Consider the following 288358-nt stretch of genomic DNA (forward strand, 5'->3'; position numbering starts at 1 on the left):
AATCCCTAAGAGTCAGTAAAGGTCAGGGTCCTTACTCTTTCTTCTGGAGTCAATGTTTTCTCAGCTTTCCCTGACTTGTGCTTTTCTTATAATATACTTCAAAATGCTAAGTTGAAGAGAGTGGCAGTGTGCATGATCAGATATGTAGATGACGCTCTCAACAGTTTAGGAATAGGATTGCTATAACATCATTTTCCTATGATAAGAAACCAAGCAAGCTTACAAAATTCCTAAGTGTATATGATCAGTTGATAATAAAAAATTCCGTTTTATTTATTTCCCAGTAATTACATGCTAGATTTTCTTTTTTTGGCAATTCATCTTATCATTTAGTTGAGGTCAACACAACTCAAGGAATTTCATTGAGTTAAGCCTTGGGCTCTTAGGATAAGGAACAAATTTTTAGATTCTACCTTCCCTCAAAGAATGCGCAATCTAGTTAGTTGAGGGTCGCACATACACACCGGAAGGCAGGAAGTGTGACACCAAAGAAGCACACTGAGAGGTGGGTTCTGCTAGAGTGGCCAAACAGAGTGAAAAGAGCAGGTTCCTGGAATAAGCGACACCTAGACCAGCAAGCTTATGAATGGGGAGCTGAAGGGGTGGGGCAGCCTGGAGCAAGCAGCTTCAGGAAGCAGCGAAAGGGTCACACCAGTGTTTACATTAGAGCTGCAGATTGCAGGTAGCCTTCCAAGTGGTGAGCAACACCTAGAAATAAGGCTTCCTGGTGAGCCTAGAACACCAAAGGCTTTGAAAGGAATCCTTAGAGTGCTTAGACTTCATCACTAAGAACCGCTGCAGGTCTTCAAGTCAGAGGAATGATATCACGGGGGAATGGGGAGAAGGAACCCCCCAGCAGCACCTTCTGGGCTGCAGTGGGTGAGTTTGGGTAGAGTTCAGCCAAAGACCCACAAGTGCTGAAGGAAGTGGGGATGAGACTAGGGGAGGGCAACTGTGGGGAACTCAAGCCAGGGAAGGCTACAAAGGGAGGGAGGGAGGGAGGGAGGGAGGGAGGGAGGGAGGGAGGGAGGGAGGGAGGGAGGGAGGGAGGGAGATGTTCAAGACACTTGCTGGCTACTGAATGAAGGGGTTTGAAATGTGGGCCTTCGGCTTGGGAGACAATGAAAAAAGAAAAACTGGCTTGGAGGAAAAAGTTCACTCACAGACAGGTATGCCAAATAAACAACAAATAAACAAATAAACTGTCCTGTATTTACCGTAAAGACAAAGAATGCACAACCCAAAAGAAAGCCATGGCAAGAAGGTGAAATGACAATGATTCTGGATTTTCACAGTGAGAGAGTCACTGCTATGATTGCCCGACAAACAGCGACTATACCTTTGTTCTTCTGGCTACGAAATAAAATGTTCCTTTCAACTTAGACTGGAAAACATTTTTTCCCATTGAGAATTGCAGGAAATTATTTAATTTCAAATTTATATTTAAAATACTAGATACACGGTCATAATTCAATATCTTGTTTTCTAACGTTGTCAAAATTTCATGCTTCAAAGTACAAATGATTTAAAAATTAATTTCACCTTGGGGCACGTTTACATTAGTGCTTCAAGTTTACAGAATTTTACTTCTTAAGGTTTTGAAATAAAGAATCATAAAACAAGATCAAACCAACAAAAATCCCTAAGCCTTTCACTCCCCACCCGAATCATAAAATGAGTTAATTTACTTCAAAGATGTTTCTTACACTGACAGAAATGTACCACTTAGCATATGAGAGTGTGGTGGGATCTCTGAGTTTAGGGCCAGCTTGGTCTACACAGTTAATACCAGGCCAGAGAAGGCTAAATTGTAAGACTGTCTCAGTAAGGAAAGGAGGAAGAAGGGGAGGGAGGAAGGAAGGAGCCACAGGACCAGCACATCTGGAGAGGAATCGAGTATTAAAAGTTGGTTTAGGGGCTGGAGAGATGGCCCAGTGGTTGAGAACATTGACTGCTCTCCCAGAGGACCCGGGTTCAATTCCCAGCACCCATATGGCAGCTCACACCTGTCTGTAACTCCAGTTCCAGGAGATCTGATGCCAATGCACATAAAGTTAAATAAATATTTAAAAAAAAAAAGTTGGTTTAGCAGCAAAGCATATGATCATTGACAGAGAATTCTCCCTCTCTAGAGGTCACTTCCTGGCTCTGGCCCTGTGCAGGGCTGTACTCTGCAATCCTGGGTGCATCCCCTGAGAAGGGGTCTCCAGGCTATGAATTTAAATTTTGCAATGGCTGCTGCACGTGGATGGCTGGACACTGCTCCCAGCTGGTTTGTATAAACAGGTCAGTGTGGCATGTAATTAATTTGCAGGACAGGTGCCTACACTTACTGAATTTTGAAACACTTCTGTGGCTGTGCTTTATTTTGGAATCGTACTACCTCCTCCACTTAAATACTTTTTTATTCTTTATCTTCTACCATTTTTGCAATGGGAAAAATCAAATCTATAGCAAAAACGATCACAGCAACTAAAAAATTTAAAGCTTATCGAATGTGTATAGGTGTCTGGTCTGCATATATGTTTGTGTCTGATATTGGGCCTGATGCCTGCAGAGCCCAGAAGAGGGCACTGGAATCTCTGGGACTGGAGTTACAAACAGTTGTGAGCTGCCACACGGGTGCCAGGAATCAAGTCCTAGTCCTCTGTTTTTAAAGGCAGAGCCATCTTTTCAGCCCACCCTGTAATTTTTAAAAGTAACAACAGCAGTATTTACTGCTACACTGTGCCAAATGCCTCTGTTCATTATCTCATAGAATAGGCACTCAAGTAGGAGCCTCATTCCGCAGAAGAGAAAATGAAAGCTTAAAGAAGTCAAGCAAATTGCCTGAGGCAAACTGGGTGGTTGAGCTGAGCAGGGAACCCCCTTCCTGACATCATTCACATTCCTGCACAGGCCTCAAGGTCACTGAAAAAGTAGGGGCCCTGAGGCGGGCATTCTGAAAGTCACAACTAAGGTGGAAATGAGATCACTGCCCCCAGCCACATCCCCCTCAAACATGCAAATCTGCTGACTAGTAAGTCTTTTAGATTTAAAGCAATGGTTCTGTAACCATGGTAGGCGGCTTCCTAAGGATTCTCAAGACTCTTGCAGGGGCCTGTCAGATCAACACTATTTCTATTTCTATTTATTTATTTATTTATTTATTTATTTATTTATTTATTTATTTATTTATTTTGCTTTTTCAAGACAGGGTTTCTCTGTGGTTTTGGAGCCAGTCCTGGAACTAGCTCTTGTAGACCAGGCTGGTCTCGAACTCACAGAGATCCGCCTGCCTCTGCTCCCGAGTGCTGGGATTAAAGGCGTGCGCCACTACCGCCCGGCTCAACACTATTTCTATAATCTACTGTGTGTCTTTTCTCTTATACTACATGCATTTTCTCCCAGTGTCACGTAGTGAACTTTTCCAGCTAACTTCTGGACACACCCCATTGTAACAGATGGAGTGCAGCAGTGGAAATGGGGGCGTAGCTACCTCCTGCTAAAAGTCTAATCTAAAGAGGCATATGACTAAGAACTGCAGCCACTACGGAGTGTTGAGAGCCTGAGAAACAGTCTTCCCCAGGGAAGAGCACTCTACAACTAGTTAACCAATACCAAACCGTTAGTCCCTAAAATGGACATACAAGTAACATCATATAGACTCAGCAGGTTATACTTAGGAATATGTGTGTATGTACATATACATATATGCATGCAATAATAATCAATGAAAAAAAGAGCCCATGAATTTGAAAGAGAAAGGACTGGCATATGGGAAGGTTGGGGGAGTAAAAGGAAGGGAAAATGATGTAATTATAAAATCAAAAAATAAATTAAAAAAAAGAGGTGTGTTAAAATTGCAGAACACCACTGCTCTTTTAAATTTCTCTGTAGAAATTCTAACTTTCCACAAAACATTATTGGTCTGGAATGTTTTAAAATTTCTTCCGTAAAATGAAATAAGGGGGAAAATTAAAATTTCTCAGCTTTCTTCTCTATACAGTAAAATACACAGTTCACCTAAACAAGAGCTTTTAAAGGTCCTCAGTAAGTTTTCCAAGTCCAAAGGGTCCTGAGATTAAAGAATTTGAAAGCCCCTACTCTGAAAATCAATTACACAATATTTTACACTGGAAAATTAAGACTGCGTGTTAGATAAGGAAAGGAACGTTGAAGATCAAGTACCATAGTTGAGCTTGGGATAACTGAGGTCTCACTGAAACACCAGACAGCATAGGCCTCCCTTTCTCCACAAGGCTGCACCCACAGGGGGGTCTGAACCATGTGCTGGGATGAAGAAGGCTGCCACATACACCGTATTTAACAAATGCACACGTACATATATGCACACGCACACACACTCACACACAATGCATGTGTGTACTTGTATCAATTTATGTGCACCATGTTCAGGCACGCCCAGAGGCCAGAAGAGGGCACTGGATTCCCTGGAAATGGAGCAAAAATATGAGCTGCCATATGTGTGCTGGGAACCAAAGCAGGGACTTGGGCAAGTGCAGTGAGTGCTCTTAATCACTAAGTCACCTCTCCAGCCCCCATAAGCAGGCATTTCTTTAAAGCTGTAGGCAATTAATTAACTAAGTGTAACAAAACGCATTGCTTCAAAAATACGGAACAATGTGAGTCTTCCACCTAGCACCATGGATAAACTAGAGATGTTCTGTAAAGTATCTCAAATGATTTGAGTCTTCAATACCCAGAAGATCTCACGCAGGACCTCATCTATAAGACCATTTGCTCACAAGGACATCAAGAGTCTCTGTATAACCAAGATCTAGGACCCTCTTAGAGTTTGCCTAATAAAAATTTCTACCACAAGGGACAGTCAAGGGGGGAAAAGCACACATAAAATCTAAAAGGTAATTTTATTATGACAACTAAATAATGTGATTAAAATGTGATCTATAAAAAATATCACCCAAGGGAACTGGAGAGACGGCTCTGCAGTTAAGAGTACTTGCTGCTCTTGCAGAGGACCCAGGTTCAGCTCCCAGCATTCACACGGTGGCTCACAACCATCGGTGACTCCAGTTCCAAGAGATCTAACGCGCTCTTCTTGTCTTCATGGAAGTAGGCATGCACATGGTATATTTATACATACATACATATTATGTCATATCCATCAATAAATAACATGTATTTTTTAAAAGTCACTGACATGATCTGACTCTAATTTCTGGGAGTATGTTCTTAAGATATAAATCTGAGGTAATGAAAGGAAACTAGTTGTACAATAGTCTCCTACCTGAGATTGGGTGTTTCTGTGTGTGATGCTGAGGATCAAACCCAGGGCCTTGGCCATATTGAGTGCTTTATTATTAAGCTGTTGGCGGAGGTTTCTGTCCTGCCCAGTCCCACAATAAACACACACACTATATTATTCGCAATACTGTTTGTCCATTATCTTAAGTGTACTTCTGGCTAACTATTATATCTTAAATTAACCCATCTCCATTAATCTGTGCATTACCACGAGGTCGTGGCCTACTGGCAAAGTTTCAGAAGGCTCCAGCAGAGGCATCTGTCTCTGGTGGGGCAACATGGCTTCTCTCTGACTCTGCCTACTCTCTCTCTATATCTCTTTCAGCCTGGCTCTACTCTGTTAAGCCATTGGCCAAAAGCAGCTTCTTTATTAACCAATGTCAACAAAACATATTCACAGCATACATTACCTCCCATATCAAGCTACACTATGGTTCCAATTCTAGACTACATTTTGGGGATGCTATAGCATCCTAGCTGTAGGCACAGTCACCCAGTTTTATTACAACAGGTCAGGGTAGGTTTTGTGTAATTAAAAGTATACATATTCAAGGGTATATGTACAAACGGGGACTCAAGTTATTTTATTCGTCAAGTTCCATGATACTCTCACACGTTAAAAAAACTTCATTTGGATGTTTTAAAAGAAAGTTCACCTCAAAGTAAACATGTTTTGTAATTTAGAATTTAAATTATCTGCCAGGCATGATGGAGTCCCCAGTTTCTAGTTTAATGACAGTTCATTAAAATTGATTTGCTTAATTTTATTGTAAAATGAAACTATATTGCCATGGATAAATTTTCTTATCTCAAACATTTAAACTAATAAAACTTTAAAAAAAGATATTTATTTTTAATTTTGTATATGTATGTGTGTGTGCTGGGTGGGCGTATGTGCACATGAGTGGATGTGCACACAAACCCCAGAGCCATTGGCTCTCCCTGGAGCAAGAGTTACAAGAAGTTATAAGCCACCCAAGTGGGTTCTGGGAGCAAAACTCTGGTCCTCTGCAAGATCAGTAGACACTCTTAGCCTCTGAGCCATCTCTCTAGACCTCTCAATATTTGCGTGTGCTACATGTCATTAAAAAGTAACAACAGATTGAAAGATTATGTTTGTATTTTCTTTGTTCAAGGTGTTTATTGCATCTCAGAGGGCAGACATGCACTGGGTTTTTAAACCAAAATACAAAGAAAAGCCATTTTGAAATTGATTTTAGGTAATTTCCCCCCATTACAGTGTATGTTATCCCCACAGTAAATTCAGATACAACCACTTTAAAGGGTACCATACATCTATTAAGTAATTTGAAAAATAGGCAAATGCCTTTCCAACCCAATATGCTTTTACAAAGAGCTGCCAAGCCACTAAACAACACTGATCAACAGTGACCTTGTGCACACATCAAAATCTTCAGCCAAGCCATCAACACAGACAGTCTGACAACAAACTAAAAACCAAAGGATACAGTATGTACATTAAAAGATACAATTCGCTGAAGTGGTGTCAATCCTATCACAGAGGTACAACAGAAGTCACTTTGAGCTCAATCAAAGGATGGATAAACACTAGTCTATAGAACACACAAAGAAACACTAACTGAACAGATGCACAGTGAAGGAAAAATATCTGCAGTTATCTTTTAAATTACAGGTGTCTCTTGGGGCACATTCATAGTCACATAAACAGCACAAATCTAACTGCATTTCCACAGACACAATAGAAAGACTCCACTTGTCAGTGCCTTTGATCAAAAATGAATAAATAGGTCAATTTAGATGCAAAACCTGCAAATATAATTAAAATATATATCTTAATATAGCAGTGATAAATATGGACGTCTCATAGGATTTTTTTTTCTCATTCTCAATAAGATAGCTTCATCAAGGAGAAGTTTCATTATGGACATTAAACTTCCTATTTTTTTAAAATAAAATTTCTTAACATATACAGTGCACAAAAATAAACATTTCTCACAACAGCTGAAGTTTCTGTGATTGGAAAAATGTACTTCACACTGAAAAAGGTTTCGCATATTAGAGCATTTTCCTCACTAGCTGATAGTTATCACATGACGTTGGTAACGAGGTACAGAAGAGAAGAGAGTTCGTGGGAGGACTTGAGGGTTTGTCCAAAAGTTATAGATATATACACTGAAACCTTCAAAAACACAGACACATCTTTCCAAATGGCTCACCACACAACAGCTGCATCATCCGTCCATGGGCAACGTCCAGAAAAGCACTAAAGGCATTGGAAACATCCATTCATTGTTTACATCGTACAACACACAAACAACCCAAATACGCTACGAGTTCGAGAGTAGGGATAACAGCTAAGGTAGTCACATTCCTAATGTTCACGGTCACAGCTGTGCTGTGTGTCTGGAAGAGAAGTTACAGTCAGCACTGGGTTTGGTACTGGCGGCTCACTGTGGAACTCCGAGCATCAATCTTATTTGAAGTCTCCAAACTCACGTTATTTTTCCTATTCAGTCACAAAAATTGCAGCTGTAAAGAAAAAAAAATACTTGAATTAGGAAACACACTGACAAAACCCCTCAAACATATGACCTCCCTGACAATTTCCCTTCATAGTTCAAAGCATCTGTACATCAATGGGTTCAGGATGAACAAACTCACATTTACGGTTTTCCAAAGTTTTCAAGATAAGCTTTAAAATCCACTCAGGAAACTTAAACAATTCTATGTACAGTTCCAGTTTAGAGAAAAATTTTATCAATTAAACTTTAAAACTTTGACACTAGCGATCTTGGTCACGAGACACTCAGTCTCAACCACTAAGAGCTACTCTGTAAATATAGGTGGTGACAGAAAAGGTGGGATGGCTGCGACTGCCATTATCTTCTATGTTCATCAGTGAGCCACGTAGGAGTTGGACCAGTGTGGACTGGAAAGGGAAGGCCAGCCTCAGGGGCCTGTGCCTTCTCTGCCACCTCTGCTTACTCCGTCCACTCACTTTTTCTCTTGGGAAATCCTCTCGAGGGTCAGAAGGCATCTATCTCTTCTTCATAAAATGCTTGTCTGCTTGGGGTGTGTATCTTAGGGACGAGACTGTCTGACACTTATCAAGGCTTCTAGTCTGCGTTGAGAGCAAGAGCTCCTAAATGAGAGACTTCTCTCAGCAGCCTCCTTGCTATTCCAGAAACAAGCTCCTGGGAGAGGTGGTGTCTTATGTGTCTACTTTGGTGATCCGAGAGGAACAGACAGGATGGCCACAAGAAAAAAAAATCTGACTGAGATGTCAAGGCATTAAAATGGTTTATCAACAATTTCACTTAAAACAGATTATTATGTGGCCTAGGTTGGCCTCGAATTGTCAATCCTCCTGCCTCAGCCTCTAGTGTGTTAGAGTCACAGGCTTTGGTCACCATGCCTGGCTACTGTTAACCCACACATACAAAAAATGTCAGGAGTTAATAAATGTGGGAAGTGGATATATGATAGAAACCACACTGCACTGTGCTTCAACGCTCCCACATTCTTACTGTTCTTTTGGCCAGACCTTAAAAAAATCATTTCATGCTCAAGACCAGTTCTTTCAGTTATAAAACAGCAAACCTGATGTGGAAAATATTGAGTGAATATGTAAAGTAATATTGAGCACAGCTGCAAGCAGCTACTGTGTTAGGTGCCGGGGCTGAAAGTAGGCATTCCCTTCCATCCAGTTCCTCCCTCATGTTCACTGTGAACTATTTGGTAAATTAAATTTATGAAACAGAAGACAAAATTGCCAGATTTTTAAAATTCAGCTTGAGTAAATGCAAAGGGTAAGAATCCAAGCTTTACCTTAACATGAAAAATAAGGATAAAGAAAAGATGTGGTTATGTAGCCAAATATATTTTAAAATATCTTCCAAATTCATTATTATAAATGCTGGCACCCCATGAAGTCTAGTTATTATGGGATAGATACAGTGGTATCTCCTAGTTAACTTAGCAGCTGGGAGACTTCTTCCTCATCAGTACAATTTTTGTGCTTTTCTTTCTTTCTTTTCTTTTTTTTTTTTTCCGAGACAGGGTTTCTCTGTGGTTTTGGAGCCTGTCCTGGAACTAGCTCTTGTAGACCAGGCTGGTCTCGAACTCACAGAGATCCTCCTGCCTCTGACTCCCAATTTTTGTGCTTTTCAAGATAAGTTTTTCTCCCTCATAGTTTAACAAATGATGATTTTAAAAGTTCACTGATAAGAACAGGTTTTGATGTCAACTTTAAAGCTCTAAACATTTAAATATATCTATCTACCAACCCAGTCATCCATCCATCCATCCATCCATCCCTCCATTATCTACAACCTCATACCTAGAATAGTTAAGCACTGCACAAAGCTCACTATAACAAGCTCACAGGAAAAGCTCAATATCAGATACCTTAAATTGTTTACAAGAAATCCTTGATGTTAAGATCCGCTAATGGGTCCTTTGCTGGAGGTTTCTTGGGACTCTGAGTGGCAGGTGTAGGGCTTGGAGAAAGCTAAAGGGGAAGAAGCCAGCCCCAAAGAGCAGAAACAGAAAGCACAAGAGAGACAGGTAAGCATTAGGCAGAACATATACCAGAGAAAACAAACACACAGAAGAACAGGTGGCTAAAAGTTAATACAGCTGCTTCATTCTACGTCATCTGGGCTGTGCTTAACTTTGGAGCGGAAAAACGCACTAGGAATGGTTTTTGGATTTTTCTGAAATTCTTTGACATCAGATTCAGCCAAGGTGAAATATGGGGACTATAGGAGAACAGTTTAAGTTAGGAAGATATAAGAATATACAGTAAAACACACACACACACACACACGAGAGGGAGAGAGAGTGCAGTAAGCATTCTTACCTTGAGTGGTTAGTGACATCAACTATTAAGAAAAGGGTTACTTAGTCTTTCTTATAGGAAGAGTGAGTTGCAGGGGTACTGAGACATAAGTTTGCAGACAGTATGGTAAGAAATTGCTTTATTAACTATGTCGGTGCTTCATAGAAATTATTTTAAATGAAACACAGCTGTGGGGCAGTGTGTGTATCAGATAAACAAGTCATTTCCTAGCCCCAATCCAGCCCATCTAATCTTGCAGCAAAGGACCATAGATCTTATCTTGTGTGTATATCCAATACTGTAGTTACTGACTGCAGAAGAATCTTCTGGGGGCCCTACTTTCTAGACTGGCAGGGAAACGCCTTAAAACGTTTGCAGGCAGCCTGTCTGGAGCAATGGTCGACATCTCTGTTTTGAAGCCAATTCATCTCAAGACGACAGAAGTTCCTGAAGTCTGGGACTGTGGGGTGGGGTAGCTGTGTGTGGTTCGGGAAGGGCAGCTCCAGAGGCCGGGATGCTGAATCTGTCCCCATGTCTAATCTACTAACTGTAGTGTCTGCCAGTCTCATCTCTAAAACGGATGTCACATTTCACAGGATGTCAGGGAAAATCAGTGTTAAAGCTTGAAACTGCTTGGCAGAAACTGAAGGCTTAATCCACAGCATGTGAGATATTATGACAACTAACTAATAGATGGCCTGGACATTGGCAATAAAACAGTTTTCTATAGGAAAGTTATAAATGCAGGTTGGGTTATTCTATTGGCCATCTATGCTTTATTTTGATAGAGGAAATAGAATTCAAATATTAGGCCAGGTATGGTGGTGCACACCTTTGATACTAGCACTTGGGAGGCAGAGGCAGACCTCTGTAAGGCAGTCTATCTATACAGTTAACACCTAGGCCAGCTAGGGCCATATGGTGAGGACTAAAAAAAGGAAAAGCTTAAGTAAATAAATATTACATAGATATTGCATGCTATTCCAGGGCTTACTATAACATCAATTATTAAATTATTTCATGCTACATGTTTTTCATTTTCATTCTTCAAATCAAGTAATAACTGATGGTACTATACAAGAAAAATAATTGCCTTATGTGACAAAATTATATTTATATTAACTCATTTCTAAGGCTTTCACATACTGAAAATAATGTTTAAAAGTTCTAAGTAAGTGTCCTATAGAAAAGACAACGTAAACATCCATTTGTTACATTTAAAATGCCACAGGAGGGAAGCTGTTTACTGACATCATTTAATTCAACTGGAGCCATTTGGTTTAGTTTGCTCAGCAAGTTGCTACTGAAGTTATAATTTTGGGTTCCCACTCTGCCCAGGCCAGCTGCTCAGAGACACATGTCTCTTTATATTACTAACAAGTGAGAAGAAGAACCAAGACAGAACAACTTCCAGCGTGGCTATTATTAGCAGCAAAGCTCTGACATGGCGTAATGCCTTTTGCCTTTCTGTACGCGGCTGGTAAAGTAGGGAATTTGGCCTCACTAAAACCAGGTTTTCCCTTCACTGGGGAATCTACCTGATAAACTCTAAACCCCAGTGATATCCTAAGGGACAGGCGTGACTTTGTTATTCAGAGTTGCTCCTGGAAGTCCCCTCTATGTAGCTGGAGTCCTCTGAGAAGAGGGAACCTCAGCTAAGAAAATGCCTCCATCAAATTGGTAGGCGAGCTTATGGGGCATTTTCCTGTAATGACTGATATGGGAAGGCCTAGGCCACTGTGGGTGGTGCCATCCCTAGACAGGTGGTCCTGGAGGGTATAAGCCGTGTAGAAGCAGCATCCCACCATGGTCTTTGTCTTGTCTCTAGGCGACTGCCTTGAACTCCTGCCCTAACTCTTTACAATGGACCTTAAACTGTAAGCTGAAATAAACCCTTCCCCCACAATTTGTTTTTGGTCATGTTGCTTCTCATAGCAATAGGAAGCAAACTAGAACAACCCTGAGAGTTTATACTAACAGGGGGACTCATAGGCCCTTCCAGATGTATGCTGAGATGACTGAGAGCAGATGGAGGCTATACCAGAAAGGCTAATCAGTTATTATGCTGGTGAGTCTTTGGGCCACATAATAGCAAGTATGGCCTCCAGAACGGGGAGGGACTGGAGAACGAGTTCAACTCATAGGTAATAATTCAACCAATCGTTACAGTGCAGCAAAGCCTCAATAATGTGGTACTGAAGCCAGAGTTATCTCCCGCAGTTGTCAATCTTGTCACGCACAGATGCTAGGAGCGGTCCCAGGCTTGGACCGCTCCCAGATGTCCCTATCACCTCTTCTCCTCTAGCTGCACCTAATTTGTATCCTTTCACGTCAATAAAGCTATAACCATAAATCTTGTACTTTCCTCAGTTCTGTGAGTCACTATGGTAAATCTAAGCAGAGTGAGGTCATAGAGAACCTTAGTTTTATATACAGCCCATCAGAAGCGAGGGTGGCCCTGGGGATTCCCAAACGTGGAGCCGGAGTTAAAAGAGAAGCGATTTTTATGGCGACTCTGCAGTTTGGGAACTCAGTGCTGCTGCTGAGAGAATTCAGGGTAGATCTTGCAGCGTGGACAACTGTGACTCCACACTCTGCTAGATGTGGTGGTAAAGCATCTGTAATCCCAGCAGCTGGGACGTAAGGCCAGTCTTGGCTACACAGTGAATTTGAGATCAGCCTGGGCTGTATGAAATCATCTGAAAAAACACAAAAACAAAAAACAAAACAAACAAAAAAAAACAAGAAAAGAAAAAACCCAACCCCAACCTAAACTCATCACTGGGACACAGGTATCAGGTACCCTAAAGGAGCCATTCTGATTAAGTAGAGGAAAAAGAGAAGGGCCCCGGAATGGTTAGTTCTTAGTCACTGTCTCCACACCCCACACTGCTTCCATGCCCCTTCACTCCTGAAGCAACAGCTATGAGAGCCATTAGGTAAGAACACCTTTAACAGCCACACCGAGGGAGGCAGGATAGAGAGACAGAGAATATGATAGGACCACGAGGCAGGAAAGGAGCCCCTCACCCTGGAGTCTGATTGAAGCAAGAATTTCAGCCCAACAAACATTTGCTGTGAAGGCTAACCTAGAAATAACAATCCCTCTATATAGGATATTTTATGTTGAAATAACAATGGGCCACATCTAAGAACCTTGGGTAGGGTTTTCCAAGAACTACCCTGGGGAATCTCAAACAGAAATGTTAATACTGTTTACAGTAAGGCGCCCTACCTTCTGGCATCCCTGTGATCTAGACTAACTTATCCACTGTGCGCCTGTCACATGATAAGAACCACCCAGTGATCTCTCTTAAGGCCCTTGGCACTCTTTCAAGACCATGTCTTCAACCCACCCAAACCAAATACCTGACAAGGAAACGTGACAGTCACTTAGAGAAGTCTACAACCACTCTCTGAGCTGTGTCTTTCTTTCTGAGCAATTTTCGTTAACCTTCCTGTTCAGTCTTTATTAACCACCAATTCTGCTTCACACTGGCTAGTCTTGAAAGACTATTTTTTTTTCAAGCCAGGAACCCCAGAGAGCTCCTGGCCTGAGAGCTCCTCAGGTTACTGAGGGTGGAGAGTGGGGCTGTTCCTCTGGCCTCTTCGTCACACCACTAACAAACAGCAGTTTATGTTTGTTAACATAATAAGAAAAGGGCTAAATGGAGGGTGCTGGGGACTGACCTGTGTGCCGGGCACAGCTGCGGCTCCAAAGGGTGGTCTCATCATGGGCTGTGCGAACATGACCGGTTGCTGAGGCATCATGGTCATGCCTGTCCCCGCAGGAGGCTGCAAAGGATCGAAGACTCTCAGAGCAGGTCTGAAATCCATGAGTGCAAAACCAGACATGCACACCTTTAACATGCTTTGGAATACTGTTGAGAAAACCACACAGGTAGGAACTATGTTTTATTATGTGACCCTGAACTCCAGGTGTTGAGGCTGTCAGATAAGGAAAGGACCCTGAGCTGTGTGTACAAGTCTGGCTGGCCATGCAGCATCCTGGTTCCACTCAGAAGCTGTGTATTCACCTTCTGCTGGATTAGTTCTTGAGTAGACAAGAGCTAACTTCCTCACGCAGGATGGCCCCAACGTGCTGAAGATGGATATGCAGAGTGAAAAGATCCAGTTGAGAAAGGGTTGTGTTTGATGACTGAACTAAAATATGTAGTAAATATCATCTTCAAAATTATATAACAATGTGCTATAATTTTATGTTAATATATTCATACACATTGTAATTGCTTCCCCACTCCCTGGCCAGGCTGGTTGAGGCCCAAAGCAGATGATTTAAGTCATAGATTCCTTAACTGTATTTCCTGAAGGAGTACCTGTTTGTTTGAGCATGTGGAAGAATGTCAGGTGTAGGGATAAGTCCCGCCCCTTAGGGGGCGTGTTCGCCTCGGGCTAATGTTTACCTATAAATCTGGCGAGCATGCTCGCAGTGCTTGCTTCTGCTTTCCTGGTCCCCGCGGGAACGCAGGAACGGTGGTTCTGTAAGTCTATTTCCTCATTAAAGCTGTATATATTTTTACAATCTGTCTGCATTTGTTTACGCCGTTACATTTTGGCGCCCAACGTGGGGCACCAGTCAGGCATGTCAACGACAGGTTTTTGACACAGGTCATCACTCACCATTCCAAATCCTGTTCCAGGCTGCCCAACAGCTGGGGCCCCGGCACCCGGAGGAACTGAGCTTGTTGGAGGAACCGTGCCCTGCTGCACACGCGTGCCCACAGAACCACATGGAACAAATTAAGAAAGAAACAACATAACATGGTTTTAATCTGCTAGGCTAGAATTTTAAAATGTGTGCATTTCAAGATTGTGTATGTGGATATAACAAAGCATCCTCAAACTCCACGTCTAGATTTTAAAAGATGACCGGCACCATAACAACGGTTTGAGGTTCACTTTTGTGGTGCTGTTCAGATTCATGGGCTTGTAGTTGCTCAAACCTCCCTCTGCCTAGCCCACTCTCACTGTGAAAGAATTGGAGCCCAGTGAACCAACTCTTCCCACCATTCTATTCTCCAACATGCAGCAGAGGGTTAGACACTAGAGCAACAGACAGACATAGACAGGCAGGGGTGTGCCCAAGGGAGGAAAACTATAGGTGGGCTTGGGAAAAGTGCCTTTCCTAGTTTTGCTAAAAAAAATTGAAGACATGGCAATTTGAAATATAGAAATGAATATCTTTTAAACCTTATGGAAAGGATGATGATCTGGTTTCAGGTGTAAAATTGGTGTGATGAAAAAATTTGATCTCAAAATAAAGTATCACACAATAGAAAACAACTTGTCTTAGTTAGATTTCTACTGCTATGATTAAATACCATGACAAAAAGCAACTTGGAGAGAAAAGGGTTTATTACAGCCCACAGCTTAGAGCCCATCCTGAAGTGAAGTCAGGGCAGGAGGAACCTGGAAGCAGCAACTGAGGTAGAGGCCATGGAGGAGTACTTATTGGCTTGCTCCTCATGGCTTGTTCCTCATGGCTTGTTCCTCATGGCTTGCTCAGCCTGCTTTCTCATACAATTTAGGACCCCTAGCCCAGAAGTGGCACTGCCCACAGTAAGCTGGGCCTTTCCCATAGAAATCATCAACCAAGAAAACGTACCACAAACCAATCTGGTGAGGACATTTTGTCAACTTGTCAACTGAGATTTTCTCTTTTAAAAAGACATTAGTTTATGTCAGGCTGACATAAAACTAGTAAGCATACTTCATCCTTTCTGACAGGAAAAAAAAATGTGTTCATTTCTTATTTCGACTACCAGGAGATTTTGTCAGAAAATATAATAAAATGGTATCCATGACAGGGAATGAGCTGGAAAATCATTTCTGTAATTTTATAGATAAACCAGAAACATAAATACTACTATTACCTTTTTTTTTTTTTTTTTTTTTTGGTTTTTTGAGACAGGGTTTCTCTGTGGCTTTGGAGCCTGTCCTGGAACTAGCTCTGTAGACCAGGCTGGTCTCGAACTCACAGAGATCCGCCTGCCTCTGCCTCCCAAGTGCTGGGATTAAAGGCGTGCGCCACCACCACCCGGCCATAAATACTACTATTAAGGCTACTGCAACCACAAGGTATTTAAGTGTAGGCTGTAATCATTACATGCAAAGTCCAGAGATTTGCATTTCATTGAATTCTGCATCTTGCTTATATCCTTTCAATGTGAACTAGGCATACAATGTTAATAGTCAAATTAAGCAGAACATCCTTGTTCTGTAGACTTGAAAATTGGTAAACTGCACATACCCCCCTGGCATCACTTACGTACCGGTGGGACGCCTGCTGACCATGTAGCTGGGGTGACCTTCGGTTGCCAGTTGGCTCCACCAGTCAACTTCTTCTCCCCAGCATTCCACTGGAGATCTCCCCTAAAGGGCAAGTGTGAAAAACAAACAAAACACAAAGTTCAGAGGGAAAAATGGCATGTGGCTTCCTGAATGCTTTTACTTGGGTTTAGAAGTGGTCTGTTGGAACCTGGTGGTGATGTGAGTATAGATTAAAATTTACAGAGGATTATTACCGTATTGTATCTAAGACAGTACAAAAGCATTTAAAATAAAACAAATGTGTGTTTTCAATTCAGTGGCAGCAGGAACTTCATGTCACTTACAACAGAAAATGATGCCAAAAAATTCAACTGACTTCTTCATTCATAATAAAAACTTTAAACAGTATGCCATCAATCTGGACACATATCTTCTTGAATTTATTTTTGTCTTTTTAATTATGTGTATGTGTACATTTCTGTGTGTGGGTATGCACACGTGTGCAGGGATCTAGGAGGCCAGAGGTGTTAGATTCTCTGGAGTTGGGGTGACAAGGAATTGTGTGACCCATCTGTCATTTGTGCTGGGAGCAGAACTCAGATCTGTTAGAGCATTCTGTGCTCGTGACTGCTGAGTCATCCCTCCAACCCTGTAACTTCTTGGATTTCAAATGCACTGATGACGGCGTTCAAGAGAGGGCTTCACGCAGCCGTACCACACCTCTATCCTGCTCGGCGGTCACTGTGCAGCTCTAACACGCGCCTCAGTTTTGATGACAAAATATAGCCGAGAAAAGGATATACTGTTTATCAGTTTTATGAACCAGTTACGAAAATTAACATTAGCCAGAAATATAGGGCTGAATCTCAAACTCAAAGCTACTCTAAGCTACACAGAGAAACCCTGTCTCATAAAAACAAACATGCAAAAAACTCAAAACTCCATCCCAAAACATTTCCAGATGTAACAACAGTGGCAATCCTGGTCTGAAACACATCACTCTTTCTCAAAGCAGAGCAATAATTTGGAGATTTCAATAGACTAACAACAAGAATGTAAATTGAAACGAAAAACAACTGAAATTACCTAATGTAAGACTGGGAAATAACATACCCAAGTGAGCGAAATGTTTTTTAATAGTTTGGAAAGCAGATAATCCCCCCCCAAACAAACAAACAAACAAACAAAAAAACTACTTACTTTTTTGTTGTGGTACCAGAAATTCCAAGATCTACAAATAGGTAAAAGAAAAGAAAAAGAATTTAATCTTTATATTCAGCTTATATATTACAGTATTTGAGACACCAGGACTCACAGGCTTAGAAAAGGACTGTAGTTTTGCCTAGCGATGACTGTATCCAGTTGGGTGAAAAAGAAATTTTCTATTAGTGAGCAAAAGCAGAATTTTAAATTCTTTTATCTCACATCAGTCGTAAGGATCACATTTTAGTGTGGACTTGCCCAGGTCTGAGACTGCTATCTGAAAAGCCCTGTTAGAGTGGAGGTCTGTGAGCCTCCTCCTCGGTGGAGTGATTTCCATGATCAAAAGCTGTCTTTAATGAGAGCTAATAATGACTAACTGATCTCTGGGTCTAGACTGTTTACATGTGCGGTGTCGATTATGCTAAACACCCGCCTTCCTCCTGCAAGTTGGGTGCCAGGCAGGGTGTGCCCACATTAGCAGTCAACCAAACCCCTGGCTCCTCACACCCTAAGGGGCTTCCTTGGGCTGAAAGGTCTTATGCAGCTGTGTGCCCGTTTCTCGCTGCTGCGGTGATGCTCAGATGTGAGCCGAACCACGGGCTGGGTTCCAGGAGCCTGCGAGTGGACTGTGAAGGTGGGAGTGACCTTGGGAATACCTGGCTCAACCATTCACCCACACTGCACTTCACTTGCCAACTTGGTAAAGATGTATTGTGCTTTAGCTGTAGGTGTTATCCTAGGCACTTGGGATATATCAATAAAGAGAAGTATTAAAGGCCCCCATGCTGAAAAAACCTGCACTCTAACGGCATGACACAGATAAAACGATGATGTGAAAAAAGCAAATGATACGGGCTGCTAGAAGGGGAGGATGAGGGCGAGGAGCCAAACGGTGCAAGGCCTCCTGGAGAAAGCGAGGCTTTGCCAAAGCTGAGCTCTTGAGGGAGCAGCCAGCACAGTGCCCCTAGTAAGTGTGGAACTGATTTGTTAGATGATGATTTTAATATTTAGTTCTTGTATCTTTTCTAAGCATTACAAAATAAACTATACATATTAATTAATCCAAATACAGAAATATTTACACATCATTTTGATTATTTTTTAAAAATGACTTTTATTTTATGGGTATAAAATTCTGCTTGCAGCTGGGCAGTGGTGGCACACATGTTTAATCTCAGTGCTTGGGAGGCAGAAGCAGGTGGATCTCAATGAGTTTGAGGCCAGCCCGGTCTACAAAGTGAGTTACAGGACAGTCAGGACTGTTTCACAGAGAAACTTTGTCTTGAAAAAAAGAGAGAGAGAGAAATTCTTCTTGCATGTTTGTCTGTATACCACATGGACGCCTGGTACTTGTAGAGGAGATCCTAAGAGAGCATCAGAGCCACTGATGAAAAACAATAGCTTGTTTTCTTTTAAAAAAATAAAATTTTATATATATATATATATATATATATATATATATATATATATATATATATATAGCTTTTCACTATTATGTCTCAGCCCTTTGTAAAGGCCATAAGAATATAAATTGTATCTGTTTTTTTTTTCACTGACTCATCCCTAAGGCCTGGAAGAATACCTCCTAATCAAAAAATACTTGTTGAAAAATGAAACTCAGATACTATAAATATATTGTACTTAGTATAAATCTATTTTCAGATGGTTATATACTTCTATAGAATGCCTTTGAATGTTACCTGTGCAAGCCAGTGTGGGCTTTTTAGTGGTTGTTTTTTTTTTTTAATTTAGATTAAAAGTGAAGTGGGTATTCTTTGCAAGAACAATGGAATGGCAATGATTACCTTCTAAAGAAAGGCTCTGGGTGATCCACTCCTTAAGACACTTACCCATAAGCAAAACCAGGAAAAAGAATACAATTCTCACATGCTTCAAGTAAATAAAATTAGATTACTCACTGCCCACTAAGCTGGCCAGAGATGAGTCAAGGTCACTTCCAAGGCCTTTACTGGCTGCCATTGCAGGACTGGGTGGGACCATCGAGACAGGTGCAGGCTGCCCAGATGGTGCCATGGTTGGCATCAGAAGATCACCTAAACCATCAAACACTGGAAATCAAACAGACCAGGTTCAGAAAAATTGGAAAAAAGAGACAAGAGAGAGGTAATATGCAAAAGACATCTTTAATGAAACCATGGGAATACAAAAAATACATTTTATTATAAAAGGGACAACATAATTCGTATGGTTTGTGACCATGAACACCAAAAAGAACATGTTTACTTGTGTCTACTCAAAGTACATGAAAACGTTAATGAACATGGAGAAAGACGGGGAGGAAGGCTGTGTGCTCTAACGTACTGGAGAGAGCCCAGGGCCAGGCTGACACTCAGCCACACCCCTTAAGCTCTGGGATGGTACTAACATAGGCCTTTGCTGGAAGGGTCAATGAGGAAACATTTTCCCACACGTCTATTACAGTGGTGCCTCTCTGTACAGGCACTCCAGTAAGTGGTAGCCATTGTTAGTCTAACAGGAAAACTACTAATCACTTTTTATTCTAAATGGTAGTGATGTGTTGTGAATTACAAATAATTTTACCCTAGCTAACCTAAGATGCTCAGTCTTAAAGCAATCTGTAATTGAAAAAATATAATTCCCTCGTGTCCAATGAAATTAGCATAAAATAAATGGTGTTCTGTCAGCATCTAGGAATATGTGTCGGAAAGCCGCTTGGTCCCATTTTAGAGGCAGTTAATTTGGATTTTTCCCTTCCTTTTGTCACAATGTTTGGGTTATACGTTTTGGGCCTATTTAAAATAAATGGGATTTTAAGGATGGACGTCAAGAGCCACCATCGGTGTTCCTGATCCCCAGATGACAAGTACTACATGTTCAGTTCCTAGAATACAGAAAGACTATCCACAATACAGGCTTGGAATATCCATAAAATATTGCTAATACCTTATCTACATAATAACGTTGGGCTTGTTACATTCTTATAAGAAACTATGTACATCTACCATAAACACCACTACACAGTCATTCTAAGGTGAGAAAGACAGCATTCAAGTCAGCACTGGCAATAGAAGCATCCAGATTGTCAGGCAGGGGATAATATATTTAGGGTGTTTTTGAAACACATTTAATTGCCAAAAACTCACCAATTGAAAATTTGTAGTAAGGACCCAGCATGAGAAGAGGAGAATGGAAGAGAATACAAACAAAATGACAGCAGTGATGAAAGGTTAGAAGCAAAGGTACTAGTCGTGTCTCAACTTCATAAAACGAGGGTCATGCAAGCTTCAGAGGGTGTGAGCAACAGCAGGAGCGGGGTGTGTGTCAGGGTGTCCATACACTCAGACACTGTTCAGAGAGTCACTATAGAGTGTCTGTCCTCCCTCTACCACCGCTAAATCATGTGCGTGTGAGCTCGTGCAAAATAGATGGTGGGTGTGGTAAGATTTCTGCTGGAATCCAAAAACAGAAAAAGAAAGGACAGGAGGTTATTCTTATAGCTACCAAACGTGTCCTTGGAAATTTAACGAGCTATAGGCTGAGAGCCACCAACCAGGCTAACAATATCCACCTGTAAGTTTCCCACCGTCAAACTAACCTGGGGAGGTCGGTGCTATATTGCCAGAAACAAGGAAGAGGGTCTGAACAACCAGCGACTCACCTGATGGATCAAAGGAGCTGCTGCTTGAAGTTGAAGGTGTTGTTCCAAAAGCTGCCTCGAAATTGGGTTGCAGCAGGTTATTCTGAGCTGGAGTCACCGGTGTTGTAGAAGGGGCCATGAAAGAACCCCCAAATCCTGATGAAAAAAAAAAGTCCCAGAAAAATGTTAGCTGGAGATAGGGAAAAGACCATAAAAAACAGAGTTAGAAAAAGCTATGGGAGTTGAAGAAGAATGACCGCATGATTAGCAACTAGTGAAACCAGGAGGCATGTTGACCTGTCAGGTACGAATGACAGATTCAATGTAACCAGAAACGAGGTAGCTCTTGAAACAGGCACTCAAGTAGGAAATTTACACATTAGTGAACCTCAATAGAAGCTGTGCCTATCAGAATCTGTTATGATGAAATACTCAGAGCAAAGAAGGGTTAGACTTCAGATAAGTTATCGTCGCACTGAAACTTTTCAATGGCAGTAACAGGCAATTACATGTTTAGCTGCACACAGCAGCCAGTAATAAAATGTAAATAAGAAAATGGGCATCAAATCCTCAATATCCACATTTTTAGCTCCCTGGTACCACAGAGGGAAGGCATGTTCTCAGCACTGCTTTCAGGTGAGCCACTGCAGTGTGCAGCCACTCTAGTCTTCTCTTTGCAGCTCAGCCAGCAGTCCCTCTGAGCAGACAACCTTGACAGTTACTTCTCAAAATGCTTTCCCTGGCGTCCCATTCCTCTAGATTCCTCTATATAACAGCCTTCTGGCTCTGACTCTGATTGCTCCCCATCCCTGCAAACCAGACTGTTGCCAATCTCACAGCTCCTAATGTCACAGGCCCCTAGAAAGGAGTTCCATGACGTGCTGCTATTGATTGCTGCTGGCTGCACTCCACAGTATATATCACTGTCCTCAGCATGTGGAGCAGAGCTCCACGCCACTCCAGTCATGTCTCCATGCCTGTGTTCCCCAAGCAACTCCAGAGACAGCTGGCTAGGTCCAGGAGTTGCGTGCCTTTTCCTCCTGTCTTTTCTATTAATATTTAGCACAGTTCCTGAAATAGTAAGTTAATGGTTACTGAGTGAATGATAAGGACTTATAAAAATTAATCAGATCTCAAATTAAATATTTATTCTTTGAATTCTGGAAGCAGATCATGTCTCTCAAGCAACAGAAACAGAAGCCTAAGATGACTGTTGCTTTTGTGTAAAAACATGCAACCTGCAAGGAGGTGATAATGGTTTGGTAAGATTCAGTAGTTTTCTATTATAAAAGGGCTTATTTTTAGCAGAAGTCCATCTGTTTTTCTTTTCTTTTCTTTTTTTAACACAGTCTTATTATACAGCCCCTGATAAGCCTGGAACACAATATATAGACTGGACTGATAAACTCACAGAGATTTCCCTGCTTCTGCCTTCTGAGTGCTGGGATTAAAGGCATGCACCACCATGCCTGGAAGTCTTTCTTACAACCAAATTTGTTGTATATGCTTGTTTTCAAATTTAGTCCCATCATCTCTTCTTCACAAATAGATTGCAAAAATATATATATATTAACACTGCAATTCACAAAATCTATCTTTTCTAAAGTAAACTTTGGTCATCTTTTTAGCAGTGGGCAATAATATTCAAGTCACATTATCTGTATAAATCAAAAGTGATGTAAATTTTAAGGCTTTTGTGTTTCAGACAGTCCTTAACTATGCAGCCCTGAGTGCCCTTTACGTAGACAAGGCTGGTCTCAAACTAGTTGGGAACCTTGCTTGTGTTTCTGTCTTCTAAATGCTGAAATTACTGACATACTCCACCATACCCATTTATTTATTTTAAAAGCTCTTTATTTATATAGGTGGTGGGCCTAGTTACTATGTCTCTATACAAACCAAGGTGCTAGTTCTGCAAATAACCATAATGCCATGTTCCAAATATTTGTTCCATTTTATATGCATTAAACAAAGATATTTGGGTAATATAATAAGTCAGGTACCATTGTGAGCTGAATTGCAGATATGATGTTGACTTGTGGAGATACAATTATGCTGATATTCCATAATGTTTTTAAAACTAAGAACGTGACTTCCTGACGTTGTCATATTTACACAATCATAAGAAATGCTCTTTTTTTGGTAAGTAAAACAGGGAGAAACTGGCTTCTCAAATTAAACTTTACAAAAACTAAAAATGTAGTTTAAAATTTTTTTTATCAGGGTACTAGGTGAAAGTGCTGTCCAAGCTAAGAAGATCAGATCTCCCATGACCAAAGTAACTTACAGGAAATGATTTGATGCAAAGTAGACTGTAACACCCAAAACAAACTTGCTTGCATTAAACATTAATTTATTTAAGTAGGAAGCCCAGAGAAACATGAATGTTTATGCAATATTTTTTCCTATCAAAGAGTCAGAAGAAAAGGCAGTGGAAGGAACAGGAGAGCAGCGTCAACAACACGTTTAAAAAGTGCATAGACCTTGGAACATTTGTCACTAATCTCTTTTCTAGATCACTTTAGTAAGATTTTAGAATGGACACGTCTACTGAACAATTTAAGGTTTTTCTTTTTCTTTTTTTTTTTTTTGTGTGTGTTTGTTTGTGTGTGTAACATGACCCAAAGTGAGCCTCTGGGGAAAAAAAAATTCCTGTGCAGCTGCCATCCTTGCCTCCCCAGGGGTGCTTTAGATCTTGTGGCAATCCCCTAAAATCAAACTCCCTGGCTCTGTCACCAGCCTCTGACTTGGCATGCCGTGCAAATGTTTGCCTTTTCCCAAGATCCTTGGCCTCAGTTCCAGGTTATAGGCTTTAGGCCCTAGTGTTCTAAGCTTCTCTGGAAACAATATCTCAGGCTTTGGCCCTGGAGGGCTCAGTGAGGCAGTGGACTAAGGACAGTGGAACAGACAGTGTGGTCTTGTGGTCGGCCTCCTGTTTAGTGGGTCTGAGCAGCTCCAGTGACAAATCTCATCTATGCCAGACCAACAGACATCCAAGAACGACTTCTTCAGATAGCCAGGACAGTTGATTTTAACCACAGCTTTATAGCCAAAGATTTATAATCAATTATCTCATTTAAAAGGCAGCAGTACCGTTTCTACCAAGGAGCTCTGAAACTGCTATTTCAGTGGCCTGTTAAAACCTTACTGCTGGAACTTGAGAAATCTGAATTGAATGTATTGGTTTAATAAGAGGTAGAAAGTGTCTGGCCACGTTGAAGCTACTGTGAAATGCATCCAGGCTGAGAGGAAAGCCAGGCAGGCTGGCAGGCCTTGTCTCAAGTCAGCAGTGGTGGGGGATGTGAAGGGCACAGTCTTATGTTACACTTTAGCTTCCAGACAGCTAAGAGATTTCAAAGTGGAGGCCTGGTTCTTCAAAGCAGTCACTGTGACGAGATCTGGCAAATGCAAGCATCATTCTGGTCAAGGAGCCAAAGGGGCTATGAAAGAAATAAAAGAGCCAATCCTGCTGGAGAGCCCGAAGCCACCAAACAGAATTACCAAGGCAAGGAAGGTGAACAGAGGGGCTGCCTCTACTTCCTCCAGTTTCTGGAGGAGAGATGTGACCCCAAGGGAAATTTGCTACAGCACTGAAGGTTGGGGAGGATCCACTAGCTCTAACCTTATTCATCCCAAGTCTGAGAACGCTAGCATGCTCCCTGACCTGATCCAGCTGGTGCTGAGATCCTGTGCAATCCTAGGTTGTGAGCTATGGTTACCCTTGGTCAAAACTGGTTACTCTTCAGGGCTGCATGACTGCCAGGGTATTTAAAGTGAGGGATTCTAGACTGGGGACTCCCTTGTGCTTAGGTGACTCACACTCATTACCTCTTTGCTACCCTGAGGACCAAAATGCATCCCTTGCAGTGCCTCGGGGTACACTGAAAGCTGCTCTTGAGTGTCAAGAGGACTCTGCTAGACTAGTTTTGTGCTCCCTGCATGCAAAATTAGAAGCAAGGTTAGCATGCTGTGCATTTCTCTGCTAAGCTGGGTCAAAGCCTAAAGATGGGGCCTTCCATCTGGCCACTTTCTAAGTGTGACGCTCATTAAGTGCACTTTGTCTTGGCCCCAAGGAAGGCTCAGGCTTGGTCTGAAGTGTATTTGCATCCTTGAGCCATTCTTTTCATCAATCCGTTATACCTTAGTAAACTGTGCCCATCTACTTCCTAGAAAGCTCAGATCATCCAGTGTTTTCAGACAGAAAAATAAGCAGCTTGTCAAAAAGTTCGTGATGTCTGTCACAACATTTCCACAGGAGGAGAAATCTCTAATGGTTTCTCCTGTGGTGATTCACATATTACAAAACCAAATGTCAAACATTACAGCACCATTTACCACAGATTCCTTCCAAAAAGTATGAGCAGCCATTATATGACAGAATTGCTACACAAAGCACATTACCTTTTTGTCAAATAAAAACAAACAAGCTAATTGAAAATAAAATGGAAAGAATCATCAGGGGTGGTTTATATACATACAACTGTGGGTTTAGGACTAATTTAATAAATTCTAAGAAATAATAAACCCTCTATTATATATAGTTCCATAGCCTTCAATTTCATGTCTTGAAAGAAAAATTTAAAAATATACCTTGCCAATTATGTAGCATTTATTACTTATAAAACTATATCCAAACTTAACTTGTATAAAATGCCATTTTAATTGAATCAGTTACCAGCTAGTAGATCTGCCGATGCTGATGAACTAGAAACAGCCTGCGGTGCTGGTTGGGTTTCGGAAGCACTACTTCCAAATGCATCTATCCATTATCCATCATGCGGCAAGAAAGTAAGAGGGTCAAACAGTAAGTAACTAGGCAATTCAAGTGTGAAATACGTAGAGACATGCACAGACATGATACTCTGTATGGTAAGTCTGCCTCCTCAGTCTACGAGAAATGACTGGGTGAACCAAACCATGATCTAAGCAGTTTGTTTTATTTTTTATCTTCGGATAGGGTCTTACTTTGCAGTTTCTGCTTTCTTTGGGACTCCCCCTCGCCCCCCATCCAAGAGCATGAAGGTGTGTGCCACTAGAGTCTTCTCTAAAGAGTATAGCCTCTCAAGAGAGTTCTAGAATATTTAAAAATTAGTGCCTTGATGGAAGATTAAAAGATATACTATTCAAATGAATGTTTCAAAGTGATTTTCACCACTTATTAAAAGCAGGATTGAGATTTTAAACTTTTTAAACAAAGGTAAAAACATAATTTTCTCATTTCCCATTTAAGCTTCTAAACATTTACTATGCCCAGCTCAGCAGCAGCTGCAGCAGATCTCCTTGTACCTAGGTGTCTGAGCACCTTCAGGAGTATCTTCCTTGTACCCTCATATATCCAGCATGCCATATACCAGGATGCTCCAGCAACAATAGATAGTCCATGTGGCTACAATTTGCAAAGATGATGTTTTAGCCCAAAGACACTCACTTTTATGGGTACCCATGATTCACTTCAGACCTGTCTCCTTCCTGCAAGTTTATGGCTAAGAAAGAACTTTAGATTTTTTCATGCACACAAATACAATCAATATAGTTCATGTATAGTTCTGCTTTCAACTACTGTGCATACTACTACATGTATACCTGAACAACATCTCTGAGTTCACTGGAAAGATTTAATAACACTAAATTCAATGCAAATTTACTCCATGGTTTGAGTATGATGACATATGACTGGCTTGTTTTCAATTCCGAAGTACCCACTTCATGTCTATATCGCTTTTAAGAATGTTTATGTAATCAACATATCAGGATCTTTGAGAAAACAGTAGAGAGGAACTCCAATTAAGTGATTAAAAATCAGGATGAAGAAAAAGGCTGAAAACAGGAAGACTTCACATGAAAAATGTTCTGGCTTTGTTAGGGCACACAATGAAAGCTGCAACAAACCAATGAAGATGAAAGGGGTGATGGCAAAGAAATGAAAAAGGTCTGGACAACTTAAAGTTTACAAGTACGAGATAAACGCAACTTGAGAGTCAAAAGAAGCAAAAGAAATAGAATGAAAGAGGAGAATCTACTCAGAACAGAAATCACTCCAGATGTCTTAAGGGCGGAAGGAGGAGAGATACGCACCCCCGAAAAGGTCTAGCACACCCGAGGACTCCACCTTTGCTGGAGAGGCAGTGGTTGCAGGAGACGGCGCTACAAATGTGTCCACTGCAGTGAAGAACACGGGAACATGCAAGTCACCCTTGGAACAATAAAACCCAGAACCCTGACAGTGGCCTTGGGATTTCACAGTTACAGGAAGAGGGTTGGAAAATCTTAACGGTTCAGGAAAGCAAATGAGAGCTGACTCTTCAGTACTGAAGTTTCAATGGGAAACAGAATCTTTTCTTTGCCAACCTTATATTTGAAATTATAACAACCCTCACCGGTTGACAATGGTCTGCAGAAGGGAATCTTCTCTTAAGTAAATTCTTAGTTTTAAAACATGTAAGGCAAACCTATAGGGTATTGGATCATCATTCCCCACATGAGCCCCTGCCCCCACCCCACGCCCCGCCTGAGGCAGCTCTGAAGGCCTGACCCTGGCAAAGCACTCACCGGATAAGAGGTCAGCAGTGAGTGTACTCTCAGGCACCGGAGAGGCCCCTCGTGGTGGAGAGGAGAAAGCATCTTCCAAAAGTGAAAGAAACCAAAACCAAGTAGAAATAAGTAGCAGAAAGCTGAAACCAAAGTTACACATCTAACAAATGCATTATCACAGCAACTACAAAGGGCTTGACCAAGGATACATCTACAGAAACAGAGTTGAAGAAATGGTTGCTTTGGCTTTACCTGTACCAAACAGATCTATGCTAGGAGCTGCATCTGGCTTAGGTGCTGCAGCAACTTCAGGAGCAGAATCAAACAAATCTAAGACCAAGAACACACAGGCCTTCACTCAGTCTGAAAAATCAAGCCTATAACAATATCATTAGCCAGTTTTCTGAATGAGCATTTAGAGGAACGTTGGGTTAAGTAGCAAATGGTTTCTACAGAACCATTTACCTATAGCTTTCATGCATAAGAGTCATGAGTGCATTACAGGACCAGACTCAAGCCACCAGACGGGAGAAATTCAGTAACAACAACAAATTACCACCAAAGATATCTAGAGCAGGAGGAGCGGCGGCGCTGGTGGCGGTGGTGGCGGCAGCGGAGGTGGTGGCAGTGGTAGTAGCTGCAGTGGCGGTGGTGGTGGCAGCAGCGGTTGCCACAGCGGTGGGAGCAGGAGAAGGAGCAGTTGCGGGAACTGGAGGGGCTGTGCTAGCTGTAGGGGTAACTACAGGAGCGCTGGTCTCAGGTGGCTTCATTGCAAAGAGGTCCAGCTCAGGCGCAGCCTCTGCACTACCTTCAGATGGGGCAAAAGGGTCTTTTGGAGAGGAAAGTGGAGACACACACAGCATCAGTCAGGAAAAAGCAAGAGGCAGAGTCGTAACTACAGGTAAAAAGACACTTCACACACATTTACACACTAGCTAGGCCTCGGCTACATAGGGTCAACATCTTATTAGCAGAAGTCAGCAATTAGGATGCTTTTCTAAAGAAAAAAGAAAATACAGTTGGTACCACAAATTGAATCTGAATTATTTTGTAGAGTGCTGTGAGATTAGCCTATAGTTTTGGTTCAGGGATCATGATCTTTTGTGCCCTCACCTAATCAAGTCAATTTGGTAGTTCTGAAGGTTCATTAAAACATGCCAATATATTTGAACTCAATATCATAAAAGAATGCATTAGAGGGGAAAAACATTAAGAGAGCATACTTGCACTGAGAAAAATTGTCAATCTTGAGAAATTGCCAATTTTGATAAGTATGCACTTTATCATCTTAATGTTTTAAGTGTTGGCATTATTTGTTCAGTTGTGGTGAATGACAGTTTACACTAATAAGAAAATAAAATCAGGAAAAAAAAACATATGGCCATATCTAACTATGCAGGTTTCACATTAGGACAGAAAAACAACATACTGGCTCATGTGTAAACCCACCATTTCCTGAGCATGCATCAAGAGCTGCAGCAACTGGGGTTGGGGTAGCTGGTGCGGCGGCCCCTTCGGATGCTGCAGGGGCCTCCCCAGGAGAAGCTGCAAAGGCATCTTGGGTGCAGTTTTTAAAATAACAGAAATTAAAGGAATAAAAAGAGAAGAAATACCGTAAAAGAACTGAGTTAGGTTGTGAAGAAAGCTCCCTTATACAACACGAATGTTTCCATGCACTGTTGGTAATCACAGAACATTATTCTTTGCGCGTCTCCCTGTTAGCTAACACCTGAATGGAGGCATGCGGATACCACTGAAGACCATCAGGATCCAACAAGATTCTCATTGTATAAGGGTTCTAAAAAGCATGTTTTATGTTTCATTAGAAATTAATGGATGCAAAAAATCAAAACACAAAATAACTTTACTATGTAATTTAAGACATTAAACTTTCATGTCCAGATAATACCTCTTTGTTGAAACTTTTATACCTCTGACTTCTAGAAAATTCCAATGCCTTTTCTTTATACAAATAATATTAAATAGTTAATGGCTATGTAAACTAATATTCCAAAGTTAAAACTAGTCTAGTGTAGAGAAAAAAACATACTATTAGCATGAAAGGTTTAGAAGGGATTCACCAAAGTTTTCACTAACCCTGGAAAGAACGGTTGGATACAAGAGAAACTCTTCTGAAAGAAACAACCAGTTAAACAAAATAGGGCATGATGCTTAATGTCTTTATTTCTACTTACATTCATTGTTTTCAAATATTATTATATTTTCTAGCTATTTGGAAAGTGATTCATTTCCAACAGATTAAAAATATAATTTCATGTTTTATAACTGCAAGTGCATTATTTACAGAAGAAACCCCATTAACATACAGCTAGGCCCAACTCATGTTTTCTTTTTCTTGTTTTCAATGCTAGGGGTGGGACCCAGAGCCTTGCACACTACATTCCCAGCCCTAAATAAACACTGACGGCTGAGAGATTCAAGTCATTCCGAGTGTCTGCCCATGAGCGAACCGTATTATGTATTACATTACAGAGTTAATGCAGAAAGTCTTCAGTTGCAAGAACAAAGATGAAGGCTTCAGAGGATGGGATCAACCCACTTGTACCTGCCACTTGTCATCCCAAACCTGATTTCCTATAGCACCTACTGACGTGTCCTAGCAAACTGACCCTTGCTCCTTAAGAGAAACTAGACAACTATGGGAAATGTCACGCAATATAGCTGCTCTCTCAGAGATTCATTCAGTGTGGAAAGCTTGAAGAAGTACTGTGGTCAAGGTCCTTGCCTCTCAAGTGAATGCAGCAAGTAACAAACATGCCTAGGTATAAAACTTTTAAGCAACATCTTGAGTCCTTATGTTTTGTGGAATAAAAAATGACATTACAAGAGACTCATTTGCGTTAGAAGTTCCTTGAGCAAAGCACGGAGACCGGCCAGGTGGTGGTGGCGCACGCCTTTAATCCCAGCACTTGGGAGGCAGAGGCAGGTGGAACTCTGTGAGCTCAAGGCCAGCCTGGTCTACAAGAGCTAGTTCCAGGACAGCTAGAGCTGTTACACAAAGAAAACCCTGTCTCGAGAAACAACAACAAAAACACAAAACAACAACAACAACAAAACATCAACAGAGCACACATCCATTTGAACTGACCACTTCTCTCAGCTGTCCTGAGGGAAAGTCTGCTGCTCTGCTAGGGGTAGGAACCAGGTAACCAAACTGGAGATTCAGTGCAGACCCACTTTTCAGACAATTCTAGTGGGCAGCATGAAAACCCTAAGGGAGGCAGAGGGCAGGAGGGGGAAGTGCTCCCAATATCATGCCCCGGTTCAGGAATCTTTCTTTTCATGCCTAAACATCCACAGCTGGGGCCAATGGCACTGAGAATCACAGAAACCACAAGAACAAATGACTAAATTTAACTTCTGTAACTATTTCACATGGTGCCGTTTATGATCTCCATTCTCTGAGAACCAACGTTCAGAGATTTTAAGTGTTTTACCCACAAAAAAATGATGTGAAGTAATATGTAACTTGATCTAGCCATTCCGTAATATATACATACCTCAGAGCCTCTTGCTGCACACGAAAATCTATGGAATTTAAGTTTTTCAGCTGAAAAAATAACTTGGGTAATTTGATCAAGGCCATGCAGCAGTGGTCGGGTCAGAATTTGGCCCATTTCTGCTGGCTGGAGCTTTGTGTGTTTGGCCGCTACACTGAACGGTCACAAACCACACCCCGTCCACTATACTACTCATGGCTTCTAGGATAAATGTATTAGTAACAGGCTCCAGGAGATGCTTACAGCCTAGGCGCTTCCGGTCACTACCTATGCACAAGCAAAGTCTGCACTAACGCTGCCTTCTAGGAGAGGTTTCCTTCTCCCCATCAGCCACATATCTCTTCATCACTGCTCTTCTTAGTTAAGACTAAACACCAGCAACTTAACTGTTGACTCCCACCAAAGCTTCTCTTAAAGAAGCTGCCACCCATGTTATAAGCTTCTCTCAAATTCTCACCAAAACCTTTCCCGAAGACATGAATGTAGGAAAGGGATTTTTTTTTTTCAGTCTCTCCTCTGCTTCTATCACGTGGGTGCTAGGAGTGAGACTTGGGTCATCAGGTTTGGCAGAGGCACCTTCACCATGGGCCATCTCACCAGCCCCCAACTAAGATATTTTAAAAGAGCAATGCTGTCATTTATCAGTTACCTGTGGCTTGTATAAAAACTTAAAGCACAACGTATCTTATCATTCTGTTCTGTAAGACAACAGAAAGCAGGCACTATTTCTTAAAAATTTGCCTTAAAAATGAAAGATTTAGTAAATTTAATATCAGAAAAGACAATATAAAACTTAAATGAACTACTAACATAGAATAATAAAACATTATATAGTTATAAATTTGAATATTTCTTCTAAGCTCCCATTTCAAATGTACTAAAAGGCATAGATTCTTAATGCTTATGATGTTTAATGTTCTAAACTTTAATGTTTAAAATTTATATTTATGAAATGTCATAGCCATATTTTCCTTATATTAAAACTCACTATACTTATTTCTATAGAAATCTATATTGCTAGAGACATCACATAGAAACTCATAAGAGTATGTTTTATATCTCTGAGATAGAGGGCTTCTTATGTAGCTCAGGCTGGTCCAGAAATTACTCCATAGCTCTGGTTGGCCTCAAGTTTGCTATTCTCTTCCAACAGCCTCCCCAGTGTGACATTTTAAATCTATTCAAACAAAATGTGGCTGGTACCCATGTTAGAGATCCCAAATATTTTAAGCTGGCCAATGAAATGGCCACAGAGATTAAGTTTAGGATTTACCTAAGTCAAAGCTCTAAATGATTTGTTATAAACCAGGAAAGAACATGAAACAGATTAGGGGGAATTACTGAAGACGATAAACGATGCCCTGGTGTACTCAGAGACCCAACTGCGGCAGACAGAGCTTTTCCAGATGTCTGCGGCCAGGAGACAGTTCACAGAGCAGAGCGGAGAAATAGACTATGTGAGGAAGCCTGCAGAAGGGCTCATCCTCACGCATGTCCCTGCCTGGTGACAGAAGGGACAGAAGGGCTCATCCTCACGCATGTCCCTGCCTGGTGACAGAAGGGACAGAAGGGCTCATCCTCACGCATGTCCCTGCCAGGTGACAGAAGAGACAATGATGAAGACACAGGGCAGCTGGTTCTTGGTATTTCATTATGTGACTCTGTAGTACCTCGTCTTAAGACTTGTATTTAAAGGCAAACATAATGCCACCATGAGAGTATTTACAAAGATACAGATTTTTCTGCTTGACAGACACCAATCACAAATAGCATAATGGCTCAAACAGTATTTCAAAGAAATATCTTGGGCTTTATTATTCTGGAAAGCTGCAAAAAAATGCTGCAGTACAAAACTGCTGTCCAACTTGATCAATTTTTTCCATTGATCTTGCATGAGAGACCACTCAGACTCAATGCCAGCAGTGGCGCTGGAGAGAGCAAGGGTGAAGGAGTTAATCTTAAAAATTTAAGCTAAAACAACAAAAAAATTTAATTTTAAAAGATTAGGGCAACACTGGCAAAGAGCACTGTTTTGAGTGGTTCCTGCTAGTGAAATGCTCAAGGGTCTGCGCTTCTCTGCTTTTTAAGGAATGTGTTTCTCCCTGTCGGCATGAAGACTCAGCAAGGTGACAGACAACTTCTTCGGTGAGACTGACAGAAATGCTGTGTCTAGCTACTACCACCTGTTTTGGACAGCTTCAGCATCGAGGGCACTGCACAGCAGAGTGGTATGTGTCTGTGTAAGTGCTCATGCCCAAGGGAATGCACTGATTCTGCCGTCACCCGCCAAACCTCTCCTGGCTTCAACATCACTTGCTTCCTTCAATTTCTTTACAATATTTTCAAAAGGCCCTGGGAAATATACTATATGGTAATGAAGAAACACAAAACTATAACGAGTCTACCACCCCTTGGATGTGTGTATGTGGTACACACACGTCTCTGAGTTTGCATAGTGGCTTTTCTCAGATTCAAGTATGTAGATGAACTGGCTTCTCATGCTCATCTTATCTGGGCATATTGTGGGGAATTTTACAGGGTCAGAATTGGCATCTACATGAAAAGCCTATTTCTAATCAATCCTTTCTGAGACTGACCTGTACTTGGTTTTAATCAGCATGCCAAGTGCCACTTCAGATGGCCTTCAAAGTTCCAAACTCAAGATGACCCTGCATCTTATTTGGACACAAGAATCAAAAGTAGGTATACTAGCCAACTCTTTGACAAGCCATCCAAATTTTAATTCCTCACAGATAATTGGTTTTTTTGGGGGGGGCGGGGTCTAAATGTTAAGAAATTATTTAGGCTAGGATTGCTCTCTCATGGTCTTCAAATGTTCCCCAGGCTGGTTCTAATCTGGCCCCAATGCCACACCTAAATGAGTCAGAAGCCCGCGGTAACTCTCTGAGGCCCTGCTGGGAGGGCATGCGTGGGCCAGAGTCTGGCAGCGGTCAGATCCTGACATAACAGATCCTGACGTAAGATCCGTGTGTTCAAAGGGCCGCAGCTTCTGCTCTAAAGGTGCCAGAACTACAGGGAGAGAAGCTGATGACTTTAGCACAATCAAATGTATACGAACCAACACCGGGAAAGTACTTAACACCCTGCTATGTTTTTAGCATTGTGCAAGGCAATTCAAACGCCTTAAATCTCGGGTATGTCAGCCATCTTGAAAGGAGTCAAAGGAGCAGTGGTGTGACTGACTAACCTCCAAAGAGATCCACTTCGGTAGTGACAGCCGTCACGGTTGTGGTGGCTGAGGCAGAAGCTGAAGCTGCTTCAGTGGCTGCAGTAGGAGGGGAAGGTTCAGGTGCAAACGGGTCTGAAATCGGTGCTTCAGAGGGAGCAGAGGAAAGCGCAGCCAAGGAATCTGTATTTCACCAGAGACAGAGCAGAGGGGAGAGGAGGAAAAGACAGATAGACCAGACTCCTAAAGGCCCCAGGGAGACACTGCAGGTGGCGCTCCCAAGAGGAGCTAGGAAACATGGCTTTACTCACCCTCTCCCAAAAGGTCTATCCATGTCCACAAGGGGCAGCATAGGAAGAAACAAGAGTTCCAGCTGAAACATCGGACCGTGCCAATGTGCAAGCAGGGCGAGGCTCAGGCTCACCTGAGCTTCCTGCGCCTCCCCCAGGCCAGTAGTTTTCATTAGAGCACAAACACATTACCAACTCTCAAACAGGAAGGGACCCTAGACAATCCCCAGACCAACCTACCCAGGTTACAGATGGAAAAGCAGAGGGCGAGGGAGGTCAAGAGACTTAAATAACTTTGAAAAACCCAGCCTATATCCTGAAAGATAAAGTTTCACCTTCATTATCCCCTGCACATCCCCGTCACCTGCTGTGACTGATGCTAATCTGTAATTAGCAGAATTCTGTTGCCTGTTCTTTTTTCTTTCCCATCTACCCTCACTCTCCATCTTTGAGACTGGGTTCCCTATGTATCTCAGGCTGCTTTCTTATACAACTCAGACAACCGTCTAGGGGTGGCATTGACCACAGTGGCCCTCCCACATCAATCATTGATCCAGAAAGTGCCCCACAGACGTGCCCACAGGCACAATAACAAGTTTGCGCCAAGATGACAGAACAAACCATCGTGGCAGCTCTTTCTTAGTAACAGTGTCAGCGATTAGATAGTAAGAAACCACTATTTGTAAAGGATTAAAACCATAGACACAAATTAAAGTAGGAGAGTTCAATACATTTATAAGAGATAGAAAATCAAAGGCCTTTTTTTGCATTATAAAAATCGCTAGAAAATGTTCACTGTAAGAAATAGAAGTTAAATCTCGTAACAAAGAAACAGACATCCTTCGGTGAGCTACAACTGGCTCTGAAGACTAAATGTGCTAATTCGCTTAGAAGGCATATCCATCCCTGGAACACATCAAGTGTTCTGTAAGGAAAGCTAGGAGTATGAACTTCAAAGCACCTGTAAACCTTCTCGTGTCTGGTGTGTGTATTCAGCACAGCCTACAGATGCAAACCCCAGATTTTCTTAACGTGGTAGGCAGTAGACCACAAAACCACTTGATTATAGCAAATAATCCACGTGGAAAATATTAGTTCTATTATATCATAATATTATTTTTCAAATGCTTGCTGGTTATTAATTCCAGTATTAATAAAACCCTAGCCACAATCTTATATTTCTCAAAAAGCAGAAACTTTAAGTACTTATGAGAGGAAACTGAGTGTTTTTTTAGTGAGATACACAGACTCACAGTCCCTCATTTATTTTTGCTTCTGAAACACAGATTTATTATGGCTAAAGGCAAATGCTCTATTATACAGGCAAAGGGTGATTTCAAAACATCCCTGTGTTTTTTTCTGTCAATGGGCTTATTATCAGTCTAATTAAAAAATAAATATATGTGCAATTTTAAACTAGATTTATTAAAACATGAATTTGTTGAAATTTTGTTATCTTATACTAATATAAAAAATATTATCATTAAAATGTGTCTCCAGAAATGGAAATGTGTTGATAGCTATCACCCTATGAAGAATTCATGGACCTCTGAAGTGGTCTTCATCTTTGCATATTGAAATCCTTTCTAAAGGTCAGATAAGAATGCTCAAATAAGCTTCTGAGTTCACCTTTTATTGTCTAGTTATATAAAATTAAAATCCTACAATATTCAAAAGCAGTTGTGGCTTAATGTTAGGAAATAAGACTGGGAAATTGATTTTATACTTTACACATGACTAAGTACGAGACAAACAAACACATCTACAACAAAACATCGTCCTCAACTCCAGCAGACATCTCTTTCCTACTTCATTTTGTAAGCCTCTTAAGTTTCTTTATTTTTATTAGAACTTGAGGATTACTTATCAATGAATCTCCCCCTCAGCTTTTCTGTTGCTAATGATTGCTGCTGCAGTTCTGCCTGTCTGAGACACAGATACTGCCTAAATAGGCAGGCAGGCTGACTCCAAGGCCTTCCCAGCCTACTAAGTAAGGTCTTGGCATCGGTAATGAGACACGCTCCCTCTAGTGGGGAAGGTTAGAAAAAGAAATCACTTCAAGGGCAACGGTGAAGGTCACCAAATGGTTCTAGCATTAAAAGGTGTGAACACAATATTGAGACCCTGTAGAGACCAGGAAACTAAAAAGAGGCCATTATGAGTACAATGTGATGTAGGAAATGGGGGGGGGAGCCCCGGGGATTAGACGGCTCTGAGTAGGGAGAGGGGGGTGGGAAGGGGAGATGAGAGGACTAGGTGGAGGGTTAACCTGGAAAATAAGGGGTATGAGAAGCCATATAAAAACCTATTATCTTGTAATCGAATTTTAAAAATATAATTTACTTTCTAAAAAAGAGTTTGAAGAGAAATGAGCTGCATGGCTGGGAAAAGCTGGTACTGGGTGGGATGTCTCCTGACAGGCTGTTGTTAGTCAAGGAGACCACAGAGGCCCTCCATGCCACACAGCCTCTGGCAATTCCTTTGATTTTCTACCAGGATTAGTCAATAAGACCCCATTGCTGAAGATACTATATACCTTGGTTGTTTCACATAAAGAAATCAGGCTGGAAATGAGTTGTAAGATTCCTCCCTGCTGGCTAGATTCCATAGTCCTGGAAGGTTCTAGATTAGCAGCTGGATGAGTAAAACCACCAAGAGACTTACCCAGGCAATGTGTCAGGCAAGAAGCACCTAAATGTGCACTAGTGGCCCTACTGTTATGAGGGTAACCAGCTGCCCTCTGATTGGACTTAAGGCTCACTCCCCAGAAGGGAATCTATGCCTAGAACTGCAGAGCTCATAAAAAATGCAAACCAGAGCAGAACACGGGCCTCAGGGGAAATGGAATACCACTGTTTAGTTGAATTGCTACAGAATCAAATTGCCTTATAAATATTTTTATAATATGTTTATGCCATAGACAAACGCCACTCTCAGCCTTAATGAGAGAAGCCTCTCTTTGAGGTGAATGGGGGTCAGTGCACTGACTCATGGCTACATAGGTACTGAGAATAAGTAACAGATGAGTACTTAGCCCTGAATGAGGTATTCATTGTGTCCCCTTTAAGGTGTAGGGGACACTGTGGGAAAGAGGGTGAGAAGACAGCAGGGTTTGAAATGCCGCCATCAGGCATACTAAGCCACTGCACAGCAGCCGTGAATGCCAGCATCCGGTCTGTATAGTAGTGTATCCCTCGACAGTGCAGCACTGGAGGAAGGGCTCAGGGGGCCTTACTCCTCAATGCTAAAGAATTTGCTACTGATAGATTAGGGAGAGGGGACTCATTGCCTTTAGTCGTGTACCCTCTGGTGACCCCAGCAGATTCTAATGCATAGTTCCAATCTAATACTCATACGGATGGAGCCAATTTAACTAAACAAGTCACAAAGCTAAACAAGAGTCATGAACCTGGGAAAAGGATTGGTTGGGATGGGGAAGTCACTGACAGGACAACTTGACACAAGGGTTATCATAGAAAAGGGAATCTTAAATGAGAAAATGCGTTCATCGGATTGGCTTATAGGTAAGCACATAATCATTTTCATGTGTGGGAGGGCCCACTGTAGGTGGTGACACCCCTGGGCAAGCAGTCTTGGGTGGTATAAGAAAGCAGGATGATCAAGCCAGCGAGCAGTGTTCTTCCACGGCTTCCGCTTCCAGATTCCTGCCGTGACTTGCCTTTATGTTGGACTGTAAGGTAAGGTGTAAGCTGAAGTAAATGTGCCTCCCTAAGTTGCTTTTGGTCCCGGTGTTTTATCACAGCAATAAAAAGTGAACTAAGAGAGATGGGAAGGAGATAAGAGTGGGGTCAAGAGGGGCCACTGAGTCTATAATTTGTGATCCTAAAGAAGCTAAATAAGAGGGTGAGCCCAAGGAAAAACATATAGTTATCCTCCTGGCTATGGGAAGTAGACAAGATTGCCGGGCAAAAAATTGGAATCTTGGGGGTGGGGTGGGATGGGGGTAAGGGGAGATGGGGAGAGAAAAGTGTGAAGGAGAGGATGGGGGGAACTTGGGGAAACGGGATGATTGGAGATAAAGGAAGGTTGGATAGGTGAGCAGGGAAGCACATATCTTAGTTAAGGGAGCCACCTAAGGGTTGGCAAGAGACTTGAACCTGGAGTGGCTACCTGGTGCCAGGGCAATGTCCCTAGTTATTTCCTTGGGCAGCTGAGGATAGGGAACCTGAAATGACCCTATCCTATAGCCATACTGATGAATATCTTGCATATCACCATAGAACCTTCATCTAGCGATGGATGGAGATAGAGACAGAGAGAGGCCCACACTGGAGCACTGGACTGAGCTCCCAAGGTCCTAATGAGGAGCAGAAGGAGGGAGAACATGACCAAGGAAGGCAGGACCACGAGGGGTGCACCCACCCACTGAGACAGTGGGTCTGATCTATTGGGAGCTCACCAAGGCCAGCTGGACTGTGACTGAAAAAGCATGGGATAAAACCGGACTCTCTGAACATGGCGGACAATGAGAGCTGATGAGAGGCCAAGGACAATGGCACGGGGTTTTGATCCTACTTCATGTTCTGGCTTTGTGGGAGCCTGGACAGTTTGGATGTTCACCTTCCTAGACCTGGATGGACCTTGGACTTTCCACAGGGCAGGGAACCTTGACTGCTCTTGGGGCTGGAGAGGGAGGAGAAGAGGAGTGGGGGGAGGGGGAGAGGGGCAGGAGGAGGGGAGGGAAATGGGAGGCGGGGAGGAGGCAGAAAATTTTTTTTTCAATAAAAAAAAAAGAGTGGGGTCAGGGTGGTAATCAGATTATGTATATGAAACTGTCAAAGAACAGAATTAAATAATGAAAGTATGAATACATATTGACTTAAATGTATGGCAGAATTAAAAATAACATTCATGTAATATTCTTATTCTTATTTTTTTTATTTTTATTTTTTATTTTATTTTTTTATTTTCGAGACAGCGTTTCTCCGTAGCTTTTGGTTCCTGTCCTGGAACTAGCTCTTGTAGACCAGGCTGGCCTCGAACTCACAGAGATCCGCCTGCCTCTGCCTTCCGAGTGCTGGGATTAAAGGCGTGCGCCACCACCGCCCGGCTCATGTAATATTCAATAGTCTTATATAACCCAACAAATTTATAACTAAAACCATTTTTTTGTTACAAATGTTTTATTAAGTATGAATTTCATGGCTGAGAAAGATCTGACTTGAGGGTATGGATCTGAAAAGTTATCAAACAGGAAGACAGTATGTTGTATGAATGAAATCATCAACAACAAACCAAAAGAACGCACTTAAAAGCTAAAGCTCAGAACAAATGAGTGTTTTCAGGAAGAAAGTCCTCATGCAGGCTCCTCAGCCACAGTTGCTTCCGCAACTGAAAGGCAGTCGTAAAGTTAGGTGAAGTTTAAGGAGCAGATTTAAACATTTAAAAGCTATAGCCTTAACAGCTGACTATTCAGTACAGGAGAATGTTTAAATGTTTAAAATGTTCACATTTATTGCTGTTGACTTGAGTTCTGAGCTGCTTATTGTTCTTTAATTTTGTTACTGAATTGTGGGTAATAAGATGAAGAGATTACAAAGACCCGAGGATGGGCAGACTCAGGGAGAAGGGGCAACAAGTGCCAGTGGAGGAGCCAGAAGGCACCTCCTGCCTGGACGTTCGATTTCTGCCATCTGACCCACATACTGCGCTGCTCACACAGAATCCTCCCCTGGGCTTCTCCACAGTGCAATCAATATGGTTAGGATGTCTGGTCACTGGCTTTGCAACAACACAGCTAACGTGCCACGCAGCCTCCACATTCCTAGAGAGAAAGCTCCCGCCAGAATGTGCTTCTGGTGTGATACTGAACCGCCTTTAATAGGCCCACCCAGCAAACAATTATCTAGGGAAATGAAACTTCATTTGACTTTGTTACTTACTGTTAATTAAGAACACTGATTCTGAAATTTTATATGCTCAAGTTATTCCTAGTATGGCACACAGTCTCTCCATCTGCTGCCTGAATATCCAGATGCAGAACTCTCCGTTCCGTCTCTAGAACCATGTCTGCCTGTACTCCACCATACTGACCGCCAGGATGAAAATGGACTAAACCTCTGAAACTGTAAACCGGCACCAGTGAAATGGTTTCCTTTCTCTCTAAGAGTTGCCATGGTGTCTCTTCACAGCAACAGAAACCCTGGCTAAGACATTACACAAATCCCTATCAATATGCAGTTCCTCAAATACTGCAGACTAGCTTTATCGTCAGTCAGTTTTTCTCTGAGTGACTAAGTTTTCACTGTTGCTTTCACAGTTGTGTCAAATCTTAAACTTACTGCTAGTTTGCTGTTGTAGAGCATACCACTTACAACTATCTTAATTTTACTTTATCTTAAATGATTTTAATCAAATGTTTATGAAAAACTGTTTTTTCTGAGACTAGTGAATCCACTGGAATTGAAATGCCTAGCTGTGCTTCCTCTTGGCCAACCAGTGTAGGCTAAACCTTTTCTGATATAGACAGGAGTATAGTAGATTTTAACTCCATGGAGCCAGACACAGTGGGAATAACAACACCACCCCAAGCACTATACACTTGTAATATATCCATTTCTAGAAAACAAAATTTTAGAAATACAAAAATACTATTGTTTCAATTTTAAATAGTATATGGGTATTTGAACTTTTAAACTGCACTGTAGAGAATTTCTATGTCTTTCAAGGTGTAATCTGATCAGCTGAAGCCATTCTGATCGTTTCTAACCATATTTCTATCACAATTGTTGATAATCAGAATGCACAGGTAATAATAACAGCCCAGATTTAAACCACCACAGATAATGCCCCAAGATCCCCAGGTCTGTATGACTCACTCACCTCCCCATGCAGTGGCTCCCCCAGCAGCTGCTGGTGGTACAGGCGCTGCTGCGCCCCCAGTCGCTCCAGAGAAGTCTGGTTGAAGATCAAGGAGGTCGCTGGACGGCTTAGCAGCGCTGGAAGGGAAGCAGGACTTCACAATCAGACACTGAAACATTGTAATGCAAAGTATCTTTCAACAAAGACCCATGCAGACAATATCAAAGACTTGTGTAGGCCGAAGAGAGGCTTGGAGAATCACCTTTGTCAAAGCAGTACATTAGCAACACAAAGATTTTTGTAAAGGGCTTTGAGGGACAGGTGGTCTCCTTCACTCCTCAACTCTGCCATTATAGCAAAAGTAAGACACAATACAGAAGAAAAACCAGTCACTATGCTCCATCTCAATAAAATTTTATTTGTAAAAATAGATAGTAAGCTGGGTAAAATATTACAGGGTATTGGAACTCAAAACTTTGAGATTATCTTTTTTCTATTTTTTTAATGTAGAAAAAACTGTCTTAAGAATTCATAAACTACATGCTATTAAAATAAGTTTATTTTTCCCTAAAGTAGATGATAATACACCAAGTTTGCCTTTCAGTGGCTTATATTACTTTGAGTAAGCTTTTCAAAATTTATTCACTGGTGAAAAATCCCAAATAGAATTCTAAGTTTTGTTGATTAAAGGATGGGCTCAAAATCCCTAGTGTCCTGGAATCTTATTCAAAATGCGAACTTCCAGCTAATGCTGTTGTTACTTCATCAAAACCTTTATTTTAACACGACTCTCCTATGATTCCCAGCTACACTAGATCTGAGGCGCACTGACTACAGGCTAGAAGCCCTCAGAGCCCCAAGCTCCCCATCTGCCTTCATCTTTATTTACCCTTTTACATGGTGGATGCCAATCAATATTCAACTGAAGAGAGGAATCTACCACACTTAAACCCCTGAAGGCATTGCTTAATCACCAAGTTTGCTTCAGTAATAGACTTAAACACAATTAGAATAAATAACAGAAATGGGAAATGTTTTATTAGTAAAAGTTTAATCAGGAGGCACGTGTGGGGTCCACGGTTTGTCCCCAGCAACACACAAATAAGATTATTATAGCACTTGGCTTTGCCAAGCATGTAAGAGGCAGAAGTAAGCAAGTGTAGCAAGCAGTAAACACAGAAGCAGTAAGTAGATTTGTTGCTGCTTAAAACTGAGGTCTCTCAAAAAAAACTGAAGTCTCTAACTAGCGTGCATTCATAAGAGAGTCACACACACTCTAAAGCGAGGCTAGAATCCTCTCACAGTGAAAGAAGGAGGTGACCCAAAATTGTTATCTGTGGAAGCCCTTATGTGCTGGTGACTTATTTCAGGCAGTTCTGAGACTCAGTCATCCCTGTTTTCCCCAGCACACGACAGCCACGTGTACCCTGTCTCTTCCTACCACCTTAGCTGACTTCCTTCCATGGCCAAGCAATCAGCCTGCACCTGCGACAGGGTTTCACCACAAAGCCCAGTGTGGCCCCTAACTGGTTATGTAGTCCAGACTGGCTTTGAACTCATGATCTAACTGCCTTGGTTTCCTGAGTACTAGGACTACACGTTTGTACAACCACACTGTTAATGGTTCTGAAGCACTCTGAAACACCTTTTAAGTTTCTCACAGGAGGAGTTGATTTTTATTAGATACTGTGCATAGCATCCAACCTCTGAAGGACCGGCACTATATGAGTCTTCCAGAAGTTTCCCTCAATTTATGAGTGACAGCATTGGTCTTCCCAAGGATTGAGGGGATACAGACTTAAAGTCACTCTAAGAACTTACTTTACCTTGAAAAAGCAACCCCCAGTCACACAGTATCAGGACTGGATTTCACCTGGCTAAACTGTGTGGCATCAACACAGTACACAAAATACAGCAAAAATCAAATCAAAATATTAATGACCTGCTGTCTACATATTCATGAACTGACCTGACTGGGACCGCCGCAGATGCTGTTGCAAATAAGTCAACCGGTGGGGAGGTGTCGATGGTTTTAGCTGGTGTAGAGTTAGGCGATGTAACAGTTGTGACTGGAGACGACTGCAAGCAGAGAGCACAGCACAGGTCAACAGAGATGCATCAGAATCCCACGGAGCAACGGGCCACTCCCCTGGCCCGTAAACCCACGCCATTCCGAGCATAATCACTATGGGCCAAACACACCTCGAGTTAGAACAGTTACATGTAACTACGTAAAACAGTTGACCTAACTTCTAGTTGTGTATTTAAAATCAAGATAAATGTATTTACTGAACTTAAACTTATTAGGAAACTAGCTGTCAAAGATGGCCAATGGTGACAGCAGCTATAAAGCCAGTATTTCTGTCTAAATGTACTTCATGTGAATTCTCAGATAACTTCAACATCTGGACGTTTAACATAAATACTTCATAGCTGGCAGGGAATAATTCACATTTAAGATTCAAGTCACTCAGAGGCAGGCGGATCTCTGTGAGTTCGAGACCAGCCTGGACTACAGAGCTAGTTCCAGGACAGGCTCCAAAACCACAGAGAAACCCTGTCTCGAAAAACCAAAAAAAAAAAAAAAAAAAAAAAAAAAGATTCAAGTCACTGACAATGTGAGGGTATCGCCTGTATCTCATCATACTGTGAAATAAAATCTAAACCTTTGGACTGAGAAGATGGCTTAGCTGGTAATGGACTTGCTGTGCAAATACAGGGACCTGAGTTCTGTTCCCCAGAACCTATACAAGAATCCAGGTGCTGTATGTAGGATGTGTGTGTAACCCCACAGAGGTCACAGGCCAGAGACAGGCAGAGCTCTGGATCCCACAGACCAGTCAGTTTAGACAGATCTGTGAGCTCTGGGCTCAGTGAGAGAGCTTCTCTCAAAAGGTAAAGTGGACCTAGGATGAAGGAGCTACCTGATGTTAACCTAGCTTCCAGACACACATGTACACACGTGAACAGGTCACACATATACAGCAATTCTTCTGTTTGTTTGTTTTCTTTTTTTAAATATTTATTTATTTATTATGTATGCAATATTCTGTCTGTGTGTATGCTTGCAGGCCAGCAGAGGACACCAGACCCCCTTACAGATGGTTGTGAGCCATCATGTGGTTGCTGGGAATTGAACTCAGGACCTTTGGGAGAGCAGGCAATGCTCTTAACCTCTGAGCCATTTCTCCAGCCCTGTTTGTTTGTTTTCAAGACAGGGTTTTTCTGTGTAGCCCTTGCTGCCCTGGAACTCATTCTGTAGACCAGGATGGCCTCAAATTCACAGAGATCCGCCTGCCTCTGCAACCCAAGTGTTAGGAATAAAGGCGTGTGCCACCACTGCCTGGCAACACACATACATATCTTGTCTCCTATAAGTTTTATAGAAATGTTAATATTTTATGTATTAGAAAAATTAAAAATTTTGTGATCATTATACTAATTATATTTTATCTAGCATCTATAACTTTCCACAGATAAAATGCATGAATATCAGGATCAAACAGAGGCTCTGCCACCTTATTTCAAATATATCAGAGCTAAAGGAATCTTTTTTTTTTTTTTTTTTTTTGGTTTTTCGAGACAGGGTTAAAGGAATCTTTTTAAATTTTTTTAAAAAAATTTTACTTTATGTGCATTGATGTTTTGCCTGCATGTATGTCTGTGTGATGGTGTTGGATCCCCTGAAAAAAGAGTTACAGACAGTTGTGAGCTGGCATGTAGGTGCTGGGAATTGAACCCGGGTATTCTGGGAGAGCAATGTTTTTAACCATTGAATCATCTCTCCAGCCCTAAAGGAAGCTTTAAAATGTCATAAAAATCACTTTGAAACAAAGGATGGGTAAGGAAGTTATGGAAGATCTTTCCATTTTTTAGTGTCTTCTTCAGTTTTTTTTTTTTTTTTTCAAAGACTTAAAGTTCTTGTCGTACAGGTCTTTCACTTGTCTGGTTAGTTACCCCAAGATATTTATATTTGTGGCTATTGGGAAGGGTGATGTTTCTCTGATTTCTTTCTTGGCCTGTTTATCATTTGTATATAGGACGGCTACTGACTTTTTTTGAGTTAATCTTGTATTCTGTCACATTACTGAAGGTATTTATCAGCTGTAGAAGTTCCCTGGTAGAATTCTGGGGGCCGCTTATGTATACTGTCATATCATCTCCAAATAGTGAAAGTCTGACCTTTCCCTTTCCAATTTGTATCCCCATGATCTCCAAGGCTTCCCAATGGAACACAAAAGTTCATCAATGGAATCAGAAAACACTAGCTACACAGTTAATGGCATATTATCCATGCTGGACGCTAACTGCTCTTAAAAAAAGAAGAAAAAATACTTCAATTTTTAACTAATACTCGTAAATAAACTTAGTAAAAGTGATGGTCTATAAAGTAGCAGGGAGAATGTAAAGACACCACATATACTACTAATGCGGATACAGAAATGAAGGTGAGCAAAGGCCCGTGACAAAGGCCGTGTAACAGGAATCTCTAATGTAACATGGGAGCTCAGAAAACACAACACCAATGAACATCATCATTATGCAAAACAAAAATCAGAAAATTTTTATTTGGCTAGAATGTCAAAAAAGACCATCCTAAAGTAAGCCCTGATTTGGCCACACTAAGGAGTCATAGCTGGACATTTTCACACAGGTTTGTTTCTGTCTCAGAAAAACTGAAAAGATTTCTGCTTAAATTTTTTTCAGGCCCTGTGAGCATTTAAATAGCCAGTCAGGCACAGGCAGAGCATCTGCCATTTGGGAGTCGCTGGCACAGTCGTAATGACATCCCTGAATATCTGAAATGGCAGCATTACATAATGGAGATGTGTAAAATAAAAAAGCACATCTATTACACCTCTGCCTAAAATACAGTGGCAGATGTGAACTACAGGCCCGGGAGAGTATGTGCTCCTGTCAGGGAGACCCTGCCATTGTCCTTCGACGGCTCAGAATGGGTGGGGGGCGGCTGAAGGAACTATTATGATTACTCTAACAGCCATGCTTGGGGCAAAGGCACCTACTAACATTTTTTTCTGTATCATTAAAATACACATAACACCCTGTTCCTGATCTATATAGAGATTTATGATGTGTGAAAAGAATTTCCAATTAGCAAAACATTATACAGATACTTATGGTTTTGGCTGTCACAGAAGTACAAGAAAAACTCACCTATTTAAGAACTCAGGTTCTAAGAGAAAGCTGAATCACTTATAAATATAACTTAATCTTTTCTCAAAAAATATAAATCAAGTGATCCATCAGTCTTATTCCTAGCTGCACACCCAAAATAAATTGAAGGCGGAGTCTCAAACAGATATTTCTTTTTTTGTTTGTTTGTTTGTTTGTTTGGTTTTTCGGGACAGGGTTTCTCTGTGGCTTTGGAGCCTGTCCTGGAACTAGCTCTGTAGACCAGGCTGGCCTCGAACTCACAGAGATCCGCCTGCCTCTGCCTCCCGAGTGCTGGGATTAAAGGCGTGCGCCACCATCGCCTGGCCAGATATTTCTTTTTATACACATTTCTTAAGATTTTTTAAAATTTATTTTTCTTTATGTGTATTGTGAGTTTTAATTGTCTGCAAAAGTACCATGTGCATGCAGTTCTTACAGAGGCCAGAACAGGGCATCAGATTCCCCTGTTCCTGGAATCACTGGAGGTTGCGAGCCACTCAGTGTGTGTGTTGGGAACTGGGCCTGGCTCCTCTGCAAGAGCAGTGATTGCTCATAATTACTAAGCCATCTCTTCAGTCCTTCAACTAGATACTTCACAGAATAGTTCATAATGTTTGTCGTCTGTCATACTGAAAATCTGGACGTAACTCAAATACCTATTGGAGGAAAAATGAACAAAATGGTGTGTGTGTGTGTGTGTGTGTGTGTGTAACAGAAAGGTTTATTCAACCTTAAAAAGAAAATCTTGGCCTTTGAGGCTAGGCTGAGCGCTCAAGACATATTAAGTAAAATAAATAAATTACGAAAGGCCAGACTGTCTGGATCCGCTCAGATGAGGTATATTTGCAAATGTAGAAAGAACGGTAGTTTCCAGGGGCTGAGGTCAGGAGGTATGGGGCATTACTGTGTCATGCCTCTGGACTTGATGATGGACGATGAGAAAGGCCTGAGAGTGTGGTATGCTTGCTGTGTTGCAGAATGAACCACACTTGGTGCTTTGAGCTTTACACTGAACGACGCAGCATGTAAAAATAAGACACCCGAGAAACAACCCAACTTACCTTACTTAATGGAGAGGGAGCACCAGATCTAAAAGGAATACAAGAAAATGAAATGTGAACGTGCCTGAGGATGTCTGCGGAAGCAGCAAGTTTGGCGACCTGCCGTTCGGCGCTAGGGCCGTTTTCACGGCGCTCTCATAGCCACAGAGGCGCCCACACCACTGTCTTTTACTCAGTGAAGTCCCTGTCTCAATGTTTCCATTGGCTTAATATCTATCAATGGACATTCTTAAATTTTTTTTTCTTTTGGTTTTTTAAGACAGGGTTTCTCTGTAGCTTTGGTGTCTGTCCCGGAACTAGCTCTTGTAGACCAGGCTGGCCTCGAACTCCCAGAGATCCGCCTGCCTCTGCCTCCCGAGTGCTGGGATTAAAGGCGTGCGCCACCACCGCCCGGCTCATTTTTAAATTTAAAATGATTTTTTTCTCGATTCATTGTTGTTTATGTTCACCAAAAAACACTGTTAGAATTTCAACTTCTAAAAGGTCCTCAAGCCTTGTAAAAAGGCGCATTATATAAACTTATATAAACTTTAAAAATGAATACCTATTAATTATTTCAAAACTTAGAAAGCTCAAGAAGAAAATTATTCATTGCAATTCATTTAACTTCAACTCTTATGCATAAAGAAGGAAACTTAGAGAAAAAAGACAGGATCCCTGTGAGCCGCGTGAGTGAACCAGACTCAACATACATGACTACACGCCTGTAGCTTGTATGTGTTATTTTCATGCCTGTAATGAAAACTCTTTAGTAAAACTATTTCCATATGTTTGTCATAACTAGTGGGAGTATGACAGAGAAGAGCAACCTGGATGATTATTTCTGAGGAAATATGAAGGAACGGGACAGTCTTTAAAGGGAACACCGACTCTAGCACGCACTAGACAGTCATGCTTTAGAAACATGTGCCTGAACAGCTCACCCTTCCCTAACATGGGGTGGCATGAAATGAATAATAAGGAAAGAATGAAGGCAAAGCAAACTTTAATAAGAAGCTGCAGCCAGGGTCAGCTGTAAGGATGGCTTTCGTTCAGGAGCAAATACCAAAGTTAGTAACTGGAATTTTGTCCAATCCTATGCAAATTCCACCTATTTACAGACACTCTGTGCCAGCTACTATCTTATGAGTGCCTACAACTTCCCATTTGAAAGGCTCCACTGAAGTGAAGACATTCGGTGTTTTTGCATCTACAGAAAAATGGATTTTGGAATCTACGAATCTAGTACACCATTAAGGCTGAAATATCATGAATTTTTGGCTAAACTTTTTTCCCACTTACATCATTTTCCTTCATATATTTTCAAAAGGAAGGAAATTAGATATATCTTAAAAAACATTAAACAAAAAAATGAAAATGAAAACTTAATAAAAATAATGTTTACTTGGCAAAATAAAAGCAAAGAAAGAAACCACAAACACTCTTTGACACAGTCACTTTCTGAGAAGAAGTGAGTTTCACAAGCTAATTCTTCCTGGTACTGATATGATGAGTTACTGGGTATAATAAGCAAGAACTCCTGAAATATTCGCCAGCCAATACACAGAAAGTGGGACCGGCTTCTACTCCACAATAAGCCTATGTAAGAAAACTGATAGAACACTGCCCTCTGCTGTTAAAGAACTCAACCTCAAGATGTGTGAAGGACAATTGTAACGGTGTGATCACCCTTCACAAAACACCACAGGAACACTCTTACTAGTGCCTGTGGCTATCCCATGGACTAAACAGATGAGTGAGAATGGACTGCCTCTCCCTGAGCGGTCAGGACACCCGCTGATCACAATTCAACTGTCTCTCATCTCAATCTTCATCACTGGGGGGTAACTAAAAGAACACATCCTGCTGTTGTATTACCTGAACACTTTATACAATATCTAGCATTTTGGGTGGTATTAAATTGAAAATTCAAGTAAGAATGTATTTATGTACTCATTTCATAGTCACCAATGAACCAAAAGTCTTAAGAAACTGTCTTTGGCCTGACAAGAGAGCTCAGTGTATCACTGCTTTCTGCCGAATATGATGGCCTGAGTCTGACTCTTGGACTCATGTGGTGGATAGAGAGAGTCAGGTCCCACAAGAGGTCCTTTGCCCCTACACACACACACACACACACGAATAAACAAATAAAATGTAATTAAATTATCTTATTTGGAATTAAGCTGTCAACATGAGTGACCTCTGTTCCCATTGGCCCTATCTGGCCTTTGCTATGACACATTCAGAGGTGTTTCGATGGGGCCATCACTTACTGAAATCTACACCAAGACTGTCTGCTACCCAGAGTTTGTCCCTGGTCCACATTCAACCTGCCCTAAAGAAAACACACATGGGATGGACATGTGTTCTTTTCCCATAGGTCATAAACAGCTGCTTTTGGAGAATATTTTGTCTGATATTCCATCCTACTGTGCCACTGACACTTAAAAGAGAGAAAATGCTACCAGTTCTTGAGTACAGACAACAGCATTTACTACAAACTGATATTCATTTTTATAATTTCATGCATGGTGTGTTCTAGCTGGATTTTTGTCAACAACACCAGATAGAATTATCTGGGAAGCGGGAGCTCCACTGTGAAAATGCCTCCATCAGAATGGCCTGTAGACAAGACTATAGGGCATTTCCTTGACTGATGAGGTTATGTGGAAGAATCGAGTCTACTGTGGGTGGTGCCATCTCTGGGCATGGGGTCCTAGATGGTATAAGAAAGCAGACTGGGCAGTAAGAAGCGTTCATGCAGTCTGTTTCAGTTCCTGCCTGCATGTCTCTGTCCTGACTGATTTTCTTGCCTTGACTCCCCTCATTGACTGACTGTAAGCTGTAAGGTGAAATAAACCCTTTCCTCCTTAAGCTGCCTTGGTTGTGGTGCTCATCATAGCAATGGAAACTTAACCAGGACTTACAGAAATCTACTACATAGTAGATCATTGAGAAAACTAAGGCACTACTGATAATTTTAAAGGAGAATGAATGGCCTATACTGTAAATCTAAGAAAATAATCCTTAAATTGCTACAAATAGGCCTACAGACTTTTTTTTTATGAACACAGAAAATGTTGATGCTTCTTTCAAAGATGGAAATAGCAAGTTCTCAAGAGAAGAACCTTTGTTATTTACCTTCATCCCCAACAATAATTCCTATGTAGTGTTGAACATGAATGTTATCCACAAAAATATAGAGATATAAGAGCCTATCAATATCTTGCAAACAATTTTAATTACACAAGATATATTGGGTTTCCTACATGCTCAGTTCAACACTTAGTATGCCACAATAGAAATAAAATCAACTTCAGTTTTCTGTGCTATGGAATCATAAAGGAGAGAATACACAAAGTTATGCTATACAGTATTCCACATTATTTAATGCCTGTCAGTGGACATGGCACTAAAAGTGAAAGGCATTCATGTCTAATCTAGCAGTCTTTTTGTTTTGTTTTATTTTTCAAGACAGGGTTTCTTTGTAGTCCTGGAACTTGCTCTTGAACTCAGAGATTTGCTTGCCTCTGCCTCCCGAGTGCTGGGACTAAAGGTGTCTGCCACCACACCTGGCTTAGGCTTATCACAGCAGACATTTGCAATGACATATACATACACAAGGGGTTAGAAGAGTTTTGTATCGCTATGGGATGGCAAAAAAAAAAACAAAAAAAAAACCTCAAACAAGCAATCTATGCTCCTTGTAAAATTGCCTTGGCTTTCTACAGTGTACTGGAAGACAATCTTTCACTTATTTATTAAATGAAATAATGAAATATCTTTCCTAAAAGGCAGTTACTTAAACACCTAAGAGATATTGTTAATTATGATCCAACAAGACTCACAGGAAGCAAAACCATTCTTTCCAGACACCTTAGGAGAGAAAAAAAATACATAATAGAAACATAGATGCAGAAGATGGACACTAATCAATTTTCAAATTTTCAGATACCAAATATAGAATAGTAAGTGGTTTTGGTTACCAAATGCAAAGTCACTTAGCACAGTACTCACCCTTCACTTAAGTTCCCATGGAAGCACAAATACACAAAGGAGAAATGAGTTAACTATTACACCTTGTTCTTTCTTAAAACCAGATCAAGAAAAGACTGATTAAAATGTGTTTTCAGCCAATTACTGAAAGGAATCTGGCAAGCATAAAGTGATTTTAAAGAAGCAAGAAAAGTTATTCTAAGATGAATGAGTTTGGCTATGGACTACATATGGAATTTAGTTCCTATTTCTAAAAATGCCTATGGGTAAATTTTCCTCAAATTGGCCATACAGGGGCAAGTTCAGAGTCAAAGGCAGGCTTAAGAGGCTGTAGTTGGGGAAAAAAGGCTCTGGTGTAGGCTGCACTGGACATTTCAATTAGAAACATAGTGAGGTCGGCAGTGCCTGCCTGAGAGAGCAAGGGCTTGAGAAGCAGCTTGCAGTACACAGAAGGCACTCAACAGGGACAGACAGACTGAGGGAACATGCATAGGCAAGGTCCTTCAGCCACTGGAGCAGGGACCGTTCTCAACTCTCTGCGCCCGTTTGTCTAAGTCCCAGTCATCTGGCTTCCCAACTATCCCAACAGAGAGTGGCCCAGTATATTGTAATGTGGTGGTCTCACACCAACATCTGTCAACCACAGCTACACTGGACCACTGCCTGGCCTAAAAACAACCAGAGAGGTCTTGTCATCCATCACTGAGGCTGTGTGGACAAATATGCCCAAAAAACTTCCCTACTGAAAAGTTAAAACTATACCAGACACTATGTATAAAACCATATTAAACTAATTTGGCAGGAAAAACACAGCTGATAAAATAATTGGAAAAAAATGTGACATCAAGACATAAGCCTAGGCTCCGAGAGGATGCCCAGGAAGGGATCACAGAAGAGTTAAATATTCACAGCTCTGTCATTTGCAAAAATAAAAACACACAGACAACCCCAAATCTATGGCCAGCCGTTAGCCCTGCAACAACTAATCCCTGAGCTATCAGATGACCTAAGTGAACTCCACCTGAAGTTAGGACCACTAATGACAGACTGCAAGCTGACTGTGGAAGAGAGGCCTGCTTTCATTGTTCACATAATAAAGTGTAAAACAGTCCCTGGCATCTAGAACCAAAATTCTCTTGGAATTACCCATGTCGCTAAAAAGCCACAATACAGGGAAGCTCATGCCTAAGGAAGGAAGGCTTCATATATAGGTGGGGTTGCAGAGGGTCTTCCCAGGAGGCACAGGATCTACACCAAGAGACAGGCAGGGCCAAGGCTGAAGAAATACAGTGGGAACAAGGGATGAAGGCTGGAAAGAAGCAGACCTTGTATACAGACAAGTCTGATGTCCATTACAGAGGTGGGGAAGACAGGAACCCGGGCATTATTTTGTACACAATGAAGAAAGCAGCCAAAAACTAAGTACCCAAGCAGGAAGTCCTCAGAACCAGCAAAACTGCATGAATCATTGCCTGCCTGCTGCTCCCGCTACCGAGCGATGATTCTGGAGTAAAGCATCAGCAGCATGGTGTGCCTGAAGCTCAAGGAAGTGTGGCCCTGAAAACCACACTCGAAGGCTTCTTTTTTCTCATACTGCAGTTGGGAATGTCTCGGTACTCAAGGACGCTTATGAAATTCTGCTTGTTTTAGTCATAGCCAACCACAACAGCCTTAAGTTTTCAAGAGTGACTTCTAAGGGCAGGTAGGTCCAGTCAACCTGCTGTGAGCCACTGATTACTGGGCTGCATCAGTGCAGACAGGCTGAGGTCAGGTGTCACCTGATAGAAGAGGATGGGTAGGGTGCCCGAGGGAACCCTGGAGACTGGCAGCTAAGCACACCCTGAAGCTGCACTGGAGGAGGTGTCCCCCTGAGAACTCTCATTCTCATAAAGAACCACTTGGTGTTTTTCATCTTATTTACGATATACAAGCAATGCGTACTTGTTTCCAGGTTTCTTTCCTTCTAAGGTATTTAGATGTTGTTCAAGGGTCTCCATAAGACTGCTGGGAGCCTACAATAAGAAATAAAAATAAATGTCTGTGTAGTTCTCTTTCAAAGTAAGCACACTTTAACATCACTGTAACCCTGTATAGTGGAGGCCTATGTAAGCATCCTCACATCTGTGTGAGATGATTTCATTCCAGGTTCTTTGATATTTAGGGGTATTTAAATTCTGTGTATCTCAGATAGGTCCACCTTAAATAGACTTACCTCCACTGCATACTCAATGACATTACAACAGGGTTTCAGTGAAGGGTGTTTACTGTACTGGATGGGTGTTTACTGGTTACTGCTTAGGTGGACTAAGATCGAGTTCACTACCACTTCACACAGAACCATAGTGAAAAGATGCTTATTTACACCCAAATCCAAAACATACGTGCCCAAATATAAATTTATAGAAATTTGAAAATCCATTAAAAATTCATTTATGCATGACTGGTTAAAATATGAGGAAATATGATTACCACATTTTTTAAAGAGGGTTAAGTGGCAAAAAGAATATAACCTTAATACAGAGTGACAATTAAGATTTTCTAATTATTTAGGTATTTAACATATATGTATATATATATATATATATATGAGAGAGAGACAGAGAGACAGAGAAAGACGTAACCAGCAAATAGAATAGTGTATATCAACAGATTTGATATATTTCAATCCTTAAAAATTCTTCGTGTTTCTATAAATCAAATTTCAGACAATAAAAATGGTATTTCATTGCACATTCAAAGGGGGAGATAATGATTTCTACAAATATTTGCCCAATCTAGTCTTCAAGCATTAGAAATTGAATATACTTTTTCTTTTAGTGCAACTAGACCTCAACAGTATAGACATTCAGAAAAAAAGCAGTTTGATAAAACACCTGCTTACAACTATTGGTACATCCTGATGCTTGTTTTTCAACGGGAAATTAAATTTGAAGGAATTTGCACTAACCATGTTAACTGCTAAAGCACAAAAAAGTTGGCAAGAAATTCACATAATTCTATATTCTAATATACTTAATAACTAAATCAGATTCTTATTACCTTCCTGGACCTAGATAGAAGTGGGAGGACCTTGGTCTCCCTGTAGGGCAGGGAATTTGGACTGCTCTTCAGTATCAAGAGGGAGGGGGAATGGACTGGGGGGAGGAGAAGAGGAGTGGGGGTAGGGGGAGGGGAGCGGGGGGAGGGGGCAATATGTGGGAGGAGGGGGAGGGAAATGGGAAACGGGGAGCAGTTGGAAATTTTAATTAAAAAAGAATAAAAAAATGAGAAAAAAATAAATAAATAAATAAAAAATAGTCATAAGGCTTAAAAAATTTTTTAATTTTCAAGGTTTAGGTATTTAATATTAATTTTCATTTTTATAATAAACTAAAATTTTTAACATTTATGTGATTATTATATGTAATTATATGATTATAAATGCAAATTAAGTGTAAAATCATAATTATATGTAAAAGTATGTAAATAAACATATGACTTGATTCAAGTTACAAAAGTGGGACAGAAATGGATGCCCATATCAGCATTGTCAAACAAACTTAGACTTCAGAGTGAAAAGCCGTCAAGGAATCTAGAAGGTTATAAGATGATGCAAGATGGAATTTCAAAGACAGTTCAGGTGAAGACAGATTTATTCAACAACATCAAGCAAAATCCACTGAGAATAAATAATTTTGTAAGTTTAAAAAAAATGAATTTTTAACATGGTTAATGGAAATTCTCTTCTATACATTAGAGTATATATTATAAGGAAATGCTCATTAAATAAATATGCATTGAAACTTTAAGCAGAAAATATAACTGAGCTAAACCTTCTTAGATAAATCTCTATCTGGTAACTTCACATTCTTTTCAACTATTGATGTTAATGATGACAATGAAGATAGACCAAAGCGGCCTAAGAACAAACTCCATTTTTCTTTATTCCCATATAAATTACGTTGGGAAACAAGTATCAAGTCACAGAATCTCTCTCTTTTTTTAAAATATTTATTTATTATGCATACAATATTCTGTCTGTGTGTATGTCTGCAGGCCAGAAGAGGGCATCAGACCTCATTACAGATGGTTGAGAGCCACCATGTGGTTGCTGGGAATTGAACTCAGGACCTTTGGAAGAGGAGGCAATGGGCAATGCTCTTAACCACTGAGCCATCTCTCCAGCCCACAGAATCTCTCTTTATTATAAGACCCGTCTCCTCTGCATGTGAAATGAAATGTAAACACAGTATGGTTCTTTTGCTAAGTGCAAATTAAGAAGTTTATATAGGAAAAGCAAACACTATTAATTTAAAATGCAGAACAAAACACTGCTAGCAAAGACTCCAGAGGGCCCACAGTCTCCGGCCTGTTAGTACGGAGATTAAAACAAAACATCAGAAAGATAGATTATAACTTCATTCTCCCCAGGACATTTCTGTTCCTCAGCCCCTCTTTTTGGAGACAGGATCTTACTATGGAGCCTGGCTGGCCTCAAACTCAGAGAGATTTCCCTTCTTCTGCCTCTCGAGTACTTGGACTGCAGGTGTGTGCCACCAGATCTAGTGGGAAATTTTTTAATAACTGAAAAAACTGAATGCTGAGGTAGAGATCACAACAGCTGCAAAGGAGACATGCCAGGATGATGCCCAAGCCGACTTGCTCCAGGGAGTTACTCTACATATAATTAAGTTTGAGCCTTTTATCCTAGGGATTTTCAAAGTGTTTTAACATTTATATTTCTCATAAGGACATGTGATCCAAGAGAAGTTCTTTGTTGGAAAAAAAAAAAAGTCCTTTGATAGGAATGTCCAGGAGCACATGATGCATGCCCTTTTCACTGCTGGTGGAGATCAACTCCTCACACAGTAGGCACCGCATAAAGATGGCCTCCTCTGGGGGGGCAGGTGGCGTCCTGAACCTCAAATTAGGCAAACTTGCAGAAAGCCTCTGCCACAGTAACAGAAACTTAAGGGAACACTGAGAGTCGGTAGCATCTTTACTTTCTCGTTTCAGAAAAATGGCCAAGTGAATAGGTCAAAGAATAGGAATTGGCTTGTGACAGCTGACAGGTAACAGCACCAATGTCATACACTTTAAAATGAGACTTCTCTTTGCCAGCAGTTATCAGGTCAACCAAAACTCTGGGCACCAAACCCTAAGAGTTTCTTCATACACGGAGTTTAAAATTTGGGCACACACTCCAAAGAGAAAACGTTATTGTGAGAATTATTTGGTTGAAATAAATTCATTCAAGATAATATGAATCATAAATAGATTCATCTGGGCATCTGCCATGACTCCCAGAGTTAAAAAAAAACAAAACACTCATCTGCCATTTATACGCTTTAGGTCGTAAAACATGAAAACCAAGTTTAAAAAAACATAAAGGTAATTCAAGCCGGGCGGTGGTGGCGCACGCCTTTAATCCCAGCACTTGGGAGGCAGAGACAGGCGGATCTCTGTGAGTTCGAGACCAGCCTGGTCTACAAGAGCTAGTTCCAGGACAGGCTCCAAAACCACAGAGAAACCCTGTCTCTAAAAAAACCAAAAAAAAAAAAATAAATAAAGGTAATTCAAATCTGGATTAGATCTCAGAAACCACTCTAAGTGCTGAGGAGAAATATTCCAGTTGGGAGATCATACTCTCTTCTCCCTCAAAACACTACCTTAAGTGTCTTTTGGAAATGTAACTGATGGTCACGAATCATCTAGATGTGTTGATGCTATATGCACACCCATGCTTACTGTTCACCACTAAAGTGGGGAGTATGTGTGTTAAGTCCCTTTGCTCCCCCTTTTTTGAGAAGTTTTAATTCCCTTTTATTCTGAGTTCAAAAGGAAGTTAGCTCACCATCATTTCTTCAACTTAATTCCTATTTACTTTGCAAAGGAAAAACTGGTTTTTCTCCAATAGAGTTTCCCTGGGTACATCAACCTCATTCCAGCAGTAGATGGCCAACACAAAATGACCCCAGTGGTTACTTTTGTAGACTTTTTGTCTTATATTGCTTTGCTTGGGCATTTTTTTTTGTTTGTTTGTTTTACTGGTCTTTTGCTTATATATTGTGGCTTCCAATTTTGTTTTTGCATTTTTGTTTTTTTTTTAATTTGGTGTGTGTATGTGTTTGTGTTTTTTCTTTCTTTATTCTGGTTTGTTTGACTGCCCGTTTTCTAAAAATACAGAGAGAAAGAAGATATGGATTTGGGTGGGTGAGGAGGGTAGACATATCTAGGAGTTAGGGGAGGGGAAACTGATTGATGTGAGAGTGTCATATATCAATCTGTTGATTTCATTGGTTAAGTAATAAAGAAACTGCTTGGCCTCATAGGTTAAAACATAGGTGGGTGGAGTAAACAGAACAGAATGCTGGGAGGAAGAGGAAGTGAGCTAAGACTCAACAGCTCTGCTCTCTGGAGCAGACGCCATGCTCCCCTCTCCCCGGCAGACGCAATAAAGCTCCGACCCAGGATGGACGTAGGCTAGAATCTTCCCGGTAAGCGCACCTTGGGGTGCTACATACATGAACAGAAATGGGCCAAGCAGTGTTTAAAAGAATACCGTTTTTGTGTCATTATTTTGGGGCATAAGCTAGCCTGGCAGCCATGAGCCGGGCTGTGGGAAGAGGCCCGCAGCTCCTACTACAACTGATAAGAGATATTGTATGAAAAAATTAATTTCAATTAAAAAAAGAAAAGAAAATAATTCATGTCGAGTAAGTTTGTTCATGAGGTCAACACACAGAGGTCAGAAGAGGATGCTGGATCCTTTGGGGTTGGAGTTACAAGCCCTGTGAGCCACTTGACTTGGGTCTGGGAAACAACTTCGGTTCTCTGCTAGAGTGGCAGGCACTCTTAACCCAGGCCCCCCCCTTCAGCCCCTATGTAATTCTTTCCAGAAAGACATTTTTGTTCGCTCTGTGGCTAGATGAAGTAGCTCTAGAAGCTATGAAGGAGCCTGGCAGTGATCAGACCTTCATTTAAAAGGAGCTAATGGAGTCACACACCTTGTACTGCAGATTCATCTCTGGATTAATCCTGATTTAACACTATCTACAGGTTTTCACTTCAGAAAGTCTCATATTTCAGCTTGAACCTGTCCATACTGTTGGGGGACTGGGAGGTCCTAAATCTGTAGTTCAGTGTGAGATTCCCCCTTAGCCTGCAGAAGGGGCTCTAAAAGATAATTTAGGGAGATGTATATGTGGCTCACAATCACAAGGAAAATATAATCAACCTACTAATTAAGAAATTCCATAAGCATGCAGCACTCTCCTATTTAAATTTAAATGTGCATAGAGTTGCTGGAGTTTTTAATGGGGTGGTAATTTATACTGGCATTTATGCTGCTCTTAGCAATAAGGAAAACAGGACAGAACACTCTGGATTCTAATGACTCTATTATAGACTACCTTAGGCTCAGGAGAGGAGTCAAGTTGGCTTTCCAAGTTCTGACACATATACTGTACAACTTTAAATGTGTCTGCAGACTTCTTGAGCAATTACATAAGTTGCAATGAATACTATGGTATTATTAAAAATAAAACCCAAGGATGTGCCCCTTCTTTCAATGATCTGCTATCATTTTCAAAACTGAAAACCAACAGAGGTATTTATATAGTCCCTTGGCTCTCTCATAGTGTCTAGACTGCCCAAAAGGAGACAGCGAGGGCCTGTTCTTACCTGTCAGGCTCCCCTGAACTAAATAGCTAGTTTGTATTTATCCCACAGTGAGGGTTATGTATAGTATAAAAGAAAACTTGCCATTTCTAAAAACTCTTCATTGAACTAAACATGTAATGTCCATCTTTTATAACATGTATTATTTATCTGGAATAGCTAGGAAAAAATGCAATGTAGTTTTTTTGCTATAGATGAAAAAATGAAAGCATCAATTTTCTTATGATGTTACAAAGTAAATCTACTTCAACAAAAATATTCTTAAAATAATAATTCATGCATATTTAATATTTACCCATGCTCAAAAATATCACCACCTTATTCAGGTATACACTTCAATAGGTAACACTAAAAGGAGTAGAAATTTTTTAACTAATATTTCATCTATGCATGGGTTCTGTCTCCCCTTAACTAAAGAATATACTGCCATTATGTTCTGAATTATTCGATGAGCTTAATTTGTAAGAATTATTGATATTTTATATTTTAGTAATATAAAAAGAGAAAGCCTTCATCTTCAACTGTACTCATTCTTAGTAAAAGTAGTATTTACATATTATTTTAAATATGCAAATATTTCAAGAAATTATAAAGATGGCAAATTAATAATAGATAACGTGATATTATTTAAAAGTGGGGAATAGGACTAGAGCGACGGTTTAGTGTTGAAAGCACTTGCTGATCTTGTAGAAGTTCCTGGTTCAGTTCCTAGCACTCACATGGTGACTCACAGTTGACTTTAGCTCCAATTTCAAGGCATCTGACCCCCTCTTCTGGTCTCTGTAGACTCCTACATGCATGTGGTACACATGTGCAGGCTCCATACATACACACAAGTAATTAAAATAACCTTTCAAATCAAGAGGAGGGTTTCATTCTTTTCTACTATAATGATTAAGTTAAAAAAAGATACAACATTCACGTGACTCATGACCAGTGTGTGTTGCGGGATATTTGAGCAAACTGTGTAAAGATGCCTCACTGATTTACCTTGCCTGCCTAAGGCACCTGATTGTTTAATAAAGAGCTGAATGGCAGATAGCTAGGCAGGAGCGATTAGGCAGCACTTCTGGGCAGAGAGAGGAACTCAGGAAGAATGTAGGTGCCTGAGAGAGCTGTCAGAGAGACACGAGGGGAGTCGGACATAGAGAATGAAGGAGAAATGAAAAGCCACATGGCAGAATGTAGATTAACAGAAACAGGTTAATCTGAGTTATAAGAGCTGGTTGGTAACAAGCCTAAGCTAAGGCCAAGCTTTTGTAATTAATCTGGGTGCTGGTGGTTACCCCCAAAAGAACCCCCACAATACCGCTTCTAGTAAAAGGCATTTGTGAGGCTGAAATTTACCATCACAGGGTGTTAGAACCACACCCGCTCCTGTCAATTATACTGAAGACCATTTTCAACTTGGCATCTGTTTTCTCTGGGAGCCAGCCGTACACGTGACAGCTGATGTGGCTGGTAAGGAGGCCCAGACCTTACTGTCATTTTAAAACTGGGCCCCCCCCCAAAATAATGCCTCTATTAGCACCACTGAGAGCATTTATACAGGAAGTCCTCATCTTCATAGGGGCGTGAAGGTAAATGCAAAACCTGGACACCAGGGTTTCTTCCTCTGTGCGTCCCTCAGACCAGGGGCATGCAGAGAACAAGGACAGTAAAGAATGGTCAGTCACATGCTCTGATGGCCGGAAGTCACTTCTGAGACCCCGAGCCCTATCACAGACACAGTCACTGCTCTCATTGGTTCACATCATGAAGCTAGGTGTTCAGATGCCCTTAAAGAAGCGGCAGCTGACGGGAAGGAAATCTTCCTTTTCTCCCCAGAAATAATCAATAATTAGAAAAAAATTAGTAAGGTTGAATAATTTCTGAGAAAACTGGCTTGCTTAAACTCAAAATCTATGAAATATTTACAAAGTATGCCCATTCGTGGCAACCTATTACTTATCAATGTCTTGTCTACTGGTAGGCCCTCCACACACTTACCTGCGTGAGATCGGGAATGTCACCTTTGTCTATACCAACTTGCTGTGGATTAAAAAAAAACAAAACAAATAAAATTACTAATTGGGTTTTTTTTAATGACTTTTTTGGCATTTAATGTAAAATCACTCTTGGATTTGTTAGAACTACAGCCTATTCCTGGTGTAAATCAATTACTACTCTGAGTATCAAGCTTACTTTAAGCATAGTTTCCCCACTCAATATAATAAGGTAATACAGTTAAACTAACTCTTAGTTATAACAAGTTTATAGAATTTTACTAGAATACAAAAATAAATGAAAACATTCTGAAGTGTGAATTTTAAATATACCCTGTATGTTTCATAGAAGCCAAGAAATTATGAAACCATTCAAACAAAATTTAAATAATTCTATCTACGGAGTCCTTGGGGAATGGTTATTTTATTTTAATCTTTTGCTCAGCTTCTATCCTCTTTCACAGACAGAATCACTTTGCCAGTTTCTTAGACAGTCTTCCAGAGCAGCAGTTCTCAACCTGTAGGTCGTGACCCCTCTTGGGGGGGGGGTCACATATCAGATATTTATACATGATTAGTAACAGTTTCAAAATTTCAGTTATGAAGTATCTATGAAATAACTTTATGGTTAGGGGTGACCACAACATGAGGAACTGTATTAAAGGATCATAGCATTAAGAAGGTTGAAAACCACTTTTCTAGTTTATATAGAATCAAGGAAATTTGAAATATAAGTATTTCATTTTCCTCCACCAATAGCAGCATATAAGGTACACTAGGCTTAATTTTTCTTTTCGTCCAGTCCCAGACTAAACACCCCAGGGAACTTGCACACAGTTAGAATGGCCATTCCAAAGCAGCAGCAGAGCTAAGCTTAGGATTTTACACTTTCACTGTCGATCGTATCTTCATTCACGTATCCAACACACACACACACACACACACACACACACACACACACACACACACTGACTGGCTTTATATTCTCCTTCATGACTCATGTGTCCCCTTGCCTGCATTCTTTCCTTCTCTGTCATCTAATGTCACCTTCTCTTGGTCACCCTTCGAAGTGTTACACTATACCCACACTTCGAACTGTTCATGTATTCATACATGTATATTTAATACAGGCTGGATTCACACATTCTCTTTTCTTTCTAAGTTCGGGTCACCTCACTTAATATTGTATTTTCCAAGTCTGCCCACCTTCCTACAATTTCATGATTTCATTTTCTCTGCACTTTTCTATTTTGTATTGTATTTAATTGTTCATTAAGCTTAGGGGTGTGTCCATGTTAGCATAGAGAATGTCCTGCTTTTCAGAAGCACTGCATAGAACTTCCTTGTCTTATAATTTACTTAATGGATCATTTATTAACTAATATTAAAGTTTCTTCTGATTCTTAGACTATAACTTTATAACTTATTTTGTTTGTAATTTACTATGTAATTTGTTTATTAATAAAATTGGGGCTCAAATAAATTAAGTAGGTTGAAGAGCCTAAGACATGGTGAGTTTTCTGTTCTTCAAGCAATTCCTACAAGAAGGCTGGGGACTTTCGTGTATGCTGGACAGCTCAGTTATACTTTCTAAGCAGCTAATATGCATTCTTAGTTTATTGCTTAGCATCTGTGGTACCAGGAATCTAACACAGGGCCTCATACAAACCACACTGCACTCTATTGCTGAGGGACACTCAGCTGCAGTTATATCTTAAAATGATGTTATGAAAGCCTTCCTTAGACTCCTCAGGAAGATGGTTCTAACTACAGGTTAGCCATCAGGTAAGAGCTCATGTGATGTATGAGTGCTGCTGGGGACACACCTAAGGTCTGGACATCTACTGAAACTTTTCTGTATTGACTGATCATAACCAAATCATTCTATACTATCTTTAGTGTATTCAAATGGTATGGAACACTATTTAAACATAAAAGAAAACACAAATTATTATAGTTATCCCAATGAACTTCAGGTGCTTATTCTAGTAAAATACTTTTATAGAATTAGGGTCCATTCCATAAAAAGTCTTATAAATGTTCACAAAATACATTTATTATTTCATTTTTAGAGACAGACTCTTAGACTGACACCTTCTCTATGTATCTCTTCTGTACTGGCATAAGTTTAACATGAGGCACAAAGGGACACAAACACAAACTTACATAAACAACAAGAATCTGTGTCAGCAATTCTTTTCTCCTGAAGTTCTTGGGGCCTGTTTTGTTTGCTGTTTTAGAAAGTATGTGCAGACACTGCACACTGTCCGGTGTCCTTTAGGGAGGTATGTGCAGACACTGCACACTGTCCAGTGTCCTTTAAGGAGGTATGTGCACACACTGCACACTGTCCAGTGTTGTTTAGAGAAGTGTGCGCACACACTGCACACTGTCCAGTGTCCTTTAGGGAGGTATGTGCACACACTGCACACGGTCCAGTGTTCTTTAGGGAAGTATGTGCACACAGTGCACAATGCAGTGTCCTGTAGGGAGATATGTGCACACACTGCACACTGTCCAGTGTCCTTTAGGGAGGTATGTGCACACACTGCACACTGTCCAGTGTCCTTTAGGGAGGTATGTGCACACACTGCACACTGTCCAGTGCCTGCCTCCTCTAGAACAACAAGTGGGAAATGAAGAAAACTTCTGCTCAGAATGCCTGGACATAAATGATCCTTTCACAGAAAGAATTGAGCAATTTTTACTAGATTATACTAATAATTGTGGCTAAACCAAGGGGGAAAATCATACAAAATATAAACAAATAAGATCTGTGTACCAAGAAAATGTAGACAATTTTATAATAATGACAGAATAATAATAATAAAGAAGTACAGGCATGTGATGAATATCCCATGTCCATAGGGAACCTGGAGCCTCTCACATTGCATCCCAGGCTCTCTCTCTGAGTCAGTCAGTCAACATGTGAGACAAAACCCACTGGCCATCCCACAGGGGGCTACGTTAGCATCATCACTTCCAGTATTAGCACAAGTTAAGTCCTCGATTTTACAAGAGAAAAAAACAAACAAACCAAAACTCTAATTTATAGATAATCTCAGCAACACTGTGTTTTGCAGTTACGAGTAAATGTAATGCATATCCTTAAGAAACAATGTGTAATCTCCATAAAATTTATATTTTAGCATTTTCATTATGATTAAGTCATTGACAGGGTAAGGGAGATCAGGACTCATGATTTATACTTTATAAACAATAGATTTTTTTCTAAAGCCAAAGGTAGGGTTCAAAATACAGCACTCTCTTACAATAAAACAACAACAAAATGGTCATTAGGTGGCATGAGGCCTGGGCCAACCTGGAGACCAGCAATGATCTCATAACCCATGAAGATTTTGTTTGACTGCATCTGAGTGGGAGGCAGAAGTGCAGAACACTGTTCTGACTGACAGGTGGGGGAGGGGACTCTAAACTGACCTCTCATCCTCATACATCCTGGACACGTGCTAGATGTCTTATTCACCCAGACATGATGCTGCGCACTAGTTCCGATTACCTTAGCAACCAAGTCTGGACCACTTACCTCTGCGACCTTGAGAAATTCGGACACTCGCGTCATTCTAGTTAGAAATCGTTTGTAAATTTCTAGCGCGTCTTTACATTGTCCTTTCTTCATCTCAAAAAACTTTTCTACAAGAGATAAGTGATAAGCAATTTGAAAAGAGTATCCTGTTTTACTCTTAAGCATTCATTCCTTAAAGCTTAAGGCCTGAATCAAAGCATAGGCAGGAACACGTTAAAATCGGACAGAAAGAGAGAAGCAGAGTGGCTGAAGAAAGGCGTACGGCCACCATCTGTCTCCCATAAAACAATTTCAGCAACAAAGGAACAGAGTGGGGAGCATAGAGGAATCAGCACAACAGGTTAATTCATGATCCCCATGCTTCTGGATTTGTTTTAAAACCATTCCTAATGATAACCTCAACTCAAAGCTATGGCTGCATTCCACAGCATCCTTATTCTTTTGTTTCTCTCCTCTCTTCTCTTCTTCTTACGCGCTCTCTCTCTTGGATGCTGGAGACTGAAGCCATGCCAGGAGAGAGCCCTGTACTGGGTGACATCCCAGTCCTAGGGTTATTTTCTTACTCACACAAAGCGATAATCAATACATTATATACCTATAATTTATTAAATCTTCCAGAACTGAAGAATTCCTTATAATTCTACTCATGTCAGTTGATGTGTAGACTGGTCATAATTATTTTTGCCAAATATTACAGTGTGTTTTACAAAGTCATTTGGCTCACCAAATCTTTCGGGACTTTCTGCTTTGTGAGCCTAATCTTTTTCTCAACTTTACTGGCAGACAGCAATCACCCCCCAGCCTAGAACTCAGCCATTAGGGTTCTTTGCTTTGATTACGTATGGCAATGTCTTTTTCATATATGTTTAAAGGAAAACCATAACTTTCTCAGAGTCTTTGCCAGCCATTCGCCATTTCATGCTGTCCATAATTATCAGTGGACACAGCAAATGGCAATGCAATAAGCAGCCTTCTACAGTAGATATGAGCAACAGATAGCTTGACAGTTGCTTTACAAGTGCGTCACTTTAAATCTGTATATGGCTAACGTCACGCTACTTCTCTATTCTCTCACATGAGAATTCTTCATGTCATTCAGCTTGTAATTTGACTACCTCTGAAGTATTTTTAGTTTTCTTAAGAAAAGTCTGAAAAATATAATTAGGTGAAGAACTAATTACCTGGGATATCTACTCATTATCTTCTGGTGGTAGCCTTTAGTAATTCTACTTTTAACACAGACCTTAAATGTAGTGCATTTAAGTCAAGCCAAAGGCTCAAGGAAACAAAGATTGTTTTCTTCATGCCATGATTTGACAAGATCAGTCCTATTTTATTTATTTATTGTTCTTATTATTTTAGAAAGGCCCTCTGGCAAGCTGACCACACTCTTGTCAATGGTCCCCACCCATGCTCGTGGTCATGTAAATAAGCCTGGTCAAACCCAGTAGATCATAAAAAAGAGACATGGAACCTATTGGAAAGAAGAGGGGATCCATGGGGGTATTATGAAATCATCAAGAATAAACTAAAAATGTTCAGAAGTCAAATCTATCCTAGCCTGTTTTCTAATGTTACTGAGAGCATCATGCTGTTACAATGGGAGAAACCTTTTGTACTGTAAAAAAATGGAAAACTGGGATTTATTTTGAAAATTATACTTCTTTCTGTACTCCCTTTACTCCAGACCATTTTGTTCAAATTTCTTAAACTACTTCTCTTTACTGTCATCTAACTTATTTCTTCCTATCTGATCTTCAGAAGTTCCATGAGAAAAGAAGCCCAATTGAGAAATATCAATTTTCCCTTTGAATTAATACATCAACAGTGAAGCATTTTTCTTTGTCTCTTGCATTTTTCTGTTTTTTTTTTTTTTCTCTTCGTAAGTAGGGATTCAATGACAAAAGGCCTTCAATCACTCTCTCTCCAGGCTATAATCCACAGCTGTTTCTCTAACAGTGTACTAGTAATGACACAGAAAGGCCACACAGAGTGTTCTACCGCTAGAGCAAATCTATGCGGCTTCGCCATCCCCTGGAGTCCCAGGAAGGGTCCAGAGAAAATCCCGTTTTTTTTTTTTTTTTTTTTTTTTTGGAAGGAACCTTTTTCCTTCCTCATTGAAGATAACATGTTTTTCAGTATCCGAGATGATCAAAGTTGACAGCCGCAAAACTGTGATACAATTTCAGCATCGACTTTGGGACAGATTCCCACCTAGACTATAACTAGGCCCTTAGTCAGTAAGAAAGACATCTCACTTGGATGTCAGAGTTCCACTATGATAATCAGTTCAAGTTTTGTAGCGCCTGTCCCAGCTAGTTCTTATGTCAAGATGACACTAACCACAGTCATCTGAGAGGAGGGAACCTTCCTTAAGAAAATGGCTCCAAAAAATCAACCTGTATATGATTCGGCTATAGGCAAGCCTGTAGGGCATTTTCTTAATTAGTGATTGATGTGGGAGGGCTCAGTCCGTTATGGGTAGGGCCACCTGTGGGTGGACGGTTCTGAGGTCTGTAAGGAAGCAGGCTGAGCAAGACACAATGTATCAAACCAATAAGACGCGCTCCTCCATCGCATCTGCCTCAGTCAGCTCCTGTCTCCTATTTGAGTTCCTGCCCTTACCACCTTTAAGGAAGAACAGTGATATGGAACTGTAAGGTAAATAAACCTTTTCCTCCCCAACCTGCTTTTGGTCATGGTGTTTCATCAGAGTATTGGAAACCTGGACTAAGAGAGCATCCAAACTGTTTCCAGCTGGGCGGTGGTGGCGCACACCTTTAATCCCAGCACTCGGGAGGTAGAGGCAGGAGGATCTCTCTGAGTTCGAGGCCAGCCTGGTCTACAAGAGCTAGTTCCAGGGCAGGCACCAAAAGCTACGGAGAAACCCTGTCTCGAAAATTAAAAAAAAAAAAAAAACAAAAAACCAAACTGTTTCCAATTTCCACACAAAGTATGGTCATGAAGTCTTTGGTTTCAACCAATACACATTTTCATAAGGGTGAATCTTTTAAGCAAAACATATACTTGCCTCAAAACAATCAGGATCCCTATTTTGTGTGCCTATCTGCTAGTTAGACTGTTACTTGAAGAGGAGCAGTTCTGGCCATGCTGATGAAGGCCACACAGCAGAAAAAAGGGGATGCTTGGGCCACTTCCCCAAAGTCCTTAATACAAAACAGTTCAATGGCCCTGAAACTTTTTCCTCTCCTAATTTAGCCAGTAAGCTAGTGTTATCAAATTAAAAATTAAAATGACTCAAATAAGCTATTATTTTAATCTAAACAGAAATTGCCTCCTTGATACCATCTATGTATGAAATCAACGCACAGTAAAGTAAAACAGCAGCTGTCAGGGCAACAGTGGGAGGAATTGCACGGCTGAACTTGTCTGACAGCTAAGTGAACTGCAGGTACCAAATCCATTGCTCTTGATGAAGAAGTAAGAATAAGGCTAAGAAAGGGAGGATAAGAATGAATCAGTAAGATGTTGTTCCTGACAGGCTGCAGAGCCCAGGAAGATGACAATAAAGAGAACTGGGGTTGCAGGTTGAAAAGATGGATGGCTGAAAGAGAAAAGAGAATTAGGAGCAAAGAGCTGAAGAGTTCAGTTTCAGTGACTGTGCAGGGTCAGGGAAGAATCCAGCATCTGGGTTTATGAAACTACACACAGTAACAACCACAACTGACATTCACAGGAATGGTCAGAATAGACAGGATCCATTTGTGGCTCAGAAGCCCTAGGAAAAAGCTCACATCTGTGAGTAAGAAATTAATAGGAAAATCTGTAAGAAATTAATAGGAAAATCTGTAAATCTGCTTTAACGATGATAACATCTCTTACCTGAAATGAAAATTTATTTGGTTTTGAACTTTCTATTAAGGGCAAGAATCTGTCCCCAAAGAAGGCAAACATCTCCCCGTTCTCCCAGAACGATGTGCTTGATGTGACTGGCCCCACCCAGACTCGGCTCTGCACACCAACTGAGCTAGAAGATAACCCTGAGGCAGGTGCTGTCTTCCCTGCCTTTCTGCGGCTTTTCAGTCTACCGCTGACAGGCAGAAGCCCAAGCAGCTGGATTACCGCCTGCAGCATCCTGCTACCCACTGCCCAGCTTCCTGGATTTAGAGGAGTAATGATTAAAGTAACCGTCATGTGACCCTTAATCCTGGATTACAGCTTCAAGTGTCTGCTTCCCAGTTTCCCAGTGCTGTGAAGAAGCTTGGGGTGGTTGGGGCAGGGTAGCAGCTTCTTGTTTGTAAAGTAACCTGAACAGGAGGTTGCAGAGAAGCAGATCCTGTAAACATGGGCTCTTAATACTAGCCGTTCCTCCAGGAGACAGAGCCCAGAGCCCATGTCTGGAGGCTTCCATTAATTATAGGAACTCCCAACCTATATAAATTCCTCTCTAGATAGAAAATGTAAAGCAGTGTCTGTTTTCTTTTTCTATTTTTGTTTTGCATCGAAGTCACAGTATTTGGTACCCGAAGAGACGCCAAGAAGTAGACTCCTGTTAAACTGTCACATAGCCAGTTAGGGATCAGGTTTACAAGCTGGTTAGAATTGCAGGTGATGACCATCTCTGCCCACAGAAGGCTGGGATCCTCATAGACTGTTAAACTTCCTGTGTTCTTCTAGAGTGAAGCTTATCAAGGCATGGACTAGTCCATCACAGTGGGAGCAAGGCTAATAAGACAACAAAGTGGCTACTCTCACTTCCATTAAGGAGTTTAAGAAAAAGAAGGAAAACACAAGACTTGATGTTGGGCTTAAGACCAGGTCAAACAGTGGTACTCCAAGACAGCCCCACGTCAGTCGAGGCTTTCTGGGAAAATAAGATTTTCCTCATAGACAGTCCCTTTGTTTCCACAGCCCTCCCTTGCCAGGTGCTTTATGGCCCAAAATGTGATTTAGAATCCAGTAATTCTAGTTGATTAAGGGTAAGACACTAAGGTCTAAGGAAGGTTAAGACCAGCCTGTTCAGACAGGAAGAAAATATTCCAGCTGGTGGGAGGGGGTGTCATTTTGCTTGAAGCTCCCAAGCCCTCTTCCCAGCTGTCTTGCTGCAGAAACACCACGACTTCCCAGAGAAGAAAGGGAGGCTGTACGCAGAAGTTCCCCACCTATGCTGAAGTTAAGCAACTCACAAGGTTAGTCAGGCTGACTTCCAGCTCTGGCACCCTATGGCTGCAAGGGGAAGGTTATTCTAGGCTAGAGATTTCCAAGAGACAGACACGTACAGAGTCCGACTCAGGAGGGAGAATATATATGCCAAAAGAAGGTCAAAAATCTCACGAATTTTTGTGAACTGGAATCTGCCAAATAAAAATCAAGATAAACAAATTTAGCTATAGCTACACAAAAATACATTTTATTGCAAATATTTCTTAACTTATTAATTCTAAAAGTGGATTCGTGGAGAGATGGCTCAGCGGTTAAGACAGTTGCTGCTCTTCCAGAGGACCTGAGCTTAATTCCCAGCACCCATATGGTGGCTCACAACTCTCTGAACTCCAATTGCAGGGGGTCAATGCCCTCTTCTGACCCTGTGGGCACAGCTGATGGTGCAAAAGCATACACGCAGGCAAAACACCTACACACATTAAATAAAACTTTAGGAAGTATGTTGATCTGAAATATAAATCTAACTGGGTACCCCACTCCACCCCACATGCCAACCCATGACCATCAATCCTAATTGATAACAAATTGGAAAATTGGAATGAACTCCTAAAGCTGCAGGAAAGAAAGAACAGTAAATTAGGTTTGCAAAATGATTAGCCATTTATCAACTTGGGTAAACACGTCAAAGGCTAGGGGTTTAAGCCTGAGCATCTGGGTGCAGCTTATTGCAGAAGTTACGGAGAACTACTCTAGCTGGCAGAGATGCACCTCTCAGCTTACTGAGAATGCAGAGTCTCAGGCCCCTCTCAGACCTATGGAATTAGGAACTCTAAGTTCTAATGAGGACTCCATAGATTCTTGAGCGGAGTCCTTAAACTCTACTAAATATACTTTATCTAGTCATCAGTACAGTGACAGTTACAGATCAAGCACAGTTGGGACAAGAGCATGCCTGGACATTAAAACACACACACACACACACACACACACACACACACACACACACACACGTACTTAACACAAACAAAACCATAATTCAATTTTTGAAGCATTTTTTTTTTTGCAAAAATGAATGGATAATGTAGAGATTTGCCACCAGGTGTAAATGGTCAACTTCTGTGTGAGTTTTGCATTAGTTACAGTTGACAAACCTATGACGTCCCATCATGTCACCACCCAAGGTTCACAGCTGGTGTTACTGGTGACTCTGATGTCAAGAAATTCATCGTTCAGGTGTCACCCATCAGTACACTGCCCTAAATCCCCTGTCCTATGCTTTTTCATTCCACTCCCCACTAATCAGCAGTGACCGCTAAACTTCCCTAAGTTTTTCCTTAGTTTTAATTTCCAGAATGACAAACAACTGGAATCACAGGTGATGTTTTTAGATTGGCTTGTTGTTTTGGTTTTCGTCACTTGATGTCACAGTAGGTGGTGCCTTTTCATATGTTCATTTCACATTTATATACCTTTGCTGGTAAGGTGTCTTGACTCAATTTTTGCCTGACTGGTCCTGTGTAGCATTTTCCTTCAACGTAAAACTGTTCATCTTAGAGGGAAGCTCCTTAAGACACAGGATGTTCTATACATTCCCTTCTATTGAAGCTGTGGAAGTACTTTTGTTTGTGCTATAACAAATAAAGCTTGTTTGAGGATCAGAGTGTGGAGTAAGCCACTAGTTAGCCACAGAGGTCAGACAGTGGTGGCACACACCTTTATTCCCAGCACTAGGGAGGCAGAGGCCAAGGAATCTCTGTGAGTTCAAGGTCACCCTGGGCTACAATAAGATTGATCCAGTCTCAAAGAGAAACAGAGCCAGGTGGTGATGGCCCACACCTTTCCCCTATTTTTTAGTTTCTTGAGTTCACAAATTATATGCCCTGTAGTTTGGGGGACATTCAGGTGCTCTTCTCTGAGCTTTTAGAATAGGTGTTTAGGTGACAGACATGAATTTGGTAAAGTATGTTCTTCACTAGCTCACATTTTCACCTAATTTTGTCAGATTTAACTTGAGTTTATCAGGATGAAAGCCAATCATCAACTGGAGAGCACTTGTGCTTTGCCCCATTCCATCAGGGGCACAGAGAACCAGTTTCAGCTCCTAGAAGCAGAACAAGTGTGGTCGGGTCACAACCCTCACACTTGTCTGTAGTCCGCCTCCAGCAACGTGTCTGTCATGTTTTCATCCCTCTGCCCCAGTTCCCATGGCAGTTTTCACTTTAGAGTTTCTACCTGGTTAGCCAGGATTTAGCCAGGTATACCCAACAGCCTCCCAACTGCCTTGTGCCTAACCTCCCTTGTGAATCCAGAGAGTTAGTTTTCCAGCCTGCTTATGTGCTAGGACAATGTGGATTCTCAGCTCTTTACACATGAATTGGAAAACAGGAGTGGGCTTTTCCTCTTAGACTTTAAGGAACACTGATGATAAGATTTTGCTGCCTCAGGGGGACTGATTTGATTCATTCTTCCAGTTTGAACGGAAGCTTTATGACCAGGAGTTAGATCCAGGGAATGTAGAGAATGACCTGCGTGTATTTCCTTTGTTTCCTGAAAAGAGACATCCCGTGACTCTAACAAACTTGCCACGTGTCACTGACCCCTGTGAAGACACAGGAATAATAATTCTACTTTATCTCTGGGTAACCTACATATTTGGTTTGTGCAAAAAAAAATGGTTTAGAGTTTAACTATGGTAAGCTTAATCAAGCAATGAGCCCCCTCCTCACAGAGATTCAAATGTGTCCTCTTTCGCCAGGGGAGAATCCGCACAATTCTTGGTACCCAGGAGGTGGCTACTGAAGTAGAAAATGCATTTATGTCTACCCCAGTGAACAGAGACCATTAGAAGTCTGCTGTCAGCAGGCAGAGTGCGAGTGTGCAATCAGTGTCTCATTTTAAGGATATCAGTCTGTCTTGGTTGTCACAATCCCATAGGGCATTGCTCTGATGACACCAGGATGGTGGTACCTACTGAGCATGAGCTTCAGGTATCAGAGATGTTTGGATAAATGACATAACTGCTGAAGGGGGAGACAGGACAAGCCATTAATAAGGTTTCTGAGCATGTAAAAGTCTGGGTAGTTTAGAAAACTCTCTATGTCAAGGGTACATTTTGCAGCTGGAGCTCCCTGCAACAAAAACAGTCCAAAATCTGCTAAGCTTTGATTTGCAGGAAACACACAGAACATTGTGTGTGTTGCTGTAAGAAAAGCATCCCGCCCAATAACAGATAAGAGAGAGCTCAGGCAACAGGAAGTTCCACAACTGCACCAAAATTAAGGCACCAGAGCCTTAGTTCCAGAAAGACCTAGGGCTACTCGACAGTGTGCGACAGATTTAACATGCTGTGATACTCCTCTGTCACACTCCAGCACAGTCCCAGATGCACGACAGTGGAGCTGTGCCTTCTTCAGACAGCAGTGATGCCCTTAAGAGGAGCTGTTGTTGGTTTACTTCTAGAGACCAAGATTCTGACCAGTGGGAATCAAGTGGTCCTCAGACACAGAGTGGGTACTGTGTAATCTACCAAGCTCTAAAGTTGGGCAAACACAAGGATACTCTAGAATCCATAATAAACAGACAAGTTTATTATGGCCACAAATAAACAGACAAGTTGTAGGAACAGAAGGCCCATTTCTAGAGCACCAAGTCTCTCTTGGGCATAACCATTTCTCTCATTTATCCTTAAATCCTATCTGAGGCCTCTGGGGAATTCCTCATGACCAGCTAATGGAGGAAGAAGAAAATTCCAGTTTGGTACTAGCTGCAAGTAACAGTGTATAATATCTCTGCCAAGGGGTGACTTGGATAAGAGAATGAACCTTTCATAGCCAAGCCTTTGATAGGACACTATCCACCTTTCCTCTTGTAGCAAGACTTAGGGGACACCACCAAACCATGGGGAGCAACTGGCTATTGGGTTGGTTGATAGGCAGTTGGCAAAATTAAGCTGAATACTGATGACAAGGAGATCAGGATCGACCTGGTGAAGAGAGTGAACGAACCTTTCAACATAGATAAATATCATGAATCAATTCTTCCCACATGCAAATCAAGGGGCACCCACTACCAACAAGCTTTTACCAGTGAGGATGAGAGAACACTGTAGGAGAGGCAATGCCATCAGATGGGGACTGAGGAGGCCCAGCATAGGATTCCTGTCTTAGCTGGTGTGCCCCTCCTCATTGCTGGTCCTCAGTGGGACAGGTCCTTTCAGTAAGGAGATCATCAGCCTCCTACCTTGTTCTAGATGTCTACCCTAGCTATGGATTTATCCTCTTAGCCATGCGGCAACACCACTGAGAGTTACTCAGTATCACAGCATCTCACACAACAAGGCTTCTGCTGAGCTGAAGCAAAACAATGGATTCATCCCCCACAGAATCTGTCGGCCTTATCACAACCCCATCAGGCCCAATATGTCACAGCAGTCACTTACCAAGTAAATTAATGACGCCATCATTGTAGCAAGCGAAAAGTTTGATAAGATCTTTGAAAAGAAGCATAAATGCAGCATTTATGACACCGTTTGTTAGTTCATTGGGATGCACCTAGAAAAACGAGCATTTAACTTTAGCTGTACAGCAAGTTAGTATTTTTCTCAAATCATAATGAAGTGTCATGAATGACCACTAAGAAATTCACTCATATTTTAAAAATGTTGGGTGATTTAGTAAGCCTAGCAATACCAAAGGACTGGTCTCATATGCTTCAGTTATCTACGCTAGAACCCTTATTAAGGGAGAAGAAAGTTTAAAATAGATAGATTAAAAGAAACAAAATACATTAAGATTAACTGTCCAATAAAGATCTTACTGTAAAGTCTGTCAAAAATCAATGTGATGGTTTGCAATTTCTACTTAAAATTTCACAAGACTTGGTTGTTATGAGTAGGGCTCAATTATAGCCTAAGTCATGGAATCTTAACAAAGACTTTAAGCTAGAAGTATTTGAGGAAAGTGTTTCAGACAACTATCAAATTACAGATGAGCTGACAATGAGAGCTCAGAACTTTCCTACATGTCAAAATACCTTATTCTCATGAGTCAGGTACCCTTAACTGCTATTTTTGAGTTAATTATACATTTACATGCAGTTGTAAGAAGTAAAAGAGGGGGATCCCATATGGCATTGACCTAGTTTCTCCCAAATGTAGTAAAGAGCTCACAACTGTAGTTAATCACATCACAGGCAGGATATGAAGAACACAATGACTATGTTCTCAGTTCCCCAGGTTCACGTGGATGATACACTTTGGTTGTATTTGGTTCTCCATAACTTATCACACATATGCATTAATGTATCTATCACCACGGCCAAATTCACGTATCTTTTCTAAAAGTTATTTTTTTTATTTTTACTTTGTATATATGACTATTTTGCCTGTGCATATGACTATGTAACACTTGTAGGCCTGGTACTCATGGAGGTCAGAAAAGGGCATCTGATCCCCGGAACTGAAGCTATAGTGGTTGTGAGCTGCCATGTGGGTACAGTGAATCAAACTCACTTTTCTATAAGAGCAGCTACTTTCTTAACCACGGGGCCATTCCTCCAGCTTCAACAGGTATGTTTGTAACAAACAAATAATACTTCTTGACTTTGCCAGAAAAGATCTCTGATCTATGATAACCCAAAACCCCTCTCTCTGGTGGACATGTCACTTAAGTGTGCACATCAGATGGTTTCCGGTAGGAAAGCACAGTTATTTAGCTGAGGTACACGGCTAAGCACAACAAACTACATTCTCCTCAGAACAGAAGGCTCTGAGAATACCCTACTCATCCCTTTCTATGACCTTAGGAAACAGTTTGTAGAGTCTGGAAAAATCTGGGGGCCTAAGAGCTTGAATGAAATAATCCTGTAACTCATCTACATGGAGGTACTCTATTGCAAATCCCATGGTGACCCTGACTGACCTGTAGTCCCCTCAAAAGAAAGGCAAAGACCAATTATGCAAGAAACATTTCAGCTGAGAAACATACATCGAACTCCAGCAGCGCATCGATCTGGCCCTGCAGGATTGGCATGCTCTTCAGGAGCTTTTCAGGAACCATTGTCCGCATGACGCCATCAGCCCTGCAACACAGACAAATAGAAGCACACATCCTTGTGCATACTGCAGCTACAAGGCCATGTCTTTGCTCTGAGCTGTGCTCCTCATTTTCTTTGTAAATCTCTTGAGATCATTATCAGATGTTAAAAGGTGGTGCCTATTTGCTTAGATCCTCTGGAAGGGCAGTACATGCTCTTAAATCAGGGGTTCTCAACCTGTGAGTCATAATCCTTTGGTGGGGGACAAACAACTCTTTTACAGGGGTCCTATATCATATATCCTGTACGTCAGATACTTATGTTACAATTCCTAACAGTAGCAAAATTGCAGTTATAGAGTAGCAATGAAAACAGTCTTTTGGTTGGGGGTCCCCACAACACGATGAACTGTATTAAAGGGTCACAGCATTAGGAAAGTTGAGAACCACTGTCTTAGATGCTGAGCCATCTCTCTCGTTCCTCTACGGAGTCTTAAAACCAAAATAGTAAACCTTTACAAAGCTTTATCATTACTTTTACTTAGGGACAGACCAAAGATGTGCATGAATTTCTGGCTGAACACTTCAACCCAGATGAAATCATCTATTTAGAGGTAAATAAATGGCAACTGTATATTAAAACTCAATTTTTCTGCTTTGTTGAGGCCTTCTTAATCAGTAAATAATATCAATAATTAAATTATGGTATGTATATTTCCTTGGAAAGCATTACCTTTCAAAACTAAATCACAACATACACAAGTTCATTTTTACCTCAATTAAAATCTATATAAATAGTCAGGCAATAGTGGTGCATGTCTTTAATTCCAGCACCCAGGAGGCAGAGGTAGGCAAATCTCTGAGTTTAAGGCCGGTCTGGTCTACAAAGAAAGTTTCAGGACAGTCATGGCTACACAGAGAAATCCTGTCTCAAAAAACAGAAACAAAAACAAAACTTAATTCATAGAAGTAACTATTTTCATCTAACACCACTACACATTGAAACGAATCTTGTCAATTCTCTCCTTAAGTTAAAGATATTTACATTAAGAATGTTGAAGGGCTGGAGAGATGGCTCAAAGGTTAAGAACACTGGCTACTCTTCCAGAGAACCCTGGTTTAATTCTCAGCACACACATGGCAACTCACAACCTTTATAAGCAAGCAAAACACCAATGCACATTATATATATATATATATATATATATATATATATATATATATAGAGAGAGAGAGAGAGAGAGAGAGAGAGGAATTACCAAAGAAATTTAAAAAAGAATGTTAAACAGTTTTAACAAACATTCACATCACATAATGCCCGAGGAGCAAATGAGATTTTCATGCATGAGCACACAAAGTACCACACAGCTCCAGGGGAACTTCTATCATACTAACTCACTAAGCTGTTGGTGACTGTGAACTTCTATCATACTAACTCACTAAGCTGTTGGTGACTGTGAACTTCTATCATACTAACTCACTAAGCTGTTGGTGACTGTGAACTTCTATCATACTAACTCACTAAGCTGTTGGTGACTGTGAACTTCTATCATACTAACTCACTAAGCTGTTGGTGACTGTGAACTTCTATCATACTAACTCACTAAGCTGTTGGTGACTGTGAACTTCTATCATACTAACTCACTAAGCTGTTGGTGACTGTGAACTTCTATCATACTAACTCACTAAGCTGTTGGTGACTGTGAACTTCTATCATACTAACTCACTAAGCTGTTGGTGACTGTGAACTTCTATCATACTAACTCACTAAGCTGTTGGTGACTGTGAACTTCTATCATACTAACTCACTAAGCTGTTGGTGACTGTGAACTTCTATCATACTAACTCACTAAGCTGTTGGTGACTGTGAACTTCTATCATACTAACTCACTAAGCTGTTGGTGACTGTGAACTTCTATCATACTAACTCACTAAGCTGTTGGTGACTGTGAACTTCTATCATACTAACTCACTAAGCTGTTGGTGACTGTGAACTTCTATCATACTAACTCACTAAGCTGTTGGTGACTGTGAACTTCTATCATACTAACTCACTAAGCTGTTGGTGACTGTGAACTTCTATCATACTAACTCACTAAGCTGTTGGTGACTGTGAACTTCTATCATACTAACTCACTAAGCTGTTGGTGACTGTGAACTTCTATCATACTAACTCACTAAGCTGTTGGTGACTGTGAACTTCTATCATACTAACTCACTAAGCTGTTGGTGACTGTGAACTTCTATCATACTAACTCACTAAGCTGTTGGTGACTGTGAACTTCTATCATACTAACTCACTAAGCTGTTGGTGACTGTGAACTTCTATCATACTAACTCACTAAGCTGTTGGTGACTGTGAACTGGGCCTTTCAGGATCAAGGTCAGTTGGCATGTAAACTTAGTTAAATAAGTCATGTATGCCTTGAGGATTTGCTGTGCTTAAATAAATAAGAAGGGAGAGAGTGAGAGAGCCATACCCTTTCTTCACTCTGGCAAAGTCAAAGGCCATCTGTCTGTAGGAGAACGCCTTTTCATTTAGGTATCTGCTGTAGCGCCTTATGAAGGTAGACATATCGTAACCTGGGAGAGAGAGGAGACGGGGCCGTGAACAATGCCTTCCATTGTACTCTGCATACTAGGAATTATTTTTAGCTCCTCAAAATAGACAGGGGTTGTCATGATTGCCTCTGACACGGAACTCAACATGTGACGGCAAGTTTTATTTACCATCCTGCTTGCAGGCCAAGAGTCTTCCGTGGTGGGGGTACCCTGGCCATTTGACATGGTGATTACTCTGTCTTGTACAAAGTCTTTTCTGATCCTCTTTTTTTTAAAAAAAAAATTTGATTAAATTTAATTACTTCTTTTATATGCAATTCCTAGGGAAGTCTATTGAATTTTCATTGTTTCTGGCATATGCAGAAATAAAAGGTCACAGAATTGAATTGTGACTCAATAGCTATTTCTCTGGAGTTTTAAAAGCAATTTCTCCCTTAGACAAAGTTGGCAGAACTTGTGTTCACTGTTACAAATACCAGCCTGTTTCACACAGGCAGTAACACACAGCCATCTTGTATGGGTCTATCTACCCTTACATGTATGTAATAGCAAGCAAATATCATGAATGAACCAGAGGAATTTTTTTCTTTTTCATTTGGTTGACATCTTTAGTTCCCTCATTGCATGAACCTTTATAAGCAAACCGTGAGACAGAATTACCAGGGTTCACTTTTTAAAGTAAACACTCCAAGTGACAAAATAAAATTAATATGTAGTTGATATGCTCAACTGTTGACAATGAAATAATTAATTTAATAGTTACTTTCATATTCTGTTCTTAAGTAACCAATGGAACTATCTGTAACAATGACTTTGGATTAATGCCCACCCCCAGATTTTATTTTCTCACCGTGGGATCCACTTTTATCCAGAAAGTTGCTGAGGTTGAATAGCGTATTTCTAGAGGCCAAATACTGAATAAATCTCTGAAAAACAAAAATTAGGATTATATGCCCATATTTTCACATCATACCTTTAAGTGATTTCTGATGCTAAAGCAGTATTTGTTTATGTCTACAATGCTTTATTGTGCTCATTTAGTTAGGAAGCATCCTATGCTGCTAACTTTGTCTAAGGGAGATATTGCTTTTAAACCTCCAGAGAAATAGCCATTGAATCACAATTCAATTATGTGACCTTTTACTTCTGCATACGCCAGAAACAAGGACAATTCAATAGGCTTCCTTAGGAATTGCATATAAAAGAAGTAATTTAATTTTATCACTGTTTTTCAAAAGCAGACATTCCATTAAGGCAATTTTCATTTGAAGACACAAAGGAATACTTCCCGTAGGAAGCAGACCTCCTGATCCTTTCTTTTAACATTTTTATGTGCTAATACATTCATATAGAATATACATTTAAAGGCTTCTGTATCATTCTGTATCCAACTCGAAATACAGTTTTAAGGATAGCTAAATCCAAGGTTGAAAGTGTACTCAAAATGAGCACGAAACACTTGGTTCTTCTTTCCTCCTCATTAGTGAAAATTCAAGGGTCTTAAACTCTACCATCACATTTTACTACCCCCACCTCTACCAAGAAACAGTTGTGTATTTGGTTACCTCATTTCCATGCACCATGAGATGGTGTGTGGTCACTAAAGCTTTAAACACCACCACCCAGCTACTGTTTGTTGCCCTCTCAAAGAGGGTGTCAGCCATCTGCGGGATATTGACATTGGTCTCATTGGTAGCCTGGATCAAATCTATGAAAACAGAAAAGATCCAGTAACTATTGTATATATAAAATTCACTTCAAACTTGACTACAGCATGACTTCAAAATTACTTAGACAAGAATTAATTGAAAAACATTATACTGTACCATTCTTACATATGAACACATCACATATATATTTTAACCAATATATTCATTTACTCTTGAGCTCTTGTTTTCAAGTGAATTCTCTTCTGTTTTGTGCTGGTTAGTCTTTTTGTCAGCTTGACACAGACTCAGGTCATCTGGGCAGAGGAAACCTCAACTGAGAAAATGTCTCCCTAAGATTGGCCTGTGGGAAAGTCTTGGGAGCATTCTCTAATCAACACTGGCTGTGGGAGGACCCAGCCCACTGTGGGCAGCACCATCCCTGGGCAGGTGCTCCTGGGATGTTTACAAAAGCAAACTGAGCAGGCAAACCAGTGAGCGGCGCTCCTTGACAGCCTCTGCTTCAGCTTCTGACTCTAGGTTCCTGGTGGAGTTCCTGTCCTGACATCCTTTCATGATGAACTGTAACCTGTGGCTGAAATGAGCCCTTTCCTCCCCAAGTTGCTTCCGGTCCTGGTGTCTTATAACACCAATGCAAAGCAAACTAGGAAACTGTTCCTGTCTGATTTTTTTCTCCTATTTGCTGCTACAGATGCCATGTTTTTAAATGACAAACACCAGGCGAGTTAAGACTCCTGTCACTCCAAGTGCAATGTCTCAAACGTGAAGATGCTAATCTAACACACTGCTAGGAGGAAAAAACAGAAATGTATTTTTATAACACAGTTTATAAAATTATACTTCTCTTGGATCTGAATTTTAAAGCATGCTAACAAATACACTGTTATGAAGCATACTAGCAGAAGCAAAATAGTGAATGAGCAAAGGATCTCAGTATATTCATCCACTACACTCATCAAGCTCTCTGAGGACACCATACAATGTTTTGTTCTGATCTGGCCTTAGACAGTAAGACAGAAAAGCTATGTAATACATTTCACTATTCACATCCAATCTAACAACCCAACGGAGCAGTAGGCCTTCAGTTTAATAGAGAGGGAAGTCTTAGGGGGTACATCTGGAAAAAGCCAGGAAAGCTTTCTTTCTTTCTTTTTTAAATTAATTTGTTTATTTTATGTGCATTGGTGTTTTATCTGCATCTATGTCTGTGTGAGGGTGTCGGATCCCCTGGAACAGGAGTTACAGACAGTTGTAAGCTGCCATGTGGGTGCTTGGAATTAAACGTGGGTCCTCTGGAGGAGCATCCAGTGCCTTAACCACTGAGCCATCTCTCCAGGCCCCAAGAAAGTGTTCTTGAAGGATGAGAATTGCAATAAAATAAATATTGGGGGAAAATATCTTGGCAGGATAGGGAAGATGGCTGGAACTTCAAAAAGATGTGAACTAAGAATTATATAATAATAATAATAAAAATATTATATATATTTTGGTCTATTCATAATAAAAAACAATTGTTAATATCTGTAAGTTTAGGTTCTGGGAGCTTTTGGGAGTGATTTGTTTAAAAATCTTATTTGTGAAACGGAGAAATGCTGGGCATTGATGGAAGCATTGTAGACTTTGAATGACGAGCAGGGTGGGTTTGTCACTCTGCATCTCCATCGTGAATTTCCTGGGTTATCTGCAGTGTGTGTGTGTGTGTCTGTCTGTCTGTCTGTCTAGCAGTGCACATGAGTGCCAGTTCCCGTGGAGGCCAAGGTGTCGGATACCTGAGAGCTGGAGTTACAGGGGGTTGTGAGCCAACCAACATGGGTGACTGGAATCTAACTAGGGTCCTCTGAAAGAGCAGTATGTGTGTGCTCTTAACCATCTCTCCAGTCTTAGAAGGCTTTAAAAACATTTTTATGATTTTAATTGTGTGCTCATGTATGTCTGTGTTTGGGGATATGCATGTGCGCCGGTGCCCTCAGAGGCTAAAGGCGTCAGATCTTCTTGAAGCTTGAGTTGTGGGTGGCTGTGAGTCACCTGACATGCATGCTGAGAACTGAGCTTAGGTCTTCTGGAAAAGCGGCATGTATTCTTAACTGGTAAGCCAGTTCCCCTCCACTGAGAAAAGCCTTTTAAACACACATACGGCATGAATTCTTCAGGACTGTACATCTCCGAAGAGCTGTGGTGGTGTGGGGGTTAAGTATATGAAGATAGATGTGTGTCTTGCTTAGGTTGTGGAGTTGCATATGGCCAAGGAGGAGCCACAATATAACTTCACTGAAGAGCTGGATTTCATTTTAGAGACAAGGAAGGGATGGGGGCCTCTAGCAGGCAAATACCAAGACAATTTGACTTTTACGGAACAACACAGTATACTGTACTACTAACTGCAATCTCCAAGGTACACACAGGCACAGGATAAAGGGAACTCACCCTTGCATGGCAAGTCAGGCTGAGAGAATAAAAGAGGAAGCTATGAAGCTCAGACACGATGAGGTGTGGTAGAAGTGAACTAATGAGAATTCAGGAAAGGTTGGTGGGAGATGAGGAGCAGAAAGAAATAGCAGGTGAAACAGACTTAGAGGTAGAGGAATAGGCATTAGAGGGAAAGAGAACAGACTTCCCGGGCAATTTCAGATCTCACCCTGGGGACCAGTCAATTATTTATTGAAAATGGAAGAAAGTTGTTTTGAAGGGATATATAAGCTATTTTTATGACAACCTTGAAAGAGCTGCTGGTCATCTATGTTGAAATGTGTGACGGGGACTGGGAACATTTGGCCTAGACACAAACTGGGAGTCACTGGTGGCGAGAGCTGAACTACACACAGAAGACGTAACCAACAGAACATGAATAAAAAGGAAAATTAGATGTGTAAATAAGAATCAAATCTAAGAAGTCTTAGACTATTATTTAATATCGTCAAGAAATCCCAGAAGCAGTTAGGGGTCATCTGAGTTGAATACTACACAAAGTCCTATTTAGCTGAACCACCAAGTAGACCATAGAGCTGACAGACTAGCTGCTGTGCTTGTCAATGAAGCTGTCAACCCAGGCTCATTGGAGAAAAAATGGAAAGAGCCAAGGAAAAAACTATTGCTAGGGGGAAAAACACAACAGGAAATAGCAGGCTGAGGCCAAGTAGAAAAATCCAGAAAGAAATGAAGTTGATAATATGGATTATACAGAACTAAGAGATTGAAGCCCTCTGAAACCATGAGCAAAAATATATCTGTCCTCAGGTTGTTTCTGCTGTGTGTTCTGTCAGTGACACAAAAGCAACCCATGTTACCTTGGCGGTTACTGGGTTACCACGATGTCGCACAGGCTGGCCCCTTACTTTCTGACTCCACTTCCTAGAAGCCAGAACTCAGGTGTGCACCTCTCCACACCCGGCTGTTATGTTTATCTTTCCATGTACTGGATCAGGCTGACAAACTACTACAGCTTCCTGGGAGAATCTGGCCTGTTCCCTGTTTGTGTGGATCTTTGTTATGTCATCTGAGGCCACCTTCACTCTACAGTAATGAAGGTGAGTGGTTGTCACGCTCAGCTGAATCCAGTGGTCCTTAGTCTAAAGCATTTACTCTCTGGCCCTGTGTAGGAAACATCTGACCCATGTCTCACACAGAAAGTCTGCATGAAGTGTTGGTCTTGCAGAGCAATGGCTGCCTTGAGGAAAGGCAGCTGTGTGATTAAGTGTTTCTCTCTGAACCATTAATTTAAAGGAAACTTAAGAGACTTCAAACTACAATGATCAGACTTACTATTCAGCCGTAGTTACTATCACAAAATAAGAGAGTGGGGCCAGTAAGATGTTATGTAAAGATGCTTCTACAAAGCCTGACAACTGAGTTTGATCACTGGGACCCACAAGACTCCTGCAAATTGTTCTCTGACCTCCATAAGTGCCCAGTGGCATGTATATGCCCACACACAACATAAATGCACATGTGCACACATGCGCACATACACTCACACACATAGACGCTCAAATATATGAGAGAACAGAAAATACCTGTTCTTGGTATTTAACTTGAAAAATAATAATTTCCTCTATATAATGTGTTACATGTCAGTAAGTTTATTATTAATCAAAGAGGACTATTTTGTAACTTTCCCAAGTTAGTATTTTTCTTTTTTTTTTTTTCTTTTTCTTTTTGAAACAAGGTCTCACTTAGTAGCTCTGTCTGGCTTGGAACTTGCTATATAGACTTAGCTGGCCTCAACTCACAGAGATTCCTTTACCTCTGCCTCCCAAGAGCTGGGGTTAAAGGTGTGTGCTACCACTTCCATTTTTAAGGGGTGGGCATGGTAGCACACATGCTTTAAGCTCCACTCTTGGAAGGCAGAGGCAGGTGAATCTCTGTGAGTTCAAGGCCAGTTTGGTGAGTTTCAGGACAGCCAGGACTGTTAGACAGAGAACTTAGTCTTGGAAAAGAAAAAGAAAAAGAAAAAAGTCATCTATATTGAGGTCATCAATAGTTTAAGAGTTAAAGGGATCCCACAGCCAGTCTAAGACTGTGATGTTTCATTCATAGAACCAGTTCACTGTTGGTTGTCACACACCTTATTTTAGAATGCCTTTAAGAGGTGACCATGTCAATTGTGTTCCCATAAGCAGATTATATATGTTTCTGCTCTGTTACCTCATTAAATAGTTTCCATTTAAATTATTTTAAAAAATTAAGAAAAATCAAGGTATAGTAACAAACATACAGAAAAAAGTTAGTGATGACTAAATACTCTTTATGTTAAGTTTGTTTTAACTTTGAAAAATATCCCTGGTATTCTTTTTGTTAGTTTGAATACAGTTTTACTGAACATAGAGTTGACCTAAAAGGTGTACATTATTTGACAAGTACATTATTTGACAAGTTTCAACAAACACCCTCTCATAAAACTATCAGTGAAATCAAGATGTGGCACACACCCATCACCTTAATGGACTCCTTACACCTTTCTAAAACTCCTTCCTTTTCCTCTTCCTCCTTCGCCATCCCCTTGGCGACTTCAGTCTTCTTTCGGGAAATATAAAGGTATATGTGCTTTATAAATGTTACATAAAGAGAATCGAGCCATTTCCTCAGGAATGGTGTGGATTCTGTTCATCCGAGTAATTAGGCTGAGATTAGTCCATGTTGCTACATGTATGAATAGTCTCTGCCACTGCACTGCTGAGTGGGTCATTACACAGACACACCACAAGCACCTGGATCTATTTACCATTTTTCTCAGTTATCAGTTTTTGGCATTACACTCAAATCTGCCATGAGCCTCTCTATATAATTGTGTGTATGTGTATATGGGCATGTAGTTTCATTTCCCTTGGGCAATTACTTGGAAGTAGATGAATTGAGTCATTTTCTGATACTTAACCTCAGGAAATTACTTCAAAAAGAAATGTATCAGGGCTTAATTCTCACTGGAGGTGAATGAGTGTTCCATCCCAGGACATCTCTGCCAAGGCTTGAGATAGTCATTTGTTATCCACCTTCCTCCCGCTACTTAGCAGCTATGATATATCTCATGGTGGAGTTTGTTTGCATTTCCATAATAACTAGTGGTTTCACTTATTATTTTTAAGTTTTTCAATTGCTTCAGGCAGTAGAGTAAATACAACCCTCCTCCATTACTCTATCTTGCCACAAAATATAAACCTCTATTTGTGGTTATTTTTAACAATTGAAAATTTGTTGTAGGAATTCTCTTTGAGGTAAGATAATTCATCAATAAGAACGAAAGAAATAGAAATAAGTGAGAAAACTATAACTCCGTAAACAATTATTCTCTGAAATAATAAAATGGCAACAAGCCTGAACTGTTCTTAGACTCATGGTTCCCTTTGTTTTCCAGGTCTGGGTGGCACTGACAGCCACTTGAACCATAGGCAGAGATCATGACAGGTCCCCCGTTACTTCTTGCTTGGAGTGTCCTATAATCTCTGCTCCGGCTTACCTCCAGCATGAGCAGATGTATTTGTGGGAATTTAACTGCCCGTGGCTCCTCTCTTCTGACCATAGCCTCCCTGGAGCCTCCTGCTGTCCACTGAATGAGCCCCAAACATTCCAAGGATAAATCTCCTACCTTATATTTACACCCCAGGCCTTTACTTATCCTTGAACTGTAAATATAAGGTTTGTACGTTATAATTTACCTTGAGAACACAACCTTTCATTAGAAGGCTCAGTTACCTTACTAGTCTTTTCTATGCCAAAAATTGTGTTCCATCAAAATTATTCTGAAACAATTTCATGCTGTTCTTATTGCCTAGACGGTCCCTGTCATCACTGAACTGAAAGTTCATCTGGGATCAATCTCAAACAGTCGACCCCATGAATTTGTGACCTTGCCGTCATAAGAAAGAGGCTCTGGCCTTGTCTCATACAGTGTAAGGTGAAGGGCATTGGGCTTGGGGCCAGAGATCTAGTTTGCAGCCTGGCTTCCCTACTTATGGACAAGCCAATGTGATGCTTGTATAAATCTGGTTGGCCCCTAGCCATGGGGATACTATTAACTACTTTACAGGACAGACACTGTCATTTATGCTAACCACCACCTTAACACACCTCGACTGTAGTCCTCATCACACAAAACTGTAATTGTTACTTCACCTGTCTCTCTTCCATTGAGCTCCACGTCCAACAGGAAGGAAGAAAGTCCTATCAGAATCCCTGGAGCTTTGGTACCAGCATTGGCCAAGATATAGAAAAGATGGTTATCTGAGATGGCTATACTTAGCCTGTTATTTTAGGCAGAGGCACGCACTATGCACACTTATTATCATAGCACTCAGGATCTAAAGGAGGAGGCCGGCCAGTTCAACGTGAGCTTGCGTTAGAGGGAGAGATTGCCTCAAATACTACTTCCACTAGTAATTACTATTTTTATTCAAAAAATTAGTGCTAAGTATTAGAGGCTGGTTTCTCTCGCTAGCTCTTACTGGATGAAACATAATCCGATCACACAGAATGAGGAACTTTCTATTCCACTGTTATATATACATAAATCAGTCTAAATTTATAAAGATGTCTTCTATTCCATTTAGAAATCTCAAGTGGTTGTAGAGCAGTAATGGCACACACCTTTATCCAGCACTTGGGAGCCAGAGGCAGGTGGATCTTTGAGTCTGGGACCAGTCTAGTCTACAGAGCTAGTTCCAGGACAGCCAAGGCTATACAGAGAAACCCTATCTTGAACTCCCCATCCTCAAAAAAAAAAAAAAAAAAAAAAAAAAAGAAATAAAGAAATAAAATTTGAAGGGACTGGTAAGATGGTACTTGCCACCAAGCCTGAGGACCTGAGTTTCATCCAGGAGCCACATGGTGGAAGGAGAGAACTGACTCCCTCATGTTGTCCTGTGATTTTCATACATGCATGTTGGCATACATGCCCCCCTCCCCAAGATACAGACAGACAGACATAGATATACACACACAATAAACAAACAAAATTTGTATAAAATTAAAAATAAAATACAAAAAAATCTCAACATTTGTTTGAATTCTATCAAACTACATGAGGATATAAATTTCCTCCCCCGAATGCTAGAATGGAGAACAAGGAAGGATTGGTCATTCTTTACAACACAATCTAAACTTAACTGAACTTAAACTCACAGAAATGAGAAGCTACACACCAAAGCCCCACAACAGATAAGTTATCAAACTTTAGACATTCCATAACTCAACATAGCTCAAAATATTTGTTGTGAGGTATAACTAATATTCATTCAAACACTTAATTGTAGTTCTTTCAAATTTACTCATTTTTGTGACCCTTTCCTTCTTTCTCTTCTATTATAGATTGCATATTTATGTCCCCCTCACATAGGTGAAAACTGTAATCACATTTGGAGGTATTTGTCTTTGTAAGGTAATTAAGTCATAAGGATGGAGTCCTGAGAAAAATGAGTTCGCGCCCTTGTAAAAGACACCCGAGAGGGCGCCTCTTTGTGGACACAATGCAGAGTTGGCAGGCTGACAGCATGACGAGGCCGTTCACCATGGTAATGTCTCAGCAGCCATGCTAACTTCCAGTCTGCAGACTGCGAAACCCATGCCTGTTGCTTACAACCCAAGCAGTATGCTATGGCAGCCCTCCCTCCCTCCCTGCAGGCCAGGTAGCAACATCAGACAGATAAACACACATGTGTTTTACGATTTGAGAATAAAAAATAAATGGACACTGCACTGGCAGTTCCATTAGTCTGTATATTCTGTTATGTGCAGATAAATGCATGTTAACTGATACAGACTAACAAAATACAGCAAGACAAAAGGAACCAGGCCAGTGATCCCCAAAGTGTCTTCCAGCTGTAATAACCTTTGGTCCTAGGGTAATTACGTCTTTTCAGAGTGACAACCTGGCACGGTCTGCCTCTGGGCTAAAGAGCCCTTTGCCTAGGATACCATCAGGTGAGTCATGGCGAGAACAAGGACAGAGGGCACAATGGAAAGGCTCTGTTTAGACAGGAAGAAGGGATTATCTTGTAGGAAAGGCAACCTAAGAATGCGTAAAAACACTACAAACATGAAGTTTGAACATAGGAGCTCTGAAGTTACATGGAGAAGCCCAGGACATAATAGAAAATACTGGAAGAAGGTGATTGAATTTCCTCCTGTCCCCTTCTCCAAAGCAGAGAGCGGGAAGAAGACACATTGGAAGGATGGGACTGCCTATGAGGGTTCTAGTGGGAGCAAGACTGCAGGGGAGGGCATCACAGGAAGGGGAAAATAGCAGAAGGAGGGGAGGGCAGCAGGGGGAGGGGAGGGCAGCTGAGGGAGGGGAGGGCAGCAGGGGGAATGGAGGGCAGCAGGGGGAGGGGAGGACAGCGGAGGGAGGGGAGGGCAGCTGGGGGAAGGGAGGGCAGCTGAGGGAGGGGAGGGCAGCTGAGGGAGGGGAGGGCAGCTGGGGGAGAGGAGGGCGGCTGGGGGAAGGGAGGGCAACAGAGGGAAGGGAGGGCAGCAGGGGGAAGGGAGGGCAGCTGAGGGAGGGGAGGGCAGCTGGGGGAAGGGAGGGCAACAGAGGGAAGGGAGGGCAGCAGGGGGAGGGGAGGGCAGCAGGAGGAAGGGAAGGCAGCTGGGGGAGGGGAGGGCAGCTGAGGGAAGGGAAGGCAGCTGGGGGAAGGGAGGGCAGCTGAGGGAGAAGAGGGTAGCAGGGGGAAGGGAGGGCATCAGGGGGAAGGGAGGACAGCTGAGGGAGAGGAGGGTAGCAGGGGGAAGGGAGGGCAGCAGGGGGAAGGGAGGGCAGCTGAGGGAGAGGAGGGTAGCAGGGGGAAGGGAGGGCAGCAGGGGGAAGGGAGGGCAGCTGAGGGAGAGGAGGGTAGCAGGGGGAAGGGAGGGCAGCAGGGGGAAGGGAGGGCAGCTTTACATCTAATATCCACTTATGAGTCAGTACATACCCTGTTTGTCTTTCTGGGTCTTGGTTACCTCACTTGGGATGTTTTTTTCTAATTCCATCCACTTGCATGCAAATTTCAATATGTCTTTTTTTTTTTTTTTTTTTTTTAACCACTGAGTGGTACTCCCTTGTGTAAATATACCACATTTTCTTCAGTTGAGGGGCATCGAGGTTGTTTCCAGGTTCAGGCTATTATGAATAATGCTGCTATGAACACGGTTGAGCAAATGTCCTTCTGGTATGTGTGCATCCTTTGGGTATATGCCCTGAGCTAGTGAGAGCTCACTAACTCTGGACTGAGAGCAAAATAGCAAGGGGAACCTGCTGCATGGGACTAATTTAGGCCCGCTGAATGTGGGTGACAGTTGTGTGGCTTGGGCAGTCTGTGGGGCCAAGAGCAATGTGACCAGGATTTATCCCTAGTGCTTGAACTGGCTTTTTGGAGCCCATTCTTTTTGGAGGGATACCTTGTTCAGCCTAAATACAGGGAGGGAAGACCTTGGTCCTGCCTCAAAGTGATGTGTCATACTTTATTGACTACCCATGAGAAGCCTTACCCTCTCTGAGGAGTGAATGGGGGATGGGGTGGGAGGAAGGTGGAGGAAGCAAGAGGAAGAGAGGGAGTATGAACTGGGATTGGTATGTAAAATGAGTAAAGATCATTTTAAAAAATAAATTAATAAAAATACATAAAAGAAAAGTACATATACTTTCACCTTTTATAAAAATGTCTCTTTATGCTATTTTCTCTCCACAGGGATGCTGGAGGGTTCATGAGAAAGAGAACATGTATAGTTTTTTTTTTTTTTTTTTTGGTTTTTCGAGACAGGGTTTTTCTGTGGTTTTGGAGCCTGTCCTGGAACTAGCTCTTGTAGACCAGGCTGGTCTCGAACATGTATAGCTTTTTTAAAATCATGTATACAGTATTCTACCTGCATGTACGCCTGCATGACAGTAGAGGACACAAGATCTCATTTTAGATGGTTGTGAGCCACCATGTGGTTGCTGGGAATTGAACTCAGGTCCGCTGGAAGAGCAACCAGTGCTCTTAACCTCTGAGCCATCTCTCCAGCCCACATATATAGCTTTTCAGTGAAGATTTGGGGCAGCTTAACTCTTTTCTGTTCACTAGAAACTGCATGGCGGGGCTAGAGAGATGGTTCAGAGGTTAAGAGCACTGGTTGCTCTTCCAGATGTCCTGAGTTCAATTCCCAGCAACCACATGGTGGCTCTCAACCATTTATAATGAGATCTGATGCCCTCTTCCGGCATGCAGGTATACATACAAGCAGAACACTGTATACATCATAAATAAATAAACCTAAATATATGATATTGAGCACAGTCATCACTGAGCCCCTATTTCCTTGTTACAATAACAGGCTAACCACAGCATCCCGCTGAAGCTGTTTTATTAAATGGGAAAGGCAAATGCTGAGCACAAAGCCTGATAAACTATAAAGAACATGTATATCCGTCTGTCTGTCTGATGCACAATTACAATTCGGTTCACCCTTTGGCCACCTATATAAAAAGCACTTGGCAGACTTTTAAGTAATTTTAAACTAATCCAATTCCTTGTTTAACAAATATTTTTGAATGCATACTATGTGCCAGGCATTGATTTATGAGCAGCTAGACACAGAGCCGTGAAGAGGAGATCACTATCGGGCTTCACAGAGCTTACATTCGAATGCAGAACACAGACAGGCATAAGCACTGTGATGGAAAATAAGGAATGGATGGCTAGATATGCAGGTAGATTTAGACAGATGGGACTGTTCAAAGGGGGTGATTAGGAACGACCTCCCCAATGAAATGACCTTCAAAAGGACCTAGATGCAGTAAAGAAGCCAGCCATTTGGCGATTTTGGGAAGGAATGTTCCAGGCAAAAGAAACAGCAGATGCAAATGCCACGTGAGTCCAGATGAGCTGACAGGCTCACACTAAACAAGCTGGCCCTGTGGACAGAGAACCGTGAACAAGGTAAAGAGGGGCGGTGAGAACTGACCATGCTCAGGACACAGGAAGGACCTGACACTTTATTCTGAGCCTTTGGGGAAGGAAGGGTCAAGAGGTTTTTGACCAGGGCATTACCATGTTCCAGCCTACATTTTGAAGAGTCACTGCAGCAAGTCTATAATGCTTGGCTGAGTGAGGGGAACTTAACCTGCCGAGACAGGCAGGGTTCAGGTGAGAGGTGAAGGTGAGCTTGCCTTGATGTGGAACGGGACAGAAGCAGGAAACACAAGCAAGGATTGCAGACATATCACAGGGTGAGTCAAGAGGATCAGCGGATGGATTTGTCTGTGATGGAGGAAGAGGCATAAGATCCACAAAGGAATGGAGAAAGACAAGGTCACAGTGTCCAGGTAGCAAGGTAAACCGTGTCTAGTGTGCTCTCTGGGGAAAACAGCAGAGAAGCAGTGTGGGTGCCAGCGCAGAGCTCTTGTTTCTCTTTCCACCCACTTCCTTACTGCACTGCCCTCTCTGACCTCACTCCCAACCTCAGTACTGTAGCTGCACCTGCAGACCCATCAGCAGCCAACAGAACACTGAGGAAAGACCTCAGTAGAGCGATCCCATTTAAAGAGCCACCAATAAATGTCCCCTAAAGTGAGCATAGTCTAGTTCAAGACAGGCATTAGGTGCTTCTCAAAGTTAGCACGAAGGTTTACCAACCAAGTGTAATGGGTGGGGAGGCTGGTCATGATGCCTCTTGTAGGAAACTCTCAGACATGAGACATGAGACGGCCAACTTGAGTCTCCAACTGCTTGCATAACTCAAAAACCAGGGCTACCACCAGGATTACCTCAGGATGAGAAGGAGTTAGGGTGGGGCGGGGGAATGCCTAAGGGTCAATCCTTAGGGGTCCAGAAAGTTTTATTTAAAAAAAAAAAATTGGAAGTTTAACTTTCTGCTATTTAGGATTTGAAACGGCTACTTAGGTCACTAGAAATGTAACCCTAAGCATGTTACTGGGTTTCTTCACCCTCAAGTTATCGTCTGTGAGGTGGAAATGATCATTACATAGCCCACCTGCCACCAATTACATTTCTTTGATAGCTTACCCTCTTCTGGGTGTTTTCTTGTAGGATTTTAAGAACTCTACTTTGAGCTAACACTTGGTAGGACCGTAATTTCTAAGGGCAAGCAAAAAGCAGGCAGTACTGTAGATAAAGGAGATGATCATGCAAACAGAACACCTGTGTCGAGCACAATGCAGACTCACAGCCCAGACTCTAGGCGGCAAGAGGGCTGGAATGATGTGCTAATGCGGTTGCTAGGGAGATCCTAGAAGATGCTGCAGTTTCGGTTTCAGATTTCCTGCTACCACCACATGCCGAACACCTATGAATAGCTGGTCCTTAATCATGTCAGGTCCTATTTACATGGCAGTCACCGGAGGTTGCATGTCATGGAAACTGGGGAGAAACATATAAGGGTTTTTTCTAATCCGAGTGGAAGGGGACCTCTTACCTACAAACTACCAAACATATATATTTTAGAGAGCTTCTTTTAGAGAACAAATTGTCCTGATGACAAGTTTGCCATATCCTAGCACTGAGCAGCCTGTGTGCTCCTCATACCCCAGACACAGCCCATCACTTCCTACATCCTCAGAGAAGAGCCAGCTCCTAAGCTCTCTCTGTTCAGTCCCTTCTTCGCAGAGCCCTTGTGGCCATAAGGAAAAACAGCACTGAGTATATCGGACTCCAACAGCAGACACCCGGCATGGGCTCTCAGTTCCAGTCAGGATTCCCACCCACATGTGTGAAACGTATGCTTCCTAAAATTAAAGTTGTTAGAAACAGCAACTTTAGCCACAGTATCTGGGATTCTCTCTCCATTCTCTCAGATCAAGATGGCACCGGAATACTTTGCCATTTTCCCCACCAAGAGTAAGTATCACCCACTGCCCTCCAATCCTGCGCCTCTGCTAGGCACAGGCTCACAAAGCCTTCTCTGCAGGACTTCACTTCTGGTCTTGCTCACACCCCTCTGCTTCCATCTCTTCTAGGCAAGCATCATCTTCGACTTACTTTCTAGAATATCACAGAATATAACCTTAGTTCTTTTTTTTTTTAAATATTTATTATGTATACAGCATTCCTTCCATGTGTGGCCACAAGCCAGAAGAGGGCGCCAGGTCTCATTATAGATGGCCGTAAGCCACCATGTGGTTGCTGGGAATTGAACTCAGGACCTCTGGAAGAGCAGTCAGTGCTCTTAACCACTGAGCCATCTCTCCAGCCCATAACCTTAGTTCTTAATACAACTTTGTTGTCTACTGAAGGATTTCAGTAAAGAGAGAAACATATTATCAAGATAAAAGGACAAAAAATTTTTAGTAACTTCTCTATGAATGCTGTATTTCCTGGACAAAAGAAAAAAACACAGAAAGGAAAACTGAAACAGGATTTTATAGTTCTTGAGAAACACTGAAAAGAGTTATTTGGTCATGACAGCATAAGCCTACAGTCTCAGCCACAAAGGAGGCTGAGGTAGTAGGATCACAAGCTCATGGCCAGCCTGCCTGTCTTAAAAACAGAAATAAAAGGGCCAGCAACACAGCTTAGATGTATAAAACTTGTCTAAAATACGCAAGGCCTTAGGTTAAACCCCCAGTTTTAGAAAGAAAGGGGGGATGGGGAAATGCTTTAGAGAAGTTAAGATCAGTTGTAGATGAACAAATGTGGGGGAGTAAATAGTGATCAGAAATGCAGAGCTCACATACAGCATCAGGAGGAAGATAAACAGGCGCCACTCCAGGGTCCCCTTACCAGGCAGCCCCTGAGAACACAGACCAGCCAAACTTCCCTCGAGGGTGACAGCCTGGAGCAGTTCCTAAAAGGCAACCCAAAAGGATCCCTTCATCACTGGGCTTTTTCTGTTAATAGGGATGTCACTTGCCAAACCGGTAGCAGCTAATGAACTAAGTCACTTCACCCAGGTCTGTGTCAAGCCCCTTAGTCTTAGCAATCTCCTGAGACAAAGTCGAGTCAAGTGGTGGTGAAAATGAGGGCAGCACCGACCTCCTGTGACAGGGAAGGAAAAACCAGACAGACTTTTATCCCAAAGTGAGGTAACCTCAGATCTTCATCCATCTTCTGCCTGCTAATGATGACCAGCTCTCAGGGCGTCTCCCAGTTTGGGATGTATCCTCCAAACTGGTGCAGATCATTCCCTGGAGAATACCTTTCCCAAACAGTGTCTAAGGCATGAACTGACACTATGCCTCCTTTGTCACTCACTGCCAGACACAGTAGCCAGCTAATTGATTCCAAGCGTCAAAAGAGAGGCAGTATACTCCTGGAAAAGTCCCCCAAAGTTTTTCTTTCCTTTTTCAAATTTAGATGACTCCAAATATTTTCTTTTTATATCCATCAGTCAGAGATATTCAAGTAGATCACTGTAATTTAGGGCCATAGCTTCTGGGGTGGTCCTGCTATCTTACAGGTAGCGACCTCTCCCAAAATAATTGATAGTCGGTGACAAGGGCTTCAGGACGCTTCTATAGCTTTCCTAAAAATACTCATATGTTTGTAAAACCTCACTGCAGAAAAAAAGAACACAGCTCTAGAAGGAAGTGATTTCTAAATTTAAAAAGCTACACGAAGTTATACATTACCTGTGTCCTTTTAAATATATTTTTATACGAGTTAAACTAAGTCAAATATAACCATGCTTCCCACATGGTTCCTGCACTAAGCACAGATGATGCTTAATTTACTCAGCCATTAACAACTCTTCATAAGGACATCCCCTTGCTATTTCTTTATGGCCTTTAAACATTTAAAAATGATTCAATTAAATGTATTTACCAAACCTTCAGGGTAACATAGCTAATCTCCATCAAGAAGAAAGCAGAATATTTCACAATAAAGTCTGAACACATTTATGATGGAAACGATCTTACTACAGCTCCCTGTCCCGACTCACGTTATCTGTGCCTCAAACTTTATCCTTACTAGTAATAATGCAGACAGTTCAAATACACAGTTCAGAAGGAGTAAGCAATGTTTAAAAGCTTCAAATTCTGCCTGGAAGTTTCCTCCTGCTTGGGTGACTTCTGATCTTGCATCTTTATTTCCTTTGATTCAAATACTAGGTGGGAAAATTGGCATTGCTATGTTCCACCAAGAACAAAGAACTCTAGTGACTGAATGCCTGTATACATGGTCCATGGCTAAGTGCCCTGTGCTGCCTAGTTTTACAGCTACTTGACACAGGATGGAGTTATTTGAAAGGAGAAAGCCTTCATTGAGAAAATGTCTCCATAAGATGGGCTTTAGTAGGCCCATAGGGCATTTTCTTAATTAGTGATTTGTATGAGAGGGTCCAGCCCATTGTGGATGGGGTCACCGCTGGGCTGATAGTCCTGAGTTTTGTAAGAAAGCAGGCAGAGCAAGCAAGGGGACCAAGCCAATAAGTAGCACATATCCATGGCCTCTGCATGCAATCCCACCTTGTTTGAGTTCCTGTCCTGACTTACGTCAGTGATGGAGCATGACCAAATAAACCCTCCCTTCACAAGCTGTTTATGATCATGGTGTTTCATCCCAGCAAGGGTAACCCTGAACTAGGCTATGCCCCTACCATGAGCAGACTAACTGCCTTACAACAGGGTAGTCCAGGATCTGCATCACTCTGCTATACTGTATCCACACTTAATTCTTCCCATCTATGCCCACTGTAAATTGTATACAACTCTGTAAGTGCTTTCTAAAATTCTCTAGTATCGAGTCTTGAACAGTTTCCTTAGCTCTGGTGCAAATGGATATCCCACCGTGGGAGGTAAAAGCCCTTAGGCACCTGGTCCTGGAAGAAGGCAGGCTGAACATGCAGGTAAACAGCTCTCCACACTCTCTGCATCAGTGCCTGCCCTAACTTACCCCAACAACGGAGCAGGACTGGAGAGCTGTAATGCAAAATGAACTCTTTCCTCCCCAAGGTGCCTTTGGTCACAGTCTTTACCCCAGTAACAGATACAGAACAAAGACACACCACCTTAGCTCTTGTCCCACCATGCTCAGCTCTTATGCACCTAACTTCATACTAAAGAGTGGGAGCTCTTCCTGAGCAGCGAAATTCCCGAGAAAGAGAGACTATGGGATAAACCACCTTTCGACAGAACCAGAATAAATGCCTCATTTTCTTCTTGGGGGTACCTAAAATAGTTATTCCAACTCACGGAGCCTGAGTCATTATTTCTTAAAAACCAGAAGCAGTTCAGTTGCACATTAGCACTAATTACAGTCATGAGAAAGCTGAGCTCCACTACCCCACCCGGTGAGAGAGAAAAATCACGACAATTATTCTGAAGCTTCTGTGCCTCCTTCTCAGAAGATAACCAACACATGGCAGCAAAGGAGGCTGTGCAATGTTGGCAGAGAGCTTTAGATCTCTTTGAAGCTCCACACTCCTTTGCTGCCTTAAACCCTGTGCGGGGGGTGGGGGGAATCTGTCCCTTGGTGTTTAGACAAGGCAAGAGCTATGGCTGCATGTCATAGGGTCAATGCTCAGGCAAGTTATCATATGGACCAGAACATACTTAATGCCAGGAGTCATGTGGCTGTGCCCTCAGAACATGACTGTTGGCCATGGAAAAACCCTTCCAAGCTACCTGCAAATACAGAGGCCCCACACTAGACCAAGGGTACAGGCCCCTTTCCACACTGCAATGATGCTTCTAAGTAGAGTTCAGAGCATTAGACACAATGCCTACTGCGTCCTACATGGCACAAGGAGAATCAAGGAATTCACAAACACTTTGAATTTCCCTGTCAGCAGCATTCACTCTGTTGCTATTAAAAAGCAATGGTCCATCACAACGAGGATTCATCCCCAATTTCAGTAACTTAGGACTGTTGCGCTCTTCTCAGTCCCATGGGGCAGAGTGGAACTGGGCAACAGGTGTGTGTGTATCTTTTCTTTCTCCTTTTCATCCACACTGAAACCACACTGGTGAACAGCTCCATCTTCAACTGCAGTCATACTTTCCAATTTTCCTACAGCCTCCCAACCCTGAGTGTCTGCTTCCAGCTGCTGAGGAGGTCCCACCATGGGGATCCTTGTCCCTCAGTCCTCTCTGCATGTGACAAGATGGAGGTCCTCAAAAACTTCTTGGAACTAAGTGTGCCTATCTTCTCTCAAAATGTCAGCGTTCCACCACTTGCAAAGGAAATCCCTTCATCTTCCTCTCTCAGTCAGGCTTCCACCTAATGAATCCAGTGTCTGTGCTTTCAGCTCACTTTTCCTTAGCTCTTTTTGCTGCTAATGTGTTGTCAATTAACTTATTACACTACTGCATACTGACCCTCTCACTCCTGCCTACAACAAGCCTGATGCTCCTTATAAACTTTACTTACTGACAATATCCAAACTCTCCAAATATATAAGAATTCTTGAGTATTTCTTGTAAACCAAGTACGCACTCAGTTGCCTAACTCGTGTTCCTGCCCACCCTGTAGCCAACACTGAGAGTTAAGTCATTTGCTTTCAATATTAAAGTAGAGACTCCTGGGGGAGAAGACATGGCTCAGTGGGGAAATGAAGGCGTAAGTAATAAACAAGCCCACACCAGTTTGGAATTATGATTAATAGGGTGGTATTTATTTATTTAAAGGGGAAAAAACTTACAGATCACCGTCCCAGACAACAGCCCTCTGCGCAATTAGGAAGAAGTCTAGTCGCCTGAACCGGAGCAGGAAGTAAAGAGAGCGAGGAGGGAAGTAGTCGCTTTTTTAAAGGGAAAGAGACCACGCCCCAATGGGCTGGTATCTCAGCGGCTATTGGCTGACGGAGTGCTCGTCCCCGCAACAGGGAAGAGCACTGGCTACTTTTCCAGAAGACTTGAGTTTGATTCCCAGCAGCACTTGGCAGTTCACAACTGTCTGTAATTCCAGTTCCAGGGGATCCAATTCCCTCTTCTGGCCTCCATGAGCACCAGGCACACAAGTGGTGCACAGACACACATGAAGGCAAAAACTCATACATGTAAAAATAAATTATTTTTTTTAATAAAAAGAGAGAGACTTGTTTAAAGCTCTGATACAGCTTTCTGCTTTAAACTGTGGCTGATCAATCTTTGTTGACTAATTAATAAATTATCTAAATTTAATGTACAAGTTAGGTCTTGTATTTCTCAGGGATACAGTTACTTTCATTTTATATTGATGGTGTTTAAAGAAACCTAGGCAGTTTCAGGCACAATACACATCAGCTTAACTGTGTCTCAGACCAGTGATACTTGTCTAGAGTCACTGAATGTTTCAACAAACATAACAAATTCACCAATCCCTATCTCCATTAGTAGAATACAAACTTTTCTTTATTGCTATTTCCCATGGGAACACAAGAATGAAGTGGATGTCAACTTTTAAAGAGTTTACTCATAAGTAAATAATAAATAGTCGCATTCTAAGCAATGAATATGCTAATTAATATGTTGTTGCTATTGACAGGCATGCCTGTCTACTCAGTCACTCTAAATGTCTTCCTTCAAGAACAAGCGATGCTTATTTATTTAGGGGGCATTTTCCTATGAAAGTATAACTCCTTACTAAAATATGCTTTTTAAAAAATTGGATTTAAAGAATGGATGCAATGCAAGTCTTAACCTGGTGGGCTTAAACTGAGTGAGCCAGGCATTCTGCACCCCTTACCCTTGCTGTGAATTCTGTGGCTTCTGAGCTGGTCTCAGTTTTTTGGCATCTGCTGTTAACGAGGTAGAGCGAGGTCATTAGGTAACTGTGGTAAAACAGCACCCATTTCAAATGAACGCACACTCACCAAGTGTGTTTAGTTGTTCTTGTGTAATAACAAGACAATGTGAAAATTTTTTTTCAAGAAAAAGTACGCAGCAAATCATTACACATTTTTCAGAGAATAATGAGAATGTCCTACGTGGGCCATACGTACTTAAAGCATGCCTGAAATTCAACTGAGGTGGGATTTCCAAACCACACTGCCACCATTGCTCACTCATGACCTCAAGATGCTTATCTCTGTGATTAACAAGTTAAATTTCTTTCTGGGTATTTGCTTTTTAAATTTTTTTTTTACATAGTTTCTTTTTTTCCTCTTTACAAGTTCATCTCAGGAGCAGGCTCCCTTACTTAACCCATGCAGACCTTGGGGGGAAAGGCACTCACTGGAGGTCAAGGGAACAGTCTGTGCCAAGGTAGAAGCATGTCTGATTGTTTGGGATAGTGAGGGGCTAGTGTGTCTAGAATCCACATGAGCTGGAGAAGCAAAGTCCAGCCCCTACTCATCACGGAAGGTCAAGATAGCTTTGGCCGAAGGAATGGGGGAGATAACTGCCTAGCTGCTATGCTGAGGAGGCAGAGGGGGAACAGTGGGTGTGGAGAAGGACAAAAACAGAATCCGGCAGCTGTTCCAGAAAATCTTAAAGAGACAGAGGTGGCTAGGCCTATGATAGGTGGAGCCAACAAGTTTTCCTGACTAAAAAATGTAATGGGAGAAAGAACTTCAACATGAGCACAAGGATGGGCTAAAGTTGCTACCGACTGAGCGGGGGACAATAGAGAGGGATGGAGTATTAGTGGGTTGAGGCAGGGAAGATGAAGGGTTCTGTGGTTTCTGTATTTAAACTGTGAAGTGTTGACAAATGTCTCTAAAGCCAATAATTCTGGCTATGTCATGAGCTGACCTTGAAAATGTTAAGCAGCACCTTTACATTCTTTGTGGCCACCAGCTGCGGGATCAGAATGTCCATCCTCCTGCAGTTTCTACACTCTGTTTATGGGTAGCGGCCTCGCTGGGACACATCAACACTTGTTGCCTCTCCTACGTAAATGTCAAACTCCTCTCCAGTGTGCTAAATCTACGGAACCTACTTTCCCATTCTACAAATCTGACCATAGAACTCTTTCAGGTTCAAGCTCTGGCTTGTCCCAGCTTTCCAATTTCCTCACAGCTTCAGCTGTTTTTCTTCCTTTTCACCATACATTCAACACACCAGAGCCAGGCATGCTTCCCTGTCCACCAAACTTCCATCTGCCTCTTAATACCCAACCACACACAGGACTGAAAAGCCTTTGTTAACTCCCGCCAGACAAAACTGTCTGTTCTCTCCTCATAGTACATCAGTCACTCTGCTGATACTTCATGAGGACTTATTTGTCGACACTCAGAAGCTTGCCGCTGGGTCCTGTTTTGCAGCAATGTCCCCGCAAATGCTGGTTCAGCGGCTTCTCTGCTGACCAGCCCTTTGAGGATGTTCTGCGTTGACCAGAGGCGATGAAGGCATCTGTGCTCCTAGATCCTTCATCTTCAAGTGTGATCTCATCAAGGACCAGAGTGGAGCTTAAACTACCATTCATCCCTCCTACAGCAAAAGACAAGGCCATTTAGGACCACCCAAGAAAAGGGCAGCTGGTAGATCACCGGCCAGCATAGAAACCATCGAGGTCCTACCAACCTTCCCTTTCTATTGCAGTACTGAGTCCTAAAACATCAGACTTAGTAGTGTAGCTCTCCTTCTACCAACAAATGCCTTAGCATAAAGACTTCATGTTTTGATTGCTTACCAAATTATAGAGCCGTAAGTGCTTTTAAGAAAACCAAATAATGATATACTTTGACTTCCAATAGAAATGCTTAGTAAAATAACGATAGATATGATCCTCATGACATTTTTCTTCTATTCGGTATGACAACAAATGATAAACTGCTTAAAAAAACTAAACACAAAACAAGCCAGAAATTTCAGAATAATTTAGAGATAAAAAGTTTGGTAGCTTAGAGAATGCTCTGCAGGTAGGGTAGACTCCCTATAATTTGAAACCTCGGCACAAAAAGAAGCAGAGGAGAAAAGAATGAAGCCCAGACAGAATTCTCTATGCAATCCTTGAAATCACTCTAGATATTAAGGATGGCTGGGTGTGGCAGCAAATTTCTTTAGTTCCAACACTCAGGAGGGGAGAGGTAGGGGAATCTATGGGTTCAAGGCCAACCTGATCTATATAGCAAGCAAGTTCCAGGGTACTCAGGGGTATATAATGAGACCCAGTCTTAAAATAAAAACAACAACAACAACAAAGAACCATAACAACAAGAAAAACAAATAAAACAAAAGCCAAATGAAACAGGAACAAAAAGCAACAAGGGATGTGATGCTCACACCATTAGTTCTTAGTGGTCCACGTGACATCTTTGTCCCCAGGCCTCCCATTCTTCCCATGAGTGCCATCATTTCCTTTCTTTTCTGTCTTATTCTAATTTCACATTTAGTACTCTACTTTGGAAGGATGGTAGAAAGTTTTATCTAGTTTCCTACCATTGATACCATTGACTTCTTATTTTCTTTTGACTTCCTTTCAATTTCTTACTTACTTTATCTTTACCTTATATCTTGAAAGATTTCAACTTATCTTCCTATTCTACCCTGTCTCTGAACTCTCAATTAAAATCATTTTTGCAATTATTTTAATTATTAGAAAATGCTCTCAAGTACGTTCCTGAAACACAAGGATAAAGGAGAAATAATAATTTGAGGGATTTCCTGCTTGTTATAACATGAAAGCAATATTTTGAGTAGCTGACATATTTTTCTGAGGACTCCCCTGATTACTGTTGTGCCTAACAAATCTCCTCTGAGGGATGAAGAAGTCTGGGGTTCCATGGGACACTCTACTGAACTCCTCTCCCTCTCGGTACAACTCTGAGAGCCTTGCATTCTTGGCTGTCTAACTCAAGAGACTAGACCTGAGTGTTTCAGACCTCAAAATTAGGAAACATTTGCTACAGGTTTGTAGGTCTAAGAGAACACTATGCGGCTCAGTTGCACATTAATAATGAAGTACCTGATTCTACTCATGCAATAGATCCATGAAATAAGGGTTCTATTTGGTTGGTTGCAAACAGACAATACCTTTCAGAAAAGAGAAGGCTGCTCACACTAAATCCCCATGCCTCTCCATAGGAGTAAGTTTCAAAACAGGAAGGGCAGAAGGGTAGGTAAGAGGCTCAGTCCTCCCAGCAGGCCATGTCTAGTTCATGCCTTTCCACCTTACCTCTTCTGCTGTATGTATAAAAGAAAAAGGGTACCTACAGAGTTACTGTGGCTCCCATGTATAACTAGTGGCCCAGAAATAAGTATTAAATTATTATGGGGAATGTATACTTTAATGTTGACATAAAAATTAGATTTCTAAGAACTTTCATGTAACATAAAATTATTTGAGCTTCTCCTGCATTGCTGGTGGGAGTGCAAGCTGGTACAGTCCCTTTGGATATCAGTATGGCAATTTCTCAGAAAATTAGGAAACAACCTTCTTCAAGACCCAGCAATACCACTTTTGGGTATATATCCAAAGGATGCTCAATTGTGTCACAAGGACATGTGCTCAACGATGTTCATAGCAGCATTGTTTGTCATATCCAGAAACTGGAAACAACCTAAATGCCCCTCAACCGAAGAATGGATAAGGAAAATGTGGTACATTTACTCAATGGAGTACTACACAGCAGAAAAAAATAATGACATCTTGAATTTTGCAGGCAAATGGATGGACCTGGAAAACATCATTTTGAGTGAGGTAACCCAGACCCAGAAAGACAATTATCATATGTACTCAATCATAAGTGATTTTTAAACATAAAACAAAGAAAATCAGCCTACAAATCACAACCTAGACAACAATGAGGACCCTAATAGAGACATACAGGGATCTAATATACATTGGAAGTAGAAAAAGACAAGATCTCCTGAGTAAATTGGGAGCATGGGGACCATGGGAGAGGGTTGAAGGGGAGGGGAGAGGCAGGGAGGGGAGCAGAGAAAAATGTATAGCTCAATAAAATCGATAAAAAATTTTAAAAATTATTTGTGCTATAATATTATGTCATTCAAAATAAGATAATCAAGATATTATATGTAAATAAAATGAGTCCGACCCAATGGAAAAATTGCTAAAGTTTAATCTGTTCATGTATTTTCAGCTCTAACTTCCTATTGCTAATAATTCTTGAACTTTAAAGATTAAAAGTTTAGCTAAAAACTAATAGTCTTAAGTCAAAGATGTTTGCCTTTTTCTACACTTTTAAATAGAGTCTAACAATCACCTATAACTTTAGCTCCAAGGGACCCAATGCCATATTCTGGCCTGCATGGGCACCTGCACACAGTGCACATATCACACAAAGGCACAAAAGAACACATAGTTAAAAATAAGACAAAAAATGTTTAAAAAAAAAGAAGAGCCCACAATTAAGAGACTTACAACTTTGACCTTCCAAAAGTTATATTGCTCTTGGTCAATTAGTGTATCATGCTATCAATTTTTAACCATAGCCACACTTACTGACGCCAAGAATTTCTTAAATATAAAATTTTAAATGACTCAACGATTCAACTAAAGCTTTCCAGGATGTCTTCCACCCAAGCGAGAGGTATCAGTGTCCTTTACATTGTTCATCTACTCTGCTGCTGCTGCTGAATTTCTACTCAGTTTGATCGCCTCTATCAGTGCCCAAAACCATCAATGCTGTTCAAGTATATTTCCCTATAAGCACACACAACATAAATACTGAATCTCATTGTAACTATTGATCATTTTAAAAACTATTTTTCACTATTAGGTCAGATAATTTTCCAAATATTTTTCAAGTCTTTCTTAACAGCATATATTGGTGCTTAAATCAAAAATAGTAATTTAATGCCCCCCCCCCATTTTCTTTGCGTCTTTTTAACTGGACAACAGTGTGAAACGAGAACAATCTGAACCATCAACCGTAATAACAAGGCCACTTCAAGTTTTGTTCTTCTCATTTCCATGTGTCTTAAACATTTCGGGGGTCAAGTGCCACTATTTTTCTTAAATAACCAATTACACTTTTTTTAATCCCCTATTTGAAAAGTTTAAAATAATATCTAAAAGGAAAGGCAAGTCTAAAACCACAACACTGAGCCTTAGAAATCCACAGCCACCAAGCAAACCATGATGCATATCCCAGGCTTTTGTATTTAATTTTACGAGATGATTTAAACTGAACATGCTACATCTATATCCTAATAATTAGTGTTAACGCATGCCACTAGCCCAAAACATAGGAAAATACAATGGAGACTTAATTGCCTTTTCCTCCCTTTCATACAAAAACAAAATAAAACAACAACAACAAAAACCCAAAAACCTAATTTCTTAAGCAGATACCACAGAAAAGCCCAGAACAGCTGAAGCCAGACTGTTCATTAACAAATTCATTGCTGCTTGCTGTGCCTCAACCTTTTCCTCTAATAGGAACCATTCGTAGAGTCATTGGGTTGGTTTGTTGCCACTGATTTTAGCAAACATATTCCTTTCATTGTTACCATAACTTCAGGATGCCATAGAAAGGAGAAGACTAAGATGTGCAAGAACTCAATTTATCTGGCTAAGATCAGAGCCAGAAGGCAGCAGAATCAGGGTTAGCCTGGGTCATCTGTTGATAGATTAGAGCTCTTTCTAAGCTGTATGCTTCACACCTCCCAATGTCGCTAGTCAAAGAGTGTGTCAAAATAAATGCCTTCATTCAAGCCTATAACAGGCACCCTGGCGAGAAGCAAATGGGCTCCAGACAGTCATCTGATTCCACATCCTTCATATTTCCCTTGCTATTATCCAAAGATAGGCAGGATAGGGGTTTATCCCTGTAATGAAATAGCTACTGAACTTCCTTGACACAATCTCAGGGGATTTTACCTGTTTCTGTTTTGTATTTTCACATCTTACAACACTGGGTGGATAAGCAAGCAATGCCATGCAAAGGTGGGAAAGGAAACATGAACCTTGCGGTAGAACATGTGAAGAAATCCTGACCTCTGTCCTGTTGGCAGTGGCAGGCACTGGATGAGCCCTGTAGCTTCCTAGGACCCTGACCTCTCCTCTGCAAGCTTGGGAAAGGGACAATGACCTCGGAGGGTCCTTCTAAGGAAGATCTCAGCTGTGCTTCTATTTGCCATGCCCAGCCTCTGCTCATACTAGCCCCACTTCCCCTCTAGAGAGCCCTTTCCCCCACTCACCGAAGTGTTATGGGAAAGACAGAGTGCCAGTGTGTCTTACATTAAAAAGTGAATTGAGATGAACTTTAAATTTAGAAGGAAATTCTATCCATGTAGGTACGCAAAAAGAGGTTCAAAGAGAATATCTTGCATAATTCACTTTTTAAGATGATAGAGTACTACCAGACATGATCGCCCAGAAAAATTTTCAATTTTAGATGCAAAGCTCAAAACAGTCCTTTTACTTTCTCAAAATAACCTTACCTGTCGCCATTAATGCTTAAAAGATAAAATAAATTGTCGCCTTTTGTAGGTCAGAGGCTGCTCTTTCGTTTCCTGGCCACCCAGACCCAAAATAATCACACAGAAACTATATTAATTACAACACTGCTTGGCCAATGGCTTAGGCTTCTTACCACAAGGCTGTGGCTTACTGGGTAAAGCTCCAGCGTTGTCTCCTGTGGCAGCTACATGACATCTCCCTGACTCTGCCTTCTTTCCTCCTCAACCTCTGCTTGGAATTCCTGCCTTGTTCTACTTTGCCCTGCCATAGGCCCAAGTAGCTTCTTTATTCATTAACCAATAAAACATCAGGCAGATCTAGAGAACTATCTTTTAGGCGTCTGCCACGGATGTACTAGTTGATATACTTGCATATTACTAGCTTAAAATCACAAGGCCACCAGAAGATGGGTCCCGAGCTCTGATTTGTCCACACGGACTGCAAACACTAGGCATCTGCACAAATTCAGCGAAAAGCTTGTGTTATATTTAACATGGAAAAATTGCCCAGACTAGGGGTGCTGCACTGGCTTCAGTTTACATATCAACTATGTTTGAGAGTGGAAATTCAAACCATTGCATACAGGTAAAAGTTTAAGACCAAACCAAACGACACAGACCAGAGCGCAAAGGCCCATCTGTCATGTGTGCCAAGGGCAGGGAACCAGTGCCTGGCCACTAGCTACTCCATCTACCCTCTGGAAAGGACTCAGTTCAGCCAGCTCACTGTACACCTGGATAACTGTCATGCTGAGTGTAGTGAGAATTCCTGAGATCCCCAGGTACAAGAGAAATATTTCTAATGCCTTTTCCATGGGCGCGGGAGGGTCAATGTCCTGTGTTCACAAGCTATTTTCTTCTGCACTCATGGTTAGAGACTATCCTCTAACTTTTTCTGAGACCACTGGCTGAGTTCTTGAGAATGAAAGAGATAGGAATGGTATCTAGGTCTAGTCCCATCTCTTGGAATATTTCCTTTTCTGCCTTCCTCATTAGTTAGACTTCAGTGGATGAGTCTAAGGCCCTAGGTAAGAGACTGAAAAGTGCTATCCAAAGCAGACTGCAACAAGAGTCAGAAGGAAAATTTGCACCTGGTCCCTAGCTCTTGGGACTGATCCCAAGATGGTAGTTTTGGCTGAGCTTGACAATCATGGTGTGTTGGTTAGATTTTTGCTGACTTGACACAAGCTAAGGACATCAGGGACGAGGGAACCTTAATTGAGAAAGTGCCTTCTTAAGACTGGCCTATAGGCAAGCCTTGACTGATGACTGACGTGGGAGGACCCAGCCCACAATGGGTGGTGCCACTCGTGGGAAGGTAGTCTTGGGGTCTATAAAAAGGCAAGTTGAGCCAGTCCTGAGGAGTAAGCCAGGAAGCAGCATTCCTCCATGACTTCTGATTCCTGATTCTAGCCTTGAGCTTCTACCCTGACTTTTCTTCATGAAAGATGACAAACAGTAAGATGAAATAAACCCTTCCATCTCCAAATTGCTTTCGGCCACGGTATTTATCACAGCAACAAAGTAAACTAGACACATGGTGCCATGCCTTGGACATGGAGCAACCTGAGAAAAGAAATCAACTGTCTGCTATAGCAAGAAAGCTAATTTCTCAGTGAGGCTGCGATGATAGCAAACCACACTTCCAGACTCATTGAGAACGTTGTCCTGCAAAAATAAAGTTTGAATCACTGATTCCACATGGAAAAGAAAGAGAAACCAGATGTGGGAAAAGAATTCTGAATAAGCATCTGAGGGTCCAAATCCATCCATGCCCTTTCCTCATAGTGGTTATAAAGGACAAAATGTTCCTTCTTTTGTTATAACCAGTTTGTCTGTATTCCTCTAACACAGAAACAAAACAGTCATTATTGACAAGGGTACAAAGTAGAAAACACAAGTCCTTCAATCCATAGAGAACATGTTGGTGTATAGTCTTCCAGAAACACGTCACCAGTACATGCTTACACTAAAATTGGAACCATGTCTTCATGTTCCAATTTCTATGACAAATATACTTTAATTTTCCATTTTTGAGGTTTTCCAGTATTTATTTGAACACATCGTTGCTTTTTTAAAAAGTACTAAGGAATATATACAAAGATATAACAAACATTCATGAATTCTCTATTTTTCCAAGATAAAACCTACAGAAGTCAAATTAGTAGTTCAAAGGGTTATCAGGGGTCTCAGCTGATACTGACAACATATCCTCCCAAAGTTGAAGACTAATTTATACTTCCACCCATCGGTCACTCATACACTTTTTCATCTGAGCAAGCGAGGCTGAGCTGAAGTGAAGAGACACTTCTCTCAACTCACAACATTAGGTTATAAAATTATGAGTACAATTTACAAATAAAATGGTTAGTTGTATGAAGTGTGTGATATATATATATATATATATGTATACACACACACACACACATATATATAGAGGGGGGGCAGATCCTTGGCATGGTACAATGCCATGACGACACAGACATAATAATATATACTATATACTACAGAACCACAAAATGCTATGAAAAAGATAGATAAAGATTAAAAACTTCATTTAGAGGATAGTGAGAACTTTTACTGAAAGGAACAAGTAAATAAACACTAAGCAAAGGACTGATTCAAGGGTTAAGTGGTTTGTTCAGCCTTTTCACTGCTGAAGACTCAAAAGTAGCTCCCTGTGGACCCTTCCATGGACACACTCATGCTCGTATGAGGCCTGGAGAAAACAGAACATTACATATCAAAAATGCTTAAGGAAAGGGTCATAAAACCATGAGCACAGGGCAACTTTGATGGGATAAGAAAAACAGAACACAACACAACTACATTAAGCCACAGTCTATTGAATTACCACATAGAAGCTAGAACAGCTGCAGCCTGCATACGCTGATGCTAACCAGGATAATTAAGAGTTGCAGCTGAGGTTCTCACGCATGCATCTACCAACCAGAATGAGGCCAACAAAGCAATGACACACTGGAGGAGTGAGTTGCTCAAGACAGTAAGAATTACCAGTATCAACACACAGAAAACGTGTGATTTTGCCCCTGGAACTCAACTTCTTACTGTAAAAACTGGGCATCCAGAGCTACCTAAGGTTTGCTAGCCCTGAAGGTTCTGCAGGTGGGGGTGCAGCCGTTCAGAGGCCATGTTTTCCAGATCTGACCTCTCACACTACTGGCTTTCTGCAGCTGTCAGCTTAAGTTCCTAAGGCGTGCCTTCTCTGCAGGAGCCGCTGTTTGCTGAGCAGCAAGCAGCCTTTGTCTCCACCTCACCCATGTGAGTTCCTTTGATCCTTCAAGTCCGACCTTAAACACCATTTCCACAATGCACCTCCACTGTGGTCTTTCTTTGCCTGCTAAACCTTAATGCATCTGAAATCACTGGTAATTAGGTCTTTCGGTTTCCGTCTTCCCTACCAAGCTGCTAGCTCCCTTGATGCCACAGGCAACATCTTACTCTCCAGGGTATCCCTGCCTCCTGGAACAATTCCTGACATTTGGTAAATATTTATCAAATGCATAAGTAATGCTATTATGCTAAATAAATACTCAAAGTCTCAAGACTGAAAGTAACTTCCAATTTCTCCAACTAAGTGGAGAAATACTCTGACATTATTGTCTCTTTACGAAGGTAAAAAGACTTTTCTTTTTTTTCTATTTTTTTTATTAAAAATTTCCGCCTCCTCCCCGCCTCCCTTTTCCCTCCCCCCGAAATGCTTCAAGTCACTCCTTTCCCTCCCTCCCTCCCTCCCTCCCTCCCTCCCTCCCTCCCTCCCTCCCTTCCCCTTTTGCATTATTGGTGATCAAACCCAGTACCTATATGAACCAGCCACTGATTCGTGCCAGCCATAGACACATGCCAGTCATGTTCAGTACCACTGAGCTTCATCTCCATCCCATCTTCCAAATCATGAATGGGAATGTTATGTTAGTAAAAAGTATTACTGAATTTTGAATAATATGATTCAAAGTAATTGAAAGTTTGTGGCTACTCTGAAATTATGTTTTATTATTTTAAACTTTCCTTCCCATGTTCAAAATACATATTCATAAATCATAGAGCAGTCATTGAAAGTAGTACTCAACCATAACTAACACAAAGAAAGTAAAAGCATACATTTACACACAGAGAATGCTGAAGAACTTTCTATAACATTAATTCTTAATTATTAATCATCAGAGAAATATAAAGGAAGTTCACATACACTTCAAATACACAACCCAAAGAGTACAGGCATAATCAAAATTTAATGTTTTACCAATTTATAAATCCTGACCATTAACTATATGTTTCTTGTCAAATTTATGATTTCACTCAACCATTTTTTTAAATTTTGGTTCTTTGGTTTTTGGTTCTATGTAGTTCAGTGCGATCTTTTTGAGCTCATTATCCCCCTGCCTGGGTTTCCAGAATACTTGAATTATAGGCACACACCATAGCCATCTGCCAAAATATAATTTTTATCATATCCCAAGAATGTAACTGGAAAGAGGCTAACAGGCACTATGCATTAACTATTTACATTAAGCAGTATAATGGGCTTTTAAAACTGATTTTCTGAGATATCCTATTTTTAATTGATTTCATGGTCTTTTAACCAATGAAGTTTTAATGTTATTAGGTAAAAGCATGTGGGGAAAGACCTAAAGTTAGGAAAGAATGAAGTTTGTAACAAAATTAGTTATCCAGTTAGTATTTAAATCCCCAAACTAGTTCCCATTCTGTCTGGTGTCAGAGGAGCTTGAGGGAGCTCTGACCAGGGGGAGAAACCCCCATGGACGCCCACTGCAGTTCTGAGACGCACAGGGAGCCATCCCGGCCCTAAGCAAACACACCCAAGTTGGGGGTTAGAAACAAAATGTGCATAAGACTGAACGCAATGCAGTGTACGTGATTTTAGTGAACTAAAACACAGTCAAGAGTGAACTGGAGGGAGGCAGACTGAGAACAAGAGCAAAGCAGGCAGGGCTCATTCCTAGTGCACAGGTGGACCACCAGGGAAAGACATCCTTCCACGCACATCCGGCTTCCTCAGAAGGTAATGAACGAATGCCCAGGACCAAAGCACAAAGAAAACCACTAGGGCAGAGCAGCCCTGAAGTGAAGGGAAGTATATGTTGAATCCGAATGACCTCCAGGTGCCATCATCTAACAGCTTCGTGGGCAACACATGCCCAGTCTTCCGGGACTAAGAAACGAAGACCCACATATATGGTGCTCAGGTTCCAGGGCTGCACCCTTAGTAAAATTAACACACACACATACACACAAAGAAGGTTCTTTAGCAAAGGGAAACAATACAATGTGTCACATTATGGCTACACTCAAGGAGGATGAGGGAAAATCTCTGGGGCCTTTGTAACCATAGCCTTTCCTGTCTCAAGCTTGTGATGAAAATTTATACCATAGACTGACACCCCAGTATCTCAGAAACTTAGGGCCATATAGCCCTGATTTCACAATTTTTCAGGTTCAGCAAAAGCCTGAGACACGCCACACACTAACACCCCAGTATAATCTGGGAAACAGTGTTATAGTAACAACATGTCTGTCATTGAACACACATACTTCAGGGTAGGGGATATGCAGACTAGCAGGCCAACTTCTGTCACCAAAGATTTACAAAACCAATTTCAGTTTTCTGAGCTTTTTAGATTTTTAGATATGGATGAAAATCAAGAACACAGGCCTGCATTAGATGAGAAAACAGAAATCAATCCAGGGTCGGACACCTGTGGGTCTTTCACGCCGCAAGCACGAACTCTATCTAGCGGACACCATGTTCTCCGGTATTCTCACTGACAGACACCTAGCAAACACAACTTCAGAAGCTAAAACTATGAAACATCTGAGAACACCATGGGTGAGGGTCAGGATCAGGCTGAACTAGACGAAAGCACGGCCTCAGGTAACAGATCCATGTAAAATAGAAGATAAAATTGGTTTGGCTAAAAATGGGAAAAATTTAAAATGGGATCCAAAAAGATGAGCAAGGAACATATGCCATCCCCAAATGAACAGATCTGAAAAACTTGAAAACTTAAAAAATTATTAAGTTATAACTGAGGGTGAATAAAAGCTTTAAGACACAGCTAAAGAGAGGAAAAATAAAGTAGACAGAATCAGAAAAATGAGGCATGCTGAATAGAAAAGTACTGGAAACTATGAAGAGTATATTTAGACTTGAAAGGATATAATGTGTACTATATCAAGTTACACTTGAAGGTCAGAGACAGAAAGAGAATGGGTGGGTATAGGGAGTAATCAATGATAATCGAAAGACTGAGAATTTTCTAGAATTGATGAGAGATGGTAATTCTCAGTTCAGGAAACCCAATACAGTTCCAAAAGGACAGACAATAGAAAGCCACATCTACACACACATGCTAGAGAAGGCCATAGCAGTTTAATATTCTTTAAAGGAATCATAAAGCGGGTAATCATTTAAAAGCAGGCGGACCAACGATTTTTAAGGAGCAGCAACAGAGGCCAATGAGTGAACTGGTATTTGCACACAGGAACTGTCATCCTAGAGTTGTTCAGACTCTCTCTCCAAGCCATGATGACAATAAAAGCTGTTTAGACCGACAGCCTTACTGAGGAAACCTCAGAAGGTTACAGTTTGAGAAAACACCAGAAAAAGAAATGATCCAATACAAAGTGGTGATGGCTACCCAAACACTGCCTCTACCAAACAAAACTACAGGAGCAGTCAAACTTGGACCACAATGGCATACAACGCAAAATCTTAAAATTTCCTAAATTTCTTTTATTACAAAAATATTACCAGATACGACCAATCTAAAGACTGAAAAATGGTACATATAGCTTCCAAACTGCAAAAAAGGGGAAAGTTAGAACTGATATAATTCAGAGGGAGCCAAGACAAGCATAGAGACCGAACAGTGGTGAAAGTGGCAGTCTCGGTACTTGTGTTAATGGCTAGCAGCAGTAGTGGTGGATAAGCAAATGCCGTCTCCCCAGATGTCCCCAGGCTTCCAATAGCTGAAGCCTTAGCCACCAAAGCCTCAACACTGATGGTTCTAGGACCTGAGAATGACAATGTATTTGTGTGTCAGAGACAGCGCTCAGGTTATCAGCTTGGCCAACCGAGTGGGTGATGGGCACACAACTGCAATGCCAATAGCTTAAGACTGAATTAAAGGCAAAGCCACAGGATATCTGAAGAGGGTAACAGATCTTTGCAGTCACTACTTCAAGAAAGTGGGCCGTAAGACATAAAGCATGGTTGACAGGCTGGCTGTCAGACGACTCCATGAAGTCCAGGTGGTTTTGTTTGCTCAGATGAAGATATTTAAAACTGGGTGTAAAACAGCTAGAATGTGAGATTAAGGATTCTGATGACAAGGAGAATAAGTCACACTTGAATGAGGGCAGTTATAGTTGAAAATAAAAGTGCTAATGAAAGGGCAGTCGTCAAGTGATCCGGCCAAAAGGTCAAACAACACCGAGCAGGTGAGGAGTTGTCCTCTGACTCTCCTGGATTGCTGGACCAGCACATTGACCAACCCTTTACAACACAGATTCACCTTCACCGTGTGTTACAGAGAACCTCGTTACACAAGGAGTCGGTGTCCTCAGGCAGGTAGGACAAAGGAGGAGACAGTAAGAAGGCAGGGGCACAAAGCCTGGACTTCAGGGTCTACATTCATCCTACTGCCCCAAGGCAAGAGTCCACGTCTTACAGGTCAGGGTATACTTGACAGCAGGGCAGAACAGTTCCCACGTGACCCACCACATTATACAATTTCCCCAAAGAAAACACAAGTAAACAGGTTTCTAGGCAAAGAAAATGGAACTTACAAGAGAAAAGAAATAAGCCTAAATATTTTAATGGTAAAAAATGTGGCTTTCCAAATGACTTAAAGTCACTATGATTCTATTTGAAGACTGTTCAAATCTGCTGGCTCAGGAGCAGAGTCACCAAAACACAGCTCTGTAGTGAACACAATGGTGGCCTTCAAGGAACACGGCCCTGTGTCACTTCTGACCTTCCTTACCAAATTACTGAAACCAAATTAAGCCCTGAAGAATACCCTAACCTATTTGAAATTAACTTAGAAGAAGGAAGTAAGATTTTAAAGGATCTTTGTGGAAAGCTAAAAAAAAGCTATAGAACCTAACATACAGACTACATCTCAAAGAAGTATTTAGCAGCCATTAAGTGAATGTTTAACTAGCAATGCACCAAAATTCCAGATTTCATTATAAAGAATTGCATGTTAATATTGCAATTAAGATTACTTTACCTACTTAATATATATGTATATATATACATATATATATATATAGCCTTCCATTTTCAACTCACTAGAAAACATAAATTAATCAGCTTTCTAAAGACTAAGAATATAATTTTGTGGTCCAACATGTGTTGAGCATGTATGAGATTCTGAGTTCAACCTCCAGCACCAACAATAAGAAGTTTTTAATTCATAAAAAATCTTGCTATTCCATTAGGTGATGAACAGCACACTGCTACCTATTACCCACAACTCCTTATTTATAATTGACTTTATTTTAAAAAAAAATAGATATCAAAATATTACACTGAAAGTAACCAGACCCAAAGTTCATACAAGTCACTGAACCAGAGTCAAGACTCTCTTCAAGTCCTCTATTTCTCTCCTAGAAGTCACCCAACTCCTCTTGTTCTCTTTCCCCCAGCCAATATGCTAGGAACAGCACAGGCCCCCTCTAGGACTTCCAACACAAATTATAGTCAAATTAAATGCTTTTCAGATGTGTGTTTCCCCCTTCTCTTCTTGACTATCCAAAAACTGATACAGACTGTTTAAAGACATCTTCACAATTGGGCTAGGTCTTCTGATATAATCTAGAAGGCACACAGTACACCCAGGTATAGGAAATAATAGAATGTTTCCAGACAATGGGAAATAGTTAAGTCAAAACAACTAGTTGATGATAATTATCCTACAGAGCCAATAATATACTTACATTGAAAATCACTCAATATACTCAATATCGTTTATATTTGATTCTAATTTTATTCACTAATCATCACATCTTTCAATATATCAAAAGAATACATTTGGTACAAATATAGTAGCCACTGTATTGGCACAGATTAAATTTCTTTCTCTTCTGATTTTTAGTCTTTTGAGACAGGGATCTGATGTAAACCTATATGGCCTTGCTATGTAGGCCAGGATGACCTTGATCTCCTGTTCCTTCCATTTCTACCTCCTAAATGCTGAAAATACAGACATCCACCACCATGCCTGGCTCAAATTGCACTTCTATAAGTCAAAATATATGTCAGGATTACTAAGCATGCAAATATATACTAACATAATTAGAGAAGACTAGTTTTGGGGACTTGGGGGGAAAGAATGATTAATAAACTTTTAGTATCTCTCAAAGAGATTCAGGACTTGAATCACTTTTCTGTGGGATAAATTCATTATCAAAACCTTTTAAGAATAATAATGAGAGAAAAGTAACATTTCTGGTAGGCCAATGGGTTTTCCTTTTGCTTTGGTGTGATGTTATAGATGAGCATGCATTTGAACTATGATTTTTTTTAACTATGATTATTGTGTATATCTGACTGATATATACAGAAATCATCCATCAGCATTAATCATTCAAATGAATCTTACACCAGAGATGCAATACATTCTGAATTTCCCCCACAGATGGTTCTTGGGACCAATTCCGTATTTCTGTTAAACCCCAGAGCAGTACTTGCTACCTACAGGACCAGTACTTGGTTAAGTACTTGGTACCTTCTAGGGTTTTCTTGCTATTTGACTTGGGCTAGCATTGAGGCTAACCATAACACAGAGGAGGATAGCACACTGCCATGTAGCATATTGGTAAGGAAACTGACGGATGCCTGTTAAGTCCTGGGCATTTTATATGCTACCAAATACACACATGAAGTTACAGAGGAAGTAAGGTGAGGCTGCACACGTCACCCCAGAAAACTACTATTGGTGAAGTCTCTGAGTGTGCAAGTGGGGCAACATGATTACTGGATGGTGGTAGGGTAGAGAATGAAACTTGTAGATCAACTGAGAAATCAAATCTAAAGAATTCTTTAGATTACTAATACTTACCATATTTTTAACATTTGGTATACAGCTACTGACTATGTGAATCTGTCTCTCCCTTCAAGAAAGGTACTGTTGCCAGAAGAAAGAAAATCTGGGCTACAGATGCAAATTAGTGGTAAAGTGCCTGCCCAGCATACACAGGGCTCTGGGTTCAAAACCTAGTTCCATATCTAAAAACAAAAGCAAAAACAAGAAACATACCCAGAAAAACCAGCCCTGAGAAACTGACTCTATTTACCCCCACATTTTACCCCAATGTTAAATTATCTCTTCAAAAATGCAAATCATATACTATTAAGCAACATTGTATAAATCACCATAATTAGCGATAATTATTTTTAGTCTCTTACTCTAAAAATACTAGTTTTTAAGCTAGCACTCTGATATCAAATATTAATTTCATGAAGTTCTAAGACCAACTAATCCAGTATTTTAGGAAATCACATAATCTTAAACTGTATTCATTATCTCCCAACTGAAACTCCAAACTAAAAAGGTGCAAATCCAACTAATAATACATTTTATTATTTTTTGCTTCAGACTACCAACCTGTTCTGATCTCTTCCCTCCTAATCATTATATAATGCTTCAAAACTAAACTTGCTTGGATGCTTCGGTGTCTACGGACAAACTTAGGTAATGCATCCACACGTCTTAATAACAAGAACAATGTACTTTCCCTCTGTCTTTTAACTACTGAGAGTGCCTACTGCTTCATAAAGAAACTTCACGAAGAATTCTGAGCATGTAACCAATTTAAATTAGCAATTTTTCACACAGTCTTTTAGCAGGAGTGTGACATCTGACTTTTCAAAGTCCACCCAAAGTCTAAGCTCAAGGGGAAGATCATTTATGTTTTTGTTTTGTTTTGTTCTTAGCGTTTCTCTGTGTAGTTTTGGAGCCTGTACCGGCACTAGCTCAGTGGACCAGGCTGGCCTCGAACTCACAAAAATCTGCCTGCCTCTGCCTCCTGAGTGCTGGGATTAATGATATGTGCCACCATACCCCGCTGATCCTTTATATTTTAATGAAAAGATAAAACAATAAAAAGAAAAAGCCACTAAACACACTCCTCAGAGGTGGTTCAGTTTTGAACCCAACAGAATTAAGAATGTCTCAGGTAGAAAGATTATAATGTATATGTGAGTTGTGAAGTTCACACACAACCACAAAAGCAAGGTCGGCGTTTTGGAGACCAGTTAGGCTAAGCATTCCTCCCCTTTCCCAACAGAGCAGATTACCAACCACAGATGGCAGGTAATGCACTACTTAAAAGCAGTCCAGGTTTGTTATCCCAGCTGAAAAGCTCAGTAGCCAGCACAAGAAAGTGTGACACATAATTCTCCTTTTAATTCAAAGTCAGTTCCTAGTTCTGGTTATTTCTTTTAACTTGGAATCTCCTACCATGATCCATGTCTTCTAAGGCACTCCATTCATTAACATATGCTGGGGTATTGGAAATACCCTACTTTCAAACCCGTCAAGCGATGTTTCCAGATCCATAGGATAAAGGTAACTAATTAGATTTGGGAGATAATGATGTCTTCCTGAAATGATCAAACCCGAGAATGCTCTCTGACATCCATCAATATGCTGATCTATTATAAGAGTGGCAAACCCATCACCTACTCAGTTTTTTATCATGAGCTCTTTCTAGGTTGACATGACCACTAAGATGTGAGTCAGTGTTCCAGAGTTGGGAAACTGATGGAAAGACGGCTAAATGATTCAGCATGCTGCAGCAAAATGAGCTGGTCATGAATTTATAATTTCTGCCCCTGTGAGGTGTCCTGGTCCTGGTAGCCTCTCTTACCCAGTATTCTATGTATAACATAAGATCCTGTAATCAATAGATTTTGTTAAACATTGCCTCAGGGAAGGAGTAATAATGTCTTCCCCTCAGACAAACTTCTAGATAGAAAATTCGTCAGTGCTACCTGGCAGCTCTGACAATGCCCATTTGTGAGCTTCCTCAAACTTTGCTCATGCAAAGGATGGAGCTGGGACTGGCGGTAGGGGTGGTGGTGCCATTTTCTCAGCAACACAAGAGGCAGAAGTATTGAAGTAAGAAAAATAAAATGCAAAATATAAACATAAGACCCCAAAACAACAGACAAAAAAAAAGAGGTCAAGGGAGTGAGATGGGAAAATAAGCATGGGCAAATATTTTTTGTGCCAATGCTGACCTTTAGCAGTGAACATCAGGAAAGGACAGAAGACTCTAGGCAGGTCAGACAGACAGACAGAAACTGCAGGATACTAATTGGGGTAGCTTTGGGGATACCTCACTGCCCAAAGCTTTCTAAATGTCACTATTCACCCTTCAGCAGCAAAAGATTTACTATACTACCTGAATGAAAGCTTCAGAAATACACAGATTCCCAAACCAGAATAAAGCTTTCTCCACCCACTGACCACGGGGAATTACTATACATAAAGCGTTTTTCATCTAGAATTGTACCGCCTCTAACTTGGAGAGTACATCCATTTTGTGACCTAAACAATTATCCCACCCAACATTTTTCTGAGAATAGGACGAAGGAATATGCCAAGATGTTTGGGATGAAATCGCCATTATCTGTGAAGTGGGAGCTGCTCATCCAATAGCCTGGATTTATTCCAGTTCGGATCAGTGTAGTGACATATCACACACACACACACGCACACACACACACACACACACACACACACATTCACACACAGATCCTCAGCAGCAGCACAGGAAAAAGAAGAATTTTACAACTATCCAAAATGCACTTAAGAAATTATAGTGACAAGTGTGGCCATCCATGAACCCATCTCTCTTTTATTTTTCCCTTAACCTACAGAGAGTGGAGAAAAACAAAAGATGATTCAAAAGACATAATCCAAATGTACATTTTTATGAAGAGGGGTGTGTGTGTGTGTGTGTGTGTGTGTGTGTAGGGTGCACGTGCGCGTGCGTGTGTTTCCTCCTCCTCTAGGACCTTGGAGGTCATCAGAAGGAAAAAACGGCTTGATAGACAAGGTCTCAGGGCCTACCCTAGGGGACATCTTCAAGGCCAGGGAAGAGACAAGCTCAAGAGCAACCCGCTGGGCAGCCGGTTCCCAAGCCTTCAGGCAGTATGACAGAGAGCCAAGACCACGCTGCGGGCCTTTGAGGCCCCTATGCCACGCGCACGTTCCACTTATATAAAAGGATGCTTACAGTCCAGGTGCTTCTTCTTGGGGCCCATCACCTCATGAGTGGTGGCTTTGCAGACGGCTCTCGCTACAGCAGAGCCAGTCACGCTGTACTGAGCGGCGGCGATCCGATCCGTGAGCGTTTGGCCCGACATCTTCACCGGCCGCGTTTACCGCCTCCTCTTCTGCAGGAAATTAAGAGGAGACGGTCCCGCTTTCACCCGCACTGCCTGGGCTGGAGCACCCCGGCCTTGCCTGCTCCCGCCGCACGGCGGCTCTCTCCTCCGCCGACCCCGCCCTGGCACCGCCTCTCGGGACCAGCTACGCGCCAAGCCCTGCTGCTGGTCCATCGTGGTCCAGCGCTGTCAAGCACCCGCAAGGCAGTCCTAGCATCGTGCCACTGTCCCGCTTCCCCACACCCCGAAGCGGCCGCCACCTTTCGGCCTCGCTCTGTCAATCAGCGCTGCCCGCGCAACCCTATCCCGTGGTGCGGGACCCGGTGCGCTTCGGGGTTACTCTGGACGCCGCGCCCAAGAGCGCGCACCTCTCGCTACCGGGGGGCCGCAGCATGTTCCCCTCCCCCCCTTCCCACGGCAGCCCGCAGGGCCGCGGCCACCTCCCTTCTGTCCAAGGGCTGAGGCGGCTCGTCCTCCCTCTCTCCCCATCCCCGTAGCAGGGCCGCCCAGAGCCGAGACGCGCCTCACCCTTCTCCGCTGGGAGCTCAGAGAGCCGACAGCCCAGGCCCCGCCCGGTCGCTAGCGCGCCACCGAGCTGTCACCCGGCTGCCTCTGCCCTTCTCCGCGCCCGGGGATTATCCCTCGGATCCCCCGGTCCCGGCGCAGGGGAGGGAACCTGCTTGGCCCAGCGTACTCACCCCGCCCCGAGAGCACCGCAGCCCGGACGCCGCGCGGGGTGGCTGGTTGCAGCCGCGCGCCTCCCCAGAGTCCCCGGGCCGCGATGCTCGCAGCCCCGGCCGGGTCCCTGGCTCAGCTCCGCGGTCCCCGCGCCCGTACCCTCCCGCAGCCGCCTCCGCCAGCGCCGCCGCGTCTCTCTAGCGCTCGGCGCTGCGTCCCCATCCCCGCCCCCACCTCAGCTGGAGCGCCTGCGACGAGTCAGGTGACGGCGGCCGACGAACCCGGGCCAGCTCTCTGCAGAGCGCCGGCGGCCCCCTCCCCGCCGCTCCCGCTCGCCGCCCCCTCGGAGCCGCGGCTTTAAACGCGAGTGGGGAGGGGGGAGACGCACGCGAGCGTCCCCGGCCCGCGACTGCGGAGGGGAGGGTGGGACGGCAGGGGCGCCGCCGCTCCGCAGCTCGCCTCCTCGTGCGCGCCCCACACCCCCGCGCGTCCCCGTGTGGACCCCGTGCACGCGCCGCGCACACCTGCGGGACAGCTGCGAGAGGCGCCCGGATCGCCGCGGGCGTGGGCCTGGGGAGAGAGGGCTGTGAAGGCCGAGACAAGGGCGGCCGCGGCGTGTGCTGCCCACAGAGCCCAGCCCCTTCTCCCTACAAGCGCGTCTGTGACCAGCTGGCCGGTCAATGGCAGCCCAGGCCCAGATGGGCAGGGAGATTTGAAATGTCAGATTCTGTGGCCGGGCGACCGTTACCTGCGCGCCCTCAGCTCCTTGCTCCTGCTCAACTTGTCTCAGTTCCAGCAGGGAGCAGAGTGGGCAGGTAATTCTAGCAGCTTTATTCTTAAAGCAATACTGTGGTATGTGGGAGTGGCAAGTAAGTAGCAAAGGCATTAGCAGAATCCCAGATTACGCTCGACTGGAATCATTTGCACTCTTAAAATGTAGTTTCTGCCCTTTAAATATGTTGGAGCATCTTATGTCATTTGAATGTCGAGTGTTGTTTGCGTGGGATTGGACTCGCTTAATAATTTCATGGGTTGACATTTGCAGAGGTCATTATCTTAACCTATTCTTTTAAATTCCCAAAGTGAAGGTCAGAATTTCCCTTAAGAATTCTCCAGCCATGTTTCTGGCTTTATGCAGGTGACCTCTGTTCAGCCCCCAAGGGGTATATGCCTACTTATACACATCAGAGTTCAGCCCTGTAGTGTTTTTTCCCTTGGTCCGGGTTCAATACACAGCTGCAAAGTCCTCCTGCAGGGACTGATTCCAGCAGCTCCTTGTGACTAAAGAAAGCCCAAGATCACTGCCATGAAGTTCCCTATACTAGTACCATATGACCCCACAGTCTCAAACTAGATATTTACCCCAAAGAAATAAAAACACAGCTTTATCTGTAAATCTTTACTTGAAATTTGTAGTAGCTTTATACAATGGCCTCAAACTGGAAAAAAACCAGTCTATTGGTAAATAGCTAGAGAAAACACGGCATATCCATACAACAGAATACTACTTAGCAATAACAAGACAGGAATGAACAGTGTGGACGAATCTCAAATATACTATGCTTCATGAAAGTGGCTCAATCATTGGAAATATTATTTACTGTTTTGATCCGTTTATGTAACAGACTAAGAAAGATGTAATTGCAAGCCAGAAAATATATCAGGGGCCAAGGGTCAGGAAAGGGGACTGACTTCAAAGGGCCAGAAAGAAACTTTCTAAGAGTAGTGGAGACGTTTTGTATCATGACTAAGGTAGTTATTACCCAATTGTATGAACCTGAAAACTTTAATTGGTGAATTTTGTCGCACAAATGAGAGCCTAGAAGATCTGATAAGGAGCTGGAGCAACCATATGGATATTGCCTAAGGTAGCCTTTATAGTAGGGATGTTAACAGGAAGACACATTGCGTAACATTAAACTCATCAACAGTCAATTCCGCATCCAGACATCTAGGAACAGAGCTTCAAACAGGATGATACAAAGTGGGAACTGATAAAAGGAGCAACAGTAAATCCACAATTACAGCTGACATTAGCATGTTCTTATATATTTACAATTGCTAGGGTAAGTATACAGCAAGCGATTGAGGGTATGCACGATTCAAAATAACCCCAACTTACTTCAACTGTCATATAATATAAAACATTTTATCTAGCAACAGTGGGACATATTCTTTTAAATGCATGTAGAATACTCTCTAGAATAGATAATATTGTATAGTATAAAGTTAGGTTCAATATATTCCATAGATTTATAGTCAAACAAATTGTGAATTTTTTTTTTAACCACAGTGGATTCAAAGTCATTAACAGGTAGAAATCTGAAAAATCACTAAATTAGACTCTCAAAGTACCTGTAGGTCTAATTTTCTCATAAAAAAAACATTTAAAATTACTTTGAATTAAATGGTAATAAAATAAATATAACATTTCAAAATGTATGGTCTGTAGAAAAAGCACTGACTACAAGAAAATGTATAGTATTAAAATGCTTATATTAGGAATGAAGCTGGACATTGTGTAGATTAGATGGTCTCAGCTCACTTTCTGATTTGAAAACCCACCCACTCACACCAATCCATGAGCTCAAAAGCTCACCAATCCCTGAGCTTGAAATTCCACCAGTTCCTGGGCTTGCTCCAACCTCAGGACTTGAAATCCCACCAGTCCCCACCCTGGAGTTCCCCTACCCCCAGGAAGCCCTATATGAGCCTGCCTCCTGCTCGGTTTCCTGCTGCTTCTTTCCCTAGCAGAGGCAGCCACCATCTTGTGTGAGGTTTGTTGTGCAGTGTGACTTTGTGGTATCTCTTGACTCCCAACTACCAGGATACCTTTTCCTCAGAGCTGCAACACTTCCACTGGGGAAACCCTTCCCCTCAGAGCTCTAACACTTTTACATGGTGGTGTATGCCTCTAATCCCAGTGACTGAGGCAGGAGAAATGCAACAAATTTGAAACCAGCCTGGGCTACATTGTAAATATCAGGTCGGTCTTACTTATGTAGCAAGACCCTATCTAAAATAAACAAGCAAAATAAGTAACAAAAAAAAGAGGAAAAAAGAATTAACTGTTAAGCATCAATCTAAAGAAAAAGAAAAAAAATAAATTCATGTTGTGTGACAAAACTTTTCCTGGGGAGATGAACACACTTGTCTAGTCACTTCAGATGTAAAACCCATGACTTCCCAAAGTACAGATATCACCAAAGAGTTTTATTGGGGTTACTGTTGCAGTTTGAATAAAAATGGTCCCAATAGGCTCATGTATTTGAATGCTTAGTTATTAGAGAGTGCCACTATTTGAAAATGATCGGTGATGTGGCCTTGTTGTAGGAAGTGTGTCTGTCACTGGGCAGTTTCTCTATGTATCTGTCTCTGTGCCTATGATCAGGTTGTCATTTTTAGCTACTGCTCCAGATCTGAATGCATGCTGCCTTGCTCCCTGCCATGCTGACAATGTACTAAACCTCTGAAACTGTAAGCCAGTACCCAATTAAATGCTTTCTAATAGTTGCCTTGGTCATGGCATCTCTTCACAGCAATAGAACATTTGCTCGGTTACTTATAAGAATATGGGTAAGAGGTTACTTACAGTAGCAGAAATGACCCAAACAGAACTGCATCACGAAGACTCACCCCAGCATGGGTGACAGTCCACAGAGATGGGAAACCTGAAAAATCCATCAGCTATAGAAGTATCATATACATATTAATAAATTGTGTACAGCCGGGTGGTAGTGGCGCACGCCTTTAATCCCAGCACTCGGGAGACAGAGGCAGGCGGATCTCTGTGAGTTCGAGACCAGCCTGGTCTACAAGAGCTAGTTCCGGGACAGGCACCAAAGTTACAGAGAAACCCTGTCTCGAAAAACCAAAAATAAAATAAAATAAAAATAAATAAATTGTGTACAAAGTAGGATCAGTATTTGAAATACAGGTTTTGTGAGGATAGTCTCACAGAACTTTGAAAACAGTATTATGTTTGAAGGGACCAGCATTCAGCACATAACACTCCAAGACAAAGTTCTAAGCACAAAGGAGATTTATTTACCCCTGAGAGACGAAGACAGAAATAGAGGATAATGGAGAAGAGGAAGGGCACAAGAGAGAGGGTGAAGGGGTGTTGGGGACTGCAGACTTTCAGACCCTGAATTTTCTGTGATCCGTTGCCTGCTGAAGTAAACAACTTGTTTTCCTATGCTTGCATCTGCTCTGAGCACGAGACAATCATGAGTTCCTGATGGTAGTGGAGAGGTTTCTGGTGGGCTTGCAGCTGAAAAGTCCTGAGAGCTAGGGCATGGCCATTAGCCAAGGAGAGCCCTATAAAAGCTGCCCTGGAATACAATAAAAGGGGCATTCTTGTTTCAAGGGGGAATTATTGTTTCAAAAATGACCCCCCCCCGTGTGTGTGTGTGTGTGTGTGTGTGTTTCAATCTCCAGTCCCTTGCTCTACTCACAAATCGTCCCATGGTAGACAGGTGGTATGCTACAGGTGGACTGTATAGGTGGAGGCCCCAGCGAGATTGGGAACTAGGGATCCCTGAAAGATTGCCCTTGGGAATAGTGAGGGTGAATTGAAGATGGCTATGTGTCTATGTGTTTTTTACTCCCCAGGCACTTGCCTGATAGCCATTCTGAGTGGTGCAGGCACCTCAGGAGGCACCACAGAGATGGGGAAATAGGAACACTCTGAGGGATGCCCTTTAGAAGACTGGCCATCAAGGAAGTAATAAAGGAAAGGCAAGAGGGTGAATTGAAGGATGAGGGTGGATTTTTTTCAAGTCCACTCTGATAGTAAGCATAAGAAAAATAAGCCACGTAAAGATGGGATGTGCAGAGAGAATCTGGGTTATGAATATTATTGTGCTTTTTTTTTGACTGGAGAAAGACATTTGATTCTGGGGACTGCTAAGAAAGGTATCTTGATTTCAAAACATGGGTCTAAGGATTTGTTGCTTTCGAAAAGAGGTTCTGTTTTTACTTCCACAGAAGATGAGAACCTGTGGAATCATTCTAGATTGATATGGTTTGATGGACCGAGACCCCCCCAAAAGGTTGCTGTGGACACCCCAAAAATACTTTGCCCAATAAAAAGCAGGTAGCAGTTTGGAGAGAAGTATGGCCAAATTCCCTAAATGATTGTTTACTGAAGGTTGTGGGGTCAGGGAGCAGCTTGGGGAGGCTGTTGGGCTTGTACGATCAGAGATGACCAACAAGTACAATGGGCCCTGGTCAGGAATCCACTGGTGCTGATGCCAGTGGGCCTGGGTAGTCCCATATGGCCGTACTTCCTTTCCATTGATTGGGCTATGGGACAGCCAGCCATTCCCACTAATTGGGGACACAATAACGTTTACTGGTATGTGGAACTTATCTGGCAGTTTGTATTTTCAGACCGTTGGCTGTGCAGGATTCTTCCTTGTTTAATGGCACAGCAAAATGGAATGAATACCTTGTAGTTCAACCTGAGTCAAAATAAGACTTCTCACGCAGCTGTCTGTAACTAATCATACCTTGAATGCTCAAGTTAAGCAGCTGTTGAGTGAATGAGATTTCTGCCGCTGTGGCCCAGGTTCTGGGCTTGGTCCCTGTCCCAGTGAGTCAGTTGGTGCGGGGACGTCCCTGCTGAGACTTTGGGATCACCGCGGTGGCCACTATTGTCACTGCTGCAGTCTCCGAGACAGCCGGAATTGCCACCAGTCAGATGACTGCTGTGGCTAGCACTGTTGATCCCCCTAGTCAGACAGGTTGCCACTGCCTTAGAGATCTAAAATTCCCAAAATGAGCATGTTCACTAGGGCATCTTCAAACATATTGCTATCATATTTGTGCTATGCCCATGCCAGTCCAGAACCTTGGTCTAATTATATGAAAATGATGGGGCTGTTGGGTACTGCAGACCCTCAGACCCTGAATTTTCTATGAACCCTTGCCTGCCGGAGTAAAAAACTTGTTTTCCTATGCTTGCAGCTGCTCTGAGCACAAGACCATCATGAGTGCCTGATGGCAGGGGAGTGGTTTCTGGTGGGCTTGTAGCTGAAAAGTCCCAAGAGCTAGGGAATGGCCATTCGTCAAGGAGAGCCCTATATAAGCTGCCCACAATAAAAGGGGCATTCTTGTTTCAAGGATGATCCGTGTCTCTGTCTGTCTGTGTGTGTTTCAATCTCTAGCCCCTTGCCTGACTTGCAAACCATCCCGTGGTAGACAGGCGAACTGTACAAAGGAAGAAGGGATATTTGTCCCAGGGGGACAAAAGATTGCCTCTGGATAGAGAGGAGACAGAATGTAGCACGACTGATAAAAATCCAGAGACAGAATCTGGGGTTCAACTTGAAGGTCAGAAAAGCAATACAGTCAGCCACTGGCTCTTACCTCGACCTCAGTCAGAAATGGTGATCCTGCCTCCAGGAAGCTGAGAATGAGACTGTGTGTGAGAGCTGTCTCCTCCTGTTTTATATTTCTCTCTAGTGCTGAGAGAAAACCACTACCGCCTGGTTTCTATGGCAAACTAGTGTGGTTCCTGGGATTACAGATGTATGTCACCACTGCCTGGTCTATAAGGCTGATAGTGTGTCTGTTTTACTCTCTGATCTTCAGAGCTTTATTTATTAAAACACAATGAAATGTCACTACAACAGACATGGCCCATAAGCAAAACTGCAGTTTATAAATGGAGAAGGGGATGAGGTGTTTAATTTTGATTGGGCATATTTATTAGAGGAACCAAAGGAGGCTTTTGATTGTTGAACGTTAATACTTTGATAGCTGGACCTTGGTGGGCAGCCTCAGAAGGAGGAAGTGGCCAAATAAGAGAATAGACCTTGGTGGCTAGGTTTAGGAATGTAATCTAATGGTTTTTTAGCAAGGGAGACAAAATCAGGGAGAAGGGCCTGCAGAGCCATGTTTGCCATACTTGGGCTGGCAATATTTCTAATAGCAAATATTAATAAATATCATAATCTTACATTGAGAAGTCCACCCATGAATATGTTCTATATTAAAGAATAAAGAAAATTAACTAAAACAAAGAAATGAATTGAGTAAAAAATAATTCGTTGTCAACATGTTTTCTCTGAATAAAAATATTCAATAAATCTTAAGCAAGAATGAGAATATATTTGATATTTTTACGAGTTAAAAATCCTTGGGTCTTTCTTGGTAGTTATAAATGAGGGTAAGCACAATAGACACCACAATTTTAATGTGTATATATACATTTTTATTGAGAAAATATATTTATACATATATGCTACTATACAGAGTTTGTTTCTGTCTCTGACTTAATACAACTTCTCTTTTGAGTAGCAGATTGAATATAGGAAACCTAAAGTATTAATAATCATGAGTGAAGGATGGGGATGCCACTCAACTGGCAGAGTGCTTGCCTAGTGTGGCACTAGACCTGAGTTCAGTTCACAGTACTGCATAGACCAGGGCTTACAGTCTCTGTTGACACAGGTGGGAACGTCATTAAGATCATTGTCTGTTTATATGATACGACAAATATACAGGAAATAAAGAGCAATAAAGTTGTAGGCCTGATTTGCTCAGGCACAACCTGAGCTGAAGCTGGGACATTCGTATCTTTCCACCAGAAGTATACCATTCTTTTTATATATATATTTATTTATTATGTATGCAATATTCTGTTTGTGTGTATGACTGCAGGCCAGAAGAGGGCACCAGACCCCATTACAGGTGGTTGTGAGCCACCATGTGGTTGCTGGGAATTGAACTCAGGACCTTTGAAAGAGCAGGCAATGCCCTTAACCTCTGAGCCGTCTCTCCAGCCCCGAAGTATACCATTCTTAAATAACACTGTAGGGTGATTTCATGCCAGAGATGCTTTTCTGTCCCAGTAGAATAAAGCATGGGATGAAAAATAATTGCTGTGTATCTAATTCCACACACAAACAAGACATCTCACCTAGACACAGAAGAAATCAAGAACAAAACACACATTCTGTCATGCACAGAGGAAACTACTGTTTCTTTTTTATAAGATGACAAATGAAAGAGACCATAAAACATGAGCATTGTAGCGTGGCAAGAAAAATTGTATGTTCCGTAGAATATCAGTAAGGTTGGAGATTCACACAACTAAATTGCCCTATGGAAGTGTAACCCTTTATCCATAAAACCATTCAAGTTAGTTAAGAAGAAAGGTAATGAAATGCTGTGCTCCAAGCCAAGACAAACATGTTTATTGTTCAATAAATTCATTGCTCATTCAAATTCAAGTTCATCGCTCAAAATTCAGGTGCGAAATGGACTCCCCCTAGGGAGTAGCATATTCAAAGTACTGTGTACATTTTATAGGCACATAGCATGAAACAAATAAATAGAATATTTTCATTTTGATTCCCCATTTTAAATCTAGTATGAGTGTCTTGTATGTGTTGTAACAAGCTTTGAGGGTTAAAACAGCATTTTAATTCTGTCTCACAGTTCTGAGAGCTAACAAGATTTTGTCGATTTTCTCTTTTGAACTCTTTCATGTCATTGCCATCAAGTGGCAGTTGGAGCTGCATTCCACAGAGTTCTCTGTTGCGCTGTCCTTAATGGATCACGTGTCCCCACGTCTGACAGCTGGAAGGCTGATGGGTGAGAGCCCAGCTGGAGACACCGACACCGGACATGTCAATGAGATTGGCTGGTCTTAGAGGAGTAGTCTAGCGTGGTGGTTACACATCCCCAGGCTAAAGGTCTCAAAAAGCATAGGTGGAAACTGGAGAGTTTCTTGTGGCCTGACCACCTAGCATTAGTATGACGTATTGATCAAAAGCAAGGTAGAATGACTGGAGAGATGTTATTGCCATTCAAGCTTAAAGCTCTATGTTTAAATCCCTAGTACTCATATAAAGACCCAGGTCTGGCAGTGTCTGTAACCCCAGCACTGGTGGGGACAGGGTAGAGTAAGAACATGGAAGGGATTTCAAGGGACATATGAATGCCTCCAGTTGGCCATCCTGTATATCTAGGTTTAGTGAGCTGTCTTGTCTCAAAAAATAAGGTGGAGAATGACTGAGGAAGGTACCTGATGTCTATCTCCAATCTCCACCTGCTTCATACATACATGTATAGGCAACACATGCACACATGTGTGTGCAAACACACGGGGGAAGAGACAGAGACAGAGGAGAGGAGAGAAGAGAGATGGAAAGACAGATCGACAGACACAGAGAGAGAGAAGAAAGAGAGAGAGAGAGAGAGAGAGAGAGAGAGAGAGAGAGAGAGGGGGGAGAGAGGGAGAGGGAGAGAGAGAGAGAGGGGAGAGAGGGAGAGAGAGAGAAAGAGGAGAGAGGGAGAACAAGGTAGAGATAGCCCAGATTCAAGGAAGAGTTGAGAAGGGATTTTACTATTCCTGGGTGACCAAGTACTATGGTGACATAAAAAATTGACCTTTGTGATACCAGTACCCTAAGAGACATGAGTTAGTGAGTCACATAAGATTCATTGAGAACCATCCCAAAATTATCATCCTCTGCAAAAGTATTTGGACTGAAATAACACATTGGATTGTGCCCATCAGTTATAATATTGTCTTTCACACAAAAAACTTCTATAATATTTTACATCTAGCTGTCCACAATTCTCCAATCTTTCTTAAATCTTCTCATTAGTCCCGTCTTTTCATACAGGAGGAAATTTAAGGCTGAGTTGAAGTGCTTCCCCATCTTGCATAGTGAGAAGATCGCAGAGCCATCCCAAACCCAGCTGTTCAGCTGGATCTACTGTCCATTACTCAGCACCACTGCAGCTAAAAAAGGAGTTACAGTAGCAATATAGCTCCCATATCCTCATAAAACTAATTATTCAGTAAGAAAAGATCCATTTTTAAAGTTATGAGTGAATGTAGCTGATCTCTTAGGCTGTACGATCATCAATCCACACCCCTGACATTGGTCCTTAGGTGCTGTGCAGCTTCAGGCGAGTTCTGCAGCCTTTTCTGTGGAATGGGTGTGGTCATAACATTTGCCTCAAAGGACCATAGATAGTGTCAAATTATAATATGCCTACAGGGGCTAAAGATGACTCGGTGGTTAAGAGTACTGGCTGCTCTTCCATAGTACCAAGGGTTCATCCACATGACATCATACAATGGTCTATAACTCTAGTCCCAGGGGACCTGACACTCTCCTCTGGCATCTGTGGGTACCAGGCATACACATGGTGCACAGACACATGCAGGTAAATACCCACATACATAAGATAAATAAAATATTTTCAGGATAAAATGCCTACAGAGCCTGTGTGATTATTAGTACACTGTCAGTAATTGTTGATGAGCTAGTTTGCTTTATTGTCTTGGTAAATGTTTTATTTTATTCTGAGCTCTGAGTTTATACAGTTCTCTAGTTGATATAATGTTCTGCTAGGGTTATTTCTAAGCTGAAATACAAACTAAGAATTTTCATCGTACTTGAGCAGTGAGATGAGGTTTATTTTAGCAATATTGTGAAGAGGCCTGAGTTCCCAATATTCTCAGGAACCTAGAAGAAAACACATAGTTTATGAAAGTCCCCGTGCACAGCAACAGAAGTCCCTGTGCACAGCAATGGAAGTATCCATGCACAGCAATGGAAGTCCCTGTGCACAGCAATGGAAGTCCCTGTGCACAGCAATGGAAGTCCCCGTGCACAGCAATGGAAGTCCCTGTGCACAGCAATGGAAGTCCCTGTGCACAGCATTGGAAGTCCCCGTGCACAGCAATGCTGCTGTAAGTAAACAGGGAGCTTACTTTCCTTTTCAAATTTGAAGAGATATTGGGAAGGACATGTGTTGCAAGGAGACCACTTGTTTGTTTCCCAGCCACCTGGCAGCTCAGAACCAAAATAATCACACAGAAACTATATTATTTAAAACACTGCTAGCTTCTTATTGGCTAACTCTTACATATTACTCTAACCCATCTCTCTTAATCTGTGTATTTGCCATGTGGCTGTGGTTTACTGGGTAAAGTTCCATCTGGCATCTGTTTCCGGCAGGTGCTCCATGGCTTCTCTCTCACTCCTCCTTCTTTCTCCCAGCATTCAGTTTAGTTTTCCCCACCTACCTCTATTCCCTGCGCAGGCCCAAGACAGTTTCTTTATTAACCCATAGTACTCACAGCATACAGAGAGGAATCCCACATCAGACATTTTCAAAGAAGATGCTTTTCTGACTCAAGACAATATGACCCTGCCAGTATAAGAACTCCAGGCAAGAGCAGGTGAGAGCTCACGCACATTCCACTGGGTGTCTTATGAGGAGTTCCTCTTGTTTGCTCATTTCCTTTGTTTTTTGCTATTTATGTGGCTGTGGTATAATTGACAGTCTGCACTGCTTCAGAGGAATGATCTTGACCTCTCTGAATAGCTATAGAGAAAGTGCATGTATTTATCATTGCACATCTCCAGAACACCACAGCTGAGTGTGAGAAGAGCTCACTTCCTCAATTTGTGTCACTAGAATACACGTTACTGGTCAGCTCAAGAAGCTCTCATGCAAGAACCCTCCCCTCCCCCGTATGTATGTATATGTATGAATTCATTCACGTATTTCTTGTCACACTGTTGCTAAATTTCTTCCCTGGGAAAGATGTAAAAAGTGTCTACCCCTTCTCCTAAGGTCCATAAGACCAAGGTACGAGTCCACCAAAGTTCTCGCTGGGAAACAAACGAGTTTACTAGGTTTACTTACAAAGCAATGCATGTGAGGGATTTTGACCAAGAGCATGGATGAGCTTACAGCAACCACACTGGAAGATCTCCACCCACCAAAGATGATGACTCTACCACAGTTGCATAGATGGAGCCCCCTCTAGTCCTTTCCTACCTGTGTGCTCTAGCCCCTCCCTGAGACCACATGAAATTGGGTAGAAAACATACAACTGGTTCAGAAGAATGTCTAGATACTCAAGTGAGGGTCTTGTGACCCTCCTTTCTCCTACTGAGTTGTGTCCAAAAGTCCACAAATCCAGCTATGATGATAGGTTGCAAGTGGGCACAGCTGAGATGACAAAGATGACATTAGTTTTGTTGGGAGAATAGTCCTGTTCTGTCTGTCTGTTTGTCTGTCTGTCTCTGTACTGTATCTGTTTCTTTCTTACATTTTTACAACAAACTGTTTCCTTTTGTCTAGTGAAAAGAAAATTAAGGAGAAATGGAAAGTTTAAGTTGTTTGATGTTCTATACAACGAAATGAGCATGGAATACAATGTTGCTGCTTAAACTAATTTTGGCTGGAACAAGGGCGGCTCTAACTCTTTCCAAAGTATAATGCACTTAACAATATTGAATTTCTCTTTTATTTGCCTTGGGTATTTTCTTTTGTCCAAAAACTTAAGCTTCAGACATTCAGGAGTCCTGTTAAGGACAGAGCATTGTTGTGCGAGCTTCAAAAAATTAGCAGACTCTGTGTGTATGGTTTATTCAAATGTTTATTCCAGCCACATATTAGAAAGTCTCCAAGTTAGCCCCTCCCAAGGCACAATGAAACAAAATATGAATTTTCTTGCTTTTAAAATGTTGGTTTTGAGAGCTACTCTCTCAGCTAAGGATCACATTGTCATTTTAAAGTAGGAAAATAGGTTAAAATAATAGTGCCAGTGATCTTCCCAAGAGAAACAAAAAAGAGCAAGTTGGCTGTTGAGCTTTTCAAAATTTAGCTGTTTGTTGACTCGACTAGTGAGTGTCTGTCTTCAGAGCCTAAAACTGCATTGATTGTATTTTCATGGTGAATGACTCAAAGTGAATATAACGTAAGATGTTCCCTGGCATGATCTGTGCCTCTGCATTAGATGCTTACAGTTAGATTGCTCTTAATAGAGATTTGCATTCAATGTAAAGACTCAGTGCCCTTAATGAATGGATCATCCCTTCCATCTGGTAGATACAAAGAGACAGCCAATTTGTTTCCTTTATTACTGACTTTATCCTGCAGTCCCTGTCAGGTTGTTCACTCAGATTCAGCTGATAAGACAGAATGAACATGACACTGCAAGAAAACCCTAGTTTCCAATCCATGGCCAAAAATAATGAAGTATTGCTCGAACAAGTAAATTGATTAGTTTTTTATAAATATTTGCTTTTCATTTTCTGTGTATTTACATGTGCACTATCTGCAAGAAGTGCACATAGAGGCCAGAAGAGGGCATTGGATCTCCTGAAACTGGAGTTAGAGGCATTTGTGAGCCACCATGTGGGTGCTAGGAACTGAACGCTGGTCCTCTAGCAAGATCAATCTGTGTGCTTAACCACTGAACCATCTTTCCAAACTTGAAAAATGTAGTGTTAATGCAAGAAATTTCCTAACGATGTCAAAGGATCTCGTGTGACTAGCTCACCAAGTTTTGAATATATTCATGTACCGCTACTAGAAATACTGCTGTCTGTACTTCTGACATTCTGGAGAGAGCTTCAGTCCTTAGCCAGATGGTAGCTGGTGAGAAACTTTCCTTGGTATCTGCTTGATTTATTGCTGCTCTCTGTCCTTTGTCCTTGGATTTATTATTGATAGTCATCATAGCACGGTCCCTGGTAAGGAGCTATAGCCCATTCTGAACTGTGTATATAAATATTCTTTGGCTTTTTTCCAACTGTAATTGGTCTATGTGGTTGATTCTGTCTGCGACCTGTTTCAGATGCGCAGGCTCTTGCCTGTAAGCTTTTAATGATGATTACATCTGCAAAAGTACACCATCTTTCAGAGGCTGGAATCTTCCCAGAGCCTTGCCACTTACTGGGTATCAGTAACTCATGACACCATCTCTTGTGTTTCTCCCTTGCTGTAGTTGTCTGAACTTCAACTGGCCACTATGGAGGTCTCCACGTGGTCACCCTCAGCTGCTGTAGCTTAGTTGCTGCATGCTGCGTTTATGGGCAATCATTTTAATGAAGGGAAATTGGCCAGTTGAGAGATTGACTCACTGCCAGAGAGTTCTCAGAGGCAGGAAGTGAGTGACACCAGTAAGCTCTGAGTGTCACCAACACCTGGAAAGTTGGGCACAGTCCTCTGGAACACATACCTCATCATATCTAGACGTTGCCAGTTTCCGTAAGGCCTCTTTGACACAGTAAGCAACAGTATCTATTGGTACACTGTACTGTGGCTTTAGTCCTATGAAGTGTACAAAAGTCCTGATTAGGTAGGGCTAATGGGGGCTGCCAGACAGGATTCTCTGAAGTCGGAACACTGGAGATGTGCTCCTTCCAACAGATTTTATCCAAGGTGGGATTTTTCAGAAGACAGCAATCAGCAGAATTATTTGGGAAATAAAATAATCTGAGTTTCCTTTATAATACTAGAGATCTCTTGGGCTAGTGCAATTTCTTACACTTGTGGAAGTTTATTGTAACACATCTGTATTTTTTTTTTTTGACAGCTTGTAGGAACTTTATTTTCCTTCCACCTTTTTTCCCTTTGCTCAGGTGTCTGCAGAGGAGCTCAGGACCACTCAGTGGTGGCTCCAACCCACTCGGTGGCCTGCGCTGTGGGAGCTGCTGACCAATCCTCAGTGGTTGGCTGGGCACTCCAGTCTTCAGTAGGGAACTGCTGGATGGGCACCGAGGGCACCTGCACCCCCTCAGACCAGTCAGCCACCTCTGGCTGAGCAGCAGTGAACTCAGGAGCTGGTGCAGTCCATTCGCCCTGAAACTCCTCCTTGGTCACAGCCTTCTCAGCAGCAGCCTGTTCTTCCTTCTCAATCTCTGGGTCTCTGTAGAAGTAAAGATCAGGCATAACCTCCCATGAGTGCTCACGGGAGATAGTGCCACGCATGCGGAATACTTCCCGGGCCAGCATCCACCACATCAGGCCCACTGAGTGAGCTCCCTTGTTGTTGCATGGGATGGCGATGTCCACGTAGCGCAGAGGTGAGTCTGTGTTACACAGGGCAATGGTGGGCAGGTTCACGTAAGACGCCTCTGTGAGGGGCTGGTTGTCAGCCCTAGGATCGGTCACCACTAGAAGCTGTGGCTCCCTGAAGGCTGCCTGGATCTGGTTAGTGAAGGTCCCTGGGGTGAAACGGCCAGCAATCGGAGTGGCTCCAGTGGCGGCAGCAAACTTCAGCACGGCTCGCTGCCCAGTGTTCCTGGAGGAGATGGACGCTGACATCAGCAGGGTTCTCGATGGCAACAATAGCCCGAGCTGCAAGCAGCAGCTTCTCCCAGGTCCTCTTCAGGTTGATGATGTAGATGCCATCACTTTTCCTTTTGTAGATGTACTGCTCCATCTGAAAGTCGAGGTTGGTGCCACCTAAGTGGGTGCCTGCAGCGAGGAATTTGAGGACATCCTCCTCCTTCATCTGCAGGACATCAAGGGCTCCGGACATCGTGTAAGTTTCCCTTTAAGTTACATCGGGAACCAAGAACAACGCCGTATGGACCTGTCCCGGGGCAGCGAGGAAAGGGACATCTGTATTTTTATAATGAACAAGTTCAGGCGGCTTAGGCTACTTTAACTGTTTCTAAAAGCATGTACTCTGGCACTTAGGTTCATCTTCAGAAAGATGGGGAAAGAAGGGAGGGCACACAGACCACAGCTTACCTCTGGGTTCAAGGTACAGGCACCCGAGCCTGAACTGCACATATAAAGATAACATTCAGTGAGCCAGAAAATGCTTGGTGCTCACTGTTGTGGCAAGCAGAGACTCATACAGGCAACAAGGGGCCGGGCAAGTCTGCCCAGGAGAAGCAGAGCCTAGTTAGCAGAGAAGGTGGGGGTTAGAATTCCAACGTTGGTAGGAGTGCTGGTAAGAGGAAATCTAGAGCCAGGATTAAAAGTCATTCTTAATTAAATATCACCCATTTAGTACAGGCCTCGTCCTGATGTGCAGTAGACTACTGTAATGCAAATGTGAATACAGTACCATGCAGACAGAGGAAAGAAATCGTGGTCAGAAGGAACTTGCTCTTATTTTAGTCTCATTATCACACTCTGTAGTTCCATGTGTAAACTGTCTTCAGGCATTCCAGAGAGACTATTAATAGATGCAGAAGTATACTTCTTTATAGTGCTGAGCATATGATTAAAGCAGAAAGATTGTTTGGGAATTTATATTTGACATAATGTATCTATATATATTTAATACACAGAGGGGTTACTGTCACTGATTCTTCTTGCTTTTAACCTTATAGCAAAACCAAGTTTTAACAATACCATCAACTGAATATTTCTTTATATAATCATTCAAATGTCTTTCCTTAAGCCTTTTTAATAGTTTGCATATAACAATTTCTTGACCACGAATTTCTCCAATTTTGTCTGTTCTTGTACTGCCTCCCTTCAGTAGATGAAAAAGTATTTGAAAAGTGATCAGATAAATCAATGGACCAGTAGTGAGCACATACTGAAAATATAATCAATATCTAATAAATGAATTTAATTGGGAATCATGGGTCATAATATTGGCAATAGGAATTTATTTTTCTAGAAAATTTAATTTCTGAAATAAGTCAGTAACAGTTGATTGAGGTCATAGGAACAGAGAAATAAAACAGGAAATGTCCAATACCTTTTAACCAACCAAGTTGCCTTTCTCCAAGGAATTCTAGACATTGTCACAAGTAGCAACTTGCCAATTACACATTAGTTCTTAAAATACCTCCAAGGCTACAAAAATATTCTCTCAAGATATATTTGAAGGGCTAATGGCTGCTGTGTTGTGCAAACACTATAATTCTAACACAGTAGGACATTCTAATGGGTACCTGTAGCAATACTGTTAAATAGCTACGCTGTTTTGTGACTCATGATCCTGACCAAGTTTCATAATCTTCCCTTCCTAAAGTTTGCTCAAAGTTTGATAGTTCATTGACTCAAACACTTTCTCATAAGCTTTGAATAAGCTAATGATGTGTTTCTGCCCAGGAGCAGTTTTCATGTTTGGGTATTGAAGCATGTTGTGTGCTTCGTCTAGGGAACCACGCTGTTGGGAAGCAATTATTCTGAGCTGACTATATTAAATTGCAACCATGGATTGATAAACCATCTTCCAGTGCAGCTTGAGATAATGATGTGACTCTTTTATTCAACAGATAATCTGTTGAACACCTACCTGTCACCAGCTTTTTACGAAAAAGTATCCCATGTTCTATATAGTCTAGCAACAGAAGACAGACAATAAACTACTAATTACCTAAGATGTTAGAAAGTGTCAAAGGCCAACTGGACACCAGGAGGCAAACCTCCGAGCACACCTGCAAGCCACTGCCTAGATTAAGATGAGACTCTGAGAATGTCTGTGGGACTATCTTAGTCATGTGAACTGAAACAGGAAGACCTAGCCCTAGGCAGGGGCTTCTGGGTTGTAGAAAAGCGGAGAGAGCAAACAGGGCGCTTGAGTGTATGCATTTGTTTCTGCCTTCTTCTGACTGTGGACATAATGTGAATATCTGCTTCAAATTCCCAGTCTCTTTACTTTCCCACTGTGATGGACTGTGACTTGAACTGCGAGCTCAAATAAATCCTCTCTCCCTTAAAGACCCAAGTGACAAAGGCCGTGACCAAAGAGGGGAGGATCTACAGGTGTGTGGAAGGCGGGTGCCATTTCGGAGTGGGCCACAGTGTGTCCTGAGAAGTCTGACAGCAGGTGAAAGACTGAGCCTCTCGTGTACAAGACATTGATGCTGATTGTTGTAGAATTCTTATAGAATAGTCCACACATGCCTATGTGATGATATCATTGCTCTCTTTAAAATCCTCCACTTTTGTGGCTTTAGTGGAGCCTACGAGCACCTTAATTTCTTCTGTGGTGGTGGGTGATTGCTGTGGTCTCACCTTCAAGGGCCAGGTCTCCAGGACCCTGTCTCTTTCTTTTGATTATTCTACTTAGCTGTAATGGACTCAGTTCCACGAGCACGGATAGTTTGTCTTATTGGTCTTTCGGTTGTTTTTATTTATTTATTTTTTGATTGGTGTTTTAAGAGTACTTTTCTTTGCCTTCATTCTCCAGATCAGCCATTTCTCCACTAGCTGATCCCTCCACCACAGGACTCTGATGGTCTCATTGTACAACTTAGCTGTCATCCACTCCTTTTTTTCAATCATTAGTAATTAATGGTTTGCAATGATTTATTACATTTTTCTTTTTTCCTGGCAGACTGTAAGCTCCATGACAATGGAGCTGTTGTCCAATGCCAACCTTGTTCATTTCTACAAGCCTAATACTTGACACTTCCCTCATTCTCAATATCTGCTAAATGAATAAAGTCAACTCCAAATGTGGCAGGCTGCAGGGCTACAAAGAGAGAATGCTTTTGATTAGGTTGGAAAAGCACAAATCTAAAGTGTTCTTTCTTTATAGACTTAATATTCGATCCAGTTAAGTTATAAAGGCTTAAAGTTCTTAAATGTCAATAGAATTTTCTAGTAAATGGAGGCAGAGCAGAGTTAAGTCTCAGAGGTGAGGATTGTAGGCTGGGCAATGCGGTTGTGAGGATTCCTCCCCACACATTCTGGTTTTCTTCTCTTCTGGACCTGTGGTGGAAATGTCCCTCTTTGAAGTCAGGTGTGGTCTGGTAATTGTGATCTGTGAATGGAAATGGGGTGTGCACCTTGGGGAAGACTTTAAGAACAACAGTAGACAATTAGCACCACTGTCTTTCTCCAGTATCCGCAAGTGCTTTAAGGGACAGCTGATCTGTTAATGGGTTGGTAAGTGGGGACACTCCTGAAGCCCTAGCTTTTTGTGAATGATCCTTCCCGCCACACTGCTGTGCCCACCTGCACCCAGCTCCTGCCACCGCACTGCTGTGCCCACCTGCACCCAGATCCTGCTGCCACACTCTGAAAGAACTCTGCTCACCCACCTGTGCAAAACCTTCAGGGACGCTCTTTAACTAAAAGATTAAATACAAATCCTCAGCAGAATGCATTGCCAGTGGCATTTCAGACCCTTAGTCCCTCCCCTCCGGCTTTTAAAAGCTTGGTGCCAGCCATTCTCCACAGCCCCATGCGTTACTGTAGATGGGCGTCAGGAGTTTTCAGTGTGCCACAGCAGCCCTCATTGGATCTATGGCAGCGTAACACACCAGGCCATGGTGGCAACTGCCGGATCTTGAAAGTCCTTTTCACTCACAACTGACCTAGTATGAGTCAGGACACTATAGTTGCTATGGAAACTGGCTATGCGTTTCTGCTCTCAAATGCAACTTTTCTGGCCCACCTTATCCTTAACAATAGAAAAATCTGTGTGTTTTATTTGTACCAAACACTTTTCCATCTTGAAATCATATATGCTATGTTTAAGAACATATATGACTCACAATTCCTGTTTCTTAGACTTTTGGACCATTACGTATTATCTTCCTTATAGGATTTGATTCTGAAAAAAAAAGGTCAGGTTCATCTTTGAACTCCCAGAAAATAGCCACATGTCATGCTTTGCAGAGGCTTAAACGGGAAACCCCACAAGGCCACTGTATTTCCCATCAGGTCCAATCAGGAGCAAACATATATCTTGACATATTTCCTGCCCACATGGGATCAAGCACTTCCGGTACAGATAGGTCAAGCAAACATAGCACACGCAGGAGCTGATTATTAACTGCGAACAGAACTCTTCGCCTGCAAGATAAACTTTTCCTGTTTTGATCTCACAGGACGCATGTGCACCATGTGTATGCAATCACCATGGAAGCCAGAAGAGGGTGATAGGTCATGCTGGAACTTTAGTTACAGACCGTTGTAAGACACCAAGTGAGGTGCTGGGAACTAAACCTGGGTCCTCTGCAGGAGTGGCAAGTGCTCGTAACTGCCAAGCCATCTCCATTCCAGCTAGGACTCTTTTGCCTTTTAAGTCTTCTCTCATGCATTATATGCTGACCAAAGTTTCCCCTTCCTCCTTCCCTTTCAGTTTCTCCTTCCCTGCCTCCCCTTTCCCCCAGACTCACCCTGTCTCTTTCTCTCTTCAGAAAAGATCAGGTCTCCCAGGACATCAACCAAACATGGCCTACCAAACCACAGTAAGACCAGGCACATACCGTCACACCAAGGCTGAACAAGGCAACCTACTAGGAGGAAAGGGTCCCAAAACTAGGCAAAAGAGTCAGAGACAGCACCCACCCCCATTGTCAGGAATCCCACAAGAACACCAAACTACTCAGCCATAATATATATACAGAGGACCTAAGTCAGTCTCCTACAGAATCCCTGATCTCTGCGAGTGCCCATGAATCCTGGTCATCTGATTCTGTGAGCAGTGTCCCTGACCCCTCTGGCTCCTGCGATCCTTCCTCCCACTCCTCCACAGGGCTTCCTGAGCTCTGTCTACTGTTTGACTGGTATTCTGCATCTGCTCCCATCAGTTGCTAAATGAAGTCTCTCTGGTCTCTCTGATGATGACTCTGCTAGGCTCTGATCCCAGAATGGCATTCAGGCAGGACCAACTTGAGGTCGAAGATATTAAGGCTGGGTTGGTGTCCCAATCTACTTGAGGTCTTGTCTGGTTGCAGAGCATGGTTGGTTCAGCGCCTATGTCTGTCGTTACTAGGAGTCTTTGCTAGGATTACTCTCGTAAATTCCATGGAGCTTCCATTGCATTAGGTTTCCACCTCGCCCTGGAAATGCCTCCCAATTCTAGTTGCTTCTCCCAGTGTTTTCTACACCCATCTCCATCCCTCCTGTTTCCAACCACACCTGCTCCGGTCCACTGGTGAGATCTATCCTACTTATCCTTGGGTTCCCCCTTAAGCCCTCGTTGCTTAGCCTCTCTGAGTTTTTGAACTGTAGCAATGTTATCTTTTAATTTATAGTTCATATCCACTTCTAAGTGAGTATATACCATGTTTCTCTTTCTGGGTCTGGGTTGCCTCACTTGGGATGACTTTTTTCTAGTCCCATCCATCTGCCTGCAAATTTCATGATGCCATTGTTTTTAAAAGCTGAGAATACTCCATTGTGTAAATGGACCACATTTTCTTTAGCCATTCTTTGGTTGAGGGACATATTCTAGTACTTTTTTAAATAGAGAAAACCAACCACTATCAATCAATATTATCATATAAGTTCTGCATGGTAACCAACTGCATCATGATTGAACGTTATGAAAGTTTCAGAAATTGAAGGCCTCAAACTGTGCTCAGAGAGCCCCAATCTCTAAAAGTATGAATTTTCCTGGAAACAATTAGGGAGGGACAGTGCTATAGTGACACACCATGAGGCGCTTTCCATCTGGAAGAATCCTCCTTCCCCTCAGAGGAAGTGGAGCTCCAGACTTCACAGATGAGGAAGCAATTATATTCTCCAACTGCTTCACCCGTGAGCTCCTTACTAAACCAGGAGAGAAACATTTTTCAGAAGACTTGCTTCCGTGGCGCCATTTTTGTGTTTGGTGGAGGAGAGCTACCTTCCTGCCGTGTATGACTTTGGAGCCCCATAGACTAACATACCAAGAACTGCCACCCATCAGGATAGTTAATGTCACTGGTGGTCAAACAGTTGTGACAATTGCCAAGGAAATGACCCAACCTGTGGGAACAGAGCTGTATTCACCCTCACCGCACTCTGCCCAGTGAAGCTATCCCCTCTGCCCCAGTCCAGCCTCAGTGTTCTCTGCCCTTTCACCTGCTCTTGCCTTCTCACTGGACACCCTGCTCAGCAGGGTTCCCAGCTTCCAGCCCCTCAGTTTAGAGTAGTGGTTCTCAACCTTCCTAATGCTGAGTGAGACTTTCTAATAGAGATCCTCATGTTGTTGTGACCCCCAGCAATAAAATTATTTTTGTTGGCTGGGCGGTGGTGGCGCACGCCTTTAATCCCACACTTGGGAAGCAGAGGCAGGAGGATCTCTGTGAGTTCGAGGCCAGCCTGGTCTAGAAGAGCTAGTTCCAGGACAGGAACCAAAAAGCTACGGAGAAACCCTGTCTCGAAAATCAAAAAAAAAAAAATTATTTTCGTTGCTACTTCATAACTTTAATTTTGCAACTGAATGGTACCTCAGTTTCTAAGACCATTGGAAATTTGTTTTCCGATGGTTGTAATCCACAGGTTGAGAACTGCTGGCTTAGAGTCTAGCTGTTAAGAGGTCTTTGCCTCGGTGTCCCTTGCATGGCTATGGGTTTACATGGGTAACTGCACTCCATTTACAGCACAGCCTTCAGCCTTAAGTGGAGGATCTAGACATCTTGTCTTGAGCCATAGTCTCTGGGGAAAGAGGGAAAAAGCCAATTAGACACAGGACTCTGTCTCATTCATTCAACTTCCTGGTATGTCACCTTCCTCCCAAATATAAAAAACTGCAGCAATTTTAGGGCTCCCAGCTGCCTCCTTTAAAGAGAAGTCAGAAGGACTGGAGTCTGCTCCCCTCCCTGTCTGTCGTTATAACGGGTGACTCCTAATTGCTTGAACTGTTTAAACCTAAAATATACTTTTCTTTAGATCACCTCTTATAAATATCCCCGGGAGTCACTGGGGAATGCATCCACCCTCCTCTACGTCATCAGAGTGGCCAGCTCATTCCGGGACTCTCCAAGTCGTCTTTGTCATTTCTAGTGAATCATGCCACTCTTCATACCGGACTAGTTTGTTCTAAGCCTGGATGCTTGGCCTCTTGGCCCTCTTGGCCCTTCCATGTCTCAGCACAATCGGGGAGCACAATGCATTTTGAATGGTTGGGAGATGATAAGTTCTGTAACCTCCACAACTTACCTTTAAGGGGTTGTATTACTTGCTTTTCTCTTGCTATCATAAAAAACTATGACTACAGCAAGCAACGAAAAGTTTTATTTTGCCTTATGGCTCTAGAGGTATACAGAATCCATCATGGCAGGAAGCCTGCTAGCAGGAACAGGAAGCTGAGAGCTCACATCCATAACTGCCAGCACAAAGTGATGAGCAAACTGAAAGTAAGGGAGTCTTTTTACTCTCAAAACCCACTCCCAGTGGCATACTTCCTCCAGCAAAACCCCTCCTAAACTGCTCCAAATAGCATCACCAACTGGAGACAAGGCATTCAAATATCTGGTCCAATGGGAATGTTCTCATTCAAATCATTAGAGAGGCACTTCCCAGCTCCATACAGGTCCCTGTGTTTCTGGAGGCCAGGGTACTCACTAGTCCAGCTAAAGAAAAAGCATCCTTCACCTTCCACTTAATGCCCCCCACTTCTTTAGCCCCATATCTCATAAACTTCTCTTCTTCCTCTTCTTCCCCAAGGACAAGGCCTGCTAAGTCTTACTGCAGTAGTATTTATGGGGACAATGTTTATAATAGAAGCAGGGCATGGATCATAAACCAGACAGGTAATTTAATCTCAGTGAATGAAAACGCATTTCCTATGTTTTCAGATATGGGAAAGCACTGACATTTGGTATTTGCCCATGTTCTGAGAACACGTGCAACTTTCAAACTCCGCAAAGGTACAGTCTACCTAAAAATGCAATTTCTGCAACAGAAGATGGTTCTCTTCATAGCTGTGTGGGTTTGTGGACACCCAGTTTTCTCCAGGAACAATGGTGGGAACCTTTCTGCCATTAAAACTTCCATTCTGGGCTGGATCTTTAATCAATCAACACTTAGGAAGCCAAGGCTGAAACAGAGGCAGGAGGATCTCTGTGAGTTCTAGACCAACTTTGTCTACATGGCAAATTCCAGGACACTCAGGGCTACATAGTGAGATGCTATTTCAAAACTAAACAGATCCAAAAAACAATTTCCATTCTGAGGAGTTTCCCAAGCAAAGGGAACCTGTTCCAAACTTAGTCACTATTTCTAACTTCAAGAACCAAAACATTCAGCAGCCTCAGCTGACTGTTCCTTTTCTAAAAATAATAATAAAATCCAGTTTTGTGATTTTTTTCCTTACAAAGGATCCACACTAAGAAATGGTTAATATCTACATGTTTAAGTATCTTCGCGTCGTGTGTGTGTGTGGTCTGTGTGTACAATTTTAGTACAGACCTCTTCTATGTCCAGCATTTAATTACAGAGCACACATTGATACAGATAGAATTATTTTCTCAGTCTGGTCACTGATAAAAATATAGATCTTAAGCTGCAAGAAGTGATTTGATGAGTTACTAGAAGCAACAAAAAAAATAGTAATTTTATAGCACTCTAAATATAAAAGGTATTTAAAACACAAAATTGTAATAGTTTGTTATTTTTAAATTTAGAGTTACAAGAAAGTCGAACGGTAAGTGCATATTATAAAGTAATTGTTTCTGGAGGAAGCTGTAGCTCTATGGTAGGGTATGTTAAGTTCAGCGTGTGTAAAACCTTGGGTTCAGCCACAGGCACTAAAACAAGAAAGGTATGGGAGGGAGGGAGGGAGGGAGGGAGGGAGGGAGGGAGGGAGGGAGGGAGGGAGGGAGGGAGGCGATATTAGAAATAAGAAAAGTATCAGCTGTTGTAGTACCTAGAAAAATTCAGTTCTTATTTTGCTATCTTTCCGTGCAGTATTTCTTCCTACTGATTCAAACATGACTGCGATTATATACTCTCCTAATCGTTCCATGCTGTTTGAACTAAAAGTGTTTTCCTGTCTTATTAAAAACAGATATATAAATGTCATTTTGATGAACACAATAGTGTGATGACCTTTTCAGTCTCTGGGGTTGGAAATGCGCGTGTTTGTGCATGTAGGGTAATCTGAATAGTTTTACCAGAAGCGAAAGTGCTGTCACAAGCCAACCTGACTCACCATATCAGTGTAAGAAGAGACCTTTCTGTGACTCTAAAAGGCAGATTAAAGGGTGGTCTCTAATGTTTGCCTCTAATCTGAGGTCAAACTCTAGAATTCTGTCTTTTATAGGTCAGTGAAGATTCTCATGAGTCCCAAAACAGCCTCTACTGCTGTGGTCCGGCTGATCAGGCCATTCGGTACCCGCAGCCACAAACCCAAAATTACTCTTGGTAGCCTGCTATCCCCAGGCTCAGTCCTAGGTGCTGTGGGACTAGCAGATCTAATGTGGTCCTGCTGATGCTCAGAGCTTGCTAACCAGAAGTTACCTGGAATTGTTGTGCAGTATTAAATCACTGAGTTAGATCAGTCGTTAGCTATGTAGTTTGGCAGTATAGCTTATAAAATGATAATCTGATTCTTTGAATTGAATCAAATGAGAACATGTCCATTTTGTTATCTGGCATATATCATTTCTCAAACCTTGAAAATTAAAGAGTGTCTTTTGTAAATGGACTAGGAAGCATAAAAGCAAGCACAGAGCCTGTTTAGGAGTGGATGCCGGATTCCAGGAGTGAATAAGTAACTTGTCAAAACATAAAGTACAAGATGTGTTGTTAGCTGTGCTTTAACTAGAAGATGATATTCCAGGCAAAGAATTCTAAACGCAACATTACCAAATGAATGCGGCTTTTTCCTCTAACAGCGATGTCATCTAAGAGTGGACATCCCCTCCACTTAAAATAAGGGGCGAGGATAGATTTCACAGCAGCACCAAATAACCAAGTGTACTCGTTATTCTAATCTGAAGAGCAGGATGACCGAGGGAGAGGCCAAATGCACGCTTCTGAATGTGTATTTATACCCGACACCTGCTGCTGAGCAGTGGTCGGCCTCATTCCATGCGAGCTGTGCTAAAAGCAGACATTTTATCACAAGTGCATTAACATTTCAGGTGCATTAGATAATGCTCCTTTGTGTCATTCTTTCTAGACTGGATGATTCTGAAGACTGAAATGTCACCGATTACAGTATAAAAACCATCTGAGACTTCTGTTAGTATGCAGCTGAGTTTGCTCTATTGTCCTAGAGCAAAATTTCACCATTGTTGCAATATGTGACTTAAACATTTTCCATTATTTTCACTCCATAGTTATATGCATAATATTTTCAGTGCTGAAAATAAAATCCAGGACTTCATGCTTGCTAGACAAATACTCTTCCGCAGTGCCATATCCTCAACACACACACACACACACACACATTTCTAAAATGACCACATATGCATTATTCACTGTGTTGTTTCAGTGTTTTGTTTGATGCCTGCATTAAAATAAATTACTATGTAATGTAGATGGCTAATATCACAATAAATCTGGCTCTTTACATGCATGAAGGTTTTAATTCCTCATTTATTAGCATTACTGTTTGATTGCAGAAATAGCTATATATTTTGCAGGCTTGTTTTTATTAGATTTTTAACAAAAGTGGCAGAGATTTCATACACTGTATGAACAAAGTAGAAGTTGATAATTAACTCGAGAGCATAGGCTCTGTACACGGTATTTGCTGACACATTAAAGCGGAAGGATAGACTTCACACTGGGGTAAAGTTGTCAGCTTGGTGTGGAAAAAAAGATGCTGCATTAAGGAACCAGACGCAACACTGGCTTTCTCATACCACGATTTCTTGTTTCAGGGTTGGAATGTCGTCCAATTTCTTAGTTACAAAATGCTTACTTTTTTTTCAGTGTTGCTTCCAGAAGTAAGAGATTACTGGATCAGTTAGGCGTCCATTTCTCTAAAGGCACAGAAACTTAAAAATAGAACTCTATATTAGATTCTGTTTATTGAGGGGGGTCACACTAAACATTTTGGCTATGGAACACTAGAGGAAAATACCCTGACAGCTTGCTTATTTCAAGTTTTGTGGACACATTTAGCTAAGAAATGCCCACAACACTAGGAAAATAACTAGGAATGTCAAAGGGAAGGCGAAAGGGTTTTGTGCTCCTGTGCTCCCTGTGCCTAGGATTAGCCCTGGATAGGATGGGATTATTTTTCACATGTGGTCATTTCAGACTTTTCATTCCAAGTTTTAAGTTCATAAAACTATTTTGAATCTGAAGCACTGATGGTTTTATTCTGTTATCACACAATGTCTGAGGCAGGAGTTGGCTTCAGTGAGCGATAAGATCGCTGGGTTCTAGTTGAATGCACCTGAAATGTCGTGCTTCTAGCTCTACTGAAATTGATTTTAAACAGGTCAATGAAGATTATAAGAATTACCAAACTAGAGAAGTAAGAGAAGTTTTCTGAAGGCAGAAATACCCTAGGATAAGTGGAAAGAGATCTGTCTTTAGAAACAACCAAAATAGACAGTTTCATTATTTACTATGAAAAAAATCCTGCTGTAGTCTCAAGATAATTTCAAACATACCTTCATGACTATAGGAAAATCTGTCTCCTGACAACACTTACCAGAAAGCTATTTTCATTCAAAACATAACAACTGGCAACACCCAATGAATCAAATAAAGTAACAGTCAGTTCTACTTTCCGAACTATCCACAGCTCTCCTGAGAAAATTTGCCAACTCTGAGCAATATTGAGAAACTGTTGAACTTGAGAGTGGGGAAGCTTCTCTTCTTACTCTACAGGACTACCTGGGTAGAATAAAGATCAGAGTCCATGGGATAGCCAAGGAAACTTTGGAAAGTCTAAATAGATAAAAAAATTCATATGACAGAAAATCCCCAGGGATGTCTTTTCCTTTCATGACACAGAAAATATATTAGGATTCCTGTCATAACATAGACGTCTAATCTCTTGTGAGGAATCTTAGAACCAGTACCCTGGAAATAATAAGGGGTTATAATCACACTGTTAAACACTTTAAAAATTCACATTGATAATTGATGAACTACAGCTCAATTAGGAACAAGATGCCACTGCAATTGCAGTATCACTATAGATATGAAACAATGCATGCTTTTCTGTTTTCATACCCCCACCTCTTTATTTAAGCATACTTGTAGGCATCAATGGTAAGAAAATGAAGATTCTCACATACTTCCCTGCACACCTCACAGTCTAGGTGAGAGAAAAGCATGTCCATCACGGTCATGAAGCAAAGTAGCAAGTGGTCTACGTTCTTCCCGCTCCCCTACACGTACAAGACACCTGGAACACAGATGTTGTTTATTCTACCTGGAAGAAGAAAGAAGAATTCGAGGAAATTACTTAGGAATGGTAATTTAAAGCAAATTATAACAGATGTGTGTGTGGCATTAGCAGATATGTGGCATAAAAATAGAAGGAAAGTGTAGCTGCTCTTTACCTTTTAACATGAAGAAGTTAAGTCCTACAGTTGCAGTGCTGATTCTTTGATCTGAGGGAGGTAGGCGTTCTTAAATGCTGAGAGTTTGCCCATCATCATCATTCTTGAAGGGTTAGGCAAAACCTAGCTGGTACTTGATTTCCTATGATTTTGAACATACATTGGCAATAGTAATGGAGATTTCTAAATGAAATCATTTATACCTATATTTCTATAAATTTATTTTAAAAAATAAGCATTCATTGTAAAAACTAACATGCACTAAGCATTAGTACTATCTAGTATATCCATTTTATATAAACTTTTGAAGATATTCAATGGGCTAAAAATTTAAAAATCCACATGGAACTATGGAAACACGCCAAAGACAAAAGTGTGAACATTTTGTTCAAGGAGCCACGTTTGAAAAAAAGATATGGGCAAATCGGAATGCATTCAGAAAAGGGTGATGGAATCAAGTTGAAGACTGAGTTTAGCTGGGAAAGAGAAAGGCAACCTGAGGCGCAAATAGCATAGTTATCTTCAGAGACTTTTAGTGCTGTCTTATAGAAGACCTAATAGACTTGTGTAAATCCAGCTGCCCTGCTCACTTGATGTCACACAAAGCTAGAAGATAGGATTATAAGAGCTGAGGTCATATATAATATACTTTAATACTATGTTCTGTCATGAAGATCATGAAGTCTTTAGAGTTGGACCTGTTTTTCCAGATGAGATAGATAACCCATTGGGGATACTGCAGAGGGGCTTAAAGGTTTGAAATAAACGTAGTCAAATATCTCTCCCAAATTTGAAAGTCCACGACTTGGGTTATTCTCTTTAGAAATTCCTACTTGGCCTGCCTCCTAAAGAGTTCTCTATGCTGTGTTGCTTCTCTTTTGTATTTGTTTAGGATTTGTTGAGTTTTAGGATTAACAGTGATACAGGGTAGGTAGGGTAAGACATCAGAATGGCAGCTGAAATAAAAAACCGATATTTAAGAATGAAAGGACAATGTAGATAGACACTGCTCCCATCAGATTCTTCACCAAACAGCTGGCTAAAGAACAGCTTCCATCATAGCAACTCTGCTGATCATCAAAACTTTCTAATGTGGAAGAGTTTTAATAAAGTAAATTCCAGTAAAAGTTAATTACGTTTGAATCCTCAAAAGGGGTCCTTGAAGGTACATTGTAAAACTTGGAGAAACAGCAACGAGATCATGAAGTTCCAAGCCTTTGGGGATAAGGGATCCACTTGATATAGAGTTTAAAGTAGAATCTTTTTATTTGTAGAAAGTTAACTTCTAAACCGGGGAATTCCTGTGACTATGAAAGACCTGTCCTTCCCAAATTTTAAGATAATAATGTATCTACTGCTTCCTGATTTGGTGATTGTCACAGAGCAATGGAATTTGCTTTGTGTGAGTAAAAAGAGAGTCAAGCCTCAGAATACTGTTGCAATCACTATGAAGTTCTGCTTTTATTTATTTTTTTATGTTTTTAATGATTTATTTATTTATTTATTTTGTTGAAAAGATTCCCGCCTCCTCCCTGGCTTCCCATTTCCCTCCCCCTCCCCCACTCCTCTCCCCCTCCCCCCACTCCGCTCCCCCTCCCCCCACTCCGCTCCCCCTATCCCCACTCCTCTCCCCCTCCCCCCACTCCATTCCCCCTCCCTCTCGAGTCTGAAGAGCAGTCCAGATTCCCTGCCCTGTGGGAAGTCCAAGGTCCTTCCCACTCCATCCAGGTCCAGGAAGGTGAGCATCCAAACAGGCTAGGCTCCCACAAAGCCAGTACATGCAGTAGAATCCAAACCCAGTGCCATTGCCCTTGGCTTTTCATCAGCCCTCATTGTCCGTCATGTTCGGAGAGTCCGTTTTTTATCCCATGCTTATTCAGTCCCAGTCCTGAATGGAGTGGGGGGAGGGGAAGAGGAGTGGGGGGAGGAGGAGGGAAATGGGAAGCCGGGGAGGAGGCGGGAATTTTAACATAGACTCTTTTACAGACAATATCTATAGTCTGAATCCGTTTATAAAGCTCATGAATGTCAGTAGTTAAATGAGAACTTTAAAGTTGATTCTTTACAGAAGAATAAATATCATAAGTTTTGAATTTCCTATGCAGACCATGGGATTTTATTTTCTTTACTCAAATTAGTAAGTACTTTAAGGGTCTGTGCATCTGTGTTAAGACCATTGGTCCTACCAAGCTGGAACTCAGGCTCTATTAAGTGTTCTTTTAACCCAAATATGAATATTTCTTCACTTTATTTGCATAGTTAGATTTACTAGTTGTCTAATGATAAAGGGATGGTTAAGTATTTTACAGTCTCTAGTGAAATATTGGGCAATCACAAATGTTTTGACTATAAAAGGCCTAATTACATAATGGTTATCTAGTATGATCATATGAAATTATGATTAATATTTCAGGAAATAACATGACACAATGTTTTGTCATGGTTTAAAATAAAAGGGCATGCTGAACGATAGACACAGGATTATTTCAATCACATAAAAGTTAGGAGGAAGTAAACATGTTGGTTATGCTTTAATGGGGGTAGAGGTATAATTTTTATTCTTTAAAATATTTTCTTGTTTTCTCCATGTAGCACCTGTTCTGACTTTTATTAATGAGTAATTAGAATAAAAAAATGGCTCAAGGAGCTTTTCTAATCAACCAGAAATTCCAAAGATGAAAGAAGCAATGTTTTTAGAAACCTTACCATGTGGTAAATACCTTTACATGGCTTAATTGGTTACATGGATTCGATTCACTTAGCAAAAACAAAACAAAGTAACAAACTCATGAACAAAAGTAGCTTTTCTCTCTGTTTCATGCAGGCATTTACTAAGCAGTTTCTATGGCATTGCTTAGAAGTATCCACAAACTATGGAGTTAATTATACTTCCACGTATTGTAATATAACCAGGCTTCTCATTGGTTACTGGTCAATATTGTACTAATGCCAAAAGTGCTGATTTTTCTAATGTCACCGTGGACTTTGATGCCATTGTTTTTGACAGTCAATCAAGTCACTGACAGGTTCTGTTTGGGTATTGCTAACTGGGTGGCACATATAACACAGGATATGATTGATTACAAAGTTTACTGTGTGTAGGGTGTTTTGGGCATCTTGCTTATCTGCAGGCTCTGGGCCATTCAGTACCAACTGGGACCCAAAAGTACATTTCTAGGACACTTATTTTTGGTACCTAGATTCTAGAGAATTCCAAGGCCTCCCACATCTTCAAATGTTCACGATTCCACCCCTGCCTTGATGTTTTCCACAGATGGGGGAGACTCAGGGTAGCTATTTTCAAAAGGTCACTTCATTGCCTCCCCACTAACAACTTTATCACCTTGAATCCTTTGGTTGGAGAGTAGCAGCGAGGCATGCAGTCCGCCACTGTGACCGTCAGTATGGAAGAGACTTGGGACAATGACTTTGGAGGGAGGAGGAAAAGGAACCACACTGACATGCCTAGGTCAGCCGCTGCATCCTATTTTATTGACACCACATCCTTCCTAGCCTTCACACTGGCACTAATTAAATAGGCCCTCAGGCTACTGTGTGGCACAGCATCAATTATGGAATTATATTGAATTGCCCAGCTCCTAGGGACTATTTTATGCAATGGACTTGTGCCAGGCACTAAAGGCAATAAAATAAGGTTATATATATATATATCTCAAGCCACTTGTACTTGGTTGAATAGATAGAAGAGAGAGAGAAAGCAATATAAAAAGCTAAAGAAAATTTGGGCAATGTCATTCTTCTTGACCAAGGACAAAATGTTAACACTGAAGCTCTTTTCTGGGTAATGTGAATTTAATAAAAAGAAATATCTTATTATCTGGCTTACTCTAATCAAGGTAATTGGATAAGATGAAGAGTCTCAACAATATGTTCAATGCTAAATAGCAGCATTAATTTTCTTAGCAACACTTAGACCCCTAGAGCCCTCCTTTCCTGTCTGGAATGAAATGTGTCACTTATCAATAGGGTGGACACTACAGTCTGGATCTTACAGGTCCCCCCGAGGTCCATGTGTTAAAGAGTTGGTCCTCAGACTGTGGCACTACGGCACGGTGGAACCTTTAGCTGGGCTATTGAGGGTGTGTCCTTGGGAAGGGTGCTGGAACACCAGGCTCTCCTCTGCCTCACTGTTTTCCCAGCCACCATGAAGAGAGTAGTTATGGTTATAAAGGGCCTGCATACCTTGCAAGCACTTCCCATGATGCACTGCCTCACTCCAGGCTCCATGCAGCAGGCCCAGGTAACAGGCCAAGACTATGAGTTAAGCATAAACCTTTCTCCCTTTTATGTTGACTGTCTTAAGTATTTTGACCCAGTATTGAAAACTAATACAGTTGATATTTCATTTTTCTATTTTCAACAGGCTCAAAGGCATGTATTTGGATGAAGAATATCTTATAATACTAGGCAGCTTTTTGTCTTTATTTGAAGAAATAAATCCGGGCTGTGGAGTTAGCTAAGTAAGTAAAGTGTTGGCTGCCAAGCATGCAAACCCTAGTCCAGGTCTCCATCACAGATTAAAAACCCGAGTGTGGTAAGAAGCAACAGTAACTCATTCTGAGGCAGGATGGAGACAGGCCAATCCTAAGGCCTTCCTGGTCAACTATGCTAGCTGAAACAGGAGAGACTCATAGAGGAAAACACTGGGCGTTGACCTTTAGTCTCCACATGCACACATATAAGTGAGTACATCCACATGCAAACATGCAAATGGCCACAAATGCCACACACCCAAAGCAAAACAATGGAGTCTATAGAGATGGCTCAGTGGTTAAGAGTACTGAATGCTCTTCCAGAGGATCCGGGTTCAGTTCCCAGGACCTATGATAGCTCACAACCATTTATAACTCCAGTCCCAAGAGTCTAATGCATGATCCTTCTAAAGCATTGCACATATGGTTCCCAGACACACATGCAAGCAAAACAATCAAACACATCAATTTTTTAAATGACAAAATGACGCAAAATAAAAAAGAAAATATATTTCATAAAGCAATGGGAAGCACTCTGACATTCCTTTTCCTAAAATTGGCATTGAAGATATTTTTATTGGCCTGATATCTGTTGTACACAGTGTGGCCTTAGAAATTTAATGCATAGAAACAGACTTCCAGTCACCCAACTGTGAAGCTCTGATGATTGCATCCATCCTTCGTCCTGTGAGCCACACACTCCTTTAGGCTGCTCTCCTGGTTAGTGGGCTGAGAAGGTTAGTCTTGGTGAGACTAGATCAAAAATCAACTAAGAGGCAAGCTGCTAGGCACACCTGTGAGGGGTTTTCTTGATCAGGTTATCTGAAGTGGGGAGAGGTACCCTAAATGTGGTCAACAGATAAAGGAGGTAGAGGAAAGAATGTTTCTTTGGTTTGGCCGGATTGCCTTCACTGTGCAGACAGTATTGTGTAAGCCAATTTAAAATGTCTCATATATATGTATATATGTGTATATATATATACACGTATATATGTATGTATATACGTGTATATATGTGTATATATACATATATATGTTCTATTCCTCTGGTGAACCTTTTTTCTAGATGGACAAGTATAAAGTACTGGTGACATGGTACTTAGTTCTATGATAAGACAGAAGAAAGAAAGCCCAAGAGAGAAAGGCATTGATAGCTCCAAAGTAGGGATTTAAAAATGCACATTGGAAGCCAGGCAGCGGTGGCGCACGCCTTTAATCCCAGCACTTGGGAGGCGGAGGCAGGCAGATCTCTGTGAGTTTGAGACCAGCCCGGTCTATAAGAGCTAGTTCCAGGACAGGTTCCAAAACCACAGAGAAACCCTGTCTCGAAAAACCAAAAAAAAAAAAAAAAAAAAAAATGTACATTGGAACCAGGCGGTGGTGGTGCATGCCTTTAATTCCAGCATTTGAGAGGCAGAGGCAGGCCGAAATCTGTGAGTTCGAGACCAGCCTGGTCTACAAGAGCTAGTTCCAGAACAGACTCCAAAGCTACAAAGAAATCCTGTCTCGAAAAACCAAAAAACAAACAAAAAAACAAAACAAAATTCACATTGGTTTAATTTTTGTCTCTAAAAATTAGTGCTAGAATGGAATTAAAACTACGTATTTCTGGGAATCTGGCCTCAATTCATAAGATGGTACATGACTAAGGAGTTGTTTGAGAGATGGTGCCTGTATTTCTGGTATCTGGCTGGGCTTCAGAAGGTAGTACCTAATGCAGGGTCTAAGGTCAAACACATTTCTAGGTGATGCTAGGATTTCCTTTCTTTATTCTGTTTCTCCCCAATAATATTTAATAATTTTTAGAATTATATTCAAGGTGTGTCATTTTCTTTCAAAACCTTTTTCTCATCTCATCATTTTTGACAATCAAACTGATTTCTTTCAAAATTACTTTAAAGAACTGTTTTATTTCCTGCACAGTGCACCAAGTGCTTAGGTTAGTGAGATTTGGGATGTTTTTCAAAACAAATGGGAAAGGTTTGGCCCGTGTTCTGGACCATAAACCCAGATAAGGCCTGAAGGGCGTCTTTGTTCTTTCCAGTGATGTCTGAAATTCAGTTTGGAGGGTAAGGCCTCCTTCATGGCTGCGTCTACACTGGCTTCATAGACGCATTGATGTTCTTTCTGCTGCCTCTCAGAAAAACCTTCATGGCCTGCTGTCAACACCTCTGGGTTTGCCTCACAACCCTGTCACAGTTAGAGGCATGTGTGCCTATCTTGTGTCTGCCCGCCCTTACACAGATTGATTTCAGCATCTGGAAATACCAGGAGATCACAGATGACAGAGCAGAGATTTGGAGCTGGCACTCAGTTCCCAGCAGTTTGGGAGGATTCTAGCTCCAGTGATTGACAGAGCAGCGAGGGCAGACAAGGACTGTGCCTTAGGGTGACAAACAGGTAAAAGAAGGTTTACTGTCAGCTCCAATTTACCAGCCATCGTGGGGAGTATGAGAAAATAGTGAGTAAAACCAAAATGTCACTGGATGGCATTAAAACATAAGATTAAAGCTAAATCCTAAGAGCCAGCCCTTCTACCAATAGAAAACAGAGCAGGATGCAGACAAAAAAGAGAAAAACATCCCCAAGCCACAGAATATTTTCTATAGGTAGTGACTCCATGGAAGGGTTGGGCATGAATGGCAAGGGGGAGAGGGAAGGCAGAAGAGAGAGGGAGAAAGGGAACAGAGAGAAAGAGAAGAGAAAGGGGAAGAAGGAAAAGTACATGGAGAGAAGGAGGTGGAGGGTACCTGGAGAGGAGACAAGAGAAAGAAAAGGAAAAGGAGAAGGAGCTGGGGAGTAGGAGAGAGAAATTCAGAGGTTCTCTCCAGTTTAAATTGCTGAAATACAACTGATAATTTCTGGTGGCTCTTATTAATCTTTATTACTTCCCTTGTGTTTGAAAAGTTATCAGAGCTCACATATGTGAACTTCAGCTGTAAATCTTTAAATCCTTCCCATACACAAATCTGTTCAAATCGACCTACTTCCCTTCCTTGAGCTGTGTCTTAACTGCAACGACTACTTGGTAATACCTCCCCTGTTTGCATGGGCGATGATTTGAGTTTTGTTCTTCTTAATTAATTCCATATGCATTTGTCCAAAGCAGAAAATGTGAGCACATTTCTACCTTAATTATCTTGTCATGTAGGATTAAGGCATTGAGTGAACAGAGCAAATATTTCATAATGAACCAAATCCTGTGCTTCTCGCCTGAGAAACAAGAAACTCTTCTCCAGCTGTTTTAGAATACTTCTATTCCTTTTCTTTTTTATCTCCCCCTCTTCCTTTTCTTTTAATGAACAGAAAGTTAAAATTATCAGGATTTGGAACATGAACACTGTATATATCAAAATATTGGTTTAACTAATGTCAAGTGTGGATGTAGAAAATTAGATGAGAGCTATATTTTATTTTCTACATTTTCTGAATACTCTCATGTCATTAAACATAGTAGGAATAATCTAAGAAAGTTTTTATGGGAAGAGAGATATAAAGGTTAAAATTTTAAATTGTCAACTGAACACAATATAGAGTCACTTGGGAAGGGACTCCCAATGACGGATTGTCTAGATCATATTGACCTGTTGAGTGCATCTCTGGTGAATTATCTTGATTATGTTAACTGAGGTGGGAAGACCCACCCACTGTGGGTGTCACTACTCCCTAATCAGGGTTTCGGAAATATGTAAAAGTGTATAAGAATGGAGAAAGCTGGTGTTGAAGGGGAGCTGCAGGCTATGTTCCTGACACCCCAGCTCCTGGTTGCCTGGCTAGCTCATGCCCCAAAATAACAACACACAAACTGTATTCTTTTAAACACTGCTTGGCCCATTAGCTCTAGCCCTTACTGGCTAATTCTCATATTCCGATCAACCCATCTCTAACAATCTGTGTAGCATCAGTCTTACCGGGAAAGATTCAGCATGTCTGACCTGGCGGCTTGCTTCATTTTGTCTGCTCTGGAGAGCAGCAGCATGGCATCTGAGCTCACTTCCTCTTCCTCCCAGCATTCTGTTCTGTTTACTCCACCCACCTATGTTCTAACCTACGAGGGCCAAGCAGTTTCTTTATTATTTAACCAACGACCTTCCTCCATCAAGCTGGAGTATAGTGTTATAAAGAGATAAAGCAGAAACTGGGAGAATTAAATGAGGAGGGGATGGGAGGGCAGGGAAATGGAAGGACTATGGGAAGGGATGACGAACACTAAAGATCTTTTGGGAAGGTGATGTGGAAGCCTCCTTCTGTAGAAGCCTCCTAAAACAGAAACATATATGAAAGGGATTTAAATGGCGTCATCCTATAACAGGGGAAACATTGCCCAAACTGGATTTCTTATGCCACCAAATAAAACCTATAATGCCAGGAATGGGTTACATCTTATTCAGGTGTTGGTTGAAGTGGTCTCATAGACACATACCCCATCTTGAAGCATCTCATATAAAAGTAAGGATCAATATTGAACAGCTACAAACCCCACAGTCTGCAACAATGACCTGCTTACAAGATACACTGGCACAATAGTGGCTCCTGCTTCTGTGGCTTCTCCATGGTGATGGACCACAACCTGTGAGCTGAAGTAAACCTTCTAGCTGCTTTTCTCAAAGTACTTATCACAGCAACAGGAAAAGCAACAAAAGCAAGGTACAAGTGTTTTCTTATGCTTAGAACGAATATCAGGTAGTAGGTGGAATCTACAATGCGAGGGTGTGCTGTGAACAGTGTAAGTTAGGATTTCATGTGTAACGTATAGTATTGAGTGCTGGTGAAATATTTTCCCCTGGTGACAGGAAAAAAATATTATTTGCATAAGTAAACAAAGCTAGAAATCAAGAGAATGCCACATTACCTCACCACAAGTATCTTAGTTTTGGTTCTATATGCTAACGGTTCTTAGAACTAGAGTAGAACTAGAATTTTTAAAGGGAAAACTTAGACCTTGGTGAAGTTTAGAGATAGAGTGGTTTCCTAGTGCATGGATGTACTGTTTAGTTTTCTCAACTTGACACAAACTAGAGTCACCTAGGAAGAAGAAACCTCAGTTGAGGAATTTCCTCCTTCAGTCTGGACTGTAGTCTTGTATATGAGCATTTTCTTGATTAGTGACTGATGTGTGATGTATGAGAAAGCAAGCTGAGAAAGCCATAAAAGCAAGCCAGTAAGCAGTGTTCCTTGATAGTTTCTGCTTCTTGTTCTTGCCTTGGCTTCCATAGGTGATAGACTGTAACCTGTAAGCCAAATAAGCACTCTTGCCCAAGTGGCATTTGGTCAGAGTGTTCTGCATTGCAGTACAATCACAGAAAGTAATACTCAGTTTAGGAATACGTCTGTATGGTCCTTTGTGCTAATGCTGCGTTCAATGTCATTTCTGTAAAATTGTCCTTATTGTTGCATATATCATAGTTCATTTTTTACTATTGTCAAACATCTCACCATATCAGTATAGTACTCGAAGTCCTAGCTAGAGCAATAAGACAACAAAAGGAATGCAAATTGGAAAGGAAGAAGTCAAACTTTCACTATTTGTACATGATATGATAGTATACATAAGTGACCCCAGAAATTATACCAAGGAACTCCTACAGCTGAGAAACACCTTTAGCAAAGTAGCTTGATACAAGAATAACTCAAAAAAATCAGTAGCCCTCTTATATACAAATGAGAAAAAAAATCAGGGAAACAACACTCTTCACAATAGCCGCAAATAATAGAAAATATCTTGGGGTAACCTTAACCAAGCAATTGGAAGACCTGTATTACAGGAACTTCAAGTCTTCAACAAAAGAAATTGGAGAAGATATCAAAAGATGGAAAGATCTCCCAAGCTCATGGATCAGTAGGATTGACATAGTAAATATCTTACCAAAAGCAGCCTACAGATTCAATGTATTCCCCATCAAAATTCCAACTCAATTCTTTACAGACCTTGAAAGAACACTACTCAACTTCATATGGAAAAACAAAAAAACTCAGGACAGCTAAAACAATCCTGCACAATAAAAGAATTTCTGGAAGTATCACCATCCCTGATCGCAAGATCTACTACAGAATAATAAAACCAGCATGGTATTAGCATAAAGACAGACACATTGATGAATGGAATCAAATTAAAGACCCAGACATAAATTTACACACCTTTGGACACTTGATTTTTTTAAAGATTTATTTATTTATTATGTATGCCTGTATGCCAGAAGAATGCAATAGATCTCATTATAGATGGCTGTGAGTCACAATGTGGTTGCTAGGAATTGAACTCAGGACCTTTGGAAGAGCAGTTTGTCCTCTTAACCTCTGAGCCACCTATCCAGGCCTGGAACTTGATTTTTAATAAAGCTTTTATTTTCTTAATGCTATCTTTTGATATGCATGCTTTACTTAATATAGTCTAATTTATTATTGTTGCTATCTGCTCAGATTTTATTTTACGTAGGAAATATTTGCCTTGCAACAACAAATAAATATTCTAATTCGTGTATAATTTTTTTATTTTTATTATTCTTTATTTTTATTATTTTAATGCTCTTTAGTAAATCAATAATGTACTTGGAATTCATATGAATTAAGAGTCAAGATTATTTTTTCCTTTATGGATACCCAACCATTTCAATGTTTTTTGTTTTGTTGTTGTATTTCTGTTCTTTAAACAGATTGGTATATAACTTATGTTTCTTCAAATATTGTCAAGCTTTGTTACCTAGGTTATGCCGGTTTCATAAGCACACTGGAAAATGTTTCTGTCTCCCTATATGAAAATTTTGGGACTGATCGGTAGGGTGGCACACCCATTTAATCCCAGCATTTAGGAAACAGAGGCAGTCAAGTTTCTGAGTTTGAGGTGAACCTTGACTATAGAGCAGCTCTAGGCCAGCCCAGGGCTACACAGAAAAACCCTGTCAGGGGTGGAGGGAGAAAGATAAGAAAGAAAGAAAGAAAGAAAGAAAGAAAGAAAGAAAGAAAGAAAGAAAGAAAGAAAGAAAGAAAGAAAGAAAGAGAAAGGAAGAAAGGAGGGAGGGAGGGAGGGGGGGAGGGAAGGAAGGAAGGAAGGAAGGAAGGAAGGAAGGAAGGAAGGAAGGAAGGAAGGAAGGAAGGAAGGAAGAAAACAATTGTGTAAGATTGGTATCTGTTCTTCCATTAGACATTTGGAAGAATTCACTAGTAAAGCCATCTGAATGGTTTTCTGCATGGGGCACTACACCTGCTTCCTCCCTATTCTCTCACCTGCTGGACATCGAGGCTCCCCTGCCTCCCTCCCTCTTTTTTAAAACATTTTTCCATTTTAAAGCCATTTTCAAGCATCAAAATGAAATTAAATACAATTATGGAAAATTAGTTCCCTCACATAAAATTCTAGTTGTAATTTAACATACCAGGAATCAGGTTATTTCTCAACAAAATGCATTTAAATGGATGAAATGGAAATGAGTGCAGGTGTGATAAATATTCCTTCCTTTTCATACAAACAAAATAGGAGTTCTGTGTCTGCGAGCCAAGGACAGATTTGCTTACTTGTTAGATTTCTAAAAATTCCCTTTCCCTGATAGGTTCCTGGGTGCTGGTAAAAATAACCATTGTAACTAAACAAATAAAAACAGTGTGCGGGTTTTTCTTCAGACAGAGATGGATTCCTTTTTCAAGGAAACAGAATAAACAGGTTGGCTTTGTATGTTTGCAACAAGGCTCAACACCATCTTCCACAGGAGGAAGGGAAAAGTGGCTCCCTCCACTAACCCAGCAATGCAGTCAGAGACTAAAAGGGTTCAACTCTTGGAGCTGATTGAATTTTTTTTATGGAGAATCAAGCTCTCATTCACATGTGGATGTGTGCGGACACACACATGCGTGCGCGCACGCACACACACACACACACGGTAGGGCTGGGTTTTAACCTTCTACGCTTTGTTCAGCTCTTGGGACCTCCCTGACTTCCATCTGTCCTGTCATCACAACTTAACAGAATGCAAAATAACCACATACCTCTTCACATAAGAAAATGAGTAACCAGTTTGACAACTGAAGTTCTGAGGACCGGCCGTGACAAGGTTTCCTGTGGGATAGGGAATATAGCCTCAAAGGAGTCATTAAAGGATGGGCTCTCTGGGGACTGAAGAGATTATAGGAGATCGGGAAAAGAGGTCATCAGAAAAATCAGAGCCAATTTAGGGGCTTTTAGGGAAAGTTTTTGATCAGGAAGAAGTAGTTTCCAAACGGCTGCTTTGGGATATATAATTTGGGATACTTTTGTAAGTAAATAACAGTTTGCGTGGGTTGAAATAACTAAATGACTAAATGGGTGTTGAGAATGAGGATGAATTTGTGGCTTAAAAAGGAGGATTCCACCCTCTCCTTAACCAGAAGCTGAGGGAAATAGCTCTGGTAAACCAGAAACTGACAAGAAGGGGAGGACCTGCTAGACCGCCGTGAGATGCTTTGGCACTTGCCAGTTTATGCCGAGAAGAAAGCACTGTTCTAAATTCCTGCAGCTGTAACACACCTGTATTAGGTGGAATGCAGAGCTTGTGAATTCGATTAGACCTGGCTGAATGAGTTGGGAGGAGGGCCACAAGAAAGCCCGTGTGGGCGTCGTGTCTTCAGAGAGAGCCTTTGGGCTTCTGGGTGCCAGAGGCAGAAGCTAAGTGATCCTTTGGGCGTGCTTTGTAGTTGCTCTCGCACAGAGGCCAAGATGAGGCTTTCGACAAAGCTTCCAAAAGAGACCCATTTGGCTGCGTGTGAAGATTCCCCAGGGAACCTCAGATCAGTGCTGTGACCTAGTAAGCAGGATTTGTAGCTTTGACATTTTGTGTTGCCATGCCTAGCTTATCCCATATAGCATCATATCTTCCAGCTTCTTCTTGTTTTGGCAAATGACAGTACTTCTTTCTTTCATGGCTAACTGGTATTTCACTGTATATGAGGAGCACATTTTCTTAGGCACTTGTCCACTGATGGATACCTACACTGGGTCTGTGTCTAAGCAATTGTGAATTGTGTCATGGGACTATGGGAGTACAGATATTGTGGCAATGAACTGAATTTCCTCTGGACACATGCAAGTAGTGGAACTACTGAAGTCCAATGGCAGCTCCATTCTTAATTTCTGATGGACATCCGTATTGTGCTCTGCAGGGGTGGTTTTGTTCATTTACACTCCCACCAGTAGTGTGCCGGGGTCTCTTTCTTCACATCTTTATGAACACATGCTGTCTTTATGGCACTTAAAATAATAGACTCATAAGTGAGTCCTCATCAGACACTGACTTTGCTGGCATCCTGATTTTAGACTTCTAGGCTCCAGATTGGTGATAAATAATAATAATAATAATAATAATAATAATAATAATAATAATAATAATAATAGCAACAACCACTCTACCAGGTATGAGGTGATTTTTTGCTGGTTTTAATTTGAATTTTCCTCATTAGTGATACTGACCATTTTTGGTCTTTGGGGAAATGACTTACTTATTTATGCCAATGAATGTAGATGGATTTCTGTTCCTTCTGAGGAAAGGACACAGAAGCTAAAGGCAGGAGAGAAGTATAGTGAAAGAAAGGGGAAGCACAGTTGAGACCTGCCTTAAGCTGCCACTGAGTCTCTGCTCACTTTAGTTTGTTCTTCATGATGGGAAGGATGAAGAAAATCCCTCTCTTCCCTGCTAACCCTGACCTTTGAGAAAGTCCCCTCTGGATCTTGTCCTCCTGAGGTCTCATTCTGGCCATGACTCCATTGCATTGTCATTGCAAACTGTGTAGACCTGAACAGAAATCTGAGAAAACACTATAAATCCCCGGTGAAGCAAAAGTGAAACATGCCATCAGCAATGCTGAAGCCTGCATGGGCAGCCCTTTTATATTGGATTTCATGGTCTGAGTTGATGAGGATGACTGACCAGGTCTCTTTCTCAAGGAACAGGTTCCACCAAGATGTGAACTCGGATCACTGGATTCAGAGTCCAGAGCATTAACTGTTGACCTGTAGGAGGAGACGCCCACTTATTTGTTCTGGCAGCCCGGCTAGCTTAACCCCGAAATAACCACACGGAAACTGTATTAATTAAATCACTGCTTGGCCCATTAGCGCCACCTTCTTATTGGCTAACTCTTACATCTTAATTTAACCCATTTCTACTAATCTGTGTATCGCCACATGGTAGTGGCTTACGGGCAAGGTTCTGCATCTGACTCTGGTGGCAGATCCATGGTGTCTCTCTGACTCCACCCTTCTTCCTCCCAGCATTCATTTTTGTCTTCCCTGCCTACCTAAGTCTGCCCTATCAACTAGTTCAAGGCAGATTCTTTATTTATTTATGGTAATCTCAGCGCACAGAGGGGACTCCCACATCAATTAGCTATTACACCACAGGAGCTGGTACATAAATCCCTGGTCCCAACATGAAAACTATAACTAAGGAAGTGATAAGCATATCATTGAAATCCAGATGTAGATCATAAAAGCCAAATTGCAAGAACAAGAAAAATAAAAACAAAGATATTTTCAGCTTTAGAAAATTGCTTACTAGGGGCTTGGAGTGGGCCTCATAGTAGAACTCTCGCTTAGTGTACACAAGACCCTGGGTCCCATCTTCAGAAGCACTAAGTAATAAAAGAGAGTTCCTTAGTAAAGTTTGGTATATCCATGAATTACACATCAATACTAACAGAAAGTGTTACAGGATGATAAATAAGAAGCAAAGATTATTTTGTTTATGATTATGTATCTGAACTATTTTTATTAGTTTCTTATTTGGTTATGGATCTGACACCCTCTTCTGGCCTCTGACACACACACACACACACTTAAAAATAAAAGCCCATGACATTTTATTATATCAAACTGACAAAAAGTTCTATGCCAAGAGATAGAACTCTCTTTACTATTTTCTTTTTTTATTTGCTTGTTTTTGAGACAGGATTTCTCTTTGTAACAGCCCTAGCTGTCCTGGAACTAGCTCTTGTAGACCAGGCTGGCCTTGAACCCAGAAGATCCACCTGCCTCTGCCTCCAGAGTGAGGATTTAAAGGCATGTGCCACCAGTGCCTGACTATTTTCTGGATTTAACAAAAACAATTTCTTGAAAAATGCAGTTTATAAGAATTCTCAATATTTTCAGATAGTTCTTAATAAACATGACTTAATATACTTATGTGAGACTCAAAAGTATTGACAAAAGAGAACATTGGTTTGTATTAGAAGGATGGACAATACTCAAATACATTTATAAGAAATAATTGAAAGTCTATAGCAAATGCTAGAGGCCACATCCCACTGACTCAATAAGTCATGGGAAGAATTTCTTCCCTAAAACATTTTGGAAACGACCAAAATTTCCAAAGCATGTTTTCCCCCTTGTTAAATAAAAGAAATATTCATAGTCAGTTCTTGGATTCTCTCATTATAAAAAGCAGAAGTTTAAAATCTACTATCTAAAGTGATAAATATATAGTAGAAAATCTGTTGTGTTATTTGGGGGGAATTCCACATACTTTTAAAAGTTTCTTTTATTGCAACACATAAAAGTGATAGTTTTCATTGTATGGTAGCATGAACTCAACACTGCCCCAGGAACAAAATCAGGAAATTATGCTTTAAGAATACATGCCACCATGTCTCATAGCTCTGTATGTGTGCACAGGCACGTGTGTGTGTGTGTGTGTGTGAGAGAGAGAGAGAGGGGGAGAGAGAGAGAGAGAAGAGGGAGGGATGGAGAAAGAGAGAGTTATTATAAAACCTTAGCTACCAAGCCAATCATAGGAGCAGAGTGGGTAGAGCATGTATTTGACATGTGTGAACCCCGAGTGGCAGAGCGTGTATGTGACATGTGTGAACCCCGAGAGGCAGAGCATGTATGTGACGTGTGGAGAGCCCCAAGTTCAATCCCTACTGCTCAAACAAAACAAAATAGCAAAAACATCTAAGAAAACATGAAAGCTAAAACAATTTTATCCAATAAATAAAAAGTTAATTAAATATTTGAAAATTAATTATAGCAGCCCATCATATTAACAGGCTAATGAAGGAAAATGTCAAAACATACAAAGACATATAAAAACACTTAACACAATTCAACAGGCACGACATCAGAATAGATGGAAAAATATTGGTTTAGTAAAGAGTAGCTACAAAAATCCTATAGCTAACATTGTATGTAATGAAGAGAAATGAGCTTTTTTTCTATGACTAAGATTAGGGAAAGGACAACATACCCCCTTTTAACATTTCTTTTCAGTCTTCTATTACAAATTCTAGCAATGCAATCCATCATGGAATGAAAGGTGTACTGGGAAAGAAAAAAAATCTTTGTAGCCATTAAAATGAATATGAAAAAATATCCATGTAGAAAATTTGAAAAAATAGCCAAAAATACTCCCAAATCAAAACTTTGAAATTAATTAAACAAGGATTCAAAATATAATAAAGTTAATATACAACAGTCAGTTGCTGGGGCTCGAGAGATGGCTTGACAGTTAGAGCACTGAGCACCCTTCCAGAGGACTCAGGTTCAATTCCCAGCATCATATGGTGCCTCACAACTGCCTGTAACTCCAACTCCAGGGAATCTGATGCCTTCTTCTGGCTTTCATGAGCACCAGGCACACAGATGATGTACAGCCATCATGTACAGACATACATGCATGCAAACAACACACACACATAATATATATATATATATATATATATATATATATATATATATAATTGTGATAGTTTCAAAACTCAATCCTTGCACTGTATACACAGGGCCTTGTGCTCAATCCTCACTACCCAAACCCAAACCAAAACAAAGCAAGGTCAAGTGGTCTTCTAGATGCTAGCAATAAACAATCAGGATGTAAAACCCAGAACATATCACCATTTAGTTTATCTCCTTCCTTCCTCAAAATAAAATCTAACATGTATTAACATGATGAAATGTGTCAAAGAATAGCTAAATAAATGAGAGACATTATCGCTCCATGGCAAACAAGACAATATTGTCAAAATGTAATTCTTTCCACATTGATTGATAGCTTAAAAGGAATCTTTTCTTGTTGTTTTGTTTATTTGTTTGTTTTTCTGAGATAGGGTTTCTCTGTGTAGCTTTGGAGCCTGTCCTGGAACTTGCTCTGTAGACCAGGTTGGCCTCGAACTCTCAGAGTTCTGCCTGCCTCTATCTCCCAAGTGCTAGGATTAAAGGCGTGCTCCACCACTGCCTAGATTTCAGTGAAATTTTAATAACATTGCCAGTGAAGCCATTTCATGGGTATCTGACAAACTGATGCTAAAGTTTGCCTGGAAGACAGAAGGCCAAGAATGGCCTGTAGTGGGAGTGGCGGGCAGCTTCCCGCCACCCGGCCTCTGGCCGCCGGCTAGCTTTACCCAAAATAATTAGACGGAAACTGTATTCTTTTTTTTTTTTGATTTTCGAGACAGAGTTTCTCTGTAGCTTTTTTGGTTCCTGTCCTGGAACTAGCTTTTGTAGACCAGGCTGGCCTCGAACTCACAGAGATCTGCCTGCCTCTGCCTCCCAAGTGCTGGGATTAAAGGTGTGCGCCACCACTGCCCGGCAAGGAAACTGTATTCTTTTAAACACTGCTTGGCCCATTAGCTCTAGCCTCTTACTGGCTAACTTTCACATCTTGATTAACCCATTTCTAATTAATGAGTGTAGCACCATGAAGTAGTGGCTTACCAGGAAGATTCTTAACCTGCTTCCATCTCAGAGAGGAGAGGCATGGCGTCTGTCTCACTTCCCTTCTTCCCAGAACTCTGTTCTGTCTACTCCGCCTATCTAAGCTGCTGTCCTATCAAAGGCCAAGGCAGTTTCTTGATTGACCAATGAAATTAACACCTAGACAGATGACCCTCCTCTATCAATGGCCAGCTTAACACTGAAGATTGAAGTAAACAGTCTGATCCTATCTAATCTCTTCAAGACTTAGGTTAAAATGACACCAATAGAGACAGTGTGTTATTTATGAAATGCGAGTATTTGGAACTGGATACAGATCCCAGAAATACACTCATCTTTGCACAGCCTCTGATCTTTATGCAGGAGCAAAGGTACTGCAGTGAAGCTATTCTCTCTTACACGTATCATTTGATATTATATATTTAATATATTAAGTATTATATATATATATATCCAAATTATATACATATAAATAATTTTTGAAAACATTAACACTGTGCTGTAACTTTGGGAAAAAACTACTATGATTTGTTGTGTTGACATTGTACTGAAATGAACAATCATTTGGAAACTTTGAACCTATTTTCTATTTCTATGTGGGTAACACATATAAGGTCTTATTTGGTTTGATTACAGATTATTAGTATAAAATATTTCCAAAATAATGAAAAAAATGAAATGGTCTCAAATATCTGGACATACATATGTAAAATAGTAAAGCTAAATACAAGCCGTATGCCCCTCATAGAATTTGGAGAAAAAAAAATGGATCACAGGTCAAAATGTAAAAATACAAAACCATAAAATTCTTAGGGAATAGCGTGAGAGAAATCTTACATTCTCTCAGGTGTAGAACTGTCTGAAGCTAGGCTTCATTAAGGTTGAAAATTTCTGCATTGTGAAAAACAAAATTAAAGAAAGATGAAGACATGCTACCAACTGAGGGAAAATATTTATAAAAACACATTTAATAAATATCTCTTATTCAAAATATGCAAAGATCTCATAGAACTCAAAAATAACAAAGTATATAACCCAACTAAAGGAAAGACCAGAATAGATGCTTCAACAGAAACACAGAGACCCATGTGAAAAGCATGTGAAGATGTCAGTAGGAAATTACCAGCTAAAGTGAGATAGCCTGACCTGACAATCCAAATGGCCAAATCCATAGCACTGACAAGTCCTGGTGGGGATGTGGAGCACTGGGAATGTTCATCTACTGCTGATGAAAGTGTAAGACACCAACCTGGCATCTTACAAGATTAAATATGCCCTTATCATAAAATTTAGTGATTATAGTCCTTGATATTTGCCTAAACTAATTGAAAACATAAAAAGTATATGTGTGTGTGTGTGTGTGCATGCGCATGTGTATGGACAAATGAAATTTAGAAGCAATCAAGATGTATGTTAGCAGAATAGATAAGAGTAAACATATAACATCCGGACTTATAATAATGGAATATTATTCCATACTATAAAGAAATGAGCTATCTAGTGTGAAAAGGCATGGAGCGGGCCTGGGAGGTGGCTCATCAGTTAAGTGTTTGCTGTACAAACCTGACCACATGAATTTGATTCCTTAACCCACAGTGGAAGGAGAGAAGCGACTCCCGGAGATTGCCGTCTGATCTCCACCTACATGCTATGGCACATGTATGGTGGCTTTCACATGTACAGCACCCCCCCCCCACCCACACAACCTCTCCACACACAACTTTTTAAAAACGTTTAAAAGAGAAGGGCGTAGAGGATGACTCAGTGCATATTGTTTAGTGCACATCCTGTGATTCCAGCAATAGGGCATTTGAGAAGAGCAAGATTAGGGAGAAAAAGCAAAAGATCAGTGGTTCCCAGGCTTTATGTTGGGGAGAAGGATAAAAAAGATGGGGTCCAGACGATGTTACAGGGTAAGACTTTTATCTTTAATGCTCTACTGATGGATGCAGGTAATTATATATTTGCACACACTCTAATACAAACGTGAACCCCTCTGTAAACTGTGGTCTATTGTGAGACAGTAGACTCCTCCATCGTAGACCCACTCTGGGGTGTACTTACACATCACCAGTGGAAGATGTGTAAGCTTGCTTTTGGGGGAGTGTGTGGCAACTTTCCTGTACTTTTTCACTAGGTTTTCCTATAAGCCAAAAACACCTCTAAAAGTTTATTGTTTTAAAAGTTGATTAGAGATTTGTATGCAGGGAGCATGGGAAGAAGTGTTGCTTCATGGGAAGAAGTGTTGCATCATGGGAAGTGCTGCATTGCTTCAGTCAGTCACATGTTAGAACAAATTCAGGGGGAAGCTGCACCAGCTCACTGCTTCCTCCTCCTCCTCACTATCAAGATTCTGACTTCTAAGGCTTACGCCGCCACTCTCTATTCTTCCCTTTGGGTCAAAAGCAGCAACCACAGCAAGACAAACTCAGAGAAACAGCACAGAGATGCAGTTGTACAAATATGCATACCAACCCTGCTGATTTAAATGATAAGAAACTGATGTCCTTTGGAGACTTGGCTAGCAAGCCTCTGTGGGTCAGGTGGAACTCAACTACTCAACGAACAGAATCATGGCTTCATGTTTTACTGACATGGAGGTTTTTGAATCTAGTAAAAATTAATTTCTCCTAGCACTTACAGACCTCTTTATATTTTCGTTAGATTATTTTATTTCACACATATGTCTGTGCACTGCATTCGTGCTGGTGTCCATGGATGCCAAAACATAGTGTTGGATGCCCTGGAATTGGAGTCACAGACAGTCGTGAGCCACCATGTGAACTCTGGGTATCCAAGCCTGGTCGTCCACCATGAGGATTCTGGGTACCAAACAGTAACAAATCTTCTTAACTGTTGAGCCATCTCTCCAGCTCCTCTAAAGAGGCTTACTCCAGACCTGGTCTTAAATCATGATTTACTTGTTCATTTGCATGTCATATAAACATACAAATATTACTAACTTGACATTATTGTTTATGTGGTCACAGAAGAGAAAATGTGTCCTAGAAGTTCATGATTGGGTGAGACTTTTAGAAGTGTGAAAAAATTTATAAAATATTTCATAACACACATTTTATAAATTAGGAAACTGAGTGACAGGTCATTTAGTAATCCGGTGAAGACATCATAGCCTAGCGAAACTGACTCCATAAATGAAGAGTTCTGAGTTCACAAAATATAACACTTTGGCCTCAAAGGCGACATGAGAACATTTGAAGACTTATGGTTTTGTCAGTTTCTGAGCAATACGAAGCCCTAACTTGTCCAGAAAGAGTTAACATCGCCCCTCCCTGGCCTCTCAGCACAGTTTGGGTTTGCTACAGCCTGCTTTCAAGAGCCACGCACAGTGACAGAATGCAAAGAGACAAGGAATTTATTGCAGGATATGACTTCAGTTTGGTCTCTCCTTTAAATAGAAACCAGTGCTATTTAGAGAGCAGGGGTGTTACTGAAGAAAACACATCAACTTTACCCTCCAAGTGTATTCCAATACTCTTTTCCTGATGAGACCAGAGAGTAAATTTGTTGAATATTTCATGATGGCTGCTTTGTGGTTCCTCCCAAGCCTCAACAGTGTCTATCTTGAGTGACAGTCATTCTTGAAGCATCATGTTCCATTTTGTGGGCAATCTACACCACGCCAATATCCTTAATGAGGGAGAAGAGGAGGAAGGCAAAGGCACCGCTGATTGAAGCAGCGTATTTGGCTGTGTTCTGAAGACTGATCTAGGGCCTCCCACCTGCTTTGAGCTGCATCTCTAGCCCTGTTTTGGTTTTCCTTTTGGAGGCAGATCTCACTAGAAGGCCCGTGTAGGATTCTAACTTATGATCTTCCTGCCTCAACCTCCCAAGTAGCTGGGATTGCAGGCCTGAGCCACCAGGCCTGGTAAGACACATTATTTTATATTAATGCATGAATCAGTTTTCAGAGATAGAATGTGTCTTTACCAGAGTCAAACAGGTAACAAATGATTGTTCTTGTGTGAACCAGGTGTCCCTTCCCTGAGAAAACTGCTCGTTTGAGTCAAAGGAAAACAGTGCCTCATTATTTCCTTCACTTCACGCAGTCCCTGGATTTAATCCCGTTTTTCACATTTCATTTTTGTTTCTTGCCTTTGAGACAGAGTCTTTCCCTGTCATTCAAGGTGACCTTGACCTGATGCGCCTTCCCCCCCCCCCCCCCCCCGCAGGCTAGGATTACAAGCACACATTATTTTGTATTATTATTTAGGATTGAAGATCTTTGTTATGATCTGTTTGGATTTCTCTTCCCAACAAGGCTGAAGGGCCCCTACTCTGAATCTCATTAAAGCATTCTGAACTTCCTGGACGATATTTCTTTCCACCCCCAAATCCACCCTGGTTGTACTCCTCTCAGCTCCTCAAAAAAGGAATTTTTGCTAACAGGGAGTTTAAGAAAGAAATGTATTGATTTTTTTCCTGTCTGTTCCTCTTGCTTCTATTAACGTTAAAGCTGGCATTTTCAGAGTGAAGTATTACATCTTAGAAGTTCAGTGCTGAGCTACAATTTGCTGTCAATTCTGATGAAGCATTAAAAGATGCTTCTTCTTGTTACTTTGGAATATTTGTTTATTTCCATAACATTTTCTTTATACATAAATGTAAAGAGCTTGTTTATATGAGGCAAGCAAATAACTTTGCAAAACCATTAGATGGCAAAGATTGTATATTGATTGGCCATGGTTGACACTGATCGTTTCTTGTATAAACTCCTGCCTGTGTAGCAGTTTCTTATCATGAATGATGGCCGTGGGGATATTTCAACAGAGCAGTTACACCTCAATCAGTTGTAGAATCTCACAATCCAGCAAACCAAGGCAGAAAGGCATGGTTGTGTTATGGAAAGGGAGGTAATTCCTATGGGAGAAATTTGTCCTTGCACAATACAAAGATAAGGCAGCAAACTCAAGGCATTAAACTTCTGTTCAGAACTGTAGAGGCAAGCACAGTGGGCTGGCACAAAGTATTCCTATTCTCTTCTCTGCATCACTTTGAAGACCGGGCCATCACCAAGCCTACCCTGTTACATTATAATTATTTCCCTACAGCTCTTTCAAACCCATGAAAAGTATGCTCTTCCTAAAAACAAAAGCCACAGTGAGCACCCTCCTCTATCACTCAGGACCAGCCAGTCACAGGCACTAAGGCATTTTGGCTGATGAAGATGCTGAACCAATCAGTGAATCTGAAACATTATGTGATGCTCACTGTTTAATCCCCACGAGGCCTGTCTCGTTCAAGACCCGATGTGCGAATCCCGCTGAGTGTTTCTTTCCACATTTGGCTTAAAATAGGCCCTGGATAAGGAAATGAGATGCGGTGTGGAGTGCAAGGGATCCTTTGACAGACAAACCTCTGTGGAATGTCAGCAGCAGCCTTGTTCAGAGGAGGTATTTCACAAGATCTCTGTCAAAGTTTAAACACATACGCGGGAAGCTCCCAGGGAAATGGGAGTTTCACATGACAGAGTCTCCAAAAAGAGCCTGTTCCTGTCAGGCGACTCACCTCCCACGTGGAAACCACCAGAAATGCCTGCATGTGCTGTTTCCTTAAGGCATGGTTAGAGGAGGCTTTCAAGTTTGCCCTGTTGCTATGTCTATTCCTCACACGGTAGGTGTCACCTGAGTCAATGGCGCTAGCTCGTTTGGCACTAGGTTTAAGGTCCCCTTGGGCCTGTCTCTTGATCTGATAGGAGAGTATGCTGTTGGGATGAGATATATCAGTACACATGCCAAACGCCTGCCCCTTTATTGGTTCCGTTTGGCAGCAATAATGTCAACTATTCATTAAACAATGGCTCAGACACTCCTATAAAGTGTTTTACAGATACTATTTCATTTGATAATCTCGTGGGGTGGGGTGGGGTGGGGGGCACATCATTCTTTCACAGACTAGAAACAGCTGATGCCAACAGTGTGCAGTAACTTCCTTGTTCTTGGCCACACGTCTGCTCCAGAGCTGGGATGTGATCTAACCACAGGCAATCTTTTTCCAGGCCCACTATGCACGGCATTGTATGTAACCCCTGATGTGTTCCCTACTAAGGATCTTATTTCCTTCAGATAACAACAGAAATGACAGCAACTTTCACGAGACTAGGGAGGCTCCCAGTTCTCTGCTTCTGTCTCACTCAGCCTTATCCAAAATTGACAAACTGAATGTAAAGAGCAGGGAGAATCTGCCTGCTTACTGTGAGGAGGAATAAAACATCATGCCCCGGACACACTGCCTTTGGAAACGGTCTATAACTTTCAGTATAACCAGGATGGCCTTGAACTCCCATCTTTTTCAGGGTTAAGTTCAGAAGTTTTAAGAGGCTGTGCGCTAATTGAGGTCTTCAACAAAGTCCATAGCTGTGATAATACATTATGAATGTTTGGGCTTTGAATGTATTTTTAGCTTTTTACCACAATGCCCGATGTGGCGTGCCTACATCTCTCATTAACTTAACAGCTCGTCAGCACATCCCAAGAATTCCTAGACGAGTGTATGCGCGGACTTGACCTAACATGTACAACAGGACAGACCTTTGTCACAAAAAAGCAAAAGAGAGATCCCCCCCACGAATAAAATATAGTACAGAGCCAGGAGGAGGGATGTCTTACACACATCCTAGAAAAGACAGACCACAACCCTCAGTCCGGCTGCTTATGAGGTGGGAGTAGTCGGACGTCAGAGCACAGCACTGGCTTAACCCCCGTGCTGCAGTTCTTATGCACTTCTTTGTTTCCTTGGAAAATAATAGTCTTACCTTGCTCTAGCAGCTCTAGCAGAGAGAATACTTTTCCAAGCCTAGAATACTAAACTATTTTTCACATTCCTAGGAGCCTGCTAAACACCCGAGTAAGCATATTTGAATAATGCTCATGGTGTTCCCTTGCCCAGCCCCTGCTAGCCCACTGGAGATTAACCAGTTTTGTGCCTTCCACCAACTTTGTTTACCTGTCTGCTTGGTCCTTAGGTCTCTTTGCCTTAGTCACCCTTCCTTGACTCTCACCTTTTTTTTTTTTTTTTTTTTTTTTTTTTTTTTTAGCTATGGATTGCCTTGCCATCTCTACTCTCCTCCTCCTTCTAACCGACCCAGTGACCTTCCCTACCAGCTCACAGCAGGGATAGGACTGGCTGCCTTTCCTCTTTTCTCTGCTTGCAAGTCATCCATCACTTATGGACAGTTCAGATGTTACTTTCAAGAGCTTGGAGGGCAGGATTTCCAAGGCAGAGTGAATACCCCCTGGTCTTACTTGTGTTTCTCTAGCAAGAATTGTGTAGTTGTGATGCAGTAGTTGTGAGAGTGTACTACAGTGACTTGTCCATTTGGCCTTCTTATAGCCTGTGTACCTTTTAGACTGTGAGCTCCTAAGCAAGAACTTTAACGCCTCTTATTTTTATAGTGCATATGAGTTTAGTCTAATAAATGAGAATATAGACTTGAGAGTCTGGTAAATTGTCCACATCCAAGATCTATCTCTAGTAACTGGAGAACTTTGCTCAGAAATAGTTTCTATTTTCTGTCTCCATCTTTTTTCTTATAAAGGAGAGGATGGTTATATCTACTCCATAGGTTTGTTTTGACAAGACAGTGAGGTGATAGTTGTTGTGGGTTATACTCTTATACACTGTAAAGATTTGTCATTCGGATTAATTTAACAAAACACTGATTGGCCAGTATCCATGTGGGAAGTATAGGCAGGGCAACCAGACTAAGAGAATTCTGGGAAGAGGAAAGGCAGAGAGACACAGTCACCAGCCAGACACAGAGGAAGAAAGATGAAAATGCCTTACTGAGAAGAGATAACAAACCATGTGGCTATATATAAGAACTATGGGTTAATTTAAGTTGTAAGAGCTACTTAGTAATAAGTCTGAGCTAATAGGTCAACCAGTTTATAATTTATATAATCCACTGTGTGTTTATTTGGGACTGAATGGCTGTGGGACTGGGCAAGACAGACACTCTGTCAACAAAATAGTTGTCAGTTACTTAAGATACATAGGATAAGCCTAGATTCTACTGTTTTTTTTTTCTTTTTTCTTTTTTTTCCTGCACTAAGGCAATAATAATGGTAGAAGGCTCAGGAAGGTAGAGCTACATCTCAGCAAGCGGAGAGTGGAACTTCAGTCATCTATTCCAAGAATTCACCAGATAGTTCATGACTGGGTTTCATTTAGTCACATCTGAAAAAGAAGTGGGTGTTATTACAGGGTAAAATGGAGGAGTTTCCCAATGCAATAGCTACTGAAGAAGTCCCAGACAATGACCAAGTCTTTCTTTGGGGAAACAAGTTTAAGAACTGAATCCAAAGTCATGCTGTTTGTGACACATTAGCTGATTCAGCATTTATCCAGTGAAGAATGCCTAAATAATATGGGGTTTACTACTGAGAAAAAAATCTTAGCTGAGCCATTAGTATAAAGGCAAGCCAGAACCCTCACTGGGGAATTACAGGTGAGGTCCAGAAACAGGAAGGTCTTGAGGTCAGAAATGCAATGGAAGTCAACTGATGGGAGCAAGGACAGATCCTCGAAAGAGTCAGCAGAAGGAGTGTGTGAAGGATGGAGACCCCTGATAACTGCCATCCCACCACTGGAGAAAATGGCTTCTCTTTGAGCCTGTGTGATGATGAAGCAGAGATGCTTATATCACAGGGGATAGGCAAAGATCGCTAATTTCGTCTTCTGAAAACTGGCCTTGTTGTGAGGGAGAGCAGACCCCCTGTTTTGTGTCAACTGAAGTCCAGTAATGCCAGCAGTATTTCTCTGTGCACAATGATTTGGTAGGTTGTGTGCTGGGGTTTTAATAAAGAGGTTGAGAGAGTTTTAAAACCTTTAAGCCAATATTATGATTTCATTTTAACCTATAGGACTCTTGTCCATGAAGTAAAACCAGACACAAGTAAAACATTATTAAACACACACCCTTCCCCAAACCCCAAATCTTTATGTATATTCATCTTAGAAAAAGTAACACACCAGTAGTCAATGGTACAAAGTTAAAGTGTAGAGCGGATGATTCCTGGGGAATATTGGATTGAAAAACATATGGATCAGTTTGTTAGAAATAAATCAAGCATTTCATTTTGAGCAGAATCCTGAGTTAAAACACAGATTTACTTTTTAATCTGGGGAAACTAGTAAGTTTTTATATAAAATAGAAAATATATTTTAGTCTATTCTGTGGATACTTTGATACTGTATTCAAAATCTTTTTCCAGATTAGATCTCTCTCTGTGTGTCTCTCTGTCTGTCTGTCTGTCTGTCTGTCTGTCTCTCTCTCTCTCTCTCTCTCTCTCTCACACACACACACACACACACACAGGTTCTACAAGATGGGAACCACCGTTTTACAAATGAGGCAACTACAGATAACTCACCTAAAACTAGAACTGAGATACGAGTCCATGGTTTTGCATCCCCCCACCTGTCTCACAGCCCATCCCCCCTTTTTTTCTTTATCCTAATACCTCACTGTACATTCTACTCTTATTATTTCACCCTGGACCTGATTTTATGAGTTTTCCAGGAACTCAACCAGTCATATTAAGTTGTGTAAATAGACATTAAATACCATCGAAGTTCCATTCAAAATGCAAATATATAAAACCCCAAAGAACATAAACTCTTATTAATGGCTATGCCCTGTATATTTAGCATGCATTAAGTACTCAATAAACATTTGATAGAGGAAAGGAAGAGGAAGAAGAAAGAAGAAAGGAGAAGAATGGGAGGTAATGTAAATGCAGAAGTCAGGCATGGTAGTACTCACCTCTGCTCTCAGCACTTGGAAGCCTGAAGCAGGAGGATCCCAAGTTTCAGATCATCCACTGTTCATTTTGATTGACAGACCTTTACAAGAAAACATACACATAAAAAGGAATCCAAAATGTCAAGGATCAATACATATGAGAGCCATAAGCCTAGAGGAATAGTATTGGGAAGACTCAAGTGTAGGACGTACTAAATCCTGTAGAAATGCTGAACAACATTTTTCAGGGAGTTTTGATTGATGTTTTTCTCAAGCTAAGTTCAAAGCAAGAATAGCACAAAAGTGATATGGCGAGGTCCGGGGCAGATGGTGCAGTATTAGCAGATGGCAGGGAGAAGAACTCAACTAACTGCCTTTTGTATTTCTTCTATCACACACACACACACACTTACACATACACACTCACTCACACACTCACTTACACACAAGCACATACACACTTACTCTCACACACACTCACACACACACATACATAGTCACTCACACACTCACTTACACACAAACACATACACACTCATTCTCACTCACACACACACACACACAAAATGTTACTTAACCTGGGACTCATAAAGTAAGTGCTGTTTAGAGGGCACTGTCCCACCCATATATGTATATAGTGTGTGTGAGGCAACTATGGAAAACAAGCAGCTTCTTCAGGTGTTTTGAAGACTCCAGCTTCTCAGAAATTATATCTAAGATTCCTGGTTACAGGGCCTGTGTTTGTTAACATTTAAGCGCATGGGAAAGAATTCAGATGGCAGAAGTAAAAAAAAAAAAAATATTGATTGATTTTTTTTTTTTGATATTTGATTCTGAAACAGCCAAAATTTGAAGAGTGGATCTTGGCCATGCAGATCAATGAGCTGAGGCCCAGCTAATGCTCACATAAATGATTAAGCAGATGACAGTGAATATTATGGAAATTCTATGACCTAGCTGCAGCCAGGCAGAATATTGACTGGAGGCAGTAGGAGCAAAGAGCTTTTCTGATTGTCAAGCCGAAAGAAAGGAAAAAAAAAAGAAGGAAAGGAGGAAGGAAGGGAGGAAGAAAGGAAGGATGGGAGGAAGGGAGGGAGGACGGGAGGGACGGAGGGAGAGAGGGAGGGAGGGAGCAAGAGAAAGAATGACCAACTTAAAACCCTGAAAAAGAACAGGAATGGAAATTCAGATGGAAATCCAGCAAAAGGAGTGCCCAGGACAGGGAGGGCAGGTGTAGAGCTGAAGGTTTGTGAGCCAGGCCAAAGCTGGTGAAGACAGGAAAGTCGGGCTGGCAAATTAAAGTAGGATTTAGAGAGCGAAGCTGTCGCCTCATATTCTGAGCTTTTGCGGGTTTCTGGGCTGCAGAGGACCATGAACCTTTGAAAATACCCCAGACAGCTGAACTGCACCTTCCCAACATTTTCCCAGTCAGTATACCTTCCAAATATTTTAATTTCATTCTGTGGAAAAAGGAGAGATGTTTTGGAAACAGACCAAATTTAATTTGAAGTGCTGTGAGTTAAGATGCTTGCTGTGACCCGGATATCGTGTTTTGTGAACTCTGCACAGGGAGAAGGCAATGTTTGTAGGAGTGAGATTTTTGATACTATGAAGTCACAAGGGAAGAGCCCTTATGGGCCTGATTAGGACCTCTGAGAGAGGCTCCACACAGACCCCCCGAGCACTTTGCCATTTGAGGACACAGCCAAGAAATGTAGCCATTAACAAGAAAGTGGGCTCTCACCAGACAGATTCCATGGGTGCCTTGATCGTGAACTTCCCAGTGTCCAGAAGTGGGGACAGTAGATTTCCATTGTTTATCAGTCTGTGGTTTGCTGTCACAATAGCTTGAGCACCCGAGACAGGGCTGCCTCAGAGTTACCAAACATGAAGCCCCACAAAGGAAGAGTTACAATAGGCAGAAGATGAGTGTTCTATTCATGCTTTGAATAAAGGATGTTAGAAAGAAATTAGCCCCCATTTCCTGTGTGCAGGCAGCTGTCCATTGGAAGAACCCCATTAGAATATCAGTAGAGTTCTGCTAAGATGTATAGATCCCTTTGGATGGGCAGAGTGTTTTATATTTATACAAATTTTTCTTCTGAAAGTTATGTGGCTCAGTCTATTCTTAGGTCACTGTTCTTCAGATTAAATTTCCTATTGTATTGTTGTCATCTTCGAGTATGTGCATGGCTAGGAATAAGATTGATTTTTTTTTAATCTCCACAGGAAATGTCTTTATTTATAGAACCTTTTATTTGGTACTCCTGTCATTTATGAGCTTCTCAGGCTTGTAATCAGCAATGGGTAAGGAAATGTTTATATGTTGTGTTTATCACTGGGACTGTGGAGATGACTGAGTGGTAAGACATTTGTCATGCAATCATGATGACCTGAATTCAGATCTCTAACCTGCAAATAGAAGCCCGGTGTGGCTATAATCTGAGCTGAGGGGACAGAAATAGGAGGATCTCTGGGGCTTGCTTACATTGACATCTGGCTTCTAGATGTACACAAACTTACACACAAAGAGGATATTTGTTGTGAAGTTAAACACCCTCACTGATTTTATTAACTCAGTCTCAACCAACCCCCAGTCTCCGTCCTCTCTGCATTCCTCCTCCTTGAGCATCCCCCCCATCTCTAACTCTGACGCATTTTATTAGTTAAGAATATTTTTGTGCGGAAAAATTATTAGAACATATACACTGACTGATGCATAGGTCGCAAACAGGTCTTACCCATGTACAAGTCCTGAAGTTGGCAGGACAGGACACTTGGCAACCTGATTATGTCTTCAAGGATATGAGTTATTTCCTTCTCCCACATAACACTATCTTTAGTGTGCCAGCTTTCAGCTTCATGATTGCTGCCGCATGGCCGCTCCACCTCTTACATCTATCATGAGAATGGTAAAAGTCACCTGTTTCTGCTTCATGGACCTTGACTGGGTTACACTGCCATCTCCACACCAATCACTGGAAGATGCCAGGATGGGATTTCTTTTACTGTTTATTAATTATAAAATTCGAGGACTAATATAAGAACCCGAAACAGTTATCACAGCTGAGATGCACCTGCCACACCACCTCCCAGCTCCAAAGGGGCCGCACAACCTCCTGGCCCCACCTATTCTCAGGGCCACTCTCTATCTCTTGTTCTAGGTCCCCCAAGGACTCATTGACCCATTCTGAATATGAATTTTGCCTCTCGAACCAAACACCCTATTCAGTTGGATAGCAGACCATGACAATAATAGAATTCCCATAAGAATGCCAGGGAACTGTAATGGATGTGACTGAAACAAACAAACAAACAAGTAAGGTATTTGTCACACTTTTCTATTCCTCCTGTGACTTTCTAAAATGTAGCAAAGATGGGTTAGTGATTCTTGACATACTTAGAGTATGCGAAGCATGTTTATCTACACACATACATACATGCAAAATATCATTTAAACTAAACAAAATTCTGTGCAGTAGTCTTTACTCTTCTTGTTTTAAAGTTAAGAAGAGAGAGGCTTGGGTAGCATAATGGCTGCTAAGTGGTGGGAAGGAAACGCATGCTTGACAATTGATTGTCTGCCAAGTTGTGGAATATATTGCGAAGAGTCAGCTGGGACGCTGCTTTCTCGTAAAATCAATGATACAGAATCCTTTCTTGGTAACGCACGTGCCCCAATGCCTGAGCCTCTCAGAATAAAGTGAACCTCTAAGATGAGATGTCAAGGAGGGAAAGAAAGCAACCAGACAGTAGTCTGGAATCGACAGCGGAAGCGCAACATTATACAGCATCTCTACCACAGAGATACATGAAAATAACCTCAGTTGTAGCAAAATATAGAACAATCAGGGTATGCTGGGTTTTAAGAACCACGTTTTCTATTATTTTAACTTATTTACTAAGAGATGTATAAACATTTCATTTTTAAAGGTTGTATTTAACAGCTTGCTCAAGAGATGTCTAAATCTGTAACATCTGGTTCTCAAGGCAGTTTGTATGGATCAGAGTGCCCAGTTAAAGCCATTTTGAGTCAATATCCTTAGTATGAAATGGAAGCAAAAATTCTTGCTATATGTGTGATTATGGGAATTAAATAAACCCATCTATTTGATGAAAGCTCTTCTTGACTGACAAAGTACTGTGTAGATGTAACTCATGTGTAGAGTAAGAAAACAGAGTGTATCCCGGAAAGATACATATGATTTCGAAGAAAAAGGGAAAAACATTTCAAAGTGTATTTTAACAGTAAAGATACCTTGGTAAAGTATAGGCAGTAATGGAAATGGGTTAAAGACTACAGCAAACTTAAAAACACCCCCAAATTCTCCGTGCCTCCTCCCTCAGACTGACTTTGTGACTTGCTTTCATCAACTAAAAGTGATAGAAGCTCCCCATGCATAAGCTCAGAGACTGGGCATGCTCAGCTTGCAGCTGAGCTCTCACCCCCTCCAGGAAGGAGCCTAGGCTAGCCTGATGGAGGAAGAGAAGAGGCATGGAGAGAGGGAACCAGGTGCTGTACCCAAGAGCTGGCCAGCCTCCAGCTGACTCAGCGGACATCTGGAGATGCTTCAGGGAGCCCCAGTAAGATATGAGTCAAGCCTGCTCAAATCACCATAGTGCCTCAGATGAGCTCAATCTGAATAACTGATCTTCAGGGCTGATGGCTGTTTAGTCAGTGGCAGTTGAGGTATGGTACCGAGAGAAACCCCTCATAGCCTTATAATATGTTCAAGGGTTTTTGTTGGGTTCTTCCTCATTTTTAATCTCAATGAATCTTTCTGAGGGCCCTGTGATGCTCCTAATTATATTTTCATTTTTTTAAGGGAACCAAGGACTCTGGTTAGAGGGATGTGGTGAATATTAAACTGAAGGACACATGAAAGAACAGATACAATTTGTGTAAAACTTCACAGAAAGTATGCTGAAGGAAGGACAAGACTGGCCTCTAGAAGGAGGACTTGAGAGGCGAGGCGTAAGGGGGTCTACTGTTGAGTAACAGTCTATTCCATGTTTGCACTTATAAAGCTTGGATGATTTGAATTTGTGGGAAGTATCACTTTTGTGATTCCTGTACTTAAATTTCAAAACCAGAACAATAAGGAGATCTCTTTTATTCACCAGGTTCTGAGCTTGTCTTGAATAGTCACGAGTAGCACATCTATAACCGCCCTTGGTGCTTTTGAGAGTTAGGTGTTCTTTCTGCATCTCGCAATAGTCTGTATCCAAAGCTCTTCACTGCTCTTGTGACTATTAATATTTACTGTACTTAGTTATGGCATACTTTATCTTCTTCATTTGAACTAATAAATCAGTAGGGGGAAACCTAAATCTCTCTAAATTGCGTACATGGAAATGTTTTAGTGATGTATGATGTTAATATTAAAATTTATAGTGGAAAAATTCTGCAATGTCATTACTTATACAATGTACTTTTTATTAAGAGGATGAATATGAAAATCAAGAATCCCCATCATCTTCCAAACTTCCCATAGTCTCTCTTTAAAACACCCGCTCACTCTAGCTTTGTACAGGTGCTTGTGTGTTGTGACACATGCGTGGAGGTCAGAGGACACGACAACTCTCTGGAGTCTGTTCTCTCCTGCCCCCTTGTGGGGCGGGGGATGGAACTCAGATCTTCAGGATTGCATCTCTCATGCCTATGCTCTGAACCATCTCATTGACCCTCTGTTTTTTAGCTTTTGAAATGTTATGTTTTCCTGTGTGCATTATAAGTGAGAAAATCTGATAACAATGCCTGCATGCAGCAGATGCTCCTCACTGCTTTGCTTGAAATGTCACCAAATATTTTATTTCCCTGGGAAAGAAGATTATTTTTGAGATCAGCTCTTATTAACAGTTAGAGGGACACCAACAGAATGGCCTAAAAGGGAATGTAGAAAAGCCAAAGCTTATTCTACAGATGCAGGGTTGGCACTGCGAATCCAGATGGTCGCATTTATCTTTGGTTCCCCATCTCTTGGATGCCTCATTCTCTTCCTTCATTCCAGCTTTCCCTTCCCACTGTTGATGATGGACACATCTTTGGGGTACTATCCATGCTAGTAAACATGCACATGTAACAACAAGCAAGGAAAACGAGGCCAGGAATTTGAAAGGTAGCTGTGGGAGGGTGCATAGAGGAGACTGGGAGGAAGAAATAAAAGGGGGAAACAAGCTAAATAATAATCCTAAAAAAAATTTAAAAATATTTTTTAAACTTTATGTATTTGTTTTGTGTATATGTGTGTGCCTGTGGCGTATGTGTATGGATGTGTTCTATGCACACATGTATGGGGTGAGTGTGAAAACATGTTCATGCACATGAGAAGTCTACTGGTCAATGTTGGGCATCTTCCCTTCTACCTTATTAATTCTTGAGTTAAGTTTCCTAACTGAGCCTCGAGCTTACCAAACTGGCGATACTGGCTGGTCAGCAATCCCCCAGGATCTGCCTGTCTGGGCCACCTGCCCCCAAGTGTGGGGATTACAGATGTGTACCACCATGCCTGGCTTTTTATGTAGGTGTCAAGGTTCTGAACTCATGTTCCCATGCTTATGTGGCAAACATTTTACCCGCTAAGCCATCTCCTCAGCCCTGATTTCCACTTTTCTTAATTAGTTATTAATTTGATGTGAAAGAAGGTTTTGCCTGCATTGTGTATTAGTACCACAAGCATGCTGGTATCCTCAAAAGTCAGATGGGAGCAACAGAGTCCTTAGAACTGTCCTGACAGAGGATGTGAGCTGCCGAGTGTGTAGTGGGAATTGAACCTGCATCTGCTGGAAAGGCAGTCAATGCTCTTAACCACTGACCCATCTTTCCAGCCCCCACTGTCTGTTCTTACAGAGACCAAATTCTTTAATTGAGTGGATGAAATTCTGCTGTAAGAAACACTTAGTGGGGGGGGGGAGGGCGCATGTGTGTGCGCGCACAGAAAGGAAGACACTGAATTCTCTTTGTACCGCAACTCTGGTTTATGCATGCAACCTTAAATCACCAAGGCTTTAACCACCCTGTTTACTTTGCCTTTTTCCTTTCTAACTTAAAATAAAAGCCATCTTAAACTCCAAAATGATTGCAAGGATAGAGACAAAGTTTTTGCTTTTCTAATGGTGTCTCCTTGAACTGATTTCAATACTAATGTTAGATGTTGATAGATGTACTGGTTTTGTTCCTTGGTTTCTCCGTCTGTTTTCATCGTCTTTGGCCCTCATCTCAGTACTCGCCCTCCATGCCTTTTCCTGGCCTAGCTCTTCCACACTTGCAAGCTTCTGAGTCAATCCCCTCCGTCCCCCGGCTTCTCTGTTGGGATTCTATACTAAACCCCTAATAAGTTTTCCTTCTGGCCTCAAGAGTTGCAAGTTGACTCTTGTTGCATTTGCGTTCTCAGCATGCGGTTCCTGGCTTGGCTTCTTCTATAGCCTTAATTCTTGGCAAAGAGCTTCTGCCAGTCTCAGGTCCCATTTAGACTTTGAGCATGTTTCCTTTATTGGTTCTGTGGCATGAGCACTAAGACATCTTGCTTCAAGACAGTATGTTTTCAGGTGTGTGTGAAGCAGATACATGTGTGGATGTGCATTGTGTGTGGGGGTGGGTGCATCTGTGTCTGTTCACACGGAGGCCAGAGGAAGACACTGGGGGTCTGTAATCTCTCTCTCTCTCTCTTATTGTCTTAAACAGAGTCTTCCAGAACCTGGGAATTGCTGGTTTTAGCTAGGTTGACTGGCCAGCAGAGCTCTAGTTATCCCCCTGTCTTTGTTTCCTGCAGTGCTGGGGTTATAGGTGCAGGTGCTTGTGGCCACATCAAGCTTTTTCATGGTTGCTGGGGATCTGGATTCAGGTCCTCATACTTGCACAAGTACTCTTACCCACTGAACCTTGTGTGTGTGTGTGTTGTTGTTGTTGTTGTTGTAGATTTCAAACTAAATGCAATAGTCAATGTGAAATTTTGATGGATACACTGGAAAAAAAAACTAGCAGGACAGCAAATGAAATTGAGCAAGTGCTGACTTGAAAGAGATGATATATTTTGAGGTTTCCCCTTAACTTTTACAGCCATTTTTCTGTTTTATGTGTGTGGGTGTTTTGCCTGTATGCATGTATTGTATTATATACATACCTGGTGTCCATGGAGATCATAAAAGGGCTTCTAATCATCTAGAACTAGAGTTACAGATGGTTGTGAGCCACCATGTGGGTGCTAGGAACCAAACTCAGGGCTTCTGAAAGTGTAACAAGTACTCTTAACCACTAAGCCATATCTACAGCTCCTACTCTGTCTCTTGAATAAAACCAACAGCTCCTAACTTGTCTCAGAGATTTTGTGACACACACTTAAATTTTTATGAATTGGCATCGTTTGGTCTGGTGAGATGGCTCAGTAGATAAATCACCTGCTATGCAAACATGAGAACTGGGGTTTGAATCCCCAGCACACACATAAAGTCTTGGTGAGCATGATGCTCCACCCGTGACCCACCCCAGCACTCAGAAAAGAGAGGAGCCTAAGGACAAACTGGCTAGCTAGATTAGCCCAAATTGTAAACTCTGTATTCAGCAAGAGACTCTGCCTCAGTACATAAAGTGGAGAGTCAGCAGGGAGACTCCTGTCGGTCTTTGGCTTCTGCGAGCACTTATACACATACACACACACACACGTGCAGCGACATATGTGATCATGCATGCACATAAAGTAGACTGCTGTTGCAATTGTATTCTTAGGGTATACAGCATTCCTTCAAGTAATACAATTCAGTGTGATTTCTGAAATGAGTGTGCGGTTCCACATGCTATGGGCTCCTTATGGCAGCAAGTCCCATAGAATGTCATCTGTCCCATTCTGTGAATGGTCACTGTGAAGGTTCCTGCATGTGTCCCCACATAAAAAGGCTCCTCAGCTGTTTCTCATCTGTACCCTGAACCATTGATCCCACCATAGGACCGCATCCCTTCTCTGGGAAATATCGTTTTTCCACCTCAAACCACAAAGCTCAGGCGGGTGTGTGGTAATCTCTCGGTCAAATTTATTAACAACCCTAGACTTTTCCAGAAACTATAAATGCCTGTCTCTATTATCATCTAGAGAGAGAGAGAGAGAGAGAGAGAGAGAGAGAGAGAGACTTGAACTATCCGATAATAAACATTTTCCTTACAAAAATATAAGCTTAGGGTCAATAGTTTCGGAATCTTCAGTTGGATTCATCGCGTTTAACAATTTAAACAAGGTTCGTCGTTCCCTGTAGTTCACATGGCTAAGTCTAGGCCCCTTTTAGCAAATATAAACAAACATTTAATAATTTGCTACTCCGTCTGGGCAGGTGAGTTCTGTGGATAAGAGCTGATTTTAAGCTTCCTGGTGGATATACAGGTGTGCAGCCACGTCTGGCTTCCTGAGTAGTCTGTGTTTTTATGCTCTTCGGTTCTCTGCAAATCCTCGGTATTCTTTCACACATATGGTCCACTCAGCTGTTAGATCCATGACTGCAGAAGCATTTTATTTTTGTGATCATTGATGATACTTTCCAGAGCTCTGTGGCCAGGAAACCATCTGTACTGGCAGCTCATAGTCTTCTGCTGAGCCTTAGCCACACTCTTTCTCCCATCCTGAGGAATGGTGTTCAGGAGCGGAATTCCTGATGAGGGTTGGGGTAACTGGGGGGCGGGATGAGTAGAATCAAAGTCCCTCAGGCTGGGTTTGTCAGAACCCTTCCTCAACATTTCCTTCTTTTAAAAGCCCGTCTGTCTCCTCCCTGCTCTGTCGTGTCGACCCTCCTTTCCCTCCCTTTCTTCCTCTTCCAGTCCTCCCTCCTTCTCCTCCTTCCCCCTCCCTTGTCCTTTTCTCCCCTCCTTCATTTTCTTAATATTTAGAACAGCACCAGCTTTCCAAGAGTTCAGGTGGTGACATCATGTGTCAGGGTTGTTCCTGCTCTTCCTGAGTCCTGGAATATGCTCCAGCCCTGTCTTATTCGATCCGCCGGGCTTCTCACTTTCTTCACCTCCCCCCCCCCCCCGAGGTCTGGGAGCAGTCATCTTCTCAATTAAGGTCATCTTTAACTAGAAGCAAGCTTGAGTTTTGAGTTCCTTCAGCTGACCTTGACTTCTGCCTCAGTGTTGGTTCAGAGTTTCTGGGGCTGGGTTTCGTTTGCTCTCTGACTCCATACACACCCTTTCTTCTCATCAGTATTCTGTCATTTGATGCCCAACAAACCTTTAGTATAAATCTGTGGTATGCCCAGTCAGCCGGGCAGTCTATATTCCTTTATTATGTGACAGGCCTGTATGAATAAATTTTTCTTAGAAAAATATAACAATAGTGTTCCTTAGAGCCGTGTTACTGGTACAGAATGTTTTATATTTAGCAAATATAAATCATATAATCTTGTACGCAAGAAGATTCCAAGTCACTATTTTGCAATGCACATGTTTACTTAATGTTCAGAAATTGCTCCCTAACCACCAGAGTGATGATTAATGGTTTCCTCTTGAGTTTTTTTTTTTTAACTGTTAGGTTGGCTTTGGGGGTTACAGGGTGCACTCTAGTGGGGTCTACTTGAATTACAAATAGTCTTGGTCCCAACTCTTTCCCATCATTTTTAAGAGAACGGGACATGGCTTACAGAAACAGGAATTGGTTAAAAATACACTATCTCATAAAAAGTGGAGAATCTTTGTTGAGTAAAGTAGCATGTATTTAGGGAGGAGACAGGCCCAGCTTCTTCTATTGCCTCTAATAATCACTTTATTTGTGTTAGTCCAGAGGAGAGATTTCCACCTTATACCTCTGTCTAAAGGAAAGAAATTAGGTGACACAATCATGTTTGTGTTTGCTTAGTTTTCAAATAGAAGTCAGACACTATTATCATCAAATACTTACGAAGTGCGACTTGTATATTTGAAATTGTACTTGCTGTTATCATTTTTGGGGCTACGGCATATGTTATAATTACTGACTACTGCATATAACTCTCTTTGTGTGCATGCACATGTGTGTGGAGGCAGAGGTTGACAATGGAGTTACTTCTATATCACTTTTTTTTTTTCCTTACAGAGTCTCTCACCTGACTGACTAGTGAGCTTCAGGACTGGGCCTCTCTTCACTCCTCATTCTGGGGTTACAGGAAGTCACTGCCATGTTTGGCTTTATGTGGATTCTGGAGCTCTGAATTCAGGTCCTTATGCTTGCAAAGCAAGCAGTCCCTCCCAAGCCATCCCACTGAGCCATCTCCCCAGCCCTATAACTGTATTTTTTCTTACATTGATCTAGAGCTCCTAGAAAGGGGCGATACTATGTTAAAAAAAAAAGGGGGGGCATTCTCTCGTTAATATTCAGGGACCAGAGACATCCAGCGTGGGGTGCACAGTGCTGCACATCTGGTCAGGAAAATAATCTAAGGAGCCTGACTTTCTAGCTTGTGTTGTTGGGAGACTGGGAGGGCAAGCCAACAGACTGTCTGGGCCTCCTTGTTCTCATTTATAAAATTAGAGGGCAGCCAAACATTTCATTATTTGCTCCCTTACTTGATGCTGTGAGTCTGCATTGTTCATAAGTACGCAAACTATTCTTCAAAATCCCTGAAAATCTACAAAAACTTAGCCTATTCTCACATTTATATTAAAGTCACATCTGTATCTTGTCATTTTAACCCTATTAACACGAGATATTTATTAACATAACCCAGGCAAGTAAGGATGACCAAATAATATTCTTTGAACATTTCTGTGTTTCCATTGTCTTGAATTATGGGAATGTAGTGGTCATGGGAGGCTGGTAGGGTTCTTACTATATACTTGAAATGAGCCTGAGAAATTATTACTCATGGCCTGTTCCTCATTATTAGTATATATAAATGTGTAATATATCAAGCATTTTATAAGTGCCCAAGGTTTTGTATAGACCCATACTAAAATGTAGACAGATCTGAGTAACAATTTCTTAAAACTCAGAGAAAAAATAGTTTTTGCTAAGTGAGGCAAAGTTCAGGTAAGACTTAGTCACATGAACGCTTTCTTGAGAAAAGATCAAGTCCATTCTCTGCTCACCACTAAGCTTCTGTACTGCATCACTGGGTCATTAGGAGAATGTTGATCTAATTCAAAAGTGTCCATCCTTGTAGGTTCCTCAGTTCTCCAGAGGAGTGCCTGCATCCCTATGCCTAACTGAGTCTGCAGGCTCCACTCTCCTCTCTAGGGCACAACGTTCAAAAGCATTATTGAAGGATGAAAAATTAAATGACACATGGTACATAATTCATGCTAGAAAGGAACTCCCATTTCACGAATGTCTTTCCAATAGTTCTCTGTTTTCCTTTTAGCTGGCCATGGTCATCAAACGGAGGTAGCTTCGAGAGTCACTCCTTGGTTTAAATTATAGATATTAGCATCTGGTGGGCACTGGGTACTGTTTAAATGCCAGGGCTAGTATTTAGCGATGATTTTAAATATTTTAAGTGTGAAAGATTTGGCCATTTCTTTGCGTACAAACAGGTTTTAGAGACTGTGTGCCGGCTGCTCCTCCATAGAGAATGGGCTCCAAAGAGCCAGTTCATGCACTAGGGATAAATACTGGTTCCACTGCTAGTGATCTCAGCAACTGCCCATGCCACACAACTGTCACCCTCATTCAGAGAACCTAGTTTGGTCTTATGCTGTTGCCTCCGCTGTCAACCTAGGGTCAGTGAACTCCCACTAGCTTGAGTCAGCTGTTTCTCTGAGTGTTCCCATCATGGTTTTGGCCCCTTTGCTAGTAATGTCGCTCCCCCTTCTCTATGGCTGGACTCCAGGGGTTTGGCCCAATGCTTAACTGTGAATCTCTGCATCCCATACTTAGTGGAAGAAGTATGTCACTGAGGGGTGACCTTTGAGAATTCAAAGAATCACATCATTTCCAGTTTGTTGTCTTCCTAGTGCTTGTGGTTCCAGATGTAACCTTTCAGCTGCTCCTACCACTGTGCTTGCTTACTGCTTCACGTCCCTGCTGGATGACAAAGGGCTCTTGTTCCTTAGGTCCAAGTAAGTTCTTTCTATAACTTACCTTAATTGGGGTGTTTTATCACAGCAATAGAAATGTAATGAATACAGATATTTTGGCTCAAACTCTTTTTTCTCTTAATATTGTTATGATAGTAGTTAAATTTTAACATGAGTTTGGAGAGAGTGTTCAATCCATAGTAATATGCAATATCAACCCACTTTGGGAACTTTAGTAAGCTAAGCTGCAGAACTAAATGAAGGATCAAGTCGAGTGTAATTGAAGAATTTCTCATATAGACACTCAGAACAAGTTCTGTACTTAATTAACTTCAAAGAGACACTATATTTAGTTCTCATTTCTCAGAGTTCTTCAGTTATTATCTGTCTTCTAAAAATATTGGTGGAAATGAATAATTTTGCTAATCTTTCAAAAATAGCCTAACTTGGCACATGCCTTCTAAACTTGGATAATAGGTAGACTCACAGAGGAAATATAAAATACTATAAGAGAATTCAGATACTCAGAAATTCATATGCAGTCCATTTCAGGAAAGAGTTGGTGTAAGTCCAATAGTAATTACCTCCGACAGAGTTCTTGTCTACCTCAGGCATTTCCTGTCATTCAGGGGCTATAAGTAAAAATCGTGCTTAGAGATGTCACAATGTAGTGTCAAACAATTGCTCAAACAATGAAATATAGTCACAAACATCTAGCTTGTCTTTCCTATAAACACTAAACAGCACAAGAAGGATAAAATCACATCCACGGTCATGAAATACTCTGCTGTCAAATACAGGAAGGATCTTTATGGTGGTGGAAGCATTTACAGTAAGGAAGACCTTGGGGGAGAATGAACTTATTCATGGCAGAAGTTCTCATTGCAAGGAGCGTGCATTCACTCGAGTTGTTTTCTTCCTCTTACATAAGGACATGGGAGACAGCCAATGGACATCTTGACACAGAGAATTGACAGATGTCTGAAGAGTGAAACTGGAAACAAGCCAGAAGTCCAAACTGGCACACTTCATAGTGACTGTGGACCAAGCATTTGCCTTAATGAAAAATATTCAACCAGGTTTCCAATTTTGTCATAGGTCTTCTGACTTTATGACCATGTTTAGTTAGTTGCCTATATCTTTCAGATTTCTTAGTAGTAATTCATACACTTGCTTTCTTAAGTACAATGCTGCATTTGTTATATAAAATAAACTGCAATGTGGCTTGTGGATAGAAATACTAATTATTTTAGGGTTATAGACATACACTGTCACTCTTTGATATATATTGAGAAACCTATGCATTCTCATGAGAATAATGAGTAATCAAAATTAACAAAAGAAAAAAATGTATTTTCTGCAAATACTCCCTGCCTCCTGGTGTAATTGGAGGAGTGGGAGCTACAGTCCCCGCCTTGTTCTCTTCAGAACCACACTTACAGTTGCACATATGATGCGACAGAAAGGCTCCAGGCCCAGAAATCGGCCAAATTTCTTCAGACCCACCTCTTCTTTTTACCATCTGGGTGACCTTGGAAAGTGACCATCAATTCCATTACGACACAAGTATGAGGATGAAATCAAGATAAACTTGTCACATTTAAGGGGTGTTTAATAGCCCGCTTCTCTTCAAATCCCTCTTCCACTTTGATGAACCATGACAACAAAACCTGGACTTGTTACTGTGTGTCCTCCTTTGGGGGGAGGGGTGCCCCCAAATGAATCTGTCATCTTTTAAAATGCTAAGGTTCGAATGCATGCATAAATGTTACTTGCTAGAAACATGGTCCCTAATGCAGAAGATTGAGAGGAGAGCCCTTCAGGAGGCAACAGACCTGAGCTTCCGCCCTTAGTTCATGGATTAGTGAGTATAAAGGAAGGCTTTGTTCTGCACAAGAGTTTTCTTTGGCGCTCTTGCTTTAATGCCTATGCCCTCCTCCACTATGTCACAATGTAGCAAGAAGGTCCTTCCTAGACAAACATCATGCTCTTGGGATTCCCAACTTCCAAACTGTGAGTCAGATAAACCTTATTGTTTATGAATCCCAGGTCTGTGGTATTCAGTTGTAGAATAAATGGGGTCATACAAGAACTGCTTATATAGAAGGGAAACATAAATCATGTTAAATATTATTTTTTTTGAGACAGGGTTTCTCTGTGCAACAGCCCTAGCTGTACTGGAACTTGCTTTGTAGATCAGGCTGACCTCAAATTCACAGAGATCTGTCTGCCTCTGCCTCCCAAGTATTGGGATTAAAGGCATGCACTACTGTCAACCGGCATGTTAAAGAACTTTTTTTATTATTTGTTTGTTTGTTTTAGTATTTCAAGATAGGGTTTCCCTGCAAAGTCCCTGCTGTCCTGGAACTCACTCTGTAGACCAGGCTGAACTCAAACTAAGAGATCCAGCTACTTATAAAACCTAATTATCTACTAACATGTAATTGTGGGGTTTTTTTTTCTCAGAATACTGTAAGCTTATATCTCCTTCCTCCGCATTTTCCTATAAGTCCCTAAGCAGAGTTGTCATATAGTGAAAAACCTATAAATATTTTTCAAAACAAAATGAAAAAGAGAAACAAAATCAAAAGATAATAATTCAAGGATATTTTAAGAATATTAGGGTGATACTATAGTCTGTTCCTGAGAGCTTTGTTTACCTTTGTTTGCCTAATTTGACTTTGCAAGCTTACTATTTATTAAACTTCCAGGAAATCCTAACACATAGAGAAAAAACCACGAAGAATCATAATGGCATTGGCCCAATACTCAGTGGGGTGGTCCTCCATTAGATGAGGAAATCTGTCAAATGCTACCCTCTGCCTTCCAAAGGATTGCAAAAGTAAAAACACGATTAAGTTGGTTCGATTGATGACTCAGAACAAGAAGACAACACGCTATATAATGAGCAATGCCCTCTGAAACCACAGCATAGCTGAGGATAGAGGAGGGGGGGAGGAGAGAGGAAGGGAAGCAGAGGGAGGAGAAAGAGGGGGAGGAGGCAGAAAAGAGGAGGAGAAGAGAGGAAAGAGGATAAAGGAGAAAGAAGGTAGAGAAAGGAGGGGGAAGAGAAGGAGATGAGGGGGAAGAAAGAGGAGGCGAGGAGGACAGGGAGGACAGCTGATGAGTACCCAGCTGCCATGTCCCCACAGAGCTCTCAGCCAAGGAGGTGAAGGGAAGGATGACTAATCCAGCCTCATCATTAGCAACTTAGTGCTGCGGAGAGAGCCCGATATTTACATCTCAGGGAGTGCTCTTGTTTCTGTGTGATCTGGTCACCTCTTCGTGAAGTCTGTGACCCATGGTGGAGAGGGGTAGGACAAAGGGATGCAGTGCTGAGGAGTTCTGATGTCCTGCATGAACTTAGCTCAGCCCTAACAGAGCCCCCTGATACTTGGCTGACCCAGCTCTGGGCACTTGTGTCATTGATCCAAGAGTTCCTTCACAGGGAAGCCCCATGAATGAGAAACAGGTATGTGGATCACCAGCTTCACAGATGAGAGTGCCAAGGAACACGGAGGTTAGAGAATCTGCCCAAGGTTCCGACAACCTGAAAAGATAAGAAGCAGGATCTGAAGCCAGGCAGTCTGCTGTCAGATTTCCTGCCTTAATGAAGAAATGTTCATCCTTGTTCATAATAATTTGTAGTGTGCTGATACACAGTTCAGTTAGTTGTCTAAGCAGCATAGTATCAATTAGTTTGACTGTTGAATGTCCTTAAAGCTGAAGAGAGTTCAGAGGGAGTGGGTGCAGCTGTCACGTAATTGCTTCAGCGTGTCAGTTGGGATGTTTTCCTCAGCTTCTTCTCTACCCTGTTTTTGAGACAGGATCTCTCATTGGATCTAGAACTGGCTACTTTGGCTAGACCAGCTGGAAAATGAACCCCCAGGATGCACCTTGCTCTGTCTCCCAGATATTACGTGGGTATCCGGGATCTGAACTCAGGTCCTCAGGCTTCCACAGCAAGCACTTCACCTCTGAACTCCTTCCCCACCCCTACTTCGATTTTAGTTAAGGGGCTACAACCTGTTTGTTGTAGCTGAAGGTCTATGTAAAATAGTAACAGACTGAAATATTTGTCACATCATCTCCCAAGCTATTTCAGATTTCAGTTTTACAGCTAATTTGAAAATCCTAGTATGTACTTACAGATTTTTTGTTTTTTAATTTTAATACACTGTTGAAGATAAAATACAAGAAGCACTTATTTTCTGCTCCCGAAAAGAACTAAAGTAGACAGATTTTAGTTAGCCTTTTACCTCAGAGGGCTGGGAAAGGACTTCTGAGATTTACATGTATAAAGTCATTGAGAGTATCTGGCATGAACCACTTTTGAAAGGGTCCCTTTCACATGACACATATATATTGAAACAACCCTGAGATGGTGATGATGATGATGATTCGAGTGCAGGTACCTTGGGGGAAGATCAGAACCAGAAGAAAGGGAGAACGAGATGGGAAGAAGGAGATCCAAGAGAGTTGCTATGGAGTCACAACCACCAATCAGACAGGCTGGAAGGGAGGGGCTGTGGTATATGTATGGTTCACACCTCTGAGGTTCTCCCTTCCATGACTGTTCTGTGAGAGGTAACATGCCTTCCACTTGCCATCCCTGTGTTACTGCAGGTGGAAGAGCTCCACAGCGAGAGACAGAACAGGCACTGCTACCAGAAGCCCAGCCCCAGCAGGTAGCAAGCCAGGAGGGCCCTCCCACTGCTGCCTTTCAAGCTAAGGGGCACACCAGTATTTCCATAAATGTCCCATCAAAACGGTGTGCAATCTTGGAAACAAGAAACAAATGGAATACCAAGGTATGTGATGATTAGAACCCCTCAGCAAACTGCTGCCATGTCTTTGCTCTGCCATACGGACTCTAATCCTCTGAAACTCTAAGCCAGATTAAACACTTTCTTTTATATGTTGCCCTGATCTTGGTGTTTTATCACTGCAATAGAACAGTAACTAATAGGTGGTGGCGCACGCCTTTAATCCCAGCACTTGGGAGGCAGAGGTAGGCGGATCTCTGTGAGTTCGAGACCAGCCTGGTCTACAAGAGCTAGTTCCAGGACAGGCTCCAAAGCCACAGAGAAACCCTATCTCAAAAAACCAAAAAAAAAAAAAAAAAAAAAAAAAAAAAAAAAAAAAAAAAAAAAAAGAACAGTAACTAATAGACTACTAAGTTTGATTCCAGAGTCCACGGTGGAAGAAGAGGACAAACACCCAAACATTGTCCTATGACATCTGAACGTGTACACCCCTCTGCACACCACATGCACACAGTAATAATAAAAATTAAAAATCAAAAAGAAAGTTGAGACCAATAAATAAAGATAACCAATGTCAGTCCCTGGCTTCCACATACATCTATGTATGCACGTAGACATGCAACCCTCTCCATATACATATGCACAGGCACACATATATATGCCACACCATACACATAAAGAACATATTTATTCTTCGTCCTGAAATGTTCTCAACTCATTGTTAACTTTCAGTTTCTAACAGTGAACGTTTGCTCCATATTGGGAGCAAAAGCATTCAAGAAAGTAATGCCATGAATTCTACCTTTCTCCCCCTCCGAAAACAAAAACAAACAAGCAAACAAAAAAGATTAAGGGTAGGAAATCCAATATGTGTGATTTTTAATCATCTTGTTGGATACTGGTGAGATTTCTTGGAAGAAGGGGTTATTATATTTATGCACTTTAACATTCATCCTTAGCCTGAAATGAGATCTCTGGGTTCATGCAGCCAGAAGAAAAGATCACATGACTCACTGGAAACACTGGGTATTTTTAAAAAAATGAACGACAACCATAGCACCTACTTTCTAATCATCTTCAAAGACAGAGTACTAAGAGGAGAGTGAAAAATGTCATCCCCGAGGAGGGCAGACGTGCTGACTGTATGCTGAGAAGTTGGAAGGATGCCGCTATGCTTTCACTGGGCCTCACTTCTGGCTCTGTGTGTGTGTGTGTACATGTGTGTGAGAGGAAAGGACTGCTACACCAGCATGCAGAGAGGTGTAACTAGACTTCTGTTTATTTCTCTTTTGTATCTTTAGAGAGAAAAACCATAAAGGTAGGAAAAATATGAACAGAAATGGTGTGGGGAACAGGAAAGCAAAACACAGTCGCTCCAGGGTTTTGACAAACCATCCCTTTCCAGATAACATGCTTTCCTGTACAGACTTTCCTGGAGCACAACACACGGGCCCTACTGTGTTTTGCATGGATGGAGCTGATGTCTTAGGATGGAGAGAGCACCCTGCAAGTCTTAGGCTTATTTACTTTTGCTTGGTTGAAAAGAATTGCATTTATTTATTTAATGTTCTTTGGAATTTGTTCTCTAACACATGTGTCTGATTATTCTTTAGTGCAAACACTGCTTGGAGGTATGTATTTAGGACAGAGACTTTATTCATATCTATGCTGTCTGCATAATAGACCTAAGTGCTCAAGTCAGACAGACAAAATAAAATCCTTGGTTTCCAAGGAAATTCTCATGGCTTCCTTTCATGTCATAAGCAAGAGTTCGGGATTTGAAGGATCTAAATCCTTAAATATGAATAAAATATTATGAAAAGATAATAAGAAATTTGTAGATACTTATAATTGTCAGAAACATCTGGGAATAGCAGTGAATTACCATAGCTATTTCTAGCAATAATTCACTGAGGTGAAACTTTGAGCAGGAGCAAAAGAATGAAGGTGTGAAATTATTCAGGCATTACAGAGAGTCACTATAATCTGCAGGCAGAAGATTGTAGCCCACAGTTCCTGTTCTGTGAAAACATACCCCCAAATCTGCAGAACTTAAAACTACCTGTAAGCCTTCCATCTGCCTTGACCATCACACACAGTAGCCTCATATAGTCCTTGGAATGTAGGCATAGAAGAGAGACACAGATCTTTAAACTTTGACTCATCCTAGGAAACTTAAAACATCAACGTGCAGTTACCATGGCTACCGTACTGGACACTATAGTTCTGGTGTGGAGACAACTCGCTTTTATTCCCAAGGGAAAATTACAATGGAGAGGCAGAGGGGATATAAAGTCAGAGATCTGAGAACCAATGTCAAGCCAATGTCAACCAATGAGTATAATCTGGAAATAAATATTAAGTTTTAAATCAGGATCTCATGTCAAAAGTTCGGAGATTCTATTGTTGGGAAATTTGTTTTGTTTTCGTAGCTTCTGTTTTTAGAAAGATAACCATTCTCTAACCCCTTTGTCTCTTCCATAAACTCTTGAAATGCTCTCTTATTCAGGCTTTCTTGGCCTCTGATGTTTACTCGGGTTCTGGGGACTCAAGCTTTGCCCCCCCCGCCCCCCCCCCCCCCCCCCCCCCCGCTTACACAGCAACTGTTTGCGCACCAGACCATCTCTTCAGCAGCAAGGAATCTCAGGCAGTATCTGCGTATCTGCTCTCCTACATTTTTCTCTCAACTATGGCTTCCTTTAGGGAAAAACTACATCTGGATGGATGTGTCAGAGCACACAGTAGTCTGTAGGACGGCGGCCACTTAGTGAGAACTCATTTGATGCTTGTAATCCTTAGCCCCAGGCTGGGCATTCCCCATGATCTCATCTGAATCTTTACTGCAGGTTCATTTCGGAGTCAGAACAAGCTCCTGTTTTCTACGTAAGACAGCTCACCAGCACACTGTGAAGTGGGAAGACACAAATTTAATGTGCTTCGTATAGATTCCCGCAGAAACTAAGGTACAGATTTTGAGCAGTGGATTTGTATTTCTGATTATCTGCCTGGTACAAACATTCTGTACTGAGCTAAAGGGAGAGCCCCGTAATTATCTTTGCAGGAATCCTTGAGGAATGTGTAGATTCTAAAGTTATCAAGCAGCGCGGCCTCCTGACAGCCTGTGCCTCTTCTACACAGGAGTTAACGGCAAATCAGTTTCTCTTCCCTACACATAGTGCTTTTCTCAACCCAGAGTAATTAACATCTCCATGAAATAAAATCTCCAGTTGTATCATATGGTCCCGGCTACTCCCAGGCTACTCACCCATCTGGTTCCATTATTCCTGCCATTTGCCAGCATGTGGCTGTGTGTGTGTGTGTGTGTGTGTGTGAGGGGTGAGGGGCGACAGAGGTCGCTGGGTGTCTGGAGTAACACGTTACCACATGTGCACGGTCAGGTTTTAACTTGTAGCCATTCACTCTGTCCTTCTGATGAAGTAGCACAGTGTAGCTAGCCCTGGTCATGGGGCTCTGGGATTTAAACTCGGACCCATGCCCTGATCAGTGTCTCTGGAGGGCATCACAGTGTGGAAGAGACACATGCTTGTGATGAATTAGATGAAAAGTTAGAGCCTGGCAGTTTGTCAGCTGCGAAAGCAAATTCTACAGATCAAAGAAATAATGGTGGTTCTGAGTGAAAGCAGAAGTTTTTGAGCCACTGGAAAAAAATATTATAGAAAAATGAATGTGAGATAGAGTCTATGTATGTATTCTAAAATTATGCATAGGCGGGTTACTTTGTACATACTTCTCAAATACTTAAGTCAAAGGTTAAACTTCACCCTGACCTCTCAGGGGATTTCGTTCTCTGACATTCTTCATGCAGGTATTCCCACCCAACATTTCATTTTCCTTTAAATCATGCTGAAAGAGCATAAATAATTATTTTAAAAAATAAAGCTGTCAGGAGAAATGATTTGATTTATACACTATTTGATGCTATCTGTATTCGGGAAATAGCAGATCCAGTGTCTTGCTTATCTGGTTACTATTTATCAAATTGTCCATAGGAACCACTGGAGGAGGCAGAGGGCAGACCAGACAGTTACTGTGACTTATGAACAGCCATTATTATGTACTGGAAGAACGAAAAAGGAAGAAAGAAAGACGATAGCCATTCTACAATGCTAATTCTAACACTTTTGATGAGGATCAGCTTAACCCTGCAAGGGCCACACCGTCTGCACATTTTACTTATTCCTGTTTCAATCCACAATTTACATTGCTTTTCATTGGGAAAAATATAAACCCAAACTAAAGTGAGCATTTGATATAGTCTCCTCACAGTGACTCCAGTGGCCTTGTGTGACATTGATTATGGCTGCTGAGCCGGGGTGGGAAGTCCAGGGACAGAGAGACAGAAAGGAGAATGGTCAACGGCCCTAACACAACATGGAACTCAGCTTGCAATGTGCTGCTCCTGACTCTGACTCACTGGGTCCCATCTGACCAGGCTTCTGTTCCCTGAGAAGGATGGAGGGCATTAGAACAGGCTTCAGTGGTGACGTGGTGCCTCTGTGCGACTGGAATCTGCTTCACTAGGCTGGCAGCCTGGCCATATTATGAAGTCTCCCAACCTTCCCTTTTATTTTCTTATCTTTTTTTTTTTCAAATTGTGGCAATAACAGAAAGTATCTAATAGACTTGGGGGCACCTTGGACACAGTAATCATAGGAAGCACTGAGCCCATGGAGGTACTGGCTTTATTTTGGTTCTTGCTGTGGCAGCAAATGGGGCCTGGGGGCAGAGTTGCTGGGCCTACTCAGGATATCATCACATCATCCATTTCTTCACGGATTGTCATACCGATTGCCTGTTCCCATAGATGGACAGAGCTGCTTTGGGCAATTGTGAAATTCTCAGGCAGGTGAAATTAGCCTCTGGAGTTTTCTTTCTTCTCTTTCAGCTTTCTTGTCCAGTTTATTTTTCTCCTACATCTCTGGTGGCTCGGGGCTACTCACTCAAGTCCACAGATAATAGCCTAAGCTGTTATTTCAATTATCTCTCATCAAAAATCTGCTGTGCAAAGCCCTGTCCAAATGAGAAAGAATGGAAGAGAAACAGAAAGACAGAGAGACAGACACAAAGAGACAGAAAGATGGGGCAGAGACATAAGACAGTGTGTGTGTCGTGTTACTAAATTAAATCCATTTGCTCTGTCAGGCGCACTGTGTTAACAGTGTAAGCCTGTGGTTCACACGAGCTCCTGTGGAGACACCAGGACAAAGGAATCTTTTAAATAATGTCAGACAAAAAGTAGGTTCACTGAGCAAAGAAAGACCAGGAATAGACATGGTGTCTGGCACCTGTCGAGTGACTTTCTACATGTGTGGGTGGCCTGGCAAGAGGTAAGGTCCCATGTAGGGATCTAATAGTCTGAGGGGTTAGGATGGAGAAACAGACATCAATCGGGTAATGACAGTACAAAGCCAATGCTTACTGATGTTCTGAGAGTGCGTAAAAAGGTCACAGTCATTTATTAATAATAACTGATATTCTTACGATGTGACAGAGTATCTTATTGCTGTAAAATGTAAATACCGTACAACTGGCCATTCATATCGTTGAGCATTCTTGTCATGTAGCAACTGCCACGATTCCAGAATCTTCCATCAAACCTGTAGGAAACCCTACTACCGTCCCCATTCTTCCCTTCCCTTTAGTACTAGGGAAGTACTTTCTGTCTATATAGAGGATGAATCAGACAATATGCTTTTTAGCCTTGGCTTCTTTTGCTTAGAAAAGTATTTGTAAGGTTGTAGCATTTATCAGTATTTCTTTTATTTTTATGGATGAAGAGCATTCCACCTTGTGGATATGTTCCCATGTGTTTATCTGGTCATCAGTGGTGGACGTTACTTTGCAATTGTGAACTGTGTTTCTCTGAACACTCATGCAGCACTGTTCACGTGAGTACTTGTCCTCTGTGCTTTGAGCTATACACTCAGAACTACAATGGCTTGGTCAGATATGATTATTTAACTTAACTGAAACACCGAACTTACAATTTCCATTTGCTTTATCACTACCAATGTTTGAGGGCTTTAGTTTACCCACGTGCTCTCCAAAATTTCTACTTTTCATTTTTCAAGGAAATTCTAGCTATATGATAGGTGATGTAGAATGGTGTCTAATTATCATTTTAATTTTTATATCTTTGATGACACGGGGCATCAAACGTCTTTTTATGTTTGCCGGCCAATTGTATAGCTTTGTGGTATGATTTTTAAAGATCTTTATCATTTAATTCTTATAATACCCTTGGCAAGAATTTTATAGATAAGTGAGATGTTTTATAAGTAAGACCAAGTCAAGTGTCAAGGGCCATATCAGAATCAGGTTCACACTCTGGAAATAGAGGACCTTTCAGATAAAGACAAACCTAAGGGGCAGTAATGTAACTGTCCTGGTGGATGACTGTGGAAACTGTTTTACCTAGCATGCAGGTGCTTGCCTCGGAAGCAATGCGCTGGCCACTGCCTGCACCCGTGCTTATATAGGCTGGCCTGAAACATTCAGCTTTCAGAGGGAGGCTTTTGAAAGCCTCTGTAGGTCACCAGAAACTTTTATCTTTATGTTTTAAAAGAGATAGCTTGTCTTAATTACACCAAGATCTAATATCTTTCAGAAAACGCCTTTTTATTTGATTAGCTAGCACGCAGTGATCAGTATATAAAAGATGAAGTTAGACATAAAAAACCCAACAGGAACAGCATCTAAGCAGTTTCAAAGAGCTTCTACTCAAGTTCAGAGACCATTGAGATAAAACAGGTGAGCAGAGAACACACACCTGAGAGCTGGTGCTTTTCTATCCAGAGACTGGTCCAGCAGCCCAAGAGAAAGGTGTCCGAGCACACACGCATGTCACCTGTATTATGTATGTAGACACTGTACACTGGCACACGATGGCAATAGCACAGTCGTGAGTAACCGCTAAGACATCACACATGTCTTGAGATTATTCGCCCATTGATGGATTTTTGGGGAGAGTCTTCTGTTTTGTGTTAATTTCATTGGTTAAATAAAGAGACTGCCTTGGCCCTTTAATAGAACAGAAAATTAGGTAGGCGGAGTAGACAGAACAGAATGCTGGGAGAAAGAAGCCGAGTCAGGCAGTCGCCATGATTCTCCCACCCGACACAGATGCAGGTTAAGATCTTCCCTAGTAAGCCACCAGCTCGTGGTGCTACACAGAATATTAGAAATGGGTTAGATCAATATGTAAGAGCTAACCAATAAGAGGTTAAAACTAATAGGCCAAGCAGTGTTTAAAAGAATACAGTTTCCGTGTAATTATTTTGGGTAAAGCTAGCCGGGTGGCGGGAAGTGGCCCGCCATTCCTTCTACTATAATCCATCACTGCTGGGGAATTCAGCAAGGCACAGAAGAGTGCTCATGAAGTGCCTTTGAAAATTCCAGAGAATCTGCCATAAAAAGATGCCCGAAGTTACATGGGCACGGGGTAAAATGTGAGGCTGAGGCTGGTTGCAGTTCCAGGTCTCTTAGGAGATAGACGAAGTGGTGGGTGGGAGAGCCCCTTAAGACAGAAGTAAAGAGAATCAGCACTCACTGGAAATGGACAGGGAATCCCAAGGCTAAGGTTCAGGTAACTTTAGAGTAAATGTTCAAGAGAGACCAGTTTACGGGGACATTGCTTGCTGCCTCTACTCCACAGTAGCGCTGTATTTTCTTGGGGACTGTGTGAGTATCACCAGCCTGACACATTGCCCCGGGCCTTGTGGATATTTTCATTAGCACACAGAGGCAAACCCCAGCGACACCAGGACTTTCTGTTTATTTTAAAGGAAGTGCAAAGTACAGATGTTTGCCAAACCTAGCTTGTCTCTGCTTTCTGTTACGCACTAAAATGTGTTTTGCTATGAACAGAGCCATCGGGAGCAGAAACCCCCAAGGTTTAGTTCCATCACTTTTCTCCAAGTCCCAAAGAGTGAAGAAATTGGTAGGGATTTTTCTACTAGGCATGGTGACTTTGAGGTGACCTGTCTGTAGTATAGGATGTGATGATTTTTAAAAATATATTTCAAAGAAAATGTTTTCTTTTGTTGTTGTTGTTGTCATTTTCTTTTCTCTGGCAACTGTGTTTTTAAGAAACATTTGCCCCGTGAATCTCCTTTCCTCTTATTTATAAAAAAATGTACCCCAGCCAAAGCCACATTTGCACAAGGATAGGCACCAGTGGAGACAACTGGGCAACATTTGCTGGGGTCCTGACTCCTGGAGAGCAGGCTGAGATAAAATGAGATCTTCAGATATACCCACTCAACCCTGTGCAGGGCTTTGTCAGACACAAATCTGGCTCACAAGGGAACAACATTTCAGAACATGACCTTTTTTACTTGAGACTTTTGGGGATGTAGGAGGTGTCCTCAGCTGACCCCACCTGAACTGTGTGGATATTGGAGGTTTTATTTGATTTTTTGGGTGGGGTGTGTGTGCACGCATGTGACCTATACAAATCCAATTTCAAAAGAACACACAGGGAGGGCATCCCACATGACTGCATAAAGGAAATTAGAAAATGTGAACATAACTGGCTTTTTTTTTTTTTTTTTTTTGCATCTTTTCCCCCTAAAGCAGAATTCACTGAGAGAAGCACACTGTCCAAATGTGCCCAGGGCTTACCTCTTTGATGTAAGTTGGTGATTATTTTACTTCTCAAGGTTTTGGTGATGGAGTTTGACCCCAGGTTCTGACCCACCAATGCTGGACTTTCCACAGACCTACAGCCTCAAGATCCCAGCATTTTATATTTTATTTTAACGTCATTACTGTTTTTGCTCTTGAGAGAAAACATGAATGTTGTCAAAACAGAAAATTTTAAAGAAGTTGGCAGCTGCAACCCTAGCTACAATTTTTAAAACTATTTTCTCCTTTTTTAGGCACCTGTCTATGGTTGTATAAATGCATTTATATAATATCTAGATACTGATTTATTTCCTGAATTTATACCATATGTATTTCTTATTTATACTTTCATTAGACATTATAAAATGAAACTTTAGTCTTTCACTCAATATTCTGTGAGCATATGACCTTATTTTTGTGTATTTTCTATCTGAGACATTGTATTTTGGTTGAACTTGTATAATATGGATATGTATGTGCTTGGGTGGGATTGGGTTTACTGCATGTGTATGTCTGGAGACTAGAGGTCAATGTTGGGTATCTTCCTGCATCACAATTTGTCTTACTTTTTGAGATGAGGTTACTTCCTTAAATCAATTTGGCTGGACCAGGTAGCCAACAGGCTCCAGGGATCACCACATTCCTGCCTCCCCAGCGTGGGGTTACGGGTGAGCACTGTCAAGCCTGACTTTTACATGGATGTTTGGGATCTGAACTCAGATCTTCATGCTTACACTCAGGCACTTCCTTTACTGAGCTATCTCCCCAGCCCCAAACACAGGCTTTACTCGGCTCAGGGTGGTTAGATGAGTACAATGGTTTTTGTTTTATGAATGGGCACTTTAATGCATGCATTTTGGCATATGTCTTTGACCATCACCTTCTACCCTTACTGTTCTGAATGAGCATGCCCTTGACATCTGTGTAGACTCTCACATCACAGTCTACTGCATCCCATATGTTCAGCCTGACTTTTAGTGTTAAAAACGGTTTCCAGTGGTTTGCACAGAAAAGAAGTGACTCAGTGTTCCTTTAATTTGCTCTTTTCACTTCTAAGTAAGCACACCATAGAGTTGGTTCTTCACTTTTCAGTATAGCATAGACTCACTGGCCATAGTGGGGCGGGCTTGTGACCCGAGAACTTGGAGTGGAGGCAGGGAGGTGAGATGGGTGTTCAAGTTGGTTTGTGTAAAAACTTTAAAAGCCAACTTGGGCTTCATGAGACTGTCTGTCACAAATCAAGGGACAAGCCAAAAGAGTACTTTCTTTGCTTATTTGTCATCCTCATTGGTGATTCCCACTCATACAAAAGTGCTCTGTCCTGACGCTTACGTGTGATACGGCTTAGTTCACCATTAGTGCACAGTCTTATCCATTATCTCACGCTTGTCACACATAAGGCTTTGATCTATTGCTGTGAATCTAATTCAATGTAAAATGTGGATACAGATTTTCAGTTTGCTCTTTTTCTGAGGGAAAGAGCTTCTGAATTGCACGCTGAGCACACAGGCTGGTTAAAAGAGCCAGCTAGTAAGCCGAGCCAAGGGTCAGGACGGCTGTGCTGTGTCCCACTCTCGACCTCTGCCGTGATGTCACAATTCCTGGGAAAGCCTCGTATGCACAAATGTGAGAGTAAGGGGGAATGGGGAGAGAGGGGAAAGGGGCTTCTTTCATCCCTTCCCACTCCTGAGCCAAGAAACATAAGCAGTGTGGCCATAGAGCTGGGGGGAGAGAGAGCTAAGGCTCCACCCTGCAACCTGTCCTCTGCTGAGCTCACGGAGCTCTTACACAGACTGTGCTGGTCACATATGGGGCAAGGCTGACCTTGTTTCTATTATAAGATCTCTGAAACTCACCATAGCTAGTAAGCTCTTGGCTTCTGCTTCCATGAAATAGCTCCATGCCAAAAATCCTCGAGAGACCAGAGGAGGCAGAAGCTTCCAAGGTAACCCTGTGCCTCTCCTACTCTAAATACACCAGTCTGGCCTGCCTCGGGGGGAAAAAATGCATGCATACATCCACGAATAATTTCTAACTTCTAATAAATTCTAATTCTAAGAAATTCACTAATGTCTAGTGGAATGAGCATTACACTATAACATTACTCATTTGGGGACAGGCACCTCGAGGTGTGAGGTTGGTGGTGGAGGTGGAGGGCTCTCAGGAGGGACTGAAAACTCCTGGACATTTTGGTGGTCAGTTCTGTATACTGGTACTTTGAAAATGAATGACAGATTTAAGAAGACTCACAAAAGATTCTAATGTGAAACATGCATTTGACAATATATATTATATATTCAACCACAAGACAGTACACAGATGTGTGTGCAATTATTATATTCCTGTGAACAGACATAATGACTTTCTATCAAATCTCAAAAAGTTTTAAATATTCTAAAATCTCTCTCTAGCAGGCACTTGGAGAAAGAGAGAGAGAGAGAGAGAGAGAGAGAGAGAGAGAGAGAGAGAGAGAGAGAGAGAGAGAGCAAGAGAGAACAAAAATGTAGGTGCAGAGGTTCTGGGAAGAGTTGGAGGATGGGAAATAATATGATTAAAATATTTTTGAAAAGCATTTAAAATAAGAAATTTAAGTAAAAAAAAAATAAACAGAAGAAGAAAAGAAACAGCAGACTCCAGACTCAACTCTATGACATGGCCACTGCATATAATGGGGTAGGGCACCTAGGGTGTGGAATTTTGAACTTTGTGGAAAAGAGGGAGGGATAGTCGGAGAAGGAGACAGGGAGGAAGAAGAGAAGGAAGAGAAAACGGGATCTTATTTTTAGTTGTTTCCAAAAAAGTTTTATCTATTTTATTTTTATTTATATGAATTTTTGCCTGCATATATGTATGTGTTCCACACATAGGCAGTGCCTAAAGCTGTCATAGGAGGGCATCAAATTCCCTGGTACTGAAATTATACGCACATGACTGTGAACTACCACATGGGAGCTGAGAATCGAACCCAGTCCTCAGTGACTGTTCTTAATCACTGTGCCATCTCTCCAACCCCTGATTTTGAGAACTCACAGTTTTCATAGTATAAACATTCCCCCGTGTCAAATTTGAAGCCAGTAATGTCAGCTGCAGAAATCCCTGAAAAGTTAACAGTTCCTGAGCTAGAGGAAGCCAGGGGTTCAGAGCAAAACGCAACCAGATTTTGATTCTGAAAAGGCCAAACTTCCCATGTTAACAAGGAGAGGAGTCTGATGCTAGGAAATTGTCTTAGCATTGAAATTTACCTCCTCTATTCCAGTACATCGGTTGCAAACATTATTTGATGGATGTAGAAGTGTTTTGAGCATTAAAAAGAAAGGACCAGGGATGCAGAGATAAGTGGATACGTGTAGACAGTAAATTGCTTGTCATGCTGGCAGGGGGAACTGAGTTTGATCTCCTGAACCACATAGAAGAAGCTGGGCATAATGATACAGGCTTGTAATCCCAGTGCTATAGATGTGGAGACAAAGGTATCTCAGGGGCTTACTAGACATCCAGCAGAGCTGAATCAGTGAACCCCAGACTAGTGAGTATCCCTATTTCAAAAGAAAAGTTGGATTGCACATGAGGAACAACACCTGAGGTTGACCACTGGCTTCCACACACATGTGCGTGTGGGCTACCATACCCATGTGTATATCTACATACACAAGAACATGCATATATGTGTGTACACACATGCACACACAGGGCCATTCATATCACAGCTAGCTTTGTGTCACTGTAATAAATATCTGGTATAGACGGTGAAAATGAATGCTTATGTTGGACTTCTAGGAATGCCTGTGGGGCAACTTTGTGATGGCTGAGAAGCAGGGTGTGTTGGAATTGGGAAGAGGTTGCCATCCAAACCACTATATCTTTCAAGAGCAAGCCTCCACCTAGGCTCCACTCTTAAGGTTTTCACCGTTTCCTGATAGGGTCATTCTAGGGAATAAAGCTTTAATGCATAGGACTTTGGATGGGAGGGATGTATAGTAGTTTCCTCAAAGTTAAAATCTTCCATCTTGGAAGAAAATTCATCAAGACACAGGATTTTTTTTTTTTTTTTTTTTTTTTTGGTTTTTCGAGACAGGGTTTCTCTGTGGCTTTGGAGCCTGTCCTGGAACTAGCTCTGTAGACCAGGCTGGTCTCGAACTCACAGAGATCCGCCTGCCTCTGCCTCCCGAGTGCTGGGATTAAAGGCGTGTGCCACCATCGCACAGGATGTTAAGAGGGAGGTGAAATGGCGGAATTCCTAAGAGGAGGCGAAACATTCCATCCTGCAGGAAAGCTCATTAAGACAGGAAGTGAGCAACTCAAAGGCTCCAGGAAATCCCTGAAACTAATCAGATTCACTACTTCGCTCACTCCCCAAGCATATATAACCAGTGAGGAGTCAAACTGTGTAGAAGAAGTTCTGATCAGCTAAGGCATCTGGAAGAAACAGAGGCCAGCCAAACTACTAAGAGGAAGCAGAGACCAGCTGAGTGCCCTGGAAGAGGCTCAGGCCAACTGAGCTGCCTTGAAAGGATACTCCTAACCTGCTAAGCTCCCCTGTAGAGTATGCAGTAAACTTGGGGTATCCAGCGTTCCTGAGCTATCACTCACACTGAAGTGGGCTTTGGAAATGCAGCTGTCTTTGAGTCATTTCTAATCCTATAGGTAACCCCTCACACCTATTTTTCTAAGTACGACCATTAAAAAGCATTGATTTACCACATTGCCCTTCAGTGGTCCATGCTTTGGATTGTTGTCACTTCCCTACCTTGTCTTAATAGACATTTGTATCCCCAATAGCGGATCTATAGTGGCGGATATATTGCAGATATATAGCGGATACAAAGCGGCGTTTAAGATTCAACTACAGCACTAACTACAGAAAATTTTAGTAATCTCTAACACAAAAATAAGATTATGATTAAGTTTTTAATGCACTTTCATTAGAATTTACATCTGTATGATTAAAAAAAATTCCCTTCTGATTTTGGTAATAGATATTTCTGAAAAAATATGGAAACAAAATTAATATATGTCTACATTTCATTGTGCAAATGTATTTTTTAAAGGAGACTCTTTTCCTTTAGCTAATGGTCCCTTTACCGCACCACTTCTTTCTATTAATCCATCTCCTATTGCTGACTTTTAACCTCCTGCTTACCTCTTCCAAGAATCTGAAATTATTAACCTACCAGTTAACCCAGGGTCATCTTCCAACCGGACACTCTCCATCACACTTGCAGAGCCCATTAGACCGTGGGTGTAAACACAGTCATGGTTTTGGAAGATTTTTGATTTGAATACTGCTCTTGTTAACCTTGCTGGTGTGCACTCCTGGATTATAGGTTTCTAAATGATACGGTACTTAGGTTAGTTTTCTATTTTTGCAGATTACCCCTGAAGAGTAAAGGAATAGACTCGGGACAGTCCAAATGAGAGATGGCTGGGCCTTGGTCTGGTAGGAGATAATGGGAATGGGGAAGAATGACGATAAATTCCCAGAAGAATGTGGATATTTGGTAATTTTAACTATGAAATATGTTTTATTCTTTCTTTGCTGATTAAGAGGGTTTTAGTGGAATTATTTCCTTACTCTTCTGGAGTTTTCAAGGACAGCCCTGTGTGCCCTTGAAGAAAAGGAACTGACTATACCTGCAGCTTTGATCAATGCTCCAGACTTAATGAGCCACTGAATTCTGTTGGGATGCATGCAGAGGGATAAAGAGGTTGTGGAGTAAGGGAAGACTGAGGAAAGGAACCAACCAAGGGCAATGCTAGAGAGGACCCTAGAAGCTGGGAGGCTGATCTAGGGGAGCTCCAAGAGAGTGGGCTGAGCACTGGAGTCCTATTCTGTGATGGCTCCTTGACTACATAGGAAAAACCCTCTCTCCACACAACACATATATCCTTGGGCTCACCAAGCCATTGTTTTCCTTCTGTACACACAGGAGCTTCCAGCTCCAGAGATCTCTGAGGGACACTGTGACTGACCTTACCATTACATTACAGTTGAAGTAATGAGAGCCACTTCCAAGCCTGGACCATGAAATGTTTTTACCTGATTTTGCTCTGACTCTGCATTTGACTTTGTCCAAGTCAAATCGTCTAGGATTATATCAAACTACCAAGCTTGGGGGTTTATTTGTGAGTGTGGCATAGCTTAACCTGCCATGACTAATACCTAGATGCTAAAGCCAAAGCTAAAGGCAGAGCTGAGGCTGGGTGCTTATGAGTCAGGGCCCTGCAGGTGTCCAATACACAGCCTCCTTCCTGACAGCAACCTGATTTCTTCATGGAGACTTCTTGGGGGTCAGAATTCTTAGCTCTGCTTTTCTGTTTCCCAGAAACAGATATGCCCCTTGTCTAACCTCAGCCCACCTTACTGGAGAGTGGATAACTCTGAGAGGCAAGGGGCATATACCACAGAAGTTATAAACATGACAATTAAATCCCGTGTCCATGTATGTTACTTGTCTTTTCTGTGGCTGTGGTAAAATGCTCTGATAAAAGCAAACCAAGGAAGGAGAGGTCTATTTTGTCTCACGGTTTGAGGGTGCTGCCCACCACAGTGAGGAAGTCACAGTAGAAGGAGAAGCCTGGCTACATCCATAGTTAAGAAGCAAGAACCATGAATAATGATGCTAAAGGGGCTTTCTCCATTTCATACAGTTCAGAATGCCAGCTCAAGGCATGGTCCTGCCCATAGCTAAGATGTCTTCCAACATAGTTAACTTAGTTAAGATGGTCCCGGCAAATACATCCAGAGACCCATCTCCCAGGTAATTCCAGGTCCTGTGAAGATGATAGTAAGCACTAACCATCACAACCCTAGAGTACAACTTGGCAATATCCCCTTGTAGTGGCTGAGTTCAGGTATAGGTGGGCTCCAGGTCTTGAATCTTGAGACAGAAGCAAGAAGCCATCTGACAATGGGTCTTGGAAAGCAATGCCCTCAGCAGCAGCAACCTGACTTTTTTGGGTGGGTTGTTATTCTCAGATCAACCTTCCACGCCTCCTTAGTCTTATTTTCTAGCTTTAATTCTTTTCATTCCCCTTCCAGTAAGCCATATCTAAACTTTGTTGGAACGATTGGTGACAAGGGCTAGAAGTGGGGCAGGGAGAAGTGGCGTCCTCACTCTCTCAAAAGAAATCGGTTTCGGCTCCACCTGTGATCCTTACCAATTTGTATTGGTAAGAATCCACTCTATTCAACCCCCAGAAGGCATTGTGTATGATGTGTGCCTGCATAGAGTAAGCTTGTTGCGGCATGTTTATAAGTAGACTTCGATGTAGGATCTAGTTCTCATGCTGTCTTGTTAGAATTAACATTATTGAGGGGGAAAAAAATCCCTCTAGCTTCTTCTTTGGTAATCTGTCAGTGTAATTGGTTTAGAAAGAATATCCACTTTTGAATTTGTACTGATCTAGAGATTTCCTCGATTCTGCTTTAATATCACTTAAGTTTCATGATATAATAAAAGAGAGTCTAGAAATGTGGATTGAACAGACATGCTTTTCTCAGTTCCCTAATAAACGCTGCTCAGAAGATGGCAAGGAAACCAAATAGGCTGTGTGCACAAAGACAAAGGGAAGAGGAGGAGATGGCGGGGGTGGGGGGGTGGGGGGGGTGTTGGCTGACTCATCAGCGTGAGGAAAACTGACACCTGAGCCAGCAGTGGGAGACGGAAACAAGCTGACTCACTCTGCAGAGCACCGGGAAGACGCACGCAGGAAGGGAGCTATGGGGTTCCTGGGAGAATAAAAATAATAAAAATGGGGAAGACATTAAAACAAAATGAGATGAAAGTGTATTTCTCACAGTTAGATCCCTTTGCCCACACACCAGGAAACTCGCCCACTGTCCACCACAGCAGAGCAGCAGACTGGGAAGGTCAGCTCTGGCAGCTCTATGGATCAGAGTGCAGCAGTCACAGCTGAGGTACTGTCCTGAAACAGTGGGGTCACTCGTCAACCCATCATAAGCAAGCATCATACACGCAAATTCAGCCACATTGTAAACAGTGAAATGCCATACACATTTCAGAATTTTCAGTACCTATATGCTATTATTGTTGAGGTCAAGGATGTCCCATAAGGGGTCATGATTGGAAACCAGTCCGTGGCGCTGTTGGGATGTGGTAGAACTTCAAGAGATGAGACCCAGTGACAGAAAATTAGGTCACCAGGACTGTGTCCTTACAGGACATGTTAGGACCTTCGTCCCTCTTCTTCTCCCTTTGCTTCCTGGTTTCCATGCACCGTACACTTCTTACAAAATGGCCTTGCCACATGCTCAGGAGTCACAGGGCCACCTTGCCACTGAGTGAAGCCTTTGGAGTTAGAAGCCAAAACAACCCTTCCTGTGTATCAGTTCATTATCTCGGGTCGTTTGTCATGGCAACGAAACCTGACTCGTTATCTGTTCCCACATCCTTGCTCTTAGATGGCGCTTACAAACACAGTGTCAGGGTCTCTAGAACCAAGAACATCCCTGCCCTCTGAGAGCTAGAAAAATGCATGGTCATGAGCCCAGGAAGCGACCCAGGCCCTCTACAGACCAGGCACCTGGAAGCTGTGCCTTCCAGGCAGTGTTACAGGGCTCCACACTGGCTGTTGTTACTTACGACACAGTGACTATAACACAGTCCTGGAGTCATGTTGCCTGAGACCAAAGTTAGCTCTACCAGTTGTGTCCTAAGACAACTCCTTCCCCATGTCTTCATTGCCTTAAACAAAGTTTTAAAACTCTTCGGTGCAAATGCTTAGAATTTACTTCAGTTTTTGTTTATGAAATCCATCGGAATTGTGTTTCTCTCTGTGATGGGTAGGCCCTCTTGATTAGCAGTTTGACAGGGCCTGGAATTACTGAAGAAGGCTGTTTCCAGAAAGAATTAATGGAAGTGAGGATTAATTCTTTCAAAACGGTAGTACCTTCCAATGGGTGGACCAGGGATTACATGACAGGGGATCTGACTTCTGCCTGTTTTCATTTCTTCATGAGTGAGTCTGTTTATCTCTGCTGCTGCTGCTGCTGCTGCTGCTGCTGCTGCTGCTGCTGACAGTACTGATGATGATAATGATGGCACTACCATCCTCTGCTGGCATTAGACACCAGCTTCTTCTGCCTTCCAGTATGGGATGAATATCATTGACTCTCAAGAATAAGGATTTTAGCGTCGGATTTGGACTGCGAGGCATCCAGCTTTATGAGCAGAGCAGCCACAGGAGTTCCTGACTCTGTAGCATGCAGATGGCCATTGTTAGAAGACCTAGCCCTCGTTACATAAGGGCAATCTAATAAATCCCCCTTTATAATATATATCACACATAACATGTTATATATAATATTGTGCTACGTATTAAATATATTTATATAACATGCATAACATATATTATAAAGGAAGATTTATTAAATTGCCTTTAAATATGGTATATGTTATACATTAAATATATTGTATAACATGTTATAATATATAATATTATAAAGGGGATTATTAGACTGACTTTATGTAACAAGAATTATATTATATGTGTGTGTTTTATATAGACATACAGATTATAATTGAATATACACATACATCAATCCTGTTCCTCTAGAGAACTGTTGATAGACTGTCAGGTAGAATGTCAATGGATTTATTCACAAATATCAAAGGTTGCTTTATTTTGACCCACACCCAGTTAGTTACTTCTCTCATTGACATGAGCAAAATATCTGCCAAAAACAATCTTTTGGGAGAAAAGATTTACCTTAACTCATGGTCTCAGGAAAATAGTCCCTTGTGGAGGGGGAGGTGTCCTGGAGTGGCTCAGTCCAGGCAAGAGGAGTACGGTGTGGCTCCTCATGTCCTGGTGGATAGAAACCAGAAGGCTCAGCTGGAACCAGAGTTGAGTTACCTTCAAGGCCTGTCCCTAACAACTTACTTCTGCTAGGTAGGCCATGGTCCCAAATAACACCATCAAGGGCACCAGGTGTTCAAGCACATGAGCCTGCAGAAGACATTTCACATTCAAACCGTAACACCCTCAAACAGAATTCTATGACTCAGAGAACTGTGATTCAGTATAGGATCACTGGAGCCCACAGTGTCTACTAATGTCCTAGGAGGAGCGATGGAGCTAGAAAGCCCCATTTTGAAACCATTCATATCCATAGCAGTATATGTAAGCATGCCAAAACCAGAGGAAAAGTTTCTCAGGAAACAGGATGTTTACATAGTTTCAAGGGAGCTCAACATAATTCCCTTATTGATCACTAATGGAGAACAACTGGAAAGTGACTGGTGTTCATATAACAACAGTGAGGCGAATCCCCTCGTGTGTCACCTCTGGGGACACCTTGGGGGTAATATGTCACTGCTGAGTTCCTCCAAATTTTGCATAACCTGGATTAATCATCAGGCTATATGTCATGAGTTTAAATATTTAAAACCTGCAAAATAATTCATCAGTTTGCTTAAAGATGCTGAGGTCATGAAAGGCAAAGAAAGGCTGAGGAATTGTCATGGATCAAAAAGGAATAAGACTATACATGAACTAAATCCAATTCATGGTCCCAGAATGATCCCAGAGCAGGAGGAGAGGAGGTATGGGAGACAGCATTGGTCCACTGGTGAATATGTGAATATTGCCTTGAAATTAGATGAGTTATTATTTTCTGTGAAAAAGATTGTCCTTGATTTTAATATACAAACTATATTAGTCAGGGTTCTCTAAAGGGACAGGACTTGGAGAAAGAGAGAGGTCCAACTACGTCTGTCTCACACCGAGAAGCTGAGAATCCGGAAGTTGCTCAGTATGCAAGGCTGGATATCTCGGGAGTCTCAATCTGGCACTGGTGGTCTGGAGAGCTGCTGGTCTTCAGTGTCCATGAGAATCCCAAAGAAGTTAACTTCCATGTCAGTGGCAAACGTTACAACAACAGGGTAGATGGACTTTGGAAGTGAGAGTGAGGGCAAGCGGGCAAAAATCATTTCCTTCTTCTACACCCTTTTATGTGGGCTGCCACCAGAGGGGCCATCCACATTGATTGGAATGATGTGATCAAGAAAATCCCTCATAGGAGTGCCAGCAGCTGTAGTTTCAGTTGTTTCCAGATGCAATAGGGTTGACAACCAAGATTCTGATTCCATTGCCTTCTCTTGTCATCCATTGAGATCTCTTTCTTTTCTCTTCTGAGACCCTTATACTTGTATCTTTCTCTCTCTCTCTCTCACACACACATTTATGTATACATTTATGTAATTTTAAATCTAGGTTCTACATTTTTGTCTTCCTGAGTGCAGTTTCCTGCAAGTGTGTGATGAGAAAAATAAACAGTTTTTCTTAAGTCACTGTAAGTTTCCACTACACAATTTATCACCAAACAAATAATATTTGAAGAAACTGGAAACTGGGCCTGACGTAGCCGTATAATCTCTGTGACACTCCTTGAGGTTGGCTGTCATCAGTGTCTCCTCTGAACCTCAATGTCTTCACACAATTCCAGTTGAGGAACATTTTTGGAACTAATGAGAGTTTTTTTTTTTTATAAAGACAATTTCAGGAAGTTCAACCTAAAGTTGTGTTCATTAATAAATAAATATTTGCTAAGTAAATATTTGACATAAAAATAAATATTTGATAAAAAATTACAGTCTTTTCCTGGTCTTCCAGTTTGCTGAAATTATAAACTTTCCTATTATACTTTTATTTTGATAATATTCTTAATTAAAAGATAATGAAGTAGCATGACTCAGCTAAAATATAAAATATAAAAACCCCCAAGTCCTATTGGCTTATAAAAACAAAGGTTTGTGGCAAGGGAGATGTTCACTCCCGAGCACCATGGGAAAAGGTTGGTATACGGTGACTCATGCCTGCCCTGCTGAAGAGGTAGAGTTAGGACAATCCCTGGAGCTCCCTGGATAGATGCCTAGACCAACTGGTACACTGCAGATTCACTGAGAGATCCTGTCTCAGAAAATAAAGTGAATAGTGACTGAAGAAGACACCTGACCTTGTATTGACCACTGGCCTGAACACACACATACTCATGCATGCATGCATGCATGGATGCACGCACACATGCACACCCCACTCCACAAGGTTTTATTTCAATTTAGTAGGGGCATCTGGTCCACATCATCTTTATTGAAGCTGATGTTGCCATCTCCTCCACCCAGACACAGGGAAGGGAGCATGGCATATTGGCCCCCACCTCGTGTATGTGTGTGTGTGCATGTGCGTGCACATGCTGAATGAATGGGAGTCTATGGGTGCACATACCCATGTGCACACTTGCGATGCTCTCTCACTGAATCTGCTCAGTTCGCTGAAACATTAGGTCCAACCCTTTATCACCTCAAGAAAAATGCTCCTCGTGCCAGACAGCAATCGCTCTCACCCGGTTACTCCCCGCCCCCCCCCCCCACATGCCCATTGGTTCTTAACACTTCTAACCAGAAGTGAGACATATCACTTCAGCTTATATTTTATTAGCTAAAATTAGACAACCACATGCTTAACCCAAGAGGCCGGGAAGTAAATCTCCACTTGATACACAGGATAAAGACAGCAGAATGTAGAGAGCCCCTCTGACCTCTAGATACAGTGTTTCATAACGACATTGACCTTCATAATAACGTTAACCTTCATAATGACATTGACCTTCATGATGACATTGACCTCATGACCTTATAAGACCCTGTTTTGTCTTCTCCTGAATTTATTCTCCATTATCTTTTTAAAAGATTTTTATTTATTTATTATATATACAGTGTTCTGTCTGCATGTATGCTTGCGTGCCATAAGAGGGCAGCAGATCTCATTATAGATGGTTGTGAACCACCGTGTGGTTGCTGGTAATTGAACTCAGAACCTCTGGAAGGGGAGTCAGTGCTCTTAACCACTGAGCCAGCTCTCCAGCCCCGCTTTCCGTTATTTTTAAGGCTAACAGATTTCTTGATTAATAGAGTTAGCCAGCTGTATTTTGTTATGGTTCTAGGAAGAAAATTTTTCTTGAGGTGACAGCAGATTGGACTTAAGGCTCCGGTTCAGCTACATTTGATTGTGACTATCTGATGATGGAGTCAAGTCACCCTGACAGTTCAAAGTCTCATGGTGCAGTCTGATGTGTTATCTTATATCTGTGGAAGAAGTAGGCAGGACTCTTGGGTATTCTCCAGAACATGAGGAGGCCACAAAAACTTTCCTTTCTCAAACATACTCATTTGAGAACATATTTTTCTCCTGTCTTCCAAGCAAAACAACATATAGTAAATGGCTAATTCAAAAAAGACATGGGAAACCAGGCATCTTCTTAGGCCAAAAGTTAAAGAGATTTACAAAAGAAATTAGTCTGAAAAATATTTTTGTAATATAACACATATATAATAATATATAATATAATATGTGATATATAATATAGCATTGGTTATATATAAGATAGCGTTGTCTTTGTAGAGATTATAAATATCACTAAGAAAAAATAAAACTTGTATTTATGAATACAGAATCATTGTGAAGATATATCTGTTTGGTGGGAAGATGCTTTAACCACTCGTGTTGAAACATCAAATCAATTGCATTTCTCCATTATAAGAAAATATATTCATCTAATCTCCTGAATAACATTTGGTTAAAACTAGTTACTATTGGGATATATAAAGCAGCAAATTAGCAAGTTCATTAAAGACACAAAATTAAAAGAAGTAAACTCATATTCTCATGTACTGAGAAGCACAGGTTCCAGATATTTACAGCTGGGAATTCCATAGGCTCAACAATGTAAACACAGTCTCAAGACTTTTCCAGCCTCCCCATCTATTCGTCTCAGCATGCTGGCTCAGGAAGCTGGCTCCTCTCATGAGCCTCACTTGTGATGTCAAAAATAGCCCAACTGTGCTTCCGTTTCTGTAGCTGAAGAAGCAGCCTTCCCAAAGACAGCTGACTCCTTGACATCCGCACAAAATTGGGGGTGGGGATCATAATTGGATAGCTGGCCAATAAGGTCTTACCCTACTGCTGCCACCAAGGAGATGCCTCATTGCAGTGACAAACACTGGGCAAAATCCGAAGTGTTGCCAAGATCAAAGGGGCCTGTGACTGTCGTCACTGAGAATCCACGGCATGCCTCAGGGCATTACTGTCCGCAGCCAAGTTTTCTTAAAAGCTCGTAGACAATTCGCTCCTGACATACAGTATCCAACCATGCAACGTGGTTGTCTTCAGCCTCACACACCACACTGTTTACTTCCTTCAGTCATTGTGTTCTTGTTCCTGTTGACATAGCCCATCTTTTTAAAAATAATCTTTTTACTAACATGATGTTTTATTGATTCTTTGGGAATTTCACATCATGCACCCCAATCCTGCTTTCCTCCCAGTCCCTCCATACCCACCCCTTGCTTTTGTAGTGTCCCCACTAAGCAAACTAAAAAAGAAATATTAAAATAAAGATAAAAATTAAATAATTTTAAAAATTAAAAATGCACACATCCCGTCTGTTAAACGTAATACTCTCAGCTGAAAACTAGGAGTCGTTTACCCATTTAAGGAAGATAAATTTTATTCTATAACCCAAATAAATTCTCTAGTTTAGGTCACCAATAAAAGTCAGAAACAAATACAGAAATATATTATCCAATACAGACTTGGTTTTTTTCCTGAAACAATCCCTATACCATCTGTCTCACCTACTAATATGAGCCAACCAGAAAAGGAATATATTTTTTATGAGGGTTTTGTTATAATTGCAAGAATGTATAGACCTTTTAGGAAATGGTCCTTGATCAGTTTCCTGGAGGTCTCAACTTAAAATTCCTTGGGGACCTTCCCTGACCACCCCATACAGAAGAGGCCTCCTCTGGTTAGTTGCCACCAAATCTGCCTACCTATAGAACTCTCGCCAATCTGCTAGTGCCTGTGTGCATTTGTGTACTTTCTAGCTTCTCACTAGAGGGATGTAAGGACTGGAAGCCATGCTGATCTTCTTACTTACCTCTCATCAAGCCTGACAAATTAGCACGGGCAACTGAATCTACTTTTCTGAATGGTCTCTCACTGAATCTTATGTTGTGCACCGAAAGCACACTTTAAAATAAAAATTTACTGATATCCGTGCTATTTTAGTTAATGAGACTTAGTGGCACTAGGTTTTAAATTTGTATCATTAGTAGAAGTTTAATAGAAAATATCAGACTTGCAAAACCAATAAAATATAATTGTATAGTGGGAAAGACCAATTTCTTTTTAGGTCTGTGGGTAGATTTTTTTTTAAGCACTGTGTTTTATTCTAAATAACTTATGCATGAAAAATTAATTGGTTTGAGACTAACAAGCTGAGAAATATTTAGAAACAGAGTCTTCAAGAACCCACAGTTATTTACCCGTTCAAAACCGCACTTCTGTTTTTTGTGTTTCCCTTTATAAGCTTCGGATTGTAGCCACCACCTATGAACAGTCTTTGTCTTTGCGGTTTGAATAATATACACTCAGCTGTAACTGTAGCACGAAGCACTAGCTATTCCATGCCTTCAAATAATACTAATTTTTGTAATTATTGACTGAGTAAGACACTCCCACCCCTTCTTCCCCCTGGAAAGCGTGGCTGTTTTCAGTAGAGGCATTCCCATGCATGAGTGTGATTAGCACAGACTTGCTAAGTCTCTCTCTGAGCCATCTGTGAGCACCTTCTTGCTTTAAAACAACACACACCAGCTCTGCTCACTTCTAAGTGAGTTTTTGTCACAACTGTTATCTTCATTTTCAACCTGGGAACATTCTCCAGCACCCCAAGGTTGCAAATGCCACCTCAGATGAAGAATATGGTCTTCCAGCTGAAAAAGATCTTTGTCAAATCAGTTATCTCACGTGAAATGTTATTGCCATAAAATGCTGGTCACAAATGTTCCATCTCATTTGTAAAGGGGGAAGAAAAGGGGACGTTTTGGTTGGACAAGTGAGTTTCAAACATGTTCATCTGTTTAATTCCCTGCAATCTAATGAGAAATCCACATCACTTGGACTTAATGCTTGCTCTTTAACTCAACCTCCGGATTGGCATGAGGGTCATCTTGGTGTGAGGTCCTGAACTGGCAAATCAACAATAATGGAGACCGGACTGACAAGACTTGGCAGTGAATAATGAGCTGCTCAGATTGAACACCAAGGTCTTTGCTGCAGACCCAATTCTCTCAGACCTGAAGGACTTGCTCTGACTCAGGCAATTCGTGTGAAGCTTCCGGACAATTGCTGCAGTGAAGACATCTAGGCCTGGAGACCAGGACAAGCGTAGGCTGTACTTTAAAACAGGTACTGATATTATCATCGGTGTCATAGCCATGCTCTCTTCCAAAGATGCATAAGTAAACCCTGATATAATAAATAACAAATAAAATGGGTTATTTTAGCATTTGTGTGTATATTCAGGTGTCTAAAGAGGCCAGAAAAGGGCTTCAGATTCCCTGGAGCTGGAGATATGGGTGCTGGGAACTGGAACTCGGGTCCTCTCTGGAAGAGTAGAAGTGCTCTAACCACCGAGCAATCTCTCCAACTCCCAAGATGCATGTTTAAAAAAAAAAACTTGCAAATCTGAAACATTTAAAACAGGCTTGATTGTTTAGTTCATCAGGACCAACCTGAGATCAGCCAAGAGAGAGTCCATCCTTCAGTGTTTGTCACTTTGCATATAACTAAAATGTATAACTGTACAAATTAACAATATTGAATTAACTCACAGAACTGTGCACCGCTCACCACAGTTCAACTGTATAACATCTCAATTATTCCCCAGAGACTCCTTATACACATTAGGCTTAGGGGTTTGTATTCAATTTTATATGTTTTCCAAGAAAACATAATTATGTAATTAAGACAGAATACCAAAATATTAGTATAATTTACTCAATTGGTTTTTGCATAGTAATGAATCATTTTTCCTGGCAAGACACACATTTTCCATATGCAATGTTTAAACAAAAGGTCTAGTTTCTTAATCAGGGGTACAGTATTCTTTACCTGCACAGTTTTCATAATACCACGAAGAAGAGATGAACACGAACTGCCCTCTGATTATTATCAAAGCCAGCATTGTCTGGAGGCGCACGGTAGCAACAGCAGCAGTGAGTCATGGCGACGCCCCATTCCTTCACACATCTGCTTGCAGCTCCATCTGTAAGTGGGGAATAAGTCATACCCTGTGAGGTCATCCTGTCCCTTAGGAGGTGTGCACCCGCAGGCCACCTTCGAAGTGGGTGATTAGTTCAAGTTCTGATTTTTACCTTTTTGTTTGTGTTTCCCAGATACTATTGATGTTCAATCTATTTCAAATGTGGTTTTGCCCTCTTCCTGGCTTCCTCCTTGGGGACCATCACCTAGCTCTTTGCCGCTTTCTCATATTAGTCTTACAACAGTAAAGAAACAAGCAAGAAAGCATGTTAAGCACACATATGTAAAGTAAATTTATAATTTTTATCTAGTAGAAATGAAAGCTTGGTGGCCTGGACGTTTGTGAAAATGTAGCTTCCTGAAGTATGACGGTCATGATGTTTTTTGTTCATGAGTGGAGCTTCAGTTGTAGGAATTTGAACTAACCCCCCACTTTGAATACAGCCTTCTGTGGCACACTTCCTAAGGGACAGGATAACTTCACAGGGTATGACTTATTCCCCACTTACAAATTGTAGCAGGAGGTCTCTTGTTCATTTCGACTTCCCAGACCTGAAATAATCATTTGAATCACTGCTTGGCCAATAGCTTAAGCATATTTTTAGCTAGCTCTTATATCCTGAACTAACCTATCTCCATTAATCTATGTATCTCCACATGACTGTGACTTACTGGGTAAAGTTCCACTGGCTTCTGGCTACATGACTTCTCCTTGACTGTGCCTTCTTTCCTCCCAGCATTCAGTTTAGTTCCCCCCACCTCCACCCCTTCCTAGCTCTGTTCTGCACTGCTATAGGCACAAGAAGTATGTGTATCCATTCTAAAATGGTAAATATGATGTTCCTGAACAGTATACAAGTGTTCTTGTCTTCTGGAACAGAACGTTCCCCTTCATGATTTATCTGTGTGAGCCTATCTTTGATGAAAATGATAAGCTGTGCACAAAAAATACTTCATAAATAAAAAGAAAAAATATTTGTCCCTGGTGCCATGGGGGACTCAACTTCAAGCTTCATACAAATATGATTTAAAGACATCAGGGTAGAAATGGAAGATTTGGGACTTTTGTAGTTCTGGTAATCTCTATTTTTACTTTCCAGTTTAACATGAACTTGGCCAAGCATTATTCCTGCTACATTCTTATTCACTGGCTCTCTTTTTTCCTTCTGGGGATGCAATGTTTCCAGGTTTATGTATGCCATTACCACACTCTCTCTTCTCCATGCCAGATCTATTCACCTTGACTGCCAACCTCTAAGGTATTTGATTGCTTCTAATACTAATTTTCAACCTCATGAGGATTGTCTCCCAGAGTTACTGACCTCATTTCTTCCTTCCTCCTTGGTGACCATAGCCATCACTCAATCCCTTCTCTCTTGAAGACCCAATCTTCATTCCCTTTCAGTCTTTTCTTCTCAAGAGGGTGCCCTCAACATTCGTCATTTCTTTAGCCTGAACTGTTAACCAACTTGCAAGAAAGAGCTGTCCCTATGCATTCAAGCAATGTTTTTCTAAAGAATATAGAATCCTTTAGTTGCCGAATCCAATGAATACCTGTTATTATTTTGTTTTGACTTTCTTCTTCCTTGTTGGAAGTCTACCTCATCTTACAATGTCACCTGAACTTTGAATCACTTTTTACTACAACCATTCCTCTTTGGTGATTTTGTTGGAAGCAGACTCATATAAGAAATGTCACCCCCCAGAGCTTTGGCCTTGGTTTGCTCCCACAAGTTACAACATTTTCTTAGGAAGCCACTCGATTCCTAAAGTTGATGTTCCCACCCTTCAGTCTTCAGCCTTAAGTTCTCTGCTGCACCCCAGCACTCCTATCTCTGGTTGCTCCTTAGGTATCTTCATCCATACTCAACAGGACCACTCAGAAGCCACCAGATCCATCTTCTTGTTCTTAGTGAACTAAGAGTTCTTGCTCTTGGTGTGACTGTGTTTTGTGCACAGGAAGGACAGTGACTGAATTCAGCAGCAGTAGGGAGAGATGGCCTTTATATGCTGGTTGTTTCTGTTTCTCCTCTTTGGGGGAATATGTCAGAAATGTATTTCCTTTCTCTTTTGAGATCAGTGTGTCATCTCATAGCTTAGGTGGTTTGGGGGGTGATGTGTGTCGCTTTAGGCACACAATTGTGCTTGTGTCTCCCTGTTGAACATAACTGGCAATGGTTCAGAGATACCAAGCTTCATCAGCTTGCCTCCAAGAGCCAAGAAGCATAAAAGCCAGTCTTCCACTAGACAAAACAGGGTGCATACAGGATGACTGAGAAATTCACCCCTGCTACACTACGCTTGTGAAATTTTGGAAGTATTTCTTACTACCACATCGACCAGTCTATCCTGACTGATTGAAAAACTAGTATCAAATGTGTTATCTTTTTTTCTCCTCTCAGAGTCATTTTTAAAACTGAAACATGTAAGTATCTTTTCTGCTCTGGTGTCGGGGTCCGGGGCTAGCCCGGACTCTAAATTATTTCTCTTGACCATACCCCAACATAAACTATCTCCTCTGGCGTGAAGGAGACAGGAATAAAGACATGACTCACATGGTTTCATCGGGAGGGAGATTTTTAGTGGTCCCTCATGAAGTCCTGAGTTCACATCCTGAAGAAATTCCTCCTGTTTATTCTCCAAACATTCTTTATACCAAAACTTAACTTAGGGGAAATACATTAGCATTCTGTCTCCTAGGTAACCAGGTGACTGGCTTTTCGTCCTGTTCACAACTATCTGTGTGCTGTGTGTGCTAGCTGTCACGTAGGCTTGAATCAGCATTTCTATCCGGCATCCTCTAAATTACAAAGAAAGGAGCAACAACTGACCCTTTGTTAGGGCTATGTGACCACCTCAGGTGGGGCCTATGGCTTCAGAGTCTGACTGCCACACCATATAGAAATATGGGCCTACCCTCTGGGTCTGCTGTGATCTTGTCTTTGCCTGAGCCCGCACCACCCACCATTCCCCTCTCCTGCTTATCATTTTCCACCAGTACTTACAGAACAAAGTCAGAATGTCTGAGCACCTCATATTAGATTCTCAGCAGCCCAAAGCTGCGGTCTTTTTAGCCGCAACTCTGTGTCAGCAATACCTCATCCCTCTCCTCTTACCCATTACCACACACAGAGACAATAACACTCTTCAGTGGATCCTTCTAGAAATCCCCACTCAGGTTTCATTTACTCTAAGCAGGCTTTCCTGATTGTACCGAAAAGACACACTAAGTCCTCCCAACCTTGATTTCTAAACATAAAATGTCCTTTAGCAATTAAATATGTTCTTTTAAAATACGTTAATTTTGCAGCCACTGCCACTGTAATGACCATAGATTACAAGCTTCCTAAGTAATGAGAGAACACTTTTAAGTCATCAGATGTAAAATATATATATATAATATATACACACATATATAATAATATATATACATTATATATATAATGTATATATATAATGTACTAACACATTGCAGATGCATTAAAGATATTTATGCAACTGGTCCCTTCATCAAGTAGGCCACATCTGTAAGGCCATTATATTTATATTACACTTAGTATGTAGTGTGTGTGTGTGTGTGTGTGTGTGTGTGTGTGGTATAGAAGCAATGGATTTTCGTGCCATTGCTGTGTTTTGTAAGAGGACAAGTTGTGGGAATCAGTTTTATCCTTCTACCATGCAGGCTCTGGGGGTCAGACTCAGGTTGTCAGGTCTGGCAGCAAGCATCTTAGCTTGCCAATAGGCCATAATATTTTTAAATCGTTTTTATTAGCTGTCAAAGAAGGGCTTATTGTGTGCCAGACACACAACAAGCATTTAATAAGCTCTGTTACTCTAGCCATTGAGTCAAGCAGTAGGCATCTATCTTCGCTGATAGCTAGATTTCCGTATCTCATCCCCCCCCCCCGGCAGTTACATCATTACAATCTCCTAGGTAAGAATTAAACTGATTCTTTTCTTATGAAGTGACCAAGTGAATAGAAGCGGTCTTATAGCTTACAGGGAGGTTTTTAATCTGCAGTATTTGAGGAAATTCAGTTCCACTATTTAAAATGTTTTGGAAAGAAATTATAACATTTACATATCATATTTGCTTTGAAACAGAACATTTTTTAGCCAGTGTTAATGAATCTTTACAGCTAAAGGATGGGTAACACGCAAGAACTAGTACAGGAACAATGAATGAATGTCTCATATAATGACCTTCCAAGATCCATTATCATCCACATCTTCCCCAAACTCCGAAAGGATTGTTTAACTATCTACCGATAAAATGCCCAGTGATGGCGGAGATGGAGAGAGAATACACTCGGGCTTCCTGGAGGAGAGATATAACGAGAGTTTGGGAGAAAGTCATGAGAAGGTGGGAAGGCACTGAGACCACACAACTGACTTTGCCCTTCTTGGCTGTAACGATCAGGTTTTTACAATTTATCTCTTGCTGCCGAACAGTTTCTGTCCTCTTCAAATAAGCAGATTTTGGACAAAACTTATTAATAAAGTTTTTTAAAAATATATTTATTATTGATCCATATTTCCATATACCGAGACACTTTGGTTTGTGTATGTGTGTCTTTGTTGTCCCAGAGGGTTTGAAAAAATAAAGACTATTCTTGTTTCTTCTTACTCCATATCCAGATTTTAGAACACAGGCTGCTGCAGAGCCAGCTGCAGTTGCTGAAGGCCAGAGGGCCAAGCCAAGAGTCAGGCAATTATCAGCCGTCGGCATTTTTGCAGAAATACACAAAACGTGTAGAATCGCTTAATTCTATCCCCTCCTATCCTCTTCACATGGAAATTGGCGGCTCGGGCACATGCTGTTTTTTTCCCAGGCCTTGTGTCAGGGGAGCTATTAACACTAGCTCCTGCAGCCGGTTCCAGGGCCATTTGGGATGTGCACGCGTTCACACCAGCGCACGGCCCGCGGCGTCTTCACGCGCTGCCGTTTTGTTTATGCGGAGCGAGGGCCGCCGGGGTGCGAAGGTCTGCAAGCACAGCGGGCCGCGAGGACTAGATAAAGCCCGACTGCGACACCAGAGCAATCGCGCTGCCATGGACACCGCGGAGAGCGCCGAGCGCGCGCACAGCCCAGCGCTCCCACCCCCGCGCAGTCTCTGCCCGCCGCCAGCGCAACCCGGGTACCTATCAGCCAGGATCGACCCTCTCTCCGTGCCCGCTGCCCGCGGAGCCAGAGGACCGCCTGGCCCCACCTCATCCCCACGCACCCTCCACCTCAGCCCTCGCCCTGTGCCCCGCTGCCCTTGCCCGTGCCTAGTGTCCGTGCACGGTCCTGTGGCCGGGCTCACGTTCTTTACGCGCGGTTTGCGCTTGCCATCCTGCAGGTCCCAGGGCTTCTGGAGACCTTGGCTTCGAACCCCCGGAGAGAAAGAGAAACGGGAGGAAACCCACGCTGCAGACGCGGTGAGTGATAGACAGCACGGCCTGCAGCGGTTCAGGCTGCAGAGCATCCCCACCGCCATCCCCAAACCCGGGCCTGGGCACTAAGGTCCCAGGTGACCTGCGCTCCTAGTCTGTCCATTGCTTAACAGTGTGCCTGCCCTTGGCCCTGTAGGTATGAAGGCAGGCTGGGAAATTCTCTGCAGTGATGTAGCCAGTTGCAGCTGAAGAGCTGGTTTGAGGAGAGACCCAGGGACAAGGTCCCTACCTGAACCAGAGACTGGGTGGCACACAACTTCCCAATGTCTACAGAGATGCATGGTGACTGCCTTTATTCCTTTCCTTCCTAGTTGCCCAGTGGCCCTGGAGTGACGGAAGCCTCAGGAAAGCTTTCTCAATACCAACACCCTGTCAGGTGAGTCACGGGCCTTACTTAGGGTCTTCAACTCCAGCCCTAGGGAGGACGTGGGGGGCATCATCGTGCAGCCTGGTTCAGTAGCCGGTTCTGCAGTTCTTCTTTCTTGGAAGATTTGCCGTCAGTTACTCTGTGTTCTCATTCTGAGGATTCTGTTACTCACAGAATGGGAAATTGTCCGATTTTTCACGTAAAGGGACTGTCAATCGGTACGTGGTGAGTAAATGCTAAAAGAACTGGCGACAAGACCAAAACCTAGTTCAGTAGCAGGATGCTTACCTGCTGTGGAGGAGGCTTTGGGTTATAAGAAGGGAGATACCCTGTGCCGGAGAAGTTGTTTTGAATTTTTTTTTTTTATTATTTTTAAGGCAGTGTGAAACTGTCTGCACGGCATGCAGAGTGTATGTATTATTTTCTTACAAACCAGAAGGAAGAACCGGGTAGACATTTTACAGGATTGTAGCAGATCAAGCTTGATACTTAAGAGAAACTAAAAGTGAAAGGAGCGTTGGAAAGATTACCAATGACTAGGCTAAGAGAGGTCAAAGGTGACCCAAGGCTGATCCAGCTGTTTACTGTTTTTGTTTGTTTTTACTGTTTTTTGTTTGTTTTATCTTTTGCCACATAAAATCAGCCATTCTATAAAATTCTTTGTAGTTTTTTAGCTTTTATTTGAGACGAAATGTTTATAATTGTGTGGTGTTCTCTGGGCTGTTAGGAGAAGGCCTGTGTGCCTTTGTTAAAGGCCTGGCCTATGACTACGTTTTTATATGTGGTGTACAGTAGTTGATATGTGTTGATTACCTACATATGCTAAAAGTAATTGAGGGACACTTTATGTGTCTGATTATTTTGCCTGCATGTATGTATGTGAACCATGTGTATGCCTGGTGCCCACAGAGGTCAGGCGAGGGAGTAGGCTCTCTTGGAATTGTAGTTAAAAGACAGTTTTAGCCGGGCGGTGGTGGCGCACGCCTTTAATCCCAGCACTTGGAAGGCAGAGGCAGGCGGATCTCTGTGAGTTCGAGACCAGCCTGGTCTACAAGAGCTAGTTCCAGGACAGGCTCCAAAGCCACAGAGAAACCCTGTCTCGAAAAACCAAAAAAAAAAAAAAAAAAAAAAAAAAAAAAAAAAGACAGTTTTAAGTTGCTATGTGGGTGCTGGGACCTCAACCCAGGTCCTTTAGAAGAACACTCAGTGCTCTTAACCACTAAGTCATCCCTCCAGCTTAACTTTGGTCACTTTTGGAGTTCAGAGTACTAAATACTAAATACATAATTGTTGAAGGGTTGGAGAAAGCTCACAAAGGGTGGATTATAAATTAGTTATGGTTACTACGCTGAGTCTCCAAGAGTCAGATAAGGGGACACTTGGAGCAAAAGAAATGACATAGAAAATGAGAGACAGGATCTTGGTACAACATAGCTTCTGCTGGAGCTCCTAGATCAGGGATGTGGGTGTAGCTTCAGTGGTGGCAGCAAGGTAGTGAAAGGTCAGAGCCTATACATCTCCATGTAGAGTTGTGTCCAGAGCCCATGGACTTTACTCTGTAGGAGGTGTTGATGGTTATCGATTTTAGCCAGAAGAATGGTGTAATCAGACTGATGCTTCAGGAAAATCATTAAGGGACTAGAATAAGGACTTAAAGCACCCAAAGTGAAATTGGAAGTAGTTATAAGTAAGAAATGAAGGAGAACCTTTCTAAGTCATCAGAAAGGGAATCGGGACTTGTGGAGATGTAGGAGGTACTTAGGTGATAGAGCTGGGCTTTATAATGCATTGGGAAGGTAGGTGAAAAACAGCTAAATAGCCAGAATGCCTCCCAAATTTGTGACTGCTGACCAGGTGAGTGCTGTTCTATGACGTTGCAGATGTGGGGAATGAGTAAACAAGTCTGAAATGGATTTGTTGTATTGCATGTGCTTTAGGGCATCTAAGCAGAGCGATTAGGGAGAGAGATGCATATATGTCAGGAGCCAGCCTGAAAACCTTCTCTGCCAACACAGGGGTGAGGTCTATGCCTATGAAGGCTGGATGAGGTCATGAAAGGGGTGAGCGTGTCCTAAAGAAGTGCAGAGGGAAGAGCTGATCATTCTCAGAGAAGGCATAGGGGAAGAGCAGACTCCACCTAGCATATGGAGTAAGGGAAGGCTACGAAGCTGGTAGAAAGATCAGAACAGGAGAACTCAGAAAAGGATGGCATCCCTGGAAGAACTCTCCACAGAGAAATTCTGACCAGAGTATGATGATACCAGCTGACCGTTTTGGGTGGGGAAGGTTAGCAATTCCAGTTACATATTAGAACATATATTGGTATATTGTAGACAACTCTTTGCTGAAAAAATTAATTGTAGTTTTTTAATTAAGTTCTATTAATCTTCATCTTGACTAATATTGTTTGTCTTATGCTTTTTATTCAGTGGTCAGTTCTTTGAGGGTAGGGTTCATGATTTATTCACTTTTGATTGGTGTATTATGTTGGCACAAGAGCTTGCTACCACATTTATTGGATGCATAAATGCTACTTGTTTAAGCATCTGGATTGTAAACATTTTTGTGCCCAATGTGGGTCACAAACCCATGGCCCTGAGATTAAGAGTCTCATGCTAGCTCAGTGGGTAGAGCATGGTACTCTTATTTGCAGGATCATGGGTTCGAGCCCCGCATTAGGCACCATTATGTAAACAGAGACTGCACTTTCATTTCCTGCCAACCCAGGCTCAAATAATCACAGAGAAACTATATGAATTACAGCACTGTTTGGCCAATGGCTCAGACATATTTCTAGTTAGCTCTTACTACATTTAAATTAACCCATTCCTATTAGTCTATGTATCTCCACGCAACTGTGGCATTACCTAATTTTCTACATGTCTTGTTTCCTTGGCGGCTGGCTGGCATCTTACTTGACTTTATCTTCTTTTTTTCTCTATATCTCTGCTTGGATTTTCTGCCTGGCTTTACTCTGCTAAGCCACTGGCTGAAACAGCTTTATTCATTAACCAGTAAAAGCAATATATATATATATATATATATATATATATATATATATATACTTATGAGGGCATCCCACATTAAATATGTTATGCTAGAAAATTTATGTAAACTCTGTTGCCTAACTTCCTGTCTTTTAAAATTGAGCACACTGAACACAATATAACCTTTCCTTGGTTAGACTCACTTAATTATGTGTAGACAAGGTTCTATGCTCTACACTAAAGTGACTTTACAAGAGTTGTTAGCTCAGCTCTGTCTATTTCTCTTCTTTGGATGAAAATAAAGAAAAGAACACCAGGCCAGATCAATAGTGTTAAATTTTTAAAATTCTGAAGTAATGATGTTTACTTGCAAATTAATTGTATAGAACCTATATAACTCTCAATACATTGATATAGTGTTCCCAGGTTCGGTTGGATGGGAGAGAAGAGGGATTGGGAATAAAGCCTGGTGTTGGAGCAGCCTTTCTACCTAGTTAGTTGTGGAGGCATAGACAGTGTTTAAAACTACTTTTCATGTACACTTCTGATCAAGTGTATTGGCTATATCTATAACAAAGAGCTATACCCAGAGGTTTTTTGTTGGACAGTGGGTGATTGCTGCCTGTTCAGGGTCCAAGCACACTGTCCTCCTAATAAAGCTGGCTGTCACCCACACCCACGTCTTTGGAGTAGTGGTGGATGTTTTTGCCTTCTAAGAAAATTCAGAAATTGGAAGCCTAACCTTCTACATTTTGTAAGAATAAACATACACATAATTCGTGAAGTAAGATAAGCGTTGATCTTCTGCTTTAGAGGTTACAGCCAATTTTAAATCTAACCTATAGTTTGATATAGATGTAAAATAATCAAGCATTTATTTGTACTCTGACAGGGGGACTTTATAAATACCGTGGTAGTAGCAGTTTTAAACTCTGCATCTCAAGGCTGTCGCTCAAATGTGTAAACAAATTGTTAAGTATAGAGAGCTTATGGGAATTGATCATTCCGTGGTTATCAGGATCCTGAATGTAAAACATAAGGATGGTGTGTCATCTGCTTCTTTCAGACTGTTCTGGCCCAAGTCCAAGTGTTATGATTACTTATATCAAGAAGCAGAGACTCTCCTGAAAAATTTTCCAATTCAAGCAACGATTTCGTTTTATGAAGATTCTGATAGTGAAAATGAAATTGAGGGGCTGGCCTATGAAAATTAATCTAATTAGTTACTTCTGATGACAATTGAGCTTGGTAGGATTTTAATTTTGTGTATAAATGTATCATAAACTTTTAAAAGTTATTTATTTGTATATAAATTGTTAATAAAACTATTTTGTAATCACTAGGTGTTTTGGCTTTTCTTTGTCCCAACACTAGAATTAAATGTTGGGATTTAAGCTAGGAATCACTGGGCTCTGGTACCCACAAAGGATACTCTTGGTCTTTTTATTAAACTGCAAATTTATCCTTAGTTATGATTTTTCAAAGATCCATAGTATTTGTTTGCTTTTTGAAGACTGGCTCTTGTAATGTCTGCTGTTTGTTATTGATCTCAATTGGATGTTGTAGTTATAGATGATGTAATCTTGGTAGTTAGTGAAGAAAATTGCATCCTGCGATGAGTGTCGTATATACTAGTATATGTTTGCTAGCTGATGGTGGAAATGCTTCAGTTAATTACCTATAATTGAGAAAGGAAAGCAATCTTATGTCTCTTAGTTTTTAAGGACTGTAACTAAGCAGTGAGTAGTATGACTCTCTCCCTAATCCTCTCCTTTCATCCTTGATCTGGTGTTCAATACTTACTGAAGGATTGAGCGATTCCTACAATTAAAACAAAATGCTTGAATTGGAATTATTTTTATGGAGTATAAAAAAGTCCAGAACATAAAAGTATGTTTTCTTGTCTTAAGAAAAGCTAAGATTTTGCAGGCATGAATTTTAACATTATCCATTTTCCCTTTGCTCTAGTTCCCTGCTCACAATTTTCTCATATAAATATTTTCTTATGGGAAGCAAAACAAATTCTCAGTGGTTTTTCTTACATAGCCATCACATAAGAAAACTTACCCCATAATTTAATGAGGCAAAAAATGGGCAAGTTTCATGGTTAAGGTGACATATAAACTATAATCATGATGTATTTTTAGTTTATACATAATCATCAAATCAACAGTTCAACTGCAAGTAATCATTTTTATTAACCTATAATCTTGAGCTACTTGTGAGGATGAGGAAGTAAAGCTACAAGCTTGATGCTTGCCTGGCAATATCTCAAAAATATTTTTCTGCAATATTCGCGAATAAAAATGTGTAAGGTGGAGATGAGAGATAATTAGCCAGCTAAGAAGTACCTGTTGCTTGAATGACTAAGCATCTTCACAGACTTTCTCTTATAATATTAAAACATAATCATCACAACTTTGACTGCCAGGAACTCTGGAGACTACATAATAGAAATAAATAATGTGTCCAGAGTCAGGAAAAAAAATAGTACCCAGAAGAGATTGGATAGTGTTATTCAAAACTGTTCATTGGGAAAATGTTCTCTTTCGGTTGGATTCTACTCTGTGAATCTGTATATTCTCTCAGATTATGTAAAAGAAGGCTCAAGACATCACCAGCCCAGACCTACAACATTAGATGCTTCCCTTGCTAACAAATTAGAATAGTATAAGGTGCCCTGTCTTTTGTTAGATACCTATTACTAATCATATAGGCAGTGTAGTTTAGATATGGCCCTTTATTTCTACAGAAACCCAAGCCCATGCAGCTAGATAAATATTCCTTTAGGAAACTAAAAGCCTTACCCTCTCTGAGGAACAGATAGTGGTGGGGTGTGGGGAAGGCAGAGGGAACAGGTGCAGAGGAGGGAAGGAAGGAAGGGGTATTAGTGTGTAAAAAATAAAAAACAAACACAGAAACTCACACAAACCATTAAGTATGAGGATGACACCTAAACCAAATCACTCCATTTAGGGGTGAGCTCCCCGCGGATTTCAGGGAAGGAGAAAAGCTATGGGAGGGGGGAAGAATGTGTGAGTGTATGGATGGTGTGGGAGACTGGAAATGTCCTTTACTCGCTTTCAAGAGAATGCGGAAAGGTGAAGTTTTCTCCTTAACCCACAGCAGAGGCTGCTTGCCTTAGGCTTCTTAGCTCATGAAGTTGTGAGGTCCTCTTTCCTAGAGCTTAGTGTTTCGCAGGAGAAAAACATCCAATAATCCGAAAGTTTTTAGAGTGTTATTTTCTTCTATATTTAAACAGTCTGATGGTGTTGTTTGTCAAGCGACAGACAGGCGCTGGTGTTCTGTGTGAACAGGAATCTACAGGAAATTACTGTCGGACTCGATCAGCACCAGGGCCTGGGAACAGCTTCACCCACTAATCTTCCAGCAAAAAGCTGTCATTTCCCTGTGGTGCTGAAATTTTGGACCAGAGACTAACTGAGCATGCGCTTCTACCGCACAGTCCCTCCCCCTCCATCCACCTCTCCCTTCCCTTCCTCTTTCCCTCTGACTCCGCCCCGACCCCGCCTCCCGTGAGCGTGCTACGTCGTGGCGCGCCTGACCCCTGGCGACCCCGGAAGTGGGTCGGGGGCTTGGCCTCTGCCCGGCCGCGGAGCCGGAGCAGGCGGTGGTGGCCGCTGGAGGTCCCGCCAGGCGATCCTGTCTGGTGGCGGAACCCGGACGCGGCCCGAGTCGCGGGGCCCAGGATGCTGAACGTCCCTTCCCAGGCTTTCCCGGCCCCCGGCTCCCAGCAGCGCGTCGCCTCCCAGGGGCGCAGCAAGGTAAGCGGGGACGCCGTTGCCTACTGAGTCTGTTCCTGCTGCTGAAACTGGTCTCTGTAGGTCCGGCCGGCACCCTGGTTCCCGCGTGGTTGCTTCCCTCCCTCAAGCTGCCTTCTCCAGTCCTTTGTTCTTTACTGCCAGAAGGACAGGGTTGAGCAGTAGCGGCCAGAGAGACTTCACTGCAAGACAGGTGACTAGGGAAGACCAGAGTCTTCAAACCTCCCATCGGATTTACCGCCACCTCTCCAACTCCTGCGCCTCTATGCATGTGATAGCCAAACTGTCCCAGCACCGCCTCTTTTAGGGGCACTCTTGACTGACTTTGAATTTGATACCATGCTCTTGAATATTTGTTGAATATGGTTACTGTTAGCAGCAGGTGGAATACGGATATGTATTTACAAAATTCAATTTAAAAATGTGCCCTGTGTTCACTGCAAGGCGAATGCTATTTGCTTATGTTATTTTGTTACTTCCTTATACTGTGACCACATCTTGGTGTTTTCTTTTGGGACTTCTGTCTTCTTGGGCACTTGATTTCTGAGTTTTACTTTATATGACTTTGGTTACTTCACTGAACGTTCCAATTTTTCTTCACTTAGACCTGACCGTAGATCAGAAAACGAGTTGAGGTTTACATTTGTTTTTCAGAAGTCTGTGAACACAGCTTTAATCATACATAGTATTTAGATGTTTTATGTGCTTAACGATGGCTGTGTATGTCCTGAGTACTTTTCCTATGTTCATTGAATCTTTGTAGTTACCCTATGCAGTGGGAACTTTTACTATCTCTATTCTGGATAAGAAGAAATAGGTTAGCAAAGGGCCGACTCTAGTCGTGTAGGCTCGTGATGTGATTATAACACTTCCTTCATTGATGTGTGTGCATCTGTTCAACAGCCATGAAGTCATGGTATGCAGGTGACATGGTCCATGGTCCATCAGCGTCTCGCTCTGGCTTCCAGCTGCTATGCCTCCCTTGCCATATGGACTCCCTTTCTTGAACCATAAGTCAAAATAAACTCTCCCATAAGCTGATTTTAGTCACAGCAGCAAAAAGTAACTGACACAGTATGGTGTGGTGAAGATGGGGTCGCTGATTTCAAGGAACTTAGTCTTGGGGCAGTACAGATAAGTAAACAGATAATTGTAATTCATTCTTCAGTAGGCTGTTATCACCAAGAAGGGGTTGGAGTCAGATTGGAGAAAATACTGTGAACAAGTGCCTGATACCAATGGGGTGATCTCTTCCCATTTGGCCAAAGTATTTGATAGAAGAGCTGAGGCTGAAACACACAATGCAAACCCTGACCAGCTGTGAAGGGTGTGACCCACAGTCGAGGGATTTGCAGACATAATTGTAAGGAACCACTGTAGAAGAGACACTCATGATTTGTTTTGCATTTTCACAAGATTGATTGCCCTGGGGGTTACAGAATGGAGAGCCCAGTGATTTTCTCTGGGATAGGAATTGTTTTTCTCACTCTTCACTCTTTAGTTGGAATTGAGACGCCAGAAGAACTTCATCAATGGTCCGAATGAGAGTCTGGAATGAGATGATAGAATGTACCCCAGAGATACTGACCTGTATACTTTGGGGGTAAATGAATGCTTAAAATCAATACGACTCTGGAAGTTGAGTTAGACAAGCTTCTTTGGGTGTGCATGTTTCTGCAGTACTGTTCTCCTGGTACTTTGTCATGTGGTAGTTGGACAGATGTAAAGAGTGGCTGTATTCAATGCAGATTATTCCACTAGATTATCATAATTAAAATACTGGTGTACCTTTGTGAATACAGTTTGAGTCATTGTAAGAGAATACCTGAGAATTGAAAAAGGAAAGATTTATTTATTATAAAGGGAGGGTAAAGAAGCTCCTGTCTTGTCATGACCTTTTGCTTTGTTGGATATGGTGAAAGGCATCATGGGACAATAAACAACACAAAAGAATGTGTAACTTCAAACCCATTCATAATTAACATAAGCCCTCATAACCTAAATATCTCCCAGTGGGCCCCAACTTGGAGAGTATTACATGAGCTTTTGGGGGGAGCACATTCGGATCAATCCTTTACTTTAAAACCTTGAAAGTATATTTTGTAAATAAAAACAGAACTCAGAATATTCTGTTACTAAATCCTGTAGGCAGGGTTTGGTAGACATTTCCTGCAAAGAGTTCATGATTCAGTGCCTATGTTTTCTGTTACCCTAGTCAACAGCATGAGTCCTCTTGTCCTGTGTCTAAGGTGCATGTACTGCCATCCCTAAGCCACTCAGTAGCCATCTTTTTTGTTACTAGATAGTCGAAAATGAAAGTCCTTGTCTTCAAGTCTCCATTAATTTACTTAGTAATGGCCCAAGTGCTGGAGTAGCAATACTGGAAATTCTCCTGTGCCAAAGAAAAGCCATGAAATGCTTCCTATAAGTAGAAATGTGAACGTTCTTAGTAAGAAAAAAATTATCCACAGTTAAAACAATTTTTCATGAATTGTGAAGGAAAAAAGAAAATGTATGAATTTTTTTTAAAAGTATCCCTAGGGTGTTTGGTGTTGCGCTTGTTTTCAGGACATCTTTGAGGCAGGATTAGCTAATCTTGGTTGGAGGTCTTTGTAGAGAGCTCATCCCACGGGAGAAAGCTGTGGTGGCTAGTTTCTACACACACTGTCTACATTCACACTCAATACCAGAAGATGACTTTGCCAATTCCCTGTATCTGTGACACTGAGGTCCTTGACATTTCTGCCCTGTGCTTATGTCAATGACTTCTTCAGTTATAACTTCCTCCCCTGCCCCCTGCCCCCCACCCCCCCACCCCCGCTCCCTGCCCACACTCTCTGCGCAGTGCTCATCTTTCTCAGTGCTGATAAGCTTTACCAGTGTCTGTGCAGAAGACATTGTTGCACACTCATTTCTGATGTTTTGTGTATATTAGTAACTCAGTAAAGGTCCATTTTAGCCAACCTTTGGTGTATCTTCTATCAAGTGTCTTGATTGTTAAGGTCACAAATTTTGGTTCAAATTGGCAACAGTAACATAATTAGTAACAGAGGTAGGACCTGGACATCCCAGCTTTCTGACTTTAGATTTAGTACCATTATGAGGGAAATTTTTTTTTTTTTTAACTCTTTTTTTTTTTTTTTTTTTTTTTTTTTGGTTTTTCGAGACAGGGTTTCTCTGTGGTTTTGGAGCCTGTCCTGGAACTAGCTCTGTAGACCAGGCTGGTCTCGAACTCACAGAGATCCACCTGCCTCTGCCTCCCAAGTGCTGGGATTAAAGGCGTGAGCCACCACCGCCCGGCTATGAGGGAAATTTTTGAGAGAATTTCTAAGACCTATCTCATAGCCAGGCATCCTAAATAATATTTTGTTTAAAATTCCAGGCATCTGAATTTTCTGAACATCTTGAACTAGATGGAGGGGCCTCTCTGTCCCTGTAGTAATAATAATAAAAAATTTAAATTACCCAAAGGTAAAAAAAGTCAAAGAAAATAAAAGGGAGATTAAATTTTAAAAAGAAAATAAAAAAGAAAGAAGGAGCCAGATGTGGCATCTTCCCTTTGTAATCCCAGTACACAAGAGGCTTGATGGCTACCAGTTTGTAATCAGCCTGAGCAGCTACAAGGCAGGACCTCCCCTGTTGAAAACAACAAATAAGGTAGAACAGATTTGACATTCCTCACACACAAGCGATGAGAGGATTCGCAGAATTGTTGGGCTTCATTTTTATCTTTTCATTGATTTATATTTTAATAATATGTATTTATGTTTTTTGAGATGGGATCTTGTTGTGTAGTCTAGGATAGCCTCAACCTTGCCATGTTTCAATCTCAGCCTCTCAGGATTTCTTTTTAAAGAATAAAAGGGCTGACAAAGCCCGAAAGCAAGTCAAAGGAGGAGGGAAGGGAGGCGGCCAACTTGAAACGGATGTAATTTCTGTGTTCCACTCTTAGGTACCTTTAAAGCAAGGCAGAAGTCTTATGGACTGGATTCGACTGACCAAAAGTGGAAAGGACTTAACCGGACTGAAAGGCAGGCTAATCGACATAACTGAAGAAGAACTTAAGACACACAACAAGAAAGACGACTGTTGGATATGCATAAGAGGTGGGTGGTGGTTATTTAACACTTCCGAAACTTGTTGGTTTTCCACTGGTAATGTACACAGCTCAAGTCAGGATTTGTTTCAAACCTTGGCAACAAATTGCCTCACTGGACATAAGATACTGGCGTTCTCAGTTTGGACAGTATTCTTCCTTATAACCTTTTACATGTTGATGCAGAAGATAGGGCTGGAATAGAAATCTTTTTTTAGCATCCCTATTGCATTCCCTTTGAAATGAAGCATGAGTTTGCCAAATAATTTACCACCAAGGCAATACAATTAAAATGTTCAGTGACACCCAGTATGTGGAATAATTGCCCATCCCAGAGCCTTGTGGTCTCTGAGAATCTAAAGGAAACCGTGTGTGTGTTGTATCCATGTGTGCATAATTGTGTGTCTGTATGCACTTGCTGGTGCACATGCACAGTTGTGAGCACACTGTTGCATGTGTGTCTGTGGAATCCAGAGTGTAATGAGATTTAGATTCAGTGAGGACACTGTCTCAAAGCATAAGGAGGAGACAGCTGAAGTCAGCCTCTGGCTTCTACACAGATGTGCACATACCCACATTAACAACTACGGACAACACACGTACACAAAGAGCCAGTTCATTGGGACTATCATGTTAAGGTGTGGTAACAGAGCTTCAGAGTACGTAACAGACATTAGCATAACTGAGGGATAGAATTAAAATTTTCATTGAGTTGTATGTAGATTTTGTTCAGCAATTGTTGGAACTAGATAAACAATTGTAGACACAGTAATGAAAGTGGTCATGCAGTTTCTTTATTGAACACAAGGTGGCAGAGTCGTCACATTCTTTAGACTAAGGCTTAGAGACACTCCCATCTCTGTTGCTGAAAAACGGTGTTACACCATGTTTTTACCTTGTGAATGTATCTTTTTTTCATCATGTTTTAGGGCCAACATAATTAACAGTGGTAAAAATTCTAAGTAAGTGAAAATTCTGTTCTATAATGGCTTATACTTGCTACATACATGATCTACACTAAATATATTTATTAAATGAATATAATCTAGAACTTTAAAATTTGTTTAAATGTTAAAACCAAAAATTAGTTTTTAATGTTTACTTTGATTTTGTTTGTTTGTTTGTTGGTTGGTTTTTCGAGACAGGGTTTCTCTGAAGCTTTAGGGCCTGTTCTGGAACTAGCTCTTGTAAATCAGGCTGGCCTTGAACTCACAGAGATCCTCCTGCCTCCTCTTCCAGAGTGCTGGGATTAAAGGCTTGCGCCACCACCACCCAGCTGAATGTTTATTTTTACTTATGTGTGTCAGACTTTTTTGGGATCTTGAAATCCCCCTAATCTTTTAACAGTTTTTGAGAATATTAAATGACTTTTGTTTCCCTGATGTCTCTAACATTACTATTAACTAAAATTAAGAAAAGTAAGGAATATTTAAAATTAATTTAATAAAGGTAATAACCCTACTATTTGTTGTAAATAACACCTATGTTTATGAAAATAACTTTTATAAAAGAAAAATAGAGAAGTACATCAATTTCTTTTTTGGTAAATATCTCTAATGTATAGTTTAATAGATGACGGCTCATATATACTGTGGTGTTACTGTCTCCAGTCTTATATTACATGTCTGTTTAGCTTCTATAAAATCTCACATTTATGAAAGGACAAGAATTCCAAATAAACATAATATTTTAGTTAGTTTGAGGGAAAATTTTCACCTTGGACCACCAGAAGTGTCTTTCCTGAGCTTACTCTGGAGTCGTACTATAAGACTCTGTGACTCTGTGACTTATAGAAGAGAAGAAAGAAGAAATGTCGCCCAAAGTATGGAGAAACCATTAATTCTGTATGGTGAGCCACTGTGGTTCACATACATAATTACCTAACCCGAGACACTGTGGCACCTTCATCTGGGGATGACGGATAGGCATAGGTGTCACTTGGGGCTAACGCGGTGCTATCTGTAGGCACTGTGAGTGTGAGGTTGCAGTGGAGTGTACTGTCATTCTGTATTTAGTCATCTGAGATAGTGTGGCTGGATGGAGGTTCTGAAGGTTGCAAAGGCTTTTCCTGTCTCTTTAAAGTTGGAGATAGGACTGAAAATCAAGCTCTCAGAAACTGAGACATTAAAAATTGCTATTGAGAAGGTTAAAAATAATTGGTCACGATACTTGGTACATACATGATAGACAGTAAATATATTTATTGAGTGAATATAATCTAGAACTTTAATATTTGTTTAAATATGAAAGCTGAAATTTAGTTTTTAAAATGTTTCCTTTTACCTATCTTGAGTGCTGTCCGACTTTTTGGTCTTGAAACCCCCCCCATTCTTCAAATCGCCAAGCGTAGAAAGCTGTGTATGAACATTTTTTTGTCTTTAAAAAATACCCAAGATAAACAGCTTTTTGAAAAAGGTTTATTTAGCCAACATTTTCAAAGGTTTCAGTCATGACCATTTAGCTGTGAGGCTTTGGGGCCTGTGACAAGATGTAACATGACGTTAAGAATATGTAGCAGAGGAAACTGCTTACCTTATAGAGGTAGAAAGACAGAGGAGGGTTGGATCTTTAATGAGCTTGAGTTCCTTCCACTAGGCTCACCCAACTGAAAGGATGTATGCTACACGTCAATACCACATGACCCATTGCATTTCCTCCTAGATGAGCATGTCTAAGATTAGTGAAACCACATATATCCATACAACTCATACACATGAATACAACCTAAATGCCCATCTAATGATGAGTGAATAAATTAAATTTGATTTATCCACATGGCATATTACTTAGCCATAAAACAAAAAACACTATGCCTACAACAAAGTTGATGAACCTTGCAAATATGCTACATGGAAAAAGGAAGTCATAAACGAGTATGTTTTGTATGATTGCACTTGTATGAAATTCCCAGAATAAGCAAACCTATCAAAATAGAATGGTGTGTGTGTCTGTGTGTGTGTGTGTGTGTGTCCACAGAGGAGAAAAGGAGAATGTTACTGAGAAAATGTTTCTGTATGCTGCTAAACTATGTACCCATAATGTAGTCTGTGTCCTCTTACAAGGATTCCTGGTTCTTGACAATGTCAAGGGAGCATCTTCCTCTCAAAGTATGCTATCTCCTAGTTTTAGTTTATCTTTTTTAATTGAAAATAGATTGCTTTTCATGCAATATATTATTTACAGTTGCTTCTCCCCTAACTCCTCCCTGATCTTTCCTACTTTCTCACCTATCCAAATCCAGACTTTCTTTCTTTCATTAGTATACAAACAAGCATCTATAATAATGATAATAATAATAATTAAAAACACACCAGAATAGGGCAAAACAAAGAAACATAAAAAAAGAGCCAAAGAAGAAGCCTAAGAAACATGTACACAACCTGAGACATACACATTCTCACACATGCACACACACAATCACATTTAAAAAAACCTATGTAAGCAAAATTGTAAACCATAATATATAATAAACAAAAGATCTGTACTTTTTTTTTAAAAAAGGAAATGCCCAGACAAAGCATTGTGAGACAAAAATTTCCAAAAATACCATTGAGTCCATTTTGTGTGGCTGCCTACTGCTGGCCATGGGGTCTGTCCTTAAGTGTGGTTTGTGTATCCTGTGAGATTCTGTTGGAGAAAATGCATTTTTCCTTTGTGAGCAGTTATCAATTGGAGATAGCATCTTTAACTCCATCAAAGACCTCAGAAGGATATAATATTACCCAAGTAAACAGCAAGTACAGTGCAAGCCACTTCCAACCCTATAAAAATTATAGACATCTGACTGCCTACACAGGCACCCAGGGTTCCTCTGTAGTGTTGAGGCATTTAATCTTTGGCCTGCAGGCCTAGAATATCAGGCAAATTCATCTATAAAGCAGGAATTTTGAAGAATTGTTCTGCCTAGTCTTGACAAAGTTCAGCAGTCACTTTTCTGTGTATCCTGCAGAATGTCTGGCAGGCTTTTCTATGAAGCAGGAATGTTAAAGGACTATCTCACCTTATCTTGGCAAAATTAAACAGTCTTTTTTCTTTGTGTTCTGCTTCTCTAGTTTATACAGCATACTGTCAGCAGTCAAGGCAAGAACAGTTTCTCTCCCCACTGGCTAATCTTGCCACACGAAAGCAAAATCCATAAGGAGTTTCTTCTTTGCTCATTATCTTTGAAGTAAACTGGTGCTACCAGGAGTATACGTGTCTCATCGTCATGAAAAGGCCTATGTTAAATTTTAAATGTCATATTCAATAGGTCCATCTCTCTATCTAAAATAAATCTCTGATTGACCTTGAAAACATACCTAACATGACTAGTTTTGTTGTTATGGGTGACTAGTAACCTATATTTCTTTGTTATCCTAAATAGTTTATAATAATAACTTTAAAGGACTAGAAATTTACATTATATTGTTAAATGAGCTGCATAGATACAATACTTTGTTTAGAGTAAACATGTAAGTACAGTATGTTCTAACAAAAATAATTTTAAATTTGTGTCACTATACCAAAATCCATACAATGTAAAATATTTGAGATTAGTGGTTGTTCAAAAGAAGATTCAACAATCCATCCTTCCCCCCCCCAACTGTTTCTACACTGTAAGAGATCCCTGAATCTAATCTCCTTTATTAAGCTGTCTCCTTGACTATGACCAGTAACAATCTGTAACCAACCTCCCTAAATTATGACAAACATCTATAATCCATTGAATGAAAAGCCGTACACCCCCACCTCTTGGGAATGTAGGTGTTGTGTTCTCCAGACTGCTTTCTGTTGTCTGGGGATGCTGGCATCTTTAAGAGACCCTGGGAAAATAGGGGTAATGGCCAAGTTCAGTGAGAGTTAGCTGTATTATTTGCTGTACAGTATCTGTGCAATGGCAAAGTACAGGCTTATCTGAAGCCTTGGCTGGAGTAGTCTGTGAAGTTGGACCATCTCAGCCAGCATTGAAGCTGTTTTGGATGCAGAACTCTGAGGAAACTGCAGAGGCACTCTGAGATGCTAGATCACCTGGGCCACCCACTTTCACTGGTGTCTGGTCCCCTTCCTCTGACAACATACAAACTTCCAAAGGTGACACGCATAGCTGCATCAACACAAGTATGGAATGTATTTCTGGTGTGTACAAAAGTCAGTTAAAGATGATTTTTTGTTTTATATTTAAGCAGGTAAAAGGCATCTGTTAACTTTAAAGTCTGTTTGGACTGTATAAAGAATGGTATGTAATAATAACTCATGAGGACTCTGTAGCCAACAAGATTTATCATGTCTCATCCTGTCTCAGAGCCGTTCCCATGTCAAAGGATCAGCTTACACACTGCCTGCCCTGTGGTCTTTTTTTGTCTTCCTCCCCCATATCTGAAGCCAAGATACTCAGGAGGTCTCATCCCCAGTCAAGTCTGAGCTCTATTATTCTGGAAGAATTCCACAGCCTTTTGTTAAGGGTGGAAACAAAAGCATAACCTTTCCCTCAACACAACACATTGTCCAACTTCCATTTTAAAGTTACGACATTTTTAAAATATATAGGTTAGTTTAATTTAGCAGTTTCCATAATCCAATGTCTTTTGGCAGCTATTGGGTTTTTGTACGTACCATTTAAAAAATTTAAAGTTAACAAGACATCATATGGGACCCAGACTCCCTGTGTTTTTTCCATTTTATGTGACTTTTTTTTATTACCTTACTCTCTCTTTAAAGACTTCATTATTTTTAAACTATTTTTTTCTATGACTGCCTATATCCATTTTCTTTTCCATAGGTCTATGCATATTGTTAAACATAACTGTAACCTATTTAGAGGGATTTTTCTATCTGACCCAGTGTTACTGCATATCTGTAACCTTTTCTGTCTGCATGAGCAAAGCCTTACACCTACCATGTGTTTTAGCTCATGGCATGCTGGCAGCTCAAGCATGCAGGCAGCTGCTGGAAGATGTGTCTCTGTACCATGGCCAGCATGAGTCTGAGACACAAGACTAGGAAGCCATGTTTGGCTCTGTTTTGTGTGTTTAGAGCTTTTATTTATTTATTTATTTATTTATTTATTTATTTATTTATTTATTTATTTATTTGAGATAGGATTTCTCTGTGTAGCCCTAGCTGTCCTGGAACTAGCTCTGTAGACCGGGCTGGCCTCAAACTACAAAGATCCACCTGTCTCGCCTCCCAAGGCATATGCCAGCTAGAACCTTTATGTCAAAGCTTCCTCAGCTCTTATGGGAAATATGTGCCCAGATATTGGGTGCCATGTGTAGTTGGGCCTTTTTGTCAGGACTACTGGCTCCCCAGTAATGACACAGAGACTTATTATAATTATGAAAGCTCATCCGTAGTTTAGGCTTGTAACTAGCTCTTGTAACTTAAACCAACCCATATCTTTTAATCTGTGTTCTTTTATGTGGCTTGGTTACCTTTACTTTGTAATGCTGTGCTACTTGCTCTGCATCCATGACTGACTTCTTGACAAGTCTCTGCTCTTCTTCCCAGCATTCTCTCTGCCCCGAAAATCCTGCTTAGCTATTGGCTGTATAGCATTTTATTAAACCAATCACAGTGGCGTACTTCACACAGTATAGAGTAATATTCCACAGCACTCAGGTTTGTGCCACCTTTACTTCCCTGTGGTGATGGACTGTCACCTCTATTTGTGAGCCAAATTAAACTTTTTCTCAAGCTGCTTTGGTCAGGGTATCTTATCATAGCACAGAAAAGGAGACTAAGCTGTCACCAGTAGCGTTTATTTCTGAGTAACTGACAACAAGATGCTCAGACCCGCTGTTTCCTCATGTCACATTTAACAGTCAAGGTTCTGGGTTGTTTTTTGTTTGTTTGTTTGTTTGTTTGTTTTATTGTTAGGAAACGCCTTTTAAAAGAAGACAAGATAGGTTGAGCATAATTCTCTGTATCAAAGGAGATCAACTGGTTTCTTTCCTAATTAGCAAATTACTAAGACACTGCCAAGTGTGATTGGCTCTTATGTCTTAGGCCAACAAAACACTAACAGTTTTCACTGCTCTTGGAGATGGGTTCTGTAAACATCCCCAGCCTTGTCCATCTGAAGAAGGTGGGAGGTTCTCAGATTCACAGAGTAGTCCTGGTCTGTCAGAAAGAAGGCAGAGTCAAGAAGGTTGTCAACATGAAGGTCTGCGGTGCTGTGGAGAACACATGGGGTATGTCGAATGTACTGACAAAGCTATTATTAAAGATGTTTGAAAGAAAAGCTGGCTGTTGAAACATGTGAGACTCGTGCATGGAGCCATGTCTGGTGGACACGTCGGTCTTGAGTACTCTGACCACGACTTGGTTGCCCAGAAAGTTTGAAATTTGTCTAGGAACATCCTGTGTCTTAAAAGTCCTACTGGGGGTGATTTCGATCCTATTACCTCTATATTTCTTAACTGTGGATTTTGAAGCATTATGTTCTTAAATATGATGGACTGCAGGATTCTCTGTGAATTCACCGCCTTTAGTGTTTGCCTCTGTAATTTTGTACTGAACTCTGGATTGTAAGTTATTTCCTAAAGTAGAAAGCCACGGTAACTTTTTTGGATTTACAACAGCCTCCTCTGCCTCCAGGATGAGTGTACTGAATGAACGTTTCAGGAGTCTTCTTGCATGAGGAATGAGTTTTAAATATTCAAACAAAAACAATTCTCGTTGTGCTTTTAAACTGTTTTACAGGTGAATTTGTCTGCTGTTAGTTTTCTGGTGCAGATATAGAAAGCTTGCTTCCTTGATGAGGCCTCCAGTCAGCATTTTTTGCTTTGTTCCCTGTTCATCTATTTTAAAAGAAAAAAATGTAGTTGAATGCATGCATAGATTAAATAAATGTTTGGGGATGGTCAAAAATGAAGGTCTGAAAACCTTTATTATTGGGCTACTGCAGAGATGAGGCAGGCCTTCTTTTACAGAGCACGCCGATTGCTCATCTGTGCTTAGCCTTACTGAAGCTTTGATTCGTGAAGAAGAGATCCGTCGTCCTCATCACATTTCCACCAGGGCAGTAGATGGCGGTGCGGTGAAATTTTATTTCTGTGGAGTGTGTGTGTGTGTGTGTACATTCAAAAGTCATGAGGTTTTTTGTGTTGGGAAGCAATTCTGTGTGGTCTTTTGCATTTCTTTATGTTTTGTGAGCAGAGACTGTTCTGGACAATATTTTCATGGATGTTTGAATACTGAAAAAACCTGGTTAGTAACAAAAATGGGTTACTCATGGGTCAACTTAATAAAGATCATGTCTCCCTCCAGAGCAGAGAGCAGGCGTTCTCGCTGGCAGTTAGGAAGGACCTGAGTTTCCTAAAGTCCATGTTCTTCTCCTGGAGGAATGGGAGTGTGCAGGTCCACTAGGCCCTTTGCACATAGCTCTGTAGGAATTGGGGCTCAAGGAACTGGTGTAAATGTTGCTTTTCTAGTGCAAGTATTGATATATTAACCTTTCATCCTTTAACTAACAAGTCCCCTGTTGTTTAGAAGAGACCAGGAAACTGGCAAGTTAATTAGCTGGCTTGCTAGAATGGAGAAATTTCAGAATTTACAGTTCATGATACTTTGAAAATATGAGCTCCTAAATGGAATGCTGGGAAATATTTACAGGTTTTATATTTTTTAGGAAGTCATTTGGATATTATTTCTGCTTGCTTTGGTGCAGGGCTTGTTTACAATGTCAGCCCCTATATGGAGTATCATCCTGGCGGGGAGGATGAACTGATGCGAGCAGCAGGAGCAGATGGAACGGATCTTTTTAATGAGGTAAGTTTGTGCAGGTGGTCGGAGCCTTGTATGCAAGGGGTCAGCAGTGGCATATTTGTAGGAAGAAAACGCTGGCATTCATTTGACATGGGTAAACTTGAATTTTGAAATGCAGGCAGATGTTCACAGGTAGAAACTATGTGATTTTTGAAATCACTGTCTCAAAATTCTGAAGATGGTTTCAAGTATATGACATGTACTTTGAATCCTCTGTCAGCAAGGCTTGCACTCACCTTGATTTATTTTGGTAATGACAGTAATTGACTTATAAAAAACACCACCAGTGGGAGAAGGGAAGCTGGACCTGCTGTTACAGATCTCTTTCGTTTGTTTTTTTTAATTTAATTAATTTTTTTAGTTAACATACAGCATTCTTGCTCTTTCCTCGTGGGGAAGTCTTATACATCCAGTTTGTGTTGCTATGTGGGACCCATACCTCTTGGAGGAAGTTAAAGTTGATTAATAAATAGGAAACTTACTTTTCCTAAATTAATAGCAGAAGTTCTACATTATCTCAAAAGATGTTTACATCAGTATCCTTTTCTCCAAATTTACAAATGAACATTAGTTTCCCCACTATTTAAGAATTATATAGAATCTGTTAACTACCATCAATTTTGTTAGTGGTTATTCTGATATCATAGTCATTAGAAGTTTAGTAACTTGCTTTTGTTTCACATTTCATTTTGTATATTAATGATAACTGTGTTATATAATACTAGGCTTTAACCATTTAAGATACCTGAATCAGATTGGGTTATTTTATGGTTGTTTTGATCAAACATAATTTGATTTCTGTTATTTTTAATACGTTATCTCTGAGATTATAGGTAGTTATTTTTATCAGGTTGTCAGAAATGTAATTTGTTTTATGTTTAAAAATACTTTGGTGCGCCGGGCGGTGGTGGCGCACACCTTTAATCCCAGCACTCGGGAGGCAGAGGCAGGCAGATCTCTGAGTTCGAGGCCAGCCTGGTCTACAAGAGCTAGTTCCAGGACAGGCTCCAAAGCCACAGAGAAACCCTGTCTCGAAAAACCAAAAAAAAAAAAAAAACTTTGGTGCATCTGCTTTACTGTGGGACTTGTTTGCTCCGGTGCTGTCCTCGTGGTGCAGAGTTTGCATTTACTCATTGACTGGGTTACCATTCCCTTGGGAGAGTCCTCTTGCTCTTTAAGAGATGTTCCCTTTGCTGTCTGTTGTTTGTTACTTTCTAACAATGCAAGCTAAGTCAGTGTAGGACCATTTGCCTAACTTGTCTGCTGTAGCTGTCTGCTGGCTCTCCCTGTGTTCTCTGATGGAATGTCCCTCTTCAGCGGAAGATTCTCAATAACACTGTGTGTTTCCCAGCACCAAGTTTACGTGGGGCATGTGTAAGGAAGGCGGTTCTTTACTTAACACATTGCTGTGTCCCTTGGCATTAATGAACCAATAAAATTTATGACTTTCAGTCACTGTGGAAATAAAGTTTTGTATTTTAGAAGCTTCTGGTGTATTCTTGAAACATCTGGCGTCTTTTACTATAAAACTTCCCCTACACACCATGTTTGAGTTGTACAGAGAATTTATTGGTTCATATCTTTATTGGCTCTATCTGTTTCCAGTTTTGGTCCCACTGCTGACTCATTTTTTTGTCATTTCCACATAACTGATAGGCCAGTTTGATTCGGCTCAATCTCTGGCAATCACACTGGCTTCCCTTCCCTCTGTGTTCCCTGCTGCCTGTGGCCACAGACAGGGGCTGAGCTCCTGAGTAGTCATTTCCCATCCTGGCTCAGTTTGTGGTCACCAGCCAGATTCTCTCATTAGCCTGCACCCTTTCCTTCCACTCAAGTCCCCAGTGCTGTTTCTGGCCCTGGCACTTTAGTACTAACCAGATCACTTTCTGTTCAGGTCCAGTTTGGGTACACGACACATATATTCTTAAAGATGATTGTCTGAGCAGCACCCTGCTTTGTCAGCCCTGAGATGGTCGTTACTAACAGTGAAATAAATCTAGTCATCTGACAGGTCTTAGAGACCCTAAATAGAATAGTATGTCAGAGTAAATATTCTACCTTGAACATACCTAAGTGTCTGCTAATTTAGAGTCCTGTGATCAACAAGCTGTGTGCCCTTGCCTCCTATATCTGTTTGCTGAAATCACCCCCATTCTCACACTCCCAAAGGCAGGTTTACTGCAGGTTTACTGCATGTACTGTAAGTAATCGCAAATCAAACTTAGTTTCAAGTAATAATAAGTTAATGTCTACTTATGCTTTTTAGTGTTATTTCCTCAGGATTATTAAGACTCTGTTAACAGTATTATTTGACCTAATTATTTTAACGTTTGAATAACACATTATGACCATTGATAATTATATTGAATAAATTGATAATTGAATAAATGTTTTTTCTTTACTGATGTTTTTGAATGTTGTATTTTTCTTTACTTACCTTCTTACAATTAAGAATTTAAATTTTCTTTAGGGTTTTGCTCATTTAAACAGTGTTATGCTGCTGGCATAGTGATGTACACCTGTAATACTAACACCCAAGAGGTTGAGGCAGGAGGATGGATGGCTGTGACTTAGAGGGCAGCTTGAATTACATAGTGAGTTCCAGACAGCCTGAGTTAGAATTTTCTGTTTCATCATACAGGAAGAATATGACAATAATTTTCATATATTGTGAAGGATATTCTTTTCTTTTTTCTTTTTGATTTTTCGAGACAGGATTTCTCGAGCCTGTCCTGGAATTAGCTCTTGTAGAACAGGCTGACCTCGAACTCGCAAAGATCTGCCTGCCTCTGCCTCGTGAATGCTAGGAATAAAGGTGTGCGCCACCACCACCTGGCTGTGAAGGATATTCTTTAACGCTTTGCAAATGGCAGAGAAGTAAAAAGAGAGGTTATATCTGAGTATTCCTTTGAAATTTTTGGGCCCTCGTGAACACTTGATGGTGTGAGAAACACCCAGAGGTCTGTAGGCAACACATTGAGAATAGCGTTCTAAACAGTCTCTGTCTGCTGCTGGCTAAATGAGTCTGCCTCAGAGCAGTGTATGAAGGCTTAGCTTGGCTCATGGGAAAATAGGAGCATCCTGTGGAGGTACAGTCATGTTGCTTGTCGGCCATTCGTCTCCCAGGTTCATCGTTGGGTCAATTATGAATCCATGCTGAAAGAATGCCTGGTTGGCAGGATGGCTGTGAAGCCTGCTGTTCCAAAAGGTAAGTAAAAAAGCCAGTGCCTTTTAAAATAAAATTGGATTTCAATGAATAGGATTAGAAAAGTCACAGCATTTTCCCCATTTTTACTGGCTTTCTGCAGTAGCTGCTCCAAAGGTTTTATTCAGCCTTGGGCCTTCACATGCATGCACACACATACATGTGCATGCGTACCCATCCACATGTGCCCCCTGTACCCACACACGTAACAAAAAACATGTGCACACACATACACGTACACAGGCATGCATCACATGAAATGGAGAAAAGAAAAATAAGGAATTCTATAGTGACTTTCCCCGAAAAATGTGATATATTTTGTAGAAAGTTGCAAGGAGAAAATATCAGAAGGAAAACTGTATTTGCTTCCTTGTTTTCAGTAATCTCCCATTCTGTCCTTAAATAACCATATTAGTGGCAGTACTGGTTATGGATGTTGGCTGAATATTTTTTAGTTTAGTGGTTTTATGTTTATTTTTTTTATAAAGTTTTTTTAGAGTTGGCCTCTCTGTTATTCCGGGCTAGACTCAAACTCATGATCCTTTTTCCATAGCCTCTGAGAGGTTGGGATTACAGATGTGGCAGGCGTGTGGCCTCATGTTCAGCTTTTGCCTGGTGTGATTGCTCTCACATGACTCAGAAGTCAAAGACTGTAAGAAGTTATACAGGACAGTGTCTCCTCCTGTCTTCGTCCCTGGGTTTACCTTGAATCTTCCTTGTCTCCTCACCTGTGTAGTCCCATTCTTGGGTGAGCTTCTTTTAAAATATAGTTACCTCTGAGTTAGAGCTCTCCTGCAGCTGTTCAAGGTCAGATCTTCCTGATCTCTTTCAGAAGAGTGCCCTCTGGGACTTTGAATGGAATTGCAGTGACAGAAATACTTCTTATAACCCCTTTCTGTGAAGGGGTATAGTCATTTCTTTTTAGTGACTCGTGACTCTTAAATTCAGAGTGGATTGGTCTGTTCAAGCAGAGTCTTCAACTAGTTAGTTCAGTGAGTTTTGTAATTCGACACATTATTGCTGACAGTTTCTCTCAGTAAACTCCTGTGTAGGTCCTTGGGTTTTAGATATACACAGGAACACCCATGATAACATAGGATAAGAGACAGGTACTTAGATCTGTAAGAATCAAAGTTGGAACTGAGCCCCTGTTTATGGCCTGCTCTTTAATGAAAAGCGTATTTAACAGCAAAGGGAGATGCTGGATTGTCTTGTCTGTCGTGGCCTTTTTTATAGAGTGATAAGGGAAAAGAATTTTCCTCTGAGAATCTGATCACAGTTCTCAAGGAAGTGAGGGTGCCCTTCCTGGTGTGTACTGAAGCCATTATTCTAGAACTTGGTTCTTATTAAAAGAAAATCTTCATTGTGCTTCCAGCCCAGCACGGAGGCTAGGAGCTCTTCGGTTTAGGTTTGTCTCCCCCTTAGGTACTGTCAAGGATTTATATGAAAACGGGAGAAATGGATTGTGATGGAATGACAAGAAAGAATTTTAGGGTTCTTAGTATAGCATAGGAGGCAATGTACCTCTTCACAGATTGCATGTCTTTTCTTTCTTCCTCTTTCTTTCAGATCCCTAGAACCCAAGTAAAAGCTGCAGGTAGGAGTGCAGCATCTGTAATCCCAGATTGCTCATACAAAGAGATCAGAGACAGAGACAGGAGCTAGGCTGACTAGCCTGTACCCAGCTAACCTGGTTTTACAGCAGGACCAATACTCAAAGGCTGTTCTCTGTCCTCTGCCTGTGTGCCATGGCCACATACCAACAGGCACACGCATGGCAACCCATGTATATCATATACTTGCACACATGAAGGAATGTTTTAAAGTTATTGTGTGAATTAACTGAAGCAAAATTTGTCAGCCACCTAGAATCTAAGCCGTGAGTGTGTGTTGTGGGTGGCCATGGTGGCTAGAAATGCCACTGCCGTTTCTGTGACCCTTTGCTTCCCTAGTTATAACAGTGAGGCTTTCAGTGTATTTCTACAGTCGTTAGAGGTGAACTGGCATGTGATGCTGGTTTTGTTCCTATGAAAGAGCATTCTTGTTACTGACAGGTCTGTGACAGTGTGGAAGGATGAGCCTGTTTGGGTCGGGAATATTTGTGGAGTAGCAGTGGACAGTGATTCGAAACAATGAGTCATTAGGAGGCAAAAACAAGAATTTCACAGCACAGAAAAGCAATGTTTGTGAGCAAAGGGACTTTTTTCCTTAAAAATATTTTATACAAAATATTTTGATCTTTTTTTCAGCCCCAGATCCTTCCCACCTCTCTGTCCACCCACCTACCCATCTTGGTGTGCCTCCCTTTCTCTCTCTGAAGCAAGATGAAAATCAAAAAAAAAGAACAATAAGACAGAAAACAAAGACTCTGCAAAAACATGAACAAAAAAACTATGGAGACTTTTTGTTAGTCATCTACTCCTGGGCATGGGGCCTGCCCTGGAGAGTGGTTGGTAGGCCTAGTGACACTCCTCTGGAGAAAACTGGGTTTTCCATAGTCTGCGTGTGCCAGCTGCAGACAGCTCCTTGCTGGGATTAGAGTCCTGTGTTTTCTTCCCTGGTACCCTGTCTGGCCTGAACTTGTGCAGGTCCCACGTGTTCTCCCAGTTTCCATGAGTTCACGTGTGCACCAGTCCTGTTATGTCTTGGAGACATTGTCTCTCTGGAGGCATCCATGAGCCTTTAGGGGAGGGGGCTTGACAAAGACTTCTCATTTAGGGCTGAGTGCTTCAAAGTCCCTGACTCTCTGTCCATTAACAGGTTGTGGGTTTCTGGTTAATTCTTATATACTACAAGAAGAAGCTTCTCTGATGACTGGTTCAAAGCACTGTTTTTTGAGAATTATTAGTAGTCATTTTATTGCCATGTTCTTTTATCAGAATAGTAGCAGTAGGTTTTCCTTGACACTTGTGACCTATTTAGTCTCAGGTTTTTGGCTACTTTAGCAGCATCAAGTATGGGATCCATTTCATGGAGTGGGCCTTAATTTCAATAGAAAAGTGGCTAGTTACTTCTGTAACACTTGTGCCACTATAACCCCAGTATGTATGGAGGCACATGACTGTTGGACTGTGGGACTTGTGGCTGGGAGATATTGATGAATACCTTTGTCCTCCTGTACTGTGCAGATCAGTCAGTAGCTTTTAATTGGCATAGGTTCAGCTTCTCTGTGTTCAGTGATGGAAGTGTTGTTTTCATCACCAGGACCCTGCCATCAGATTGTGGACAGCAACCAGTAATGTTGACAATAGCCTCTGATGTTTTGGTGGGGTTCCATAGGTCCCCTTTAGCCCTCAAGTAAAGGGACTATTAAAACCTGGTCTGAAGATACCTTAGTATGTAGACTGAGCAGAACGTTTAAAGGGACTAAATAGTTAAAGAGAAAGATCTAATGATAGACCAGAAAGAAGTAAACAGCTTTAGCAGTGAGTAGCTTGTATGCCTCTCAAGGAGGTGCATTTGGCTTACCCATAGTAGAACTCCGGAATGACACGGGAAGAGAGGCTGAGGACAGATGGTGAAGAGACTACCTGCAGTGGGAGTTTGGGGTGGTAGAGATGCTGAAGAGGAGTTTTCTACAGTGACGTTTTTTCAGTATCAAAGACTGGGATTTTCATAATGACATAGAGTGAGCATTTCACCGTAAATTTCCATACATGCATGTGATGTATTCTGCTCATATTCACCTCCTACATTCCCTCATCCTTTTTCTTCTTTGCCATCTCATATCCACAATGTCCTAATTCCTTCTACTAAAATTGTTTACATGAGGCCAAATGTCAGAACCCAATGTATAAAGTCCCAGAATTGGCATTTTGTGTGCATTTCCTCACGAGGCAGTTCCAGTTCTCAGTTTACTTGATTGATTGTAGTGTGGTCCTGATGAAAACAGCAAAGCTGGCAGACCCAGAACCAAAGCCATGACAAGATTTACTGTGATCAGGCAAGAATTTAGCTGTTTATTATAGTCCTTTATTTAAAAGGTATTGTAGATTGTATTGTGCCTTAGAAAGATTTATTAATAATAAATTAAGGAGAAGTAGAGACCACTTATTGATAATTTGTATCACAGAGGCACAGGTTGTCTGATAAATATGAAAAATGAGTGATGTTCTGCCTTCGTTCTCTCTGACTGCCATGATGGTTGTCAGTCGTGTGGCTACTGAACTCACATGCCAAGTCAGATGTACTGTAAATACACACTATACTTCAACTATTCATACTTCAAGTATGAAAAAATGTCAGTGAAGTATCTCATAATTGTTATATTAATTACACGTGAAGTAGTAATATTCCAGGTGCAATGTTAAATATAATATAGTTTATTTCTTGCTTTTACTTTGATAATTTGGTTATTAGAAAATTTTAAATTATGTTCTGAGTTGTATTATATTTTTTAGGGAGCAGTTTTAGATCACAAGTGTACTTTAACATTTTAATGCCATATTTAAAAATACTCATTTTTTAGTGGCAAAGTATAGCTCAGGAATAGTCTTAATCTCTCATTGCTTTTTTCATAGTTACATCTATGTATTTAGTTTCATGACCATTTCCTAACAGTGAACAGTTTCTAGGAAACAGCTAGAAGCAGAAACTAGAACACTCAGAGGGACAGGGCTGTCAGGTATATGAATTTAGAGCTGCCCTAACATCTTGATTTAAAAGTAAAAATGCCGAGGCTTAAGGCACGTGTACCTTACTTACTAAGGACAACAGAATTGTTTACCTGACTAATGTCCACTTTTGAATAATTCATTGCTTCTTTATTCTCAGTGCATATCAGTTGGGGTTGATTTCCTCCTCAAGGAACATTGTCAATACTTAGAAGCATTTTGATTATTACAACTAACCTGGATGCTGCTGGTGTTGTCGTGGACAGAGGCCAGGGATGCTCCTACTAGCACACAGTGCCCAGGACAGACTCTCATGACAGAGAATTATCCAACTCAAAGCATCACTAGTGCTGAAATGGAGAAACCTTTGTATATGCATTGGTAGTAGTACTGTTGTCGTTCTTACTATTGCTATTTTAGCATAGCATCTCATCTAGCCCAGTCTGGTCTCAAACTTGCTGTGTAGCTGAGGATCTCCTGGCCTTTATGTCCTGAGTGCTGGGATTGAGGTGCTGAACCATTAACTTCAAGGAGCTGTGTTGCCATGCAGCACTGTCAGCAAGCCCAGGACAGCTGGTGAGTGGGCTGACTTGCCAGTGGAGGAGGCTCAGCTTAGGTGGAGAGTTAGTCCAAGGTTCTTTTCCGAAGCCTTCATTTCCTTTTAGGTAAAATGGAGACAGTTCAGACAGACAGGCAAAGCACAAGCTTACAGGCCAGCAAAACCTCCAAGGTGTAAACACAGGCAAGCAGACTTAGTAAAGTAGCCTGTACCAGATGAGACATATGCTCACTCGGTTGTCTTGCCTTAGTTGGCTCTTGCTGCCTTAGTGCTTATTGTCTGGGTGAGGTTTTGGTGTTTATGTGTGTATATGTGTGCGCTCACATGTGCTAGATTTAAGGGAGGTAATTTGTTATACAGGACTATTCTCTGAGCCAAACTACTGCCATCTTCAAAAGTCCTCTGAAAAGATCACATAGCTGGGCTTTGTTAACTGTTATTGTTCATTCCTAGAAGTAAGAGCAGGGAGAGTCATGAATGCTACTCACTTGAGAATTCAGCCATCCTTCCCAACTAGTTGTGTACAGTTCTGCCCAAATTACACATGGCCTTGGTGGTCTCAGAGAAAGGTTAGGGGACATAGATGGGGAAGGAACTAGGGAAGGGGCTCTGTCTACACAGCCATGGAGATGTTATCATCCATGGTGGGTCAGACCTTTCAGCATGGCTGCTGTAGATCACCCATGCTCTTGCCTGTGACTCCCACTCATTGCTCTTAAGTAAACCTGAAAATTCAGTGGCTCCCAGAGTGAGCTTTAGTAGAATCATAAGTTGATTTGTCATTGGAACACAGGAAGAAGGGGATACTGTTTCTTTCTCCCCCAGGGAAGGAATTCTAGCAACATAATTGAAGCTAGGGGGTGAAACACCCCTATTAGGAGACAGATGCACATCTGAACTGCAGTTGTGTTTTGCAGTATTGCAGTTGTGTCTTGCAGTATTGCAGTTGTGTTTTGCAGTATTGCAGTTGTGTTTTGCAGTATTGCAGCGACTGACTGATGTTTATTTGGTTAGTATTTATTTTGCTTTCTGGCAAAGCTGATTTGGGGACATGTGTATGTTCACCCTTGTCACTCCTGTCTCTGATCTGCCCTTTTCCTTACCCTGCCATACTAAAGATGAATTGAGTGCTGTTGGCTGTCAGGGTAGCCTCTGAGTGACTAAGCCCTTGGAGAAGAGGGGCTTTGGCCAGGCAGAACATTGCCATTTAGCCAACATGAGGAAGAGATCTCAGTTTGCTTTTTCATAGAGACTTCCAAATGATGCAAGTAGTTATGGAAAGAGAATATTGCATTTATTCTCAGGGAAAAGGTTTCTCTTCCAGCTAAAATGATGCAAATGTAAATGTGTTTAACATGGAGAAGAGTTTATATGGCTCAGCTTTTTAAAACTTAGACTGGGGTAGTTTTGAAGGTAATTTAAATAATTTAAAAGCAAACTTTCTTCACACTGGAATTTCTTATATTAAAAAATGGGGGAAGGATACTTCTGCAGAATCCATTAAGTTCTGGCAGACTGAATTCAGTGCATATTAAGAAAATAGTCCTCTGATGTAATTTTTTTCCTAGAAACAAATTACCTGGAATAATTTTTCAAAATCTATGAGTGCCTTGGGTAAAAACAGAATTTTTTCATGACAAATGAGATTTATCACATTGCTGGCTCTGTAGCACACTGAGATGGATTTAATATACATTACTGTGAGTTCGCTGTTTGTTCTTAGGTGAAACAGGTAATCACAGCTGCAGAGGCCATAACAGGTAAAACTGGTGGAGGGCAGTTAGGACGGGCAGTAGTCATCAGTTCTCCCTTACAAATGGCAATGGCTAGGTGTTCCTTTGGCAGTGATGACAATAGCCATTTGAGGTACAACTTTTATGGTGTTTTAAGTCTTGTATGTTTTTAGGAAGCATTAACAATGAGAAGAAAAATAGGACTGGATTTGTAGGGAGACAGATTCACCCTTGGCTTTGGTGAAGAGCTCTGGATCCTTCTAGGCCTTGGCCTTGAATCCTCTTCGTTCCTGAAGAAGAGAAGGCAGTAGTGTGTTGCGTATTGTAAGAGTCCTCTCAGTGTAGAGTTAGTTTTATTAAAAGGGGAAACGATGACAAGGTGGTCTTCTTAGTCATGGCCACTTTGTGTTGGGTGAGTGAATTAGAGGAGTGTACGGGATTTTGGATTATTATAAATTAGAAGACAGAAGATTTGAAAGCAAAGCCTGGCACACACCTGTGACTCCATCACTTGGGAGGATAAGAAAGAAGGGCTACAGGTTTGAGGGATGGAGGGAGGGTACTTTGATTTAAGTACATTTCTTTTTCTTTTTCTTTTGTTTTGTTTTTCGAGACAGGGTTTCTCCATAGCTTTTTGGTTCCTGTCCTGGAACTAGCTTTTGTAGACCAGGTTGGCCTCGAACTCACGGAGATCTGCCTGCCTCTGCCTCCCAAGTGCTGGGATTAAAGGGTTGCACCACCACCGCCCGGTTTACATTTCTTTACAGCACGGTGATGCCTTTCTACCATGTGTCACCTTTCAGTCTGACTTCGGGACGTGTTATCTTAGCCTGTCATCCTTTAAAGCCTCGACAACCCGCTGAGGGGATGAAACCATAGTTGTGTCGCAGTTGTGCTTACTAAGATATATTTATTAGACTTTGGTGAGTTGACTGCTATCCTGAAAGAAAATACCTGTTGAGGGTTTTCTGGGTTGTAACTCTAATAATTGTATTATAAGTACATGTTTTGGCCACTTTATGTTTATAACACTATACATACAGACTGATAATAGATAATAAAACCTCTTTGGAGTGTTAATATTTGTATTTAATAGGATATAACCTAATAAATTCTGTTTTCCTTATATTAATTTAGAGTATGACATCTCAGACAAAACTTGGGGTATACGTGCTCTTTGGAGAAATAATTTGTGGCTCAGTTGTAAAACACATGCTTAGCATTCTCAGAGTCCACAGATTGATTGCCAGCATTTGGGGGTAGGGGTCAAGAAATAAATTCCAAGATACTGAGGGATGTGGATTATGCACAAGACATACACACATACACACACATGCACATATACACACTCACATGCACACACACATACACACACACACACAGAGCCCTGGGAAGTGTCCCGATGATCTCCAGAGACCACACTGACTTACTTGAAATAATGGCTCTCCATGTCATAGTCCCATTTCTGTCCTCACACCCTAGAAGAAAGCAGCCCTTTGAGACTGTTAATAATTTAACCAATAAAATGACTTGATAGTCTCTTTAATGATATAGTATTCTTACCTGGCTTTTTCCTCCCCAAATTATCATACAGACTGCCATGAAGGAAAGAAAGTCTTAAATGGTAAGTCATATAAATTAGTGATAAACTTACATGTTGATACTGCTTCACAGAATTGTCTGGGGTACTTGGATTTAAAAAAAAAATGCAAAAGCTGCCTTTGCTTGTCCAAACTTAAGGGATTTACTAGAACTTTATGTGTCTCTTATTTCAACTATTACTTTTAAAACAATTACTTTTATGAAATCTCTGGGCCCAAAGCATAAATGCTTATAATGACTGAAACAGGACTCAGGTGGCTCCCTTAGGTGTGTGTGTGAGTTCACACTGGTGTCAGGACACAGATCCAAGTAGCATATTAATCTGCTCTGTTCCTTGACTGAGCAGCACGGACATCACGGTTGGCACTGCCCCTTTCACACCCAGTTGAGGTGTGGTTAATACTGACTCATGAAATGCACGGGGCTCCTCTGACGGAGTGAATTATTGTACCTGTAAATCCAGATTTTTTTTCTCCCATTTTGCAAAACAAAGTTACAGAAATAGAGCTAGCAAGCTAGGTTTTCAGTAGAATCACCTTTTTTAAAATGTGAAAATAGTCTGTAACTTGCAAACGATGTTTGAAGTTGTCATGGTATAAGACTGCAGGAAATGCAGGAAATGAAGGGCTGCTCTTAGGCTCATCTGGTGCTTGGCTCTTGTGTGATGCTGCAGAAACAGCCATCCTCCTTGCCTGTCACATGTCGCTTTCAGCATCTTTACTGTAGATGACTGTATTTAATGTTTCAGTTAAAGATATTCTTAGATATCACTCTCCGAGTAATGTGGAACCATTACATGTTGTGACTTGGATTCTCTTTGGTAATGGGGTATAGTTGTATCTATTTCCATATATGTATCTGTGTATCTATGTATATATTTGTATTTTGTAACTGTTTCTCACATTTGGCTCAGCTAAGTCTATGTGGTAATTCTATATTGTTTGCAAATGTAATCTGCCTGCTTTCTATGTCATTATTTCAACAGTTGATTAAAATCCTGAGTGGGATAGATGAGTTTTATTTTATAGTAAGGCCCAGAGCCCTTAAACTGACGCCATTCTGTCAGCCAACACTTTGAACATTCTTTTGGAACACCTGACTTACTTACTCTGCTCTGACTTAGACTTACCCCCGAGTCTCCAGAGGATGTGATTCTGTGGTTTCTTTTTGGTCATGCTGAAAACAGGATAGATTCTGTCAAGTTTGGCCTTGCTCTTCTAATGAGCTGCATTTCTGTGGTCTCTTTTGTACTTTCCTGTTGAAGAAGAAAAAGCAATGGTTTTGCATAAGGCTCCAGTGCTGGCACCAAGCTTATGTCCAGCCTTTTCTGATCTTAATCAAACATACAAGATCGTACAAGATCAAAAATGACTGGAAATGTATGAATTCTGTTGATGCTTTTCCTCACAGTAAATTTTAAATTTTGATACATGTTTTATTTAAGAGACCACCAAAATAAAAATGACAATCTTTTAATAGAATATCTTTCACCACTTTCAAATAATTTAATAAGACTATCTTTTTTAGTATATTCATTTTAGAAAAAGATGCTTGTGGCTCTGGCTTTAGTTATGAAGCCTTATGGTCACATCTCTGAGGCTCTTGGTCTGAAAACATAGTGTGCTCTGCATAGTTACAGTGGAAGAGATGAAAGCTGAACAAACCAGACAGGCTTCACCAAGAGCCTCATTCCCAACAGTATTGCTGTTTTGCATCAGCACTTTTCCTAAGCCTGAGTATACAGGGAACTTCTGGAAATCTCTAACCTCTCTCACCTGGAAGTGCTTCCAAGTCCAGCCTCCTCTAGTGACTGTTACTAGTCTGGGAGTTCTAAGGCTAACTGCATAACTGTTTTTTTTTCCCCCTGTAGTTTGAGACATGGTAACAAAATTAAATAGTTTCTTTTCAAAAGTTACTTAGCAGCAGTCCAGGCACAAACAAGGCACTCCTCTGGAGGGAGGAAACAGTGCCTGCAGGCTCTCCAGAGGGCTTCCCTGTCTCAGAGCTTTCTGAAATGACTTGAAAACCAGTTGTTGTAGCCCTTTAAAGGCCATGTTGATATAGACATGTGTGAGTTAATCAAATGGGAAAAGGATACCATATTGGTGTGCTAGTAGAGCTACAGTGCTCGAGCACTGTGGTAAGAAGTGTCCATTTCTACAACTGTGCTGGCGGTTTAAGTCAGCCTGGTACAGCCAGAGTCCTCTAAGAGAAATACCTCCAGAAGATGTGGCTGTAGGCAAGCCTGTAGGGTATTTTAATAAGTGATTGATGTGGGTGGTGTCACCCCTTGGCTGCTGGTCCTGGGTGCTGTAAGGAAGCTGGCGTGAGCAAACCTTGAGGAGAAACCAGGAATAGCCCTCCTTTATGGCCTTTGCATTGGTTCCTGCCTCCAGGTTTCCTCCCTGACTTTCCTTAGTGATAAACTGTACTGTGGGTCAGTATGTGAAAATAAACTTCCCAAGTTGATTTTGATCATGATGTTTTATCACAGAAATGAAACCCCTAACTAAGACAACCATTTTGACTAAAGCTAAACATACGTGCATACTATATGCCCACCAGAATTGTAGATTTTGTTCTTTAAAATGTGCATGTCAGTGTGCAAGGTTTATAACCACGTTCCCATAATAGTACCTGTTCAGGAGTGACCAAATGGTTATCAATAGAAGAGTGGGTGAATTGTAACTAAGTCATCCAATGCAATAATTTTCAATATAAAAAGGAACTTTTGCACTTAACAGAATGGCTAAAATCTCAGGAAATTCTCCATGATTTAAAAACTAGTTTGGTGTCTTAAGTCACAATAGTGGTTACCCTTGGGAGAGAGCAAGCTATAGGAAAACACCCAAAGAATATGCTGGTGACAAGGGTCTCTCTTGCTTTATGATTTAGTAGCATGTTTATTAAGATGTCTCCTATGTATGTGTGTACATGAGTTAAGTGTGGTGTAGATAAATTACTGTTTTTCTTTGTGAAGGCATGCTTTCCAAGAGCCAAGTGACAGATACGCTGCCCAGGGAAGGCCCTAGTTCTCCAAGGTATGCACTCTTTTTTACATTTCAAAGTGAGAGCAGTTCTGCACAAACCCACAGACACTGCAGAAAAGAACCTAGCACAGGGGTTGGTTTCTTGTTTACTGCCAGTTTTGCTTAGCACACAAATGGCAGCACCTCTTTATCAGATGGGTTGCAAAATACGGTTGTTCCATAAGTGATTTTTAGATAATTGAAGTTTGATCTGTTTTAAATACTTTAAACCACTATTTTAAAATGATTTTTTCTTTCTGGTCAGGTGATAGTGACTCACATCTTTAATCCCTGCAATCATGAGGCAGAGGCAGGTGGATCTTTATAAGTTCAAGGCCAGCCTGGTCTGCAAAGTGAGTTCCAGGACAGCCAGGGTGGTCACACAGAGAAACTCTGTTTCACAAAAAAAAAAAAAAAAAAAAAAAAAAAAAAAAAAAAAAAAAAGCATCCAGAAGAGTTTTTTCTGATGATAAAATGTATGTTCAGGGTAGGAAGTTTAGAAAACATAGTAGTAACCCCTTTAAACCTTAGACATAGATGCCGAATTCTGGGGCTGACTGACTTATACAATACGTTCACACACTACATTTGTAGTACTGTATTATAGTGTCGTCTGTGAGTGATATCTTTTGTTGTTAATATTCTGTGAAACTTTTCTGTATTCCATCACATAGCCATACCATCGTTTATTTTAGTATTCAATCTTTATATGTCTATTTTGGTGGTGTTTTTAAATTTAAATTTTAATGGAAATTCTTTAATATGTTTTAATATTTGACAACCTTGGGCATGAGCCCTCACCTTTCACCTTGGTTGGAATAGGACTTTTTCCCTTGGCGTTTGCTGCCACATGTGCTGAGGGCAACTAGTCTGTGAGCTTTCAGGGATTCTCCTGCCTCTGCCTTCCATCTTCCCACAAGAAAACTGGGATTACAGATGTGCACTTCCTCATCAGGCTTTAGGTGGGCTGTGTGGATTTGAACTCTTGTTTTGATATTTATTTAGCAAGTATTTCCACTGAGTCTTCTCCCAGCTCAAGAATGAGTTTCTTTAGTAATGACATTTTCATTATAGAGAAGGAAGGTGATGAGCATGCAGATTTCTTTGTGCCCTTAACAACACATGTATGTATTCTTTTATTCTCTGAGAAGATTTTTTTAACAATGTATAGCCTTTATTTGCCCATTTTGGTGGTCATTTGGAAATAAATGTCAGGTATATCATGATGACTGTAACATGTTAAGGTCACCATGTAGATATGAGTTTTCCCGGGAGAAGTCTATTTCCCACTGTGGATTTTAAATGTTGACAATTTCACTTGTTATTGCACATCATTCTGGATGTTTTCTCATTTGACTTTACTGTCTTACAGCTATGACTGGTTCCAAACAGAGTCCTCAGTCACCATTGCTATATACACCAAACAAAAGGTAAACATTCTGTTGAAAACAAGAGGAAAATAAATAGTAAGAATTAGTTGCTTTTATTTACATGCAGATTCTTTTCTAAGATGTTTTTTATATTAGCTTATTTGTTCTCCATAACAATCCTGAGGCAGAAAGCAAATGCTCTCCCTATTTTACAAAGAAGGGTTAATTTTCCCCCAAAGCCCATGTTTGGAAGCTAGGTAGGTATTCTGGCTCCTGCCTGGCAGATAGCTGTTACCACCCATCTGTGTAGTCTTTAAACCTATTGAGTGGTGTTCTGTGTGCTTTCCAGTTAACTTTGCCGTAAGAGTACACTTTCTGGGATTAGAAAGACTATACTGCTGAGACTTAATATACTTGAACTGTTAATGGCATTTGGGTGCCCCTTGGAAACGGGGTTAGGGAGCTTGCTCATTTATTTGTGAATCTTCTTTTATATAAGGCACCATTATATGTCAGAAATGTGATTCTGGCCAGGTCCACAGACTTGGCTTTCACAGGGTGGAGAGTCCAGCTAGAAAGCTGGATGAATATATATATCCTCCAGTGCCTGCTCACCTTCCACATTTGAGGGGCCTTGTGAATGGAATCTATTTCTACAGTAATTTCAGTGGGGTTTGAAATGCAGTGACTGAGGAAAGGGGACATTTACGAATGGGACAATATGTGTAATGGATGGTATAAGTAGTAAGTACCACAACACCTGTCTTTCGTTTCTGTAAGACTTACTACTTATACCATGCATCGGACACATCACCCCATTCATAAGCTTCCAGTCGAAGAGAGGGAGGAGGGAATATATAAGTAAGGGAGGTCAAGATCACGATGGAGAAATCTACAGGGACAGCTGAACAAGCTTGTGGAAACTCAGGAACTCTAGACTGACAGCTATGGAGGCTCCATGGACTGAATTAGGCCCTCCATATGTGGGAGACAGTGGTGAAGCTTGAACTATCTGAGGGGCCCCTGGCAGTAGGACCAGGATCTATCCCTGGTTCATGAGCTAGCTTGTTAGGACTCATTCCCTATGGTGGGATGCCTTGCTTAGCATTAATGTTGGGGGGAGAGGCTTGGTTCTGCCCCAACTTAATGTGCCAGACCTTGTTGACTCCCCATGGAGCCCTTACCCCTTGGGAGGAGTAAATGAGGGGTAGGCTGGTGGAGGGGAGGTGTGCGGGGGCAGGAGGAGGGGTGGGATGGAATACTTATGTTTGGAATATAAAATGAAATTAAAAAAATAAAACCTTAAAAAAGTTTCTTGAATAATTTTGAATTGGTGGAGATCTATAGGTTACATACGTTCTCAGAATCACACGGTAGTGGAAAAACTAAAATGAAAACTAAAGATCTTAAATTCTGGGTCATAGTCTTAGTTTTTTTCTATGTTTCTTAAAAAAATATTCTTGAGCATAGTTTTTTTCTATGTTGTTTCTTAAAAAAATATTCTTGAGCAACTAATAGATGCTGACCAGTGTTCTACGGATAGTCTGTAGGGTTCATGACTTTAAGACCATGGCCACAGTGAATATTAAACAGAGGAAATGTGTGCTTAGAATTACAGTGACGTTCATAGAAGGGAAGGGACTTCTATGATATGAGGGAGATATGATATGAGGGAGAAATGAGAACCAGGAATAATATTCATGTTGCGTGGAGACGGGTACCAGGAAAGTGCCCCTCATCGCCTCACAAATGGAGTTCTCTGGGGGCAGTTCTCACTTTTCATCTTTCTATTCTTGCTTCCTTTTAAGAATATCAATTTAGACTCAGTAATGGTTGACCTCCAGGGTGACTCCTTGAGAGCAGAAACTTTTATCCAGGATCATTCTTATCTTGTACACATTGGTGAGTATCTCATTTTTACTAATGGGAATATTTTCATTTTCTTTCACTATGACAGTAGCATGGTCTGCAGGAGAAGGCTGTAATATTTTATCTGCTATCATCATTTTGGTTTGTCATTTCTGATCATTTTACAGTCAGTGTTTTTCCTTCATGCTAATAAAAATGGCAGTATGGTCCCCTTTCCAAATTGAAGTAATTATAAGCCTAACATAGTGTCTGTTGTGTGATAGAGCCCCGACTTCATGCAATCAGATGTGATCAGAATCAATCATAAAATATTAGTTCACTTTTATAAGTGTCTTACTTGATGGCTATAAATAAGACTCTGGAGACCTCTGGTCACCATGTGAGCATTACTTACTGGGATGTCCATTCCTTGCACCCCAGGACATCAGAGGCAGCAACCAAACAGCCTGGACTGCAAGCTTGCTCATCTCCTAAGAGCCAGAGATAAGCCTTGTTAATTTTGACCTATCGGGGGTAAAATGTTCTGAAACCAAAGAGACCAAATGTTGGATCTGTTTGTCACCTATAATGAAATTGAGTCTAAGATCTCATTGTTTTCTCCTCTTATGACTATGATGTATTTTATTTAGAAAATAGATGTGACACACACAAAACAATCCCTGAACAATAGCAAATATATATATTTTAAATAAATTGTTATTGTGCATATGTACATGATGTGAACATGCAAGTGTCATGCTATAACATGTATGGAGGTCAAAGGGCAGTTTCATGGATTTGGTCCTCTCCTTTCTACCCTTATATGAATCCTGGGAAGGAACTCAGGTTGTCAGACTTACATGGCCAGCACCTTTACCCAGTCATTCATAAATGGGGAATGGTTGTGGGGTGGGGACTGTGGGGCCCTATCCCTTGGTACTGAAGAACAGGCTACTAAAGGAATCTGAGTGAGAGGGTCCTGCTGTCTTCAGTTGTATAAACACTGATGAACCAGGCTCCAGTGGATAGTTCCAATGCAGAGACCACACTGACAGCCATGGTCCAACCCAGAGGAAGAGGACAGGTAGATGGGGGAAGAGAAGGCAGGGCTGCAAGCAATCACAGTGCATATATATATATATATATATATATATATATATATATATATATATATATATGAAATTGTCAAGAGCAAAATTAATAATAATAAGACAACTTCTGGATACCAGTTCTGCATTGGAAAGACTGAAACAGTGCAGAATGAGATTTAGAGCAGAGTGATGAAGCCACACTTTGCCTTTGCTGTTTAAGGAACAGATGTTAGTGAATATAAAGATCTGTCTCCTGTTAACCATTTAACCATTGCATTCATAGTACCTGAAAGTGCTTGCTTGCTTATAGGCTCTCAAAAGATTGTTTGGGGGCACACACACATATGAAAAGCTAAGTTGACACTGTCTGACCTGTGTCAGCAGGGCACAGGGCACACAACCAGCCTGAATTACAGTGTTGCCTCCTCCCCCAATTGCTCATCTCGAGTCTCACTCTGTATGATTGTCAGTCTGGAATGAAGGTCGGTTACCAGCTTGTGAGTGGTTGAATATTTACTCCTCACTCCATAGGGAGAAGTTTGGAAAGATGGAAGAAATTTAAGCAACTTGACTCTTTCAGAGCACGTATTTTCTTTTAGTCTCTCAGTACATTCTTCTAGTCTTGAGCAGTTTGAAATAGTACATTTAAGTTGATCTTACAGGTATAGATTGATTTTATGAATTGAATTTTGGTGGTAACTAAAAAAATTTTTTTTAATCTCAGGGCTAAGCCATGAAGTTCAAGAAAATTTTTCTGGTAAGTACTAAAAACCAGAAAGATTATGTGTGTATACACACACACACACACATAGGCATGTATAGGAAGGGAAAAAAGCCAGGCATTTGTCTTTATTTTTCTTACATATATTTTCATGTCATAAATACATTAATTTTAAAGTACACTCTTTCTGGTTTCTGTTTTTCCCTCTTTCTCCTTGCTCTTCTTCATTTATTTATTTACTTATTTATTATGTGTACAATATTCTGTCTGTGTGTATGCCTGCAAGCCAGAAGAGGGCACCAGACCCCATTACAGATGGTTGTGAGCCACCATGTGGTTGCTGGGAATTGAACTCAGGACCTTTGGAAGAGTAGTCAATGCTCTTAACCTCTGAGCCATCTCTCCAGCCCTCTCCTTGCTCTTTTTATCTCTCTGTTTTCCTTTTCTCTCTCTTAAGAACATTCCTGTCCGGTTTTGTTCTTCCTCTCTGCCCTGCTCCTCACATGCAGCTCCTAGGCACACACTGGACCAGACACACTTTCATAGCTACATACACTCAAGTGGATGCCGGGGTGGAGCACACTGAGCTGCGATACTGCCACATACCATGTGCAGTGTGGGTTCCTTGGGAGCTGAGGACTCAAAATAGTTTCTGACTTCCAGGCTTCTCCCTTTACTATATACCATAGTAAGCTCTTTACATTCAAGGAGCTTGTTTTTATTCTCATGAAGTCTAAACTCAGTCATTTAATTGAATTCACTTTGCTCATCTGTTGCACTGTGGCAGACTCTCAGGTTCACAATGTAGAAGAACAGATACCGAGCTGTTGAGCAACATAAAGTGTGTGTTACAACTTTAAAAGCATGTTACTCATCAGATTTAAGTCGGTAGCTAGAAGTCCTTGTTTTATTACTGGCCTCACACAAAGAACTGTTCTAGTCACTGAGCAAGGAAGAGCATCTGAAAGACTTTCAGTGACAAGCAGTTCCCATGGGCTTTCTCTTATGTACGTCCTACGTGCTAAATCTTCTGAGTCTGCTCTTATATTTTTAGGCTCAGTGTTGTTCTCAGTTCACAATATAGACCTCTTGGGCTTAACTAAATATATGCAAAGAGAATAAATTGTTTGGTTTGATGGGCCCACTCAATGTGCCTTGTGCTTCAGGCTGTGGCTAGGATATGTGTTCAAAACTCCATCGTGCCCTTTTGAAAGTCACACATATAATATCAGGCCTTGGTAAATTGGTTTGAAAGAAGCCAGTCTGAATCTAAAATATTGTAAAAGAAGTGGGCCACGTCCTGCTGCCCGGCTAACTTATCCCCCAAAATAATCACACAGAAATTGTATTAATTAAATTACTGCTTGGCCCTTAAGCTCTGGCCTCTTATTGACTAATTCTCGCATCTCGATTCAACCCATTTCTAATAATCTGTATGTCACCATGAGGTCATGGCTTACCGGGAAAGATTCAGCATGTCTGACCTGGCAGCTGACTCCATGGAGGCAATCTCTGCCTGCCTTCTTCTCAGCATTCTGTTCTGTCTACTCTGCCCACCTAATTTTCTGCCCTATCAGAAGGCTAAGGCAGTCTCTTTATTTAACCAATGAAAGTAACACATAGACAGAAGAACCTCCTACATCACTAAAATAAGCTGGATTTAGCATCAGATAAAACAAAAATCACTTTTACTGACTAAGTGAACAAAATCTTATTTTTCTATTAATTTTTATTGTTATATAAGAGCATGTTAATGCACCCATATGAGAAAGTTTAGTTTTAGAATAAAACTTTGCATTTAGTATCAGTGAAACTAGTGAAATTCCTTTTTTTTTTCAGTACGGGTCATTGAGAATGTTGGAAAAGTAGATATTGTCCTACAAAAGAGAGAAAATATTTCTTGGAAATGTCTTGGTCAGCCCTTGGAGAAGCATGATTCCTTTATTCCAAAGAAAGATACAGGTATGCATCTTGTTTCTTATATTGTTTTGTAAAGGTTTTAAGTAACATTTTATTTATTTGGCATGTGTCTCTGTGTGGGCACACATACACACAATGGTTTTCATGTGGAGGTCAGGGGACAATTTGCACGACTTAGTTCTCTTCTACCACATGGGTCCTGGGGATCAAACTCGGGTTGTCAGTCTTGACTGCAAGAACCTTTACCCACTGAGCCATTCCACTAGCCCATCTTTTAAAAAAAAATACCTGATGGTGTTCCAGTGTTTCCTTTTCTCTGAGTGACCTCTCATCGCACAATCTTGTTTGTTGTTTGTTTTGATGTTCCATACCAGATGCCGTCTTTGATATTTCTGATCTCATGTCTGCTCATGTTTCAGCTGGTAACAGCTGTGCATGAAGGGTTGGGCTTCTTGCCAGTATATTCCCCGTGCAGATGAGTGTTTTCTCTGAGGACAGTTTGATGCCAGGATTTGTGAGTCTCCTGGGAACAGTATTCTCCCTTCACACAGTCTTTGGAAGGCTTGTCTGCAAAGAAAGCTGCAGTTCTATAAATGTGACTTAGTCTCATCTTTCTCTTCCTCCTGTTTTTGTTTGATTTTTGGTTTTGGTTTTTTGTTTGTTTGTTTGTTTTTGCCCCCCCCCACCCCCGCTAGAATACTGTCTTAGTTAGCTAAAGTACTATGACTGCTGATCACAGCTTAAGAACAGAATTTATTTTCTCTCAGTTGTGGAGTTTATAAGTTCAGTCATGGTATTGGTAGGATTAGACTCTTGTAAGGCCCCTCTGCTTGGCTTGTGTGCCTTTCTGAGTGTGTGTGTGTGTGTGTGTTAACTTTTCTTAAAAGGGCACCACTCTAGTTGGAAAGAGACAGGATTGCCCTCACTTTACCTTAAGTACTTTTTAAAGTACAAATGTAGTTACAGTCCAAGGTACTGGCTGCTACAGTTTTGCCACTCTAATGAGAGGACACAGTCTACTCTAGTGCATGCCCAATCCACAGACTCTGTGCTACTTTGTAACTAGATTAGAGGGCCCATTGCATGGCTGTGCTAAGTAGGAGAGAGCTTAAGTGGGGTGGCGAGCATCTGAGCTCCTTAAACTTTTAACCAGGAAGTTTCCATTTAACCTTTTTCTGATGTTGGCAGTGGTAGGGCCTGCTAACCTCAGGGCATTAAAGGGATTTTTTTCTGTTGAAAAATTCCAGTTTGCTGCTGCTTACATTTCTGGTTTAGGATTCCACTTTCTCAGGTCTGCTGAGTCAGTCGCTAGTCATCTCCTTCTTTTCTAGTTCCCAGCATTTTTTTCTTTTTCCTTTTTCTTTATTTTTTAAAACAGTGTTTTCTTATTTTACATACCAATCCCAGTCTCCTCTCCCTCTCCTCCTCCCACTGCCTGCACCTTCCATGCACCCTACCCCTCATCCACTCCTTAGAGACGGTGAGGCTTCCCATGGGAGTCAACAAAGTCTGGCACATCACTTTGAAGCAGGACCAAGGCTCTCCCACTTTGTCAAGGCTGAGCAGGGTATCCCTCCAAAGAGAATGGGCTCCAAAAAGTCAGTTTAAGCACTAGGGATAAATCCTGTCCGTCCCACTGCCAGTGGTCCCACGGACTGCCCCAGACATATATCTGTCACCCACATTCAGAGGGCCTACTGTGGGCCTATGCAGCCACCCCCCCCCCCCCTCCCATCAGTCTGGAGTCAGTGAGCTCCCAGTAACTCAGGTCGGCTGTTTCTGTGGGTTTCCCCATCATGGTCTTGATGCCTTTGCTTATATTATCCATCCTCCTTCTCTTTGACTGGACTCTGGGAACTCAGCCCAGTGCTAACTGTGGATCTCTGCATCTGCTTCCATCAGTTGCTGGATGGAATTTCTATGATGACAACTAAGGTAGTCATCAATCTGATTACAGGGGAAGGCCAATTCAGGTTCCCTCTCCACTATTGTTTAGGGTCTTAGCTGGGGCGGTTGAGATGGGAAAAAAGGACAGAGAGGAAGAACAAGGAAAGAGATATCTTGATTGAGGGCTAGTGAGAAACCTGGCACTAGGGAAATTCCCAGGAATCCCAGCATTTATTTTCATCCCTCTTGTTTTTTCTGTCCTTGTAGATGTATGTCCTAAGCAACCAAGCATATATGTGCAGTCTGTTGCAGTCATTTAGTGGGTTCAGATGGTAACTCTTTGTATTCAACTAAACATCTTTTAATTTTTAAAGTTATTACAAGCTATGGAAATTCAAAATAACTTCTACTCTCATGATTCAATATAGAACTAAAAATGTGTGGGAGTTTCACCCCACCAATAACCAATTACCTAGTGATTCCAGTTGGGTATCCTAGAGTCGAAATCAATCCTGATACTAAGTAGAGGCTAGTGCAGACCCCATAGTTAAGGGCTTGGTTCCATGAACTTCCCAAACTTCTGGTGCCCATCATAGTTCCCAGGTTCTGTACTTTTAATAAACCAACATTAGAGTTTTCATTACCCCCACCTTGGGTTAAAAAAAAAATGTGCTAGAGTGTTTCGCAGAACTCAGACAAGCATTGTACTTATGCGTTTATTATAAAGGACACAGAGGATTGTGAGAAGAAGTGTAGAGCTTCTATGCCATCTATAGCTGTGCCCCTCCCCAGGCATCCTGTGTGTCCAGCAAATGTTAGACTTTCTGAACTCTGTCCTGGGGGTTCCTGTAGAGACTTCATTAAGTGGAATGGGTTATACATCACTGACCATTACAGTTCAGCATTCGGCCCCATCCAGAGTCTGTACAGAATCTACTAAGAGTCACCTCTTTAGAACAAAGATCCTGTCACTTTGGGCATTCAAGTGATTTGCAGTTCTGTATCAGCCATACCCATTCCTGGGAAATTACAAAGACTAGAGTGAAGGCCCAACTTCCCATGGCTGTCGCTCTGTGTCAGAAACTGGAGGCAAAAGCCAGTATCTTTTTTATTATTTCTCATTATAAATATACATTTATGGATAATTTGTGTTTCAATCAGACATCCTGTTTTTTTTGAGTGATGTCATATGTTGAAGACTGATTTAGCACTGTGCTATGAAACAGAAGCAGAAATTATATTCCCAGGAAGGAACGAGAACATATAACAAACATAAAATGGAGAAACAAGCCTACAAGGGTGAGTTATGCAGTCCAAACACAGCACACTTTAAGGGAGCCTTACATAAGAAGACAGGTGAATTTGATATCGAGTGACTACCTACAGAAGGTGGACTTCAAGTGTTTTGGAAGTGGGATCCATAGCTTTCATAAAAGCAGCAATCTTGGGGGGATGTTTGGGGGAAAGCTGCACATCCTTACCAGCTGTTTTGTGCCAGGCACTGTACAGGGTATAGAGGGGAAATTTTTAAGATTATATGGGACACTTTAAACCAATTTGATTTTGCCATAGCAATGTGCTGTGAGCCTTGTGGTATTAGGTAGGGAAAGAACACAGAAGACGCAGCCTAAGTAGAGATCCAGCAGAGAACGGGGTGGGACACTGCTACCTGGAAAGAGCTGCTACGATAATGGAGCCTGTTGCCCAGGATTATCCGCTCCTAGTGATAGAGAAGTCCTAGGCCGCCAGATAAAAGTAGTCAAAAATCAATGAATCTGAAAACCAAGGCTGACCTCCATTTGAAGATAGAATGACAGTCATTGAACTTCTTACCCTGTAATTTCCCGAGGCTTTCTGTGAACTCTTTTATCAGCACTGTAAGTTTCTTTTAGTTCTGAGCAACCATTTAAAAAAAAATCTTGAATGTAAGAAAAAGAAAAGGAAAATCAGGCAAGAAAGCTTCAGTCATGTTCTTGCTGACATTGGAGTTGGGAGTGGTACAGTATATTTCCTGCTTTGGAAATAGCTTGGTGTTTAGGCACCCATTTTCTTTGACAAATGAGCAAAGACAATTTTTCTTTTCCCTTTCTTAAATCGTGACCTAAACTGTAGTGAGAATTCTTACCTCGCCAGTGTATCGTTGATTTGCTGTCAGTCCACGTTGCGTTTACAATCAACCGTCGTATGGTTTCTAGGTTTTTGATGTGTCTTAATAAAATTATTGGCTTTTTAAGATCAGTATGTTTTTTAGGTTTTAGTTTGAAATTTTAGTTTGAAAGCAACTGTGTAAGTTGAAAACCAACGTGTTCTCATGGCAAATTGTTATTGCCATCAAAGATTCAGATAGGGTCAAACACAGGAGACAGAGACTGGAAACTGTGCTGTTGTTTACCTTTGCTCCAAATGCAGAGGTTGTGTGGTGCTTGACTGCATTTTTCCTCCCCAGAATGAAGATTATGAATGAATAGTTGTATGTATGTGTGCACATGTGTGTGCCTGTATGTGTGGACACATTTAGAAATCGTCTTTTTTTTTCTAGTCCTAATCTCATGTTTTATTTATTTGCTTTTCCTGTAATATAGAATTTAATCACCGGATAAGGGACGTTTTAAAGATCTGTCAATAAACAACCCAGAAAATTGGTCTTAAAAGAAGAAAATATTTTTTTTTGTTCTGAGAATTTCTTTTATTTTATTTATTTTTTTAATTCTTTTTTAATTAAAATTTCCACCTGCTCCCCGTTTCCCATTTCCCTCCCCTCCTCCCAAATATTGCCCCCTCCCCCCACTCCCCTCCCCCTATCCCCACTCCTTTTCTCCTCCCCCCACACCATTCCCCCTCCCTCTCGATACTGAAGAGCAGTCCAAATTCTCTGCCCTGCGGGAAGACGAAGGTCTTCTATCTACGTCCAGGAAGGTGAGCGTCTAAACAGGCTAAGCTCCCACAAAGCCAGTTCATGTATTAGGATCGAAACCTAGTGCCATTGTCCTTGGCTTCTCATCTGCCTTCATTGTCCGCCATGCTCAGAGAGTCCAGAATCAACCCATGCTTATTCAGTCCCAGACCAGCTGGCCTTGGTGGGCTCCCAATAAATCAGTTCCATTGTCACAGTGGGTGGGTGCATCCCTCGTGGTCCTGATTTCCTTGCTCATGTTCTCCCTCCTTCTGCTCCTCATTTGGACCTTAAGAGCTCAGACCGTTGCTCCAAATTGAGACTCTGTCTCTACCTCGATCCATCGCCAGATGAAGGTTCTAAGGTGATATGCAAGATATTCATCAGTATAGGATAGGGTCATTTCAGGTTCCCTCTCCTTAGTTGCCCAAGGTACCAGCTGGGGACATATTCCTGGACACCTGCGAACCCCTCAAGAGTCAAGTCTCTTGCCAACCCTAAGATGGCTCCCTTAGATAGGATATATACTTCGCTGCTCCCGTATCCTCCCTTCCTATATCCCAACCATTTTAATAATGTCGTAATTTTTATATGGCAACATCCGTGAGTGAGCTTTTAGGTTAATGATGGGGGAGAATCTTCTGTTTTGTGTTAATTTCATTGGTTAAATAACGAGACTGCCTTGGCCCTTTAATAGGACAGAAAATTAGGTAGGCGGAGTAGACAGAACAGAATGCTGGGAGAAAGAAGCCGTGTCAGGGAGTTGCCATGATTCTCAACACCTGACACAGAAACAGATTAAGAATCTTCCTGGTAAGCCACCAGCTCGTGGTGCTACACAGATTATTAGAAATGGGTTAATCAAGATGTGAGAATTAGCCAATAAGAGGCTAAAACTAATGGGCCAAGCAGTATTTAATAGAATACAGTTTCCATGTAATTATTTCGGGGCATAAGCTAGCCATGCAGGAGCGGGGTGGCCAGAATGCAGCCCACCGCTCCACTTACTACAGTTAACACTTGTGTATACACACACACACACATACACACACACACCTTAAATTCAGGTTGAATTATATATATGCAATTGCTAATATTGAATATTAGTTTTAGTTTCACCAGGGCTTCTTAGCTGCTGACAGACACGTGTGCAAAGGAACGTGTGCCTGTAAGGATGTTTGCTGGAACATGGCGAGCCGTCATTTCTCTCAGGTGTTCCGTGAGCCTGCACACTGCAACTACACAAAGAGCCACTGTCACCTCTCCAGCCCTTGCTTGTGCATCCATGTTTCTCTGTCACCTTAGAAAGCACTCATAGTTACTAGAAATGAGTACATTCTATGACTAGCAGTAAATGTTTCACCGTGTTTTACTCTCTAAGCTGTCTGCTCTGCTTAGCTTGCATAAAACTTGCTAGCAGGTAACTTGGATATGCTTTGGCATCTTGCTGTCCTGCTTCCCTTTCTATGAGAATTCCCTGACTATGAAATCAGAACAATTCAGATACGAGCTGACAAGATAATGCCTAAGTAAGAAACCCCTGCTCTGTTACAGTGTAAACCAGGACTTGAACAGTTAGGACTGAAATGACCCAGGCACTTCAGTAAACAGTGTTGGCGTGAGAAGGCACAGAAGAACCCAGATTCTAACAGTCTCACCAGAGTTCTGTTTTCTGAAGTTGTATTGAATCTAGCCTTTGAGAAAGACTTTTGCCAATAGTTTAGAGCCCATATTTAAATCTAAAACCATAACTGAAGGATGCTTCCCATCCATCCATTTGCAGTAGTAAAAACATCTTAGTAGGTTTTAGGAGTGTTTTTTAAGATCTGATTGTCATCAACACTTAGGAAACTAGGCGGGTATATTTTGTTACCAATACAAAGAGGAATCAGCTTAACAATACTAATTCTAAAACATATATGAAAATTCTCACTCTTTTGAACATTTTGTTTTATCATGTTTTACCCCAGTGAGTAAACTGGTATGTGCCTATAACATTTGTTGTTCTTAATGCTTGAAGATGCATTGTGATTATATTCCTGTTAATGGTGAGTGATGATTTAGAGTAATAACACTATAGTGCAAGAAGTTATATGAAGTCTTTTCAAAGTAGTGGAAGAGCTGAATAATCAACAACAGAATAATTCAGTAATTTAATTCTTTTTAGAGTATATAAGACTTCAGACTTTCTTCAGTATGCAGCAATGTGCTAATAACCTCATGAAACGAGTTATTTATCAGTCTCCAAATTCTAATAAGCATTTGTGACATGTATGAATGTTGGTTCTCATACACTGAGAACATTTTGGTTTCAGTCAGGCTCTCCTTATAGACAGACAGAGCAAGGGATAGCCAGGCTGACCACTGCTGCAGAAGGGTGACAATTTCTAACAGGAGAGTGCTGTGTGGGGTGTGTAGGATATGGATGTTTGGGACATAGACTTGTTTAGACTCTTATATGCCAATATTTTAAATAACTCATGTTAGTATATTTTGAGTTATCTTCTATAAACTGCATTTTAAAGTCTCTAACTTGGAAGTCTTACATTAGTTCAAGAAATTCTTGTTATTATATTAAAGATTGTAAATTAGAAGATGAAAAAATATTTAGGTAGGAAAATGTGGTCCGAATAGTATGAAGTCACAAAGGTTGGAGGGATAATCTGTACACCTGTACCTTGTTACACTGCATGGAAAGACCCGAAACCATCTGCTCTGGTCCTCAAGCATCTTGCCATGGCCTATTCATGTCCTGTCTCACGTCTTCCATCTTCACCAGAAGCCCTGTAAATTTTAAACTTACATAGGGCTCTGTTTCCAGCAGGGAAAATAAGATTGACCTCGTGGTTTAAAAGTATGTCAAAGGTAAGAAGCTGGCCTTGGCTGAGGCAGTGCAGGCCCTCAGTCCAAAGTTGCTTCTGTTTTTGCTCTAATAGAGACTTTCCAGTCTTTCTTGGGAAATTCTATTTTATTTTCAGAATAAAAAATACAAGTTCTTTTCAATGCTAGGCAAAATAGTGTGCATGTGTGTGTGTGTGTGTGTGTGTGTGTATTGAAGCATATATTTGCTTCAATTATCATCTTATCCTCAGTAGTCATTGTTATCTTAAGTATGCCAACATTTTATGTATTTTATTAAAAGAAGTTAGATCCTTGGAATAGAAGTTTTGTTATACCATCTCATACTAATTTCAACTGCTCATTTTCTTAAGCCACCATCTATTCGTACAAAGTCAAAAGCTTGGCAGGTAGGAGTGCTGTTGTCCCCACGGTAGTTTGCCCCGTCTGCTCTGCATCCCTCTCCCTCACCATCTTCACACTCTTCGTCCTGCTCACCCCACATGACTGCTGCAAGATAGAGTCTTGATTTTTTTTAAAGTTGGAGAACCTATGTTGAGGAAGGCCATGTGAAACTAAACCTGCGGTTTGTAGGTTAAATGACTATCTCAGTAGTGTTGAACGGTAAGAACGCCATATCCATGCTCTTAACATAGGAAGTCTGTAAGTCAGTCACCTGGATTCCCTAGGGGATTAAGCTGAAGAAAGGGTTCCTTACTGTAGCAAATCCATTGGCGGGTGTAGAAATTGGCAAGTCCATCAGTGAAGTCAGGATGACATGTACTGTGTGCAGTACATATTTAGATGGAAGCACTGTGGCCTTTGGGCTAGGCAGGAAAGGAAGGCACCCGCCCGGTACTCCAGTTAGTTTCCAGTTAGTTGCAACTTCCCCACCTAGGAGGGATGTATAAGGATAAGATATATGTTCCTGGACTTTGCCTTCTGTTCTTTCAACACCATTCTCCCAAGATCTGAAACCTCAAAATTCCTTGCCCAGTGGCCCAAAATCTAGTTTTATCCAAGGAATACCCAGGATTGTTGTTGGAAGAACGTGGATGAGTTCATTTGTCCATCCTTGTGTAAACCTTACTTGGTGACAGATGAGGATAAAGAGAGAAAAGGGGAGAATTGGGCTGTAGGCCTCAGCTATTTCAATATGTGATACTCTTAGGAGCATAAGAATGCCCAACCTTCTTGGATATTATGAAGGCGTATGTTTTCAAGATGCAATACAGAACACATTACATGTGACAGTTTTGACTGATGTATAATATTTTACTATTTGGCCATATACCATCTTAGTTTTTGCTTGTATTCTCAACATGGGGCCCAAGAAGTGGTAGGGTAGTGATTCTTAACCATTGCAATGCTGCGGCACTTTAATACAGTTTCTCATGTTGTGGTGATCCCAGCCATAACATTATTTTCATTGCTACTTTATAACTATAATTTTGTTACTGTTATGAATTATAAATATCTGTGTTTTCCAATGGCTTTAGGTAACCCCTGTGATAGGATCATTCAACCATAAAGGGGTCACAACCCACAGGTTGAGAACCACTGTTGTATATGAATTCTAGTTTTCCTTTAAACACTGATTGCTAGTTTGGAGGCCCTTTACTTCCTGTGATCTGGAGTAAATTTTTTCTGTACCAAGTTACATACTATTAGATGAATCAGAGGGAAAAAGAGAAAAAAGTAATTAGAATGAATATATTACTGAGCGATTCTGTTTCTGTAAGTGCTATTTTCTGAGAGAGGAGATAAACCATTATCAGTCTTTTGGGGTATATTTATACTCAAAATAGAATTTATAAATGACAATGTTTTAGAATTTTTATAATAAATCCTTCTAATAAATGGTAATTGTTTTGTGTAGTATAGTATTTCTAGTATTTACAGAAATTCTTGCTTCCTTTTACAGAAGTCAGTATATGTCATAATCTTACAGTTTTCAGCTGTCATTTAGTAAAAGTTTCTTTCTTGTTTAGTCATTTAGGCAGGATGCTTTATGATTCATATGCATGTACAATTCATATATGGAAGCATAGAATAACATACATTTTTCTTTTTTTTAAATGGGGTGTGATTTTATTATGTTTTTTATATTTTTATATATATTTCCTTTTATAAAGGAAAACAAACTATCTTTTTTCATTATACATACTAATCCACGTTCCCACTTCCCTCCTCAAATTTCCTCCCCCAATCCTCCACCCCCACCCTTATCCACTCCTCAGAGAGGGTAAGATACATTGCTCTGCGGAAGGTCCAAGGCCCTCCCTGCTATATCTAGGCTGAACAAGGTATCCATCCAAAGAGAATAGGGTCCCAAAAAGCCAGTAGAAGCCGTAGGGATAAATCCTGCTGCTACTGCCAGTGGCCCCGCAGTCTGCCCAGCCATACAACTGTCACCCACATTCACAGGGACTAGTTGGACCTATGCTGGCTCCTTCCCTGTCTGTCTGGAGTTGGTGAACTCAGGTAAACTGTTTCAGTGGGTGTCGCCATCATGGTCTTGACCCACTTTGCTCATATTCTCACTCCTCCCCCTCTTCAACTGAACTTTGGAAGCTCAGCCCAGTGCTCTGATGTGGGTCTCTGCCTCTGTTTCCATCAGTTGTTGAATGAAGGTTCTATGATGATATTTGAGATATTCATCAGTCTAACTACAGGGCAAGGTCAGTTCGGGCCCCCTCTCCTCTATAGCTTAGGGTCTTAGCTGGGGTCATCCTTGTGGATTCCTGGGAATTTCTCTAGAGCCAGGTTTTTTGCTAACCCCATAATGACTCCCTCAATCCTTGTCTCATCTCTGTCCTTCCTTCATCTCGACTATCCCATTCCCTCAAGTTCTCCTTTCCCCTCTTGTTCTCTCCCCTTGTCTTCCACTCTTCCTACTCCCTCCACCCCCATGCTCCCAATTTTGTCAGGCAGTCTTGTCTATTTCGACTTTCCAGGAGGATCTATATATGTTTTTCTTAGGGTTTATCTTGTTACTTAGCTTCTCTAGGATCATGGACTATAGGCTCAATATCCTTTGTTTATAGGTAGTATCCACTTATGAGTGAGTACATACCATATTCACCTATTTGGGTCTGGGTTACCTCACTCAGATGGTGTTTTCTATTTCCACCCATTTGCATGAAAAATTCAAGATGTCATTGTTTTTTTACCGCTGAGTAGTACTCTAATGTGTAAATGTGCCACGTTTTCTTTGTTCATTCTTCAGTTTAGGGCATCTAGGTTGTTTCCAGGTTCTGGCTATTACAAATAATGCTGCTGTGAATATAGTTGAACAAATGTCTTTGTAGTATGATTGAGCATCTTATGAGTATATGCCCAAGAGTGGTATTGATGGATCTTGAGATAGGTTGATTCCCAATTTTCTGAGAAACTGCCATACCGATTTCCAAAGTGCTTGTACAAGTTTGCATTCCCACCAGCAGTGGAGGAGTGTTCTCCTTGCTCCACATCCTTTCCAGCATAAGCAATTATTGGTGGTTTTGATCTTAGCCATTTTGACTGGTGTAAAATGGTATTTTGGAGTTGTTTTGATTTGCATTTCCATGATGGTGAAACATCACCTTTCACAATAACCACAAATAACAAAAATATCTTGGATAGGTAGGATTAACATAAAAAAAAGGCAATCCTACCAAAAGCATTCTATAGATTCAATGCAATCCCCATCAAAATCCCAACACAATTCTTCACAAACTTTGAAAGAACAGTAATCAACTTCATATGGAAAAACAAAAAACCCAGGATAGCCAAAAAATCCTGTACAATAAAGGAACTTCTGGAGGCATCACCATCCCTGACATCAAGCTCTATTACAGAGCTACAGTAATGAAAACAGCTTGGTATTGGCATAAAAACAGAGAGGTTGACCAATGCAATTGAATTGAAGACCCGGATATTAATCCACATACCTATGAACACTTGATTTTTACCAAAGAAACTAAAATTATACAATGGAAAAAAAGAAAGCATCTTCAACAAATGGTGCTGGCATAACTGGATGTCAACGTGTAGAATGAAAATAGATCCGTATCTATCCCCATGTACAAACTCAAGTCCAAATAGATTAAAGACCTCAATATAAATCCAACCACACTGAACCTGATAGAAGAGAAAGTAGGAAGTAGTCTTCAATGCATGGGCACGGGAGACCACTTCCTAAGTGTAACCCCACTATCACGAACACTGAGAGCAACAATAAATAAATGGGACCCCCTGAAACTGAGAAGCTTCTATAAAGCAAAGGACAGTCAATAAGACAAAAAGGCAGCGTACTTAATGGGAAAAAATCTTCACCAACGCCACATCAAAGGACTGATCTCCAAAATATATAAGGAAATCAAGGCACAAAATGCAAAGAAAATCTATATTGAGAATCAATCTTATTCATTGAAAATGACTGTGACATGAAATATTAGTGAAAGCAGAGGATGAAGTCCAATACTAATACGTGTGTGTGTGTGTGAGAGAGAGAGAGAGAGTGTGTGTGTGTGTGTGTTTGTGTCTGTGTTTATGTGTCTGTGAGTGTGTGTGAGTTTGTGTGTGTTTGTGTCTATGTGAATTTGTGTGTGTTTGTGTGTGTCTGAGTGTGTTTGTGTGTGTGTGAGTTTGCGTGTGTATTTGTATCTGTGAGTGTATTTGTGTGTGTGAGTATGTGTGTGTGTGTGTGTTTTTTGCACTTTGCTTCTGATGTTAAAAATATGTGTGTGTGTGTGCTCTTAAGTCAATTGAACTACTTTTGTAATTGTCTATTCCACTCAATTGTTCATTTATGGATTTCTTTTATACAACCACAGAACTAGAAGTTTCTGTCTTACTGAGAGTCATAAAAATAGAAAAGCCCTCATCTACCAAATCAAAAAAAGAACTAGAAATATCAGTTGAATGCAGCAAATTCCTGTGTACAAGATGACCATAAAATATTCCTGTGTCAAGTGATGTGACAGACTTTGGTGATTTTCCATGGAAGGCCTCACCCTCTCTGAGGACTGAATGGGAGGGGAAGGGGAGAAGAAAACAGGGAGGGAGAGATAACTGGGATTAGTATGTAAAATAAAAGAAGATTGTTTAAAAATAATAAAATGGTTTGTTCCTTTCTAGTTTATGAAAGTGTGTCTTCTGGATTTCAGGAATGTTTTTGCTTCGTTTTAGGAAACGTGCTCCTGTACAGACAGAGACTCTGAGCACATGCACATTGTGATAGTCCCTTCCTTGCCATCATTTGATCATAATTATTAGTCTTTTCACAAACATCCTCCTATCTATTCTTTATAAAATATAAAGAAAGTCATATAAGTACTCATGTCACATAAAATGCTTTATTAAACAATATTGCTTTTCTCTAGCTGAAATGTCTCTCCAATTTTATTTTCAGACACATAAAAAATAATAAAGCCGAAAGAAACATTAAAAAAAAGAACTCAAGGAATTAGACATCAAAATTCTAAATAATCCAATTTAAAAATGGGGTACAGAACTAAACAGAGAATTCTCAACAGAAGAAACTCAAATGACCGAAAGGCACTTAAGAAAATAACATAGTTTTCTTTCATCAGAGTGTGGTGTTAGCCTACTTGACATTGATAATACTGTTAAATTCCAAGTACTCAACTTTTAAAACCTTTTCATTGGGAAAGAAAAAAAACTTGAGAATGTAACCATCTTTATCAAATATTTTTATATGTACAATCAATATCATTGTAAATATAAAGCCTAAAATATGGAGTTGCTTACAAAATATGTATAAGAAGAAATTAGGTTTTAATTTCTTGAGACATGTTTTTAATGTGCTGTTACAGGTATGAAGAGATAACACTCATTTTATTAGACTTATTAATTCTCCATTTTTCAAATTATAGATGTATTTACATGTTTTACAAGATATCTTAGAATAAAATAGGCTTGTAAAGTTACTGAGCTTTAGAGCTGTGTGCACGGCAATGAGACTGGAGTTCTGGAAGAGCAGAGTGGAGTGTGGGTTCCACTAGTGACCTGCTCGTGTTGCCTTCTAGGCTTGTCCTACAGAAGGTGCCAGCTGATTTCCAAGGAAGATGTTACTCATGATACAAGGCTTTTCTGTCTGATGCTGCCTTCAAGTACTCACCTTCAGGTGCCAGTTGGGCACCATGTTTACCTCAAGCTCAGTGTTACAGGTAAGGGGATTAGAGCCACGGTGGGGTGGAGTGGGGGACATGTTATTTTGTACAGTCGTCTAAGTTACTGGCCCTTTTGGACACCTGCCTTTAATGTCAGGAAGCCTCTGGGTCTGTGGCTGCAGGGGTGTGAGGACTGTGGCTTTGCTACTGATGACCTGGAGCAGGGAGTGAGCACACAGTGGTCCCCACAGGGAGTATCACTAGAAACAGATTTGTGTCCTTGGTATCTCCCAGGAGAGATACCACTCAGGAGATTTGAGTCTATAAAACTCAAAACAAGTGAATAACTGCACATAGTTTCCTTATGTATGCTACCAGTCAAGGTGTTCAAAACTGTGCTCCTTGCTGTGTGGATTATTTTCCCTTATTTCATCCTAAATCTCTTCATTTACTTATTTCAGTTACTCCAGTTCTTACTCATAGCCAACATTTCTTGGCCTCTTGAAGCTGCAGGCTCCTTACTTCAGTCTGTGTTTGTCTTATAGACTCCTTGCTGGGACTTGGTGTAGGTGTTCTTCCATGATGGTGCCATGAGGCTCTTCATCATCACTAGTACAGACTGCCGCCAGGAGCTGCTGTCTCCCTTAGCATGGCTCTCAGCCAGTGAGCTTTTAGTTACATAGGAAATAATGAGAGCCATGCATGAAATTGTGGTCTTTCAAATGTTTCATGACTCTTTTCTTTAGCACTTGATCAAATCATTTTACTTTTACAAATAAAACTTTCCATGACATAATTAGATTATCATTCCTTTCATTCAGCGTCAAAATAATAATTTTAGAAGATTAAAACAATCCAAAATATATAAAATTAGAAGTGAAATGCCTCCTTTTCTTTCTCTAGTGCTCTCATTGTCGACCACTAACTGTTGCTAAGTGTGTGGTTTATATTGGAATTGGTCTGTCTTTATTATTATATCTCCATGGAAAACTTTGATGCCGTTTTATTGTGGCCTGCTTCACAAGTTATATCTTGTCTGGATTCATTATTATAGACCATACTTAGTTTTACAAAAATTTTACAAAAAGTGTGTATAATGGTTAAGCATTGGTTTATTAAGATTATATCCTTGAATTAAAACATGGATGTGGAGCATCTCATTAAAGGTGTATATACATTAGTTTTAAACATACAATGATAGCATCAAAAATTTTTATGTTTTATCTTCATTAACAGCCTTTTAGGTATTACACTTTTCTTTGTTTTGATTTTTTTTCCAGGTGCAGAAATAGTAAAGCCATACACACCCGTGTCTGCCTCCTTACTCTCAGGCTTTAGAGAACCAGTTCCTCCCCCAAATAAATACATCTACTTTCTGATCAAAATCTATCCTGATGGACTCTTCACACCAGAGCTTGATCGTCTTCAGATTGGTTAGTAATGTTGATTTGTAGCCTTGTTTGTACTGTAGATTGAATCAGTGAGTGATCCTCTGTTATCTCCATGTGGGAGTCTGTTATGCTCCTTAAACTCAGCTTGTCTTCTCTTTGTCTGGTACTCCATGTCCTCCATCTTTATCATTTGCAGCCTCTCTGTTCATCTCTGCCCTGCTCTGGAGACTTGCTCATTCCCCCAATCCAGTCAGCCACAAGCTTTGCTGTCATCTTTCCTCCCAACCCTGTGCTCTGAAAGCAAGCCTCCATCCTTTCCATTTTGTCCCCTACCTGATCTCTCACACGGCTCTAACTGGTGTCTTTCTCTCGGTGCATATCCCAGCAGCTTCTCCAGTTCCTCTGAGAATAGACTCACTTTCCTCCCCAGCTTTGAAGCCTCTAGCAGGTCTTCTTTACCTGTACTGCTCAACTCCCTGCAGGGCTTACAAGGGCTGCTAGGCTCTAGCTTTTGTGTTTGGTATCCTCATTCTTAGGTTCCCATAGGACCCTCATCTAGAATATCCATCAGCCCTTCCTTTGCAAAGACTTGAGAGATGAGCACTTCCATTATGAAGCCCTCCTTCTCGGAATCACTTAAGAACAGTTGCTCATGCTCTGTTTTAAGAGGAGCCCACCGATTGTTTGTAAGATTGACATTTACAGGTAGAAAGTCTCTTATTTCCAGGACCTAGCTTGACAGTTGGCACATACTAGACTGTCAGGAAACGAACCTGGAAAGACTGGATAACAGATTATAATGTCTCTGAACATGTGAAATCTTTCCTTCTTGTTTCTGACCCTTTCTCTGTGTTTTCTCATTTTTCCCTACCTCCTTTTGATTCCTTTTGCCTTAATGGCAAAAATGTTCTTCCTCTTTCTCTGTCAGCATCAGCTCACAGTGGGGCCAGAGGGTGGACTGTCAGTGAAGTCTTTATGTTACTTCTGAAGGGCACTTTAGAAATCCTATAGTGTGATTGTTCCTTAGACTGTTAGTACTGTCTTGTATAAAACTGAAGAAATTATAAGCACCCAAACATTTTAAGATACAGTATTTAAATAACTTCAAGATAAGAAACAGTTTTGTTTTTTTATTTTTCAAGTGATGTTGGAGATTTCTGAATGTACCCTGGTAGTGGTGTTCTTGTATGAGAGGTGTGGACAGTCCTGTCAGCCGACCCCCACAGAAACTAGGCAACTGCCCAAGAACAGTTGCTTTCTGATCTTGCTTTTTCATAGGAATTACGCTCATGATGGCTCTTCTCGTTTCAGCTGACAGATCTTTTCACATCTTACTGGAGAAATGACACTGCCAATGTCAGGCTCCGGAATACATTTGTTTCCTGTCTCTCCTGCCCAGCTGGGCCCTGTGGTTGCTAACCAGTGTGTAAATAGCAAATATCTCTTCCCTTCTTACCTTGTATTATTTACTCCTTAGTCTGATTATCGCCATAGAATCCCGACATATTGGGCCGGGCGGTGGTGGCGCACGCCTTTAATCCCAGCACTCGGGAGGCAGAGGCAGGTGGATCTCTGTGAGTTCGAGGCCAGCCTGGTCTACAAGAGCTAGTGCCAGGGCAGGCTCCAAAAGCTACAGAGAAACCTTGTCTCGAAAAACTAAAAAAAAAAAAAAATCCCGTCATATTTGGATATCTGATGATTGCTTCTGAAACTCCTCTTAGACTCTGTAGAGACTGATGTGGAATTCATGGGTCAAATGTCCATCCTATCATTCATCAGTGTTCTGTCTCTGTTTCCCTTCCTGCTTTTTTGTATTATTTTGTTTCTGATTTTATTTATTTCATTTGTTTGTTTAGGAGATTTTGTTTCTGTAAGCAGTCCCGAGGGCAATTTTAAGCTATCTAAACTCCAAGAAGTAGAAGATCTGTTTTTATTGGCAGCTGGAACAGGCTTCACACCGATGGTTAATGTGCTGAACTACGCTTTGACTTGCATGTCCAGTCTCAGGTACGTTCCCTTCTCTCTGATTACTGTTACTCAGGAGGCTTTAGTGCAAGGCATTCATTATGAATGTCCGTGGTAGGTAGTTCGTCTGCTCTCAGAGCCCCACTTGCCATGTTACTCTGCTCCTCCTACTGACTGTATTGCTGACTTCCTCTGTCTCATTTCATGTTTTTATAATTTGGGCTACCTAAAAGCAGTCACCAAGTTCCTTTGGACATTTCCATTTGCGCATATTTTAAATGTAATAATGACTTACATTTAATGAGTTTTCCTTTTTTCCTTTTAAGGAAGGTGAAATTGATGTTCTTCAATAAAACAGAGGATGATATAATTTGGAGATGCGAACTAGAGAAATTGGCATTTAAAGATAAAAGGTATTGCACCTGTTAACTCAGATTTACGTTTTGCTGTATCCTGGGACAGTTCAGTGTGCTGGAAGCTGGAGCAGAGCTGACTGTCGTGGAGTTCCTGGGTCCTTTAGTGAGCCGTCTCTGTGCCTGGACATGGGGCCGTTGCTCACCATCTCAGCAGCAGTTTCCAGTTTTAGCTGACGGAGTTAGTGGGCGTTGGTAACCCTGACACTGGTTTTCTTTTAGCTGGTGTTATCAATAGAAAGCAGATCTTGTCAAGCCCAACGCAGGGAGAAAGAAAGGCATGGCAAGAGCTTGTGTCATTACAGAAAGAAGAAAACTGCGAAGCAAGGTCAGCTGCAAGCAGTTCAAATTTGAGAACATTGAGCTAGACAGGACACCATACTTTCTGAGGCATTTATGCAATCATCTAGTCTCAGAACGCCAGGGATTTCTAAGTTGTAAGAATATCTGAGGTGATTATGTATGTTCATATAGTCTCACAAAAATCAAGTTACCAGTCCTTGAAAAGCCTGAACACCCTTAGGTGCCACCATCCCTAGGGCCGAGGATGCAGGTCTTTGGCTCTTTGTTGTGTTCTCTGTTACTTCCCATAATCCTCTGTCTCCTTTAGTGAGTGGCTCATAAGTTACAGCTGTGACTTGAACAAGCTTAGCCTTGAAGCACTACTGTTCTTAACCTGGCTGAAGCCTCTACCTAGGCCTGTTTACTCTGCTGAGGCAGCTAAGGATGAATTCAGGAAACACAGATCACCAAATTCCAAGCTTTCACACTGGGAAACATTGACTGGGAAGCTTGCAGACCAAACCCTACTTCCCATATCCTCAGCTTTAAGCCTTACTATTCCACGGGGGAGGAGAGATGGCTCGGTGAGAAAGAGCCCTTTGCTGTGGCAGAGGACTCAGATGGTGTCTCACAGCCGTCCATAACTCCAGTTCCAGGGCATCATGCCCTCTTCGACAGTCACCTGATGGATGTATACACATGCAGGCAAAATACTCATTCATAGAAAATAAAAAATAAATAAATCTTAAGCCAGGAGGGTGGTAGTGTATGCCTTTAATCCCAGCACTTGGAAGGCCGATGCTCGTGGATCTCTGAGTTCAAGACCAGCCTGACCTATAGAGTGATTTCCAGGACAGCCAGAGCCACACAGAGAAACCATGTCTCAAAAAACAAACAGCAAACAAACCCCCAAAATGCAAATTAATAATCTTTAAAAATTAATTTAAAATAAGCCTGATCACTTGAACTCTTCTTTAGGAGTTGCTTAGCTTCACAGACCTGTGTCTTTATCTTCAGACTCAAACAGTGGCGCCTGTCCTGCTCGCCCCGCTACACAGCTGGGGTCTGGGGACCATGTCAATGCTTTGGGAGTGTTTAGGATGGGTTAGAGGCCCTCTGTCAAGGAGAGAATGGTTTGCCTTACTAGAACCCCTGTTTTCTCAAACATTTAAAAGATTTTAAATGGACATGGGTAGGGTTTAAAGTAAATGTTTCTAGTAGATTTTTGACAGAAGTATTGTTAAGTTCCTTAAAGAGAAATTTTACAAACTTTAAGAGATTTATTTGAATGACTAGACATTATCCCTTAGTCTGTTGCTAAGGGTTGATTCTGATAAACTGTCATAAAAGGGGCATGCACCTGTGCACATGAGGTGTCCTTGTTTTGGTCTTCATGACTGGCGTGTGGGTTGCTTAGGCTACAGTGTGGAGGACTGGTTTTTAGTCCTGCCTATAACTGCGCTCGGCAGCAGAGTGAGCCTTACCTCGTTTATCTGATTACAACGTATGTTCTGTCACACTGAGCCCCCCTTCCTCAGTCATCCTCGGGGATGCTTCCATTTGGAGACAGGGTCCGGTGTTATTGTCTTTAAGATTTTATTTATTTTTATTTTATGTGTATAGTGTTTTCTTGCATATATGTAAGTATACTACATGCAGGACTAGTGCCAAAAGAGGCCAGACAAAGGCATTAGAATCCCTAGAATTGGAGTACAATGGTTGTGAACTGCCATGTAGGTTCTGAGGAAAAAAAGGTTCTTTGCAAGAGCAAAAAGTGTTCTTAACTGCTGAACCATCTCTCTAGTTCTTAAAGACTTTTTTTCTTTTTGATGGTTACAACTTGTCGCGGCCCCCCTCGTCCAGCAAGGATGACGCGACCACCGGAGCTCTTCTCACTGCAGTTTTATTCAGGACCTTTTGACAATTGTAAAATTTCTCTCTCTCTCTCCCGGGCAAACCTCTCCCAGCCCTTAAGTAGGCCTGGGCTGCCAACCTCAGATTGCCAGGTGGGCACTGCCCATAGGTCCACGCATATGCAAGCAGCTGACAGTCATTGCGTGATAATAGCATAAGTCAGGCTTTAGCCATAGGAGTTGATTATCACAGAGAGCACTCGCTTTCGGGATTACGGAGGGCGGGAGCCAGCACCATCAGGTGCGACTCCACGCAGCTCTCTACACATAGCCATCAGGTGTGGCTTCACGCAGCTCGCTACAACAACTGGAGAAAGAGGGGCTATTGACATGTAGTTATTAAAGGCCAGCAACAGCTCAAAATTCTAGAAGTGTAGACCGGGAAAACCCTGTATTATACCATGATTTTTAATAATAGCAGCATTGTGCTCTGTCATGTGAACATGCCCTAATTTATTTAAGCAGCCTCTGCTGTTTGTCATGGTGAGTTCTCTGTACTCCCCTGATTACTTAGGATGAAAGTACTGACGAGTCACGGGTGAAAGTGTCCTCAGGCCCGGAACCTCCTGACAGAATCCTCAGCACAGAGTGACCCAGCAGCATCTCTTGATGGCATTGGTTCCTTTAGTTTTCCACTGGAATCGAGCAAGAAAGAAAAGACTGCCTGGCAGCTCACAGTGGGCAGGTTGCTTCTATGCCCGAGGGAAGAGCAGGCATCATTGTGAATTTCTGTGCTGTCTGCAGATGGCCCCAGCCCACGCAGCCCAGTGATCCTGTTCCTGTGAGAAAGAGGTGTGGACTTGCTCCCACTCTGGGTGAAGCTCTCTTCTCATCCAGGACAGCAGCCCCTTACAGTGACCTTCCATGATCTGTGCTGCCTTCCTTTCATTGTGTTCATTGGGTACCAGACTGTAGGCAGGAAAAGTCTGGGAGTAAGTACGGAAGGAGCTCATACCTCACCATGGTCCAAGTAGGTGCTTGTAGAGACGATGCCACTGGTTAGCCTTCTTTAAAAAGGATACTAGTAAATTACTGGGTATCCATTGCAGATTAGAGCCTCTTTACTCTGAATTTATATCCTAGCAATTGTAGTGAAAAAAATCATTGGAAATCCAGCCATCTTTGGCTTTTAATTCACTATGGCAAAAAGGCGTTTGGATAAAAGATAGTAACAGTGTTTTAGTGAAACAAGAGGCCAATTCAGTTTCCCAAATCCATATAGAACCAGAAGTCCTCCAGTTTTAGAACTTGAGAGTTTCCCAGTGCTTGCATAGACTTCACTGACTGGATGTCTAATCTGAAATCCGAGGTGCTCCAGAATCTGATAGAACATGATAGTGTCGTGTTGGCACTCAGAATGTTTATGATGTTTGAACCTTTTGAATTGGGGTTTCAAGTGGGTGTGCTTACCGTTGTGTTTGGGTAGGCAGTTCTATGTAGTGTGGGTTAGAATTGCTGTGTAGACCTATGTGGAAACCTTGATGCTAAGAACTGAAGCCTGATCTGGGGTTTATTGAGATTGTGATTGATGGGGAAGTTTCCTCACCGCATTCAGTGAATGCCCTGGGAAGCCTTTGAGGCAAGGCCTGTGTGCAGGGCTAGGCTGCTTCCCTGATCTCTGCCTGGTGCTCTTATTTGGTCTGCTGTTGCTGTGCCTGGCCTGTCAGTTCTTGGGAGTCTAACCCAGCTGTGACAGCGACATTAAGGCATCAGTGTCAGCCACAGTCTATTCTCACATTCGGTTTTTTACTCCTCTCATCCAAAAAGCTTTTTTCCCAGGGCTTAGGCTGATGCTTAGCGGTCCCTGAAGAAGCACAGTGAACTGGGTCTGTCGAGATGGCGGCACAGCAGGTGTGGCAGGACTCTGGTTTTCTAGCTTTTAGCTCCCTAAACTCTGAGCCCTCTCTAATTTCCACGTGTCTGGTTTCATAATGTTTAAGTGCTTCTGTATTTTGGCCACTAGGGATACAATGATCCCTGCTTTCATGGAGTTTCGGGTCTGAAGGCAGAGTGGACAGTGGAATA

The 288358-nt window shown here is 41.4% G+C and overlaps 3 protein-coding genes and 1 pseudogene across 14 annotated transcripts in view; 2 read left to right on the top strand and 2 right to left on the bottom strand.

The window, feature by feature from the left end:
- Nucleotides 1-6365: 6365 nt before the first annotated feature.
- Nucleotides 6366-120698, bottom strand: Snap91 (synaptosome associated protein 91). Of its 8 annotated transcripts, none has more exons than XM_057768818.1 (29): nt 120174-120335; nt 119325-119484; nt 80243-80385; nt 79528-79603; nt 78596-78698; nt 76068-76161; nt 74522-74633; nt 64960-65066; nt 61417-61458; nt 53710-53780; nt 47791-47818; nt 43524-43633; nt 41576-41691; nt 34754-34768; nt 34464-34625; nt 29184-29291; nt 28291-28563; nt 27987-28064; nt 27753-27824; nt 27279-27362; nt 25879-25962; nt 21225-21359; nt 19504-19653; nt 17582-17612; nt 16384-16483; nt 14732-14812; nt 13781-13885; nt 9658-9760; nt 6366-7779 (listed from the first exon to the last, which is right to left on the bottom strand). In XM_057768818.1, exons 2-28 carry the CDS (start codon nt 119452-119454, stop codon nt 9668-9670), a joined length of 2703 nt encoding a protein of 900 aa, XP_057624801.1. In that variant the 5' UTR covers nt 119455-119484; nt 120174-120335; the 3' UTR covers nt 6366-7779; nt 9658-9667. The 8 variants fall into 8 exon arrangements, with proteins under 8 accessions (XP_057624801.1, XP_057624804.1, XP_057624800.1 ...); XM_057768817.1 differs by lacking the exon at nt 120174-120335 and adding an exon at nt 120678-120698 and having other exon boundaries at nt 6367-7779; nt 14732-14815; XM_057768815.1 differs by lacking the exon at nt 120174-120335 and adding an exon at nt 120388-120614 and having other exon boundaries at nt 6367-7779; nt 14732-14815.
- A 13815-nt stretch (nt 120699-134513) lies between these two features.
- Nucleotides 134514-135515, bottom strand: LOC130873104 (40S ribosomal protein SA-like; annotated as a pseudogene).
- A 72297-nt stretch (nt 135516-207812) lies between these two features.
- On the top strand, nt 207813-229560 carry Ripply2 (ripply transcriptional repressor 2). Of its 2 annotated transcripts, none has more exons than XM_057767081.1 (4): nt 207813-207902; nt 224874-224952; nt 225279-225343; nt 229388-229560. In XM_057767081.1, the coding sequence occupies exons 1-4, from the start codon at nt 207868-207870 to the stop codon at nt 229533-229535; spliced, it is 327 nt and encodes a 108-aa protein (XP_057623064.1). In that variant the 5' UTR covers nt 207813-207867; the 3' UTR covers nt 229536-229560. The 2 variants fall into 2 exon arrangements, with proteins under 2 accessions (XP_057623064.1, XP_057623063.1); XM_057767080.1 differs by lacking the exon at nt 207813-207902 and adding an exon at nt 224507-224669.
- A 2335-nt stretch (nt 229561-231895) lies between these two features.
- Nucleotides 231896-288358, top strand: part of LOC130872810 (cytochrome b5 reductase 4) — a 63395-nt gene continuing 6932 nt past the window's right edge. For 2 of the 4 annotated variants that reach the window (XR_009056991.1, XM_057767077.1), the window contains exons 1-14: nt 231896-232106; nt 236056-236209; nt 244847-244947; nt 248071-248152; nt 256649-256678; nt 259637-259697; nt 261058-261115; nt 262864-262957; nt 264719-264751; nt 266555-266677; nt 280286-280426; nt 281650-281802; nt 283617-283767; nt 284052-284138. Coding sequence is in view for 3 of the 4 variants with exons in the window: in XM_057767077.1 (XP_057623060.1) it covers nt 232032-232106; nt 236056-236209; nt 244847-244947; nt 248071-248152; nt 256649-256678; nt 259637-259697; nt 261058-261115; nt 262864-262957; nt 264719-264751; nt 266555-266677; nt 280286-280426; nt 281650-281802; nt 283617-283767; nt 284052-284138 (1343 nt within the window). In the remaining variant the exon portion in view is untranslated. The remainder of the gene's footprint in view (nt 232107-236055; nt 236210-244846; nt 244948-248070; nt 248153-256648; nt 256679-259636; nt 259698-261057; nt 261116-262863; nt 262958-264718; nt 264752-266554; nt 266678-280285; nt 280427-281649; nt 281803-283616; nt 283768-284051; nt 284139-288358) is intronic. The other 2 variants (XM_057767079.1, XM_057767078.1) reach the window with 2 other exon arrangements.

The sequence above is a fragment of the Chionomys nivalis genome, chromosome 4 (assembly GCF_950005125.1).
Source record: "Chionomys nivalis chromosome 4, mChiNiv1.1, whole genome shotgun sequence".
Lineage (NCBI taxonomy): Eukaryota > Metazoa > Chordata > Mammalia > Rodentia > Cricetidae > Chionomys > Chionomys nivalis.

Bases quoted from the DNA above. Each gene is read 5' to 3' on its own strand.
- Snap91 (XM_057768817.1), bottom strand. From the start codon at position 119,454: ATGTCGGGCCAAACGCTCACGGATCGGATCGCCGCCGCTCAGTACAGC. The intron at 43,634-47,790 runs GTAAGTTGGGTT...CTCTGCTTGCAG, and splicing joins CTCCCTCTCCATTAAGTAAG to TCGTCTCCAGTCACAACTGT. The intron at 19,654-21,224 runs GTGAGTCGCTGG...TTTGATTTCCAG, and splicing joins CAGCTCCTTTGATCCATCAG to TGTTTGATGGTTTAGGTGAT.
- Ripply2 (XM_057767080.1), top strand. From the start codon at position 224,584: ATGGACACCGCGGAGAGCGCCGAGCGCGCGCACAGCCCAGCGCTCCCA. The intron at 224,953-225,278 runs GTGAGTGATAGA...TTTCCTTCCTAG, and splicing joins AAACCCACGCTGCAGACGCG to TTGCCCAGTGGCCCTGGAGT. The intron at 225,344-229,387 runs GTGAGTCACGGG...TGCTTCTTTCAG, and splicing joins CAATACCAACACCCTGTCAG to ACTGTTCTGGCCCAAGTCCA.